At 41.2% G+C, this 288,358-nt stretch overlaps 12 protein-coding genes across 26 annotated transcripts; 3 read left to right on the top strand and 9 right to left on the bottom strand.

Moving 5' to 3' along the window:
* Window positions 1–3,164: 3,164 nt before the first annotated feature.
* LOC139654653 (GDNF family receptor alpha-4-like) lies at window positions 3,165–56,481 on the bottom strand. The gene is made up of 8 exons (XM_071531777.1): window positions 56,307–56,481; window positions 15,054–15,329; window positions 14,635–14,715; window positions 10,611–10,956; window positions 9,708–9,817; window positions 8,689–8,829; window positions 4,021–4,187; window positions 3,165–3,746 (listed from the first exon to the last, which is right to left on the bottom strand). Exons 1-8 carry the CDS (start codon window positions 56,479–56,481, stop codon window positions 3,600–3,602), a joined length of 1,443 nt encoding a protein of 480 aa, XP_071387878.1. The 3' UTR covers window positions 3,165–3,599.
* A 1,161-nt stretch (window positions 56,482–57,642) lies between these two features.
* Window positions 57,643–64,819, bottom strand: smyd5 (SMYD family member 5). The gene is made up of 13 exons (XM_071531793.1): window positions 64,698–64,819; window positions 64,198–64,306; window positions 63,381–63,520; window positions 62,480–62,601; window positions 62,310–62,379; window positions 61,592–61,696; window positions 61,249–61,311; window positions 60,378–60,448; window positions 60,160–60,266; window positions 59,880–59,936; window positions 59,661–59,755; window positions 59,101–59,171; window positions 57,643–58,627 (listed from the first exon to the last, which is right to left on the bottom strand). The coding sequence occupies exons 1-13, from the start codon at window positions 64,788–64,790 to the stop codon at window positions 58,477–58,479; spliced, it is 1,254 nt and encodes a 417-aa protein (XP_071387894.1). The 5' UTR covers window positions 64,791–64,819; the 3' UTR covers window positions 57,643–58,476.
* Window positions 64,820–66,404: 1,585 nt separating this feature from the next.
* On the bottom strand, window positions 66,405–76,359 carry sfxn5b (sideroflexin 5b). Of its 3 annotated transcripts, XM_071531789.1 has the most exons (14): window positions 76,303–76,359; window positions 73,546–73,614; window positions 73,307–73,384; window positions 72,104–72,130; window positions 71,930–71,984; window positions 71,810–71,835; window positions 71,559–71,612; window positions 71,179–71,235; window positions 70,437–70,502; window positions 69,475–69,565; window positions 68,528–68,643; window positions 68,161–68,246; window positions 66,735–66,852; window positions 66,405–66,482 (listed from the first exon to the last, which is right to left on the bottom strand). In XM_071531789.1, the coding sequence occupies exons 1-14, from the start codon at window positions 76,357–76,359 to the stop codon at window positions 66,405–66,407; spliced, it is 978 nt and encodes a 325-aa protein (XP_071387890.1). The 3 variants fall into 3 exon arrangements, with proteins under 3 accessions (XP_071387890.1, XP_071387892.1, XP_071387893.1); XM_071531791.1 differs by lacking the exon at window positions 73,546–73,614 and having other exon boundaries at window positions 76,303–76,326; XM_071531792.1 differs by lacking the exons at window positions 73,546–73,614; window positions 76,303–76,359 and adding an exon at window positions 74,316–74,330.
* Window positions 76,360–79,578: 3,219 nt separating this feature from the next.
* rab11fip5b (RAB11 family interacting protein 5b (class I)) lies at window positions 79,579–91,097 on the bottom strand. The gene is made up of 7 exons (XM_071531802.1): window positions 90,718–91,097; window positions 86,838–87,370; window positions 85,917–86,526; window positions 83,108–85,177; window positions 82,586–83,008; window positions 80,924–81,065; window positions 79,579–79,839 (listed from the first exon to the last, which is right to left on the bottom strand). Exons 1-7 carry the CDS (start codon window positions 91,095–91,097, stop codon window positions 79,579–79,581), a joined length of 4,419 nt encoding a protein of 1,472 aa, XP_071387903.1.
* Window positions 91,098–99,563: 8,466 nt separating this feature from the next.
* LOC139654665 (BEN domain-containing protein 4) lies at window positions 99,564–107,879 on the bottom strand. Its single transcript, XM_071531800.1, has 6 exons — window positions 107,366–107,879; window positions 104,576–105,172; window positions 103,266–103,357; window positions 103,013–103,105; window positions 101,954–102,194; window positions 99,564–99,802 (listed from the first exon to the last, which is right to left on the bottom strand). Exons 1-6 carry the CDS (start codon window positions 107,877–107,879, stop codon window positions 99,564–99,566), a joined length of 1,776 nt encoding a protein of 591 aa, XP_071387901.1.
* Window positions 107,880–110,009: 2,130 nt separating this feature from the next.
* On the top strand, window positions 110,010–113,445 carry shisa3 (shisa family member 3). The gene is made up of 2 exons (XM_071531799.1): window positions 110,010–110,280; window positions 112,123–113,445. Exons 1-2 carry the CDS (start codon window positions 110,010–110,012, stop codon window positions 112,770–112,772), a joined length of 921 nt encoding a protein of 306 aa, XP_071387900.1. The 3' UTR covers window positions 112,773–113,445.
* Window positions 113,446–114,928: 1,483 nt separating this feature from the next.
* On the bottom strand, window positions 114,929–225,733 carry atp8a1 (ATPase phospholipid transporting 8A1). Of its 4 annotated transcripts, none has more exons than XM_071531773.1 (37): window positions 225,402–225,733; window positions 207,927–208,041; window positions 199,460–199,559; window positions 197,033–197,131; window positions 190,889–190,934; window positions 190,587–190,627; window positions 188,683–188,756; window positions 186,998–187,067; window positions 186,701–186,828; window positions 185,995–186,106; window positions 185,099–185,264; window positions 181,782–181,909; window positions 180,952–181,029; window positions 180,658–180,746; window positions 176,241–176,285; window positions 172,355–172,427; window positions 167,560–167,665; window positions 166,043–166,125; window positions 164,814–164,863; window positions 164,329–164,398; window positions 163,260–163,344; window positions 161,684–161,823; window positions 159,294–159,432; window positions 156,288–156,352; window positions 150,181–150,353; window positions 148,023–148,206; window positions 145,698–145,808; window positions 139,349–139,423; window positions 137,342–137,464; window positions 132,915–132,993; window positions 131,484–131,545; window positions 130,419–130,475; window positions 129,796–129,903; window positions 121,003–121,091; window positions 120,523–120,615; window positions 119,078–119,169; window positions 114,929–117,685 (listed from the first exon to the last, which is right to left on the bottom strand). In XM_071531773.1, exons 1-37 carry the CDS (start codon window positions 225,448–225,450, stop codon window positions 117,588–117,590), a joined length of 3,495 nt encoding a protein of 1,164 aa, XP_071387874.1. In that variant the 5' UTR covers window positions 225,451–225,733; the 3' UTR covers window positions 114,929–117,587. The 4 variants fall into 4 exon arrangements, with proteins under 4 accessions (XP_071387874.1, XP_071387875.1, XP_071387876.1 ...); XM_071531774.1 differs by lacking the exon at window positions 188,683–188,756 and adding an exon at window positions 189,604–189,677; XM_071531775.1 differs by lacking the exon at window positions 176,241–176,285.
* A 7,367-nt stretch (window positions 225,734–233,100) lies between these two features.
* Window positions 233,101–235,890, top strand: grxcr1a (glutaredoxin and cysteine rich domain containing 1 a). Its single transcript, XM_071531801.1, has 4 exons — window positions 233,101–233,505; window positions 234,410–234,649; window positions 234,748–234,813; window positions 235,711–235,890. The coding sequence occupies exons 1-4, from the start codon at window positions 233,101–233,103 to the stop codon at window positions 235,888–235,890; spliced, it is 891 nt and encodes a 296-aa protein (XP_071387902.1).
* A 2,615-nt stretch (window positions 235,891–238,505) lies between these two features.
* On the bottom strand, window positions 238,506–249,222 carry slc30a9 (solute carrier family 30 member 9). 4 transcript variants are annotated; one of them, XM_071531787.1, is made up of 19 exons: window positions 249,129–249,222; window positions 248,536–248,685; window positions 248,161–248,355; window positions 247,954–247,968; window positions 247,815–247,856; window positions 247,341–247,440; window positions 246,581–246,673; window positions 246,324–246,406; window positions 245,989–246,047; window positions 245,286–245,353; window positions 244,123–244,281; window positions 243,297–243,432; window positions 243,170–243,209; window positions 243,000–243,071; window positions 242,794–242,901; window positions 242,135–242,300; window positions 241,321–241,450; window positions 240,561–240,674; window positions 238,506–240,365 (listed from the first exon to the last, which is right to left on the bottom strand). In XM_071531787.1, exons 2-19 carry the CDS (start codon window positions 248,642–248,644, stop codon window positions 240,321–240,323), a joined length of 1,734 nt encoding a protein of 577 aa, XP_071387888.1. In that variant the 5' UTR covers window positions 248,645–248,685; window positions 249,129–249,222; the 3' UTR covers window positions 238,506–240,320. The 4 variants fall into 4 exon arrangements, with proteins under 4 accessions (XP_071387888.1, XP_071387887.1, XP_071387885.1 ...); XM_071531786.1 differs by having other exon boundaries at window positions 247,815–247,862; XM_071531784.1 differs by having other exon boundaries at window positions 247,815–247,862; window positions 247,954–247,971.
* A 705-nt stretch (window positions 249,223–249,927) lies between these two features.
* gsr (glutathione reductase) lies at window positions 249,928–259,429 on the bottom strand. Of its 4 annotated transcripts, XM_071531782.1 has the most exons (13): window positions 259,114–259,429; window positions 258,522–258,675; window positions 257,455–257,481; window positions 257,262–257,350; window positions 255,798–255,867; window positions 254,979–255,126; window positions 254,764–254,818; window positions 254,576–254,675; window positions 254,217–254,471; window positions 252,693–252,804; window positions 251,425–251,556; window positions 250,979–251,112; window positions 249,928–250,564 (listed from the first exon to the last, which is right to left on the bottom strand). In XM_071531782.1, exons 1-13 carry the CDS (start codon window positions 259,176–259,178, stop codon window positions 250,415–250,417), a joined length of 1,491 nt encoding a protein of 496 aa, XP_071387883.1. In that variant the 5' UTR covers window positions 259,179–259,429; the 3' UTR covers window positions 249,928–250,414. The 4 variants fall into 4 exon arrangements, 3 of the variants coding, with proteins under 3 accessions (XP_071387883.1, XP_071387881.1, XP_071387884.1); XM_071531780.1 differs by lacking the exon at window positions 259,114–259,429 and having other exon boundaries at window positions 258,522–258,803; XM_071531783.1 differs by lacking the exon at window positions 259,114–259,429 and having other exon boundaries at window positions 258,530–258,635.
* Window positions 258,876–264,815, top strand: LOC139654655 (uncharacterized). 2 transcript variants are annotated; one of them, XM_071531779.1, is made up of 2 exons: window positions 258,876–259,099; window positions 260,443–264,815. In XM_071531779.1, the coding sequence occupies exon 2, from the start codon at window positions 260,607–260,609 to the stop codon at window positions 263,148–263,150; it is 2,544 nt and encodes an 847-aa protein (XP_071387880.1). In that variant the 5' UTR covers window positions 258,876–259,099; window positions 260,443–260,606; the 3' UTR covers window positions 263,151–264,815. The 2 variants fall into 2 exon arrangements, with proteins under 2 accessions (XP_071387880.1, XP_071387879.1); XM_071531778.1 differs by lacking the exon at window positions 258,876–259,099 and adding an exon at window positions 259,922–260,061.
* A 1,168-nt stretch (window positions 264,816–265,983) lies between these two features.
* On the bottom strand, window positions 265,984–276,713 carry LOC139654662 (cytokine-dependent hematopoietic cell linker-like). 3 transcript variants are annotated; one of them, XM_071531796.1, is made up of 18 exons: window positions 276,557–276,713; window positions 273,094–273,152; window positions 272,770–272,810; window positions 270,952–271,108; window positions 269,512–269,564; window positions 269,366–269,420; window positions 268,637–268,681; window positions 268,474–268,508; window positions 268,308–268,327; window positions 268,150–268,224; window positions 267,725–267,746; window positions 267,546–267,570; window positions 267,381–267,465; window positions 267,170–267,186; window positions 266,966–267,060; window positions 266,752–266,829; window positions 266,482–266,637; window positions 265,984–266,411 (listed from the first exon to the last, which is right to left on the bottom strand). In XM_071531796.1, the coding sequence occupies exons 3-18, from the start codon at window positions 272,770–272,772 to the stop codon at window positions 266,259–266,261; spliced, it is 1,074 nt and encodes a 357-aa protein (XP_071387897.1). In that variant the 5' UTR covers window positions 272,773–272,810; window positions 273,094–273,152; window positions 276,557–276,713; the 3' UTR covers window positions 265,984–266,258. The 3 variants fall into 3 exon arrangements, with proteins under 3 accessions (XP_071387897.1, XP_071387895.1, XP_071387898.1); XM_071531794.1 differs by lacking the exon at window positions 273,094–273,152; XM_071531797.1 differs by lacking the exons at window positions 268,150–268,224; window positions 273,094–273,152.
* Between the last annotated feature and the right edge of the window lie 11,645 nt (window positions 276,714–288,358).

Consider the following 288,358-nt stretch of genomic DNA (forward strand, 5'->3'; position numbering starts at 1 on the left):
TTGGCATTCATGTAAGCTTCCCTGTTTTTGCTTTGGTCATTGGTGTGAACCAAACTATACGTATGTGCTCATTGCCACAAAAGTATTCATGTCTTAACATGCCTGCTCTTGCATGTTTTTGATGAATATGTCGCTATAAATTAGTTTGATAGGAGAAATGTGGCAAATAGAATTTATTTTTATATGTATGTATATCAGTAATGCCAAATTACCCATCAGTCTCAACTGACTTTTCCCCATTTTCTTTTTTCATTCATCATATCCTCCTCAACAACCAAGGCTCACAGTTTGCATCTCACTTCATTAATAGATATAGAAATTATATGAAATGACAATGGTGCTCTCCTGTTTTGTGATTCAGGATGTAATCAACCATTACTGCAAAGCAAAAACCTGTATTACCATAAAAGGGAACTATTAGATTAGATGCAATGTGACAAATACACAAAATCTAGGCATGATATTATATAAAAGAAAGGGTCGCAAATTTGACATTCATCAAGCATGAATGGTTTAAAACAACTTAGTCGTCAGATTCGTTGCCAGGAGCCTACATGATGTTTTCTCAAACACCCTTTTCTTAAGTTACCAATTTAAGAAACATTTGTGAGAAATGTTTTAAAAAATTGTCATGCACTTTGTTGTTATAATCGGAGTGACAAGATTTTATGGGAGTGAACCTCCATTTTGACAAATTGTAGCATGGTTCATCAGAGAGAAGAGATGATTCTAAACTATGTTTGTTTTTTCCAGAACGCTGCACACTGAAAATGAAAATACATCACTCAAGGAGCAATGAGTTTGGACTTGTTATAAATCAGCTGAGCAGATCATATTCTGGGTATTCAGATTCATCACAGCAATCTGTTTCTCATCAACACTTGAAGTAGAATGAGCCAGGATTCTCCCTGTGGTGTTGTGTTTTGGAAGTCACTGCTCAGAGTGATTTCAATACCAATACCCGTGTATTACCTTGATGTAAACAAAGCAATGCATCCTTGACTTACTTATGGCAGAAATCAATGCAGACCCATTCCCTACCTTTTCCCATGCTGAGAAAGGACTGTCTTCAGGAGCCATAATTCTGAGCCTGAGACAACTTGGCTTCACCTGAGTAATTTTTCCCCCTGAGCGGCGCCACTTTGATAATTGTCAGATCACAGCCTTCTACAGTTCATCATTCTCTTCTATTTAGAAATGTGTGGTACACTTCAAGTTCACATCAGCATTCATATGCATATGCTGTTTGGTGAAGACTTTTTTTTGTTGATTATTTGGAAAGTTAATTGCATCTACATGCACACCATCCAGTTAAGTTCAAAGTGACGTTAAAGCAAACACACACACATAATACTCTACACATGAAATCTCTACATCGACATCAACTTCATAAAGCAATGATATAGTGAGAACCTGCATGAAGAGCTTCCCAAATGTTTTACTGGACTACTTAGGATGCTCAAACTCTCAAAGTCTCACATGTAGTTTGCTTGAATTTGTCTGTCTTTGTATGAGTTAAAAATGAAATTGTCAAAGATTTTTTTAGGAAAGTCACGGGATTGTGCCATTCTTAACTATTTTTGGTATTTAATAATTATTAGGTTACATAATTAGGTTGTCGCAGTTAGGGATTGATCATGCAAGTGAGGTTCACACTCAAAAATCCCCAAAAACACCTAAAGTGGATGTTGTTCAACACTGTAACACTGTATTTGTTTAACACTATAATAAGACATGTCTGTAAAAAGATGTAAAAGAAAATTACCTAGATTATCTTTAAATCATGCCTTTCTTGGCCATTGTTTTAGCACTTCCTTGTTTATTCTTTGCTGGCCTGCTGCAGCCGCCTGTGTACATGCACCGCTGTGCAAGTACTAAATAAAGAGTGAAAGTAGTCAGGTCATGCATAAACCGAAAATTAAATATATGCAGTACATGTCTCATTACAGAGTGAGTATCAATATGTTAAAACAGACATGCTTTGGGTGCTTTTTTTTTAGAGGTTGATTTTTGGAGCGTCCATTGGCTCTATAAGACTGTGTTGGAGAGCCAGGCACGCAAGAATTAAGCAGCGCTATAGTGATCAAAATTGATCGGTATGATAGAAAATGTTGGGAAAATATAGTGTCTAGGTTGATGCTGAGTATCAGTTATTATAAGTTATCCCAGTTATAGGACCAACAGATAGAAACATAGCTTTGTTCCCTCAGTCATCAATTTACTAAACAGTACATAAGGGGAAATCCTACAGTAACATAGGCATTAAGCGCTTTACCACATGCAATTATGACCCTTTGTATTATGTTCGTGCATGGATGTGTGTGTTTTGTATGGTGGACGAGGGGAGTGGTTGTTAGGTACGTACCTGTGTTCAGTTGTGGTGCTCTCATCCCCCCGAACAAACTGAAACGAGAGTGTATTCGCTCCCGCGTTCAATTCAACTGCATCAAACAAGGCATGTGTAGGAAGGACGGTTGAAAGAAGCTAACGTGTAAACGTCATGATCTGAGAACGTTTATTTGCAGCACTTGTACTGAATCTGATCCTGTTCGAAATTCACTGGCGCCTCCCCAGAACAGAAAATACTGAATCATTCATAACTGTCTAATCTCAGGCTCCACACTGTTATTTGCCACCACTCAATAAGTCAAACCATTCGCTCCTGCTCTGGCACAAAAAAATCTGAGCCCTGTATAGAAATGTTCACTTATACAATGAGAAATAAAATGGTATTCTGCTCACAAACACATAGTAATCCAACTACAGGTAAAGAGGTACTGTTTTTCTGATAACTTCCTTTCAAAGAAGTCCAAGGATTGGTGTTTTCTATGATCAGCTAGCGTTAGCGATAACAAATAAAGCAGCGTGAGAGAGTTTGACAAGGGGCCACAGTCTTCATAGAGGGTATGATTATTATGCCAAGGTTAATCTCATGTTCTCTGGGTTGCCACATCGCTCCTACATAGAGCTGAGGCGGTTGTCCAGGGTGGCTGAGAAAAATGTAGCTCCATTGTCTCTCCATCTCTACCATCCCAGTATTGATCAAAAATAATGGTCCTCCTTCAGTCGGTTGAGGAGAGTGGTATTAAAGCCCCATATAGTAAAGTAGCTTTACCAATCACTTTGTGCACTGAGAACAAAACAGAGACAAAGTTCACCACTTTCTTCAAACAATATTTCAAATAAGAGCTTTTTGTTGATAATACAAATCTTCATAATGGTATTGGCATACTTCACGTCTCGTATATCTGCAATATAATTTCAGAGTAATTCTTCAAGACATGGATATGGTCAGATAGCTGGGAGCTGTGTTAGTCCACATAAACAGTACTTTCACTTCATTTTGGCTCGACGTGATTGCGACAGCAATGTACAAATGTACAGATTGGCTTCAATCTGCATCAGTCTCTCCGAATCACACTCTGAGTGGGAATACTGGCAGGTGGAACTGGACCACGTAGACACAAAAATAGAAAAACAGATAAGCTGTACATATTTAGAGGGAGGAGTAGGCCACAGGGTCCATTTTCCTCAGAACTCCACCAATCCTCCCATCTGCTTGTTACTAGGAAGGTCCTCAGCAAGCGGCCCCACAGTCTTTAGTGTCCACTGCAGAGCAGATTAAGAAGCAACAACAGAAGGCTGGTGAAGGCAGCTTGAGGCATTAAGCTAGGAGGTGAAGCAGAGTTTGGGAGGCTGTTGGATGGCAGGGTGGAGCTGCCCAGCAGTTGTTCATTTCCCATGGCCTAGGAGGAGAAAGAGAGATCATTTTACAGTAGTCCCTCCAAGAAACGCTTCTTTAGAATTGTCAAGGTTAGCCTAAAAAATAAAATCAACTTGACACACATTACTTGACACACTGTGGGCAAAAAAAAAGTAAACTAGCTAAATTAAATCATACAGGTTAAAAGGTTCAAACAATGAGTCATATGTAAATGGTAATATGCAAAAATGGTTCACTGCTGTCTGCATGACTGTGCAAAGCTGCTGCAGCAAAGCCGGACAAGACAACTGGCCCACCTGCGTTGGTATTACTGTTTCCAGAATGTTCTGCATGGTTTCCATGGCATCGGGTGGAGAAGTAGTGCTCTGCTTTTCTCTGCCGTCGTGGCCTGGGATAGGTGGACTGGGTTGGCTAAGAGTGGGCTGCTGGTCTAATTCGCTTCCAAATGCCAGGAGAGCATTCCCTGGTACATCACACATAGAGAAATCACAGTAAAAAAAAATGGTTATTAGACTCCAGCAATATAAGTCTGATACATTTTCATTGCGATCCAATCACGTCTTATTCAATAACAGACGACGCCTGCAGTTCTGAATTGTACATTTTGCATGAGCAGCTTCACTGGGCCAGTGCTAGTTTGGATTTGGTCAGCAGAGGCGAAAAAAGAAAATACTCAGTATTCTCTTCAAGTATCCAAACTGCACCTGCCTCTCCACATCGACCTCATTAACTCATAGGCCATTGGCACTGGCCAAACAACTCTGAGACCTCTCTCTGTATCTTTTCTAGGCAGGGGGCCCGAGGAAAGACTGGCCAAAGATTCACCTCGTCGCACACACCAAGCAAAGACAGCCCTTGTTTATACAGGTTCAAAGATATTCACAGTTGCAAGACAAACAATAAGGACCATTAATTATTCACCTTCCATAGCAGGGGTCATGAGCAAATTGGAAGCAAGGTAGTGGATTGTCAGGGTGAGAACTAACGGGAGGAAACAGACGAAACTGAATGTATGAGTCACCCGTCACACATATGACTCCTGAAATAAAACTGACTCCTGAAATAAAGCTGAAAAGCAGTTGACCCAGGTGACGTTATGTTATGAACTGATCATATATGCCTACCTTTCATTTTTATAGTGCTATTACAGAGGTCTTTATGTGACCATAACACTCACAAAGGAGTCTGTTTCAGTCCACAAATATCTGTAGAACTTATTGCATTTTTACTTTTTTTTTTTGCCGACAGCCATCAGACTGTATAACGCTTACTGTGCAAACGGCGCAAACCTCAGCAGCAATACAAAATATACAAACAAGCCTGTGTTGCTTTTTGTATTCCTATGCTCTGGTCTAACTATATGACCTTTGCTGTTTCTGATCTGTACATACAGTGTGTCTGTACATTCATATAAATTATCACATATCTCTGGCCACCATTTCTGTATGTATGCTACCTCTATCTGTAAATGTGTTCCAATTGAATTAAAGGATAACGTTTTTTAATGCATTTCTTATCGTCAACAAATCCAATGAAAATAACAAAATCAACAATGATTTCCCACGTTCCCTTTTTTGCCATCAATTGTAAGCTAAAAACCTTTAAATACAGCTCACAAAGACATAGTTTCAATTTTAAAAATCGTTAACTGTTACCATGAAAAGTCAGGCTGTTGTAGTTATTACCAAATCAAATTCAAACGGGAACAAATTCTTCATTACATCGGGGACTATTTTCGGTGCTACGGAACTACTTTCCTGAGATCGCAAACGTTTTTACAGCCGGCTTATTAAGTTGTTTGAGGAAAGAGCCGGCCGGCCCGGTGCGTCGCAATGATAAAATATGCTGCCCAGAGCAACAGCATGGCTCTTTGACGTGTTTTTAAACGTTTTTTTAATACAATGGAGTTCTATGGCTGCCGGGACATGGCTTTATTGGGCATCGGCTACATGGACGAGATTTGTTGGCAAAACAAAAGCATTGCTGATTTTGTTATTTTCATAGGATTTGTTGACGGTAAGAAATGCATTAAAAAACACCAGTGTTGTCCTTTAAGTGAGAAAACAAGTGTGCACCTTACACACTGTCACTTTTCGGTACATGTGTCACCTCCAGGGTTTTCATTAGGTGGACAGCTAGCCAGCAAAGCACATAAACACATCCATACACTCTGTCTCTGTCTGTCTACATATGCCCTCCATCTGGCACATTTTTACACATCTTGTATAGTCTACTGTAGTTTCACAAATGTTTTGCTTCATATTCTCATTTCCCCTCTTTGATTATATATTAGGCTACATACTGTATATATATTGCTATTTTTATAACTTATTTCATACTGCACATATTTGATATTTGTTTTTGGTGTCCTCTTATAGCTGCCGTAGGTAAATTTGGGAGGAAAAAGATCAAATCTGCGGAAATTCAAACCAACACGAGTGTGAATAACACGCCTCCCACTCCTCCTAGTGAGTGACAGGAGGAGTGACTGACAGGACGGAGTCACGCCTTCTGCCTCAGACTTTCTCCTCATTGATCAGATGGGTTTCCACACGTTTCACTTTGAAATGAGAATAGTAGAGGAACGGGTCCACTGCTGTTTCAGATCCTGACATATTATCCTGTTTATCTTTGGCCACCAAACACAGTGATTTATTTTTATTACGTCTAAATAAATGTTAATCCATTAAAGTTACCAACTGCAGCTTTAAATTATTTCTTTACATTTGTTTTTTACACACCCTCTTAATGCTGTAATCAACATTTTTCATGCTTTCATTCATACATTTTTACCTTACATTTTTGTAGTGTTGTAATTGCTGGTTGTGTATGTTTATATGACCTTCTTTTCCTATATTCCTATTTATATTGGATTTTATTTCATCTTTCATTTCATATTTAGTTTGATTTTATATTTCTAGCTGTCACCACAATTTGGGTTTCAGAACATTTCCTTCTAACACTGTGATTTAAAGTGTAAATAGATGTTTCATTTGCTGAGCTCTCTAAAATAAATGGAAACTAATCTATATGAGCTCCATCTCAACCAACTATCATTATGCATATGAATAAATGTGATACTCAAGCGCCAACAGAGGGATTACATCTCTAAATAGGTTAAATCGGTGCCAAGAACAAGAAGTACTTTTCAAGAGGACGTTTCTATAAGTTTGTTTCAGATATTTCCCATCAACTGTTGTAAAAGCAAAGTACTTCAGACATTAGAAGGAGGAGGTTTAGTAAATATACAATTATTTAAGAATCACAGGGCCAACCTATTTCCATTTCAGCTGAACGCCCAGGTGGAATTACCAAGGACAGCACGAAGGGGGTGATTAATGAGGAGAGAAGACGGAGTGAGCAAGGAAAAGGGACAGCGGGGGAGAGAGAGAGAGAGAGAGAGAGAGAGAGAGAGAGAGAGAGAGAGAGCAGAGGATCTACAAAAGCAGAGGATCCCTCCTTTAAATGCTGTTTGAGCGTGTTGGGACACATCTGTCTCGCCGAATCCCATTGGCTCTGTCCTGTCACATTCCTCTATCATAATTTGTTCATTCTGCTTTTCAAGTTCAGCCTGATTTACTTATGTCCCCTGGTTGTCATCAGTGCAAATAATTCTGAACGGGGGATGTCGTTGATGATCATAATGAATTAACATGAGCTGTGGAATTATGTGCTTTCTGGAGAAACCATCCACATAGACACACATGGGCCATCGGTGGAATTGTGGGATGCAGCTAATTTGCTACAATGCTACAACGTTTCTAGAAAGATCTCTTTCTTTATGCCTGTTCACAGTACAAAAATATTATTTCTTACCATTTTAGGCTGCGTTCACTCTGCAGCTGTGCGTGTCCATATTCTGATTTGCCCCTCCCATGTGACACAGATTTGATGTTTTCTCAGTTTGAGCTGTATGGAGTCTCATTTTTCCACTCTGGACCACATGCAGGGTACATGCAACTTGTATTTAAACGCTCAAATCAGAATTTGTCAGTGTTGCCTAGTTTTACGTCATTCACCTGAGACAACTGTAATAATTCTGGCACCCGTGGCAGCTTGGCTGAGCCAGCGATGGCATGGAGGACAACGAGACACAACAGTGGAAAGAAAGCGTAGTAGCCGACTTGACTGGTATTTTGGGAGACACAAACTGCCACAAACTCTGCGGTTCTAAACGATTTTGAGTGAAAATTTGCAAACTATTCTTCATTCCAATTTAGATCGTAGCTTCTGTGGACGCTGGCCATAGTCCCATCTTACCGCCGCATCATGTTTCTGTTTGTCTCATCTGTTTCTTATCTCATTGTCATTGTCCATTTTATTGATTGTTATCCATCTTTGACTCAAGGTTTCTTCCATTTCTTTTCCTAATAAGGTTTTCTTGGGAGTTTTTCCTTGTATGCTCTGAGGGTCTAGGGTGCTTTGTTTTGTTTCCTTGTGCTTTATTTTGTTGCATACTGTATTGCATCATTTTGTTCTGTGATTGTTTGTTGATTAGTTAGATCTAGGCAGGCTCGCTCTCTGTAAAGTCCTTTGAGACATGCTTATGATGAAGGGCTACACAAATAAATGAACCTGACTTGACTTGTCTCAACTAGATGATGCAGTTTGTGTCCACAAACATTTTGCAACAATTGGGATCCCACTGCTGCTGGCCTACTTTTTCTGTAAACAGACAAGGTTGTTTTTATATTGTCAATCATGTCATGACCTGAAAAAGACCAATATGCCTCCCAGAGCCAGACTCTAACATGGGAAATACCTATAAAAACATATCACTCGATCCGCTTTGACTGTACAACACCAATAAAGCAGGGCAAATTTCACTAAAATAACAGTCAAACTCCCCACCCCCTGCCCTGCCAAATGAAAGCAAACATCCCTATCTAAACCCAACCTCTAGCCTAAAAAGCTGAGCCAGTAAATTCCATGGCAGAGGACGCTGTGGATAGAGTATCACTCACGGAGACAGATGTTGTCGGTGAAGTATTCCAGGAAGTCATAGCACTGCTGTCTCTGGTTCCCATTGGCTGTGGCTGAGCAGGAGCACCATGGGGCCACACTAGACGTGGAGTTGTCGATGTAGTTGGGGGTTATCGAACTTCCTGCAGAGAAACCGCACCGGGCCTCAGTCACTATTAAATATTCATTCTACAACGCTGTTTTCACAATGTTTTATATTCTGAAACATTTATGAACATTGCATTTTTCCATACACAAAGACGGAAGCAAAGGGAACTAATATTCTAGTGTTTTGATCAGAGTTTGTGTGCACTGACTATTATGTGATATCATTTGTTGGCTTTTATGGAGTTAGGAAAAACTCCAATTTTCTCTTTTAGGTCACAGAAGTCTTTGGCATTGGGCTCTTTTCTGTGGCTGCTTTTTTTTATTTATTTATTTTTCAACAGAGTAGAGGTGGGATTTCAAGTGCTTTAATAAATACAAGAGAGGAATGAAAATGCCAAGTGTGTGTTTGTGCTGAGGGGCACCATTTGAGGTTCTTGAAATGCATTAGGTTAGGTTTGCTCTCCTCTTCGCAGGGTGTGAAAAAGAAATGGCTGTTCTTTTACTGACCGTTCATAAAGCAAAGCCTGAGTTTCATTAAACACACTTTGCACAGAGTATAAACTGCCTCTGTTTTCCTGAAGCATGTAATGAGGGGTTCTTATGCATTTTGTCTTAGACCCTCTTGAACTTCATCTACTGGTGTAGCACGAGTTTCATTTCTCCTCCTCCACTCACTCTTTACCTGTTCTGTATTCATTAATTTACCCTCTATAGCCCACTTTCCCTCATTCCTTCCTCTCTAAATCTCCATTTCAATATACACTTCTTTCCTTTTCTCACATACCATATGGCCAACACCTCCTTTCACATATTATTTACACGGTTATTCCCTCTCTATCTCTCCTCCCCCACCCGTTCATCTCATCATATTTCCTCCCTTTAATGTGCTCTTACCTCTCATGTGTGTACCTACCTATGAGCCCTGTGTAGGCGAGGAGACAGACTCCATAGTTCCCTTGCTTGCAGCCATTGGCAGACGATTTGGTGGGTTGGCAGTCGTATTGAAACTGCGCCAGGCGAGACCTACAGAAGCAATGCAACGATACACTGGTTATCAAGGCCGTGACAAATCCCAGTGCTTATGTAGTGGTTTTATGTAGAAAGTTTGCGGGTTCTTTTTCATTCATACTTTTCCACCTTTACTTGCCCACTTAATTAAGAGTTTTTGCCTCCCTACATAAAAAAATATCGTTGGCCATGGCCGGGACTGAAAGCAGCGGACTGTAATGTGATAGTGATAGAAAGAGTAATATATTTCATCCCTCAGACCTGGGATCATTAGTAAAACCCTCTGAGTGTAATGGGGCTGTGAAAAATAATGGCCATGACCAGAGATAGCAATGAGCGATAACTCTGATCCATCTGGCTCTTTATCTGTGCTAAATATTTAATGTGTTATTCCAACAGGCTCTCTGGGGTGTTCTAACTATTGGTGGTAGAAAGCTTCAGGGTAAAACAACGGGCCATTTTGTTGATTGAATGGCTGTTTGTTTGGTTTCGAAGAGCCATGATACTAACCAGCGTTGGACCCAAAATGGTGAGTACGTCTAGACTCGATATCGAAGGAATACTTGGAAAACTAGGAATACTGAACTGAACACTGGTTTGCTGATTTGGGTTACCATGAAAAAATAGTTGAGCTGGGGTTACAATGATATTATAAGGATCTGTTATCCTAATGGAGCTGGTGCGAGACCGTGCTTTACCCTCGTAGCCGGCTAAGTGAGAAATAACTTTAATATCCATTATTGCGATGAGAGAAAGAAAGATTGAAATTTAAATAAATGGAAGCCAGACAAAGGCCTTTTGTCCTAACCTGCACACATAGTCAGCCTTGCAGATCCGCATCTGTGTAAGGCAGCTGGGCTTGTCCACGCCTTCATAAGAGCAACTGGGCACAATAGTCTGCCTTCGCCGCTCTGCGCATGCCGTGTCTGTACAAGGGCAAAAGAGCAGCTCGTGTGTGTAGTCGGCGGGGACGCGGTCAAAGAACCTGCGCAGAGCCTTATTGCATTTAGCCCGGATGCACAGGCCCGACTTGGCGGCGGGTTTGATACAAGCCGAGACATATTCTGTGCGAAGCTTCTGGCACAAGTCGTCCACATTGCAAGCCTTGGCCGCGTCCAGGCAGCGGTTCACAGTTGTCATGCCAACGTCAGAGTCTGTGGATGTAAGTAAGGTTGAAGGCAAGAGTAGATATCAGTGGAAAAGAAATAGCAGTATAGACTACAAAGGTTTTGTGTTTATGCGGTGAACATTGGGGTATGTTAACTAGCCTGGCCTCCCGAAATTTCATGAAATGAGCACAATGTCTTAAAATGCAAATACATGTTCCATGGTCGTATGTGAGAGAAATTTCCCGCCACAAAATGATTACGTGGAGGAAACATGACTAGAAACAGCTGTAGTTTGACACTGAAATAGCGCGGTGGAAATTGATGGTGTGGAAGCTGGTGGATTTACCTTCAACTCCAACTACCTGGGTTCAATTCCCATCTCATCCCACAAAGTTTTCTACTGTGAGAGAAGTTTTTACTGAAGGTTTTTCTTATTTAACCAAGACCAAAACCTTACCTAACCGTAACCAAATTGTTTAACTTGCCTAAATGTAACCGTTAGCTAACCTTTTCACGTGCGGAACACGTGAAAATAGCGTGTCCAGTTCATGCTATTGTCACATAGTCCTTTCGTGATGGAGGAATGTAATCATTACATTATTTGTGTTCACTACACAGAATCTGCGTTTCAAAGTTTGTGCTCATTTCACAAAATATCATTTCATAAGAGAGATGTGTTGGAGGTTACAGTATGCTGTTTCCTTGCAGCATTATCAGTAATATTTTGTTACAGTAACGTACAACATCTTAATGTTCCCCTGAAGTCATGATGTGTGGCTCTGATAAAAAAGACACAAATATGAGGTTGTCAGCTGAAGTGTTGTCATTTGATTGGTGATACTGCTAGCCACATGCCCAGCAGTCTGAATTTAGCAATTTTGTTAGAAGGTGCTTTTGGGAAATCCAATGTAAAGAATGAAGAAAAATGTACAAATAATATCATGAAGGGAAGATGAAAAATGTCAATACATAAACCCTTTTGCTAGCATTATAATTAAATGTTTGTGATATGTTATGATCTGAGAAGTTTTTGAAACTGTTGTTAAGTGGCAATTACGGTTGCCTGATAGCAACCTTTTAGCAACCGTTAGCAACTGTTTAGTTTGCTACTTTGCTGAAAACAGCCTGAAATAAAGCTGAAATTGGCCTGGGTCAGCCAGCCCACTCCTTCACCAGAGCATTTCAGAGTGCGGCTCCAGCAATATGATGCCCTGAGTAAACACACCAGATTATTATATCCTAGTGTTGTTTGCACAGTCTTGCACTACTATAATATCAGCACAAGTCTTTATACATGAATGAAATCTTTATACAGGAAATAAGTCAACGCTCCTTAGGGCTTCATACTTATTCCATGCATTTCCATCATGCTCATTAAAACTATCATGGTATGTTGTTACATTGCACTGCTAGACTCTCACCATGAAGCATAGACTTTTGTTTATATGTAGTAGAGTGATATGCATACTCCACTGCCCAATTTCGCCCGCTGTCCTCTTGCACTGAATGTGACCTCTTATCCTCTAAATGTGTGTGAGTACCTTCCTATGGCTATTGCTACATTTGTCATTTCAAGGTGACTTCAATTATCCAATCACACCAGACACATTAATTAACTGGTGTGGATGCACAGCAAACAGTAACAGTGACCATAAGGCTTAAATGGGTGCTGCTCTGGCTGCTGTTATAAAATTGGGTTTATTGGGGTTGATATTGTTTGCGTTTGATGTTTCGGATTAGTCTTTTTCATGCTCATATGATAGAATTGTCCTCCAGCATTACTGAAAACTGTTTTACCGAGTGAGATAATTGAGAAATGTTCTGTATGGCATTGCATATTAATATTACAAGCAATGTAAAGTAGTAGAGAAGGATCGCATGAGAAGGTAATATAGATACAGGTTTAAAGAAGGTGGCACAGTGGCGCAGTGGTACCGCCGTCGCCTCACAGCAAGAAGGTCCTGGGTTCGATGTTGGCACTGGGGGCACGTTCCCCCCATGCCTTCGTTGCCTAGTGCCCAGGTGGGTTATCTCGTAAAAAAGGGCCTTTCTGTGTGGAGTTTGCATGTTCTCCCCGTGCTCACCTGAGGTTTCCTCCATATAACACCACTAAAAACAAGCAAGACGATCGTCGCCTGACCAGCGATGGTCAAATAAAAAAGAAGTTGGTCTGCACTGAAGCGCTGCACTGCAAGCTGCCCACCGCTCCTGGCCTGCCCATGGAGGAGGACGAGCCAGGATGGGATAAATGCGGGGAACATATTTCACGACGTGTGTGCATGCATTGTGAAAAATGGTTGCTTGTGACAGTAATAAAGTAATAAAGACGGGTTTGTCCGTCCTGTTTCCTGTTTTTCCTCTTCCTAAGAAGCCACAGGAATTGCATAATACCCATTTTCAGGCCAAGTGTGAACATAGGGCATAGGGTCTCAATTATCTCACTCGGTAAAACAGTTTTCAGTAATGCTGGAGGACAATCACAATATCTGTGATCACAATATCTGGTTATCTTTGGAATCAGATCTTCAAAATGACAAGTGTAACCATATGTTAGTTTGGTGTTACGTCTCTGCACCAGTGTCACCAAGACACATTCCTGTGCATTTATTGTATTGGGAATAAAGGTTCCGATTCAGATAGCATTCTGAATGTATGTTTGGTGTGAGAGGGAACTCTGCTGCTCAGTGTACCAACTTCTAAATAAACTTTTTATACACACGCTGCCTTGGAAATTAGTCCCCAGGTGAGCACTTTACGCGGGATAGGCGATGCTAATCATTATGTTAGAAGTGCTTGAAGGATGAGTCATAATTATATCTGCAGTATGTTTATAGGCAGCCTGATCTCATGAAATTTTGTGAAATGAGCATGATGTCTTAAAATGCAAATAACTTGTGAATGTGAAGCGAAGTGAAAGAAATACGTTTCCCCACCAAGAAAGGATTACATGGAGGAGACACGACTAAAAACAGGCTGTAGTTTAAAATTAGTTATAGCAGTTGTTGTGGTTGGCGTGGTAGATGGATGTATACACTTGTCTTCTCATGCATAATAACTGACAAGTTTTCATTTTTTCATTTTTTTCTCATTGAATCAAGACCAAAACCTTACCCTAACATTAACCAAATTGTTTTAGTAGCATAACTTTAACCAAAGTTGTTTTACTTGCCTAAACTAAACATTAGCTAACCTTTTCACATGATGAACAGGTGAAAATGGCTTCTACAGTTCATGCTATTGTTACATAATCCTTTCATGGTGGAGGAATATAATCTGCGTTTCAGAGTTTGTGCTCATTTTATAAATTTTTTAAGACTTTTGTTTGTTTGATTTTTGTTCTAGAAGTATAAGGCTATGAGAAACAAAGCATGATTCAGACAGGAATAAATTTGAGTTAGCAACACAGAAAAGTAACTGCATTCATTAACATTCATGGTTTATGTTTACTTTAACAGCCAGTCTGAAATAGATAGATGTGAATGTAGTTGCAATTCAACAACTTGTAAGCAAAGACATCATTTTAAATATCCCAAATTATGTTCAGATGCATGGCAACACTTTAATTTTTTAAACCATGCCTCAAGGACATAATACATTATATCTGCCTTAGGCACGCTTCCAGGGAAAATACAAGAGAGTCATGTACTCTTGCCAGAACACAACATCTTCGAAAGGGTAAAATGGTAAAATAAGATGAAAGTTAATGAAGGTCAGTGAACTTGCCAGCTGTAATAGAGGCCAAGCGGACGTAGTCATAATCCCTCTCCACTGCCTCATAAGGATAACTCTCCACCAGGTTGAGTCCTGAGAGAATAAGTGACACAGGTAGTAAAATCTGCAAGGATTTTATGACACCACAATTAGTCTAAACTGCATGAAATTATAAAAGACGCTCAAATGTAATAATTTTCATTTACCCACTGAGGCTGTGTCCAACAGGCTGAATCACAAATTATGCCCATGTGAAAGCCCGTCCATTACTCATTCATCAGACATACTGCCTTCTTTTAACAAACTGAGTTTCTCAAAAATGTAAATGCGTTATTCTTCCTCAGCTAGTCTATGTAAATTAAGAGTTATGATCTGTTAGATTTCCTAGAAAAGTCAAACGTTTTGTAGCAGTAGAGACAGCTGCTACTCACCATGTATGATGGACTGATGAAGGCTCCAGTAGATGCTAAGGCAGTTCTTCTCCTTCTTCATGCCCCGTTTACACTGGCAGCCATGTAGGGGGCTGGAGAGGAGGGCGGACACAGCATTGGCACACTGGCTTCTCGCCCCGGGACCCAACTTCATGCTGCCGTTGCCCGCCACACATTGACGCAAAGTCCGCAGACGTGGACTGCAAGTCTCATCACTTGAGCACGAGTCTCCAGCCACCAAGCAGTCTCTGCCGGCCAATATAACCTCCAACAGAGCTGCGGGAGAGGAGAGCAGGAGGCAGAGCACACCAGAGAGCAGAAAGATAAGGGGATTTGCAAGGGCAGGTGAGGTTTAAGGTCATGAGATGAGAGGGGAATGAAGAGTAAAGGAGAAGAGAGAGAAGCAGAGTCAGAGCAAATGTCAAGAATAAGAAGGAAAGACAGCGGAATAAAAAGTAGAAGAAGAAAATGTGGACAATTGTGAGGGGATGTGAAGGCCAAGAGAGGTACAAAGTTGAATCTATTGGGAAAATCAACAAAAATGGATTGATATTTTGCATCATTTCGTTGCTTGTTATATTGAAGAATGTTTCTATGGTACATGAAAGTAAAAACATATCATCCTACAATAGTAGAATCTATCAGGAAAATCCCTTCAACTCCAATGAAAGGAGGGGAGAGTGAATCTTGGGAGATGAAAGATTGGGGATTGAAGGAATGGAGTCTTGTGTCTTGGCATCCAAAAACACAAAAACAGAATATAGTGGAAACCAAATTAGGTTTTTTTTGGGGCTGTGGTAGATTTGTTCCTTTTTTTCATAAATTAATTTCCATTTTGACACACATACAACATTTCCTATTTTGTTTATTCTTCCTCCTCGAGACCACTTCATGAAAGCACAATTGTATGAGCAGTTAGTTCTGGTGCTCTTTTCACATAACCTCAATTAACTGGATGATAACTTTGCTCGAATTCATTAGAATGGGCAACGCGCTTCGTGAATATTCAATATCCTAAAGGTAAGAATGTGCTACAACAGTGGCCTGCCGGCTGCAGGATTCACTGCTTTATTTCCAGGCAGGAATCCTGTGAAAGAGAAAAGGCCTCAAGGCTGAATTACTTCATGTATTCTGTATTCTTCCGCTCCATTATCCAGTAAATATTCACTAACAATGGACTCCGGATAAGTACATTGCTGAAAACATCCTGAATAGCAGTACATACACTAAGCCATGTTCACTTTGTTTCAATGACAAACCTGAGCAGGTATTCTATTTGACCGCTCCCCTTCCATTAGATGACTCAAGCCCATTCAGCTGAGTCATCTGAACCTGAATAATAGGCGAGTGTCAAGTGCAGAATATACAGAGAGCATTAAAAAGTGAAAGGACCATAGATATTTATCTGTTGCAGCAGCGGCAAGCCCACACCATGTCCTTTCACTGCACTCTATCTCAATGGCCAACATGACAGCTGGCAAGATGAGGTTTAGCTTTTCTTTTGCAGGGTTTTCTGTTGTGCCATGATGGCGGGATAAGAGCATCTGATACAATGGATAACTGAATGTGTTAAATGGGATAAGTGTGGGCGTCCTGGTGGCTCAGTGGTCTTGGGCGCGTGCCTTGGGTTTGAATCTGACCCAGGACCCCTGGGTCCCCCCCCCTCCCCACCACACACACACACACACACACAGTATTTCCTGTTTGTCTCTACTTTTAACTGTCATAAAGGACAAAAGGCCCCAAAAATAATAGTAAAAACAAAAAGGTATAGGTGAATTTATTATTATTATTAGTATTACCTCCGCCAAGGAGATTATGTTTTCGGTGACATTTGTTTGTCTGTTAGCAGGATTACGGAAAAACTAGGCATGGGCCAAGGAAGAACCCATTAAATTTTGGAGTGGATCCGGATTCGACTCACGAACAAGCAATAATAATAATAATGATAGCATGAACCTTGGTGGAAGTCTGCGCTCTCCGAGTGCCCTTCTAGTTATTATTATTATTAGTAGAACTAGTAGAAGTAGTAAGGGTAGAAGTAGTAGTATTGAGGGAAGACAAATGAAATGCAGTTACAGTTCTAATGCAAAGACTATGCATTATTCGAGATCATGTCTCCTTGTTGTCATATGTTGAACACAACTGACACTCACAGGCATATTAATGTGGGATTCATATGCAATTCGCTGCAGCATACTGTTTATATTCTGCATCTGTTTGTATCTTTAGTCTCATACTGTCATCCCCCCCCCCCCCGCCCCCTTCCAAGGCCATAATGATACACATCGAGACGTTCACCCCAGGTGTAAAAATGTGGACAATTAGCAGTAACACATTTTCATTGGAGAACTGTTCGTCGTAGAGTTCATAAGGAGGCACAGACATTTGCAGGAGTTAATTGCTGTGTAGGTGTTGGATTTTTCAAAAGAACTGCCACTGTTCTTTTGACTGCCTCTTCTCTTCTAATACTGCTAAAAATTGTACTTGTATGGAACAAAGTAGCATGACTTCAAGAAGAGAGAGGCTTCTTAAAAAGGACTATTTTTTGTTGTTGTTTGTAGTTCCACACTTCCACTCGCCATGTACTTTTTTACTTGAGATGTTGTGATGTTTTACACCTTTATGTGTATCCAATTAAATCATAAAGGTACATGTGGCTATTGCTAAACAAGGATGTTCTCTGTGAAGATCTGGCAGGGTGTTTTTCAGCTTTGTGCTCTCAGATGAAGAAACATATTTCTAAAAACATATTTCTAAGCATGACTAGTCTGCATTAGGCCGGGTGGATCTTATTATTCAAACACTTTAAATTCATACCATTTCTGCTTTCTCTAGTAATGTCCCTTACCCCATGTTTTTAAACCAAAATTTTTCAATTTCATGCTGCTTTCATCTGCTTACACTGTAGGTAATTCTGGGGCAAAATTGCATCTCAACAATTGTTTTGATTTCCAACAGACACACACACACACACACACACACAGAGAGAGAGAGAGAGAGAGAGAGAAATAATACAAAATATTGTGACATTCTATCTATTGTATTTGACCTAAAAGCTGGATCTTAACGCAAACCCCATAGGTGTACTGAGTCTCACTCACAGCATGAGTTCTCCAATCTCTCATCCTTTATTCAACACATGTCAGCTAAGCTCACCGAATACGGACATGTGGCTACTGGCAAGAAAAATAAGTCCCAACCAAAGCCAACGTCTTGGAAGGCCAGATGGTCAGTTGCAAATTCAAGGCAGAGATCCTGGGCCCTTCCTCTATGGCTGCGTGTCAGTTTGTGCTGCCTGGGCAGAAGCTGGAATAGACACCATACATCATGAATGCAAATGAGCCGCTTGATTTGACATTTCCAATAAGCCTGTCTCAATGTACCAGTGGGTTTAGCCAATTAACCATGTCAGTAATCAATGCCTTCTGAGCCTCGGTTAAGTCCTCAGTTTCCCTGCCACATAAATCACAGGCAGATTAGCTGATCAGTTACCCTGGCGCACTGACTTAATGGCCCACTTCAGGAGAGATAAAATGGAAAATGGAACTTAATGAAGTCAGCTGGAATGTTACCCTCACTCCTATATACCTACAAGGCAGTAAGGCTGTGGGGGAAAAGTTAATGTATTGGTGCACTTAACACCTATCGCACTTTGTTTCAGTGCTCTTAAGATTTCTAAATTTATATTAATCGCTGAATTAAGGCAAGCACTCTCAGTGAAACATACTGTTCCAGCGGCATTAACCGACAAAATGCAAGCCATACATTTCTGTATATTGTTTTGAAACACTAAATTCACCTTGAGGAGAGTTGATTTTTGAGAGGAGCAAAACATTGAGACTGGTAAATGAGGTTTGACATTTTAATTCATTCATTAAAATTCATTAAAATGTAAAGGGTTAGAAGTGGCACACTTTAATAAAACCAAGTGAATATTAAATTTGGCCTTATTCTTTATTGATCTCCTGCTGGTCTTATTACGTAAACCTAATTGTACTACTTTGCCTTTGAGAGAAAAGTAAAGTTCTTTAGATTGTGAAACTTGGTCCTTATCTTACCTGTAGCCTATATGCTGCACCTCCTCTGCTTTACCAGTGACAACTCAACTTCTAGGTGGACAACACTGGAGTCACTGACATAAATTAATGTGTATCTATAGTTCTACCAGTGTATGAACCCTCCTTTGCAATGATATACCCTATATTGTATTATAACAACCTGATTTATTATGGCTGAAACCCTGGATAAGACAACATTACTTGCTTTTATGGCACAAAAAATACAAATTTCAGACATCAAAGGGGACTAGATTGCAGTTGGCCAAATGAGACAGAAAAATATCCAACTTAATTTAAAGTAAAGCATTGTCAGCTCCACTCAAACTCCATGTTAGACATCAAACAAATAGTGCATGGAGGCCTCGCCAAAAGCAGAACAATTTATCTTCAAAGTTTGAACAGAGAAGCATTCACACTTTCAGGAGAATATATCAATATGTTGTACGGAGCTGAGGGTCAAAGTCCTTGTCAAACATGAAGTTTTTTAATTTTTTGAAAAAATGCACCCATTCAACTGACCTTATTCGCACAGTGGCCATTTTGAACTTATGTTACACTCTCATAGCTATATATAAAACTAGCATACTTCCAACACATAAGGGAGAACTTCAGATAGACCTAAGAGTTGTCAAATTAGCTAACAATCTTGGGAACAACAGCTACAATGTTTGAATTTAGAGGGAAAGTTAGCTACCTATGCTAGATTCTAATAGCTAGCTATAGTGGGCCATATTACCTGAAAATGTGAATCTACATCTGGATTCTTAACATCCATTTTTTTCTAATACATGTTTCAGTGGGGAAGTTTGAAATGTTTGTCCAAATGTTTGTACGATGTTCATATTGGTACACAACAGTAGGACATAGCTTTGCTGTACCTGCTTTTCCAGGTAGAGTTTCCCACCATGAGCATGACAGGTTCAAAATTGCCTATGGGAATTTTACATTTACATTCACCTACTGTAACTATTCAATAGGCGTGTGCTGCCGTCAAGGCAATTAAGCATCTAAAACAGAATGGCAAATCCTACAATATTTTGTCCTTATGTCTAAATGCAACACTTGTTATCTTCACAGACCTGCAAGAAGAGAATTCAAAGGTCAGATCGCACACACACACACACACACACACACACACACACACACCTCTACTTGATTGAGAGTGACAGAGAGGAGGGTTAAAGCACTGCGAACCCTGTATTCCTCTAAGTGACGTCTCATACTCCAGGATAAGATCAGGTCCTGAATAGAAACCATTTAGTTCCCTGATAACTATCTCCTCTGCCCCACCAGCACCTCCACCCCGGTCTCTAATCGATGCTTTCCCTGAGTGGAGCTTTGGCTTGAAAGGAGACGGTCTTGTGTGTGGGAAGCCAAGCCTAAACTCACACACTGCAAACACGAACACAAACACTACAGAGGGTCATTTAAGGGAATAACAAATAAACATAAACCCAGCCAGCGCCAAGTATTACCACAAGGCATTCAAGCCCTCATAACAAACAATATTGCGTGTGTACACTACTCCAGTTCCTCTGTAATGAATTGCTAATAAACACACTGTCACAGCCCGAACTCCCTTTGGCCGCCTCCTCTTTTTCTTAATTATGCAGTCTGTGCATGTGCTTGTGTCTCTCTCCCATGGCTCTTACACTGACAAATATGTTTCTTATTATTAATCACTGGCCGTCACTGGAGGCAGAGGCATGATGTTGTCATGTTCTCACACTACAGTAACAGTTAACTACACAAAGGGCTGGCTTCCTCAGGGACCATAAGGAAACATCTGTGCAATACACTCTTTTATGCTTTTTTTTTTTTTCCTCAGATTGCTTTCCAACTATATTTTGGATTTTCTCTTTCTCACTGCACATTTCGAAAAGAACCTATAAATTGATCCCATAATGCAAGGGGCTGCTGTGTGAAGGACGGGGAGTGAATTGTAAACAAAAGATTACATCTGAACACACCGAAGACGGTGGTTGTTATTCATATCTCGAATCGCTGCTTCAAGTGAGCGCCCGTGTCAGCTTGATCCAAGGGTTAGATGCTGTAAGAATGACTGACGCAGTTGCAAAGGTCTTGCAGCATTAAAGTTTGGTTGAGTCTTTGGAGAGCAAACTGTCTAGTAACAGTGAGTCTGTATGTGTGTGTGTGTGTGTGTGTGTGTGTGTGTGTGTGTGTGTGTGTGTGTGTGGCAAGTTAGGGCTTGGGTTAAGGGTTAAACTGGCATTAACTAATCTATGACATTTATCGACCTCCATCAGTGACTAAGGAATTGCCACAATATCAGCGGGTCTCTTACACAGCTTACCTATAATTGACACAAATAATAGTCATATGCTCACAGTAAAAGGAGTCACATAGATGATTGAGCTCGCTAATTAGCGCAGAGATCCAACATCTAGTGAAGAGGCAAGACTTTATATCACAATCCAAATACTGCAATAATAATACCGCTTTGTCCTTGGCTTTTTTGGCTAACGAGCAAAATGTCTTGCGATGCCTGTTGTTCGCTCTTGTTTCAAAATAGAACGGGCTGGAAAGTGAGTTTTGAAGGCCAGAATTCTCAGCACCTAGAAAAGTAATCGTTGACCGACATATTGATCGACAACACAAACCTCAAACCTGTACCTGGGAAAGTAAAAATTGTACTTCTTGCACCTTTAAGATTAGAATTTGGATCAGGTTAGGCTCGGAAATGAATGTAGACAACGGTTCCTCATAAGGATAGAAGCACAAGGATGTGTGTATATCTGAGTGTGGTGTGCATGTATGTGCACTCGTGCGTGTATGGCTATGCATGTCTTGTGTGTTTGTGTATGTGTTTGTGTGTGTGCGTGTGTGTGTGTGTTCTGCAAAAGCCTTAACTGTTCTTCTTCGGGTGTTTTCCAAAAGCTTTCTGAACCACCTGAGGCTTATATCACTGGCAGGCTGAAATGGTCTTAATGCCCTGGGCCAAGTGCCAAGATTCAACCCAGTGCAACACCACACACACACACACACACACACACACACACACACGCACACACTCTCTCACACTCACACACATACACACACTCTCTCTCTTTCTCTCTCTCTCTCACACACACACACACACAGGCAGGGACAAACACTCATGCACACACACTAAACAAAACACACACAAATGCACACACAGAGACACACACACTGACACAGTTCTAGGATTTCTATTCTCTTGGGAACATTTGGATCCAAAAAGATAGGCAACACATCGTTACATACTACACACACACACAGACATAGACACACACACACACACATATATATATACACAAACCACAAACCCACAGCCTGTTTTCTTGCTATTGACCCATAAGAGAGACTACAGGACGAGGACTCACTCCACCAGCAATATACAATTAGTGGCAGGCAATTTGCTACCTGGAACGGTGATCAGATACTCTCACAGTCATTTTGTTAGGACTAACACTGATCTCAACACTGACAGGGAACATTTATCTCTCCCATCTGAGGAAAACACGAGAAGACACGAGGACAAAGTAGGACAAAGCAGAGACATAGTATATAGATGTAGCTTCGTGGTCTTATGCACCGCTGAGTGATACCCAGGGGCAGCGGCGAAGACTCTGAGTGTGGAGGTGACTGGATTAGCAATGCTAACAGTATCTGCGCACACAGGACCTCCTCCTGGGGAAATCTGAGGAGGCGTACCGCAATTCATCAAGATACCTATATTTGGAGGAGAAATAGAGAAAAAGCTTCAAATGAATATCAAATGACGATAAGACTAGATTTTGTTTTGTTGAAATCTCTGGAGATATTCGCAAATTGATTACCCCAAAAGTCGCTTAGTTACTTATTCATATCTTGTTGATTTGTTGAAAGGACTGCATTCCAGCCACAAGCATCTTTTTTTTATGAGGAGGCTCCTGGCATTTATACAGCAGGAGGAGACGCAACTTGTTACCGTTAATGAGAATGGGAATTATGCAAGGCTTTCTTTTAGTATGCAAAACACTTTGACTCGGGAAAGTTACATTTCATGTGGGTAAAATAGAGCTGTGATTATTTTGCGGCGCGACTGATGGAATCGAGTTCAGTGTGTGTGTGTGTGTGTGTGTGTGTGTGTGTGTGTGGGCCAATTCTTATGCCGGTGTGATGACTTGTCAAGTTCAGTCTCAATGTCACACAACAAAGACTGCTTTATCTTCAGCTGGAAATGGTGACATTTTGAGAGCGTCGACTATTGGTTAGTAATGGTTGCAATTAACTTATCAGCATATCGTCCTTTGCTTGCTGAGGGTGAAAGCGTGACACATCGGCTTCTCCCAGTGTGAAAGTGTTGGCTGTCTGCAGCGATGAGCAGAAAGACCCAGGCCAGCCAACCAGGAGACACAAATTGTCGGTCTTCTCAAATGTAGGGTGCAAAATGTGGTGCAAATACTGGTCCTGATTCATTAGGAAATGTGTGTGTCATACCACAAGAGGGTAGCCAATTAAATCTCACCTTCATGATGAGACCAGCATGCCGTCTAAACAGGCAGCCAGCCTTGTTAGCAGCGCCGTTAATCATCCCACCATTTGGTATGTGACAGACCTCAATGGATCCCTCTCATCTCATCAATGGACCCCCATTTGATGAGATTTAGTCTCTCGGACCCAAATCTGAGAATATTTTTATTCTTAGATATGATTTTGTCCAGAATTCCAAGACTATCTGTATTGTAGACAGATAACAATGAAACTATGCTCAAAATAGTCATTCTTCTATATTCTCTTATTGTGTTAACTTCTTATAAATGAAATACTGGTGAAGTTTAACAATTCATCAATTTGCTGGGGACCCCCTGGAACCCCCTCAAGGACCCTTGGTGGTCCCCTGACCCCACGTTGAGAGCCACTGCTCTAATACACTAATAAAGTTTTTTCTAACAACTCTTATTGCGGCCATGTCACACAGAGGCCACACTCCGGGCATACAAATTGTAGGAAGCTGGAAGTAAAAGCTTGACATGAAAATAGTTTTTCAAAATTAGAGGAAAGTGATTTACATAACAGTAAGCATAGTGATGAAGTGTTAACCTTCTGTCGGGGTCTGCGGTGCTGTGGCAGGGCCATAAGATCTGCCAGCTGTGGCTGTCACTCAAGAGTTATTACAATAGGGGGAGGAGCCACACATTCCACTAGAATGACTGATGGACACTTTTACTGATGAGACTCTTAACTGTAGAGCGGCCTCAGTCCTCGGTCCCTCTCAGACTCTCAGCGTGCCTCCAGTCAGAGTGTGGCATTGTAATGCAAAAGTGAGAATGAGAGGAGTGCACACATGAATCTTCAGATGGGGCTTTTCAGCTGATTGCCTCCACTTGCTTCCATCTTGATAAAAAGGTGCAACATGGCAATTTCCGTAGCGTGTTGTCTTTTGAGGTAATAAATCTAGAGTGTTTCGCCGTGTTTTTCAATTTTATGGGTCTCAGATGCACTCTGCTCTTAATTGGTGTGAGACAACAGTCTAGTCAATGCTGCGCAAATAAAGCCTGTTTTAGTTGTAAGTTATTCAAATGTCTTTAATGGCATTTTCCACTGTGAGCACCATTGCTTTCATCCTTGGTTTGATTTTGAGTCTCCACTGGGTTACCTAAAAGGTAATTGGTGTCTTGCCACGCCACAACCAAACCACTTTATATAACTATCTCAGTACAGGGAGGTTATGACTCAACTAGAGCCAACATTAAGATGACAAAAACTCAAATGTGGGTCAATATGACCAGATGCTAGCCCATTGAGAGGGAGAGTATGCCTCGCCTCCCTTGGCTGAGGTCATTCCATGGAGGACGGAGCAGAGGAGCCTGTCAATCATCAGAGCCCCATGGGAGTACAACGGCGATCTGCAGTAGCTCAGTTACATGGCTTCTTTCACTGTGTTAGAGCCTCTGATGAAAGGTCAAGAACTAATCAGAGAAACCAGAAGCCATAGCCTTAACATCAAAGGGAACTTAAGCTCTCAGTCAACACATTCCTGAATATAAAGTCACAAAAGTTCTGATGCCAACCGCTGCTAAACAAGTAATTTTTGTAAAATCTTCTTTAACCGGTGCTTTGATGTGTGTAGAAACTGGGTCAATCAATCACTTTGGTTTGCCACAGTGGGACTACTGAAAATGATGACATGTTGAAAAGTTGTGTAAAAGGATCAGTGAAAGTCCTTCTTCAAGGGTCTACAACCGTGGTGCCAGTTTGTCATCTTCAAAGCTGTCAATCATGCTTACAACACCGCTAGTGATAAATAAAATGTACAGTCAGTTACTGAAGCGCTGTGCAAAATCTTAAAACACTAAGAATAAATGATAGGATGCCATCCTCAACATTTTCCTCTCCTCATTAGCATGTTCTGAAAGTGATTCATAACATGGAGGTGTGACAGTGAGCACCTGGGTTGCAGAAAGGCCCTGAATCACCTCTACTCTACATAATGAAATACATTTATTCATTATTTCAGTGCATTTTCTTGCCACAAAACATGTTCATTTTACAATCATTTTTGTGTTATCCTTTCCTCATTTATACTGGTATATGGAATGACATTGTTCTCTAGTTACATGATAGATTGCATTTTTGCAAGAGAAATAAACTTTTCAAAACTTCTGGTCTGCATTGATTTTTTTTCCATTCAGTTATACAGCTTCTTCAACAATCCATTGTCTGTTGTAAACAAAAACATTGATTCTGACTGAAGCAGCCATGCATTATTCCCACAAAAAACCTATTAGACATTTGTGTCACAGTTTATAGAACAAAAGCAATACTGTGCATGAAATTAATAGTTTTCTTTTTACAATCACTTCGATTTTATTTCCGCTGGCAACAAACCACAACAATGTGCTAATTAATTTCTGCTTTGAAATTCATAGTTATTCTCGCTAACAAAGTGTTTGGATTATAGCTTGCAGGGCCAAACATAACAGTAGCTAAACTATAATTAGATAAGTGGCTTCGTAAACTATGTTCACCATGTTGCTGTAAAGGTAATGATAAGACATCTAAAAACATTCAGCTGCAGATAATTATATGCTGTGTATTTACAAAATGGCAAAATGAATATGGGGAGCTCTGCAGAAAGCCAGAATATGACAGCTAAATGAATGGTCCTGCAATTAACTGGTAATATCAGAGAGAGCTTTCATAACATGTATCACCTCATCACTGCCTCTGTGTGATCCATGAAAACTGATTGATATGTGTTAGAGCATTGCTCTTTTCTTCTGGGCTTTCTCTCTTTCCTGCTCTCTTGGTGACTGAAAGGAACAAAGGGGTTGAAAAAGGAAAAGTTGATTATAGATAAAACACGATTCAGAGAAAAAGAAAAGGAGATTGAGAAAGAGAGTTGCCCTCTTAATTTATTATCTGGTCAGCAACTATTGTATTGGGATCAAACCTATGAAATCATATTCCAACCGTAGGTTACATGGTTTAATTTCATTGTGCACTATATTACCATTTGCATGATAATCACATAGATTGCTTTCCCTCTTTTCCTTTGTCCCTGAATACCAGGGCTGTTGAGGCTAGCTCATATTGAATGCAATGTGTGTCACTTCCCAGCAGCCTTTCAAGGATTCTTGGTATATTCATTTTCTTGGTGTATTCATCTATTTAAAAATGAATGTATACGAGCACACTAATGTGATTAACCTGCTTAATAGAACCAAACTGCACCACACTGACAATGAATTTGTTTTCTCTGTAAAAATCAAGGATGACCAGTCTAAGCAGTGAATACTACAGGAGAAACAGCTAGGTACACAGTTCTGAGAAGCTGGAATTGAACTGAAAATGCTCACAATGTAGCGAGAAACAGAAATAAAGGCACAGAACATATATGACCTGAGAAAATTAATGAGGAGTTATTCTAAATATATAAAATTCACACTTTTTGAGAATGCCATGCTGACCTCTATGCTGTCACCCTCTGAAAGGTTGCTCTGCTGCAACTCCATTACATGCAATTCTGTGAAATACTAACTCCAAAAAATGTAATAATTGACCTTTATTAACAGAGTTGTGCATGTATTATGGGTATGCCTTTGATTGCTATGGATCCAAGAAGATCCGTCGCCTTGCCTCTTTGCATAATGTGTGATCCTTACTAACAGCGTGACAAGAAAATATTAAGACTTGTTGTTAATCGTGAAATGACCTCTGTTTTCTCAGGCTACGGCTTAAAAAAAAAGTCTTGTGGCCTTGTAATGACTGGGAAAGAGCAACATCAGCGTTTACATGACCTTTTGTTTTGCCCAACATCACCATATGTTGTCTCTATAACCTCAAACAGGTGTTCCTCCCAGGTTCGAAGGGCATGTACAAAAGTATTGAGGCAGGTAATCTCAGGCAGCAGCTTGTTCTGCAAGCGCCCCCCCCCACCCCCCAAACCCTCACAAAAAAAACCTGGCTCAGACGCTCTCCTCCTTTTCCCTAGGCCGAATGTGTGATGCTGTAAGAGATATCAAGGCGAGTCTCATTATGATGCAGACCATGAGATCTGCAGGGCAATGGATCAACCTCCCAAAAGCAATAACAATGCTGCCAAAAACTTAGGGCTGAGCCATAGGCTTCTCTAGCTTCTACTGACCGTTTTTTTGCAACATTAATGAGCAGGTTGTTTGGCAAAGGAAAACTTCCATGCATGAGGTCACAGCTCCAGACCCTTAATGATATCAAAACTATCTCAACGGGTGACCCTCCCACATCACCACTGGCTTATAAGGCCATCAAACACTATGTATAGATATATCTTCTGCTAAAAAAAAATAATTTTACCACAATTTGTAACTTTGTGAAGGAAGGTGTCATACAAAGAAATTATTACAGTGGCACTTTACATTACGGTACACAAATTACAGGGTAGTAACTGTGTATTTACATAGAAATTATTAGAAAGTAACTAATAATTTCTGGTAATAACAAGTAACTATTATAGTAACTACATATGTAATCATAGTGTGTAATTTCTCGGTTAAATGCCGGTAATTTCTGGTGATAATCACTTACAATTACTAAATAATTACTATGTAATATTTTGGAATCATTTGCTTACCAGTCCTTTCCTTCTCTCTTAAATACAACTTCCATATTCTACTTCAGAAGACAGATGAGGTTGTTACAGTATTTTTACCCAATAACTATTATGAAAGTACTAGATAACACCATGGGAATTGTACTGCCATCCAAAGTCAGGCTAGAGAGGGACAGAGAGGGAGTTATGAGTTCAAATATTTTGAGCACAATACAAAACCTTTCAAAAAAGCTGTTCCATTATGCTAACTTTAATGGAAAATGTTTGTTTATCATGACACAGCACTACAGAAAATGACGAATACCAACACTGGAAAATCCACAGCAGCTTTCATAGCCTTGCGAGGTCCTCCTGCCGCTTATCACAAAATCACTGCTGAATCCCTCAGGATGAATGTGGCAGAGAGTCAATGGACCTAATATGGAGTGATTCTTCTCCAGGGGCAGATCCATGGGAATGTGGCTCTTGTTTCTCAGTTATCACTCACCCAGACCTGTCAAATGCATAGTGGCATTCTTTTGATCCAGTTAATTAGAGCCTAACAAGCCATGGAAAGGGATAAGATTGGGTTCCAGGGTGGTGACAGAGGGAGCGGCCTCCACAAACTAGGCCACCATCTTGTCACAGACTGACCGTTAATGAGACATTTTAAGTAATTTGGTCGGCTAGGTGTCCAAGAGAGTTGGGAATGTCAAAAGTGCTCACTAGGTGTCCAACCTAATATAATTGTGTGACGAAGCTGGCCAATCTCCCTCATAATATTGTACCACCAACAGAATATCATAAAATCATTATGATCCTCGTTCAGGTTCTGTTGACAAGTTTAAGCTCTGACTCCAAGTGAAAATGCGGAGTCAACCAAACAATCCTGAAAACTGCAGAAAGATTTAAAATCCCCATCTTGTGGCAATGCCACTGAGCTGAAACAGAGATGGGGGTCTTCTGTGCATAGGATTTGCAATTACTGTTGCCTGCCTCATTCCCTGTGTCTGAAATAATTAATCATGTAGTGGTGAGCGGAGGTGGCATCCTCTCCTGCATGGAGCAGATGTTGTAAATCCACTGCAGCTCACAGAGACAGGTGCCCTCCAGCCGGTTCCTGTCTGCTGGCTTGGTAATGGTGTGTTTCCTTTCCTGGAACACTGGAGAAATCAAGCAGCACTCAGTCCAACCTCTATCATCTCCACATTACAAGGTTATACAGTAGAACATAACTTGACTAATCGGCTCAGGAATGGAGGATATTTGGTGGAACAAAATGTTCAGAGCGTTGAAACGTATTGAATTTCCAGACCAAAGCATCATACAGAAAAACTCAGAAATGCTCTGTACAGCCTCTTTCACTGATTAAATGACTATAGTTGCCGTATTAACAGAGAAATTCAAGTAATAATAATGTACAATCAATGCACAGTAACATGTATTAGGATTTTCTAGTTTCCAATATAAATGACCCCATCCACCAGGAGAGCCCATCGAAAAAAAAGAAACTCTGACTGACTTACTGACTGTAAGAAAATACTGCATTTTCATTAACAGTGAAACATTGCTGTAGATATGCATTAGTGACTACATTGTTATAGCAATGTTGACGCACAAATAGGCCCCGGTAGAGCAATCAAGAATGCATATTGTGTTGTTTGGGGTTCTGAATATTCAGTGTTATATGGAGAAGGGGGGGAGGGTTATAGGCCAATGGAAGCTTTTGCAACTTGCATGAAAACCGTCACATTGCTCCAAGTTTGAGCTGTTCCTATTCAGAATTGGGCTGGCCAATGTGCACACTGGGGATTTTGGGCGTTCCTTCACTGGTTTATTCAAAACCTTGGCTTCCTTGTTCTTCCCTTCTATATGATGTAAAATCAGGCCATGCTTGATGTTGTCTGCTTGTCTGCTTTCCATGTCATTCTGCTGAGGCATTGCCTTTAAAAACCATGCGCCTTTAATTAATTTAGTTTAGGATGACGATGCATAAAAATTGAATTGGGTACATTCCCTTGGGACATTCATTATATAAAAACATAATATACTTTGCAAAATCTTTAATGTTTTAGCCTATTCCACACATTTTTCCTATCACCGAAAAAAATGTATAAAAAATAAAGGCAACTGCTTTCTACTCAACTCACTGCAAATCACTGTTCAAAAGATAGCACAGCTCAATGATTGAGGCCCTATCCATTCAAAAATGGATGCCCAGGATGCACATGGCATCTGTTAAACTCAACACATTTAAATTATTCCTTGGCACCTTCCATACACCCTGGAAGCCCATCTCCTCTGATCTCATCCCTCCTTCAAAACTCGAGCACATGGCAGGACACGTCTAGTTTACTTAGTTGTGAAGAGTTGTCAAATTGCTTTAAAGTAGTAAAGTAATGACATGAGTGCAGACCTCCGTCAAGGTTTGGGCTATTATTGCTTGTTCATGAGTCGAATCCGGATCCACTCCAAAATGTAATGGGTTCTTCCTTGGCCCATGCTACACCCTTCCACGAAGTTTCATGAAAATCGGGCCAGTAGTTTTTCCGTAATCCTGCTAACAGACAAACAAACCGCACCGAAAACATAACCTCCTTGGCGGAGGTAATAAATACATTTCCATCTTACTCTCTCTATCGCCGATTGATATAACACAATAGTGATTCAACCAGTGCCCAGTTCATGAAAGCTTTTACATTTGCTGTTCTAAACATTTTTCCTGGGAAAAATCCTCTGGCAAACAAGAAGTGATGAGTTTTATGTTTTCAGCAGCAGCAACAGCGGTTTGTTTGGAATAAATAGAGGAACTGGATAGTTATAATGAGCAGCGATAGCCACCACGGCTGAACAAACAGAAAGACCAGACAATCCCAGGAGAAAGGTCAGTTCAGTTCAGGTCAGTTGGTCAGTTCAGGCTCTACTGTATATCATTTTCAGTTACAGAATTGGTATCCAGTGTTTATCCTCCTGGAAGGCTACAGTTATCAAGCTCATGGTTTGGAGTGAGGACACGCGGCCAGTGAGGGTCAATGAATTGCCGGTTGGGATCTTATTGCCATTGTGCCATTTCCTGTATTTGAGATCTCACATTTCGTGGTCTAGACAATGATTCAATTTATTTTGTGCAAACAAGCATTTCCAGTCATTCCTTTTTATTTCAACAACGATGAGGCCAACAAACTGATTTCACTGATTTGATTAACTGAAGAGCTCCTCCTGGGCATAAAAGATGCTGAATTAATTTCAGTGAAAAACTGTTTGGTGCCGTAGCTTGACTGGTATATGGTCTAGTCTGGGACCAGCGATAAGAAACTATTCTATTTGCTCGCTGAATTGCAGTGTAATTCACTTGCCTGTGCATGTAAACAAACAATGAAATAGCCCTGAGTAATTAGATAACGTAGAGTTTGAGGCCACGTTTAGTTTTAATTAAATAATAATAATATGGTATATAATACATGCAAAGCTACAGATATCAAACGGATGAGTTACTGTAGTGAGCTCATTCATCCTGCCTGTCATAAAACTTGTGTTGGGACCACAGTGATACAAGGCAGCTGCATCCATCATAGCTTTGCCAGCAACATCGTCTTAGAACTCACTCTGGCTTTCAGGTCAGTGTATAAACTTTTTTCCTCACTTTTTGGTACAACTCTTAAGGCTGTGACACACCTAACAACTGATGGGGCAACATGATAAGACAACATTCATGGCAAGAATAATCCGGGCAACAAGACGTCATGCCATGTAATCAGTGCAAAATGGCTGAGACAACTCCTTGGGCAACATTATCCTAAAACATTGCCTAAAAAGTGGGCCACTTCACAATAGCCCTTTACCTGAGGAACTGCAAAGGAAGAGGAAAAGGGGATGAATACCAGCAGCTGTCATTTTTACTTGCAGGAAATAAAATGAGAGGAATAACTGGTGCACACATTTCATCTAAAAGACTCTTCAGTAGCTGTACTCCTCGTGTTTAATAATGGCAGCAAAGCCATATAGGAAAGAGAAAGAAAAATCACTGTATCAAAAAGGAGTTCATGAATAAATTTTAAATTATTACATCGGAGAGAGGGAGAGCACCGTTATTTACACAAAAAGTCCATATCTACTAATCTTACCATTTTTAAGAGGATTACTTCTGTCAGGGTCTTTCCAAAGTCTAAAAAACTGCAGTGCTGTCTCCAACTGTCTGGGATGAACTTGTTGCTGATGTCACACCGGTTGGTGAGTCAGTCTTTAGGAGAAAAAGTCTGAGTAACATAACTTACACTCACTCAAAGACCATATTGTAAGTTTTGTGTGCTATTGTGTGCTATTTCACACTCAGCTAGCTGGAGGAGAGAGACTGAAAATTATGTCCTTGGACCTTTGTCATCTGTTCTCTTCCAAGATTCGCTTCCATCTATCTTCATAAAACTTCACTCACCCCAAATAGATTCAGCAGCGTCCCAGAAATACTATAAGAAGGCAGGAAGTGGAGCTTAAGCCCTCCATTTGAAATTGTGTCACAATGGGGCTGTGCCTACTTGTCTGGAACAGACTTTCTCTCTGGATAACCACCGACAGACTCAGAGCTAATGAGCCTCTGTTTGGCCCTTAGAGGCCACTGTATGTCTATAACCTCAGAGCCATTTTCTGAATTCCTTAACAAGTCTAACAGAGAGGGAGACACAGCTCTTAGTCCCAGCAAAAGCCCCACTTATGCAAGTATCGTATCAGTTTCAACTTCTACCTCTAAACCTTGTGATCAACATGACGTGCCATGAAGATGAAAAGTAGCCCATCCTCTGCATATCACTGTCAAATGAGTTGGGATAATGACCATTGGTGCTATTTTCTCTCACCAGTGTGACCTGTTTCAAATTTTTAAACGGCTTTCTGCAGTGTGTCCCTGTCTCGCTTTTGGGCGTAACCTGCCAGTCTATTGGAGGGGGTCTTCTTGGACTTGGCAGGGAATCAAGAACTCTTAAATTGGTCGAAATGAAAACAAAAAGAAGATAGTTTGGACTACTGGAGAGGATCTGATGTGACTATCACTTGTGCTGTTAAACTAGGGTGAATCCCTATGCAGAAACCTGAACTGAATGCTCAAGGAAATGGGAAAGGGGGGTTAGGTGAAAGCGGATATGTCATTGGGGTTATCAGGTAGGTCCATCCCATCACAGATTCATTGAATTAGGTCTGCCACATCTCCAAGAGACTCAACAATAAATTCTAGCATCCCAGAAACACCCCTCTTAGCACACACAATGTGCTTGCACTTAGACTTACACGCCACAACATCATCCGATAATTTCTATGCTAAATATCAGCCGCAACCACAGCAAGCTAATGGAACAGCTACCCCGGCTAGACTGAAAGTGCTTGCTCAGCAGTTCAGAAACCGCATTCAAATGCACACACAAGGTGCTGGGTTTAAGCTCGCTGTCTGGAAGACTGATTTCCAACCACCAGGAGTCAAACCGTTTTCCAAAAACAAAGCGTCTAACCATGACCCAGATCTTTTCCTCGACCTTAACCACAGTGGGTTTTCTCGCCAAACCCTAAATTGGTGGTTGATGTTGCATAACGCTGACCTAATCAAACCAATTTGACCTTTTTTGCTTACCCTAAACCGATCCTAAAGTGCAGCTTTTGTTCCTGCGTGAACATAACCACACAGAGGAAAGTGCAAATGAAAAGAAAATGTTACAATTTAGCACTAGGGATCACTAGGTGCCTGTACATGACTTTGTAAATTTCCTACTTAACCACCACCAAGCAGTCCACTAACACAATATGGCATTTAATATACTGCATGCCAGTTGGTGGACGCTTTGTTTTTTTTTCCTTCCAAAATGTACAACTTAGTGATCAATGGTCATGGAGTAGTAGCTGCATCCCTCAAAGTAGCTTTTCTTGCATCACCTGGTCTTCTACTGACACTGTGCTGCAAGATGAAATAAATCCATGTGAACTTTTCTGAGTATATGAATCTATTTTTTCACACCTAAAATGTTAAGTAAATCTTCAAAATACCAGGGAAAAGTGTCCTCGTCTATTTCTGCTCAGAGATAAATGATAGGTAGCTGGTTTAGTGAAAAGATCATGAAATTAAAGGTCTTAAAATTGCTACAGCAGGTGATCTTTAAGCGCAGTTTGAACATTCTTGAAGAGTTTGACTTGAGGATGGAAAATAAGGATTTTACAACTTTCATAACTCGTTGTTAACTGCAAATAAGTGTCTGTCTTATTCAACTTTACAAGCGACCAATGTACCAAAACATAAGATATCCAGTACACTAGCTAGCCTGACATGTTGTCAGTCATTGTAGCAAGAGTTCAGTCCATTTGAAAGAATGCGTTCAATATAGTCAAAATATAAGTCAAAATGTAACCAAATACAGTAGAATGGGGCAACAGTGATTTAACAAGAAGCATCATAGCACAATAATGGATTGAGGCTTTCAATTCAGACTCATTTTTCACCAACTTACAGTCATAACACCAAATGAATGACATCTCTTCAGCTTCAGCCCCCTCCCCAACTGCGTCTAGGTCTTTTACTCCAAACGTTATGTACTGTTTGGTGCTATTACACTTTAATATTATAGGCAGATGATTATGTGAGGAATTGAATAATGTCACTATTAAAGGTCAGAGCCATCAAACTGACTGACATTAGATGAATGGCAGAGTGCCAGCTCAACAGCAAGGTTTAAAACCTCAATAATTAAATACAAAGGCATTTTAAGGGGTCTGACAATGGCTGGAGAACAGAGGCAGCCCACAGGAAAGGAGTGTAATAGCCATTCTGTCTCTGAAGCTTTTAACCGCCAGCCTCTGCCGGTGAGTGAATGTTACTCAAATAATATTGATAGGGTTTAGATGGAAAACTCTTATACTGGAGTTTTATTTCCTGTAGCCCATGAGGTTCAACCCTGGCTCATGAGATCTAATAAGGAGTCATTTTAACAGTTCACCAATTATTTGATTTATCAACAATGTAGCACAGAGAGAGGTGCACTAAGATTTTTTGATGTGAATACTGAATCATCATCTTCATCATCAAAAATAAGAAGAAATAAGAAAACCTTTTTTTCTGCAAAGATGCTGCATTCACATGTTTTGTCCCTGTTTTACTACATTATATAGAAGAATACCTACTCACTGGAGGGTAAAGACACACTTAATCTCTGGGTAAAATTCCCATAATCAAGATGGCAATCTCTTTTCTCACCAATGATGCACACATTTAACTGGAATTGAAATGACTGACCCATTTGTCCCACATGAAGAAAGCACAAGCCTCTGATAGGCTATCTGTTTGCCATGGGTAATACCTGCTTCAAATGAGATTCATGACAAATCCCTTACAAGAGGCCAGCCAATATGCTAGGTGATAGCATGCTTGGCAATACTTATCTGTCTCCATTAAAGATACAGGTCATATCCCACAATGTCAAAACCCTCTAATGAAAAAATACAGCATGATAGTAGGCTGAAGCTGGGCACTATTGATTCCTTAAAAGGCAGTTAAAATATTAGATCTTGTACAGTGAATAATTTTGAAAGCAAAAAAAAAAAAAAAGTCCCTGATAGTAGTTAATCAGTTTCATCTTTTTAAGGAAAATTTAAGACTACGGGTCAATTACTACCACCTGCTAGTGTATTTTCATTGCAACCGCACCACTAGAGATAATTTCTTACCCATTCAATATGAACCATTAATATTCAATGCAATCACCTTGTGCTACAGTTGGGATTTGCACCTCGATATGAAATGGTCGTGATCTGACTGTGATGCACCTTTGCCATCTCAGGTTAGCCCAGCAGGCAAATGCTTATCCAACCTAAAAGAACATGCATTGCACAATTGTATTTATTCATCATGCAGATAAGATCAATGCTTTGGACATTCTACCTCTTGCCTGGGATTCATTTTATTTCTCCTAAGAGTGGACGCAATAGGGATTCAGTTTGAACTCCAACTCATCCAAATGCATAATCTGGCCTTCTACTAGATTAATTTCTTCTTCAAGACCTGCAGCCCTAGACAGAGGATCATCATTGCTCATGGTCCGCATGTCTCAGCTCAGACCAACGTGCTAGGGATCCATGAGCAAGCTTTAATAAAGCAAGCACCAAGAAGCTTGCTGTAAAACATATTGATTAGTTTAGACTAGTGCCACATGATTACACATGGCTTTCACAATCCTAGCATCTTTTCTTAACCATGACGTATTCATTACTAGTATTCTTATAACATTCATGTGGAACCACAAAAGTAGAAATGTTGGAAAAACCGTTTGTTTTGGTGTCTGGATTGACTACAAGACATCAAAAGCTATCAAAATGGCTCGAAATGTTTGATTCTTACAAACAGAACTCCAAATTTTTTATTATTTATGGGCATTTGTGTTGAAAAGTAGATTGTGTGCGCAAATAAGCACAAAGAAAATCAAATCATTTACACCAGTACCAGTAAATAAAAAATATAAAAAGTCCAACAATGCCAAGCCTTAATGGCCACTATTCTCAGCTGGGAAACATTGTTTTTGATGTGTCCTTTTAAGAGCACCTATGTGTTCCCTTTCTGGGAAATTGGGTGATTTTAAACTCCCTCTGTTAGTGGAGGCTCACAGGTATCTGGAGCAGTTAGGCAGGCTGGGCAATGTGTGAGCTCAGTCTCTGTCCATATAAACCGTATGAGCCACATAACTGTTCAGTATGCCATATAAATGGGTTGAGTCGCCCAAACAGCCTATTGTTGCTGACCTTTTGCAGTTTTGCCTTGCTAAGATTGATTTGAGCAGATGGCTGAACAGGCTAGAATCATCATCTGTAAAAATTTGCTGATAAGAAACATGCTGATTTTGAGAACAAAATGCAGTATATCAGCATCCTGAATACAGCAAGAGATTTATTATACATATTAAAATTCAAAATTGATTTGGGGTTTTGCAAAAGGAAGTACACTGATTGAAATAGTTTGCAGGCATATGGCTGAAGTACATTACTGCCTGCTTCCATTTCAAAAGATCCATTATCAACCCATGCCAAATGAACGTGTCAACATCGAAGGTCATAACAGAGAGAAATGTTATGATTTCAAAAGCAAATTGTATTCATTTCCATTTACCATTCTTCACTGGCATCCTCTCTCATTTCTCTAATGAAGACATCCAATGAGAATATCAGTAATGAGTAAAAAAGGCTAACTGCACATGCCTGCTGTTGTGCGCTGTTGTTAAGCAGGGAGGTAGGGGCCAATTAAGATGGGTGCCATGGCCATCAATGATCATAATGATATTACCTCTTTGGCAACAAGGTTGAGACTGACGTGTCAGTACTGTAGTGGCAAAAGGACACGGAGAGTCTACAACCCACAGCTCTTTTCTCAATGCTGTAGACTGTAGGCACAAAAAAAAAATCAATATTCCAACTTCATTCAGTCACAGGAAGAGTAGCTATACTGCAACAATGGCAAAGCCGCATGCACCTCAGTGAAATTGACAGAAATGAGTCACTTTTGAAAGCTGTACTAGAAAAACCAATGCAGCAGTTAACAAGTTCTATAGAAAAAGACTTGATCTTTTGCGGTAGGGGTAAGAGGCTATTGAGTAGCCTAGAATGGCTATAGGGTATGATAAACACGTAATATAAACATATAGTTATGGACATGGAAAATAATGGCAAATAATAGTATGGAATATGGGTTATATGGGCAGCTGTATTAAACCAAAAAACAATCTACTGATTCATTTAACTGGAAAAAATGAAGCATGTCAGTTTACATACACACACGCGCACACTCACACTAAAGCACACACACGCACGCTGGCAGAAATGTATACACACTCACACAAGCTCACCCGCAAACGCATATATACGCACACATTTACACGTGCGCACAATATTAAGCCTCCAATGCACATAACCCACATAACCCACAATACAATACTTAACCCATTTGATTGTGTCGGGAAATTAAGCCGCTTAATGTAATTAAATTGTTGTAAAAACAAATGAACAACATGTTTTTTCAGATTCTGCGTGGAAATATACTACTTTGATGGCTAGGCAGCTGTCACATGAATTATACAATCTAAAGGATAAGGAAGGAACAGGAGAGAAATACCTTTTACTTTTCGGAGCATAATTTGATCAGATTTTAAAAGGGCATTTTAAATCAAAGCTCAAACACGCACGGAACAGGTTGAAGTATTTTCTTCCCCGGCTAATGAAAGATAATAATTACATTTGACAAACTGAATGCAAACAAAGTCGTTACTTACCAAAAGTTATGAGATGAAACAGATAAACTCCCCACAGATCCATTTCTGTATGAGGTGAGAAATTCGGATTAATTGCGGCAACTCCACGCGACGCAACTACACCTATACAGCTCTGCAATTACACGGCGAGAGGATATCCTGTTCTGCATATGGAGATCATTATTGACACAAGGAGAAATAACCTCTGGGAAATCCTTAAATCGATCTTTGGGTTTGTTTGTTTTTTTTCAGAATTCCATTAGTTTCTCCAACGTGAAACAATTAAGATCGCGCTTTTGCTTTTTGCGCAAAGGCAGAGCCATACATGCGTTATAATGTCAGTGAAAGTTGTCATATGTACGGTCCGGCACTGTGAGCGTGAGAGCTTCTGTTGCGCGTCGAGGAAGCAGTCGCCCAAAGTCCTTAGGTCCGCTCGTTTGGAGAGAGATGCTGCGCGCTGCTGGGAAGAACCACTGCCGAGGAGGAGAGGGAGAAGGAGAGAGGGAAAGTGTCTGTGCTGCTGTCAGTAAGCAGTTACAAGACCAAAACATGTGTCGGTTATCAGGTATGCTAGAGGTTTGATTCCCCAACGAAAAAATCATTATACAGTATATTCCTATTGGGACTTGTAGTGTGTCTGTGGCACTCCATAGTGAATTTATACTGTTTTCTTTATCCTCTCTGGTATCACTATAATACTCCTATGATATCCCAATAGTATGTCCATATAGGGACTTATAGTTTTTCATGTGATATTTGTATAGTACCCTTCTGAATAGGATTGCTATAGTTGATTTTTGTAAGGGATTTGTGAGGTCTAAAAGGTTGCCTATCATAATTCGTGTCATATATCCTGCTGCCCTCTATCATCAGCTCAAGGTCCAACACTTGTCATTCAGTTTACTTTCACTATGTAAAGTAAAAGTATGGGTTTCTGTAGTGACAGAGGAATACCAGAGTATAAGCCCAAAGACAAAAGGCAAACAATGAAGGAGAGAGTCTGTTTAAAATACTGGGGATATTTTGAAATTGTGAATAGTAAGATATTGTAACAGTGAATGAAAACATAATCTTGCTTTACTGCAGGTAAATATATGTTATTTTCCAGCTCAAAATATGGTCCAGATGTGAGTTGACCATATGCACTGAAGTTGAGGCAGGGTGTTGAAAACCTTGTTTTTGGGGCAATGTGACTCTGCATCTGGGGCAGGCATTAGTTTCTGGTACAATCATTTGACTCTGAGCACCAAGAAAGTCTTCTTTTGCAACTTGTGTGCTATTTACTCTTGAACGCCTCAGTTGTAAACATGTCACCATTTTGACTCAGGTCAATCATGATCAAAAGTATATACAAGCCTGAATCTGACACCTGCAGTATGTTCTTGCAGTGCTCATGTTACATGCATTTTTTTACCAATTTTAAGCCCAGCTGCTCTCAAAGTGAAGCCTTGTGACTCCCAGGGGTCTTAGAGAATATCAATAGTATTTAGCACAAGTCTCAGAAGAGGCTGGTTTAGTGCGCTCTCAACCAGAAACTATACGACTTAAGTTTCCTGTGTATGGTACAGTTTGAGATCGCATATTCACATCTACAGCACAGTCTGATTTGCTAATGAGTTTCTACTGTAGATACACACAGAGAGGCACCTTCAACCTCCTCCCCAAGCCACACAGTTTTACATTGGTGAGCAAAAATAAAATAGCTACAATGTATTTTTTGGTCATGTGTGCCATATCATCTTTTACTTATTTGGCCATCATTGCTGTCAACAGCCAGTAAATGATAAGAACTACAGTAACTTTCTAATGTTAACAGGCATTAAGAAAGATAGAAACACCAGTGAGTCACCTGGTTGCCAAAAACATCAAAGTAGATTGCTGTATCTCTCCACAACTGTTCAAAGTTTTCAAATTTTTATTACATATAGAAACAAAAACACTTGGCCCCCAGAGAGATGTGGATCCAGTTCCTGGTCACTACTGATGACTAGAGCTGCACCGCTCCTTTTTCAGAGCTGCTCACTGTTTTGAAACAGACAGTTATTGATCCTTTTGTGTTAAGAATTCAAGTTCCCTAGCATCTGTTCATTTTATGGTCCAGAACCCCTATTCATTCGAAGAGGACTTCAGTGGTCCAGTATGTGCACTTGGAGTTTGTCGACCCGCCCTTAAGTGAGTCTCCAACATGGTGACAGCAAATGAGTTTCGAGATGATCCATGCAAACAGAGCTGGCAAGAAGCAGATAACAAAGGGTCAGCCATGTTGGATCAGCCGGACTCTGTGTGTGTGTGTGTGTGTGTGTGTGTGTGTGTGTGTGTGTGTATGTGTGTGTGTGTGTGTGTGTGTGTGTGTGTGTGTGTGCAAAGCAACCCAGGGGTCCAAAAGGATGATCCAGCTGTGTACCAAAGACAGAATGAAGACCTCTGAAGAGCCATTTCAGCCTGCTGGTGTTATCTTTACTGCCATTCATGGCTGCTCTACTACAGCGCTCCATTGGACTTACATTAGCTAGCAATGTTGATTCAACTGTTTGCAGTCCCATAGTTGGTGATAGTTAATGTTCTATTTTATCTAGTGCTGAGACTTCAAGTTGAAACCACCCTGTAATTGTAAAACGTCTTTACGACTCAACGATTGTGATTTTAACTCTCTAACAAGCTTGCCATGAGAGTATTTGAAACAATACATTACCATCTCTACTGGGACTTGGAGTGCTTATACTTGGGGAGATGAGCTCTGAGAATGCTTTATGAATCTTTAAAGAGAGACAAAGCGCCATGGGGATCTTTTGGTAAAGTACATATTTGCAATATGCATCTGAATTTGTTATTCAAATCAACATAAAATTCTGCAAGAATGCGAAAAGCCCTGTTGATGGGTACGAGAGCATTAAGGGGGAAATGTTTATTTTCTCCTAAACTGTGAAGTATTTGGAGCTCTCCAAGGGGCTGCTGGGTGCAAAGGGCTTTGTCTTCCTTCCCCTCATATTAAAAAAGGCTGATCTAACGTGATCCGAATCACCCTAGCTGTGGATTCTCCAACAGAAATATGATATAGATCAATCTTTTGTTGAGCCAAAGCCCTCCTTCATAAAACATGTTCTCTGTCTGAGGAGTGCTGCCTTACCTGGTTGTCAATAAGTTCAGGACCTCTTACTTCTCTCGACTACCAAGCTTTCAGTATGGAGAGTAGGTCCAGTTTGAAGGTAGGAGATGGACAGCTCTCACTTTTTGCTGCAGGCAAGGATGCATTGATTTCCTATCTTTGTGAGCCGCGGCAGTGTGGACACAACATTAATGAGGGATTACTTTTGTATCCATAATCATTGCTATGTCAATGTGCCAGAACTGGGCGACGAAGAGGGGCTTTGTAAATATTTGTTGGAATCATTTAACAGCTACACTCACTGCCAAATGGAGACTTCTGACTTCTGCATGACAAACCAAAGCGCAGTGGCCTCATTTCCCCTTGCTGCAAAGTAGAAATGTACCATTTGTGCATATTTGATGCATAACTACTTTTTGTTTCGGGGATTTTTTGTGAAATATTGGCTTTGAATTCCCATCTTAAATGATATACTGGTGGGGTTATTTTTTAGGTTTGTGCCAATCATCTAGGTTGCCCCTCTCCTTCAACTTCTTCCTGTTGGTGTCTGCACACAGTCACATAGTTGGAGATATCAGGGCTTGTTTTCGTCCCTTCAGAAGAAGCCATTTGCTGCCATTCATTCTCTGAAATTAAAAAATAACAGACTTGAACATTGCCCGAGATAGATAATCCATCACAGTAAACATGAAGCCTTAATTTGGTTTTGTCAAAGTTTCTGTTTTATAGTTATTTCATTGTGCTGAGTTCAGTGTTTTCATATCAGTGCATGCATTGTTACACTCTGCTTACTGTCAATCACCTGATGCCCACAGGAAGAAATGGAAGTCTCCACTAGGAAATAATCCTTCAAAACATGTCGCCTTACAAACTTTACTGCCACATCCATGTCTTCTTATTTGGGGCGTCCCTGACAGCTGGGACAGCAGTTAATTTCGAGCTAGGTTTGACACCATAAAGTTTGTATTTTAAAAACGAAACAAAAACACACAAATGATAAAAAAAAATCTAATTACATACAGCATGTGTTGCAAAATGATTGGTGGAAATGTAAAGTAGACATAGACAGTAGTAAATGGGCTATAACTATAAACAACAGCGGTATTCTCCTTTAACGCAGCTAATGGAGCCAGGAGTCCACATCGCAGCCGGTGATTACGAGTCTGGCGACATGTGTTTCAGGGTTTCATTCTACACCTCCAAACATTCACACTCGGCAAGGAAGTCAGCCATATTTACTGCTCCCAGGACAGTGATGTCATGTCTATGCTTGATTGCAAACAGTGTGGTGCTTGTTCTGTGTGTTCTGTGTGGGATAATTCCCCCTCCATCTTGTCTCCCCGCCTAACAGCTCAGTGGCTCAGTACGGGACAGACTGGCTTATACTTGAAGCAACTTAGAAGAAGTTCTTCTCCACACCAGGACTGTCACTGTCTTGTTCTTGAATATTTGAAGAGGTTTAATGCGGTTTTATAAACCCTTGCCTTATATTTTTCTCCTGCATGCCGACCAATATTGGCAGAGGCCTCGCTTTTAAATGTCAGAAAAATCGACTTTGTCTTCTATTTGACAACGAGGAACTCTAGTATTTGTCGAATATGTGGGGAGGTTTGGGCGCACGTAGCCGCGGTGATCTGAGAAGGGTGTTGCACAGCCAATGCCATGCCAAATAGAGCATTGCTCAAATGCTGCCAGACTGCATGGTGGGCATTCGCACAGACGATGACTCTGTATCCTCTCACTACAACAGATGGTGTGTCTCATGCATACTGTGTGGAAGGTTAGGTTACTGTTCTGCGGATGCCTAGTTGTGTCTTAAACCTAATTTGGACCACACAGGCACAGACACAAACAGACACAGGCACACACACACACACACACACACACGCATGCATGCACAGACGCACATACAGAAAGAGGCAGAGAGAGAGAGAGAGAGAGAGAGAGAGAGAGAGAGAGAGAGAGAGGACACCGCTGAATTAATCAAGCACTAGGTGTTGAAAAGAAGAACCTAATAGTTTTCCAACAGTAAGCACATTGAAGTTTGGCACCCACATGCTGCAATAACAGCACATTCGCAGAGGTCGCCTGTGTTTCTACAGACAATCCTTGCCTCCTGTATTAGCTGAATAAAAGACACAAAGAATCAGAAACGTATCTATTCCCAACTGGCTTGTCTTGTAGGTTTTTCCTTTTTAACAATTTTCCCTTTCTTCTATTGGCACCTCAGGACTCAGCTATTATCACTCATGTAATGAAAGATTAGTAGAGACTCAGGAAAAGAGCAAAAAGATCAGGTTTCCATGGCTGTGACAGATGTTAAATTCATGAAATCTTTTTTTTTTCTTTTTCCAGCAGGGGCTATCTATCTCTGCGGTTGGTTTAAAGGGGTGAGAAGGTTATCCTGGAACATCTATCACTGATTTCCAGACACTCCTGGTGGCCAAAAATAATCAGATGGCACCTGGATCAACAGCTCTGTGTTTTAAGATCCATAACTCATCTCCTGGGATTTTGTGAATGTGAGCACACACCGAGAAATGTGTGTGCATGTGTGGGTGGGTGTATGTATGTTGTGTCTGTGCGGGTTGTGTCTCTGTGTGTGTGTGTGTGTGTGTGTGTGTGTGTGTGTGTGTGTGTGTGTGTGTGTGTGTGTGTGTCTGTGTGTGTGTGTGTTTGTGGCATTGTGGGTATTTGTTCTCTTTTCTTGACACTTCCATTTGAATTTCTGCTGTGTCCACCAGGCACCTCTTTTTAAGCTAGAAGCACTAAACAGATGCCTGTGGGAAGCGCTGTTTGTAGCAACTGTTGTTGCTATGAGACTATTGAAAACCAGTCTGAAGCCCACTTTGCACAACATTGAAATATTTCTAAGTTTTAGAACTCAGCACTCTGAATACTTAGATCGTACTCAGTTCTTAGAAATGTTCAGAACACACAGCAGCATGTCGTATCCATTGAAAACAGCAAGCAAGAAGACGAGTGGTTCTCGGTCAACATGCAGCCTTTTTCATGTCACCGCGGGGAGAAGCGGGGTTATTTTCAGGCACTTTCCTTTATCATGAACCGTGTTTTAAGACTGGCCTGACCTGGACACGGGTTCATTGATGTTGGCCATACTGGTTGTATATTTCAATCCTCCTGGGAAATCACACAATTAGCCAAATTAGAAGGCAAAACCTGGCGAGGGCGAAGGTCAAAAGGGGAACCACTGCTGTTTTCAACATTGGTTGTAAAGCAAACAGCTCAGCGGCGGTGTTATTTCTAGCAGTCTAAAGTGAAATGGAAACCAATTACTTTGGTAGTTATCTGTCTCACTAATTCCATTCAGGTTTGTTTTTTTTATCATTTTTATTCTCTCATTTCTTGGTTGTACAAAGACCTGCACAAGTGTACATACATGCGCATACACAAGAATGCAGGATTGCACCCTGGCACACACTTAATTCTTGTTTTCAGAGGCATTTCACATAATTTCCATAATGTGTTCTATCTCCGATTGTTTGAAGTCATCATCACAGACATTTCTCCTCAAACTAGCTGAAGTAGTAATTTGCCCTTTGTCTTTATTTAATAGGATTGAGAGTGCGTGGTTCAAATGAGGGTGTCTGTCTTGTGCAGAAAATATATTTGCATTCTGTAATGAGCCCTGCTGCCATAATGTGTTACAAAGTAGTCATTCACAAAATTAACTGTTTGGCAGTGCATTTAACTTTCAGCCATGTAGGGTATGAATCTGAAAAATCACAAGGCGATTTGCAAGGTGTCTTTATGGATTTGTTTTTTTTTCTGTTAGTGTCATAATACTACTTCAGTATGTTTCCTTCTAACAGGGAATTCCGTGGTTTCTTGCGGGAGTTGTTATGGGATTTTCAAAGATGTATTATACATTTTATGGCCCCCTTTACTAACAATTAATTTTACATATTTTCACACATATATGTTGGGGTCTCCAGCAGCTGCTGAGGCATAGTTCATGGCCCGAGGCAAAGAAATGTGATCCTTGAACTCATGAAGTATTCAACTATGTAGGTTTTCCATGGTGCCTTGCATAGCTTACACTGGCCTGAGATTTCCATGAATACTAGACTGGACTATACTCTATGGTATACTCCATGTTATGTACAGTATCCCATTGCTTCATAAATCATGGATGAAGATTCTGGCAGAGGAATACCTCATATTCAGTATGGTTCAGGTTCTGTTTTGGTGCAGTATCTTCTTAAAATATTGCGTGTTCATTTTTTGGATTATCACAAACTAATTATATTTTCATCCAGTGGATCACTTCCTAAATTAATATTTGTTTTTCACTTATAGCAGAGGAACAACTTCCCTTTATTCTTAGATTAGGATAGATAGATAGATAGATAGATAGATAGATAGATAGCTATGAGCAGTACTTTATTCATCCCTAATAGGAATATTCATAATGTCACCAGCAGCACATTTACATATAACACGCAAACATCAACTTAAATAAATGAAGTGCTAACAAAGAATAACACAAGGGTGAGAAGTGTATGCGTCGTGTCGGCGAGGCTCACAATTCAACTTTACCCTCTTCACAGCAGCGCTCTCAAGAGCCGTCATTGTAAAACCTCTCACAGAATGTGTAAGAGAACATTATAAATAATAAGGCAATTTGCTGTAGGTGTCATCCCCTCCTGCTTTAATAAATAACTGCTCCAACTATGGTCCCCAGATCACACATTGCACACAGCTCATACTTAAGCTGTGAATCACTGCAATATAACATGCTTTGGGTTTTTTTCTCTTCACAAAGACGAGAAATTCAGAATGTGCTCTATTTATTTCAAAGTGATTTTCTTGTTTGTCTACCAATTTCCCTAGAGCCTCTTTTGTCTGTATGGTCTGTTACCTCAGGACCCATCACTATTACAGTGTAAATAGTTGCTCATTCAAGCTTTCTCTTGTTCTTTGCCTACTTTACATAGATTCATGCAGGAGATCATGATCCTTTGCTGAAAGAGCAAAAAGACTAAATGATGTTTGGTGCCGCATGTTGCATCTGATGAAACCATTTCATGTTCAACCAAACGTTATATTGACTTTGAACTGGTTGAAGTGGCAATCTGTGAGTTCTTTGTTTTTTTGATTTGGGCAACATTGTTGGTGGTAAGCACTCATCGCTTTGGCAGTCATCTTTGCCAGACAATACAATGCAAATTCATAGGACACTGCTTTCAAATTAATGAAATTGCCTTAGTGCCTGCGAACAGCAACAAATGTAACTTGTAATTCTTATGTATTTGGCCTCTGTCTCTGTAGGACTTGGGGTAAGACTTTATTGTAGAGCCCTACGTAAAACCAGCTGTAAATGGAATCTGCACACATTTCTTTAATTTTCTGTCAGTTTTGTTTTTCCTGAAAACCTATGGAAAATCTTGAATTATACTGTTTTCCTTTATTTTTCTTTGTTCATTTTTGTTTTTTCTAAAGAGTACACATGGAGGATTTGCAGATACATGTAAAATTAGCAGAACTACAACTTCCATTCACTAATATAAAAACTGCCATATGATGCATAACTCTTTTGTGCTGCCTTGTTTGTTCCCCTCCAACGTAAAACAGGTGTAAAAATATACTAGGGATATTCCTTGGCAGTCAAGTAAGGTACACATGAAGGCATGAATTCCCCAAAGAAAAACAGGTAGAACAGGTGTGATGCCTCTCTTGTATCGAAATTAAAGTGAAGTGAAGTTTTTAAAATTAGCAAATTAACGTATTCCATTAGATTTCTAGGGTTCCTTGCACCTTCACCTCAATCAACTGCAGAGATGCTTAAGAAAAGTGGTGATAAAGTGGAGGCACAATCAAAGCTGATTGAGATAATTATGTAATATCCCTTAGCTTAGGTGATAATTGGTCTCATTATGCTGTTGAGAACAGAAAGAAGGTTGGTATGGATGGGGCTGGATTAGACTAAATGTTACATTTCAGCCAAGAAATTAACGTTTTCTATGAACATGAGATTTCAGCCATCTTCCACAACACATGTCGGTTCATTAGCTCTGTGGACAATTAATCATTAGCCTTGCACCACTATGTGTTTTGCTTTCAGTAAATGTGCTCATTAGCTCGCTTGATAAAGTATTACATTTATAAGACAAGGATTTGCCCTGTTATATTTCATTTTCTAATTGGGTTAATTTACTCTAATTTCACTCTGTTCATTTCCCTGTACCGTGTTCTACCTCCCTGGTGATTCGCTTATCTCAAATTCACATTGACGCATTGTTGTATTTACGACACTTGTTTGTCAGGGAAAATATGACCAAGGGAAATCAGTGTGAAGTCAACAGACACTCCCAGTGAAATGTTGAAAGCCACAGCAGTTCGTTTGATCTATTATAAGCTTGGATCTGTGTCCTCACTGTGAATGACACACCTACCCCTGTATGAAAAGCTACAGAGGGATATAAGCACAAGCCTCCGCACCTAGGTTTGTTTTTATGTTAAGGGTCACGCTCTCTGCATACTTTGACGCAAGTATTTCAAGAAATACCCATGAAAAGACAAGGTCATCTGAACCGTAGGCATTAAGGCCTACTGTATAGTGTGGTACAATTGTCCCACAATAGATCGCACAAATAGCAATTCAGAGTTCTTCAAGTCCATGGGAAATGTGCTCCTGCGTCCTCTTGGGAGTGACAGTGAATGGGAAGATTCAAGATCCGCTCTGCTGAAGAGGGATTACATCCCACAGAGCCTCGTGGGGAGAAAGACACAGATGCTGCATTGATCCTGCTGATAAACACTGAATGGCTGGATCCTCGAATAAGTGTCAGGTTCCCCAAACGGAAACGCAGAGATGGCCTGAGATGAAGCTTGGAGAAACACATGGAGGATTTGCAGATACATGTAAAATTAGCAGAACTACAGTGTACTTTGCTAATAATCCACTCAGAATGTATACTTATTTACATAGTTTTCCGACTGCAGTGCCGTCAGTGGAAAAGTGGATTTAGTGTTCTTTGAGAGAGAGGATTAGATCATTTTGTGTCATTTCCTGTGTAGTGTGTGTTCCTATGTGAGTGTCTTGTACCATTAGGGAGTTTTTCACTTGTCATGCCACATCTTTGTATGCATTTAGCACAAGCAAACTACTTTACTTTACTTGGATTGACACCATTTATTTACATTTACATGTTTGGGGAAAAAATGAAGTTTTGTGAGAAATCTCCAAGGTTGTAATTGAAGAGTTTCATTTCAAAAGGAGATATCCACCATCTGAAAACACTGACACCTAATTAAAGTTAAGTCCATTATGGATAATCGATAATTGAGGAAAAAACAAAATAATTATTATTCAGTGCTGATTATTATATTCAGTGATTTTGTGATTCAGTGATTTTGTATATTGACTGATGAAATTTAGGAAGCAATTTTTTTCCAAAATAGCGTTTGGGATGAAACCCTTAATTGTGGCTTAGTCTACAGCCTAGATAGGCGACAGCTAATTGTTTGGCTAAATTGCCTGTAGTCTGCCATAAAAATGCACCATTTGACAGAATTTCACTGCCTTTTGATCAACATTTATCGCATCATTTGGCAGAATCTATTTACAGAATAATCAATTAATTCAATGTCGGACACCTTGCATACAATTTACACTTAGAACATTTCCACAATCACCCACACAGTCACTGCAGTGGTAATACCAGTGTAAAGCCATGTGGGAGAGCTGGGTTTGGCTCTTATCTAATTTTCACAAAATATTGCCCAAATAGAAGGCAGAAATAGAATAGAAATATAATCTTTTAAGTAGAATTTAGAAGTTTATTTACAGTTTATACAAGCTGTTGTCAATCCTCTAAAAGTTTGCTTGTGTTAAATGCAAACAAAGATATGGCATGACAAGACAATACCCCCCCTCCCCCAACAGTACGGGACTCACATTACACAGGACACAAAGGACACAGGACAGGACAGACACAGCGGCCACCTGATGGAACAAGACCCTTACTACACAAGAGAAGACACTACTACACAGGACAGGACACAACATGACCTCACCCCTGCTGATCTTTGCACAGCGTGAATTGACTCCCCTGTTTGTATGAGAGGGAATACTGGCCACCTACCAGGTTGGGACTGCAGAGAGAGGTCCAAGAGGCCCTCATAAATTAAGGGTACATTCAGAGAGTCTCCGGGGAGGGCCGCTGATTGCCTCCAGCTCTTCTAATTGATTCGGTGCAAGGTCAGAGTCTGAGTGACAGAGGGTGAGGGGAGGAATTTCCTGTTTCTGCATCTATAATTCAGTGGCTTCCTGTGTGTGTGTGTGTGTGTGTGTGTGTGTGTGTGTGTGTGTGTGTGTGTGTGTGCGTGTGTGTGTGTGTGTAGAGAGAGAGAGGGAGAGAGAATGTACACATTTGTTAATTCATATGTGTGTGTTGCACCTGCCATATATATTCCATATGTATAATTAAACATTCAACATTAATATTCATGTAAACAAGGTGCCTGGCTGTATATACTGCATGTCCATCCATAATGTTGAGGGAGGCTGTGTATGCGTGTGATGTGTGTTAACTGGGGGTTGTGTTGTAAAGTTTGCAAGCTGTCCAAACCAGCAGTCTGCCAACACTCCCCACTGCGCTGTCCCTTTGAAGGTCTGGTGGGTTTCCCTCTGGTGTCTCAAGACTCTCAACCAGCCACACAAACAGACCACCAGGACCATGAGAGAGGCCTTTGTTTTTGTTCTTTCCCCCTACAATAGTTGAGCCATCCCATTGCATTTGAACAAACACAGTAGTGTTGCAAAATCCATGATACAATGCTTCCAGTTACAGAATGAAGATGGACCATCATCTGAAGCACGGAGCAAGGCTATTTTTATTCAGCACAATGTAATGGCAACAAGGTGCTTTCACAAACCCCACAAGCAATTAAAGCTCAACCTGAGATAACCTAAAACTAAAATTTTAAAACTTGTAAACTAAGACTTAAGCTTATTGTTTTCTAGTCGAGATCCCAAGGTTTCCAAAGACACCAAATATGTCCTGCTGAATTACAGGGACATGTGTATAAAATGATGCACAAGAAATCTATATTTTTCCATTTGATGTAATGGTGCAGCCATAAAAAAAATGGCATCTTGGGTTTCAATATTTCAGTCAATATAGCTTCAATGACGTGTTGAAACGAGCAGATACAGAATATGTAGCCTATATAACATTACAGTATGGAAAAAGTATTTTTTATAACTTTGAATCTAAGGGGAAATTCAGGCTGCAAAGGGTTAAAAATAATCTATAGGAAAAAAGTGGACACTTTTGCAATGACTTAATTTTGAGAGAGTGCCTCGCTTGAGGGAACAATGACCCTTCCTCTCTCAAGGGATTTCAAACAACCCCCAAGTCACCATTTCCTTAACTACTGGACTATATACCATGCTGATAAACCACAACCCACAAAAGGAGAGAGGGAGGAGGAGGGATGGAGTGATTTATATGCTCTCTCAGGAAACAGAGAAGGTGTATTCCGTATCAACATCCAAACCTTTTGCCGAGTCGGAGAAAGGCGGGATCAGCCGAGGATTTCAAACAGCCCAAAGCAACCCAGGCGTCTCTCACACAAACCCACAAATTATCCCCCCAAAAAACTCCCCATCACATTAAAGAGAAGCATCTGTCACTTAAGGGGCCTTCATCCTGTGTCACACTAAACAGGTTTATGTTAACTAAATGCTAAATGTCTCCTGAGGAACCAAGGCGGAATCACGGTGTTGGGGTTGGGATTTGTTGGGTGGATCCCCGACCACAGAGGTTCAGGCCTTAATCACATTTCCAGCTTGTGTCGGATCCAACTTTCTGTCCTGGCGGATTTGCACCTCTAAGCTCAATCATGAAACTTTTTTTTTTGCAATGCTACAGTTCAGACACCAGTGGTATTCAGACTCAATGCCATCTGGAGAATAGCACTTTCATGTCGCAGTGTAGACAGCGGCTTCCCATGCAGCCATTCACCTGGCCTGGACTGTTGGTGGAAGACTGTGTATGTAACTAAACGTACCATAATGAGTAATTCAGGACAGTTTTAGCACACTGTGTGGCTCGAAAATGGTTCCATTTAAAAGTTTGCTCCGTTCAATTAATGCAGAGATATTAGACGGGATAGGAAGTCAGCATTAGATAATATACAGACTAATATTTGTTTGTTCCAACCGTGATGTTGCTTACTAATTAGTTGATGTCCTGAGGTGATATTGACGACTTCTTTCTCCAATAAAAGAGCCACTGCCTGCCAGGGGCACATGGCTTATGGTTAGTAATAAAGCCAGATTATGATTTATCCGTAATTTTTGATCACAAGCTATACTGAAAAAGTATGCAAAAGGTCAACCTTTGCATACCAAGCGTGATTCTTTTTGTCATGGATTAAAGATGTTTAAAAACAAATCACTTCAGTCAAAAGCACAAACAAGGATAATTTGCGAATAGAACACTTTTGCAGCACAACCCATGAATAAAGAATATTCTCCTTGAGTTGCTTTCACCCCCAAAAGCTAAATGAAGGGGCCTTGTGAAACCGAGGCCCCCATGTGGTCTTTTTATGTGTAATCAATGGAAATTGTGAGGACCTTAAATAACCGCACAAAGCATTAGTTTTAATGGCATGGGTTTCCTCCCTTCCCCCATGCTGGTCAAAGCATGTCTGCAGGGTATATGCTGATGAGGGCGCAGCTCACTTTCACACGCAGGCCATTTCATTTGAGACGGAGGAGTGAAATTTGGAGATGAAGGATCTGTTTCTTTTGAATACAAAAAATGGACACCATACATCTTGAAAGGGTCAGTTCACAGAGGCTCCTGCCTCTCAGGGGCATTTTCATCAGAGATTGATGGGAATCCAAAATTCTCATGGGGCCCACAAAACCGGGGGCCAAGCACAGTTATCAGCATGGACAAAATTTACAGTGCTATTTACAGATTCAGCACCTATTGGTCATTAGCATTTTAACTGACCACTGTTGGCACTAAAGAGAATGAGTAACCCGGGGTCCATCAAGTTTGAACCCAACTATTGTTGTAAAATGCAATGGTGGTAAAATGTGGTTAAATAAATGATGAACTCTACATGCCTGTGTCGTTGTCATCCGTCAGTCGATATGTGTCATAATAAAGAGCCCTTTCTTTTGGTGCAGTGGAAACCATTTCAAATAAATCTCTTATCCACTTTAATTTCAAATTCAGCTTCTTTTTACTATATATGCAGCTCATTTCGCAGCACACAAAATGATACGCTGATTAAAGGTGATTGTATGTGAAAAAGTGAAAATGTTCTGATGCTGCTGGAAGTTAACTGCAATTAATCAGTGACACATTCAAAGCAACTCTTTCAGGATTAATTAAGTAGCTAATAAAGTGTTAAGTGAACTTCATTATTTTGTGCAATTTGAAAAGGGAACTTTAATCAGGTGGCCATTGTTTTTCCAGTACTCTCTGACTAATGAACTAATGAATGGCATTGAAATTATACTTTCTATTATGTTGAATCATTGAGGGACGACAAATTGCTCAGCCCAAGCCCTCTGGTCCTAAAAAAGCATGAACATGTTTGGTTTTGAAATCTAAATCTTTATTTCATTTATTTCAGTATTGGCATCAATATTCAGAATCAGTCTTCAGACACTGCTACAATGATAATTCTTCTTTTTAGCGTGTTTTTAGATTGAATATATATGGAAGTCTGATTTAAATTTAACTGCCTGGGGAATATATATACCATATATATACACACACACCATATATACATATACCATGCTGTATTTGGGTTCAACAGTGTTCATCTCAATCATGGCCCATCGTACTAGAAATGAATAACTGCCTGAATAACAGAATTGTCCTGTCTGATCCATGTCTATTTTGTATGAAAAGATTCCTGTTATAATTGGCTCATGAATGTGACCTTTTGTATGATGAACAGCCCATCGAACTGCTGCCCACAGGATGTGAGAGCAGCTCTTGATATTGAAAAATGTCTTATCTAGCCAGGCTATCTTGCTAGCATGCTAAAGATTCTGACTCGCAGGAATAAGCTCCACATAATTGGATACTGTTGCTTCTTTTGCATCCCAGAATTTAAAATGCCAAAACCAAAGGAAGGCATTAGCCTCATCCAACAAGGATGTGTTGAATGCCCAGCAGCGTCCAGCAGAGATGTGAAACAGAGATAGTGAGAGATAAAGCTGAATAGACAAAGTGCTTCAAAAGCCTCATTTGCACTACATGAGTCAGACCGCGTTTAGTCTCAGTGGGAGTGCCTGGCTTGACCTTAGAGAAAGAATTCATCTGGGCATTCGCAGCTGACCTCTTTCACGCAAAGTACAATGGTTTTATTTTAATTGTCCAAGGCTCAAATTGTGATAGGGTTTCGAAAAATGTGGAAAATGTCAACATGTTCAGGTCTCAAACCACCGCTGGAGAAAATAAATAAGAACTCCACTAGCCGTGTGAGAGCCAAAACCACACAGCTTCTTAGCCATGCTTAGAAAAAATAAAGTCTTAATATTTTGAAACAAGAACTCAGACATATTATCTAAGTTATTTAAGAATATGGCTGTTTATACAATATGAATTAATCAGATGAATATGTCCTAATATGTCTTAACTGACTGATGAATATGTCATCTGTCAATCTTTGCACACTTCTCTGTCTCCAGAATAGGCTGCTGATCACCCTTGGGTGCTCCTATGCTTTGGTCTTGTTTCCTGTGCCCATGTGTTACTGTAGAGACTGTTTTTTCATTGTTTTGTTTTGTTTTTACTCAAATGGGTTTTCAAATGTGTTTCAAGTGTTAGTGAGGCTGTGTTAAATGCCATAGGGAAGAAGAATCTGTTCATAAAACCTTTTGTGAAGAAGGTACAGTTAAGCACAGTAGCATCAAAGATAGCTGTTTTTTTTTTTGTTTAGTACTATTTAAGATGCTCACAAACTTTTTGTTTTTCTGCTATAGATCCTGCTGTAACATTTGTGATGCTAAAGCCTCAATTTGGATGATTCACAACTCAATTCTTCATGTTCCATCCCATTGGCTCAGACCATGCAGCAAGATTTATACGACGCCATTGAGGTCTTAAATGTTTCTCCCTGAAGATGAATGTGAGGCTATTGGGCAGCCCGCAATGTTTCAAAAGTATCCCCGATGACTACATGGCAGAGGTGCTGTTGACAAATTTTTACTATTTTGACTTTGCCAGGGAAATCATTTGTGGAGAACTCACCACAGAAATCCCAAACAATTCATCAAAAGCAACTGGTCATTGTGCAGCCATCAGTGCGTTCTTAAAATGATATTTCACTCTATCATGTTTATTTTAATGCAAGGTGAGCTAAAGTGCAACCACCTTACTTTAGGTTGGCTGATTTCACATGAAGCGGTCGTTCATCACTGAGTCCTGGAGTAGCCCTCCAAGGCAGCAATGGGATCCGTTGCGGTAACCGACTTGGACAGTGCTAATGTAGGTCGGTAGATTGTTTCCATATGGTGCCCATTTCAAGCCCACTCACTTTGCTTATTTCTAAAAATCTGCCTCCATGTCATAGTTTTCCCACTTCAAGCATGCAATGTGAAATATTTAGACAACTTTAGCACCAGCAGTCATAAACAACATAGTCTGCCTTTAACCTTGGTGGCTAAATCAACAACAGGTTGTTCGAAATTTAATTCTCAAGAGTAGATGTAGTGCAATATGCTATTTGTAATGGCAAGTAGTAATTGCAAGGTGGAAAACAAGCTTATAAAATGTAATGTCTGATACAAATACAAACATTTGATTCATACTTTTTTCTATATAAGTGTGAATCACACCATGCGATATTTCCTCATTGATTTCAATGACTGACTGCTGAAAAGATAGTCACCCCAGGTTGTTACTTTACTGTACAATAATCATAATGATAAAAAATATATAGCTACATTTGCATACTACTCTTCAAGAAGTGCTTTGCAATAAAAATAAACCCAGACAAAATCATGAAAACAGAGAAATCCTAATGTAAAAATTAATAAATTGGAATTAAATGAAATAGACAAAATTTGGGTAAAAGCATCTCCATAGAAATCCTATGAAAAATTGAGTGCATTTAAAGTGCATTTTCTAGAGTGACTTATAAGAAGAGCCTGATTTTGCTAGCCTGCTCTTCACATGTGAGTTACTCCATAACTTAGAGGCTCTGATGGAAAAACCCCAATTATCTTTAGTTATACTGTGGAGCAAAACCACCCTGCGTGAGCATCTCAGGCTGCACTTTAGCTCGCAGGGGATTAAAAGCCCTGTGATATATAGCAAGTTGTCGTGCAGATGCAGCCGAGCCTTACATGTAATCGGTAAAATCTTGTTTGTGGCAAATATAGCAGTAAAATATATGACACAAATGCTACCTTTTAGCCCTTTATATAGAGCCTAAGCACACACCTCAGAAGTCCGTCTGGATGTATTCTTGCCCCTTCATCTGCATAATATGGTAATGACAGTAATATGGCCACTTCTACTTCCCCGCAATCTTTGAAATGCATATTAAGTGTTTTGTACTTGGTTTGTCAGAATAAAGGACTCTTTCTCTGCATAGTAATAATTGCCCTTCATACAGCAGACACCCTCCTTTCTCCTCAAACCCTCTGCCTCACATCCCTCCCCCTCGGTCCTCAAACGAGGCTCTATCTGGCCCACTTCTCTCGGGGCGGGCTCTTTGACCTCAACACTTTCTCTACTTGAAACGGCCGTGCTGTGTGATGTGGAGGCCTATATGTATGCCTGCCTGCGCTCGACCCCCGCAGCGGACTGTTGCACCAAAGTCCACATTCCAAAGTTACAGAGCTCCTGCGGCGTCTCTGGCACGGCTTCAGAGGATGACAGCCGACGGTGGGGGGAGTTTCACTGGAGGATGTGTCCAGAGGTCCAGCCTCCTGCCACGCTGGGTCCCAGGTGTGCATCCTCTCATGGAAATAATGTGTTCTTTTTCGTCTCTCTGCAGTGCATCCAGGGCAAATTAGCATTAGATGCAAGTGGACCAATGACTCTGGGGGAGGGGCGAGTAAACTGAGAAGGTTAATGGAGAAATGTCACCTGTGGACAAGCAGTTGGGAAGAGTATAGGATTATGTCTAAGTTTGTTAAGACAGCTTATTACTGTAGCTGGTCTGCATTACTATCCAATGCCTCCTCCTGTGTTGGCACCCATTAGATTCCACTTGATGTTAAGTCCAAAGTGTGCAGAAGGCAGGCATCAGCAGCAGAATATCTAATTTAACCCATTTACTCATTAATATGATAAAAAAATAAGGTGTACAGATACACTCACCGAGCACTTTATAAGGAACACCTTACTAATACTGGGTAGATATCAGCTTTCAGCTCAGTGTCAACCGGCTACCAAAGAGACATCGGCCTCCAGGTTGGACGTGTTGCATTCTGAGAGGCTTTTCTGCTCACCACAGTTGTAAAGAGGTTATCTGAGTTACTGAAGCCTTTCTGTCAGCTCCAACCAGTCTGGTCATTCTCCTCTGACCTCTCTCATCAACAAGGCGTTTCCATCCACAGAACCGCCGCTCACTGACTGGATGTTTTTATATTTTTTGCACCATTCTGTTTAACCTCTAGAGACTGTCAGGAGATCAGCAGTTTCAGAAATACTCAAAGCAGCCGGTCTGGCACCAACAACCATGCCACGGTCAAAGTCACTGAGATCACATTTTTTCCCCGTTCTGATGCTTGATGTGAACATGAACTTAGGTTGCTGACCTGTATCTGCATGATCTTATGCATTGCACTGCTGCCACATGACTCGCTGAATGGATAATTGCATGAATAAGCAGGTGTACAGGTGTTCCTAATAAAGTGCTCAGTGACTGTATGTTCTACATGTTAAAATTGTATAGATAGCCTACAGCAAATGCAAATATTTCTATAGCAAGAACCACAAAGGAAACACTGATTAGTGAAGACCCAAGATCCCATGAGGAAGCAGACAATTTGTTGTTAATATGCAATGATTGAACAAATATAGTAACAGCATAATATTCTGTAGCAAAGGCAGTATGTGCAATATAATACAAATTTATGACTCCAAAGCCATTCAATTTCAATGGTTTATGCCATGAGTGGTAAAAATTACAACTGCTAAAATCAGATTGTACCTGTGTGATTTCAAAAGCCAGGTGCCATTGCTCTGAATGCCAACTGAGATAATTGGGGTTACTCATTCAATATTTTCCATCTTTGCCTAGCAACACTGAAAATATTGGGATTCGTAATTACAGTCATTGTTGTATTACAGTCATTGTTGTATAGTATTGATTTGTGTGTGGGCAGCAGCAGCAATTTAACTCATGTGGAACCGTGGTTGAAATGCAGTTCTCAATAAAGGGCAAACTGTTACTGACAAAGCAATTTTTCACTCAAGGTCTCCATAATATAGTTAAATAAGTTTTAACTTAACCTCAGAGGTCATGAAGAATATTTTATTTCACTGGCTGCATGCCTCCAATACGAGAGTGCTGTAATTATAACTGGTTAACCACCATACATAAATAAAAGCCTCTTCGAAACAGAATGCATAGTCTTGTAAGAAACATCTTATAAGCAAAAACCTGAGAACCAATTGCCTTTTGCTTAATCACTTTGCCATCCTTAGGAGGTATCAGGAATGAGAAATGATAAGCGTTCTTCTGAGCTGTGTTTTGCGGTGCAGATGCATCTCAAACACGCTTCCATCATTTCAGGAAAAACTTGCTGTGGCAGATCCATGACATTGGGCAACGAGTGAGTGAAATATATTTTATAACATTTCTTTCATTACACAACTAATGCGGATAGTTTTGGTGATATGCAAATCATGTTTGAGGTTGGTCTTTATTGTGCTGGGCTTCATGGTTGCTTAGTGCGGCGGCAGAATGGGAGGGGTTGAGAACAACGGGGGCAAGTCTTTCATCAGACGTCTGTCATCTCATCTTCCATCTCATCTCCCTCTGTTTCGCCTTCTGCTTCACCATCCTCTTCCTCCTCCTCCTCCGATGTCAGATCCAGCTCATCCATCTGAGACGCACACTTTGGACACGAGCAGACGAACAGGTAGTTCTCCCTGGGAAGAGAATAATGCCGTTACATAATTCACCCTGTTGCGTCTCTAACAAGGACTGAAAGGATAAGAAACATTTACACAGTCTGCCGTTCAGAAAATCCATTGTTGTTCCAGCAGCCATTGCCCACTAGGGCAAACGAGGATTTAATACTGCATTTTCAATTGGAGGCCTATCTGTTCACACCACCAGTCTAAAGTTCAAGTTCAGTTCTTTTCCACAGGATGCAGCAAATATGCATCTAAGGAGGCTTGCAAAGCAAACCCTCCCCCCTGAGTGCTGAGGTGTAAATCAATGATGGATTGACAGCATACTGATCAATAAACAGCGTAAGCACAGAAGTAGCAGTCAGATCCCAGACATCTATGACTCAGGATTACCTACTACTGCCTGGAAGGCTTTCCATTGATCTAGATGAACTGGGAACAGTATGAGCCCGTCCATCGGATTCATACTGAGGATTACGGACGTTTACCTCAGAATTTTGTGTCTGCTATGACGGCTTCGATCACGCTGACAGCAGTCCAAGTAACTGATACAGATCTCCTAGAGATTGAAAAAAAAACACACAGTTGAATTGGCTATAGTACTCACACATCCCAAAATTATGTTATTGAATCCAGATGTCTTAACAATGACATGTTAATACCACAAACCCCTTTGAAGCTACTACTGGTTTTGCTCAAATGGCAGAGATGAATCAGGTTTTTCAATGTCCTTTCACCCCCCATGCAGGAAGTTGCCATGCCCTCCCATCTTTCTATTGGTGAAATGTTGTACAAAGCTCCCCAGTTTTAGCCAGTATTCAAAGGAAGACTTTGCTGTGAAACTCGTGCGGCTGCTCTGACATTACTGTGGCTGGCAGATGCAAGGCTTCTCAATCTTTCTGACAGCTTGACAAACCCGCTCCAATGCTCAAAGTCTCAGCCTACTAATACTGTCTGACGACTGAGCACACAAAGCTAGAGAGGGATGTTCTGTCCCATCTATCCCGGGCCAGAATTTATCACTGCAAACCCAGACGTGTCTGCTGACCTCTCCTGGGTTGATGTCACTAAGGGCACTGAGGTGAAGCAAGAAATTGTTGTCTGGGAAAGAAGCCTCTGCGTTGGGTATGCAGCTGTGGTTACCTGCAGGGACAGAAAAAGCAATAAGGCAAAAGAGGTGTGGAAGGATAGCCTCTTGACCGGGGTAACAGTGTCTTTAACGCTAAACGACAGAGATCCTAACAACATGCACTGCTGCTGCACTTACATGAGCTTTGAAGCAGGAAAAGTCCAGAACCCTCACAGTTCAGAAAGTCTCCCGTCTCTACAGAGAGAAAAGACAAATTACGTTCACTTCTGACCTTTATCAAAATTGGAGCACTAGTTATGTAATTATTCCAGTGACGTCCGTGTGTTAAATGTCCAATGTGGACAATAATGAACAATTCAATTATACAATATGACCATTACAAATCTGCTCTGATGAGGAAAAAGTTTGTTTACTACAAATACAGGCGAATATTGCAAGACAAAAATATAATTGTGACCTTTCTCTATGTCTTTGTACAGCTGGTCGATAAAGGAATCCAACTGCTCCCTCTGCTGACCAGGAAGCTGAAGTGCATCACAGGCATGAACCCACTGACTTAGGGAACTGAAATTGAGTAGAAGACAAAGACATTGTACAATTCAGTCAAAATGGGAGTTCCAGAGTTAGGCCTGTAATTTAAAAGCTGAAGTGAAAGGCAGAGAGGCAAGTGTTTACCTGGTGCCTATGCCTTGTCCGTTGGTCCCCACAAGAGAGAACAGAGAGCGGAAACCGTCCGGAGTAAACCACTGGAATACAATGATAATCATAACTTTATTGATCTCTGCAGGAAAATTCTTAACCCTCCTCCACAGGGAGGTCAGAGGTCAGCATCACCTAGAGAACAGCACCCCTGAAGCTGGTGGGGATTCACTATCTTGTTCAATGAGTCTTGAATAGAATCTGGTCTTTTAAATAGTGCCGGTCATGTCAGCAAATAAATGTTGGTCTCCATTTAACGTCATGCCAAAAAAAAAAGTTTTTCAGCTTGTCATCATAACTATAATCACTTACAAAGCCAAGTTTGAGAAAATATCCCAGAAATTAATGGAAATATAAACCATGTAACAGCACCCAGCATCCTGTCTGGCACAAGCTGCCTACATGATTTACACAGAAAACCTTGTTTGTTTCCAGCATGCACACATATGACAGACAGGCCAGCAGCATGACACCAGGAAACTTTCACTTTCACCTGACTTACGATTTACTTCTTCACCTGATTTATATGACAAGTGATAAAAAAAGTTGGAAAGGTGGAAGCTGGAAAAAGTGAAGTGTTGGAAAGGTGAAACAATATTTAGTAGACAAGGGGTACACAAACACAATTATTTTGGCGTAGCCCAAATAAAATAAGAGAGAGTTCCAGATGCTAGACGCTAATCTCCACGCCTCCATAATCTCCAACACCAAAAGCTTGCCGCCCTGAGCAGGATAAACACCCAGGCAATTATTGGAAGATTGACAGTATTTGGTCGAAATACACTAGAAAAATATTGAATTGGAAACGTGGAGAAGCATACAGTGGTTAGATTAGAACTGTACTTACCCGATTGAGATGATCATCATAAAGTGCTGCAGTAAAAAGGCTTTGTAGCAAGGCCAACTGTCCCTACAGAAACATCGTAAAGTATTAGAATTCACATAACATACATATGCAATTTGGTGGATGCTTCTTTGCAATACAGTACCATGACTGCACACATTTTTAGCACAGGCGGCCACTGTGGGAATCAAACCCCCGTCTGTGGAAGGTGAAATGTCATGCTCTGCCCATTGAGCTATACAGAACTGCAATTACCCTACAACCATGTGATATAATGCCTCTGAACTGCCTGACCTCACACGTTTATGCACACTGCACATTTTATATAAGATGATGGTTAACTTACTCTGAACTTCTCCCCCAGGAGCTTGTGGGCTATCTCCTCTTCCTCATTGGCTGCACGGCTGCAGAACTGTGAAAACAGCTTCTGCCAGTGTGCTTTGTCCTGGGCCTGGACAACATAAGCAGTGTTAATGACAAATACTGTGTCACTTAGTAAATACAGTATATAGCATTTTGTTGTTAAGTGTCTTTCTTCGTTACATACTAAATACTCTAGAAAATGCATCACAGTAAACACGAAGCCTTAATTTGTCACATCCATGTCTTCTTATTTGTGTCTGTGTTTGTGTTTATTTGCTGGTATTGCAGTTAATTTCAAGATAGGTTTGACACCGTAAAGTTTGTATTTTAAAAACAAGTAAATGTTAAGGAATCTAATTACATACGACACGCATTGCGAAATGATTGGGGGAAATGTCAACCAGACGTAGACAGCAGTGAAAGGCCTATAACGCTAAATGACACCAGTCATCAGTTATCTTTGGGTCTGAATGTTTACCATATTTTTTTCTTTTGTTTCACTTTAATTTTCCTTTTGTATGCAAATTGATCTGCTGTTCTTTAGGTCATAATGTCTGTATCTTATCGTCTATATTGTTGTTTGTCCCAGTTCTTGAGTGTGGATCCCTAGAAGAATAGTGCCCACTACAGGATAAATTAATGGGAATTCAAAATCAAGTATACAAACAATGAAAACGTGATAAAAGTAATCTGAGAATCACCTGTTTGACAACGGCCACCATTCTGGCCATAAGCATGATGCTGGAGGTCTCTGGGGGATAGTGCATACTCCTGAAGAGAAGAGGAATGATCTTAACTCAGGAGAAACAAACCCATCAGAGTAATAGAGCAAGTTCACACAATGAAAGCAGTAAGTGAAATCCTCCCTCACCTCCATGCGTCTTTAAGCTTGTTGATTGGGTGGTCCGGATCGTCGTGGGAGGGGCCGAGACACAAGACCCGATGGTATTGGTCTGCTGCAGCTTGTCGGCACTCCTTGCTACAGTACATAACCTGCAAGAGAAGGCAGGCTCGCTCAAATTATAAAACATCACAAATGGGTCATTGAAAGGGAAAGCAAAAACATTACATTATCTTTGAATATTCCACTCTGTATAGCACAATTTTCTTAGCCACTATCTTGAGAATGAGGTCACCATTAACTAGTAACAACTATCATGTGGGAGCTCTGTAAAAAGGAAATCTGAATCTAATCTGAAATGTGTTACATGGTTTATGATTCCTTCAAAAGTTAATTCAATTTAACAGCAGCTAAGGTTGGCTATGAAAGACTTTCCCAGCTGAAACATTACATTAACAAATGAACAAATACTCAACACCAGTGCCACCAGTGGAAAACTGGAAGTATGGTTAGGCTTACATTGGTTTTATCACACAGTTGTTGGCCTTCTATTAAATATACAACATCGGCCGGTTGTTGTCCACCACTGATACAATGGAGGTTCCTCCCTGACTGGAGCTACATAAAAACTCTGGTCTGCAAAACCTGCAATGACATTTTAGTTTTTTTACATTTAATTGTTCCATTAAGTTTTTTGGTAGGTTACTTCTTCATTAAAAGGCAGAGAGTTTCCAGTACTATTGAACAGGTGGGGTGGATCACTCTGCCTTAAGGAGCTACAAACCCAACTAAAAGAATTTCTGGGTTTCAGTGGAGAGTTTTTGTGAGAGTACTTTGTAATTTTTGGCATGGAAAAAGTAAAGACTTCAAAAGCCCACATCAGCCAAAACCCTAGGATCCCTAAACTGCCTTCTATCCTGTTGAGACCGACCTGGCACTGAGGACAGGCTTGGTGCAGCTCGGGGCGAACGCTGCACAGCTCGGGGTGTGGGAGGCTGAGTCCCGGGATGCCACTGAGCCTCCTCGCATTTTCCTCCGCAGTCTCCAAAGCACGCAAGCAGTACTCACAGGCTGTGGAGGACAGAGGGAGGGAGAAGAGGGGGGGGGGGGGCAATTCGACAATTTAAGCTTGTCGAAGAGCGATAGAGTGAGGGGCGATATAAGTTTTGTTCCAGATCAAACTTCCACACCACCACCCTTCCACCTGGCAGGGTAACTCAGTTTAAACCCCCCATTTCATTACATTCTGATATATAAGCCTTATCAAATTCCAGAATTAGCCTAATCTTTGATTTCTCTCATAATGCAAATACGTATATTATGTGTTTGTCTGTCAAATCACACGCTTTCTCTGCCCTCCCTGTGTGTTGTCATCAGTTTATGAGTTGTTAATGCAACATGTAGCTGTCGATTAATGCATTCTGGGACGCTGTTGAGTCTTTTTGACGTGTCGTGAATCCAATTCAACGAACCGTCAGTGAAGGAAGGTTCCCACTTGATAACGTTCACTCACCCTGAAAGCTACAGCAGGTAACTGGTGAATTCTGCTGCCTCTCATAGTCCTGTAGTCTGATGGGGTTTTTTTTGTGGTTGTTTTTAATCATTCTGTTAAACTCTGAATCAGGCCTCTATATGAATGCTCACCTTGGATTATGGCACAAGGGATCGCAACATCATAACCTGTGTATTGATAAATGCTGTTTGCAACAACATCTCTGTTTTGCAATAGAATAAAAAAAACACTTCACCTTTGTATTTGTACAAAGCATTCCAGAGGAACTGGGCAGAGACCAGAGGGCGCTCTATGAAGATGCTGTCTCCCTTCTTGATGCTCCTTTTGGCGAACAGACCCTTCCCCTGAAAAATGAACAATACATCATTCCTGTACGTTGTGTTTTCTGTCCACCAGTCTTTGAAACAGGTCAGCCTCAGCTCCTTTAAATCCAAATCCACAGCTGGCTCTCTAAGCTGCTAGTTAGCTGGTCTGTGTTAGCTTTTGGTTTAAAAGTCAAACCCCCAGGCAAGACATGTCAAAACACCTATTATTCACATTGTCCAAATACAGCAGAAAGCTTGTTCTTGTTAATATAATAGCTGGTATCTACTTCATAATCCCAATTACTGCCATGCTAGCTGTATGAGCCAGATTGATAACAGGCGTGGAGCTGCAACATTACTGTTTCAGAGAGAAATTAAGCCCCAAATTTGTCATAAATAATTTTCTCTGCAAAACTGGGATGCGCATTACCTTGATTTTGTCAATAAATCTGACTTCAACGCAACTGCTAACTTTGCCGGGGTCCACGCAGAGAGAAAACATGTCATCTTGGGGAGCAGCCATCTTCCACGTGACCTTTTACCTTTCAACCCTGACACTGACGTCTTACTAGCTGTGGACTGGAGGGAGAGACTGCTGCCCTCCAGCGGCAGACAGGAGAACAGCAGGCCTCAGTCTGCTCTGCCAGTGTGTGAAACCAAGGTTGTTATAGTTGACTAACACTAATAAATAAGTATGAAAAATCGTATATATTTTAGTAAGCTGAAATAAAATAAAGTGGAGTGTATGGAAAAAATGAAATTAAATGAAAACTATAATTATTACCTCCACACTGTCTGAAATAATGGCATTCAAATATTACTTTCAGTCAGAGAGCCAAATTAAACATGGTGTATAGGAGAGAGCTATTTAGAAAAGAGTAAATGCGACTAACAGCTATATTAACATTAACTAACATTACAGTCATGCTTACTATGAAACTCAAGGTAATTCTCAGTATACTACTTTATCTTCCTTTTTTCACACTGGACACATGATTTGCATCTGAGGACACACTCTCCTTATCCATGACAGTTACAATATTAACACTAAAACTGAAACAAAATGAAATAAAAACTAATGAAATTAATGAAACTATTTATTCTGATAAATAGAAACTATAATTAAATGAGCAAACCCCATATGAAAATTAACTGAAACTAAACTAATACTGAACTCCAATTTGAAAATAAAATCAAAATAAATACGAATGCAAATTGCAAAACAATTATTACCCTGTGTGAAAGCCCAGCTGCTGAGGAAAGCCACCTTATAGCATATCAAAGCAGCTGAAGCAAAGTGTCACCTATAGCTCACATTCACTTAAATGCCTGGTGATAAAATAAAAGTCTTCATAAAACAAAGCAAGTCGAGAAAGAGGATTTATTAAATCATTTAAATAATGCAGATAAAAGTGTTAGATTGTTTGACTAGCAAACATTTAATAAAGTAGCAGAGTTATTATACAAAGGAATAAGAATACCAGTTAATGATTAGTACAATAATATTCAGGTAATAATGTTATTAGTTTCAAAATATTGTGCAAAATTAGTTATCCATTAGGAATACAGCAGAGGTTCAACAATCAGTCAATACTGCAGTGGACTGTTCTTCCTTGCAGTTAGGAAGGAAATGCACCAAAGTCCATACATTTGGCTACTGTAGAAAAAAAACAACAAAAAGACACTTGCTAAGAGAGGTCAGAGTGCTGTGTGCTCTTTCACATTTTCACATTATTGGGGTTAGAAAACGTGGCATGCAGTCGACTGCCATTCACCAGTTTAAAAACATTTGTTACCTAATATATAATGTATATATCCACATTTTCCCATGAACTCATTTGACAAATACAACCACGAACAGTGGATTCACACTGGCAGTATCGTCCGATCCATAACTGTTTTGTGCACTTGGACTTTCCTCATCAGCATTTTTCTCATTATTCAGAATATATTAGCCTTGCAGCCGCTGGTTAGTGCATGATAATCCCGGCTCTGCTATATTAATGCAGCAGAAAGTTCCCAGACCTGTCGACAGGTGCTAAGTAGGAACCCTAGGGTCTCCCTGACAGCTATTCACAGCGTAGCCTCATTTACATCCTTGTTCCCTGTCCTCTCCTCTCCCCCGCCACGCCATCCATCATAAGCCCTTGTTGTAGGTCACCACCTTGCAATCTGTCGCCATGGCGATCTCCGGCTCAAGGTGAGACACCTCAATCTGCAAAAAAAAGTAAAGAACGAAGGTGAGAATTCAGATCTCCCTGACGCCGTCTTGTAACTCTGTCTGTCTTTAAGCCTTGAAATCATCGTGACTATTAATTAGATCTGGGAAGACACATCTGGAATGAGAAGTGAGTGGGGGAGGGCTGGGGGTGTACATGTCAAGTGGTGTATATGTAATTTGAATTCCACCCCAGCTGTCCCTCGAAGCCATCTGGCCTGAATCAGCAGCAGCAGCAGTCGCACCTACCTGAGACATCTGGGGAAATAGGCTGATGGCCAGAGGCAAGGAGAGGCTGAAGGTAGCCAGGCACACGAGGCTGTGGATGGGCAGCAACAATCTGCGGTTGCTCTGCAGGAATTGGAGTCTGCGGAAATTAAGAGAATGACAAATTAACACATGTGCCTGAAGCCAACAGAGTCAGCTTTGGATCTACAAAACCTTTCACCTGTTTTGCACTATTTGTGGGTGGGAGACTACGGCAGCATATTGATGCCACAGTGGGAAAAAAAAACGGCTCAGTATCTCGTTTTAACGAGAATCCTTTCCAAGATATTTTCACGGTATAATGACATCTTTTCTCGTTATTAAGACATACCAAATTATCTCACTATAACGAGAAACGTTTCTTGTTATAATGACATACCAACATATCTCGTTATAACGAGAAATGTTTCTCGTTATAACGAGATACCAAGAAACTTTCAAATCAAGTCAGCAACAATCAGACAGGGGGGCTTCATGTTACATGGATCCATACCATAAACACATATGAGCACGCACGCACACACACACACACACACACACACACACACACACACACACACACACACACACACACACACACAGTAATCTCTTACACACATAGTCACACAAGAAATCAGTATGGTGTTAAGTCTACAGCATATAATGGGATGCTGGATGGTACAAGCTCCACACTCCATCAACAATAAACTGCACAAACATTTCACAATGCTCAGCACTGCAGCCAGCTGGCTAATACAGTCAACTCAACTCATCCTGACTCAGACACAATCAATATCTCGTTATAATGAGAAAAGTTGATATCTCGTTATAACACGAAAAGTTTCTCGTTATAACGAGATAAGTTGGTATGTCGTAGTAACAAGAAAAGATGTCATTACAACATGAAAATATCTTGTTATAACAAGAAAAAGATCTCGTTATAACGAGATACTGAGCCTATATTTTTCTCCCACTTTGACATCAATACGCTGCTGTAGAGACAGTTTTGGCTTGTCTTGTGTTTTGGTCGATTTGTCCCAGTTCTGGATATATTGCTGACTACTACTATTCTCTTTGATATACTTTTACGATAAAATCAGTAATTATAAACATTCTTAATATTCTTTTTTGTGTGGTTTGGGGGGAAATTGTACTGAATTATTCTGTTTCATTCATTGTTACATTACATTCTGTGGTGCCCCACTGCTGAACGAATTAATATATGGGAAACACTGTGGGGTACAACATATGCCCGCTCCAGACAGTACACATGAAATATTTAGGCCATGTTTTTCTAGAACAGAGTGCAAGAGAATAAAGCAGCGCAGAAGAATAGAATCGACTAGAATAGAATAGAAAGTGTCATTGTCTATAGTTGCAAGTTTGCTTTTAAAATGGCAAATTCCCAGTGACATGTTTCTGCACAAACCTCTCTAGGTAGGACATTATGATGGGCGGCAGGACAAAGATTGGCATGGGGAGGACCACACGTGTGAAGGCGGTCTCCATGATCGCCTGGGGAAAAAGATGTGAACATTGTGCACACGCTTCATTTCAAATACTGCAATGCGTTGGATTTAATTTTCCCTCCCATGAGATCAGATGGATAATGTAGTGAGGGGCACAGACACATGAAATTAACAGGAAATCATGCAAACCTGGTTTTCCTATTATCAGCCCTCCTCACATCAAATCAACTGAACCATACTGATTTGCCATTCACTGAAAAGACCGCAATGTATAAACAAATTCAGCACTTTCAAATGAATATACTGAGTTTGCAAAAAGCCACTCACATGCCTGGCAGCGATTTTGGAGGATCCCACCACGTTACCGTTGTTGTCCAGCACGTCGATCCCCTCAGACAGCTCGTTGTGCCTCATCAGGCCCACGTTGCAGATGTTGGCACTGGCTGAGGACGGGGAGAGGAAGGCAGGTAGGATCAGCAGACATTAAAGTGGTTTAATACATTTTCACATGACCTACTTAGGAGGTTGTAATTGCAAGACTAGAATAGACACCGAAGAACAGGAAATGCTCAGTAACAGATTCAAAATCTTTTAACTTTGGATGCAGTTCCTCCATAAATCCCATATCTCTTCTGGCTGGTGTGAGACTATCTGCACAAGACTAACCACAACACTTTAGAGATAGAGAGATTAAAAAAAAAAAAAAAAAAAAAAAGTGATAATGTGCAAGGTATGAGCCTGCAGAAGTCTGTCGTCTACAACCAAGTCATGTGTGACTCTTCTCTCACCTCTAATAAGACAACATTCACAGAAAACAACAGATTTACCCCCCAAAACACACACTGCAGTGTCTCTTCTCTTCTGCAGCTTCTACCATATTGTGGCATTTTCTCACTGACAAATTCAAACCAATTTCTTGTGAACAATTAATGGCATGAATTTCACCACTGCTGTAATCTTAGAATAGATAAGGTCATAAACTATCGCTGACAATAAAGTTCATGATAATAAAAAAAAGTCAAAGCTCAATTTTGTCTCACACAAGGGGAAGATTGTTTTCATACGGAAACGGAATATATAATATCTATAATTTTAGATATTACATATATCACATTTATACACTTCTATATATCATTTGTAAGATATGAAATCCCCAATGAAGAAGGATGAATTATCTATCAGTGAGCTGCTATAAATCCAACCACCAGAGGGTGACATAATGGCCGTCCCTCCCCATTATTACTGCTATGGCAGGTCGTCCCATCAGTACGCACCCACAGCTGGGAACGGGACGAGTCTCTGTATTATCATTCGGGTGGCAGGGCTCAACTTGTTGGCCTTCTGGATCAGCACGTTCAGTCCCACCTACAAAACACAAATACACTTTAAATCACACCTGCTAACTTTTTAGTAACATCAAGGAACTCCTACTATAAATACTTTAGTGCTATTATTGTTTCATTATTCATTACACCAGAATGAACCTGCCTGAAGAGCTTAGGCGAGCTAGATCAGGTCAGTCTTTTGATTCAGTTAAATTTTTGTCTTTTTAAAACCCACTTTTATAAAATTACTTTATGTAATAACTCTTAGATTCTTAATTCTTTGTCCTTATTCATTATTGACTAATTTATATGTAATCTCTTGTTTCTGTGTATTGTCTTTTTAATCCTCTGTAAAACAATTTGTAAACTGTTTCTGAAAAGCTGCTATACAAAGTTTATTATGAGTATTATTATTCATAGCAGCAGTATATCATCATTACTACTAGTATCATAAGCATTAGTACAACTAAAATATTTCCATTTATACTAAATCTACTGCTAAAATTATCCCTCAAACTACCACTAGCATTATTGCTACTAATGCTAGTGTCACTAGCGCTACTACTGCTGCTAGGCAAGGCAAGTTTATTTACGTAAAGGCAATTCAAAGTGCTTTACACAAGGTGTATAAGACATTAGATAATACATACAGAATTTGATAATAAAAAATATTTAAAAAAATAAATAAAAAGAGATAAAGTGTATAAGAAAAAGTGGCCAAAGTTGGGGCGTTTCTGAGATCTTCTGGAAGTTTGTTCCAGCAACATGTAGCATAATAACTAAATGTACCACACCACACCAAGGAAACAGCTCTGAATCATGTGCTGGTAGTGACCACATAACAACTGTTTTAATCACATCTTGAATCCTGAGAGCGGATATCAACGTCACTGATGTAGAAAGACACTCACTGCGATGGAGACGGCGCTGCCCACAGCTCCCACATAGCCTTGAAGAAACTTGGATGTTGGCGTGGGCTGGAGGGGGAGAAAAGAAATATTGTTCCACAGCTCTATGCCTTGTGTAAGACTGTAAGACAGGCTATAAACTCTTTGCAGAGACATCTTTTCTATTGGACAATGGGCTTTGGCATCTGAATAAGATAAACTTTTTTTTTTGATTTAGACAACTTCACAGAACAAAATACAAGGACAAGACGCCAGGCAAAAACATAAAGGATGATATTGTATTATGGGGAAAAACAAAAACAAAAACCTAGTCATCTAAAGCAGCCAAAATGAATAACTAATTCCATAAGTTCAGATTGTTTTCTCATATAATAGAAATAGTACTTTTATTGTTGCACTTACCATATTGGCAAAGGTAACCACATATGGAAATATAATAACAAAAAATCTATACATCAAAAATCAGAGTCCCGTGTACATAATTTAGTGAGTAAATTCAATTTTCTAGAGAATTCTTTGTTAAGCTTTACCAGAAGCTTAACATTCTATTCTATTGTATAGATTACAATAGAAAAGAATAGAATAGAATTTAAAAGATATTCTTTGGACAAACTATACAAAGTGCCTGTTGCCTTGAGAACAGCACAGTGTGAAAAACCTTTTAATTCAATAGTTCAATACCTAATTCAATAGGTTTTTTTTTTTAGTAGTAAAGCTGTAAATATCCACAGTGAATTTTCCCTACCTTGGTGGCATTGCGGTTGGCGTAGTTCACACAGGCATTGTGACTCTGGTTCAGCCACTGTAGGAAGGAAGGAAGGAAGGAAGGAAGGAAGGAAGATAGATAGATAGATAGATAGATAGATAGATAGATAGATAGATAGATAGATAGATAGATAGATAGATAGATCATAGTAAACAAAAAGATGCTACAAAGATATAAAGGAGCAATAACAATATGGAACAAACAGCACACAGTAGCACTTTACAATGGCCTTATTCCAGTGTATTAACGTGTGGGAAAGCATTGCAAGGACACAATAGTAGTGTGTAAGTGCTTACTGGCTGTTTCAAAATGGATGATGAATGCGATGCCTTTACATTATGCTTTTCTTTTTACAGTACCTGCCATATAATGGTAGAAACCACAGTCTGATTTGGCAGAAGAAGGCCAATGACCTAGATGAAACCAGGGAATAAGAGCTTATTTTTGGACAAAATGAGTCCCAGGTTGCATTTTTATCCATACCCAAACATGACCATAAATGAGTGTTGCTGGAGCAAATGGATATCTGCATAGCAAAGTCAACTTCATGCAAACGTTGAACAATGTATACATAAAATATATGAAATTTTGATTTTCATATAGGACTTACAATTGGTGTTCCAAATGGTACATAACCTGTGTAGTGTACAAATTATAATCAGCATAAAAATGATGACAAAATGGGGGGGAAAAAAGTACGTTTAGCGAAGATCTTCATCTGAGGTCATACCTGACATTCGAAATGGCATGAAGATTTTCTCTCCTGTGTCAGGATGAATGATGGCCTGCGTGCAGAGATCATGACATCATCATCATCATGCTGCCAGGAGCTAAGAGAAAATGTGTTGAATGTATGGAAGCGCCGTTAACCCCGGCTGAGCTGCGGCTCCGTCAAATCACTTACCTGTTTCACCTTTTGGGCTTCCCATAGCTGCAGAGGGAAAACGGTGCAATTGAACAGAAGAAATACAATTAATCAGGTTTACATTAAGTTTTGAGACATAGCTGACACTTTCATGGAGGGTAATTAACTAGAAGACATTACTCACTGTTTTCTCTTTTTTTTTGTGATAGCTACTTTATTGACCTTATTCCCACAGCAGCCATTTTGAACTTAATTCAATCAGGGTGGGAAACAGAAGAAACAAAGCATGAAAGCAAACATGAAAAAGGGACCTAAAAAAGGGAAGTTAACTAGCTTACTCGCTAGTTAGCTACTGACTACCAAGGTTAGATTCCAGTAGCAATCTATAGTGGGCCAAATATATTACCTTAAAGCTGTAGGTAACCTTTATGGACAACAGTTATTTAGAAATAATGAAAATAAATCACTACATTTGGTGGCCAAAGACGAGCAAGATAATATGTCAGAATGACAGCAGTAGCCCCATTTCTCTGCTATTCTCATTTCAAAATGAAATGTGTAGGAACCGATTCAATCAATGAGGAGAAGTCTGAGGTTTGATCTCTTTGAATTACCTACAGCAGCTTTAAAATGTGAACCTACCTATTCCTCCAGATCCTTGGGATCAATTGGTTTCTAATACATTTTTCAGTGGGGAATCTGTGAAATGATAAATATTTGTCCGATTCCAAACATTTGTATGATGTGCATCTTGGTGCACAACAGTAGAACATAGCTGGGCTGTACTTGCTCTTTCAGGTACAGTTTCCCACCCCGAGTGTGATGTAAGTTCAAAATGGCCGCTGTGGGAAAAAGGTCAACTGATCCCTGAATGGGAATTCCTCTTTTATCTTTTCTCTTGAACAAAACAGAGGCCCTGGAGCTCAGTGTCTTGCTCTTCAAACACTTCAGCAGGGCAGAAGCATTCTGACTGCGAACATCTGCTTCACCTACAATTGCTTCTACTGTTGCTGTATAATATGCACTATGTTTCTTGTTCTGGCCATGCAATCTGAATTTCCTTTAGGGAAATAGTCTGTTATCATGTTATATTGTATCATACCAATGCTGAATACCCAAAGGTAAAAAGGTAGCACACACACAGATCTTCAGGACAAAGTTGACTGATCTCAATTTCACCAATTTATTCTGGCCATGTCAACAATTGCATCATACCCTGTTGTATCAAATCAAAAGGCTCACCTGAAGATCAGACACCTCAGGTGGAAGCAAGCCATGTTTATAATCATCCAGGAGTTTGACACACTCTGTCAGTCGCCTCTACAGACAGAAACTTGTATTTTAGCTGAATAAACATGAAATAAAGGGCTAACAAGAATGGCAGATCATGTACGAGTTCATAAACAAGTGTAAAAACTGAATCGGACTCCAGAGTTTGTACAGATAGATAGATATACATCTATTTATACAGTAAACTTTACCTCGGACACAAACAGGGTGCTGGGGTCAATGATGTCTACAAAGTGTCTCAGCCGACCGAGGAACGAACCCTAGAAAACAGAAAGTGAGAAAGTTAATCCTTAATGAGAGTTCAAACCATTGTCCCCTCTGTAAATGGATAATTGTCACACAAGTTGGGAAACTAAGAGAGAAACAGGGTTGAAAACACTGAATTGATTTATCAATGCTCATTTCACTTCGCTTAACGCTTACTAAATTAAGGTTGCTGAGCATTGCTTTCTCCAGCCCACTGAAGTAGAATTAAAGGGGCATTTCACAAATTAAAGCTAACATATTCTGTATTCATATTACACATAGCAAATAGCGCTCACTTTCATTTGTTTTGATAATTACTGATGAATTAAATTGCCTGTCATCAGGGGACAGTGAAGCCAAATGCCTGGGTGAGGAATACTGATAAGAAACTATAGTAGACTGTTATACACTCAGTGGAGTAAATAAGTATTTTTCAAATATCAAAATAAAGTAATACATCCAAATATCTAGTGTTAAAAAGCAGGCAGAGGAAGTCTTTAAGGTAACTGTACAATGGGACAATTTACAGCTGAGATGTCCAGCAAGTAAAAAGTGTCTTTGTGACCAACTTTGGAGAGAAGACATTAACACTCTGAGCTGGTTTACATTTACCACACACACTTTTCCAGTTGAGGCGATTTTTCACCACTCAAGCTTGAAACTGTTGGTCAGGCGTTCTGTTGTGCTGTTCCCATCGCAGTGTAGATCGGCATGCCAAGCTAACAGCGTGTGCCAACAGTCTGAAAAGGCCCAATGGCAGCGCGTTGCCAAGAGTCTGTTTGGCAAACCAGATGGGCTAAAACATGGCAGCTTCAATCAGATTCCCTCCGAGCCATTTATCACTTATGAAGCGCAGGCAGCACAGTGGAAAGACAGTGGAATGCACCCTTCTCCATTTTAATTATCTCTCAAGCACCGGGTCATAATTGAAATCAGGGGAAACAACCTTCAATCCTCCTGAAGCCTGGAAGGGGTGAAGAGAGGAGAGTGGAGGGAGAGTGGAGGGGAGGGTGGGGGTGCAGCACCTTTCTGCACATCTCCAGGTTTTCCTGACAGGCCATATGTGCTGCAGTGCTGTTTTTTTTTTTTAGAGAGAGGATCCATGTGAGAAGCCTGCTTTAATTATTCATGTGTTTCAGCTCTCCAGAGAATACACAACAAGGCTAGCAGAGATGGAGCACAGACACACCGAGAGAGATTTATGCTGATTCAAGGACTGGCCTAATTTTAACTGCTTTGATGCAAGAAACTGAAAGTATTACAGCACCTTTATCAACTCAACACGGACTACCAGGTTTTCAGATGGAAAAATAAAGGTATTATTTATTATGGGTCAAGACTAAAAGGCTCTCTTGCTGAAATTTCACCGATAGGAATTGGCAACAAGGATGAATTACCATCTTCATTAAAAATTACAGTCATCCAAGAGTGATTTTGGGAGAGTAATTATTGAAAAATAGTAATCACATGAGCCAAATGGGTGTAAATAAACTGTTATTAGGCTTCTGTGAACCATGCAACATCCTCTGTTAATTACTATCCTCAGTTATATAGAGGTTGGCTCCAAATTCAAGTGTCTTTTTTTGGGCTCTTTGTTCTTGCTTTTCCATATAGTTTCCTGCCACATCCATGTAGTGTCGCCTGCATTTTGATAAGGACCGCATTGATAGTATCTCATACAATGAAAGATCCAAAACTTTAGTGACTTATTTACAAAACCTGACTACGGACTTTGTTCTGAGCAACATCCTCAGGTAAATAATTTCCTATAGGCTGCTCTATAGTACTGGGTATTGAACAAGAGGCTTCAGATATTAAATCTAACTAACATGAGTCCAAGTAGCTTCCCAGTTAATGTGCCATTGGAGTTAACGTGAAGGTCACATTATCTCTGAGTTGACCAATGCTAATTAATTTCTCAGGATGGAAAATTGACTAATGCGCTAAAGATAAGGAGACAGCCCATTAATCTTGATCATGGCAGGGTTTAAAGGAGTTGCACAGCTGGGCAACGGTCTGCCAAACGCATCCTTGAAAATCTTGTAAAAGGTGTTAAAGTGTGTTTTGGATCGGATCAATATACAGAAGATAAATGACGATCACGGGCAAATATAGAGATATTATATTAGAAATCTGTTTGGAAACTGCGAGTTTGACTTCATATAGGCCAGCAATAGAAATTAAGAGAGAAACAAATGCAGTTAGATGCCTAAAATAGCACAAACTAGTCAATAAATGATGAGAAGACTATAATGAAATGAAACTACATTCAGATAGAAGCGCAAAATATTAAAATGTCCGTTCGCGGCAGGTTTAAGTAATCTAATTCTTGCACGTAACAGCACAGAGATACATGTTATGAAATGTTGGCTTCTGTCAGCGGACGCGCCTCTGCAGGGTTAATGCTGATGTATAGCGATATAACATTGCGGCCAGATCATCACTGCCACTAGAAACAACTAATCCTACCGCATGCGCAAGTTCATTATAATTTGAAAGTTGTTAATTGGTTGTGGGATGAATTTAAAGGACAAGGGGAGAGAAATGCATCGCGCATCAAAGGCAACTTTCGCCACAAAGTAGCAGCATCCAGATCAGCCACAGCGGAGCAGCAGGGCGGAGGATGGGGGCATTTTTGCACCCGAAAGCCTTAAAAACAAATGTAATTAATGCATGAGTAACGGGCGATAAAGACGACTTACCTGGTCATATCGGGGTCTCCCGAGCTGGAAAGCAGGACAAGCTGCAGATTCCGCCATGACACCGAAGTATTTATTTATTAATGAACTGGATCATGAACGGATTTTCAAGTAGAGTGAACTACACTCAATGTGTAACTAGTGAAGCAACGAGTCGCTACGTCTGTTGGGATGTGTAGTTTCTGTCATGTGCACTTACACTGGCAAAGTTGAACCACATGACTACACATGCCAAATAATCAATAAGGTGAGAGCTATTGCATAACTGTTCGTATTGATAGATCTTGGGAGAGATTAATGGAAACGCTTTCAGCTGTCAGATTGACCTAAATCACAATATGAACAAGCCTGAAGGAAGAAAGATTAATACACAGGAATGCATTATGTCTGCTTTCAAATGCGCGTGAAAGGCTTCATTGGTACAAAAAACACTGATGAATACAATAACTTCTATCAAGCTGGGAGATAACAAAACAAATATTTGGCACCCCATACACTTCCATTATTTTCGTGTCATAAAATTGCCAAAAATACAAGACACACCTATTTCCATAGTGGTTAGGGTCTATTATGTAACATGTGCCGAATAAACACTATAAATTATTAAGCTTTATTTATATAGCACCTTTACACATGCAGCTCAAAGTGCTATACAAAACGAGAATATGCATTAAAATGAAAATGTAAGATTAATCATACCAAAAAATGAAAAATATAAAATGTAAAATCAAGGACAAACAATGAAACTGCAAAAATAAGGTGCAGAATAAAAACAATGAGGGCACAAATAATAAAATCCTATGAAAATGCCAACTTAAAAAAGTGTCTTCAACTGCTTTTTAACAGTATTTACAGTAGAGGGAGCCTGATGAGTCTGAAGTGGGGCAGTGTTCCACACCTTCATAAATCAAATTATAAAAATAAAAAAGCTGCCTCTCCACTTTTATTTTGCTTCACAGCGGGAATGTTAAGTAAACCAGCGTTTGATGATCTCAAACAGGGACTTGGAACATAATTCTTCAGGCATTTTGATATGTAAGGAGATGCTGAGCCATTTAGTGCCTAAAAAAAGTAAAAGAAGTCAAAAATCAATTGCAAAAGAGGCAGGAGGCCAGTGCAATGGCCAACGCAGGTGTGATATATTCAGCCTTTTTTTTTTTTTTTTAGATTAAATTGATTTCCTCTACAACACTATTCTCTGTAATACCTTAAATATCAGTATGGTATATATACTGTATGGAGTCATGCACTTGAATCTCATTAATATCTGCTAAATCAAAGCCTGCAAGGTGGAGGACAAGGTCCATGCTGAAACAGCAGGTTTACAGCACTGAGCACCCACACCCAGCAGGGGAAGCTGGGATACTGTAAGGTTTGGAGTGCTCTCTAGTGGAGAGAAAGCAATGTTACTACACAGAGGTGTGACCAAGTCAGCTTTGCCCGAGTCCCAAGTCAGTCTCAAGTCTTGAGGCACAAGTCTCAAGTCAAGTCCCAAGTCTAAATGTAGAACACAAGTCAGAACAAATCAAGAGGCCAGTATCAATTTAATATCTTAAAGAAAACTAAATATCTAGGACTTTTCAATGCAATACGATTTTAATAGGATAAAAACTTGGTAAGAGCATCATGAGTTTGATTTCTATAATCAGTTTCAACTTCAATAAATTCAATCATTCCATACAAATTCAGAAAACAGAATTTAAATTCAGTCGTCTGCTGGAACAAATCTCATCACTTTCAATCTAAGTCATTTACACAAGATCTCAAGTCAAGACTTCAGAAACCTTTTCAAGTCATCAAAGCACAAGTCAAAGTCCCAAGTCACCAGAATCCAAGTCAAGTCTCAAGTCTTCTCTTCATGCATCAAATCAAGTCTCAAGCAATTAAAATTGTGACTTGAAGCAGACTCGAGTCCACGTCATGTGACTCAAGTCCCCACCTCAGTTACTACACACACATGCAGTATATTCTGCATCAGTCACTATAGTCTTCTGTGGTCAATGACAAGCCGACAGTGTAAGGAGCTTAAAAACGTCCATTGGTTCATGTGCATTTTATTTTACTTTATTACAGTACTGCGGTCATGTAAAGCATTGCAGTTAGCTACAGTGGTACTAGAGTGGTATTAGATAATATATTATCATGACAAAATGATTTGATAGAAATAACATAATATACTCTTATTTACTGCATTGTTGCTTTTCTTATTTCTTTAGTAACCTTTTGCTATTTCAACTCAAACATTGGCAGAATAGACAACAGAACAGAAAACTGTATTAAAACATCCTAGTTGCTTTAGCCTGTAATCAGAAATAACTATTTAAAGAACACAATATTGTCTAAAAATGAAAAAGTGCAAACTGGAAATGAGAGTCTGCTCTTCTCTAAGAGAGATGTAAGTATAATTCTTTTGCTTATCATACAGCGATGTTAATGCAGAAACATATTTTCTTCTGATACTGTTTTGCAGTATTCATATTGCATTGCAAGGTTTTATGATGTGTTGCTATTTTTATATTTTATATTTTTTTTGTCACATTTCTTCAGTTCTATTTCAAAATATGGAATTCACTCAAGTTAACCTTTGTCCAGTTGGCATTTCATGGAACTGTTTGAGATAAACACTGTTTGAATATCTTGTGCCAAAATGTTTGCTTATTTTCTTCAATTCAACTTCAATAAACTCAAAGCTGCATTTTTTAAGGTTACTTGAGGTAACAACATATTTTGCAACAGTAACTGTTTTAATCCCTGACCAGCATACTTCCAAAAAGATGTTTTCTGTAGCCTGTATTTTATTTATGCATAAGTGAAAGCAGTAAACATATTTTAAATTGATAACAGCTGAGTACCTTACCTTATTCTAGGAAGCATGGGCGAAATAACCGTTTGCATCTGCTATGATAGAAGCTTCTCGCATAGTGCTTTGTTCTTTGTTTGTTTGTACCAAATTGAGATAGTAAGAAGCATGCATGTTGGGTAATATCGTGTCTACATCAACAGGGCAGTATTAGCAGTGAGAAGACCTGGATGATTGTGAGATCAGGTTTTGTGTTTTTTGGACTACACCTGCCTCTAGAACAGTGCTTCCTAGTCCAGATTTTTTGCCCTTTGTGCAACAATGGGACTTTTCAAGTAAGCGACCGAAACAAACCCTGTGATTTGAAGTCAGTCTCTGCATCCAGTTACAAATGAGTCACAATCTACAGAGGAAGCAGTGTTCTAGAGGAAACTGATCATACAGTGTGTGCAATGCCCATACACACTCTAGTGCTGTTGTCACTTGTGTCTGCCGCGCACTTGCAGCAGCGTGGGCGTCTGCTCCATGATCCGCAGCAAAAGATTATCAATGTAGTCCTCAAGGTCTCGAACCTGCAGCTTGACCTTTTTCAGCTCCGCTTCACGTTTCTCCAGCATGGCCTCCTGCTGCTCTGAGGCCGCCTGCTGCTTCTGCATGTCCATCTCCTGCTGCAGCAGCAGGGAGATCAGCTCCATGTTGGTCAGGTGCTGGTACTGAGCAGAGTGGTCCACTGGCACCTCCTATAGGGGAGAGGGGAGAGGTACAGCATGTCACAGGTTAATAGATTACACCTTTAATCAATGCTCTTCATAAGCTGCATTTCTATTTTCTACTTTTTATGTATTTATATTGAATTTTATCTCATGTAGCCTATGAAGTCTGATGTGTTGGATTTTTTTTTGCCGGAGTGCCATAGACAATTTTCCTTTGCATGTAATGTAGTGGACAACAAAGATCTATCTATCTATCTATCTATCTATCTATCTTAGGTGTGTGACACAGGTTATTTTTTTTAATCAGTGCTCTTCATACTTTATACTATATACTTCATACTTTTTATTTTATTTATCTATTTATATTGCATTTTATCTCATGTATATAAAGTCTGATGTGTTGGATTTTTGTTGCTGGAGTGCCTAATTTTCCATTGCATGTAATGTAGTGGACAATAAACATTAGATGCGTTGCTTACTCTGATATTAAATGGGTTATTGTGGCATGCAAACATCTTATTCCTTTTCATCATCTGCGCAAACTCAGACTTGCACAGCGTTATGGGTAAATTTTTATGTCAGCAGAAAACGTGGAGACAAGCAATATTCACTATTACTATTAGGATCAGCATTTCTTTCCCCTGTATCAGAAGTAAGCTCAGTCAAATATGGAGGGGGGAGCTGACACCTTTTCATACATGTTTGCTGCATACCTGGTAGACAGGAATATTCTGTCAACTGTTTTATTAATGGAAACAGCGATTCTCACAGGGTATCAAAGATGCATGTGAACAGCTTAACCTGAATAAGAACTTAACAAGAGTATGAGCAATAGCCGGGTTGCTCTGTGCATGTAAATGTACAATAGCTACTGTGGAATGTATCTCTCCATTTAATTTGGGAAGAATGTGGGAATACATACCAAGAAGCTAATTTTAGCCCCTTAAGTAACATTAGGCCACCCACAATATTTTCTGCAAAGGGCCAACAAATTCTCATCTCATGAAATCAGTGAATGACTTGCTGAATTGTATTAAAGATTCCATCAATATAAAAGCTTATAAAAGGTGAATAAAGGATGCATGGAGTTTTGTTTTTTGTTGCACAGTACCTGACTCTTCTCAGGTTCAGCCACAGTGTGGTGGGCAGTGCGTCCGGGGTGAATAGTGGACTTGAGCTTCTCCAGGACTGAACGACCCTCCTTCTTCTCCGGCTGGCCACCCATGGAGGTAAGCGGCTTCACTGGATGAGGGCTGCAAAGTTAACAGGTCAGTGCCAGCATTTCAACAAGGATATACATTTACTAACATCCTATACAGTCTACAAAATAGTATCTGCATGACTAAAACACATTACAACAATCGTCTTGTATGTTGAAATGATGGTTCAGGTAACAATAACTACACTGCAAGGAAAAACAACAGATCAGAGCAGATCAGAAGGTCGACTCTTCACTCAGTGAAAGAAAATTAAAGACTATAGAGGAAATATTAAAATCTAGCATCTAGTGTTCTTTGAGCATTAGAAAACTCCTTGCCCCTCAAGGATGAAATAGTCATGAGGGATACACATGGATCCCTATTCAGCAGCAACAGCAAGGGATTGCTTAGAAATTGAGAAATAGAATTAAAGTTAGAATTCAAATTAAAGCTATATTATGATCACTGCAGAAAGCAAAGCTGGGCTTCTGAGATAATCCTGTTAATATTTACTTTTGCAAACTATGCTTTTTATTTGTAATCATTTCCAAATGTTGACAATTAAATGGCTGTGCACCTGTGCTTCTCTATGGTCCTTTGTCTATTTGTCAATAAACACATGACAGCACATTACTAAATACTACCCAACACTGTAGTATTTGCAATATCTCTCCTATATCTGTTGTAAACATAGTATAACCCAATGGATGCTGCATATCTAACCATATACATTTATTGTTTGTTCCCTGTGACTGTATTCTGCTAATGCTCATCAAAATGGGGGTCCTTTTTCATAATTATTATTAATTACGCTGACTTAGACTTTACCTCTGACCAAGATGCCTGCCTCATGTACTGGAATGTACAGAAGAGTATTAGGGCCATTGTAGGTGACATTTTATTTTTACGGGGGGAGGGGGGTAATATTCTAAGAAAAAAGTAAGAAATTCTGAGATTAAAATCAGATTAAAAACTCGGAAATTCTGAATTTTCTCACAAATTTCTATCAGATTTATAATCTGATAATTTCAGATTTTTTTCTCAGAATATTACCCCCCCAGCTGTTAAAAAAAATACCTACAATGGCCCTAAAACTCTTCTGTAGGAATGCTATCACACATTCTAGTAATATAATAATATACCAATACGAGGGAGATTTACGTTTAGCTTTCATTAGCAGGTGGCCAAAGTGGCAGCAAAGGCAACTAAGTTCAGGCAGAACTTAGCGTAAGAACAAATAACAAAATCATAATAGACAACATGAAACTGAAACATGAGATGAGTAACGTAAAAGCGAAGCAAAGCAAAGAACAATGCACAGCAGATATCATCCAACTGCTTTGGATGAGCAGGTGGGATTTAGAAGGGCATGAGTGCATTCAGCATCCAACAGGCCGGGCCAACAGTAAACAAAGCTGTCAGAGCAACAAAATCAAAATTTCAGCAAAAATGTAAAGGTAGTTTCAGATTTATTTCCCCATTTACATAGTTTGTAATGTATGTGCAACTGTTGTCTGCAATACCCATACATCTAAAGAGGAGTTCAGTGCGTATCCTAGAGTGAGGATTCTCACCTGCTCTCCTGATGGGGCAGGTTGCTAGCTGGTTGTGTCTCTTCAGGCAAAAGTGAGTGCCGTGCATCGACCAGGGGCCGGGCAGTAGTGGTGGAGGAGGTAGAGAAGGAGGAAGAGGAGGTGTAGGGGGCCACAGCCGGAGTAGTAATGGCTCCAGCACTGGGCCCCACACTTGAGGGGTGTATGGAGGGGCAAAAGACAGGGGAAGGGTGGAGCTTAGCCTGTGCATCAGAGTCAGCTGACAGGGAGAGTGCAGAAGAAAGGATGGAAGAAGAGGGTTTAGACTCTTGCAAAGATTGCCCAATCTTTGACTTTGAAGGGGTTCTCAAGTTTGGCGCTACTTTTGCATGGAGGTCTTCAAAACTGATCTCAGAGGGTCTTTCTGTTACACCATTTTCTGTAAGAATTGACTGCATGGTAGTGGTGTCTTCTTGTGATGGCCTTAGTGATGTGGTATTCAACTCGCAATCAGTCTGGTCTTCATCTATGCTGTCTGCCAGAGAGGCTGTCTCTTTATCTAATGTCAGTGAAGAGAGAGGAGGCGATTTAGTGGGTTGGTATGAGAATGGTCCTTCACTAGCTGAAATATTTTGAACAAGGGACAACAACTGTTCAAACTTGCCCTCTCCCTTTTTACTTTGACTGTGTGGACTGCCACTCGTCATTCCTTTCGGTCTAAAACGTGCGCTAACCACCCTCGATAACGACTCCTTCTTCTGGTTAGGTGTGGCTAGTTTGGCTTCTGGGTTGCCATTATCATCAAATGCAGCTTGTGTCTTTTTAAAATCGTCAACACCTCTTGTCGTATCTTGTCTGGATTCAGTTTTAAGATCAGGTTGATCAGATGTTTGGCTGTCTAATAATGAAGCAGCATTCTCTTTCCTATTCATTGGAGAGTTACCATGTGTTGTCACATTATTCAGTTCACATCGCCCATCTTGGCAATTGTCTTGGCAAACTGGGGAGACTTTGCAGAGTTTGTTAGATGACCCAGTTACTTCAAAGGAAGAGTTCATCTGGGTTATGCATGTATTCTTCAAAGTGAACATATCCTCAGATGTGGTCACTTTCTCCTCAGGGTAAATGGATGAATCTTCTGATGGCTGTGGGAAAATTCCGCCGAAACAACTGGGACCTTTAAGAGTATCAACTATTTCTGAATGAGAAGAGCCATCAGAATCAATAAAACTAAAGTCTGAATTATTCACATTCATGTTCAGATCTTCCAAAGTTAGTGAGAAAGACACATTATTGTTTACACATAAAGGTTGAGCTGGATGAATGGGGGAAGAATCTACTGTTGACTCTAATGTACTGGAAGTAATACCTAGTGCCTCTGCATTTGATTTAAGGAGACTTGCAGATGACAGACTCAAAAGATCTGCAACAGACATCTCACTATCAAGAAGCATTTTAGGTTCTGCCAAATCAATGTGTTGAGAATGGGTGGTGTTCTTTGACGTGATCCTATTTTCAGCAGTTTCCTCAGTGGTCAGTGATAAATGTTTGCTGTTTACTTTGGATTCTCCATAGTTTCCTCTGCCAACACGTCCATACAAGTCTTGCTCAAACAGCATCCCCCTCCAGCAGTCAGTTTCATCTTCTAAAGGTTCATATTTGAACTTCTTGAGCTTTTCTTCAGACATAAATCCTGGGGAAGTCTTGTTTGCATGTGGTTGAGAGTGAATGCTGAGGGAATCAGAGGTCTCACTGGTAGTGTGAGGGTCTGGAGATATACTTGGTGTATTTCTTTTGCGTTCTCCTTCTCTTCCATGTTGTAGGGATGCCACACCAGTCTGTGAAAGAAGGTAGGCTTCTTTGTGGACAGCTAGCTCTTGACCTCTATGCAGCCAGCTGTCAGAGTATATCTCGTTCACTGTAGTTCTTAAAGGCCTCCTTGGAGGCAAAGGTGGAGGCTCTACTTCACATATTCGCAACTCCTCTATAGGACTAATGGCATTGTTATCAACTGGGGGGTTACAACTTCTATGAGGTGAAGTTAGGATGGTTTTCAAAGAATTTTGAGGAAGAGTCCCCTTTGGTGAGTTAAGCCTGCTGGAGGCGAAGGCATCAAAGGAGTCATCACATTCTCCCCCACTCTCTGACATGGAGCGAGGGGTGGAGTGGTTGGGGGAGCTAGGTGTGACTAGTCTGGGGAGTAATGCGGGGAGGGATATCTGCCTAGCTACAGGCCTGGGGCGCTCACGCCTTATGGAAGCCATTTTCTTTTGCCTAATATCATGACCAGGGCTGGGTATGCATGGCTGGGAGGGCAGAGCAGTGTAATGAGAGAGGTGTGAGCCAGAAGAGGAGCAGGGCAGAAGAGGAGGGGACCTCCGCAACTCCTCAGCTATGAGCTCCTCAAAAAAGGGGTTGCGCTGCATACGTGGGAGGAAAGGGTTGGTGGGGGAGATGGGGGTTGATGAGGGAGAGGAAGAGGACGTGAAGGGATTAGTGTGATTCCCGTTATCAGGTGAAACATGACCAGTGGAGGAGGCAGTGGGAGAGGAGCACTGGGGGGGAATGGGGGAGCGAGGAAGGAGGGGAGGGGGTACGTCTGAGCTGCTTTCTACTTTAGGAGAAACTTCCAGCCTGTGGAGGAAATAGGGCACAAGTAGTCCTCTTAGTTAATGATGTGCCAGTTGACCAATGGGGAGCATCTTTCTTACACAAACAGAAAAAAGACCACCAAAATACTTGTTGATATTCCACAGCAAGGTAGGACATTTTTCTGTCAGCTACAAAACTGAAATGCTTGACTAGCTTCAGACATTCAAAGTCAGAGGATATAACAATGGCCAAACAAATTATGGAAAGAGTAACACAAATTCAATAAAAGAAGCAAAACACATTTGCAAAATAAACAAGCAAAATAAGAACACAAACAATGCAGTGTAGCATTTTGCCATTCAGGATTTGACCATCTGCATTGGCAGCTATTCTGTTGGGTGAGCTCATATCAAGATGGAATGATTTTCCCTGCATCATTTTGTAAGCTTTTTGTTTTTTTCTACACCACAGTGACGTTGCATCTCTGATAGAGAAAGATAGACAAACACTTAAGAGATGAAAATGAAACTGCTGAGCTGCTATTTGGAGAGTGCTGTGGGAAATGTGAGATGATACAGCATGGTGGTAAAATGGAGAAAAGTATGAGCTGGATCAATTCCATTTCAAATGAGCAGGGGGCAGCAGAAACACTGAACTCAAGACACCCAACTGAATACAGGCCTCACTGTGGAGAAGATGCCTAGTGTTGTGCCTTAGATGGAAGAAACACTGCTCAAACACCCTGGGACCCAGAGGCAGGACTGTAATGACCCTCACTCACCTTGGCTTGTTCTGGGAGTCACTGGAGCCAAACCAGCCTCTGAGTCTCCCTTCAGAAGTCGCACCAGCCTGGCTCAGGTCTGACTTAGCAGGGAGAGAATCGCTCCTTCCTCCAGAGAATAAAGTCTTTCTTAGCTTCCTGCCTTTGTCAGATGAATCAGGAGCAGAGGAGAGTATTGGCACCGCTGCCTGCACAGGGCGACCCCCTATCCGAGCGCTTTGAATTGAGGGAGCTGATGGCTCAGCTTCCTTTTCTTCCTCCTTTTCCTCTTTCTTCATCTTGTCAAAGGACCAGCGTCGGCCCTCGCCAGGGGAAGTTTTGTCCTCACTTCGCTTGGTGAGGTTCTGCAGGGAACGAGAGAGCGGGGAGCATTTCTCTAGCAACACCAGCTTGGATGGGAGGGCTCCTGAGCTCTTGGGGGTTGATGGCTCAGAGTCATAGACATGGCTTCCATTGATACACAAAGAAGACTTGGACTGAGTCATGGTCTGACCCTTGATGGACTCCACTGCTAGGTATTGTCGAGGAAAGGTGGTTGTGATCTTACTAGCTTCATCGCTGAAGGCTCGCTTGTGGGTCAGGACCTTTGTGGTGTGTTGGCTGGTAAGCACTGTTGGAAGGTAAGAACTGGGTTACAAGAATCAGGAAGAGATGCCCTAAGCATACAATGTTTATAAATTAGATCACAAATGGGTGTGAGCAATGCAATAAAATCTATATAATGTATAGCATGCAGGGAAGCTGGTCTATAGAAGACAGGGAGGATGATCCTTGATTCCTTGCTAATTCTTTGAACTTTTGCCTTAAAAAGTAGTTTGTTCAGTCTTAGTGAGTACAGTAGACATGATAGCCACATTTTTAGGCCATACCAACAGTCACCAGCCTCCATGTCATGTACCCGAGAAAAATCTAAAAACCTACCTTTTTTAGCTAGGTCCGTCTCTCCATAGTGGGTGTCCACTCTCACTTTGCTGCTGTAGATGGGGGAGCTGGGAGGGTCTGCTAGCAGGTCAAGGCTGGGCGGAGGCCCGGGGTTATCACTAGCCACAGAAGACAAACTGCTCTCCGAAGCTAGCGATGAGCATGACCTGGTGTCAGACGACTTGCGTAGCTTCCCCTTGAAGAAGTCTTTCACCTTACTCTTACTCTTCTCTTCTACTACCTCTATATCTCCTGATTCCACCCCGCCTCCACCGTCCTCTCCAAACGGCTGCCCCAGGGATCCTGACAAGGCTGCGTAGCGGCCTGGCACGATGGCTGAGGAGGACTCCACATCTCCCCTCTTCCTCCCCGTGACGCGATCCTTGAGCTTCCCAAAGGCAGAGCGTGGCTTGTCCTTCATGGTGAGGTCAAACATACTGGCTGTCATGTTGTTGCGAGTGAACTGAACGGTCACCTGCAGTTCGCCACGCTCCTTCTCCTTCCGTCCCACCTTAGAGTTGAGCTTGAGCCATCTGCAGCCACAAAAGGAAAGGGACAGTCAACATCGATACTATGACAACACTCAATCTTACACCACCGCCTTATGTAAATACATTAGCGAAATATCTTAAATATAATATCTTCTCAAACACCAAGCTCAGAGCAGAGATTACATGTATTATCTGACCATTCACTGAGATAGAAACAAAACAAGCAACAAAAAAAAAACATTGATTTCCTCTTGGCAATACCTTCCTTGCATTACATAACTTGAAAATACTGCTAGAGGGGATGGTGCTCGAAATCTGACCGCTGTGTTTGACAACAAACTATTTTATGGACCTCAGAGCACAAAATCATAACCTAAATTCCTGCAGGTCCACCCACCAACACCTGGTGTGTGTGTTTTGTATGTAACAAGGACGTTCCAAGGAGTCGACCTAGGAAATCCTCCCAATGCTCCCGCCTCCTACTCCCCTTTCTGAGTGGACGAGAGAAAATGTTGTCGAGCCAAAACAAACAGCTGGAATTCAATGTGAGTTTCACTGAGCATACAGAGTGGAGAAAGGGCGGAGAACCCACAATTAAAGCCAGATGTGTGGCATTGCTTTTCTCTATTCTGCTCTCCAATGTTGATGGTGGAAATGCTTCACATATTACTGATGAGTCCTGTTACTCCACCTGTGACATAACTGAGCTCTTTAAAGGCTTATAATGGAGCAAATTAGATGGGACTTGGAGCCAGATTTTTAAAATAATAAGAAAATATTTATCATAACAATTTACCTAATGTAGCTCAGTCAAATTATTGTTTGAACCTAAATTCCCTCATTTAGACTTAACCGTTTCATTTGTTGTAAGAGCCATCCATAACATTCAGTGAGCAATCAGTAACTTAATCTTTGTCTGTAAAACACAGATTAAGTTGTAATGACTCCTTTGAACCTTCATGCAGTTTCATTTGTAGTTGATGTCAGCAGGTTTGAAACCATTTGAATTAGAAATTATTGCTGTGATAAGTAACAACATAACTTTACTGAAATTTAAACAAGGTGAAATACTTTTGTGACTTTGGTGGGATATTGCCACAACTAATAATATCAGTTTATTAAACTCAAATTACAGATCATATAGAACAAATTTACTGTAATGCTTCATGAACTGGCATATATAAATTAGGCATAACAAAAATAACATGAATATAAATAGCATATTTGTCAATTTTCTGCACTCAAACGGCTGACACTTGATATATACATATTTTGAAATGTAATATTTAAAGTGAATGTGGAAAAAAGACCAGTAATATAGGCTTTTTTACCAATTGCCATGGTTAGGCCAGTCAGAATTAGTACTCTGTAATGAACATGAACATCAGTGAGTAGTTTCATTGAATATTGTTAGAGCTTTCCAAAACTAAAACTCAAATCTGCATAAAAGGAGGTGAGTGAAAATGGGTCATAGACTGAGTATTCACTTGAGTATACTCAATTCTTGCCTATATTTTTCACCTGGAAACATGTTATAAAATGGGGTCAAGAAGAAGAACACAATGTCATCTCATGATAAGCATGCTTTTTAAAGTTCTCGAAGGTCATGGAGACCATTTGCCAATTTTGACCAGTCTTTCATGTTGTTTGTTCTTCAGCGAGGGGAACAGATCACCAAATGGCACAAGCCTCAACAAGGAGATCTTATCATGTTAAAGTGAGATCTTGAGTCAGTACAAGACTCCTATTCTCACTATCTTAATTTGACCGGAGTGCCTTGGTGAACTGAGCCGACTATTAACCCAGTTGTATAAGGAAAACAGCTTCCTCAGTTCCATTAAACCTATTCTAAGTTGTCTATCTGGATGAATATGTGTGTGTGTGTGTGTGTGCATGCACGCCTGTCTGACTGTATATGCAGTGTGTGTGTGTATGTGTGTGCGTATGTGTGTGTGAGAGACATTCTTTAAATACTAGGGCGAACCAAACCACACAGTTAAGACTAAACTACATAATTTCAACCCTAGTTAATTATCATGGACATGTGATTACTATACATTAGCCTACCATACATCATAATAACAATGTATCGCAAAGAGCGAGGAACTCGTGTTTTCCATTTTGAATGGCATATGGAGGAATTTTGACCTTGGGTGAAACTCGCGCAATAAAACATTAATTTTTCATGATCCCTCATCTCCCTGAAATGTTCAAAACAGAATCTAAAGTGCCAAACTGTTGCAGAGGTCACATCCCTGCAGTAATGTGTGTGTTTGAGCCTGGATATAAAGTATGGGTGTATATCTCATGATTATGATTTGGTGTGCTATTATCTTAAACTGATATACAGTTTACAACTTTCAAAAAGCCACAGCTTGATATGCAGGCAAATATTTTGGAATGCCATTTACTAGTTAAAAGTGTTTGACATAATTTGGCTACAAGTTGTCTTAGTTCTACTGTGTACTATAAGCTACTAAAGAAAAATTAATTACTAAAAATAAGATAGCCTTATAATGTTTCATCCTCTAGCAGTAGATAGTGGTTATGGCATCAAATAAATATATCTTTTAGACAAATATTAGCTACATAATTTGCTCAGTGCCAAATATGAGTTACTGTCAAGGGTGAGTGATAGAGTCATGTATTTGGAGATGTCTTTAGTGCTGCATGGAGAGAATATTGTGCTAAATTACTGTGCCAAATTTCCAATGTATGATTCATAACCCTTGGGAAATTGACCATGTGCATAAAGATGGAGGCTTCCTGGTTTAGCACCATTACTTTCCTATGGCGCAAACTGCCCATACATCATCATCTGATCTTGCCAGTTTGCACTGCATTGTGGGATGTGCTCAGGAGGAGATAATGTGTGGGACAAAATGTTTCGGCACCTGTATGCATGTGAGTTTAAGCCTTGGCAGTGTTTCTCAACCATGTGCCGTCCTGACACACTACAAACTGATTTCATTGATTGGTTCTGACTTGTCCCTCCTCTCTGGTTGAAGGTGTGCTGATCAGTGAAATAAGCTGCTGTAATGAGTGTTTGGTTGGAATGGAAACCTGCAGACTATTGGGTCACTGATGGCACCTGGTTGAGAAACGCTGCACTAATAAGAGAAGTGTCTCAAAGCAGGGCCAGCTGCATGAGATGGAATGGGCAGTGAGGAGAATTTCCCCCCAAAATATTTAAAGAATTTCATGAATCAAAAAATTACATGGCCCTCCCCTGTATTGTTTATGGAATAACCTGACCCTCCCCTGGCCTGAAGAGAAAAAAAAGCATGATACAACCCACAATAGTGACCACCCTTTTCCACTGGTGAGTAGGCTAATGACAAACATACGGTTTGTCATACATGCTACATTAAAACTCAAGCACAACCTACTCATCTCTTGGACACATTCCATCCTGAAATATTTTATCAAGGGGAATGATGGTTTGACCGAGAAACACGTCAAGTCCGATAAGCACCCGGTGCATGACCGTGAGGACCAGGTCTCCGCTCCCCGGGGGGTAGGCGCTCCGCCCGCCGTCCTCCAGGATCCCGGGCAGCAGCTCGAAGCAGCACTCCTCCTTCCACTCGGGCACCTCCGCCTTCTCCACCAACCCGGTGGTGAATTTCTCCTTCGCCACCTGGATGATGGTGTAAAGGTAGCGGCTCCCGTGCTTGCCCTTCGTTCGCAGTCCCCTCGCGCGAAGGACGGTGACATTCACGTGCGTGGGCACCCATCGCTGGTCATCGTCCAGATCTATAAGTGACATCATCTTGCACCGCTAGGAAGGGGCGCCGTGACTGCGTATAAGTCCCTAAATAGTCCTACTATAATTTAGCAGCGCGTCTTATCACTTGAGAGAGGGGTACGGCGTCGCCCCCCTCGCCTCGCGCCTGCCTTTACCTGCTGCGTTTGCAGACAGTCGCAAAAAAACCCTCTGCAGAATATCTCCAAAGTCCAGCCAGCCTCTGTGGCTTTGTCCGACGTCAGTTCTCAGACAGCCGACCCGGGCCTAGGCTGAGCTTCAAGCACTGTGCGTGCCATTCCCAAATTCAATCAATGCAAACCAAGTTAGGCGAGGTACGCGCTGAAATGTCTCCAAGTGCACGGCTCGGTACATGTCGCATCAGTAGTTCACTGTCCGAAAACTCCTCATTGTGTTCACGGCCCGCCCTCCTTGAGGAAAGCAGGCCCGCATACAGTATGATAGATGCCGCAGAATTAAAGAGAAACACCCACCGTACCGTTATCAAATCCTTCTGTCCAATTTACAGACAGACAGACACAGATCCTTACTGTAAACACAGTCAGGGAGCGGACCTTTGCAAAGGCATGTGAGCCAAGACGAAATGCATTTAGGGAAACTTATCTTCATTTCAAACAGTGGGCTAGAAATGCGGTAAGTTGTTGGGCGGACCCTTTGGTGAAATGTAAACATTTCATTACATTTCAAGTCATCCTCCCATAAATGTTTTTTTTCATGTGAACTATTTCCAATCATGTCTATTCCTTTGTAACAATGTCTTAGGCAAAATTTTAAAATAAAAATAAAATAACAATTAAAAAAAACCCATTATAGGGCTGTTAGACAAATTAATTTAAATGATGAAAAATGACTAGCCTATATATAGGCTATTCATTAAAATCTCCAGATGTGTTTTTTGTTTTTTTGTTTTTTTAAGTATTAGTATTGATTAACCCAGCTATGATCAGGCATGACCAGCCAGTTGCAGTTCTGATTTATTTAGCCTATTTATTTATTTACTAACCCATGGAGAGATTTTAGTGTAGGCTATTAACTTATTTTTCATGGATATAAGCCTGTGTGTTAGCTTAACATCACAGTACAGTCCTTCATTGATGTTGGCTGTAGAAGTCTCAGTGATGGACTACAGATCATCCTGCATCATCCTTGCAATTGCAATGCCATCTAGTGGGGATGGATAAGACATATAGGCTACATTATGAGAAGGGAAGAGGCACATGTGGCTCCATACACAGGTTTTACACTAGAAGCATCCCACTTCCACATGGAGCCCTAATAAATTCATTACTGGCTAAAATACTGTCACTATGCTGCATTATCCTAAGCACACAGCCATGTCCTTACTTCAGAAGGCCAGAGAAACACATTAGCCTACTTTGTACTGTAATTGCCCTAATGAAAAGTCACTACAGGATTCCTGTAATATTAATGTAGGGACTTACAGTGTGTCTATGATACTCAGTTGTGAGTTTATCCTACTTAATGGTATTTTTAGTCTCCTATCATTGCAACACGCTACTCCTACAGGATATAGCCTATAGTTTATAATGTTGCTGTGTATAGTATATAGTTATGGAGGCTATAGTATCATTCTAAAATTGACCGTAGAATTACTATAACCTTTGCACAAATGGAAAACTACAAGAAAAGGGTAAATAACAAATAGGCCTCAATAAGCAGATTGGACTTTTTACTATAGGCTACAAACGTTTCCCAGAGGCAGAAATAATCTCATTGGTTAAGAATAAATGGGAGGGCCCAAAGAAGGCTAGAAGAGGAGGATATTATGAAGCACTCTTAACTAAAGAAAAAAAAAACCTAGCCTAGCTTAGCTTCCAAGTTCAGACTAGCCATACTAGCCTATCTAAGCTAGTTAGCTAGCCTGCTGACTTTCCCACATCATTTTCATGAAGGAATGGAAAAAAATAAGTCATTACCTTTTGTATTTTTTGCAGGGTTAGGTTTTTGCAGTTTACCATTTAGGTTTGGCATTAAGCTAACTAACTGTGGTTCACTGACTCTAGATCTGCCCACTCCAAACTGCATTAACAATATTTACCTGGCTGTTGAGTAGAGGGAAACTTCTGGTTTGATGCATCATCAGGCTGTTAAAGGTGGGTGGAGTCTGCAGAAGCCCCAGTGTCTGCAGAGTGGATCAGACTATTTCAAAGTGCGTCTGGGGGAAAATGGAGCAGTGTTCAGTTATGCACTACAACACTAAAAATATCATCTCTAAGCCAAGGTTTAATAATTGATCATTATCTTTGGGCTGTTATATATAATTACTGTAATTGGTGGTTGAGTCTCCATGCGAATGGAGACAGAAAATTTGCTCAAATGTCAACAAACACTTCTCTCTCTTTTCTCCCCTCCTTTTTTTTAGAATTTGAAATGTAATTTGTTGACAAGAACATTTTGTAAAACAGTCACTATTGTTACCATACTATTTGAATTTGGTTCAGATTTAAACTTTAGTGTTCAGTAGACATCATAAATGACCATGCCTGTAATACCGACCGGGCATGCAGTGCACATGCCCCGGGGCCCCAGACCACCAGGGTCCTGTGTCCGTGTTCAATGCATTTTGCAACATTTCACTAATTTCAATTGAAATGTGCAGCCAAGTGGGACCCTGACACACACTTACCTGCCTCAGGCCCGTAGGCCACAGTTTAAAATGATTATTGGGGCCAAAGTCACTGCCTCTATTGACATTGGGGGCCCTAAACACGATTTCTTTTGATACGGAGGCCCCAACCACAATTATTAAACTGCCACCTATTGATTGTATGTTTATGGGCAGTACATATAGTGAATATCATCCAACTAAGATACAGAGCACTAATTATATACACAGGTGGAGCAAGGGGGTCTAAGTAAAGACATAGTCAAACCTTTTCAGTAAATTTCAACATTTCACTTTTTTTTTTGGTGCTTCATTCCCGCCACCTGTCACCTCGTATCCTTAAAGCCACAACCTGCAATCCAAATGTAAACAAAGGGAAACCCCACCACCTACAACTAAAGCTAGCCTTGGGGTTGGACAAATGTTATCACTCTCAATTTGAATGAGCGAGTTCTAGATAAAAGGAATGGCAGTTTGTAATAACTAAACCCGAGTTTCAGTTAACTTTGGATCTGTAAAAGGTTTACCTTTGTATTGTTTGTGAACAGGCTCATATCTTGAGTTGCGATGTGTGGGTGCGGGGGCGCCCAATAGGACCTGTGTGCCCAGGGGCCCTGTGGTTGGTTAATCCGGCCCTGACTGGCGCTCTTTGTGTGACGCTTCCTATGTGGTATACCTGCGCCTTGTCCTTTCTGCTACGCGATGTGACGCGGCGCTTCTCGTCCTGTGTGTGACCCCCTTAGAATGGATGTTAACTCTCATGTCCATGTTATTTTCTGATATTTTAATGTTGACACATATGCTACATTCCATAGGAACAATGTTGAAATTCTTAGGCAGCACTGAGGCAGCAGAACCACAAGTGAGCCGGACAAAAAAGTGCCAGTATATTGGTCAAGATAAGTGACATCACCGTTCTTGAAGGTCCTCATTTTAAGCTCCACACAAGAGGAGAGACCCACATTCACCTTTGTATTTATTACATTTTATTTTGATATTCATGTGCTATATCTTATAATAGGTAACACAAATACAGTGCTTTAAACACAATTTTTTTTACTCAGTCTTTATTGCTTGATGGCGGGTAGGAGTCGTCTCAAAATGGGGCCTCCACAGAAAATTTTGCCTAGGGCCTCCAGCAGTTTAGAGCTGGCCCTGTCCATGTTTTTGACGCACATAGACACAAAGCTAGATATGACAAATAAAAAATAATAGTTAATATTCAACTAATACTAAATTAATAACCTTACCTGGGTGGACTCTTTCACACTGAAGGTCGACCTATGTATTTCCCAGGTCACTAATCTGGTGTGAAAGGCTCCACTTTATTAAACAGTCTCATTCTTAAATCATGGTAATGTGGGCAATACAAAACAAAACTGATCTCATTTTCAATCTCATTCAGTTTGTTTGTGATACGGTACATTCACCATCGAAACCACATATCACATATCATCAATCACCAAGCATGCCAATCATATCCCAACCTCATCCCAAACTGGACTCTGCCTTGTGTTTGATACATCTAGCATTCTGACTAGTCATAATGTAATAAAAGATATCTTAAATTAGCATTTTGACTAGTCATAATGTAATGAGAGATATCTTAAATTAGCATTTTGACTAGTCATAATGTAATGAGAGATATTTTAAATTAGCATTTTGACTAGTGATAATGTAATTAGAGATATCTCTTAAATTAGCATTTTGACTAGTCATAATGTAATGAGAGATATCTTAAATTAGCATTTTGACTAGTCATAATGTAATGAGAGATATCTTAAATTAGCATTTTGACTAGTCATAATGTAATGAGAGATATCTTAAATTAGCATTTTGACTAGTCATAATGTAATGAGAGATATCTTAAATTAGCAGTTCGGTTGGTCATAATGTAATGAGAGATATCTTAAATGCTACTTTACAATATCTCTCATTACATTATGACTAGGCAAAATGCTACTTTAAAATATTTCAGATATCTGTAATGAGAACTACTGGAACTAGGCCTACCACTGCTAGGCCTATACTGCTGCAGCAGCTGTAGTAGCAGCAGCAGCAGTGTTGTTGCCACTACTGACTACGACCACGCGGCTTAAAAGTACTGCTGCAGCACAAGGGCCTACAACCCTATAAGATTAGATAAGATAAGCTAGCCGCCACACAACCTGGTCCAAACTATCAAAATTGACTAGAATTTTTCTAGTTAATTTTGATAGTTTGGACTGGGTGGCGGGTTTGCGTCTCTTTGTACCAACCACCAGCTCTTCTAACCCTAACCTCCCCTCAATCGCGACCACCAGACCACCTTATGTCGGCTCCTGGCTGGCAGGCTAGCTTCAGCGGGAGGCGAACCGCATCTGTTCGTACCATCCACCACCTCTTCAACGAACCGCCATCGCTAACTGCCAGACCGCACCTTTGGAGCGGCTGGCAGGTTGGCTTCAGCGGGACACGAACGGCGCCTCTTCGTACCAACCACCAGCTCTTCAACGAACCGCGTTCGCTAGCCGCCACGCCACTCGGTCCAAACTATCAAAATTAACTAGAATTTTTTTTTTCTAGTTAATTTAGATCGTTTGGACTGGGTGGCTGGTTTGTACCAACCACCCTAACCCCCCCCCCCCCCCCCCCCCGATTGAATGCCCAAAATGAGTTTGGATTATTTTAAATGATATTTAGAACTTTATTTCTATTTGGAGTAGGCTTGTAGATGCATACATTTACCAGTCAAACTTTTCAAGATGAATGGATGTAAAATAAGTAAAAATGTATGTGCAATTGGATGTCACATGCTTCTTAGGTAGGTGTGTGTGTGTGTGTGTGTGTGTGTGTGTGTGTGTGTGTGATATAGGCCTAAATGTTGTCTAACAGCCTTGAAGCATAAACATGCCACCAAGCCTCCAGCCGGTCCAGCTGCACCGGGATGAAAGCGGCGAACAACTCGAAATTGTGTGGCCCGGTTCAGAAAATCTATAAAAAAAATAATACATGTATGTGAATAGAGTTAAGCTGTGCAAGTAGTCCATTTTGTCCAGCAATGTCTGATAGGAAATAATTGCAATATTTGTGTGAAGAATTCCTTGTAAGTCTCCTTTTTCTTTATGAGCAGTGCATTTAGTGAGTATCATCCAGCTAAGATGCAGAGCACTAATTATATACTGGTGGGGCAGGGGGGTCTAGGTACAGACAGTCAAACCTTTTCAATAAATTTCAACATTTAACTGTTTTTTTTGGTCCTTCATTCTCGCCACCTATCACCTCGCCTCCTTAAAGCCACAACCTGCAATCCAAATGTAAACAAAGAGAAGCCCCACCACCTACATTGTTTGTGCTTACCGAGAGGTGGGGGGCCCAATAGGACATGTGTGCCCAGGGGCCCTGTGGTTGGTTAATCTGGCCCTGCAAACGATTGAAGGATAGATAGATAGATAGATAGATAGACAGATAGATGATAAGACATGATTGCAAAACGAAACAAGAAAATGCTTAAAAAAAAAAGCCTCAAATTTTACATAAGCTCTCACTTAACAGAAAACGGATGAATCATCACTGTTAGTATTCAGCTTCAATGCTTATTTTATTTATAATAAATAAAAAACAACAGAAACTATTTTATTTGTTCTGTAAAAATCAGGTTGACGTTTCACAGTGTTGATACAGCCACTTTGAGGATAAATGATATGCCATTGAAATGCCGAGTAATCACAAATAAATGCTCACATTCAGAACAGTACACAACAACAGAACCCAACTGTCGAGGTTTCTGTGGCACTTTTCTACTTGGCTTTTAAGAGAGACGTGGTATTTCAAGAACACCTCACACAATATTGTACTTTATATTACACATTTACACAGCACTGTCATCTTTTTTCACAGTAACTTAGCAAACTTATTGTCATCTAATAAATCTGATACATTCAAATGTAGAAAAACTGAGTGTCATGAACTTAAGTTATTCAGTGCCAAATAAAAGACATATAAAGTCATAGAACAAAAATGGTTAAATGCTGTCATATCTCACTGTAGTACTGCTTTGGCTTAAGCCACAGTGAGACAAAGATAGATAAAAGTGCACATAAAAGCTTTAGAAACTCAAAGAATCACTGGATTATTTTCAGTTGATGCTACAGATGTTTAGGAGTTGAAATTTTCAGTCATACTTCAGCTCTGTCTTATTTAACTTAGGTGAAGGTCGAGAGACAAGCAGCCCACTTCTTGACATTGTGATTACACAAATTCTAATACACAAAGCATTAACACTTTACACTCTAGAGGTCTTCAACCAGGTTTAAGGCATTCTAGTATATTATAGGGCAGCTGCCTTAAACCGACATACATCATGTCCATCCACACCCAGTCAAAAAGTCCTTTGAGAATCCTGCAGCAAAGTCATGAGGGACTGGCTGTAAAATACAGTAAATTCAGCTTGGCTAGACAGACAGATTGCAGTTGGATTCCTAAAAGACCTTTTGACTAGGGATGAATAAAATCATCTATGATAAATATAACAAATAATTGTATTTTATTAAAAAACAAAGACATGGATATAAAAAAGAAACAGTCTATTTGATTTTTTACTGTGTTCCAGTTCTTCTCCAGATCTGTATTTCATTAATTAGAATACCTAGATTATATGCAACAAAAGTCAACATAATGTAACACCCACATATTTCAAGATGTCACGTAACCACTGGAGATTTGTTGGATCCTACAAGGCTGCTATCAAACTGTTAAAATCTTTTGCTGTTTCCTTGTGTGTGAAAGGCAGAGGTATCAGAGAAGAAACTGCGGTTGCAATCACACTGGAAAGTGAACTAATGAATTATTTTTTAACAAGTCACTTTTACAAAGTTGCTAACAGCACTGAGGATGTCGTCAGCAGTGACAAGAGTCCCTAACTTGTACATGTTTTGCAAAGTGACACATGCTCTTTCATTGCATGTCCTGAAATCTACTATGGGACTTTAAGAACTTGCAATGAAACAAGGCTGCTGTTGACACTCCATCACCGACCAAAACCTGTTGCAACCCCAACAATTTCACAGGAAAGCAGTTGTTTACTACATCGGAAAAACTATATTTCTTGTCAAAATGCACTTTTCTTTTGCAGAAATGGGTTTCTTAACATCTCAACCTTTGTTCAAATGAAAAAAAATGGACTAGAAATATGAGAAAACAGGTTACAAAACATGACTCCACTCCTGTAGAGGGGCTGTCATTAAAGGTGCTTAGCCAGTGATATGTAACTGTATGTACAAAGATTACATGTGTTTCCATTCTGCGGGTGGTGGTGGGGTGTCAGAGATGGGGAGAAGAGACTTGTTAAAAAAAACCGAGCATGTATTTCAGAAATTTGAGTCTAATTTGGGCAGCATTCCAACAGGAATAACCTCGGAAGTAATTTGTTGACCTCGAAAGTCTGTGAAATGTGAAACAACAAAAAACAAAGAAACAAAACACCTTTCTGTAATGACCCTGTCCCTCTGTGTTTGGTTACACCCCCAATAAATAAGAAAATATTGAAGTGATACTGACATGATCGCTCAAAACATCAAACCATAGAAAAAGTAGCAAACGGAAGACTCAATTTTTGTGTAAAATTTAAAGCACCCTTAAAGAGTCTTAATTTTGACAAAACAAAATCGTAGGTGTAAAAATGGCAAAAAAGCTACAAAACTATAGGGAAAGAGGACTACTTCAAAGAGATACTGCTTATATTCCCTATGATAAACCTCTTCTGGAATGTTTTACTTCCCTGTGTAAAGTGACAGGATAAAATCAGCATTTTGGGATATGTTGAATAGCTGCAGTTCAGGCATTTGTCTTCCATTTCTCCCCCCGCTTCAGTCCGCCTGGCCGTTCTGGCAGCCTTTTAAATACAGTTCGTCCTGCGACAGGTGTCCGTCGTAGCCCTCCATGTAGAGGCTGCTGGTGCTGCTGCCGCTGCCGCTGCTGCCCAGGAAGGTGCCGACCGCCCGGCCCTGGCGAGCGTGACCCACCGCGTCGCTGAACACTTTGTTGATCTGCTCCTCCGATGGCATCCACCAGTCTGGGTTTGAGGCACAGTGCATCCGGATGAACTCTGACAAGGAGGTTTTGATAAAAAAAAAAAAAAAAAAAAAAAAGATTGTGAAAAATGTTTGGAATTGGAAATCAAAGCAAGACTTGGTTTGTATTAGGGTTCGACCGATATCAGTTTTTGAGGGCCAGTACCAACAATGATATTTTTAGACGTTAGTCCCTAATAGCCGATATTTTGTGTAAATTTGACCATTTTCATGCCAAAAAATTACTTTTTTTGATTCAGTGTTTCCCCCAGAATTTTAATCTTGGCAGGTTGTAAAAGCCTCTGAAACAGCATTTAGACCATCATGAGATGCTAAAACTCTCCATTGAAACTCATACTAATGAAAAACCTTGTCACTTGAGCAGGTGACCCACCCCAACTATTCAATAGTGGGGAAAACTCAGGGATACAGTAGGCCTTTAAATGAGCAATTAATAAAAAATCAATTCAATCAATCAATTAAATGAATAAATAAAATGTGAAAATAAAATAAACATTTCTTTGTATAACAGTGGATGAGAGGCTGGAATGATGCAGGCACACTGAAGGCATCGCTGGATACCCAGATAAATAATCGGTCTAAAAACACCACAGCCAACATCTTGTATAAATATTGGCCTAGGCTGGCAGTTTCTTTTTTTGATAACGAAATCCAGTTAGGCTTCTTGTTTTCAGGTTAATCTGATTAGCGCAGCACCACATCCTCGACCTAGTAGATCTGGAGTTTGGCATGAAACAGATCAAATGAAATGTCTTACCTTGTCTGTCTACTTGACATGATTACAAACATTAAGAACCATGCCATGCAATTAAAGTACAATTAATTGCTGTAGAGATGGGAATGAAAAGGGGAAAATATACTGGTATTGTTATGCACTGTGGGGGGAGGAACACTACCTGATGCTTAGCTGCCTAATGTCCCGCCATAATCACCATGATATTTTGAACAGAAGCACTTATGCCAATGAGGTTATTAATTAAGATAATGAATGCATTAACAAATATTTCTATGTCTACATACATCTTCACATAACACATGGGTCGTATTACAATGAACTCTGTATCTTAAAGCATTGAGGAGTTACAGTAGTTTTTCCTCACTAATATGCAAATTCATGCAGCAAAGTGCTCCAAAATCTAATCAGATCGTCTACTCTGTAGGGGAAACCTGGGGTGTAAGTATGATGTTTCTATCATGAATCGCTCTTGAGTTTTTATGGTGGGACATAAAAATGAGATGAGAAATCATAACTGGATTTATAAGACAATCTCAGGTTTTGATAGAATTGAGCAGTAAGCAAGAAAAGCTTAGAAAAAATGAACTCACTGAAGAACTACTATGACTTCTCAAATCTGAAACATGGGCCTTTAAGGTTTGGCTACTAAAATAAGCGTAGCTCTACATCATTAAAAGGGGCAATGAGTAAGTATTTTATTGTCCTATAGCAGAAAATGACCCTATTATATCTACAGGACATTGATGGGGTTTGACCAATGACTCAGCGATTACTTTGCCAGGCGTTCTGTGCCAGAGAGTTGTACAGGAAGAGAGAACTTCTATAGATGTTGTTGCAGTTCCTACTCGTTGCTGATCGAGGTCAATAAAGGTTATAGATTAGTTAATGCACCTTTAATATGTCACTTCAATCAAGTCCCAAGTTCACCCAGAGAGAATTTGCTTCATTCTTGAGGCAGTCCTTTAAATCACTTCTTAAAACTCACTTTTAAACAAAGGCCTTCTCATAGTTTTGATTCACACCCTTTTACCTGTGTTTTATCTTTGTTTGTATGGTTTTATTGGTTTTAACTATTACTTGCCTCTTTTATTCAATATTTTGCTTTGCTTATCCCTTGCTGTGTTTTACTGTAATTGTTATTCTTCTTGTCTCTTGTTTTTATGTAAAGCACTTTGTAACTTTGTTTAAAAAAGTACTATATAAATAAAGTTATTCTTATTATTAGTAGATAAATGAGTAATAAGGGAATTAAGGGAAAAATACAAATCCCTAATTCACGGAATTAGCCAGAACATTGGGTTGCTTGCAATACAGTGATAGAAAATACACTAAAACAAACACATGCTGCATACCAATTTCCTTATTATTAAGCGTTTGTTTTAGTATAATTTTAAGACACAGTTGGCATCTTGTGTTCGCAGCGTCGTACCTCTGAGGCAGCTGACTTTGACAGGGTTGAGTGGTCGTCTCTCCAGGCCGGGCTCTCCTGAGTGGACTGAACGCTTCCTCTTGCCCAAACCGCAGGAGTACTTGAGCTCGTCTGTGGTGAAGACAAAGCGAATCAGGTAGCGCAGCAGCCGTCGGCCATCTTTCTTGGAGGAGTTGACAGCCTCGTCCCATTGCTTGTTGGTGATGAAGAGAGGATAGTTCCCCAGGAGCTGTTTACTACCCTGAGGTGGAGAGGAGAACATGAGGAGAACAGTGAAAACAGAAGAGGTAATAATGCACTTATATCCATAGACATACCATTGTCTGGTTGTTTATTAGGATGTTATTTGAATTGTTCATGCAGCATCACATGATTATTACCTTAATTTTATTTTTAACCGATACCTCCAGGTTTGACTGCATTGTCTAAATGTAAGCTTTGATTTTGTCTGTCACACTTAACAATATGATCTATCGTAGCCAATATTATGCATGACTGTTATAAACTATTATAGTTCTTTCAGGATCTAATAGATCAGTGGTTCTCAAGCTAGGGGTCAGGGCCTCTCAGGGGGTTGCGAGATAATTTTGGAGGGTCATGAGATGATTTATGGGAGAGGAAAAAACATATTTCTACTATACAAATTCAATATCATGTCTATTTCTTTTCCTTTCTTTTCTCTCTAATTTTTGCTTCTTGTGAAATACAAAATGGTTTTCAGCCTCTAGGCCTCATCTGATAATCAATCAAATGAAACAACCTGTTAAGGGAAAGTCATTCTTCGGTTGAAGTGTTCACCACTCCGCGTATACACACCTGTGACAGGGGGCCGCGAGTTGGCATTTTAAGGGGTCACAAACAAAAAAAGGTTGAGAACCACTGTACTAGATGATCTAATTTGAATGCCCATTTCACTTAATTTGTTTCTGTTTGTGTAACAGGCAAATATTACACAAATATGCCCTACTTCAAAAAAAATGCTCTTAAAAAAAAGAAAGCAGCTGAAATTGATGGAGCAATATGGATCAGGCCATTATAGGCTTAAATGAAAACACAAACCTCAAAGACTGTTTGCCGTTCTTCTTCCTGTAGAGATAGAGTTTTCTTTAATTCTACATTGGATTGTATACTTAAAGACAGTATGACATATCTCTAATGCAGTATAGTTCTGTTTAGGACTGAACATGCTTACTTTAAGTATACTGTATGTGAGTGAACATGAACTTGTGCTACTGAACATACAACTTAGACTGAGGAAGCTATCACTAATAATAGTAGCCTACAAGTGTTTTATATTGATCTGTTTCCTCACCTCTGTAAGCTGCTCCTCTGGCATTGGCTGGACCAGCTGGTTGTGGAACTGAAGAACAGTCTTGAAGTAGTCAAGAACATTTTGACAGGGAACTGTAGAAAATCACAAGTTAATGTGAGCAGTAATACAAACACAATGTCAGAGATACCTGTAAACAAAGCGACGTCAAAGTCTGCTATTGCATCGATGTGTATAAATGAATAGTAACAACCAAGCATTGTTTGGCTCTTAGTTATAGGGTATTTCTGATTCTAGTGTTTAGTATTTTGTGGTTAATGTGGATATGAGAGTGGTACAAGTGAAGTTAGAATGAGCAGTCTTTGTGCTAATTAGGTTAAGGTGACACTAGGGAGTTCATAATGCCTAGGGGAGAGCAGAAAAGGAAACAAGAATAGATGCTATTAAGACTGTTGACCCAAGCTCTGATGCATTGAGGTAGCAAGACTGTGTGTGGGTGGTGTAAAGACAAATAAGGCAGAAACTGATGACTGTGCCAACAATAATAACAGTTTCATTAAAATCCATTCCCAATGGTGTGCCTCGTACTCAGCCTGATCTCATATCAAATTCATAGTTATAATTATAAAAAGTAATGCACCCTAATTTTGTATGATATTATATGAATCGAGTGAAAGAGACAGTAGTTTGACATTGAAATAGCATGGTGGAAAGTAAGGGGTGGGGGATGGGCGTGTCTATTTGCCTTAAACACAAACTACCTGGGTGCAATCCCAACTCGTGCAACTCAACTGTGAGTTAAGTTTTTTATTTCCATTTTTTCTTTTTAACCATGATCAAAACCTTAACCCTAACCTTAACCAATGTTGTTTTAGTTGCCAAACCCTATCCCTAAATCTAAAGGAAAATATCACATACTAAATGTGTATACAATGATGCACACAACATCTAGAGTTTCTGTATTTGATGTAATGGTGCAGCCATGAAAATATGGTGTCTTGGGTTTGAATATTTCACTCACTATAAGCCAGCCATAGCTTCCCAATGAAGCCTTGGAATGAGCAGAATATGTATGAGACATTGTCGTATAGTGTGAAAAAAATGTTTTTTCTAACTTAAGGGGAAATTTAAGGGGAAAGTCAGGGTGCAAGGGTATAATGAGCATTAGAAAACTCCTGTAGTTTGGTAATAATCAGCCAGAGCTATTTCAAGTGACTGACACTTTTCAGGCAGTTCAAGCTACTTTTGTCCAGGTGAATCAGCGCCAGTATAATTTTCCTAAACATTTGCATAGCTTCCCATCCAAACAAGAGAATGAAAAGCCTGTGAAGCCATGGCCTTCATTACTGCACCTGGTATATTCTCCAGCTTGTTGCGGAGCTCCTCGTTCTCCTGCTGCAGAGACAGCACCTCCTGCTCCAACTCCAGGCAGCGCGGACAGCAGCTCTCCTCCTCCTCCTCTTCCTCCTCAGGCAGCGTGGACGAGGGGTGGCCGTACGACTCAGATGGAGTCGGGGAGCTCCAGCCTCCCAGGTTGTGTCGTTGAGGAGACACCCCAGATCCGGGCTCCACAGGTGGACACTGCTCGTCCTCCAGGCCTGGAGCCAGGTGGGACTGCTGCTGCTGCTGCTGCTGCTGAGGCCCAGAGAGCAGATAGTTCTGCAGGGAGTCTGTGAAGATGCGGAGAAAGGCAGAGGTCTGCTGTTGGTTCAGATTGCTTTGTTGGCCCTCCTCATCTGGGTCCGTGGTGGAGGTGCTTTCTTCAGGTTTGGACTTCCCCACGGAGGAGCAGTGCCCCCCCTGCAGCCCCTGGCCTTCCCCCGGTCCGTCTTCCTGCTTGATGTTGGAGGGGAGGGAGGAGGAGGAGGGATCCAGCAGCCGGCCGTTGTTCAGGAGGCTGAGGACGCGGCTGCACTGCTGGGCAAAGGCATCCAAGATCAGACGGTTCTCTGCAGCAGAGAGAGGAAGAATCAATGGTCAGAGACACTGATGATGAACTTCTACAGCTGCACTTCATCTACAGGTCAGTCAGCATCTTACAGTCACAGGAATCTTTTGTGTTCAGGTGTCAAAGTGTCATGTCTTGTAGTGGGTCTGTTTCCAGTAGAAGGGGCGTATCGATGCACAGTTATGAAAACAGTTATGTGTTACATTGTGGTTTGAGCCTCACAGGTTTGGCTTCCTCCCTACAGCATCACACCCCTTCTGCCTCCCTCTTCCTTCTTTTCAACCATCTCTTGTTTTGGTAAAGCATTCTGTTACAGCAATACAGGCTCTTCCATTTGAAACAGTTTCAGCTTGAGTATGCTAATTTGCTCAGATGCCAGTAAACTCTAAAGTCATAATATCTACCGTGACCGAACCCAGCCAAGCAAAGGAAATCAGCACAAAGCTATTGTCCAGAACAGCCATCTGTGTATATTTCCCTGGTAGTCTAGGCACGTCTCAATAAGATGATCTCACACATACCTCCATGTAATGATTATGAGTCAATTGGTCTCTCTCTCTCTCTCACACACACACACACACACACACAGACAAAATGATTTCTAGGCGGCCCCTGCTGTGTTGCCAGTCCCTGAGACGTGTCTATTGGCCTGGCGCAGATGTGTCGCATTTATTAATATGCGCGCCGTCTCTGTTTACCCGTTGAGATGTATCTGATATCATTCGCCCTCACCCCACCCCCCACCCCCTCTCCTCTCACTGGCTCTGTGGTACTGTGAGCTGAGAGCCTCATAAAATTTCATTAAAAACAACATGCTCGGCAGAGGCAAATTTATGAGCCCCATTTATTTTAATCACAACTCTTTGGGAAGGCTTTTAAATGCAATTTGTGTTATTGTGTGCTGAACTGATTGCTGAGTCCTTGGGTCTCTGATACTCTCCTTCACATCAAGTTGTTTCCATCACACAGAGAAAAGCACTCTGATCTGTCCTTATCAATAACAATGCATGAGAAGTGTGGCTAGGACTGGATTGTACATTTTGTACAATATGACCACATTCATTAGCACATGGCAGATATGGGTTTGTGTGATTATTCTGCCAATACTATCAACAGCTAGGTGTAAGAAGCTATGTCCAGCCCAAAATGGAAGCCAACTGTAATAGGTCATCACTGAAACCTGGGATTTATATTTATAAGGAACCAGTGGAGGCATCTGGTAAGCCATTATAGATGGAAATGGGTTGTAGATGTTATCCAAAATGTCTTCTTTTTAGATAACAATGTGTAGCCTATAATACTTAATGCCTACAGCACACTTTCACCAATTTATATGTAGACTAATATAGATTCTGGGCTCTGTGTAGACTTGATTGCCTGTAAAGGAACAATAACCAGCAGCAAATTGAGCCTCCGCTGCTAGCAGAGATAAAGAGATTAATATCTGATTAGAGGATGAGATGTCTAATGTTTAATTTAGTAACTGCAGGGATTAGGTTCATTGCTTTCATCTTAATGTAGGTTCCCAGGACCTGCCCTCCTTACTCTGAGCACAGCGCTTTAATGAACAGTTGTGGAGAAAAATGAGCATGTGACAATGTGCTTCAACAGGATGGGCCCGTGCACACGCACACACGCATGCACACACACACATGCACACACACACATGCACACACACACGTGCACACACACACACACACGATTACACAATGTAATTACTGATTTTAGCACACATAAACAGGCTGGAGATTCAATCATGGCCACTCTCTCTCGTTACAGTAGCAAATCAATCACTGCTGATGGAAAGAAAAAGGGAAGAAAGGGAAGCAGAGAAGAAAAGCCCAGGTAATGTATAACAAACAAAGGAGATGCTCTCAGTAATGAGATGTAGTTTTGCTTTCCATTCATGTGTTCTAACTGTACAGAGCATTTAAGCTCATAAGAAACAATGTCAGGGCATGTGGATATGAAAGTAGGCATGTTAATGAACTCAACCCAAAACATCCACCAATATCTGAACAATCTAAGAACATACTGTATGTGGATCAGAAAACTATGAACATCCCAAATACAGAATAATAAGCTATCATGCACAGAGATGGAACAAACCTTCAAAGCTGCTATGTGAGCATTCCTCCTCCAAACACGATCACTCTCATCACAGACACTCACTCTCAACAAGTTTGAAACCCACCTGAGCTTATACCGTAGGTGCAATCTGGAGATTCTTGGTTCAGTGCGGCTCGTCCGGGCGAGTATCGGGGGTCCTGGTGCGCCGCCGTGCCGCCGCTGCTGCGCCGCTGCTGGGTACCAAGTGATGCTGGCGCTGCCACGCTGCCCGCCGCCGCTGAGGTGGATGTCGGGACCCTGCTGCTGGGCCTGTTTTCACAAGGGAAACGATGCTGATCCTGTTGTGGCGTCGGGTGATGCTGCTGGCTGCTGCTGATAGTGATGCTGGTCTGCTGGAGCTGCAGCCGCTGCTGGTGATGCGGCTGGAAAGGATGAGGCTGTCCGGGATGATAAGTGAAGTGATGTCCGCCACCATCACCAAACAGCGGGACCTCGGCCATAGCGGACCTGTCAAACCGCGACTTGCCCGCCGACCGCTTGCTCTGGAAGGTTTTCAGGGTGCTGTAAGGACCCCGCTGTTGTCGGCACATCTTCGGGGCGCAGGGCCCTTCATCTGCCGGCTGCATTTCTCCCTCCATCACGGCCAGGTGTCACAGCGCGCTGGATCACTCCGGGTCGCTATTGTCGCGTCCTTGTGTGACAGGCTGCTGATTACTGGGGATCAAATCCGTCACTGTCTGGCTCAGTTCCCCTCATACACACTGTCGGAGGGTGGGCTAATTTACTGACAAGCCACCGCTCCAATCCCCAGGCGGGAGCGCCGCTATTTAAGACTCTTCCAAGAGGGAAATACAGGCGGGACTTGTGCGCTGCTGCCTGCCTTCTTTGTAGCCCACATCCATAGAAAACAACGGGGCTCAGTAGCAGTCGAACAGTCTGAATGTAGAAAAAACGCAGAACGAAATTGTACAAATGAAGGCAGAGGCCATTTTGCTACTGAGCACAAACCAGAGGGAGCAAATCCCATCAAGAACGCGACATGAGCGCTAATGAAAGAATAGGCTTCCATCCACGCCCAGACATATTAGTTTAAGCGCTTTAAATGAGCAATTAGCAGAGAGTAAAACATATTAATGGGATTTGTTTTTGCTTGATATAGGGATATTGATCGTTTGAAAAATAATCATTGAACAAATAACAGAATATAATAAACTGTCAAAAACAGACTTAGAGCTTTTTTTCTTGAATGCCACAGGCTGTAAGGCTTTTGAAGCTTGTATCCTTATATAACCTCTAGACTGTCCCTAACATGTTCACTTTACAATATTAGGCCTGGTGTAAAAGTCGCCTGTCTTAAATCATTTCAGCCAGATTTTACAAATGAAATACCCAGTCGGCTTGACGCCGCTGTCCAGTAGCCCACAGGCCTAAAAGTTTGCAGCGCCACATGGGGGCGCCACATCAATAGGGTATAAACACAAGATTTAGGCTACTGAATGGTGGAATGGGAAGACCTGCTGCTTACAGTAAGTATAGTTTTCTCTTAACAACTGGCCAAACAGGTTAGTCATTTGTATTTATGTGTAGCTAATAGGCCTATCAACACACATGAAAGTGTTTAGTCAACAATGTTCTATTTTCTGATTCGCCTTGGATTTTATTTGGTTGTAATCCCAAAATCTGGACTATAATTAAATATATCCTAAGCACAGTGATGTTGGTAAATGAAAATGTGTGTAAATCATAACTTTCAATCGGTAATCGTTGTAACGCAAACAACCACCAATGTAACCAAACATCGACTAGGCCTTTCAGAAAATAATGAATCTAACAATTCAATCATTGAAATTACAATACAACAGTCTGCTGCTGTGCTATAAATTTACATAAACCTAATTAAGATTTAGCCTACTTAATCCTAAATGGTGGGTAAACTGTAGGCTACTCCGCAAACAAAAAAGTGAGTTTAGGTGCGTTTACCCGCCACTACATCCCTGAATATAAGTCCGTTCAAACGCATTTAAAATGTTAAAGTGAGCAGGTTGTAGTTTTCTTCTGGCTTTCTTATGCATTTAGCGCGTATGGAAGCATTAGAGAAAAGTTAGAATGTCCCAAGTATGAACGGTGCACTGTGGGTATTAGCCTATAGGTAGCCCACTTTTACAGGCGTGAGAAATAATTGGCATCACCACACCACTGCCACCACGCTACATGAATGCGCACGCCCGGTTAATGGGGGTTACGTGCGCGCCTACGGAGTTGGAGTCACAAAAGCAGCAGATTCCCAATGAGGTGGGCGCACAACTTCTGCACGGACATCAACAAACGGTCACAGGAAAGTTTCCCACTCGTTTTCAGTGGGAAATAAAGAGAGAAGCGGCTTGGTTTGTTTGGCTTTGCTCTCTGAATTATTTTTCTTTACATTCTTTCACACAGAAGAAGCGCAATAATGATATTTTGAAAAGTTACTTGAACCCGTCATTCATTCGGACAGCCGGTGAGGATTCAATTAAGGATTGCAATTTGCTGTGGACTTTGGCTCCAAACGGTTCTTTTGAAATTGGGCGTCGGATGGGAAAGATGACGATGACATAGACTGATTTGTAAAAGCGGACTTGTGCTGATAAACCGGATCCAGCCGTGGGGTTTCTCTTCCAGTAAATCCATCTCAATGAAGACTCTCTAACACCCGCTGACACACAGTAGCAGGGAGTTGGCCAAGTTGGACCGGGAAACGTGAACACCGGTGCACTTCCACTGTCGCCGGGATGGTGCGCCTGCTGAACTGCCTGCTGCTGGGGTATCTGACCTGGAATCTGCGGATATCAGACGCACAAGGGGAGTACTGCCACGGGTGGCTGGACGCTAATGGGAATTACCACGAGGGCTTTCAGTGTCCGGAGGACTTTGACACCATGGACGCCACCGTGTGCTGCGGCTCCTGCTCCCTGCGCTACTGCTGCGCGGCGGCGGACGCGCGGCTGGACCAGGGGAGCTGCACCAACGACAGGGAGCTGGACAACACCGAGTTTGCAGCGCGTAAGTTTTGGGGGTTTTGAAAACTCTGGTTCATTCCACAAGTGGATTTCTAAAGTAAATTTCAAAAGTTCATTTCAGAAGTGAAAAGTTCATTTAAACATTCATTCCAAAAGTCCATTTGAAAAGTGCATTTAGGCTAAAAAAAAAAAAACTTCATTCCAAAAGTGCACTAATTCTGCATTGAACAAAGTTGTGTAAAAACATGACAAATAGCCTACATACAAAATAAATACATTAATAGTCAAATAAATTATTTTTAGTGTAAATGTGATAATAATTGATCCTTGTAGGGAAGTTGTCTTCCACAGGCAGGTCAGAGGTCACGTTCAGCTACAGAGCAGCACTGACAGAGACAGAACAGAAGGGAGCCGGTAGAGATTCAGTGCCTTGCTGAAGGACACCTCAGCAGAGTGGATGGTTGGACTTGAATCTCTGGTCCTCTGGTTGATGGACGGGCTCTCTAACATCTAGGCCTCCCTGCCGCCATTTGAAATGATGAGAAAGTATACAGTGCGCGAGAAGTTTGGCGTATAAAATCCTATAATCCATTTTACAATTTTACAAATCTTTTTCGGCCGATTCCCACCTTCTTAGCCTACTGTATAGCTAATAAGCATTTAATAACCTTTGTATTATGGTCGTTTTAAAGTTTCCATTGCTCTATCTATAGGCCCAGCGCTTTTATTTAAACTAGCCTACTCTTTCAGGAATGAAGTAAAAGCTCCAGTTCCAAGCACCTGCTTTCATCCCGGCTCCTGTGGCTTCATTTGACCCAATAAGCTGCATCTTAGGTAGATTGTTATCGGCGGAGAAAAAGGAAACTAGCAGAAGTGTGTTTGATGATCCACACCGAGAGTCACTCAACGGTTTTCCAATGAAACAAATACACACACAAAAAAAAGAAACTGGTGAAATTGAGTGTAGGCCACTGGATTCCTGAGTGAAAACAATTTGGTTTAGTAAGCTCACGCTACAGGGAAATGTGGATTTTTTTTCACGCACCTTTTTTCCAGATAGGCCTGTAGTGTATTTCCAGTTTCACAAGTATAGACTGTGTTCTCAAATTCAACGCTCCTTCACTTTAGACAAAGCTCAAATTAGCAAACCAAAGTAATCACAACATTATGAGACAACAAGTAATTTCCTTGGCTTCTCTAAACGTTTCATTGCTGTCAGGTTGTTACAATTACTATACTGTTCGCTTTTAAATTGTAATAATAGTTAATCCCCAAGATTTTATTGGTTTTCTTTCAATTTCCCGAATGGATAATCTGTGTAACTGACTCGGCAGTGTCGACACAATTTCCTCATTTTTTTTCTACCAAAATAAATAAACATCTGATGATTTCCTCCCTGGGCGCAAAACGGGCTTTCTAAGGTGTAATCTGAGCTTTTAAAATTTTAAATTGAGGACATTTTCCTTCAGGCAGAAATGCTTCCGTGTTAGGCTTTGTCATTAGTACTGTGAAGGATTTCACACAAATTACATTATTAAATAATATAAATGTCACAAAGAAACTTGGCAGCCATAAATAGATCTATAACTTGTATAAATAAAGTAATGCAAATGAGCAATGTAGATATTGGTATCTCAAAAACAGCAGATGTGTGCTGCTTTGTATTTGAGCAAGCTTGTGTTTCACCTTTGATGTTTTCAGTTTCTCTTAACATTTTTCATCCTTGAAATTTGTCTGGAGAGGAATGAAAACAGAAAAACAGAATGCTTGTTGTGTATTATCTACACATGCAGGCACTTCTGACTGACTGTGCTTTTATGCATGCATTTCCCATGAGACACCAGCCTGTTACTTCCCCTCTCACGCCTGTCTTCTCTGTCCACAGAGCCAGTGTATGTGCCCTTCCTGATGGTGGGCAGCATCTTCGTGGCCTTCGTGGTCGTCGGCTCCCTGGTGGCGGTCTACTGCTGCACCTGCCTGCGGCCCAAGCAGCCGACCCAGCAGCCCATCCGCTTCTCCCTGCGCAGCTGCCAGGGCGAGACCATTCCCATGATCCTCACCACCGCGCCCCCGAGCCTCCGCACCCCGTCGAGGCAGTCCAGCACCGCCACCACCAGCTCCAGCTCGGCAGGAGGCGGCAGCTCCGTGCGCAGGTTCTCCCTCGGGGGGCCGGGCCAGCAGCAGCAGCACCCGCAGCACCCGCAGCAGCACGGGTGCCTGGTGTCCGCCACCGTGTCGTCGGCGGCCTCCACCCCGACCCCCACCCACGCCCCTCAGACTCTGCCTCCGCCCCCGCCTCCCCCGTACACATCTCCGGCAGCCATTCCAGGAGGCATCCAGCACCCGCACCCTCACCCCCTCCCCTCCAGCCACAGCCACAGCCACAACCACACCCAGCTGCAGCTCCACCAGCCCTCCATGCACTCGCACCCGTCCCAGAGCGCCGGCTTCCTCCTGCCGCAGCAGTACTTCTTCCCCCTGCAGCCCGAAGCCTTCGCAGGGGCCAAGGGCTTCGCCGACTTCGGGCAGAGCTGACAGGGCTCCCGGCAGGGGAGAGAAGGGGGATTATGAGATTTTTTATGATGGGATGTGAGTCAGTGTGGCACCGCAACACAGCCGGTGGCGTTGGGACGGAACGCCTGAGCCGGCTGGACTGAGACCGAGAGAGCAACAGGCGGACAGGAGATAAAGTCTCAAAAAGTTGCCATGGTTGAGCAATGTGCCTAAGGGGAGTTTGCCACTGCGTTACAGGACAGGATGTCAGATCTCAACAGACCTGCTAGGGGCAAAAACGGTTCTGAATCTTATGCACTTTTTGTATTCATTCATATTGTAAACAAAGTTCTCTGTCCTCCCTATATTTTTTTACATGTCGTTTTTTGTCAAATTCGCAGCTCACACTATTGGCTAACATTTTGCCAATGTTGTTGCTGAAAAAGTAAATGCGGCCCAACTTTCTCAAAGAAGAAGAAGAATACAAGCAGACGGGACAGTTTTCTCTGAAACTGTGTTGGGCATTTTAACAGATACAGACAGTGGAAACCAGGGGATTATAACATTTATTTCGACAATCGCAAAGGCCTCTAAAAGAGGGGAGGAACTGGTACACAAAGGAAATTGTATTTGTGGAGGTACAGGACTATTTTTACAGGATGTTATACAGGCTGACCGAGGCATCATACCCCAGATCAGGGGTGTCATAATTATTCCCTAAATTACAAAAAATAAAATTTTATCTGACAGTACCCTCTGTGCACTGTGATGAATATAATTTAAAGCAAAATCAGTTCAGTGACATTTTAGCCATTTGAACAAAAACACATGTGTCTTGAATTAAGTGAAGCCTCCATCATTCCTCAAACAGAAAGGAAACCAGAGTGGCTGGAGCTGCACAAAAGTTCCCTACCTGTCGCTCATTCTTGCGCCAGACTTCACAGCAGGAATGCAGCGCTGAGATCAGTCATTGTCAGTGTTCAATGAGCATGGCACGGCCACAGTGTTAAAAACAACTGGGCCCAGAAATAGGTTTTAGGTTGCACCAACAGGTATGGCAAAATCTCAACAAAGACCGCTCTGTTCTCCGGTTATTTGAGTGTGAAATAGACTTGGCAATCACTGTCTAATTAATGTCTCATACCGTTTTGCCAGTGATATTTGCTGCTACATTCACATTGATATTTTTGCTAATTATATCCCATGACATTTCCATGACTATTCTACCGCAAAATGCAATTTCACTATCAGCATCTAGATTCCAATGTTACATTTCTTTAATAACCGACTTAAATGTCCCATGGTGTTGTTTTTTCGTGCACCAACTGTCACTCGGGACTTCTGTAATCAGCTAAGTTTTTATTTGGGCTTCTGTTCCTTCAAAAAGGTAACTATATGTGCCGGCAGCCAAGCTTGACATTTCACACTTGACTGGTTGAAAAAAACAAATTTCCATGGCATTTCCAAAACCTTCTGGATATGTAAAATTCCCTTTAACTTTGCCAGGCATGGAAAACACGGTTTTCAAATTCCTTTTCCAGGTAGGAAAGAACCCTGTTCATTATTCCTCACTCATGTTTGAAGGATATTACTTCAGTCTGTCTTACGGCTCTGGTCAAAATTAAAACTTTGCATTTGGGTTCTGTACCTCCAAACACCTCATGTCATATGTTCCTACATTAGAAATGTAGAATTTTAGCTTTCAGTCAGGGTGGTAGGGTAGCTGTAGTCATCATGGGCGTGTGAAAAAATAATCTCCCATTCGCAATACATGGGATTTGAATGTCCAAAGAAACTGGAAAAAAGACCAAAATTTGATCCCTGGCTCATGCGGTATTTGCAACCCCATGGGGAAAGAGTAAAAGCCCATCTGGGTCATTTATTAATCTGGATACACATCTATGACAGGGACAGATTATTGTAATTATGGGATTTTGCATGCAAGTGGAGGGTCAGCCAAGCATCACTGCAATAATAAATAGGGATTCTATTGATATCATTTGTTTGTCCTACATGCAGACTGGTGTTTCTTCCCTGAGTCTCCCCTGCCTTTTCCTGTTTAGGTTCTCACTGTGCTGTATGTCCTGTTTGCTGCCACACACACACACACACACAGGCATGATGACTACATGGGAGAAAGCAACAATCTGCCATACACAGAACAGTTAGAAATAATGATGATCAAGTTGTTCCTCCATGTTTGTAAAGTTTATTTCAGTAGTCCTTCATGGCAGTAAAAGACAACAGTTAAAAGTTTGCAGTCCCAACATGCAGAACAATCATTTAACAAAATGACGTAAAAGAAACAAATATTCAAACCAAAAATTTTAAAAGTGCATTTTTCTTTTGTAAAGTGACCAACACTTGAGGGAGAATCAAAGTAGTACGATTAACACTTAACCAAAGAACAGTTTTTGTTATCCATTCATGCAGCCCACAACTTTCACAGACAACAATGTGTTTTATGTTTTCCGGAAAAAAGCAACAGTCCAAGCCTTCCACAACGACGAGATCCACATTCAGCAGTTTGGAAATTTTGACAGATGACAACCAATTAGTAACACTAAAGAATAGCTTAACAAATTAATTCATTGATATACCCTCACTAAACCAAGAATAGAAACACAAAAGAGCCTTTTTTTTTGTAAAGTAGAGGTACACTGCATGAAGAACACAAGTTACAAACATGTACACCCAGAGAAATTATATACCAAAACCAATAACCAGATAATACCAGATATCCACTACTGGAAAGGTACATTGAGTGCATTGTGCAACATCTCCTGTCAAAGCGAGCTGAACATCGGAGGGGCCAAAACTCCCATGGCTGAGGCTGGAGTTTGACCGCACAAACCCATACACACACGCACACACGCACACACACACACACACACACACACACAAACAAACACAACCTCTCACACGCTTACAAATACACACAGTCGTACCACACACAAACACACGCACACATTCCCGAATGGGCCATGCATCAGCACACAGTAGTACACCATAACTATACCTGGAGTCGTGCAGACAGACAATTGGAGCAAGCGTTACCACACACATGAAAGAGCGCGCACACACACACACACACACACTCACGTATACACGCACGCTAAAAGAATGCAACAAGAGAACCGAGGTGCCAGGAACTCCCAGTCTCACATATAGGACACAGACATGCAATGCATACATAGAAGTTATCAACAGAAGAGGTTACACACACACACACACACACACACACACACACATGCACATGCAAGCAACAAACCAACACACACACTCACACCATCAGAAATCTGATCTCCCATAGGGAGAAGAAAGCAATCACACAGACACAAGTAGTCAATTATAAATAAACAAAGCTGTGATAATATTAATAACAAGACGTTTTAAGAAAGCTCAGTTTCCTCATTCTATCATTTGAGCATTCTGCCAGTTTATCAGACAAAGAAAACAAAAGAAGTTACGGACAATTCATTACAAAGCCAGTCGATGCAAAATTCATACATCTCCAATATAAAAATACAAATTCACAAAATAACTATAGAGACAAAGTAGTTTTGATACTGTTGTGGAGTTTCCTGGCTAATATTTCTCTCTCCCTTAAGCTAATGGCACTTACGTTAGAAGGATAAAATCTCCATTTTAAGGGAAATACTATCATGAAATAGAAGCCACCGTTGTAAGCATACAGAAATTCAACAAGACCATCATATAGACCCCCATTAAACCGCAGGAACAAAGGAATCTTGGTTTTACACGTGCCACAAGGCACTCGCTGTGATTTTCACATTGTACAAGTACAATACTGTGGTGGGGGAGACAATGATTCTGTCTTCTCAGTAGGTGTGTGGAGCACTGTTCTATGCTAGCTGGCTAGACTATTCTTGGCTATCTTTTTTCTATTAGGGAAAAGGTCTAGTTAGGCACCATTGTGATTGTTGCAGCCGAGTAATGTGTGGAATGCAATTACTTGTCAGGAGCAATCGAACTGCTGTATAAATGGTGGAAACTGGACTGTGTCACAGGAGGCAATTGTTAAAAAAAAAAGAAAGAAAAGTAAAATCAGGCACGATATCTACATACTTTAAAAAAGAAACAGAAAAGAAAACTAAATGTGAATGAAAATAAGTATGGCTGAAGGCATGAACAAATGTAAGGCCTTATTATACAGTAGATGTTTCCTTAAGTGCAAAACGAAAAAGAAAATGAAAACATTAAAACGTCTGGTCTGAAGTGGTCCATTTAGTGCTGGAATACACTCAGGAGTGTGATTTCGTTTGGTTTTAGGTTTTTCCCAATTTTCTCGTACTTGGAAGAGATTGTATATACGACTGCTCTTTGGCAATCTACTGCAAGTTCAAATCCATTTTTTATCCTCTAAAAACTAATCATTGTCCAGTGTTTTCACTTTTAACAATACATTAACAGTATTATAGGAGTTTGATTTCAATTTAATAAAATGATTTTATATTTTTTGGCTCAGTGCTAAAAGTTTCTTTCCTTAAATAAATAGGGAGGAGACGGTTCACTCCGACAAACTGAGCTAGAACAGTGAGGAACTTCAGACCACAAACTGCTAAAAAAGCACAGTGCTCATCATGTCTGCTGGACACACAACTACAGCATAGTGAATACGTTTTCAATACTTTTTTGTTCCTTGTTTTTTTTTTTTCCCTTTTTGAAGTATTACAAGACATCACTCTCTTCTGTCCATTCCATTATCATGTCCAAAAATCCCCTCAGGCTGGAGGCATTCGCTCGCACCACGGCTTCCCCTTGTTAGCTTCAAATCGCCATTGGAAACGGCTGTTGTGGCTCCGGATAGGCCGGCCAGGCCGAGAAGGGCGGGGCTCACCACTCATTGGTCCTCTGTTTGGTGGTGTCGTAGGCTCTGATGACCTCAGACTGTGACACCACGCCGTTCTCGTCTTGAGAGAACGCGTAGCCGTCTGCAAAAGGGATCAAGGCAGTTAAAACTGAGGCACGACACGTAATCTGCATCAATTAACTTAAGCCAAACTATTTTAAAAAATACAAAAACATGCAATCAACCAATGAATTAACAGAATAGACAATTAACAAAAACATATGGGTTAACATAAATCATGGAATGAAAAGAATACACAAAAGTAGTCAACAAAGTAATCAATCCTCCCCTAAAAGTTTCATCTGTACTATAAGAGCAAACCACCTAATCTATTCTACAGTTCTGAAGCAGCACACAGGGTTTCATCCTGACCTCTGACCCCTGACTCACCTTCAGGTGTCAAATGACTCGGTCAGTACCTGGAGGCCAGCGGGCGAGTTCAAAGGGCCCCGCTGAGACGAGTGCATTGTGGGGAATAACAGCGCAAAATTTCATCAATCGTTATCTGGCTCTAAAGAGCGCGGAGCTCAGGACACGGCACACGAGGGAAGGAGAGGAAGTCAACAGCTAGAGCACAAAGATCTACAGGAGGATATAGATGTATATCAAGAAGATATACAGCATATCCTACAGGCTTCTATCAGGGGCTGGTGGGACTGGATTTTTATGGGTTAGGGGAAGATTAAATGAGAAATAAAAAGGTGTCACACAATAACGATCTCATCCCCACCTATGAGACAAACAAAAAACAAAATGATCAAAGGAGCGGAAAGAACAGAACAGAACAGAGCAAAGCAAAACAAACAGGAATAAAAACCAAAAACACAAAACCAAACCCATGCTATCTGTTTTCTTCTAGCTGTTGATATGAGCGGACAGACGCAGCGGTGCTTAGCAGGTGTTAAGACGTGGGTCAGCTTTAGAGCTACATTACGGGCTTAACGACAGGATTACAGATGTGCATTTCCTACAGCTGGTTAATGCGAAACATGCATAAAGAGTGGAGGGATGAGCACGGTGTTTACTGCTTCCCCAGGACGAGGGCCGGCCTCCTCTAGGGGCTGTGAAGATATGTGTCGGAGCAGGAATAATGACACGCGCTCCGTTCCCCCGACTAGCTCGCGATTTGGAAGCCGATAAATCTAATGCAGATAAACTGGAGGCTCTCTGCTTTCAGCTGCTTTCTTTGGGATAACAGCTAACGGCATGATGCCTCTGCCTTCAGGCACGTTTAACAAGTAACTGTGTGTGTGTGTGACAGAGAGAGAGAAAGAAAGAAAGAAAGACAAAGTCAGAAAGAAAGTCAGAAAGAAAGAAAGACAGAAAGAAAGTCAGAAAGAAAGAAAGAAAGAAAAGACAAAAAAGAGAGAAAGAAAGATAGCACAGAAAGAGAGAAAGAGAGAAAGAAAGAAAGAAAAGGAAAGAAAGAAAGAGAGAAAGAAAGAACGAAAGAAAGAAAGCCTGTGTGACTTACGGAGCAGGTTCTGCTGCATGGAGTCAGACCGGTACAGACTGACTGTGCTCTTCTTGAAGACGTTCTTCAGGAGCTGGGCCCTCTCCGTCAAACTACACACACACACACACACACACACACACACACACACACACACACACACACACACACACGCAGAGACAGAGGGAGTGTGTTAGCATCACGCTGAGCGCCACAGGCAGATTTAATGACCCATACATCAAGCCTCTGTCCAAGCACCTCCACAGAGCGGAGCAGAGACGGACCTGCCAACTGCTCTACCTGCTGGGAGAGACCATGTAGGGAGACAAAACTCTGGAGATGCAGGGGGAACAGGGAAGTGTGTGTCTCTCTGTATGTACGTGTGTGTGTGTGTGTGTGTGTGTGTGTGAAATATGCTAACCAATGGGCATGCATGGAAATCAGTCAAAAGTGTTTCTGTGTTTGTACCTGTATGTGTACACGCTATATAAGCAAATATAAGCAAAATCAAATACACAAAAAGTATGTGCGATGCAACTCTATACATGCTTGTTTCTGTATGTGTGTGTGTGTGTGTGTGTGTGTGTGTGCCAGGAGCAGGACCAGGGCCGCAGCCTGCTGGGTCCGGGACAGTGGCCAGGCAGGGGGATCGCTTTCAGCCGGCAGGAGATTTCACACTGATCTGCTCCATGCTAATGCCCGCCACAGGCCTCCGGGACCCAGGAGAGCCAGAGGACCTGGATTAACTAAGGAGAGTCCATCTCATGCAGCCGCATTCAAGATATATAGCTTTAATATAGGAAGGAGTATGCTCCAAAATGAGATATCCACCGTTTGGAAAAAAAAAAACCAAGACATCTACTCTTATGAAACGATTTCCAACAAAGAAGAAATTCAGTTACCTTTCAGTATTCATTTTAAGATTTTTGCCCACAAAATACTTATATTGTTGACAGAGGAATCATCTAGATTTTGTAAATATTGAGTGATGTTTTTAGATGTTGGGGTGATGGATGTGATTTTTCCTCAAAAGGGATATACAGAATTTGGAAAGAAATTCTTTAGTTGACCAAAGCTTCACAGGTTCTCTCTGTGAACTATTACAGGGAAAGGAGAGGGAAAGGAAGAATAAAGGTCCTGGCATGGGCTACTTAGCCTGGATAAATGGCCACTAAATACAAAAGGCAAGTGACAGCAGTTACACCTTTTACACTAATAAGGAAAAATGATCAGAACTCACTGATACTTTATAAAATAATAAGTTTTCAATTCTAGGACAAAAGCAATACAATTTTATAAAATGTGTCCTTCCTCTTAACCTTATACGAGTTCAAAACAGTGAACTTTCATTTACTCTTCATCAAGCAATTGTTTTCAGTCCACTTCGATAAGCATTAGGTCGATTAGGTTATGTGAAAATCTTGGAGGCTATAAAGGGAAGAGTGGTAAAGTAGTGTGTGATGTACCTCTTGCCATGCACCACTGCTCCAGGGTCTTTGGATAAGGCTTCAAGCTCCTGCACCTCATCCACCAGGGTCTTGAAACACACCTTCTTTATCCTGTATATAAAATTATATAACATCAAAAAAATAATTGATTACCATACGAGTAATACCAGTGAAAGATGCCTTGACTTGACACAATCTGTTCAAATTCATTCTCATTATCTAATGCAAACTTCTTCAAATGTAACACAAAATAAAACTTTCTTTGTAAATTGGCTCATGATGCCTTCAATCTGCTGTGGGCTGATGTCAACCAGACACAGGACATATAACAACATTTCCCACAGTATATTCATTAAATGAAAATGCTAGACTTCGTGGGAAGTTTGTGCAGACAGAGGAAGGGATTCCTTTAGGAGATAGGAGAGATTTTGGAGGAATCCCCCAAGGAGAGGTGTAGGGGGGGTGATGATGAGCGAGCAGAGCAGACAGGAGACTCACACTTTGTAGGCCACGTCAAAGACCAGCGAGGTGATTGGGATGAAGACCAGGCCCGTCCAGAAGACCCCCGAACTGAACATCATGTCCGCCTGACACACACACACACACACACAGATAGATTTTTTTCCAGGTCATTGCAGCAGACAATACAGAGTACAACAGCTGATGTAAACGGAGAAGAGCTCTTTCACAGAAAAAACACCCCTAAAGGCAAAACCATTATCATCTTCTAAGATGCCAAATAACAAGAAACATGCATAACAAAAGTAGCCCAAAACAAGCAGTTGCGTTGTGAAAACAGTGAGTGGATGGGTCCAGCTAGCTTAGTCAAAGTAGGTAATCCTCCGTGACTAAATGATGCCATGTTGTTGTTTGGATTTCCTCTAACAGACCTGAGACCCCCCCCCCCCCACCTCCACCCCTTCAGGGCTGAGGAAGTACCTGTGAACTATTTAGACAGTGGTATCTTTTACACAGGAAAACAACTCTGCTTTGTGCCGTGTTAAGAACCGCTGTCGATACATCACTGCAGGAGGAGGACTGTGGTTTGAGGTGCTTTTAATGTGCATGAAAGAAAAGCCCTACCCTACAGAAGCAGGTGAGGATAAATCAAAAAGTGTAATTAAAGCAGAATAGCGTCAAATACTGTATATGTGTAAGCTTCACACACAAATACTTATCACTTCCTCGTGAATGATTAATGCTTGGAGAGGGTAATCCCATTAGACCAGTTCCTATCAGCAAGGCAGGTAGCTCTTATCAGCAAAAGGTGCAGATAACACCGTCCCTAAAACCATAAGCCAGGGATTTTAAAAGCCTGGGTCAACCAAAGATGAGTTGCCGAAAGCTTAAAATTGGTCCAAAAATTCATATCAGAAGTAATGCTACTGTATGCTGAGTAAAATTGCATTAACTTGATAAGTCCTCCCAGGTCCCTACAATGTAAATTAGGGTGACTGAAATATGGGGACTTAGATTAGTTATCTTGTTGGACAAGGCTGCATAAAAGCCTGTAAAATTAGTTTTAAGTTGCAGGAAATTTTTTTGAAATGTTTGAAATTCAGTTTCAGGCAACAGAAATGCAAATACTTGTTAGTACACAGGTGTTTTAGTGACAAACACAGTAAAGCATGTGTTATATGGGGTGTGTGGCCCTGTCCAAAGCTCTTTGTGTAGAGTATGACACAAACTACATTTAATTCCCTCTGGGGCCACCCATGCTAAAAATTTATGCATTCATGGCAATGTATACATTTGTACACTGTATACTGGATACAAGAGTTCACAAAAAGCCAAAAGCCAAAAGCTATATGTCGTGTTGATGCTATGTTAAGTTATGTTATGGTGTGAGAGGAAGCGGATGGCAGAAATAACAGACCATCTTTGGTCTTCTTTACTGAATAAGACACAGTAGAGAGCGGCAAGAAAGATGGGAGCAAGAAACGGGGTGACACGTGACACATGACTGTGTGCTGCACTTGAATCCACAAAATCGCAACTCGAGTAAGTAGTATGCTCCACGCCTATCTTCAAATACACACACAACCTGCTGCTCAAGATGCCTGGAAGACACTCACCTGATCCTCAAATTGCATTGAAGGAAATGGAATGAGCAAAGACGGGTACATAGTAAACTGTACTGAAATACGGATGCTATGTTGGATTGTCCCTTTATATATCACTGATTCAAAGTCATCCTGAATGAAATTTTGGTCCCATAGCTCAACAGGTAGAGCATGGCACTAACAGAGCCACAGTTAGGGGTTTGATTCTTACTGGGGCCACCCATGCTAAAAAATATACACTGTTATGTTACTCTAAGACACTTAAAGCATTCACCAAATGACATGTGTTGTGCTGCTCATTCTTAGCCTGTCACATAGCATTATGGCACAGTCAAGTTGAATAAAAGTTCACAGACAGAAGATTTTCTTTGCTGTCCTCATAACCCCTTTTGAATAATAAACAATGAGATGTTTTTTTATTTAGCGCAGTATCTAACAAATGTGCACGCTGAGTTCATGTGCCAAAATAAATCCACAAATGAGACGGCTGCGATCTTCACTGAGACTCATTTGTCATGCTAGAAGAAAAATGAGTTTGGATGTGAAATTTTCCAATTCAGATCTACATCTCAGATATCATAAGTCTGCCATGTCGGGAAACAGCTTCTTCTACATCCTTGGTCATCCATAGGAAACACACAATTCATCAGAAGTAGACAGTCTTCTGTAATGGTTTGAAGTGAAGGTTTGCGGAGCCATGGCCATGTTGGGAGGTTCCTTTGGGTCCAGAATGGAGGGGAGACAGTGGATCATCTTGGCGTGGGCTAACCTTTTCAGCTTTCTGAGTGGGGGCCATGTTTGCTTTGGCCCGGTTGCATTGAAACTATCTGTCATTACGTGTCAAAGTGCAAAACTCGCACTCCTTGCATTGCAATTTGGGCCTTACAAGCTTGTGCCACTTGTTCAAACTGCTGGGGCCCCCAGACAATGTCCTTCCTGTAACGTGAAACAGGCAGGCCCTCGGACGGCGCCTTAGGAGATATACGCGCGCACACGTGTGTACCCGCACACACACACACACACACACACACACACACACAAATACACGCATGCACATACACATATGTACAGACAGATCAGTGTCAAAAGTATCAAAGCGCTCAGGTGTTCTCAAATTAGCTAATCTGTTCGTCATTACCAGCAAATGGACTTTGATGTCTGACAAAACATTGGGGAAAGAGGAAATCCCAAATGACTGGAAATCAAAATGGCTTTTTCCTACAGTTTGAGATGGGATGGGAATGAATGGAGCTTTTCTATGTTGCCCAACGACCAAAAACATATAAGATGAGGGAAAATTGCGTAGAAGCACGGGATATTTTCATGTCAATTTTGAAATTATGCAGCCATGGAAACATTGACCTTTTTTTTGCCGTAAGTCAGTTTAATTATTTTGGTTTTCATCCAGTGTATCACACATTTTAATGGGGGTATTTAAGCTGTCTTGAGAGTCTTTTGAAAATAAACTATGGCTGTATGCTCAGCATATTATATCAAAGTCAAAAGAGCGCAGAAAATCTCCATAAATAACCCACAGCCACAAAGTATGTATATACAGTACCAATACCTTGCAAATCTTAAGTTTATCATAAAACTCAGTAATCCATCAAAACATTACATACAGCATTTTAGGTACAAATGTAAGAAACCATTAGACAATGACAAAGTAAATCTAGACCTACTTAAACCACTAGACTATTAAGGTAAATATAGATTGCATTCATTATATATTATATGTTCATAAAAGATGCATTTGATGGCACCATTTCACAATATAACAATCACTGCAAACATCAGTGACAACTTACTATCAACAAATGTTCAGGCGTTTGGACAGGCTCCACCACTGCTAACTGAGCCAGCAGTGTTTGGTGGATGCTAGTGATGGCTCATTCCATGGGGCCCTTGGGAGCTGGATGGGGGTGAGAGGGGTCCAGGGGGCGGGGGTGTATTTTTAGGACAAACCAATAAACTTGTCTGGCTGGACAGACAGTGGTGTCCGCTGGCATGGTGTGGTGTGTTTTGACAGGCCATCAACCCCCTCATGACCACTGGAGACACACACACACACACACACACAAGACAGGCAGAAGCAATCACACGCACACATATGCACACACGCAAAACGCTAACTACCTCATATAATGACACATACCAACACACACAGATTGGCACTTTCATACAAGGGGCACATATAAGTTGTTATATCACAGATGTACTTTTCTCAGTGTTTCTAATCATTTCCAAATGTTGTATAGTAAGAACTCACTAAAGAAAATCAAAGGCACACGGTTATTTAAAGACATAAATCCTGAAACTTTGGATGAATACTGTGGCCAGACCCGAAAATAGTTTTATGATTACTTTTCCAGGAAGAATTGATTAGGGAATCCATCAAAGCGGCAGTTGGCTGATCATGCCTAGAAAGGCCCACAGTGATAGTGGCTCCAAGAATGTTAATGCCTGCCATTGTGATGGTAAATGTGAGTAGAGGACAATCCACTACTTCACTATTCACCCTGTGCCCAGGCCTTTGGCTTTAGAAAGCATAGATTGAGAAAAGCCAACTTCATACACACAGCGCACACACACACACACACACACACACACACACACCACAGAGACACGCATGTGTCACACACAGACTCTGTCCTACCTCCATCTATCTCTCTCTGTCACATACTATATGCATAAGCAATAATACACACATCCATGCACAGTCCTGAACCCTCTCTGTCACATATGAAAGACTGCTCTACTGACTGTGCCACATCCCAGAGATGCTAATATTCAGACACTAGCTGCTTGACTGCACAGAGCTCCTTTGTGCAACACTTTTTTTATTAGGTACACTGAAAGGAGGAGGGTTAGACTAAGTCAAATCCAGTCTCAGGCAGTACTTTGGTCTGCATCTATCCATGTTCCAATTGGCTGAATTCAGCTGTCTTAACCAGACCGTACATGCTGTCTGGAACAGAGGTGAAGACCGTTCCCTGGAATTAGATTTTGAGGAACTTCAGATGGTAAATGGCTGCAAGTAGATGGGGGAAACTGAAGGTGAACCTATACATTTGGCCAAATGTGGCCCCAATCCTCAACAGCCTCTGCTCTGAATACAAAATCTTTACATTTAAAGCTTGCTGAGGATGAATAGGCAGCAAACACAGTAGAGCGTAGAGGAAATGGTCCCAAAGGACTGAGGAAGACAGAAAAGAGAAGGAGGCTCACTTAAAGCCCAAGAATGAATGAGAAAAGCAAAAATGAATTGTAAGCAACAGAAAGAGAAAGAGAAAGAGCGTCCTTAAATCCACAAATTCCCAAAATGTCGCCATTGCGAAGCAGAGGCAAACGAGGAATTAACAATCCCCTAACCAGCCCCGAGATATCAATGCAGAAAACACTGACTTTCTCAGTTGGGTCCTTCTTGCTCTCCGTGTGTTGCCTCACAAAGACAGCAAGACATCCATTAGGAAAACAGAGGGAAAACCCCTTACATAAACACTTAGAACTCAGCAAGTCACACAGCCCCAACTGCCCATCTGTGATTTACAATGTGTCTTTAAAATTGCCAAAAAAGATAAATTATAGGCTAGGCTTGTTTCAGTTTTACACAAATTAGCTTGTGAAATACACATACATCAACCAAAATAAATAATCTACCATACTGTACCGACCCTAAGGATCACACCATGGTCAATGGTGCAGTTACCATGTGCTGCGGTGTCATATCAGTCATTAGCCCTGTGGGGGCTAGTGGATCTGGGTGCAAGTGTTTAACAACATCTTTCATACGACACACACATGGCTCTTTAAGAAAGACCGTAAGCATTCCAAAAACACTGGAGGGGGACAAAGTCAACAGCAGCGGTGAAGGCGGGTCTCCAATTCCATCATTGGATCTTTCACAGGTTTAATGGCGAGGAACCTTGCGGGTTTCTATTAAACGTCAGGGGGCTGGGAGCTTGATGTTTCAGTCTAACCCAGAAGTATTAGAGCTCCCTATGGCTTTCTAACAGCAGAGCTCACAGGTAGCAGCAATTATACATGCAGGCCTGAACAGCTTGATAGCCTGACCCAGGCTATCAACAAGTCACCAGAAGTTCATTCACTTTCTATAGAGCTGAGTGACCGGGGAAACTCGGCCAATGTGTGGACAGTCAACAAGCTTGTGGGCCAAATATCATAAGTACGTCGCTTTGGATAAAACTGTCTGCCAAATGGGAAATTGTAAATTGTTGTAAATTGTAAAAAACGTTAATTTCAGTGGCTTATATTTAATTCTACGTGGCACTAAAACGGTCTTGAAAAGTCTTAGATTTACCTTTATGAAACTTGCAGAAAACATTAAATTGGTATGCAAATTAGCATATGACATCATTTGACCCTCATGACAGAAGAACTGCCAGACACGTTTTAAAAAGAGGAAAAAGCCTGGTTGGGGTCAATGGTAAGCTCCGAAATCATTTTATTGAGTTCTTTTGTGTATTTTCGGTTAATGCTACCTAATTAGCACTAGCCATGTTAACTCATCAAAACAATATAACAATAAGAAAGGTCATACCAACGCAGCTAAAAATATTTGATTCGACTGTTCAGAACTAGCTTCAAGAGACAAATACATAGATGCAATCAGAGCCTCTTGCACCACACACTGTCAGTCAGAATAGACTGACCCATCGACCAAGTTTCTCGCCGTATGAATGCGGGGTTAATGTGAACTGGTGGCTGAGTGGAAAAAGGCAGGGCTGTCTGTGGAGAGGAGAAGCAGACATTTCTACACCAATATGAATGGCATTCTTCTACTTCAAAGACAGTGGTTTGTAACAAACTGTTGTATAACTGCCCTTAAATATAAATCATTCTCTCAAAACGCATGCGAATAAAGACACTAGAAATAATATCATCCGTTTCAATGAAAATCCCTTCCATTCCTTTATAAATCCCATCAATATCTAAAGCAGTGGCAGAGCCCTGAGTATGTTCATGGCATGCTACCCATCTACACACTTCTGGGTAAAATGATTCTCTACTGAGAAAATGTTGCTTATCGCAGAAACTGTGGAAGAATTTGATCCACACTTGCTGAGTGTAAAATCCATGTGCCGATGACAAGTACTTGAGCATGCGTGAGAGCGAGTGGAGGTCCACTGCAGCCCATGGCAGAAGTTGGAAGATAGCACAGGTGTGGGTGAAAAGCGAGAAGAGAGGAGGAATATACTTGAGCCAGCTGTGTTGATAGCGCAGACAAGTCAGCAGACGAAAGGCCAACGTGACAGGACCTACCTGAGACGTCTCCTGAGGTGCAGCTAAGCCGCTTAGTGTGGCGGATTACATTGCTTATACAGAAAAATCTGACATCTTCTTTTGCTATCCGTGTCAGACTTTTGTGAGGCGAAAATGGATGAGATATGTGGTTTGGGATCAGGCCAATTTGGGAATACCTTTGAAAGGCACACTGGCTGTTTCAAGATGTTTTGTGGATGGATCTTGCACCTGTCTTGTCAATCGTCCAAAGAAAATTTTGTCTGACACTGATTAATGCTTTCACATTAAGCCGGCCATTGCTTAATGTCTCCTGTTGAAGGCGGTGTACTGGGGAGTGAGTTGGAGCAGAAACAGGAGGAGAGGAGAGTTCTGGTGTCTGGTGCGCTGTTGGCCCTCAGGCAGTTTTCAAATGACAGAAGGAGAAGATGAACGAAAAGAGGACAAAGAGGAAAAGGCTGATACGACAAGTGAAAGAGAGGGAGCAAAAGAAAATAGATGGAAGGACAGAGAGCACGAAAATATTTGAAGATTTAAGTATGCATCGGGGAGGACTAGGTGAAACGTGGAGCAGAGAGGGAGATGTATCAGGAGAGAGCCTAATCCTACTCCACACAGGCCTACAAGGTCTCAGAGGTGGAGATGCTGTCTCTGATGTCTTCTCGGGTTTCAGGGAGATGTGCCCCTGTGTGATGATGTACGGGCGTCCCCATGTCGGGGCTGGGGCGTAGGGTTACCAGCTGCCCACAGGACACCATTACTGTCTTTACTCTAATGCTGCAGGGCCTGGATGAAAGCCCTCCTTCATGGACAGGGGATAGAATAAAGGGCAGATACCCATTGCCTGTGTTTGTGTGCGAGAGAGATATGAGAGACAGAGACAGAGAGAGAGAGATTGTGTGCATGTATGAGTAGACAGGGACTAGCAGGGTAAGAAATTCACTTTTGGGGGTCCTGGTGGCTCAGTTGGCTAAGGTGCATACCATGTAACTGTGATGTTCGAATCCGACCTTTGTCACGTTATCCTGCTCTCTTTCTCCCAATCTTTCCAGTCTCTCCCCACTGTCTACTGTCAAATAAAAGGCAAAATTCCTCCCCAAAAAAAGAAAAAAAAAAAAAGAAATTAACCTTTTTTCCCAGAGGGCCTTTTTTGCCCCCTTGATCAGATTTATGGGGCATTTTGGTTGTTGTTTTGTTTCTTTTGATGCAGTGGTTTGTGTGGGGTCGGCATTTTCTTCTGCTTCAGGTTGTGTACTCAGTTGTTTTCTGATGTTTTTCATAGGCTCCCACAAATCACCTACGGTGACCTTTGAGGGACAGTAGTCGCATTCACGCATGAATATTTGACAACTCAACAAAAAAAAAAGATGTGAGCAGGGTGAAATGCAAAACAGCGTACTCCTAATTATCAGGAGTATAATGTGCCCTCTCATTTTCAAATTCATTGGCATTTTATGAAGTTTCAAGGGCATTTTTTCCCAGAGCCTGTGTTAAGTTTGGACCCCGGTGACTAGTGCTTTGGACGGATGTAAACAGTTCCAGAGTATTGCTCTCAAGGATATCAGTGTGCACGCCAAATCCCTTACTTCTCTTTGCTTAGCTTCAGGATAAATTCAGCCAGCACTTCTCCAGACTGCTACAATGTTTCAACGTCACCTGTGGATACTCAGGGCCGAGTGAGGGCGACGTAACACAAACACTGGGCTAATTGGCCCAATTAAGTCATTATGCAACACAAGCCAGAGGTCCGAAAGTTTATACCTCTCTGGCTCTCCTTACAGAGAGCCGGTGTCAAGTTATACTCTGAAATTTCCCACCAGCATCTCTCTGTGGCGGAAAATGAATTATGAGGCAATGTAGGTCTACGAGTGATGGGTAATAATATCAGTGGTATCTTTAGTACTGGACACTTGTGTGTGTGTGTGTGTGTGCAGCTGTGTGAGGATGTGTGCGAGTGTGCGTTTACCTCTCCTGACATGTCGGGAGCCAGAGGGATGAGAGGCCACAAGGAGGAGTAGATCGCGAAGAACACCACCCACAGGCCGATGCTGCCCCAGATGGCAATGTGACTGAACTGAGGGTAACAAGGTAACAGAAATGATGTAGCCTCTTCATCTACACATTCATGCATTCATCTTCATCTACTACGTTCGCTATTTGCACAGTTGTCGGAGTTGTTGCAACCCCATTTTACTGCTGTTGTACATGTACAATCATGCATGTGACAAATAAATCTCTTGAATCTTGAATCTACACAAGAATACACCTACTGAAATGGTATTTGGGATAACATTTGACCTTTTTATACATAAGCTTAACTTGCAATTTGCTATTTTCAAAATGTGGTTTCTCTGAATAGTATCCATCGCTTGGCTCCCTGAAAACTTGAAGCAGTGACCATACATGCCGTTTCACTGGTATTATAGGCTAGTTACAAGCCCCATGGAGCACAACCCATTTCTGGTCAAAGAGGTTCAGAGATAAGAGGAGGATGGAAAATGTATGTCACAAGTATCTCTGGACCCATAAAAAGTGAGGAACTGGAAGGAGACAGAACTCTAGTGAGAGAGGAGAGAGCCATCAACTTACCATGGTCCAGGATGAGGTCTCAAGGCCAGCTTTAAGACAAACTGTGATGACCACAAACTATGGAGACACAAATCACACAGTCATATGCTAAACCAATACGGTCCCTCTCCAATACTACAATCACAGGAAGGTCAACACAGAAATGTACTCAAAGAGACTCTTCAATAGATTTACCTTGATCTTGTGTACTTGATTCACATATCTACATATTTTTGTTTTACACAGTAAAGATAAGCTCACAAAAATGCATTTTAAAAACACACACATTTCAACATAGCAACCTACTGTATCATGCAGACCAAAACAAATGCAAAAGAAAACTTTAAAGCAAGACACCAAAGCCTAGGTCACACTAGACAATTTTAATGCCATTTCAAAGCCTGATTGGAATGAGGGCTAGTCTGGTTTGTGGGGACACGGGCCAAACGGTCAGCATATTATTCTGTAGTGTGAACGGGCCTAAAACTGCTGAATCTGGCTGTTTGGCCTGACGCGATTTTTTCAAACATGTTTGATTTTGTCAGGCTGAGTCTGGTCGGGCTTGTGTAATGTGAAGAGGTCTGAATCATATATCAGCAAGATTCCCAACTCCACTTGCTCTATTCCTGATAAGTTGCTGCTGTATACAATATATTTATTGGAGGAAAAAATCTCATACAAAATGGTATTAAATGGTAGCGTACCTGGATCAATCCATAAAAGACACATTTGTCATGTAAATGTAAAACTGTATCTTCTGTACCATGGAGCAAGACACCCATTTTGTAACTGTATTTACAGTGAACTGTTCTGGATGAATGGGGAAAATGTTTTTGAATGACAGAATCAGGTAGTGTGTAATCCCTCGTCTTCATGTGTGTGACGCCCCATCTTTGTCCCGGTGCATAGTGTGAACAGCCTCCCGACCGGACATCAAGCAGACCAGTCGTTTAGTCTGAACTGCTAAATGGCTGTCTTGTAGTGTGACCTAGGCTTAAGTCTAACCAAAATTACTTGGCCCTCAAGACACCTCACCTCTTTTAACATGACAGAAACACTGCTCGTCAAGAAGATTGGTGTACTTACTGTATAAACCATGTTGCCTAAGAGGAGATAGTCTGGGGTCTTTCCGTTGCCAAAAACAGTATCTGTGAAGGGAATCAACAACAGAAGCTTTTAGACTAATGCTGTCTCTCTTTCCAGCTCTTGGGCTTTATAAAGTGTTCCATTAGGCTAGCCAAGGAGAGTTAGTCTCTGCTGTAGAGCAGACAACCAGATAACAAATAGGATACTACTAAGTACAGCTCAGTGTGAACTCTAATGTAAAATACCTTACTAGAGACTCAGATATAACACTGGACACAGGAGTATAACAAAGTGAAGAGAAAACCACAGTCAATTGCTGCTTCCATTACGGCCATTTGAGAGGGGCTGGAATGGTAATTCTGTCTTGCGTAACAATTAGGAAAGAGGGTTTTTATTAAAAGCTATCAGACTGCAAAACAGAATCAGTGCGCATTAATCATGGTTGGAAATTGGCTGTTCTGGCTGATTCACAACTGAAATAAAAGAGCCAGCTTGTTTTTCTGACAAAATGGTTATTTATTCTGCCATTGGAAAGGAATCCAACTTCTTGAAAACACTTTTCCTAAAACACAGTGGTTAGGAGGGCTTCCTAAATTAATAAAATGAAAATTAACTGCATATCAAGAAAACATATTGCTGCAAACCGCCACGTGGGTTGGGCTGTGTCTGAGGCTAAAATATCAGCAGTGTGCGACCGCCAGTGAAGAAAGAAAGAGGGGCTCCCTTTCCCTTTACTTCCGGCTGGTCACATGTCTATGTGTGCGCTGAGGCTTTGCTGACAGCCCGTCAGTCAGAGTGAAGGGGCTTGGCGCCTTTGTTTGGAGAGCAGGCCCAAGCTTGTGTGGTCCTCGGTTGTGGCCAGCCAAGACTTACCGGCTCAAAGATTCCTATTCTCTCAACACACACACACACACACACACACAAAACCTGAATTCTCATGTGCACAAACATGCACATGCACATACAAACACACACGCACAAAAACCCTTCATACTCATGCACACAAATATGCACATGCACCTATGCACACACACACACACACACACACACACACACACACACACACACACAGACATACAGCTGCCTACTTGGTTAAATAGCATGGTCTCAGCTGAACAATGACCTGAAAAGTGTGTATCTGAGTGTGTTTTGTGTGTGTGTGTGTGTGTGTGTGAGCGTGTGTAATCAAGTAAGTGTGAATGATTGCGTGCAAATGCATTTCAGCGGGTCATTGTGTGCACACACGAACTGGTGTGCGCATGAGTACGCTTGTTAGCATCCGTCTCTCTCGCTGAAGCGCACACATGTTTGTAATTCATGACTGGAAGGTTGAAGAGAGAACTAATTAAGACAAAGTATGTGTGTTTAACTATCCTCCTCTCCACCGTGAGCCTACCGAGAGTCACGGAAGAGTCTCTGGGAGCTACTTACCGTGCTGGAAGGCTTTAAGAGGGAACCAGAAGAGGATGACGGAGTGGAAGAGGCCGTTCAGACAATGGGCCCAGAAGACCTGCAAGACGAGAGAAGGATGGAGGGAAGGAGGCGAGGGGGGGGGGGAGTAGGGGATGCCAAGAATGAGAGACAGAGAGAGAGAGAGACAGACGGACAAGAAAGCATGAGAAAAGGGTGTGGGTCGCTCCAGCCTACCAAGTGACCCCTGACCTGGGCCTTTTGTCCCAGCCCAGCGCTAGGCTAAGTGGCGGTTTTGTAGGGGCCTCCATGCTGAATGGTCTCCCTGCTGACAGACACTTTGTATATCCTCTGTGTGTGTTATGGGAGAGACAGAGGGTGCTGAGTGTGTGTGTGTGTGACTACATGTGTGTGTGCGTGAGAGTTGGTTTTGTGAGAGGCTAGTGGACAATGTCAGTGTGCGGGTATTTACATGTTTTTTTTTTTTATATTAGATTGTATTTGACAAATTCACATAAAATAGCAGTGAGCATAAGAAGTGAACTGAAAAATATATGACGCAAAATAGATGTCCTCACCTCCACAATAAGGCCATTATACAGCATTAATATATGTGCTGCCAGTGTGAGAGTTTCCCCTCATTACATTTCATTAGATTTCAGTCCTTTCATGTGAGAATTTTAAGTGGTGTAGAAATAAACGATAGAGAATTAAACAAGCAGAAATCAGTCTAGAAACACACACAGGGAGTCTGACAGGTCTGACAGAGATTAAGCTGTTTTTATGGTAATTAATAAGGGCTTGGAAAATCATGGTGTGTGCGGTGGTGTGGACAGTGGTCTGTGTGTGTGCTTGTGTGTGCGTGCATACGCGCTTGCGGACTTTGGATGAGTCTTTTAAATCAATACTCCCTCTCCAAAACCACCTTGTTTCAAATTTACATTATGCAAGGCCGGGGCCAAACAAAACACTAATGGGCGATGTAGCATGAAACAGCCGTGAAATCCAGTGTGCCAAAAACTTCTCCACATTTGTGCCCCTCTTTCTCCCCTGTGCTGACCCAGACATCGGTGTTATTTCTGAAAGTTGAAAATTCGTCAAACCCAAAGAGTAAAAGGCAGACTGGTGAAAAAAATAAATAAATAAAAATCACATTTAAATCTTGGGCCACGTTTTAATCATCATCAGTTCTTGGCAGATTACACGTTTTAAGCACACTTTCTTAAAAACACCCTTTTCAACAACTTCATAAAATCTGTCAGTACATAAAACATTACTTATCCAAGACAAATTATACACACTGAAAACTCAAGTTAATGGGATTTTCACAGGTTTGAGACATTTTAGAGCAACTGCTACCAGTGCTTTAAATCTTAAGATTGTGTCGGAAAAATCTGCCAGGAAAGGAGAGGAAAGAAGAAGAAGGGAGAGGAAAAGAAAGTAGAATAGAGTAGAGTAGAAAGTCTTGTTCTAGGCTATGACTATGAGCCTTTATAATATACCTTGGCCTCTGTGGCCTGACCTTCTCACCTTTGCTATCGGCCTTAACAAAACAAAGCCCGAGTCCCACAGCAGCCACCATCCCCCACCCAGGATTACCTCACCCTCCCACTGTGCACACAGACCCCATACACTGGGCAACGGGTGGCCAGGAACACCCCCACCCCTTCATATCTGTGTGCTAAATTATCTCTAATGTTACAATCAAATGTTTATCCCAATTAGCCTCCCACTGACAGGCCCAGTTCTCTGTGAGCCTTCCCCCTTCCAATCCCACTCAGCCCCAACAACACACTGGGGGTGCAAACCAGCCCCCTTTTCCCCCCGACAAAAACCACGATAATGAATGCTAATGAAATCAATAAATGTTCATAATAATTTGTCACAGTGAGATCCTCCCTCTCACCCCTCCAGCCACTCTGCACCCTGCTCTTTCTTTCCCTTGTATCCCAGCAGGTTGCTAAGGATCCCCCCAGAATGAATGCCAGTCTGTCCTGTAAAGATTCAGCCCTTTGTGCGACTCCTAATTGCCTAAAAAAGCATGAAAGCCTGTACTTAATATCGGGCCAAATATTTCCAGGGCTTCCCACCCCTTCCTCTACTCCTTCCTTTTCAAAGGGGTGAGAGAGAGAGAGAGGGAGAGAGAGAGAGAGAGAGAGAGAATCAGAGAGACAGAGAGAGAGAAAGAGAGGTACTATATAAGAGGTGATAGATGCTGGTGAACTGGTAAGGGGAGCTGTAATTACTAGGGCCACATGATGGGGACTGTGGTTTATTAGAGTGACTTAAGTGTCAGGAATATGTAATTAAAAGTGAAAGCGGGACACAGTCGAGGCCACGCCTTCAGTATTTAACACCCTCAGTCACTCCTTCTCTCAACTCAACACAAACAGCTTTAATTCACAAAGACAGTATCTGTTGTGTACAAAAGAGCCAGGCGTGCAGAAAGACAGGCTTCTAGGGGCCAAATTCCTGCTGGATTTTCTCGCCTCGCCTCAGGCCAGCTGCAAGGAAAATATCCCGGGAAAAGAGTGGACAAGCCAGCAAAAACAACCTGGCGACCTGGCCGAGTCATCATTTATGGGTCTTGGAAAATGAGGCCCAAACAAATTGAGGCTCATTGCGTGTAACTATCAAACACATACTTTTCTGACCATTTTTTGGCATGAAAATCTTGATGAAGTCTTATGGGGAAAATCCACCCTACCACAGAAATCACACAAAATGTTGGACTGTTCAATCAATATTTATGAGCATCAAAAAAATCTGTCCCTAAGCTATAATTCATTGGATAAAGACCCCAATACCTGATGTCATCAACACTTTTAGAAACTACAGTAATCCATTGGCACTAAAGGGAAGACGTATTTTGTGGATGCACAGCATATTTGTTTGAGCTTTTGCAACCAAATTATCTATATCGCTTGATTGTATTTCTTCAGCTTTCTTTTATCAAAAAATTTGATAACCTGAAAATGAAACCATATCCAATGAAAACACACCTGCGTCTAACAAATAGTGGACCTTCTTAGTGGGCAATGTCAATAGAACAGCTTCATCAAGTTAGATTTGGCAATGTCACAAATTAGTCTTACTTTTTGTGTTTCTAACGCTCGGAGAAAGACCAGACTGAACAATGTCACCCCACTAATCCCCGGTTACCAATTTAACTCTTGGCATTTTTCTCAGCCAAACAAAAAATTGACAGACATGGTGTGGCTCAGCTATGTGTTACTTTAACAGGGAGTTGAAGTGAGTGTTCTTGGCCCTGTAAAACTGGAGATAAGCAAATCTGGTTATACTGTCATTTTTTGGTGCATTCAGTCTGGTCCTGGCCAAATTAAACTAGATCTGACAGCCTTGCTCCCAGAACAAACAAGGACTCGCTTAAACAAATTGCATAATTTTCCGCAACAAATGCCATCACACCATGACAGCACACTCTCTCCCTACTCCCTCTTCCCCCCCCCCAACTGCTTTGCCTGCAACCCCAACCCCTGCCCCTGTTGCCCCTGACCTCCGTGGCCAATCCGTCTTTAATCCACCTCTATGCGGTGCTAACCAGGTCACCACGCCTGTGAGGAGGGTCCAGGGGTCTCTGTCTCAGCATGGAGAAAGGGGAGACATCTTCATTACCAGCGGGGGAAAGCTAACAGACAGCCCCCGCAACCAGACAGAATAGGTCAAGCCAGGCCAGACCAGGCTGTGGCTGGAGACGTTCTGACCGCAGCTCACAGGTCATTGTGATGGAGACGTATCCGTGAGACACCGCCGACACGATGGACAGGAATATCTCATGTCATTCATGTGACAGAACGTTGTGTGAGCTAGAACATTTGACCTGTTTTAATTGCTTGGATTCAGTAGTGGAGCAGACAAATGTTTAATTTTCAGTTTTAGACTGGTTTAGTAGGGAATTGTGTGAGTGTTTGGTTAGACTGACTACTATGTGAGCTGTATAAAATATATTGTCAAATTGGCATGTGACATTACTTGCTTACTAGCAATTGAACATAAAATCATCTTCCAGAGGGCATGAAATAAGATATGTAAATCGTAAACTAAGCCTCCCTGATCCCCCGTGTTAGCAGAGTCCAAGAATGCCAAACCACTCCTGAGCAAGAGTGGCCCACCCCAATAAATATGGACCAACGTGCTCAAAGGACAGGTATTAAAAACTAGCTAATATTAGCTAAGTACTATGATACAACACAAGGGGCACATGCTTGCAACATTTGATTAGATCAGATAACATTTCAATGTCCCCATGGGGAAACTGGGTCATTGCAGCAGCAAAGAATAGAATACAAATAATAACAGAGCAAAAAGAAAGTATTGAAGATGATACAACAAATAATTACAACAAAAATAAGCTAACACATTGAATACAAGAAAGCATGTCATTATGTTTATATCTGTTCTTGAAAAAAAAAACAAAAAAAGGTTACCTTGGTATTAAAGCCCATAGCATTCTGGGAGGTTTTGTAGAGTTCTGGGTACTTCAGCATGTTCTCTTTCCTGCATGAACGCTCAAATATGCCCAAAGTGAGAGGAGGCAGAGCCGTGAAGATCTGGATAACACAAACAACCACATGAACAGAGGCTTCAGTGCTAAATTTAAGATACACTGAAATACATTTTAATAAGTTTATATAAAAAATCCAAATTCAATTAATATACAGTTAGAATAAACCAGCCAGATAGAAAAAACAACACAAACATTCTGATTTCCAAACAGTGAAACCCACATAGATCAAATCAAAATAACAATTCTTAAAAAGCTTGGAACTTAGTAAGGAACTACATTCAAATAACTACCCATGATACTGGCCTGTTGTGAGGTTGTTGCTGATTATTGCAACTGCAAACTAAATTGTAAATATGGAGAGAATGTGGCTCACAGACTTGAAACAAAAAAATAAATAAATGAAACAAAATACTTTTTTAGGCCAGGGAGTTTAAATAAATATATAAATTTCAGTGCCTTTAGAATTTGCGTTGTTACTGCAATTCATATCTTTTTCCAATAAATAGTGCAGCTCTATTACCCTACAATAAAACCAAAAACCTCAGATTCATCAAAAAATCTAATATTAGTTAGAAAGTGGATTTTCAATAGAAGGTTGTCATGAAGAATTAATGTGTGAACAGATAAATAAAATGTCTCATTGTTTTAGACTAAACGGTAGATCTTTATCATCTCCATCTACATATGTTGCAGTTGTAGCAGAATTTGCTTCATGCTGTTTTACACTTGTCCGATTCTTTATTGTATTTTATTGAAGACCACTGACCTTAAAACACTTCAGGGTTTCTTATTTTGATTCGCCATGCCCCAAGTCTGTTCATATGCAAAAGCCATTGCCAATGAACATCTGCGATGCTCTTGACTAGGAAGCAGGTATTTAAACATGGCTAAAGTGTAATTTCTAAGTGGTGTTGTAATGTTGTTCTGTATAGCAGCTGCTGAGAGAGGAGTGACGGTATTGTGTGTCTGGGGGGCTCAGCGGGTCAGTTGGTGTGAGTTCCCTGCAGGCCCATCTGGAGTGGGAGTCTGCAGGCCTCAGTCGGTGGGACTGGCGGGCCACAGGACATGCTCCACTGGACTCCTTTCTCATTCAGGGCCAGGGCCAGGAAGATCTCCATTGAGGGGCGGATTCAGCCCACTGCCCCCGACAGACTCCCACTGAGCCAGTGGAATTTCCTCGCTTTTCAGATAAAGCAAAAGAGTGAACCCTCTTCCCACCCCACAATAAAGTGTTGATGTTCTAAGATGGTAGTTTATTAAGAAATAAGTGCAAGAGCCACAGCCGTGAAAATATCCTACTCTCCCGACAGTTGGTCCCCCCATAAATCACTTCCATTTGTGGCTGATCAGTAGTGCGGTGAACTTCTCTCTTCACACTTCTCTCATTCATCTTTGTTTATTGAATTGAGAAGATTTTTAATAAACAGTTTAAAGTTACACGTCAACTCCTTGTGAGCTTAACAGTACAGTATTAAAAACAAGACTGTTGCAGATGCAGATTTTTTTCATCTACTGAACTGATATGACAGACATGAAATATGAGTTCATTAAGAATGGTCCCATTACAGAGCCCTGCGGGACTCCCCACACCACCAGCCAGCTCAGTTACTGCTCCATTCAACCTGTTCTTTTTATCATTCACGAAAACCCCTTGCCCTTGCTAACTACACTCTTTGGGGCATGCAAAGCTGTTGTTTTTTCGCATTCAGTACATAGTTTAGGGCACAGAGGGAATATGGACTTGACAACAGGCCATAAATAAATGAGAAATTTTTCAGGATGTCGATGACATGGTCATGCAATAAAGGGATCCCCTTTGGGGCACCACGGCATATGAGTTCTGTGTCCGAGAGTGACAGGGGTAAAGGGATAAAGTGGGCTCTTTCACTCTAAAGGAGAGAAGAGAGTATATCACGTTAACACTCACCACGTTGTACAGACCGATGCACCAGCGCTCAAACAGAATCTGACCTGAGAAGCCATTGACAAACGCGAACCAGATCTATGGGAGACAAAAAGAGCACAATGAAGAAAGGGTGAGAACAGCAAAACAGCAGAAGTGGTGCAAGCATATGAAAATATACAGATGTGCAAGACCATACAGGAATTCCTTCATTTTGAGAACCAAGACAAAAAGCATGGTGTCAAGTCCGAAATACTAATTTCTCTTAGTACTTAGCATTTATCCATGAATTTGATACTGTAGGCTTTACTCATACGCTTTACTAGACGAGGGTAACTACATTAAATCCCTGTAGTCTTTCTAATTTCCTCTTCGATGTATGCTTTCCATTATAGATAGTGAGGGTGAGTGTCTCCCCATTAACAGATTAGAGACTGACTCAGTGTGTCTACAGAGAAACAATCCATCTGTCCATCACACTACATTCTTCACTGTCTAATGACAACAGAGACTGCAGGTAGAGACTGCCGTATCTATAATTATTACAATATGAATAGATCAAAGGGAGAAAAACCTAATGTACATAAAATCATTAGGAAGTAGTGAATCAGGAAATAATGGCCCCTCCAGGGGTAAAGTGGGAAAAATAAATGTTTCCAGTCAATGTGAAAAAGTATCTAAATGATCCTAAAACTAATGTGGATTTGTTTGAAGTGCTGACCTGTGCTCAACACATCATTAGTCTCTATAAGAGCCAGGTTTCAAACTTGGGGAAAGGCAGGGGGGCCAAATGGACTGACTTAGAATAGACAAGTAATAGTGGGAACGCCAAGTCCTCCAGATACCACCTCCACAATGTAAATTGCCCCCCGGATTCACCACAGGATTACATACAAACATATATCAAGCCCACTGTTTCCCTCCTTGATCTACCTGAAGACATGTGGATGACAGGCCAGGTTAGTTATGGGGCTAGAGGTTAGGGTTTGGGGACTGAGTGGATGATGGAGACTTTGATATATTGCGTCAGGAAAGGGAGGGAGAGCTAATATAAACCATATGCTGGGTGGAGATGAGGCTTCACACCATATCTTGATTAGTCGTACTTATATCAAAAAAGCAATGTGTGCAAAACAAAAACAAAAAAGAGGCAGTTTCACTGTAGAACAGAGGATATTTCTAAATTTAAAATGTAGTCACATAATCAACATATGTAGAATGAACAAGCATTTAAAACATGTCTTTGTTGTAAATCAGAAATGTCTGGCATATAATGGGCACAGATGGCATGAACCGTCTGAATATTGTTTCTGGAGTGAGATTTAGAGTTCATGTGAGAAACAGTGAATCAGAAACTGTCCTTCACGGTGCTGCTTTTTGACACACAGTGGTCCAGAACAGACCCTTGCTATTGCCCAGGCCATGGCTGTCGAGGGAACATCAGGGGTGCTATGTTTTGGACATGGCCATGCGAGCATTTCCTCGCTTCATTTAACTTCATTATGAAGGCATGAATTGCTACAAATTCTCAGTTTTGGACAAAGCCTATTTGAGGGCCCCACCCGCCACTGCCACTCTCTACACGACCAATACCAATCCACCACCGGCCCTTCCCATTCAATCGTGTGAGCGTATGCGTGAAAATGGTCCCAAAACAAATGTCTGTCACCCACCCCCTCCACTTCATTCCCTTGGGCGAGGGGGAGAGGCAGGGTGTGTATAGACGAGGCCTGTGTATGTGTGTGCGCCCCTAAACCCTGCCCCTCACCTCCCCCCTCTGCCACGCCCACCCATTCCAGATCCCGCCCTTCCCTCCATCAGGTGCATTCTACCATGATGTTGTTTCTTTTATACGAGGGGGCCTGTTTTTCACTCACATGGGATGTTCACCCCAATCTGGGACCATGTGACTCCTGCCCAGAGTCGGCTGTAACCAAGAGAATCGCAAGGTTTGCATAGGCGCAGAGAGTACAGTACATCTATTGGCAGTGTGAGAATAGCTTGAGAGTGTTTTAGGGCTTGCCTTGCTGCATTCAGAGCCCGTTGCTAGGGGTTATGTGAAGATGAAGCCCAAGACATGAGGCAGGTTAAATCAGCAGCATGGCTCAAGCAATGGTAACGAGAGGCTAGCGGGTAGGTCAAAGTGCTGAATTAATTACAGCTCTGCTCAATGCGGGGCTCTGGGCTGATATATTGTTGTGCTAAGTTAAAAAAAGACTCCTATTCATAGCATGCGGTAACTGCTTCTGTGTGAGTGTTTTGGCCTGGTCCTTAGGGTCCCAATAGCACCCCTCTCTCTTTCTGCCTCTCCCTCTCTTGAGGGACAGATGCATTGATTTGCTCATTAGGGGAAGGACCAGGCAGGATTTTTCTTCCTCTTTTCTTCTACTCATTGAGTGCCACTCAGCGGAGGGGTGTGGCTGGCCTCTCTCCCCCACTGCACATCATGAAAAACAGAGTGATGGAGGAGAGTGGGAGTTAAGAAAAGGGGGATTGGGTAGGGGCTAGCAGATAAGAAGACTCCTTGCATATTCATCAGCAAATCAAAAATCAATGATTCCAAGGCTGTTCCACAGTTGTGGAGGCCTTGTCTAGAAGGAGGGAGAAGGGCATGACATTTGTCCCCAACAATGTGAGTCCTGATGCTCTTAAGCTTAGTATTGCAGAATTGCTGATGAAATGTATACACAAAGAACGCAAGGAATAAAGAGGGACATAAAGAGAGTTAAGAAGGAGCTGCTGGAAATGTGTGGTGGTAGAGGGGCAAGCCGTGTTACAATGCTGGCCACGGCCTCTGTGGTTTCATTCAGTGTGCTACCAGTCGGTACACTTTGCTCTGCAACTCCCGGCCTTCCCTACCTACTGAGCCCCACTGAATGAGCCTTCATGTAATTGCCTCATAAATGCCACTTGTCCATCAGCCCACTCTGTAGCACCCTGCCACGGTGTCAATCAAACATGAGTAGCCAGCTGGATCAGTCATTTGAATTAAGTTGCTATGGCTTCCTTTGGAAAGGTCTCTTAGTTTGGATGTGGCTGAATCCAATCCTTTCACCACTTGTTCTTTGTTTAGCAGAGTAATTTGTAACAAAGTAGTAGTTATGAATACTGCTTCAAACATCATTTATGATTGAGCCACTTTGTGTCCAAACATATTACCGCCCAAGGTCTCTTCTATTTTTTTGGGAGAGCTAAGGTTAGTGGTGCTGGGTAGGCCCAACATGTTATTTTGTGTCTTGTGCTTTGTATTGTTTCCTTGTGCTTTATTTTGTTGCTTACTGTAGAACATAATTTTGTTTTATGACTGATTGGTGATCAGTTACATCTTGGTAGGATCATACTCTGTAAAGTCCTTTGAGATATGCTTGTGATGAAGGGCTATAGAAATAAATTTGACTTGACTTGGTCTCTCCATAAACAGCACTGGGAAAACCATGAGAAAATAACACAGGAGCAGTTCTATTTGTCAATCACCCACTGGAGTGACAGTCTTACTTCCTGACTCACAATTAACCCTCAACGAGTTGCAGCAAAAACCTCAATGATCACACAACTGCTCCGAGAGACTCAGACTGAGCTGCACCTACATTCACAGTTCCCACAATGGCCACAGAATCCTTCACCCTCCTACTCTATGTCTCTCAAAAGGAACCAAAGACCCACTGGAAAGAGAGGGAGAGGAAAAGGGGCTTAAGTATAGAGTCCCCCGGTCCTGGTATTCAGATTGTAACACACACTGTACCAGACAAAGGTGCCCCGGACAAAAAAGTTAAAATTCCCTTCAACATCCGTGATTCTCTCCTTGCAACGTAGCCTGGGAGTCGACGAGAAAAACATGCAAGCACAAAAGTAAACCTATTAGCGCAACAAATGTAGCATTTACCTATACCCTGGGGTTGCTGCTGTGTTGGATGTCAGGGCCTTACAAAACAGGGTGTTTGAAATATTGAAGCAGCCAAACAGAGAAGAAATCCCCTATTATCTACTTGAATCCCCTGAAGGAGCGTAGCATGGGGGGAGGGGGAGTTATGTTTTTCAGAGAGTAACAAAAGGTGTGCTGGAAGGAAGCTCGCCTTGCAGTTAGAACTATAGACATTATGTTCCAATTGTAGGAAAGGACCTCCTTTGAAAAGGGACCTGGTATGTTTCAAAGAGACACACAAAGAAAGGCTAAACGAAGTTGAGAGGAATTTTGAGGAAGTTTTAATGTGAATGAGGGTTCAGCCAGTCGACAGGTCCATTTAGAATTCACATGAAGGAGAGAGACAGTGAAAATGGGAGAGAAAGAAGGGGGGGGGGGGGGGGGGTTGCATGGTCTTTGATTTTATATATGAAGCTCTGCTCTTTGCAAACACACAGGAAGTTGTGCAGCTATCTTGGGCTTAAAGAGTAAATTCCCAGTGAGTGATATATTGACCAGATTACAGACAACAATTAAAGGAATACAACATTTAGGCATACATTAAATTTTATATCTAGTGTTTTTCCCTTCAGAAATAATGACTGTTGACTACAATTTGGATTTTATTGCGGCTCCACATTTGCAACTGGTATACTACAGTATATCAAAAAGGGCAATTTGATGAAACAGTTACATGTTTGCAGTTACGGTCTGGAAAAAGAAACTAGGCTCTTTCGTCGCACGGCACCATAGATAAGCTAGATGCAGACATGGTGGAATGTAAAAGGTTGTACAGAGATTTTCCACGGCACATAAACTAGAATGAGGATGAAAAAGGGGTTCAGAGGTCAAGTGCCACAGAAAGAGGATGAAAAAAAGAGAATTTTAAAGTGCTCATATTTCCATGACGGGTTATGCGGTAGCACAGCCGTACAACCCTTTTGTCCCATCATCCTGCTGGGGCATTTTGTCAAGTGGTGACATTCTCATGACATGTGGCTGATCTTCTTCTGCCCCTCAATAGCCGACCAGGGAGCACGCTCCAAACTGCCTGCTGTTCACCGATGTCTCACTCCAGAGCAAAGGCTGAGGAAGAGCGTAATTCACGGTGTCTCTATTGCTGCTGGACCCCTAAGGCAGACAGCTCAAGCCAGAGGAATGTCAGCATAGAAAGGGGGCGGGTTGTGGGGTGGGGGGCACTTTTGAAAAATGTCTATGTACTGGAGGAATAAGGACTTGGGTTGATTCCAAAAGCATGATTTTTAGGGCTTGTCATCATATTATAGTGGTGAAAATGTAAAAACTGTACACTGCTATCCATTCTATCCAGGTATCAGTGAGAGTAGTGTGGAGCACAATGGAACCAATTATCATAAATAAGTAATTATCAAACCCCCTCCCCCTTCCTCCCCAGGCACACAGAAGTGTCAGTAAGAGCAAATTTTATTCTTATTAGCATACGCTTTCAATTTTATGCGAGAACAAGAACATTTCTCTTAATTATATTACAGCACTAATTACTGCCAAATTATGTCTTCTGACTTCTGTCGACTTCTGAATTAGGGATTTTAGAAGATGATAAGCCGTTCAAGAGGTGCTACTTCCGTCAGACAAGTGCACGGCCTGTAGATCAAAACGTCCGAGCACTCCCTATGATAAAGCTGGTGCTGATAGTAAGCCCTTAACTTGTCTGGTCACTCTTGGTTGTAGCTCTGAACCTGCTATCAGCACTGGGTCTGGTGTCTGTCAAATGCCATCACACATACCACACGCCAACAGAACAATATTGGGAGCAACATTCCTGCACCACCATCCACCGATACACAGGGAGAGGTGGAGTTAGGCAGCAAATAGCAAAAAACACGATAGCTTGCACACACTCATTACCCACTTGTAGTTTCCCATTCAAACCACATATTTTTGGATAATCAGTGAAGCAAAAACTTATTATTCATTTTGCATTTATGTCTGTCTACTTTTATATGTTTGGCTGTGTCTGCTGTCAAAAGAGTATAAAAAAATTACTTGTAATGATTAACAGGCATAGGGATCACTAGCAAGTTGGCTGCATCTCTGAAGTATTCAGCTGTGTGGATTTATATTCTAGGGCTCTAATAACTGGTGGAGATTTCCTAAATGCAGACTTCAAGTTAAACTAGGTATAGTTTTCCCTTCATTAGTGTGTATGTGTGTGTGTGTGTGTGTGTGTGTGTGTGTGTGTGTGTGTGTGTGTGTTTGTGTGTATTCTGTCCAGCCATGTCAAAAGGGTAAACTCAAACCATTCACGCAAGGAGCCACACAAATTGGCAGGTAATGTGTGGGGCCAGTCAACAAGAAATACAAACATGGAAACTCTAACAAGGAATCTTTGCCTTTACCTAATCATGTCATGTGGAAAAAACTCAATGCTTGCCATTCAAATCTGGTTCTACGCATGACTCTCAGCCTTGAGAGCTACTGTATGAGACTTACCTCAATGATGTAGAGGACAATGTTCTTGTAGAAGCAGTACAGGATACACTTGGCTACACGGTTGTAATTCCAGGCCCCATGGACCAGCAGTAGATTCTTCAAGTATTTGAACTGTGTGGGAGGGAAGTGAAGGGAGGATAGAGCCAAGATGAATGAATAGCAGAACTCTGGGTATTTCACAGTTCACTGTCTTATGGGTCTTCACTATCTGAGATCAGTGCCAGCCCTCCTGGAACACTATCGTGTTTACAGGAACTCCTGGATTAAAGAGAGCATCCTTAACGTCATTTCACAGCAGGAAAAGGGTTGCTGGCCATTAAGGGGGATCCTGCCCTTGCCCTCACTGACACATTCTAGGAATTTCTGGTCAAAGTTTGATTTTGCCAGACCCTGGCTTGCCTTAAGTTGCTGAAAACAGGGGAGGACACATGGGGTTATTGGTCTCCAAGGGCTCAGCATAATAGTTAAATGGATTTATAATAATCCTACTATTTGGGGCCTGTGGTGCACGTCATATTTCAGGGCAATTTGTTGCTGATGAGTGTGATTACACTGGAGCAGAACTCTCTGAGGCAAATACTTCATCTGAGTTGCCCATAAATTACTAAAACAAAGCACACAGTGTAACCATGAGCAGAACGTCTACACTGCATCCGCTCATCTTTCCCCTGACAACAGGAACGTTTCTTAAAATTTGTCTGAAACCAGAGAATCAGGTCTCTATAAAACCAAATAGCAAATCTCTAGGCAAACACAATTTTGCTTATTTGAAGGCCTGCTTGTCTTTCAGTAGAACAGCAGTATTCCTTGGCAAAATGAAAGCAGACTGGAGCCTCCAGTTTGTCTGACCCTCAGCATGGTCGGATCAAAAATCAGTTAACACAGAGCTAAGCTGATGACAGACAGACAGCAGAGGTGCCTCGGCCTGGAGCCTCTTCACCCTCCACTTGCTTCAGCAGATACCAGTGAGCTTTAAGAAAACCGACTCTAGCTCTCAGTTACAAAGCGTTAGAAACTGGTTGAATAATAAACTACAGCAGCATGAACTCATCTGATGCTGCTGAACATTAATATACATCATGTAATCAGTAAAGGAGTAGAAAAACAAGTTACACAACTTCCCAGGATTGATTTTAGTATGCAGTCGGCAAATTACAGGTAATGTACCGTTACGCCAATAAGGGGAAAACACCACAAGTCTGGAGGAGTAATTTAATTTGACGCCGGGACGCAACCTAAATGGATTACAAGAGGCCACCTGCCTTTGAAAGACATACGCTTTCTACATGTCATATGGATGGAAGGGGGCACTTAAGACAAACCCAAGTCTCTTTAAGAGTAATTGGATGCTGAAGCACAGAGAATGTGCGGTGTTTCAGTCAACGATTGGCTTCCCTTAGTCTCAAGCCCTGTGGCTATAATAGAAACATTAAGTACTGAGCGGCACGCTGTGTGGAAAAAGAGCCATGATATAAGAGCTCCATGGCTTTTGTTGCTGGCACAATTCTGCTTGCTTATGGGTATCGCATATCGATGCCGAGTTTCAGACATACTGGTTACTAGGATATAAGAATGTGTTTACATAGCATTTTGCCGTATCTCTTTCTGTATAGCTATGTTGGGAGTTGGGTGTCGGGAGATGCCTGTTTTGCAGGTGCTGCTGCTCCACTGTATAAGCTAATGCCCCAGAAGATACTTGATCTAGGGTTACTCACAATAATGTGCCAGGTTATCACTAACACTCATTGTACTTAAGAAGACAGTAAAAAGACAAAGAATTGTATAGAATCTAACTGTTAGACGGAATGTAGCAATGTAGAAAACATTGTAAAAAGTAAAACAAAAGTAAAAAAGTTTGTCAGACACATGTAGCTCCAATGCAAACATGACATTTATTGATAAAGTTAAAATCACATTCTAAAATTTCCACAGTTTAGCAGTCTTTAGTTCTACGAATAATGCAGCTTAGATAATATCAGAAGAAAAACAATGAATCAATGAGGCTCATGAGACTCTACTGTGTTGGCAGATTTTTCAGCATCTCTGACCCTCTCTGACTACACAAAGGCTGGTGGCAGGTGCATGCTCCAGGCAGGCACTGACATAACCTAAAACCTGCCTTTTTTTCGCCTTTTAATTTAGACAATAAATCCTTGGCAAAGTTGCCATTTTAGATACTTTTATCCTCCATCTGTGTTAGTGAGCAAATGGTAAAATCTTAAAAAAGTTCAACTAAAATGTTCCCCTTAGCTTAAAATGTACAAGAAAGGCACATGACAGTAACATGTGATATTATATAGCCCAACCCCCTGCCACCCTGCTCACCTGGGCAATGGAGTAGTCAGAGGAGTTTGCTGCTTGTAGGCCCTCATTGCCTGAGATTCCCACGCCAACATGAGCTGTCTGGATCATGCCCACGTCGTTGGCACCGTCGCCAATGGCCAGTGTGATCACCTTCACCTGTTTCTTCACCATCTCCACCACCTCTGACTTCTGAAGTGGAGATACTCTAAAGGAGAGAAGAAGAAGGTTAGTCACCAAGAACAACTAGTGGGCAGAAATTTGTCTTGGTGATATTGGTGCAGCGATATATTCACAACTTGGGAGTTTCACAGTACATACTGATACACATGGTACAAGGACAACAGGAAGTCACATGTAGTGTAAAGGACAGTACAAAACACACGGATAGTAGACCTCAGATTATACACAGCACCCCAGGAAACATTTGAATGCATTTTCTCACAGGAAATTCTATTTCATACTTTCCCAGTATTGAGCAATGTAATTGAGGTGCGCATAGAAAAACATTTATTCTAAGAAAGTCTTGAGTTCAGCATTTTACAAACCCCAGAGCTCTTCCTCAACCTCAGAAAACAGCACAGAAGGTTGACGTAGACAGTCAGGCGTGCCAACTGTGTGAACATAACAGCCTGTTGTAGATAGGCTGCACTAAATACTAAACACGAGGGGCATTTTGAACGGAATATATTCCTGTAAGGATTATCCAAAATCGTTTGTCATTTTCTGGAAGATAATTGCAGATGACAGATGCTTTCCTTCCCCCTGTCTGCTGCCTTCTCCCTCCCCTAAGACCCCTGTCTGACTAACTTAACCTTACCATGTCCATGAAGTACAGCCAATCATTATGTGATGGTTGTGACACATCCTATAACTCCTCCTTTACGAGACTTCAAACTTTATTTTATCCCCTCAGTGACACCCAGGCCCACAGCCTCCCACACAGGAGCTTCCTCTGTGAAGGCCAGAGGTGTAGGGGTGATGTACAGTACAGCCAGTCTCCAGAGATGACGTCGTAAACTGCACGTCTTTCTTAAGCTAGCAAATTCCTGTGAAACTGTTTATGGTTATGTTCTCCCGGCTTAAAGAGGCCTCATTCATCTCCCGGCGTCTCTCGGTGCCCGCAGAGTGTGTACCAGGCAGAAGCAGGTAGAGAAAAAAAACTGACGTCATGCACTGAGTCATAGTGTGGCACCTGTAGGTTTGCTGTTGTTCTGAGAACATGGTGCTGATTTCTGGCCCCGGACCCTGTCATGGTCGCTTGAGCACTTAAGTACTTTCTTTTATTTATGTGGCCTAGGCAGGTCAACACAGTGCACCTTCATAATTTTGAAAGTTGTTGTGTTTAATTTATGACCATCACATGTTTTAAATTGCAGCCATAAAACACTCAATGACTTTTGTGGCAAAAAAGTGTTTTTTTACATAACATTTAATTACACATTCAATTCATTAAAATTAAAATTAATAATAATTAAAATCATATAAAATTAAAATTAAAAATGATTTTTAACCAATTAAAAGCCGATTTGCTCCTTCCCACTGAGCAAAAGACGTGATTTCAACGTTGCGTCTATGCTTTAGCTCTCATATAGCCCAGGATCATTACGGCTATGTATAGACATCTCATAAACTTTCACTTTTCAACCCCATTTAAACTTAATTTAGCCTAGACGGCTATGGCCATTTAGACGTGTTTTAAACGTCTAATCAACGTAAAATTGCTCAGTGGGTTGCAAGCTGATTTTCTCTAGTGATACACTGCTGCTGCTGCATATATGGAAAACTGGGTGAATACCAGGGTAAAATGGGGTATTGGAGTATTTCCCAAGTACTAAAGTCCAATACCAAGAGTGTGCAACATGTCAGAAATCAGAGATAATTGACTTGATTTTCTCCTTATTTCATAGGAGGATCTGTAAGAGCTCTCTAATGCAGGAACATGGATTATAACAGACATTTTTGTCCAATTACTACAGTCTAATGGTCTATGCCTATCTTGTTCAGTAAAACAATGGATAGGAAGGATACACTGTATACGTAAAGTTCAGTTCTCAGAACTGATATATAAATATACCAATTTTGTGGATAGTTGAAAATTACTTGAACTGTTTTTTGTATGTAGAAACCTATGCAATGAGCAAAGAACACTGTCTTCATTCTGTGAACTTTGTTACCTTACCTGCAACATATGACTGCTTTACACGACAGAGCCAAATCCAGGAAGTACTGCCTTGCTCCAAATGTAAGGGCGTATTTGAGAGTCTTTCCGTCGATAATGAGGGCGAAGTCGTTCTCCTTGTAGAGGGCATCTCCCAGCATGCCACAGTGGTGGCTGAGGGTCTCCCTTGTTCCCTGTATACACAGAAAAAGATGTCATGAACATTAGTTAGCATAATTATTACAATTTCAACTCTACAATTTAGCCTAATAAAGCCTTGACCTTCGTTCAGTTTTTCAGAAAAATTAACTCTCAATAATTTCACTGGGAGTATACAGTATTTCACCCCGCTTTCACAATCGCTCTCTGCAGTGGTAATACAGTAATCTCATTTTAACATATGGAAAAGGTTATTCATGTTTGCCAAGTAAATTCAGATTTGCAACAGATGTCAGAATATCATACAATGATGGAAAATAAGAAAATACCAAAAAACATAAACACATATATGTCATGCTTCATTAGCAACAGCTTGATGGTTCATTAAAAAAAGAAAACTGCATATGTTATGAGGCATCAATAACAGCATGACAGGCGTCAAGGGAGATTTTTACTTTCACTGATTCAGTATTTTGTTCTCAGCTTCAAAGTTGATTGTTGTAAGTTTCTAAGCTGTATTTTTCAGGAAAGCCCTGCCCCTGCTGAATATGATCAAAGTGGAAGCCAGGAATATTTCTATGCACTGATTAATTCTGGACCATTTTAATCACCCCTGACCTGAAAAATATGCATTTTTTTTGTTAGTTTTACATTTGAGAATTGGCTGAGAAATGCACTGAACCACAGCATGATTTCCCCTATTAAACAGTATCCTATGATTGGCAGATCATCTATTGGAGCAATGAGTGGGACTTAAAACAAGCATCTTCTCCTCTGAATGTATGACGTATAAACTCTGAGGTCTAGGCATGAGACAACATTTGTACAAGGGATGAATTTGTTTCACTGCTTGTGCCTCAGAATTCAAAGTTTGTAGAGCAACACTACAGAAAGACCAAGGTGGTGTTCCGATTGCCTCGTACATTACTACAGGTTCCTCAGTCCATTCTCAGAGGATCAGTATTTTATAAGTCTCTAAATCAAAAAGGACTGTTGATAGATGATAAGGCAGATCTTTCCACTCTTATAGCTAATCCCAGGCTGCTGCACAGCTGATGTTTTGGCCATGTTTCACATGCTTATTGGACTCAGATCCAGACCTTAGCCATGAGGCGAGAACTTAAACGAGTTAAGTTCAGAATCTGAATGGATCATATTCGGTGTTTGGTGATATATACAGCTGTGATGACAAGTGATGAAGAAAAGCCATAAATATGAGGATGACAGCAGGATTAAGTGCTGGTACAGGGCATACAGACTGAGATGGATAGAGTGGTGAGATCATCATTTTATTCGTCATTCAATCATCTTCCTTCCAGATGTTGAAGCCATCAGGAAACAAAACTCAATCTTGTGACCATTATCAGACTGACAGGAACAGGTACTGCATAGATGTGTTCATAAAAATGTGAGGTCTTGTGCTGAGCCTGTACATTGACAAAAGTAAGTCATCAGGTTTCTAAAACTATATGAATGACATTTGTGGCATCTTCCAGATTACTGTCTGAACTTACATTGCAAAAAAGATTAAAGCAAACAAAATTTTGACACTTAAATCCTAACTGGGGAGAGGAAATTAAGACTGAAATATCAAACCAGAATAATTCATGTACAATAACTTTGTATAATCTACGCATAATAAAGGCATAACTCAAAAGAACTACATTTTCTGATTTGATCAAGTTGTCTAAAATAAACCTACATTCTACTTCAAGATGTAGAAATGTGAACATACTGAACCAATTAATAAATAGCATTAACTTGCTAAAGAAAAAGAACCAACTTCTATGGGAATGAAATGATGACTTAAGTATTGACAAATGTGCATTATGTATCATAATATGTGCGAATGCCTTCTCAGATTTGTGAATGTGAAATATATATTGTCACATTTCCAAGTGGGTATTCACATTTGTAGACATGTATTCTAATCTGTAAATAAAATAGTTGTGAGGTAAAATATTCAGCAAATTAAACCGTTGATATTCCCACATGAACATCAATAAGAACCCCCACTAAAAAACATGCAAGAAGACATCGTCTGACCAGCGATGGACAGAAAAAGAAGTTGGTCACCGGGCGCTGTACTGAAAGCTGCCCACTGCTCCTGGCTGTCCTCCAGAGGAAGAACAGCCTTGATTGGGTGAAAAAGCAGAAAACTTTGTGTGTGTGTGTGTATGTGTGTGGCTGCCGCATGGACCGTACGCACGGGTTGTGGTGTGCATGCGACCAAAATAAGACAAGCATGTCCTTGTCTAAAAAAGATGAGCATGTCCTTGTCCGGTTTACCCTTACGTACAATAAAAATGAGTGGATAATTGATTTGACATTTGCATAAAACATCCAAATTTATATTCCTCTGTTTTGAGTTTTGCACTTGCATTTTGTTCTTGAACTAATGCATGTTTTAAAGCCATTCCACAGATAGGTAAATAGAAGAAAAATACAGAAATACATTAGTATGGGAGCAGAGATACAGCCATATGTCTGTAAAGGACAGCTTGAGTGGAACAGAGTATGTGGCAGGTGTATGTGGAGTGGTCCCAATGAGAAACGTGTGTGTATCATAACTGATTTCACGAGCATGTGTGGGAGTAACACATTCAACTGGGCAGAAAGACCTTGTGGAAACACCGCATCAACGATACATGGAAGATATCACAACTAATGTGCCAAGCAGATGCTCCGAACAGCTGTAATCATTATGAAATCGCAGTGACCTGGTGGCCATGAACAGTGCTGAGGGAGGGAGGGCTCCGGCCCGCTGTCGAGGTCAGATACCTCAAAGCGGCCCGATTGTACCAATGGGACCATGCAACGCTCGCTTGGCATAACAAAACTCTGAAACCCCATCTTAAAGGAAATATTTGGAGAGACGGGCTTTACGTTTCACAAAGTGAGAGAGGAAGAGTGACACATGGGGAGGGAGACGCACAGAGAGAGATGATGGATTAACAGAGGAGAGAAACTGAACATGAAGACACAAAAGCAGCTGTGAGGGCTTCTCCACATGAGTACAGCCGTCCCTGATGGGGGCTGTAAAGCAGCTCATGAGCTGGCAAGCAGTGTGTGTGTATGTGTGTGTGTGTGTGTGTGTGTGTGTGTAGGGAACAGCACATGTCAGATGTCAGAGTAGGCATGGATTGTGTGACATCTATATTGAACCACAGAATCCAGAGGAAAGCATCTCCATCTCAGTTGGCAGATCAATTTAAGATGACAACATCTGTGTGTGTGTGCATGTGTCTCTGTGTGTGCGTGTGTGTGTGTGTGTGTGTGTGTGTGTGTGTGTATGTGTGTGCATACTTGGTATAAGCTGGTATACAGTATGTATGAGAAAGAATTCACTGTGTTTGGGGTAAAATCTATTCATCACGTATTGTGATAAGCACAGTTTACCATAACAGCCATTTCCTCAAGTAGAGCGGCCATTTCCCCCCTAATTTCCACTGAGGAATTTTAGCAGTAATGCTACATGTCTCCTCCTAAAGCCTCTTTGTTATGGCTATAATGACCAGTTTAGCCTATGTGACTAGCTAGTGTTTGGTTTGGGAGTGGGTATGTGGCGTCCATTCAGAAATCCATAAGAGCTTCCCATAAAGACTGAGCTCCATTGTTGATATAGCTCTTGAGTGATATAGCCAACAGGACGTGACACTCATGATGAGAAATCTGGACATTTGTATGGGCATAATGTCATCATCTGTCTTATACAGGCTTAGAGGCACCCAAAGAGGGGGATTCACCTTGGTCAGAGGTGCATGGACACACACACACACACATACGCACACAAGTACACACACAAAGCATTATTTGGATCCACTGAATTATTAATTTCAAATTATTCAAATGTCACATAGATACACATGCACATTTTAAATGCTCAATTTCCATTCAGACCACACACACGCACACATGCACACACACTTCTGCATCACCGTTCTGACCCATCTAGATCTACTGCAGCTTCACCTGTCGGTGGAGATCAGACAGCTGGGCTAGCGAAAACTGGAAACAAATTAAAATGGTGCGTCTGTGACTATAGCCTGTAGGAGACTGTAATATACCAATACCAACACCCTCATGGTCTTCACTAATCATTGTCGGCTCTCCAGATGATTAAACTTGCTGACTAGAAGATGAAGCTTTTGCAAATGACCTAATCCTACCTTGGAGAATAAGTATCACTTTGGGAATTTCAGTGATTGTAAGATTTAGTACTGGGGATGTCTTGGAGCGCTTTCAAGTCGTCTAAAACTTTGTCCTCTCTTTGATAACCATTTCTAAACACTGCAGAGAGGGAAGACATGCTCCAATTACTCTCTTTCGCAACACGAGAGCACTCCAAATTACCAGCACTGCCGCTTGGCCCTCTGTTCACTGAGCCCCCTCAGTCTTGGTGGAGGAGAGTTTTTCCCTTAGTGTTTTAACAAACTGCCTTATGTAAGCATCTGTGCAACCACAGGAGAATGGGAGCTGACATTTCAAAGCGCCAGTCCGTGTGCTTTATGAATGCACCGACCCCAAATTTTTACCTTCACTCCATTTATCACGCTTAACGACTGGCTGACAGAGTGAAGGCCGTCCGTCATCACCACAAGCCCCCACCCCCACTCCCCTCCCTTCCTTAATTTCTCCATCCCCTTCTTCCCACCATTCCCTCCTCCTTGTCCAACACACTCAAGCCAGTCTTTGAGTTCCTTCTCCAACTGTGGCTCCTCTCCCTAGCTTTCTCCTGCTGGAAGTGCAGGGACTTGCCCCTTTCAATTCCAGAAACAACAGACAAGGCTCTCCCGCCGGGGGTCAACAGACTTCTCTGCTGGATGTCTTAAATAGATGTTAAAGGCAGATTTGGGGTGTGTGGTTGTGTGTGTGGACGGCTCCCTGTGGTCTCCTCCTTTCAGTTTCAGGCCAGTGTGTGTGTGTGTGTGTGAGGAGGGGGTTAAGCTGTGCTCCAAAATGTGCCAACATCATCTTTTTGTTTCTCTTTCGTGGGGCAAACAGTATTTAGTAAATAGAGTATTTACAAATAAATCTTAGCAATTATTTTAACCTGCTTACAGTACCATGTGACATGGTTTGCCGTGTAGACACAAAGAACAATACAATGAGTGCCAGAAATTTAAGACAATCACAGTAAAGTAAGTCATTTTAGTATACTTTTCTGTTTTCTGATTGAAAACTTGACACTAGCTAAACTGTCCGGATGCAGTAAACACCACCCATCTGGTACCATAAGGAGTTTAACCTAAAACACTAAAAATTCTTTGCAGCTACTATTTCATCCAATGTACTGAGAGACTATTATGCTTCCTCTCTGTCATGGGCGCATCCTCACTGTAGATGCAGCAGACAACTAGAGCAACAGCTGTTATATGAGTCACAGAAGATAGGCAAAAATAAAATAGGAGATAAATAAAGGCTGAGAAACAGTGACAGAGAGCTCCTAAGGCAGTTCATCTGATAGCATGTTGACAGATGAAGTGCTACGCAAACACAGGCTGAAGGCCTAGTGTCCAGCGCTAGTCAACGTCACTCAACGAGCGAGTTCTCAGTACACAGAGGGCGAACAATGCCAATCAGTAATGCTGGTTAGTAAACACATACTGAGCCTGGTCAAATGGATTAAATAATCAATGAGTCAGTGTATTTGTGTTGGTAGTAAATCATTTTGAAGAAGGTGTAGGATGCAAGTATAAAGCAAACTGCATTTTGGATTACTCTTGAAATTAGTATTGAAAAGGAGGATTGAGATTTGGATTAAATTGAATGACAGACAAAAAAATAACATTTCATGTGTAGATTAAAACGAAAAACAGACTCAAGATGTATGGATGTGAAATCCTCAAACTCACCTCACTGTATAAATAAGAAAGTTGTGGAACAATAGCGAGCTGTGTGTGTGTTGGTTAGGTTGCTGTTACAGTGTGCAAGGCAGTCTGAAACAAACTTTTCAGGTTAATACTCACGTCGAGAGTGTCTTCGTTGATCACCAGCATGCCCATGTTCTTGGTCAGTAGTTTGCAAGAATGTCCTACAATAAAACAGAGAAAAAAACTGAAGATGTAGTTCAAAGTTTCATAGTGCAGATTGATTAGATTGATACGGTAAGTAGATAGGTAGGTAGCTAGGTAACAGACAAAAATATATATTTAACAAACAGATATATTTTATACAAACAGACATATTTAGACAGACAGAGAGACAGACAGACAGACGGACAGCTACTCAAAAAGACAATCTCCACTGCATCAAAGAGTAATTTAGTGTAGTTTTATTAGGATCCCCATTAGCGTGAATCTCAGTGTTGTCTTCCTGGAGTCCAAACACACAACACAAATTTAATGTCAGGGTTAACAAACAAAAAAAACAAAAAAAAACAACTAACTAAAACAAGAAAAAAATAGAACAATCAATTAAAGCATACTAGAGGATACAGCAATACAGCATATTAAAGGATGGTAATTAAAATGTTACAGCTCAGAGCCAGCGTCTCGAGACATGACTAATGACTTTGGTTTACAGGGGTTTGTCAGTTTCCTGTTTTAATGGGCAGTTACACCTCTGTGTTGCCCAACATGACTCCCTGGGGAGCGTCCACCTCAGCTCTTGGCCGGGACAGAGGCTCAGGGTCACCAGAGAGGTGGCAGATAGAGACTCCCTTGGGGGCAAACAGAAATGTCTCAGGAACCCAGACCTACATCCTTACAGCCAATCTCTTTGCAATATGAAAAGGCTGCCATCTGTGGCGTGACCACATGAATATTTGTGGGCTTCATCAATTTGCTTGTGTTTTGAAAGAGATTTTAGTTTCTTTAAGGGGTTTACCATGAAGCCCAAATCTGTCAATGCATGGGTGGCAGTTTATGTGAGTGAAATTGAGATAAGATTATGCACAAAACACACACACGCATGCATTCACAGACACAAACACACGCACACATGGTACACACAGAGGGGGGCTTCCATGAGGAAATGAGGAGGTTTCACCTCCAGAGTCAAAACCAAACAGGGCTGGGGTCTGGGTCTGGCAGATTGTTTTCTTAACTGCAAAGGTGCAAACTTCCAAAAATCTGCCAATGTGTGGAAAATGTCTCCCCATCTCAACACTGTCTCTGCCCCCTTCCCCCTTGTCAATTCCTGCCACAGCCCTTCCGCTTAATGTGTTTACCTTAAGCTCATTTCACTGCAGCCAAACTGCCTTTTTTTTTATTTCACCAGAGAAAGTTAAATTCCTGGCCTTTCTCCAGCTCAGGCGGAACTAAACACGGCTCCCAAAGGAGTTAGGGAATGTGTAACAGCGACACTCATGTCACACAGTAATCTCAGAGGTTCCAATGGGAGCAGCAATTAAAGACACAAATTATGGGTACAGAAGGCTCTCAAAATGGATGCCAGACAGTGGACACTAGGATTTTGGGAGGGATGGAGGGGAGGGAGGAAGAGTTGGAAACTGAGATTAATGACTGGCCATGGTGAGGTAGGTGGGAAGGTAGGTATTATGGGGGTTCATGTTTGTGTTGGCAGACCAGGGGGTGTATTTACCTTTTCAAGTCTCTCTGCTAGAGGGGACGATGCACCCCCTGGCCAAGATTAACACAGTGCTGTTTATGTGCCTGTCTTCTCATCTGTGATACCTTCAGTGCAGTGAGCAGAGTTTACCAACAAGCTGACCAGCAGGCAGTGTGCTTTCATGGAGTTCTGGCCCTGACCTGCCCCGAGCATCAAAACCCTTCAACCAAGGACAGCTCACAGCACTAACAGCCTATCCCAGTGCAAACATTGCTCCTCAGGCAGCCAGACATATGTTGTCAAAGTGGTTATGTCACAATAGGTCAGGACTGGGTAATAGGACAAGACTGAAACACTGACAGTCTTTACAGCCTCTGGTGGGACAGAAGTCAGACCAAACTGACCCTGCCATGTTTCAGCATCTTAAGTATGTTTAAACAAGTAAACTCAGCTGCATTTGCACTGATTTCTGCCGAAGATGGTGTGCACAGAGTGCTATTCAGGTGGTTCGGGCCACCACAAACAACCCAATTGCGATGAGCTAAATTCACCGGTCCAGAGTGGCGAGAGGTGCACCGTGAACCCTGGTAATGGGGATCGTCTTTCAGCGAGGAAAATAGTAAAAAACAAAGTCAATATTGAGAGGGGCTTTTACAGAGAAACTCAGTGAAACGGCGGACCTGTAAAAATACTTCCCGTGAGCATGTGCTTCTGAGGAGCCCCCTCACATCTGGGCACGGCGGGCACAAAGGGCTGATTCAGCCAGCCCACAGTGGTAGGTAGCCACAAACGGAGGTGCTTTTAATATCTATTTTTCCGGACTCTTTTAACAAGTTGGCTGTTTCGAGGTTGACTCGTTTGTAGCAATTTGCGCTAATTCAGCCACATCTAAGGGCTATTAATGGCCAGGCCCTTCAAGGAAGAGGAAGGTGGGCTACTCTGCTTAACCAATGTTAGTCCTTGGGCTTTCTGATAACACCAGCAAGGCTGAAGCCCCTTGGGGAACCAGATATGTGAAACGGGCCTGCTTGTGTACATATGTATGTTATTTTATTTCCTGTCAGTGCAGTGTGCTCATATATCATCTTGCATTCTGCAACAGATGCTTCAGCTGGACAGATCTGATGGAGAAACATTGTGCTTGTCAGTAGTTTGTCCTGCTGGGTGAGGAATGACCACAGGCTGACTGGATTACCTGTCAGAGCCTGATATAGATGTCTCCTCACCACAGACCAGGCTCACCTGTGGTTTTGCATTTGGTTTGAGACCAAGTGCACTAGCAGAGATATGTCATGATGGAGAAATGTTTATGGGACTCCTTGACTATAAATGTATCTTATTATTATTAGCAGCCTCAGTGATATAACAGTATGACATTCATTCATATGATACATATCAGACCAGTGTCCAAATAAGTAATCAAGTCCAAAGACCAGTCTCATCTTACTCTGCATGAGTCTTACCAATATTGATGGCTGTTTCCTGCTTATCCCCAGTCAGGATCCAGATCTTGATGTCGGCCTTCATCAGAGTCTCAATGGTCTCAGGAACCTTATCCTGGAGCTTGTCCTCTATTGCTGTGGCGCCCAGGAGCTGCAGATTCTGCACCAGAAAAAAAGAGAAAAAAAAAGAAGTCAGCAAGTGGAGATTTGACAGGAGAGGGGCTTTACAATGTCATGTGTCAGAGAAATATGGGGGCCGGTACTATGTCACTCACTCACAGTCGTGTTTTTCCCCTCATCAGCTGCTCTTGTTTATCACCCAGCTAAGCCACTGAGGGCTTTAGGGGTTTTGGATCAGTAGGTAGTAAGCTCTGTGTGTGTCTGTCTGCGTGTGTGTGTGTGTTTGCACATCTGTGGACATCATCTCTTAAATTCCCACCCGCTCGCCCACACACCCTCACAATAGGTGTGTTTTTCTCAGGAAGCCTAGCTGGTCTCTGGGACAGGTTGTGGGCTCGTAAGGCCCAGCAGAGGGCCAAAGTTTTGACAGGACTCAGGAGTGGAAGGGAGACGAGAGGCAGCTGCAGAGGAGAGGCGAGGGAAGCGATGGTCAGCCCTCTCTAAGCTGTGACCTGAGCCGTGCTGCCTGTATGTCAGTAGCCCCGTCCTCTCTAGTTATATGGAACCACACAGCGGTGAAAACCATGGCTGTGGGAGAACATGTCTGTGTCTGATGAGTCCTCATGTGCGTCTTGGTGTGAACTGCTCTATTCTTACAGCAGGGGTTGTTAAAGGTGTTTTTGGTGAATTATGGTAAAAGAACCACATAGATCTGAATTTCAACCATCTAGCCAGGATGGGAAAATAACAGCAGCCACCAGCCAAATGAAAAGTTTGTTTAATCTGCCAGTCACTTTGGTAGTTAACTAACCATAATTTAGGGGTTCTATTCTATGCTTGATGTAAATTTGTAAGGCAGCACTGTGATAGTGGCTGGTAAACCTGTGAATCCACCAGACACTGTGGACAGTGGGTAAAGTGAGTTTCCTGCCCTGCGTCTGACATGCAAGAAAAGAAGTTACAACCTTGCAAATGTGTGTTAATGCAGATGACCCAGGGCAGAGGGGGGACACTGCTCATCTGGCTGGGGCTGCAGTGCATGATGCTTCCCTTCCAGACCACAAGGCTGTCTCTGATGGCTGCGTTTAATACTAGCCTCTTGACTTTTTTCCTGAAATATTTTGGGGTCCAAGCATGTTGTGCATGTAACTATATATTGGGAATTTCTAGAGTGAGTTACTATGAGAGTCAGAAATCATCTGATACAAAAATAGTCTTAAAGCTTTCATCCCACAAGAACCACAACCACTCATTATTGGAGGCAATGAGTAGGGATTAAGTGAAACTTGGAGGTTGTGCATCCTTCACTAAGTTGAATTATTGTTGAATTTACCATGTTTTTCTACACCAATTAGACCTATTCTTATATGGATTTGACAGTCTTATACCCATCTACTGTAACTGATCTCTATGGGCAATTTGTTTGGGAGATGTGGTGAGGAAGTACCTTATTGTTTTTAAGCAGCCTTGGAATGCCTGTGCCTCTTTCAAATTTCATTGCAACTCCACTGTGCCACCTTGTGGCATGAGTGCATACATTTTTAAGTTTGGGTGGCCCCAGGGAGAACTGAACCCCAAGCCCTGGCAGTGTTGGTGCCATGCTCTACCCACTGAGCTGTGTACCACACTGCATTCTCCTCTCTGAAAGCTTTCATGTTTATTTCATGATTGATTGCGTCCATTTGTTTTGGGCAGCCTTGGGCGACCATGAAGAACATGCCAGGCAGTTGATTTACGAGTGTGGCTGCCTGTGTTTGACTAGTGCTTCCACATAGACGCTCCTCACAGAGAACTGATTATACTTCCTGGTAATATCTTAAATGACACACTCACACACATAAATATGTGCATGCACACACACACAAACAAAATTGTCATTTTTTTCAGATTTCTGAGTGTGATTATGTGACAGGCCTGCATTAATTACACAGGAGGTTCTGGCTTCAGCTTGAATAAAGGAAGCCACTCTGATCCTGCTGCAGATGCACTGAAGACTATCAAACAGATGGTTTGTGTGAAACAGTGTACATTAGGTGAAGGCAGCAGGCAACCAGGTAAATAAACAGCTCATAATCTCATTTGCCAAGCTGACTGCATTCCAATATTAAATGCTTCTTGGCTGATACAGAACTAGTGGGCTAGGGGACTAGTTCAGAGAACAGAACAGGTGGCTATGGTGTTGGTGTTGTGGTGGGTGGAGGCAGGGGCTGATACCAATATAAACCTGTCTATGTATCTGTTTCATTCTGTGGATCTACCACCCACATCTCAGGGTTATTGACGTAACAAACCTTCTCTATCAGTTCGTAGCTCTCCTCCAGTTTAAGGGCTCTGTTCTGCAGGGAGGTGCAGGCCCTGTGGTGGACCTCCTGCCACTGCTGATAGGACGACTCACTGATGTCCGCCACCGCAAAGCACAGAGTGCGCAGCCCTGCATGGAGAGAACAACATCAGGGGACCTGGTTTTTAGATTTCCACCCATTTTCCATTTCAAAATTTCAAGATTTCAAGACCTTAATTTGTTGATTTAAGGGTGTTCAATAGGATTTATGCTGATAGTGGCTATGCAATGTAACTAACAGGACCTAAAATTGCCAAATTCAGTATGCATATTTTTCTAGACTTTCTAGGCCTGCATAGAACTTTTTTTGTGTTTTCTTGCCATTTGTTTTGACCTAGTATCTGATGGGTGGGGTTTGCTACACAGCATACAATACACACAATACATTTTCAATGCTGCCTGAGGAAGAGCGCTAAGCTTGAAATGTGTTGCTTATCCTGCAGTATAGAGGCCAATCACTGTGTTCTGTTTTGCTCTTGAAGTACCTTATTGTTGTGCACCTACAAAGCAATTAAACTTTCACCCTCTGCATTGTAGTGGCTTCTAAACTTTTCATTTTGTTTTCTCTGGGCCTTTTGGCAGGTCATATTTTTCTCCACTGTTCTCTAGTGGAGACTTAAAATTACCAAATTTATTTTCCATACTTCTCTAGACTTTCTAGACCTGCCTAGAAATCCTGGTTTTTGTGTTGTCTTGGTGTTTGTTTTGACCTACTTAATGTATCAGATGGGTGGGGTTTCCCACACAATGAGCACCAGAGCAATACTACAGTCACAGGGAAGTACTTTTAAGGCACTTAAATATACTTTTCTATGACTGACAAGTTAATAACTTACCTGACACTATCTAAATTGCAAAATCTGAATTGAATAATCCTAATGCGTTAAACCCCACCCATTTAATACTCCAAAGCCAGTTAAATACAGATGCTAACAGATTAACAGGCACATGATGTCTGTGTGTTGTTCCACTGATCATGTTTGTAGTCCATATCAATGTGCATCTGTTTAAAGACTAAAATCTCTCAACAGATTTAATGCAAAAATTACCAAATTCTAAACTATATAAGCTTATTAAATGTTACACTCCTTGTCAAAAAACTAAAGGAAATTATTATATTTTATCCAGCCCTTTACACGTTACTGTGATTGGAGATCTTCAGAATCTGTCCTGTGTGCTATCTTTAGCTTACATCACATATTGCCGATGACATCATTTTGCTGGTGTCTCACAAGGGGGCAGTATGAACACAGAGCAAAAAGAACAGCCTATGATGCAGTTTCTTTCAGCTCCATTGTCTTACGTTGCTTCTCCTTGCTTCTTCTTATAATGACATTAACTGGTCATCCAAAAATGACCCATAAGGATAAACTCTCAAGAAAAAAAAAAAACCTTGCATCTGTTCCAACTGATTATCGAGTGATGATTATTACCAGGGAGAAATAAACAAGGGATGCATCGACATTAGAAACATCCTACATGATGTTTTACTTCTGGTAGACAGGGGGCGATGTTTATCCACTCACCCTCAGTGGCAAACTGTTCGAGGTGCTTCAATGTGATCTCTTTGTACCTAGAGCTGTCAGCCAGACGGTCATAGATCACTGTGTCCTGAAGGGAAACGAACAGTCATTGGCTACTGACACCCAAAAAAAAAAAAATCCTTGGGTGAGTGGCTAAATGGGTGAGTCAGCCTGCATCCAGCACTTATGAGTCTATCATTTTTGTTTTTCCTCATATTTGCCCGATAACCATGACATCATTTGAAATGGTCATATGGTTAAAAAGCAATTAGAAGGGAATACCAAAAATAAATGCAAATAGGGCTGAATCATGGATAAATTAGTTTATGTTTGAGCATTAATAATGTGTAATAAATGTTGTATAAAAGTAATCAAAACGTTTCAGCAAGATCAACAATATACTTTACTAAAACACAACCTACTCGCTGAGCCTGCAGAGTCAAAGCACAGAAAATGAAGGAAAAAAAGAGAAAAGGAGATGATACAATGATATTCAAAGCTGCAGGGATGCACTTTCCTGACATTTGTGAATAGTGAATACAAAGCCATTCTGGATGGTCACCCTCACTGAATGAAAATAATCTCTATCCTGCTGGGTGTGGTTTCTTCCACTGGCACAAAGGCATGAGTGGTCACTGAATGGTTTGATGAGCCTGAAGACTATGTAAACCATACGATGGCAGTCTCTCTCAACTGATCACAACCCTATTGAACGAAACAGCGTGTTCAAAATTTAAAAAACATCAAAATTACACCAAATGATGTAATCCACTTTGAATGAATGGTGTTGTATCCACCCAATAGAGGTCCAGATACTTGTATAACCTATGCAAAGGTGCATTGAGGCTGGTTTGTTTGTTTTAGCCCAATGCCTAATTGTGAAACACTGTGTTTGTGTATCCTTTATTTTGTTAGCTACCCGTGTTTGAAATATGGTAATCTTACTGCCGCTCATTGAAATGATTTCCTGACAAGAGAGGGAGGCAACAGGGGGAAGAGAGCATTCAACACTCCTGTGGTAATGATGGTGATGGCCTGTCATGCGTTGCCATGGAGAGAGACAGACACTCACAGCTCCTTTGCAGTAGAGGCGGATCTTGCCAGATGGGGTGCGCATGATGACTGACATCCTCTTCCTAGTGCTGAGAGAGAGAGGGAGAGAAATGAAGTGAGAGAACGCACATCATAAGGTGTTACAGCCACTACAAGCAAATTATCACATACTATTTGAACTAGCATAAGTCTGTTGAAATTCAAATTTAAACAGCGTGTAACAAGATATCACACCTACGTCTCACAATTAATTAGTACAAATCATGTGAGAGCAAAAGGCAGATGACGCACTCTAAAACATGTGACTCCTTAAGATTCATTTGGGGATTCTATGGCAAATATAATCATTGCTGTAGACCTGCAGCACCATCATCACAAATCAGATACAAGTTGTACTGTAATATCTGCAGAACTGTATGGACAACATGTTCTAAATCACCAAGTATGCTGCAGCTGTATACACAATAATTAATTATGAGAACAACACATTTATGAAAGTACTACCTTGTGAACTCCAGCACATGAAGCAGCTCATACTTGTCCTCTGTTCCAGGCTAAGACCAAAAAAGACAGACGTGTCAGTATACTCCAAAAAGAGACAACTCAACTCAGCCTCAGTCTTCTTCTAAGACATCTTATCTCAAACACCACAAACCAACCCTGCAACCCCTCTCCAATCAGGCTTAATTGCACTTTAACTGTGTTTATCAGTTGCCTGCACTGAGCTGATGGCGGGAGAATAATAAGGTAAGATTCAATTAACTTCCTTAATTGTAGAGACCGCTAGGTACAAGAGAGAATAATTAAATAGACGCCGAGAGCTTTATAAGGCCTAATAAAGGTTAAGAACTTGGACAAATGTCTCAGAGGCAAGATGTTCTCAGTGGGCAAAATTAGAAAATGGTTTTGGCCTTCCAGCCTCTGGATCTTCCCCAAGTGCAATCACCAGGTTAGCCAATTAAGAGAACAACACGATGAGCGACCTTAGCTTCGGAGAGGACACCCGACGTATCGCCTTATAATATAATCACAGCGGATGTGAAGTTAGCCATTTTCCATTACTGGCACATGTGACTACAAAAGCCAGAATCCTCCCTGGCATTGTGTATTAGCTTTATCTTATGGTCTGTTTTCACTGGAACATCTGAGCAACATGGCAAAATGGAGAGTTACTAAAGTTAAAGTTTGACAGACTGCAGAGACAGTACAACTGTGTGGAAAAAAATAGTTATGTGTTGGGATATGTGTTGTGGTCATTGAAACAAATTCTTATGAAAAGAAAGGCTTCCATTCTTCCAATCTAGGGTAAAAAGTAATGGCTTTTTGTTCAGCATGGGACAATGTAAGCATTTTTGTGTCCCTCTTCAGTACCCAATCACAGTAGTCTTCCATGGCCACAGTTAAATGGGGCAAAGTGAGGCTGTGTGTAGTTTTATGAGCTGGTGAAATGCACAATTCATTATTTGTTTTGCTCATCAAGCCTTTCATAAGTATATTACATTCCATTACTTTTCAGGCAAGTGGCTGATGTTATCCAGAGTGACTAACATTGCGCAAGAAGATAGTCTGAAGTCAGTGTCTTGCTCAAGATTGGTCTTGCAACTTTTTGGTTAGGGGTCGGTCTCTCTAAATACTAAGGCATCCTTTTGCCCATATTAAAGATAAAGTGGATCCATTCATCAATTCAATAGCCTATGTGCCTTTCATTATACTCTTGTCTTGGTTCATCTTACCGTTTCCACGATGACACTGTCTGGGGTTCGACCAGAAAACACAAAGCCCAGGTTCCGTGCTGCTCTCACCAGAGCTCCTTCATCTTGGAAGCAAAGAGAGAACCCAAAATGTTACAGATGAGCACACACAATCTGTGGGCATACAATGCTGTCAAGACAACATGGACATGAGTTTGACATTCACGATAAGAACCACATTTATATTTGGTACATAAAACTAATTCATCTAGACAGTTTTCACAGTGAGGGCAGGAAATGGAGGCTGTGCAACAGGTATGTTTTACTGCAGCTTGCATGAGGATGCTGCAGGGAGAGAAAAAGCTTTCTGCATGTTGTTTACAGTTCACTTAGCTAGCTTTCTCTTTGCAGCCATTCCCTGCTCTGCTTCAAACCCCAAAGCTCCATAAAACTATTATTGTTCTAAGTAGTCAGGCTAAAAAAAGGCTCATCTTATCTCTCATATCAAAGGAAAATGCAAAAAGAGAAGCAGTAGTTGCATTGTTCAGTTATTAAAATAATGCCTTTTCAAGTAATCAAAAGGCATTTGATAATTATTACAAAGGAAAATAGTGAACATCAAACATACAGTGGTGAATTTTTTTTTACCATTTTTTGTGACAAAAGCTGTAAAAATGGCACTTAAGACAGATTGCAGAAATTGTAGTACTTTTCATTTAAAAGTCAAATCTGTAACTGCAATACAGTGCTAAAAAAGGAAAGAAAAAGCTGTAAAATGATTGGTTACATTCTGGAGTAACACAGACCTGTATTCTGATAAGTAATCAGTTAAGAAAGTTCCAAAATGCTTATTTTCCAAGTCAAACTCTTCAACAACTTATGTGCATAAACCCAAAAGTGAAGTGGCCAAATAGATTCTGGAATGACTCTTACAGAGTGGGTCTACCTGATGAAATGTGGAGCAGAAGATGCAGAGAAACAGACCTTAAACCTCATCACTGCCACTCAAACACTTTCATCCTTGGTTGATCAAAGTATTGTAGGTCCAATTAAGCCTCATTTAACAAGAAAATCAAAGTACCATGTGTTTTTCGTACAGGCAACATCAGTTCCTGGCATCCTATTCTGTATGATTATATAACTTTATGAAATATGGGTGTCTGAACACAGTAGTGAGGTGTTCCATTTACTAAGGAAAACAGGAAATTGAACTGAAAATGAAATATCTCAACAAAAAGAATTGAAAAACAAAATTTGATTAGCTACCAGGTTCCCTGTTATCTAGGCTTGACATCTTGAGAATCAGGACTGATGACTTGTTTGCTATCCTGATTTTTTCTGTTTGTTTGCTTCTTCGTTTCTGTCTTTTGAGATATTTTCATAAGGCCCTTTTCCCTTTAGATTAACTCTCTATTTACTAAGGATTAACTGATATTTTTGACAAACTCTGGGCTAAAATAAGAATCCCACACAGTGGGATGGTGTTAGGGCAGCAGTTAGCCAGAAACAGTATTCTGCTATTTCTAAGTTTTGTCATGCTTGAGGAGGGTGCAGCGTACCTGGAGAAGCCGCCTGGTAGGTGATTTTGCCATCGGTGCGTTCAGGGACTGCAGTGTGACAGATGGCCATCATGGTCATGAACTCCAGGATGACAGCAGCTGTAGGCTACAGGGGGGGAGGGGAGGGGTGGGAGGCGGGGAGGGGAGGGGTGGGGAGACTTTGATTTTTGATCTTCTTTAATGAAACACCTCACAAGAAAAAAAGAGGAATAAGTAACTAGAAACATCTTAAAGACAGAGAGTGTTACAGTCATTAAAGCAAATTATCCATAGAAAGTGCACTGTTGGACAGAATCTGCATGAGTCACACGGTCACCTTTCGCTCCTTTCATATACCTATGGATGGATGACACACATGACTTGCTAGAAAGTCATACACCGCTTTCAATATGTGTTGAGTGTACAGTCATGCATATAATAAATTGCTCCTGTTCATAAGAAATCTAAGCAGACCTGAGTCAAAAAGTACGTGCCAGTAATTCTTAGCACTTGTTTTAACCTATTTTGGGCACCAGATGGGTGAGGCTTGCCACATCAGGACAGTTCAGACAGTGGCACATCAAGTGTCAGATATGTTGTCCATCACAAAAAGTACACTAGATTGATTTTCAAACAGTCTAAACTTCATGGCATTGCATTGTCTTAAGCCATCCATCTGGTCCCCTGAGCAGGTTACAAAGCAAACATGAATTATTTGGAAATGCTATATCTAATTATTTAGAAATACTATAATACTAAATTTCTCAGTGAACTAGGGCTGGGAGATATGGTTGAAATCAATATCATGATAATCATAAGGATTTTTCTCGATATCAGTATATATCACGATATGGTTCATGTATGCAAAATCACGTTAAATAATCAAATTAATGTTCATCTCATTGAACCAAATGGTAATGTTAGGTGTGTTGTCAAACAAAACAGAAATATTCAAATAATATTCCTACCATACCTCATTTTATGAGAGTTTTTAAGTAAAATTTGCTTGTCATCACCAATTTAGATGGCAGAAATGTGTCTAATATTGAAATGTCTTCACATCATCACAATATGATTCCACTGAAAGACGATAAACGATAATATTGAATTATCGTCCAGCCCCAGTGAACCTAATCGCACTGATAGTTATCTTAGTTTGAATCAGAACAACAACTCTAGTAATGACCCTATCAAATGATTATAACCACTAACGCTTTGAATCTCTTATTTAAAGCTAATTAAATAATGCTTTCTGAATAGGACATGCGCCTTGTCTTCATTAGCTCTGATCAACCTGGTGGGGCCTGACTACTGTGTAGTATGGTCTGGTATGCATCTCCATTGATTAGCCATCTAGACAAAGAGCAGCAGGATTTGAAAATAACAGGCGCAAATCATGCACCCCAAATCAACATTTCATTTCAGCACTACAGAGACAGAACAGAAAAACAAATGAAACACCTGAATGTTTCATCACTATTCTTCTTCCAGTCACATATTTTGTGAAACAAATGTTAATTTACTACAACCAACTACAAATGAATACTGGACAAAGCTTATTTACATTAAACAGTCTACAAACAGCCATCCTTCATGTTGTAGTTTGACTGCAGCTTCAGTCAGGTTTAGTCAGGCTATGAAACACAGGTGGCTCAGCCATTGGCAAGCCATGTTTGGCCACACACTCTTTAGGCTGTAAACTAATAGCCGCTGGAGACAAAGCAATAGTTCCATAATTTTAATAGGATCCCACAGAATGCCAGTTCCCCAGCTGCTGACATACATTTACTGTATGACTGCTTGGTGAATCATGCTTGTGCATGCAATATAAACTTGTATCATCTAATGAAAAAAACACACTGCGCCTAGCCTATATTCTACGGGCATCTGACGTTAATAACTGGGGAAGCTAGCCATGGGGTAGACTGGGACAGGCATCTGCTGAGGCTCCTATCTGGGGGTTGCAGGACCACCAGCCTACAGTCAGTGAGCTCAGCTGGGGAGGGGATATCAGCAGCCCCCGGGGCTACACTAGGGATAAATCATACAGCAACAATATGGACTCTAATCCGACTGCTATTGCTTTTTACAATGACTGCAACATTAGAATAAGCTTAAATTCCCAGATCGCCAATATTACAAGCAACCGATAATGAGTATGTCTCAAAGAAACAGCACCCAGACAAAAGGTGCTCGTGTCCCTTTAATGATCGTACAGTACATGAATCGTGCATGGTAAAGCCATGTTATGAATTGGTGACTGTGGATTAGTCTCTTGCATGTATTCTTACAAAAAAATGTCTATCCAAATGTAATTCTAAAACAGCACAGTTTCTCCACTAGATTGCTCCTTCAAGCCAACACCCATTTAAGTTGAATTCTATGAAACCACCTATAGAACAAAAAGCTTTGTGCATACATATTATTAAATCTGCCTTTATCCTTGTACTGTCTGTCATGATATCTCTTTGAAGAGCGTTGCCTGTCTGGGAACAAAGGAGCCATGAATGAAGGAGGGAGGGCAAATCAAAGGGCCTTTTGCAAATGAAAGTACACAGAGTCTATTACAGGCCAGGTGGCTGTGAGGACCCCTCTGCCTCCTACCAGAATGCTAATCTGGTCTGGGCTGACAGGTAGACTCTGAAGGACGAGTGTGTGTGTGTGTGTGTGTGTGTGTGTGTGTGTGTGTGTGTGTGTGTGTGTGTGTGTGTGTGTGTGTGTGTGTGTGTGTGTGTGTGTGTGCATATATATGTGACAGAAAGACACAAAGAGAGAGGGTGTGTGTGTGCAGGTGTGCATATGTGTGACCCAAGTGTATATGCAGGCATGTGTGTCTGTGTGTCGCATGTGTGTGTCATGTGTGTGTGTCGTGTGTGTGTCGTGTGTGTGTGTGTATATGTGTGTGTGTGTGTGTGTGTGTGTGTGTGTGTGCGTGTGACAGCCAGGGTGATGGTCACCTAGGCAGAGAGTGCAGAGCACGTTGCTGCGCCCACAGTCGGCTCTGATGGCACAATTAGATGTGACAGCTAATACGCCGCTGCCGGCTCTCGCCCCCACGGACTCCTGGGTAATCTGTGTCACGGCAACAGTGACAGACGCTCATCGCTTCGGACATGGCCAGTGTGGAAAAAGTTGAAGGGGTCATAGAAAACCATGCAGAGAGCCCGGGTGAGCAAACAAACAAACACGAAGACTGCTGAAGCTCTGCGGGCGGAGAACATGTCCAGTGACTCAAGAGAACATGAAAAGCACTAGAGGGGATGTTTATTTTTGTCAGCACTGTTAATTCCCCTCTCCACTAGTCCGCCATCCCCCTCACCGCTGTATCAACATCACTCCTATAAACAGCCCAAAGCGCTGCAAAACTGTTGATAATGATAAGGATTACTAATGTTTAAGTAAGCAAACTCCTGATGGCCACTGATAACCCAAAGGTTATCAGTGGCCAAAGTGTTTGGACTTAAGGTGATCTATAGTAGTACAATATAAGAGAGGGCGTCCATTGATGGATGAGTTGTAGTGTGTCTGAAAAGGTATTTCAGCTGATGTTTTGAGGGTTTGAGGTAATGTTAACTAGCTGTAACGTAAAAGGTTCAGCTCTTGTGGATTTCATACCAATGTCACAACAGTTTTCCTCTAGCGTATTTCAAAAGTACGTAAGTGACAGTTTCCTCACATATTGAGTGACTTATCTTCAAGAAAAACATTACGAGGAACAAATATGACTCACACAAGTGCCAGAATACCACAATCAACAAAATACTAATACAACTATGCCCCATTACAGTAATCATAATCAAAATCCTTACAAGAGATGTAGAGAGATTGTGGTTTCTAAATAATGGTGTGTTGTACACATTGTAATTAGCAGTGGGTGCAGGGCTATCAATAGAAAACTAAAGCAGATCCTAGACAAACTCATTAATGTGTGGAGAGTTTCTGCTGTCATAACACAGCAAACATCACAGTGGGATTACTACCCTTCCCTGGGCGAAGCTACTGTATGTAATTAGATGTGACATTCTGCCTCCCCCACGCTGTCTGGCAACCGAGTGACTCAACCAGCCAATCAATCACAGCTTTCACCCATTTCATCACTACAGGTGGCAGCTGCCCCCCCTCTCAGCTCCTCTGACAGTCCCCAAATGCACGTGACAGTCCCCATTTTGAGGCAGAATGCTTTATTAATCGATTTCCTCACACTGAAGTAATCACTGACAAGAAGTTGTGTGCTCTGCATGAAGACTATGCACAACTGTACAGTTCCCCACACTGGATAAACAAATTGGAATTCTAGGATTCCAAATGGCTCATAATTACTTTAACGAGGACGAAGCAGGCCTTCATCCTGTCAGAGTGAGCTAATTAGTCTGTGTTTGCCTGTGTGTGTTTACAATGGCTTGCGAGGAAACAATAGTCACTCCCTCGGCATGATTTTAATCAAATTGATATTGCAGGGAATCACAGGAGGTCAATTTGGCTGTCAAAACACTTATTTTTGCCCCAGAAAAGTCTAGTAAGTCTAGTGTATATAACAAAAAATGCATACTAGAAAGCATCACAGAATGGAAAAGTCTGAATGAAAAAATCTTGAATTAAAATATCGTAGCCTTTTCAAAATAAATGTAAGTTGTCACCATTCAAAAGACTAGCATATAGCCAACACAAGTATATCACATCAGTAAGACCCGTTTAAAAAGGCAAGAGGACATTATACAACCACACACATACAATTCAATTCTACATCCCTCTTAACTTTGCCCTAAACAGCAGCCATCCCTGCTGGTGGGTGGTGGGGAACCCTGGAGTTACTTACGTGATTACTTTGGAGGTTTTCCAGTAAGCTCGGGTCATTAAATCCAGCCTCCTCTGATGACTGTGTGCTGTGGCTGGCAATGAGAGACAGAGGAGTCAGAACCACACAACACATTGAAATGCTTTGTGACACCATTACACTTATAGTCTACTAGACTAGAACACATGTTACAGTGACAGTAGACTAAGGCGGCAAAGAGTAAACAACAAATTGGATATCACTCATTTTCAAAGAGAGACAATGGTCAATTCTAACAACATCCAGCAACTTCTGACACTTTTTCAAATCATATCATTACTAAGCATGTCAGAATTGATCTCTTATTCAATAAAATAGAACCTCTTGGAGCCTGCATGGACAATCCTGTGATTTCCCAGTTTGAAGGTTGAAAATGACGAGTTACCTAAAATTGTGCAGCCTGGCAGGCTTGTTTAAATGTGCTGCTCTGTTCAACCAATGCTACCCAGAATTTCTTCTTTCATGCCACAATATACACACATAACTAATGTGTGCCTAGTACAGGACCACCAAGCAGGTTTCTAACTGGTATTAATACAACCACGCTGTATTGCAAAGACATTGACATTTGTTGGGAATGATTTCCAAAAGTGTGTCCCCTGATAGTGGTAGATCCTTTGGGAAAACAGAGGCCTAAAAGGGGACATTTTTATTCCAGAACACAAAATTCTACAAAAAAACCCACACTCATTCATACATTCATTCATGTATTAATTTTCCTCCTTATATATATTAATTTCAGTCATCTCCAAAACTCCTTACATGGTGGTCCCTCTGGTTTCAGAAATTAAACAACACAAGAGGAACTGTTTACAGGGAAATGGCAAACAGACTGCATTTCTGGCAGTTAAAAAGAGAAAGTAATATCGCTCATATAACACTGAAAGCCCAAAAGCCCATCATTTGGTATGATAATCACTGGAAATAAAATTAGTTTTGCATAAATGCACAAGAGATGCTTTTTGTTAGAGACTAAACCCAAAATAATGCAATATGCTATAATCCTTCACCAGGAAAATGGCAAACCAAACAACAAAAACATGTTACTGATACAATCTTTCATCAAAGTGCAAGCAGGAAGTCATGCTGAACTGGGAAAACAAGATGCACAACTTGGATTGCAGAGAACAGACCTTTTCACTGAAAAAGGAAAGGATATTTTTATCCGACAGTGTCTTAGAGCACTGATTTTATATAGACACCAGCCGCCCACTGGCCCTCCAGCAGAGATCGATTGATGATTGTGATAAATAGAGTCCTATAGATCAGGTAGACGGCAGCTCTGTCTGTGGAACTGAGGCTTAATAGAAATGTTACTGAGGCTGCCATTAGCAACCATAAGTCTTCCTAATCCCACAGGATGCTCTGTTTCGACCCCTACAAGCCAGCCAGCAATATTCCCATCTAGTGCACAGCAAATAAATGCAGCTTTGGGGGGGAAGAAAAGTAGGAAAGAGACAGCAATGCAATTATATAGCAGGGCTGGAGCAGACATGGTGTTACACCTAGATGCACTGGAGGTAAGTGAAATCTATCACACTCACAGGCTTGTATTAAAATATGTCAGAGAGCAAGCGGGAAGCAATTTCTCCATTTCTCTACGCCCCATGCACAGGGACACAAACACTTACTAAGGAGTGTGGCTGCTTCAACTAAATGGCTTTAGGTTATTGTATCATCTTGAATATGTGGCTTCTCATTTTGTTGATGTCTTGCTCTGATTAGGTTACATCCATGTGGCTTGTATGGTCATGCACTGTCTCTACATCTATCTTGGCAACTTCTCTGTAGCCTTATAAATTCATAATAAAAAATAGTAAAGAAAAAAAAATGCATTTGAATTGTGCAACGAAGACATGCTGCTTTTTGAGATAATTTTTATTGATTTATTAATATTGTTTTACCATCTCTAGCACCTGTACAGGAAAGGAGGTTTTGCAAGCACTAAGCCTTTGTCTGCTGCAGCAGTGGCGCAGCTCGCCATGTCCATCGTCTTGATGAAATTTCTGGGGCACAAGGCTGGGTGTGGAGGACGGTCAGTTATTGATTATCTGCCAGCACACAGAGGTCCTGTCACTATGGGAACAAGGGTGCTGGTTGTTCACAGTCGATAGTCGCGGACTTGCTACACCAGCCAGTTATGGTGATAGAAAAAAAAATAATAATTCACTGGCTGGACTGAGTTAAGCTTTGTGTTGAATTAACGTGATGTTTTTGATACCTAATGTGACCTAATGTCTTTGGTACAAAGACTACAAATTTTGGGGTGTGGTCTTCATGAAGTCTACACTGTACATTTCCTTATAATCTCTGCGTAAAGAATCTCTTTCTTGGTGTGAAAGGGAAAAATATGATGGCACATCGATAAGGTTGTAACAATAAATGTACTATTTATGCATAATGACTTACAGTTCCCACTGCAGTATGGATAGGGTAGGGAATTAATAACATTTTAGCAATACTGATGACTTAAAAATCTCTTCCCTTATCAGTTTCTTTCTTATATATATGAAGTTTATAGCACATCTTGTAGTTTCCTTGTAGCTGAAGGATGTAGCAGCATAGCAACAAAGAGGACAAACTAGACTGTTAGACTCAGGGCCTGAAAACAGTGTTTTCATTATCTGCAAGTGAGTGCCAAGCGTGTCCCAGTGGCTCAGAGGTGTAAGGTGCAGACCATGTAACTGCAACGTTCTGGGTTTGAATGCCAAGCAAGTAAAATGGCTAAGTTGATTGGATATGGGTTAAGTGAGAAGTAAATTATAACAAAGAAATCACTGAAGTTATCCTGATGCAAGTGAATTTGCACAATTAACAAAGTCTAGGGTGGATTTCCCCTTCAAAGAGTACTATAGTATTGAGAAAAGTTTAATACTGATAAGGGTTAAGAAAGAAAGATATTTTAAAACAGTGAAAGAGCGAGCATTGCCTGTTCTGGTGATGGGTTTATGTTTTATTCACACTTACCATCTGGAGGCAAAATACTTTCACTAACAGTCTCTTTTCACTTGTGCCTGTATCTGTAAGGCTGTTCTGTGTTATTACAGTACCTCACATTACACTAACACAGCCTCCACTCAGTTGTTTCAGAGAGAGAGAGAGAGAGAAGCAGTAAAAAGAGACATGCTTTCACAGAAGTTGGCAACAGCCACCCCAAGTCTCCCCTTTCTTCTACAGCAGCAACATTCTACATTTTGGCATAGTAGGCATTGACAAACAGGCCCGATCTCCCATGCAAAATGGATGAGACACACCCATGCTGCGCCTGCGGATCTCAAGACTGTAGCAGATGGATCTCAGGGGTAGGAGTGTGTGTGTGCATGTGGGTGTCTCTCTGAGTGTGTGTGTGTGTGTGTGTGTGTGTGTGTGTGTGTGTGTGTGTGTGTGTGTGTGTGTGTGTGTGTGTGTGTATAGCCACCTTCTCCAAAGCTAGTTTGATGCTACTGGGGGAAGGATGTGCTGACATCTCCATGACAACTTCAGCATCAACACAACATAAGTTCTGGACAGCTTAATTCAGTAGCAAGACTGATCTGTCAAAACTGCTGAATGTATGAGTGCACCTTGTCATGAAGCTGCAATACGTTCCCCCTTATAATTCAAAAATAACTAATACCATACTAGCCTATAATTAGACATATCAATGCAGATCCTTTGTTCTTCCACATCAACAGATACACACAATATATCAAGTGCCACAGTCACATACAACATGTCCCAAGTGTACTAAACACATGAAAAAAAGCCACACACGATACACTGAGGTATTCTGTTCAAAGTCACGATTCCCACAATGCAAGGCAGCACCAATACATCACAGAAGCGAGGAGCAGGAACACAACCATCATTTCACACCCAGTCATCTTACCAGTCATCCTCTGCAAAACTACCCTCCTCAGCCTCAGGGACGTGACTGTTGGAGCGAAGGTGGGGGAAAAGAAATCATCTTGTTGAGAAAATCTAGCGTTAGCATGTTCTGTGAAAGTGCAGGCACCAGGATTTGATTAAAGATGGGTTTGTTTATGAGTTTGATTGGCATAGGTCAGATAACAGGAAGGACTGTAGCCACAAGAGCCACTACACAGGATCTGACGGTGCTGTTAAACTAGGATGAGCACCTATGCAAAAACCTGGCTTGGATGTTAGAGGAGGCGTAGGGGTTGTAAGGGAGAGGGTTCACAGCGGTGACTATAGCAGGCCCTGTTATCATTAAGGGGGCAGCCAGACAGAGATTTTGTATCTGTCAAAAACAGATTGAGTCAATGTATTCTTTATGGGGCTGACACATTGACGGATGACAGAAAGAACGGAGGGCTGACGGAAAGAACGGAGGGCTGACAGAGAGAACGGAGGGCTGACAGAGAGAACGGAGGGCTTACAATAGTGACTAGTAACTGGCAGAATAGTGACTAGTGAGCAATAAATAAGTACTAGTGGCTATTTTAGTGAATAGTGCATTTAAGAATGTAAATGATAAAAGGGCCTGCCACAGGGGTTAGTCACTGGGATTATCAAGTGGAAGTCATCTCTCTCCCATTAAAAATGTCTCATTGAATTAGGCGAACAAGACCTCCAGAAGGCTCAACAGTCAATGCATTGTAAGCATTATGCCCACATAAGATGTGTGGCCATTATTCACTTACACAACGATATATATTAATATATATATTAATTCTATTGTGGAAAATAATGAAGTATAATACATTTAAAGATATTGTGCTCAGAAAGTGTGGCCCATATCTGTTTTAGGAGTTTTTAAGAAAATGAGATGAATACTTGCTTTTGTGAAGAAAAAGTTAGAGGCAGAGGGAAGGCAAAAGCAAGTGAGGCAGAAGCAAACTTGGAGGAAAATGTCAATGTCTTGGAATCATTCAATATTATTCAAGTGAGATGTCTTCCCTCTAGTTCCTCGTCAGGCAAGAGAAGGAACAGGTCTTGGCAATTAGCCCTGGATTTTGAGTGTGTGTGTGTGCGTGTGTGTGTGTGTGTGTGTGTGCATATATGTAACAGAGACACAAAGAGAGAGGGTAGAGTGTGTGTGTGTGTGTATATTTTCATGGCTGCTAAGTCCCATCTTGTTGGAAATTGTAAATGTGGTCGGAGCGCACACTGTTCCAAAATGAGGCACCAAATTATTTTCACATCTCCGCTCTGGCAGACTAACTGCAGTCTGGGGTTTTGTTAATTGTAATAATATAAGAAGGAGTGGAGCAGACCAGATAATGTGCTTCACTGAACATTACGGCTCTCAATTTGATTCGGAGTGCCTGAACATCATTGCGAGCCTCGGGGTTGTGTACCTTGAGTGAACTCAAGTAACGCTGTCGTTATCTGCATTAACAACAAACAGACTGGCCAGGATATGGGCTAATACAATATTAGACATTAGACAGATATTAGACATATCTAACAAACTGCATCCAGTGTAGTTTTTATATCCACCACTATGCACTCTACAATGACAAAAGCCTCAGAAAAAGAACATTTTATTTTAAACTCAACATATTTTTGTGAGTTAGGCCACTCAAGTACATCTAATAAATATGCTTTCACTCCCGTCGAGCCAACTAAGGTCGGGAGGATTCTGGGAGCCTTTCTAACCTATACAGTATCTCTTTTTGAGATTTGGACTCCCATCCAGTGGAATTAATTAATGTCTGCACCCTTGGGGATGACATTATTAATTACAGCAGCACTTAATTTGTGGTGAGGAGGACATGCAGGAGGCAGTGTGAGGGGGGTTTGGGGGTGTGCGGGCACCAAACTACAAGTCACGCAACAGTGTGTGTGCACTAATGTGCAAGAGAAAAACCCACTTCTATATTATTTCAAATACGGCATTATTTTATTCTTTAGATTTCTTTGTCAGTTTTCATTCTATGTCTATCTACTACTACTTCCTGAAGAAATGTGGAGACTATCTTCATACAAGAGGTAGGAATAAAACTTCAACAAAGTAGGAGTGCTTAAAAGAGTATTTAAGTATGTTCATGACCAAAACAGATATGTGTGATTGAAAATGTAAAGAATAATAAAACCATATGTGCCTTAAAACTATTTTTCCCAATATTTACCACAGAAAAGCAGGCCACTGGATAAGACTATAAGTTGATTGTAGGAATAGGAAGCAAGTACCAGTCTTCAAACTCATATTACATGTAACATTATGTATGTGTAATCAGACCCAAGCTTGATGTGCCGTTTCATTGTTTTTTGTGAGGATACCTGGACAATGAATTCATCATGTACTTATATAAATATACATTTTCCCTACTACAAACTGTATAAAACCTTTATAACAGAGGACTGGCAGAGAAATTACACTGACATTAACCTCATCGCCAGAATACTCTTCCATAGATTAGGCTATTCATTATTTGCTTTGAACAGCACTGTGTGACAAGTTTTGGAATTTTGGAGAATTCTATGTTATCTTCCTCAATGTGATGCTTCTAAAATCTTGAATTGAATCGAAATGTGATAGTCATGAACTGAAAAATCTGGTAACTAATACCTTAGAGGGTTTTTTTAGACACATTAAAGCTACTTCTGAAAAATTTCCTGGATGACATAGAAACAGGTTTTGAAAGAAAAAGGCATTTACATTGTGAGATTATCAACATTCATCATAATTTAACACATCTTGAAACAATGATGGATATTGGTTGCAGACAATGATTATAATAATGTCCAACATTATGTTCTAAATTGGAGAAAATTGGAAGGAAATTAATCAAAAAATAACAGAAAATTAAACAGATTAGTGAGTTTGAGCATCCCAGTGGATAACATTACTGTTACATCTATTCAGATGATGTTACTGAGGTTGAGCAGTCTGGTGGATTACAAACACAGTATAATGAAATGTAAGCAGATAATTAGTAATCTGATGATTTGATTTTGAATCTAACCCTCACAACTCTTAGCTTGGGAACCCTAAGAGGAGAGCAGAGGGCCAAATGATGGGATCATCAAAATTGGTTCGCCTCATTAAAAGCTGACTTTTCCTCTCCTGCTATGAAATACTCATCCATATTTATCAGTGGTATAAGAGGGAGTCCTCGTTTCAGAGAATCAAAGGAAGATATCTCTATTTGGGATGAAAGCGAGGCTGCTGCCTAACTTCGATCTTTGCAAGAAAAAGTTTCTGTCCCTGGTGAGCGACAGGCTTTACCCAATTAAATGAGGGTAAAAAAAGAAGAAAAATGGACATTATGTAGCACAAAAGATGTTGATCCCAAAAGACCATAGGTAAAAAAAAAATGTGTCAAATGAAACTACCTTTCAATAGCAGTGACAGTTAGAAATAAAGAAATATCAGTGATGGTCAGCGAGTTATCACATCATCAACATTTATCACTTTATTAAAGTGATCCATTTTATGCTCTTGACTTGGGGATCCACAGTGAGAAGTTGTGAGTGTCCTCACTGGACTAGCAATCATAGCATAATGAGAGCTTGGGTACAGAGAACTCCAGATAAAATGCTCTCTCATGTCCTTCAGTCTGCACCTCATCAATCATGCTTTTAATTGAATCCTAATGGGATTTATCATGTACTGTCACACCAGCACTTGCTTTGGTCCTATAAAGATACTCTGCTCTCTCCCACTATTTGTATGCACTGAGGCAAATTATTAATGCACTAAAACAAAATTATAGTATATTCATAGAAAAAAAAACATGAAGTGCTGACTTAATGAAATATAAGACCATAACAGGATAAGCCATTACATCAAAGGGTGTGACGGGAGGGAAAAGTATAATTGTGTTACAGAAATCTGTATTGTAGATTCTGGCTAAACGCCTACCTTTACCAGAGGCTATGTTGCAAATATTCATGCATTCATGTAACCTAATTTTGTGTAGTTACAGACAAATAGGTCTTGCAACGCTAACTGAGCTTTAAATTAGTTTTCTGAATATTGCTTTCTCACAAGTCCTCAGTCTGAACACGAGACCTTAACAAGATCTCTCTTACAAAGAAAAAACTGAAATGTATAGCCAGATTTCACTTCACACAAACCTCCAGCAAGACAAACGATGGCTGAATGCCTGCGAAGGAGAGGGTAAAGTGCCTTTGCTTGCAAATGTCTGTCCGCCTTTTATTTATAGTCTATGTTGAGAGGAGCACTGATGCAGCTGCTAATGAGGAGGCAAGGGAGGAGACAGAAGCGCCAGATGTACTATGATGCACACTCTGCATTTAATGAAGGTGATGTGGGAGGCAGCGGTAGAGGATCGAGGGGGGAAGGAAGGAGGGATGAGGGAGGAGAGCAGACTCACCCATAGGCCACACCGGCGATGGTGCACTTCTTGAACTGCATCACATTGCAGGTCAGTGTCCCCGTCTTGTCAGAGAAAATGTATTTCACCTGTATGGGGAGGGAAGGGGGGAGCATGACCGACAGCATGAGTAAATCCTCTGTGTCGATCAGATTTGTGCATGCCATAGGTGTGTGCCAACTGGCATTTGTTTTAATTAGAGGAGGGCAAGACCTCTACTTTGTCCAGGTTTCTAGTCAAGATAAAGTGAGAGTTAACCAAGCAGAGAGTGTAATTTGAATCCCATTTCATTACCTGGCCTAATTCTTCATTCAGGTTGGAGGTGCGAGCCATGGCAGGTGTGTTGGTGGGCTCATAGAGCATATCTGTGTCCTGAAAGCAATCATAAAGAACTTCACATGTAACTTACCTACTGAGACAAAACTTTTTGGTAAAAAATAAAACTTCATATCAAAGTAAACTTCACAAACTAAATTGGAAAAAAGTTTCATGCTTCACTTCAGTCAGGCCCTTGGTCCCCTTGGTCTGTTTTCCCTAAAGAAAACGCTGAACCATCTGGGGCTGTGGGAAACAGACCAACTGAGAATTGCCCTAAATACTGCTAAAAATTCCTAGCTTGGATTTTCATTTAAAAATTAATGAATAAAGGCGCTCAGTAGAACTTCAGGCAAAGAACGGGAAGATTTCTGAGCTGAGGTAGTTGGAGGGGTTGACCTAGTTGCTAGCGATGATAAGAGCATAATGTTCTGAGTACTCACTCCAATGCTTCATGTCACTCAGGTTCCAGAAGTACTGGCTTGACTATGCACTGCTCTGTACAAATGACAACCCCTGCTTGCTTTGTTTATATAATGCTTTATTGGATTGAGGACATTTTATCACTCATTGCTATTGCTTGAACTCACAGCATGCAACAGTAAAACAGGTTTTACATGTATTCTGCTGTAGGTTTGTTTACATTTGTAATGTATGTTAATACTGAGGTAAAATACACCTGTATTTTGATTTATGACTGACTGACTGACTGACTGACATCAGTAATCTGATTTTTTTTTTTTTTTTTTAACTTATTTTTCACTTTCACTTTTGGTTCCAATAAATTACTGATTCTATCTTTAACTCACCCAGTTGATAAAAAAGGCTTGGGTGAACTTGATAACCTCGAGGGTGACCAGTAGACTGATGGGGATCAGGTTGTTGAACAGGATGATGAAGGTGAGGAAGTTGAGGCCAAAGTTAGCCGCCCCGCCATCTGTCAGGGGACGAGTTTTGGAAAGAAGGGAGCAATACACAGGAGACTCATGAGTGCTGGTTCTGAAAATATCCACTGGTTAAATGAAAATGCCCAAAGCTACTCCCGGCTAATGATCAACGTTATCACAACGCAGAGAATGTGTTGGGCTAACGTTGCATTAGCTGGAATTAACCATTTCTTCCGCCCAACCTCATCCTCTCACAACTCAACTGATTAGCAGTCCAATTTAACGTCCCAAAGATTCAAAGTAGCGGACAGGGACTGAAGTATCTCAGATGTCATTAGTGTCATAGCAGCAGCCTTGGCATCCAGCATGATCCAGGCAATGAATTCCACAAAGCACTATGCAAAATGATGCTGGTTCCCCCCACCACCCTGACTCACCCTCAATCAGTGATGACATGTAACCCCACTGACACCATACACGAAAACAGGAGTGATGTGGTTTACCTTTCCTCAGCTTGCAGGAGGTGCAAGAGTTACCTTCCTCAACCCAAGCCTTGATCTTAGCATTGCGGTTGAGAGGGACAGCCCTTCTCCATGACAGAATGATTGCAAAAGAAACTAAATGGCACAAAGGAAATGGCAGAATGGAAGCTACTGCTACTGGTACAACAGCACATATAGGAGGGAAAAAATTTCAGAAGTGGGGAGGAAGACAAACGTGTTGGATGCTCTCAAGACAAAGGAGGGAGATTCAGTCCATAGCACATTCTCAACCAACAAGGCGTGGAAAAGAGTGGGTGGATTATGCTACCAAAAATTAGAAGTGTTAAAGTTCACTACATCGCTTATTTCTAGTAGTCAGCTTGTAATTTGCCCTTATGTGATAGTTTTGCTATCAAATGGGAGAGGAATTGGGTTGGATCTAAATTAAGAGCCATAAAAAACAATCAAATCATAGCAAACCAGGACATGCACAAGTCAAAACTAAACTTGATGTCTTTTTTTTGTTTCCTAAGTTTAATGCTCTTGAAAAAATGCATGCTAGTGTTTATAACAATTTTTTAAACAAGGATGTTGACAAAGAAATCACTTCACACAGCAACAGCCTGAGGAACTAGTTGCAGGAGCGGAAGAGTGAGTTATTTCAGTTCATAATTCTTTTTTCTTTCATTTCATACAGCTTGTGTACATTAAAGTAAGACCACCACATCTCCTCAACTTTACGCTAAGAGTAGTGGTAAAAGGAGAAGCCACAACCTCCAGCAAACTTTTAGGTAACAGTGTGGGACAAAGAGCCTTCACTGTGCTATCAGTTAACAGATCAGCATTTTACTAAGAGAAATAGTCAGCAGAAACTAAATGACGTGGAGAAAAAAAAATACAGCTACCTTCTATTTAGTTGACATGAATATAACAGAGTGAGGTGTAGCAGGTGACATGAATGCATAACAAATGGTTATTCATTTTTGCACTCAATCTGCATAAAGGTAAGTTGTTAAGATGTATAGGCTTGGAAGAATGCCAGCGAGGGCCGGTGTCAGCACTCTGCGCTGGGTCAAAGTCAAATGAATTATTTACCAGGCGTGCATAATCGCAGCCCTCGGTGACATATGGGCCATGATGTTTGATGTGTGGTGGGCTAACATTTTTCCCGTGCTGACTGTTCTGTTGTCGTCTGCATTTACCTTGCCAATGTCAAGTCTGACAAATTGTGTCTAAAGGTGCAATTACATTAATTTTGGTATACACAGTGTATGTGAATAGGATGTTTACGGTATGAAGATCTGCCACCTCTCTCTTTTGTCACAGGTTGGATAATATGCACTGGACAGAGTCTCAACAACTCCTTATGGAAATACAGTCAGTCTCAAGATGGACGCCTGCTTTATGACTTACATTCCCCTCATCAGTGCTTTATGGGGTCTTTTAGATGTGGGTTTTAATGCCACAGAGGACATTAAAACCCTTGTGAAGCCAATCTAAGCCAATACAACATCTTATAAAAAGGAACAGTGTAAGTCATAATACAAGCTTAAACTGATCAGGGCACAACCTCTCCTACACAGGCCTATCAGGATACAGAGTAATGGCCAGAATGGCACGATAATCACTTTGCAAACCAGGTTCAGAGCTTCATCACAACAGACAAAATGGTCAAGGAATTCACCTTTAATATGCCTTTCTTATTATTATTATTATTATCCGTATTTATTTGTGTTATGTCAATAGATGTTTGTGTAAAACTAGCACTTTAATTGAGAGCCATTTTTCAAAAGGGCTTGAAAACACATTTAAGACCTACAAAGGTTTTTGCATCTCTCCCTCCACTTTCTCTCTGTCTCTGTCTTTCAGAAAATAAACACAAGAAAATAAGGCAGCAGAGGCATTTAGAAAATGTCAGCTCTTGCCCCTTGGGCTGCACTGCATGTTGTGTTCAAGCAACAAACAAGTATAAGCCTCCTGCCATGAAAAGCTTCCTGAGTACAACCTCATTTCCCTGGCAGACAAAGAGCAGAAAATAAGTGCTGCAATTCATTTTTTTGTGAAATAATGAGAAAAAAAAATAAGATGAGGGTCTGAGGCTTGGGAACTGCAAAGTGCTTAACGTGCCACACAAAAATGGAGGAAAAGTGAGACACTGTTTGCATCAGGCACTAAAAGGAACTAAACGAAGGTATAAGAGAGCTGGAGGGGAAAAACCTATTGTTGGATCCCTGGTATGTGCTTGTCCATGGCATGGGCCCATACAAAGTAGGGCAACCATATAGGGGCGAGGGTAGGGGGCTTCATTTGCTTAGCAAAGGCAGAGCTTCAGTTAGGGGTTAGTAAGGGAGGGTCATTCACGGATGGCCAAGGCTTTTAAATGGTTGTTACCTGGAGCTGTTAAAAAAACGACAACAAAGAAAACAAAAAAATCAAACAGAACATTAGAAAGGAACAAAAAAGTACAGCAGCGCAGTGATATTCAACCATTTCTTTTTTCACTCAGTCTCATTCACATCACATCTATGCATGTCACAGCTTTCTTTTCCCGATTACAGGGAATTCACTTATTCCCACATTGCCACATATTTCACTTGTATTGCCAAACATATTTTAACTGAGGCAACATAAAAACGACAGCAACACACACCAACACTTAACAAAGTAACTTAAAATGACAAAGAATTAAGCAGATATGGACAAGTGAGACAAAATATGTGGAATAAGAGGTGTAGTATGGGCTGCTGAGACTCTTACAGTTGAGATCCATATACCAGGCGGCATTGCCGTACTGGTACTTCCAGATGGTTTGGCCGATGGAGCAGACCAGAGAGATGGCCAGCAAGCAGCCAAACAGCACAAGGATCTGGAAGTTGGTGATGCGCTCCACGTTGGACAGCTTCAGAGGAGGCCGAGTGGAATTCTGGGTAACACATGACAAAAGAGTTGTGGTAATAAAAGAAAAAGCATGGCCAAATAGAGAGTGATGTTCTGCTTTGTGCGCCCTCAAAACAGCACTGCGGGAGATTGTCACTTGTCTGAACCCCATTAAGAAGTTGTTTGGGAGCATGATAAGTTTGAATATTAAATCTTACTGAAAAAACATCCAAAGGTTTATTGAAATACTTGCAGGCACATAGTACATTCTGACATGTTCATCATATTTTAATTTGAAGGTTTAATACATTTAGTGCATGTATGTATCAACAAGTAAAATTCCACCAATGACACAAAATCAATAGAATATAGTATCACACTGAAGAATATTTTGCTCATTATGCCTGCTTATCACTTTGGAAGTCTGAGTCACAGTAACCATGGTTCTACTGGTTTTGACATATTGTGTATATTTTTTGTATTTTTGCTTCCTTGCTCCCTTTTGTATTTTTGCTTCCTTCCTTTGCTTCCTTCTCACTATAATCTGTATTTTTCCCTCTTCTTTCTGTGTTGTCATTTTCTAACTCTAGCAAAACACCTGGGGAAAGACCATGCGGATAACAATGGCTAGTGTTAGTGTTATAGCTGACTGAGACTCCAGCACCGTGAACATAGAGATTATGTGCATATCTTGACAGAGAGGACTGTACTTGTCATTTTCTAACTACAAATAAATAAACTCTTACAAGTCCAAAAGTTGTGCAAATGTGCTTTACCTGCATGAGCTTTGTGTCATGTCCTGTATAGATCACTATACCATGGACCCACTGGGTGTTCCTCAGCTGGGCTCCTCTCAGTAAGATCTGGTCTGGACCCAGTGGCACTGTACTGCAATAAGAAACACCACTGCTATGAGTACAGTTGTAGAGGTTTACTGCAGACTGAGGTATCCACCATTTAAAAAAAAGAGTAACACCTTCTCTTGCAAAATGACAGAATTATAACTTTTTAGAGAATGTTTAAATTATTTTTGGTACTTTTTAAAGGCATGGTGGGTAACTGAAGTTACACATTGGTTGACACATTTATAGACTCTTATTTTGGATATATTGAATGATAAACAGGGGTTAAAACCTAATGGGTCAAAAGCCAGACATAGCTACTGGTGAAAATACTTTTTCAGTAGAGGTTTTTATTCCCAACTACTAGAATAAAGCCAAAACATAATAAAATTAAGCTGCACTACAGACTTATATAATGTATTTTTCCTGCCAATCGATGGCAAAGGCCCCAAAAAATAGATAATCAAATACCACTGATCCAGGTGCTTTCATTTATTCAGCAGAAAGATTAAATATTCCCTAAAACCACATAATGCATGGGTGCTGGCTCTGCTCCTGGATAATGGGCCTTTGAGCTACAGCAGCAGCAGCGTGGTAGAGGGGCAGGGAGCCAGGCATGGAGCTCTGCAGCACCGCCCACCTGTGTCCGTCCAGTCGGATGTTCCCTACAAACTCATACAGATGGCGGTTCGGGCTCTCGCACTCCATGCGCCCAGAGAGACGCATCAGGCTGTCGATGTCCTTGTTCTCTGCGGTGATTTGGAGACCCTGTTGACACGGGGTTAGCATTACAGTACTGTTTTTTTTTCCTGTCAATTTGTGTCTTTACCAAAATCAACGCACCCTTGCTGGCGATTGTCTATAATGCCAGAGTGGCTCACTGCATATACAAATGGCATTAACACGGTATTTAGAGAAAGTAAAAAGACATGATCACCTGTCTGATTTTGAGGTTTGTTTCTCCATCCAAGTTTGATGTTTCAATGTAGCACATACCCTGTGGTTCACTGTTTTTTGGGGAAAGGAAATAGAGGCTTGGAGTGCAGACACAGTACACTAATACTCAATCAAATATCAAATATATCTAATTTCAGCTGCTGTTGATTATAAATTTTATATACATTTACAAAAAATTAAGCATATGTTGCTATTGCTTATGAATCATATTTACAATTGGCACAATTAAATGTAAAATTCATTCTCAATTATCCATTAAATGAGGGCTGATAAGAGGAAGGGACTACAGCTGAAAGACAGCATGAGACAAGATCACTGCAAACCAAGATGCTCCATGCAAGTTTTACGGCCACTCTGGAATATAAAACTCCATCAAAGTTTTGCTGAATAAAAGTAAATTTAATGGTATGTTTTGAATCCAATCAAACTTTAAATCTCCTTAACAACCCAATTGGGTGAGGACAGAGGAGACAGAGAAGGTTATCATCTTTGTTTGCCGCTGCCCTCGAGTTCAGTTGTCTTTCAGAAAGAGCTACAGGATACTGCAGAGAGCCAGAGAGACAGAAAACGACTGGGGTGGGGTGAGATGAGCGAGCAGGCATGCCGAGCACAACAAATAGAGCAGACAAATGAGCTTCTGACAGACACTGGGCACAGGGACAGAGAGTTAGAGCGTGCCGGTGCTTAAGGTGAGCTGGGCCGCTGGTTAGCTGCTCTTTTAATAGAGTGATTTATGCACACCAAGGGCTGGTCCAAAAACACACAGGGTGGAGGGGTAAAATCAAAAAGAGATCTGGGCACTGGAGCCCAACCACAATCAATGAGAGTTTTAGAATCTGCTGCTATTAGCCATCAAATGAGAGCTTTGTTTCATGGAAACAAGCAGAGGTCAGCTGTGATGGCCAGAAAATTGAATTCTAAAACTAGGAACAACCAGTGTAGAACACTGGTCCCATTCATAAAATAGCATGATGCTTCAATACTGATTGAGAATTAATGAGCTACAATTAGGCCCTTCCAAATGGCAGTGACGGCAAGTTGGCAAAACTACAATCCCAAGATGCATTTCACTGATCTTGGAATGTGACTGCATGCATATTGTCACATCAAATGATGAAACAAATCTGCATTCAGGTTGCAGTAAAAGCCATGCAAAGGTAAGTACATGAAAATACATTCACCACCAAACTTAAAAGAGTCTGTCTCAAACTATGAGCATGTGCTCCTCATGACATACTGGATGTCTCTATTCACTCTGAGCCTTACTAGAAGTCTGAGCCAAAACATTAAAAAGGGTCACTGGTACAACTTAAGTTGTGCTACACCATATTCTAAAACATAATGACAATAATTGTAGACAGGGCCAATGTTATGGCCATAGAACCAAAATGTAAAGGAACCATAGGGAAATGGAGGGGAACATGGTGTTCATTGACCTCTGGCACTCCAATATCTGGCTTTTGCCAACATAATCAGAGGCCCCTTCCTTCCTCCAAAGTGGAAAATTAAATATTTATCAGTAGTGTCAGCAGAGAAAGAAAAGGTCCTGGCCTGTAGCTAAAATGTCTAGTCCCCGTTGGTACACTTTATGCTTCACCGCCACTCTCCCCACAGCCCCAATCTCTCCCACGCCTGTTTTCTCGGTAGTGTTGTTGGTTTCCTGACCTGGACGACAGAATGACGAGGTCAGCCGGGAGGTGATCCCCATTGGCCGCTCTGACTACTTCCCCAACAGCCACCTGATATTATCCACCACGCACCAGCAGGGGGCACGAGAGAGAGAGTGTGGCAGTCGGTCGCACAGGGGCAGGAGAGGAGGAGAGGATGAGAAAAAAAAGGGATGGAGAGGATAAAAAAAACACGAACAGACAGACAGACACCAAACACAGGAGGGAAGAGAGACAATTGTTTCAGTTCTTGGGGGATGAGAAGAGCACAATGGTCACCCCTGCATGATCAGAGGGTATGGCTGGTCCTCTGTTCTCCTTTTCAAGAAAACCATTTGGGTAAAGACATTAAAACTGCTTACCGCAAAGGTATTGTGTGTAAAATTGAAATTAAATATGCAGAATTAAGAAGTTATACGGGAAATACTGTGCTAGTGAATGATTGCAGTGCCAGTAGAATTGATTATGGAATACACTTAAGACTGCACAGTCAGTATTTTTTGATATATTTGATTGATGCAGGGTGCAAAGCTCCAACCCAAAGCAGGTCCAAATGGTTTTTGAAAAGGCGAAGGAGTAGGTAGATTTATGAAGACATGTTTGGTCAATTCTAATCAAAAAAACACATTACAGCTATGCCACCTAGAGAAATGATGGTTCCCACATCAAGCTACAGAATATCACATCCATTCTTTAAATGCTCAAATGGCAATTGCATGTCTTTACAATACAGAACAAAATTTCCAAATGCAGTGAATGCTTAACCCACTTTGACACAAACAACCCCATTTATTGTTGCCTCTCTTATTTGAGCCTAACCATCACTTCTTTAGGGAGAGCTGTGTGAGAGAGAGCAAGAGGAGGAAAAGGAGGAGGGGAGAAGTTCCCCAGGGGCTGGCAGCAGGTTGGACCCCTATACCTGGACGATAAAATGATAGCATCCGCAGGAACAAAATCACTGCCATTTACTCTAATAATATCGCCCACCTCAACCTGTGAAAAAAAAAATGGTTATTGGTGTGCATTGCCTATAGACACAGCATGAATGGAAACATGAGTCTAAAATTATGAGTAAAAATACATGGCTGGAAAACACTGGAAAACACAACAAATATGTTTTATCTCTAAAGTATGTACATTACATTGATGAACATATGAGGTATTTTCTTTCCATTACTGCTGAACCTTGCATGACAAATACGACAACATAACATATTACATCCTTCAACAGCCTCACTAGAAGTACTTCATTTTTCATCCTTTTCAATCATAAAAGCTAGCAAGCAATGAGCCATGAATTTGCATTTCAAAAAACTATGAATTTTGAATTTTTTCAGATTAGCATTTATTAGTGTTCGTTTTTTTTCTTGAAACAGCCGTTAGGTGGCACTCACTAATACTACGAATTTAAATTATAATGATATTTTTTTTAAAAAGGTAAATAAACTTTACTTGTCACAAAAAAGGTGGGTAAACAGCCTAGATCTACTACTTCACTCCTGCTCTGCTTTGTGCTGTTCTCTACACCTTTTGGTTGCAGGCACAACGCTTCGGCCATGGTAAGTTGTTTTTTGTTTTTTTTAATGAAAGCAGAGAAGCTGCTCTCTGTCCTCCAGCATAGCCTTCTCATGGCCGTCCACGTGGAAATGCTGGATTAATTAGTGGCTGGATGCTATGGAGGGGGTCAGAGGGTGTGTGTGTGTGTGTGTGTGTGTGTGTGAGATTTCTGCACTTGATAACAATATATTGGATGGTGAAACTGGTAAAAGGAAGCATAGTCACATCTGTTCTCTGTTCCAGTTGAGTAGAATGCAAACTGGTGAAAACGACCATTAGTGACTGTCTATGAACATTGACACCACTGAACACATTAGCTTCAGACATGACAGTCTGGGAACATACCTTCTCCCAGTGCACAATCTCCCAGGCACCATTCCTCAATACTGTGGTGAGCAATGAGAGAGATAGGAGAAGTAACAGTAAGAGAAATGGGGGAAGTTACAATGACAGAGGTGGGGGAAATTACAATGAGAGACACGGGGGAAGTATAAAAGAGACAAAGGAAAAAAGACATATGACAAACCACCATCATTATTTTGTTTAGCTAATGTACAAGGCTCTATGCAATGCAGACTATCTAAAATATACATACATATAAATTAAATAATACAAAAATTTATAATAAAAGTAATAGTTTGCAATACCTTGACATTCCTTTTTGTTGACGACACCGTCAGCGTTGTGGCGTTTCTGTAAGGAAACAAAAAGAGAGCAATTTTCTTCAGAGACATATTTTATTCTGATGTACACTAATACCAATTAATTAGTAACCATCCAAAGCAAGGGAGGGAAACTTCTCCAAGCATAACCCTGGAGGAGCACCATGCCCGAGTGAAGAATCAATGGGACAGGGATTTAACAAGGAGGAAGAAAAGCTAATCGGACAAACTCTGTCCTGGATTACAAGAGCCTCCTTTGGTCTGGTTTCACTGGGGGAAAAGGCCTGGAGAGGCTGACACCGTGTAGTGATATTTACTATAGAGGGAGAGAGAGAGATGGGCTTATCAAAGTCTGCAGTTACAAGCTACAGAAAGATTAGACTTATAGACTGACTGCACAGTGCATGGGAACATCCACACACAGTATGGCTTTGGTCTATGTAATCTTCGCAATGCACAGACTCATATCATATGGCATTTGGTCGATGCTTTTATCCCTACAGTACCATGAGTGCATACATTTTTCGCATGGGTGGCCCCAGTGGGAATCCCTAATATTAGTAGTGTTGAAGCCACACTCTACCTATTGAGCTTTACAGGAGCACCTGATAACAAAGGTGCAATCAGTGCAGGACTAAAGGCAGCGATACACAGCATGATATATGGGAAACAGTACCTAAGGGGTTGCCTGAGCATTGTTTCTTAATCACATAGAAAAATTGTGTTGCCAAGAAATGTGTATAGATTTTTGACCTTGTCTCTCACTTTGTTGCTTGTTGCTTGGAGTGTCGCCCATCTATGTTGCCAAAAAAATTGCCTAGTGGATCAAAATCCTAATCCAGCAATATGTATTTTACATTTAGCTAATGTACATTTTAGTTTGAATTTACAATCTAATTCAGTTTAAAACAGGGTAAAACTACTACTGGTAACTTCAAACCTTTCCTATTTTTAGTCTTTATTTACCCATGAAATGTATGTTGAGCATGGGAGTCATTTGTTAGCGATGCCCTTCTTCACACTCATGCACTCACACCTGGGAGCTGCCGAGTGTAACTACAGTCTTCTACTGGTCACCGAGGAGCTCTACTGGAGCAGTTGAAGGTTAATGAAGGTTCATGGCACTTCAACGGTAGTTGTTAAGGGAGGGGAGAGAGTTATTTACTTCCCCTGCCCATCTTTTTCCTCCAAAGATCTGGGGATTAAAACCAGTGACCTTCCAGTCACAAACACATCTGTCCAATCTTTACGCTACAATCACTCAGTCTGTTATCTAAAGCCTACTGTATATGGTCCCTCTGAGTAACAACTGCTTTCAGGCAGGAAATAAAGTGAGTGTTCTCTGAAAGGCCTTTGTGAGAAGGAAGAAAGCTTCACTGCTGTGAGTTTTTGAGTTTTGCAGTCTCTACATTCTCCTTTGAGGAATGGAAACCATAACAGCTTGCCTAGAGATGGTCAGCAGTGCTTCTTTTTCTCTTTCATCTCTTCTACATCTCCCATCTTCATCCTTTTGCTGATTTGCTACTGTATATATCCACTTCTATCTCTCTATATCCACTCTCCCCGCCTCTTGTCTTTGTAAGTCTATCTTTCTCTCTGAGTTCATATTCCAGTCTTTCCCCTTCTTACACACTGCCACTCTGTACTACAGTCCTCTCACACTCCCTTCCTGCTTCTTTGCTTCTTAGGCTAGTGAAATCCAGTAGAATCAAATTTGATTAAATACTCCTGCAACATTTTGTAGTGTCTAATGAATGGGCTGGCTGTGTCACATGGCATCAGTCTCTGATCAGCTGCACTATACCCAGGAAAAGTTTGCTAGAGACCTTTACAAAGCTCATTTATCATCCCCTATGCAAGAGCTGTCAGCTTATTTCACTCATCCATACTAGCTATTCTCGCTGTCCAGCCTCCTCCTCTATTTTGCCATCTATTTGGCTGTTCTATTTCATTATTCCTGACCACCAGAGGCAGTGCTTAACACTGGATATTATCCCTTCCTCTTCTGTCAGAGTGGTGTTTTTGCCTGTTCTCTGTCAGCACCCAGGCTAACGAATGCACCCCTGCCACCACTGCCATTAGCAGGCTAGCCCTAGGACAATTAGCTTTCTAGGGAACTGTTTTTGGCGCCCCCATATGTGAACACCTACTATCGGGCAGCTGTGGAATAGCCACTATGCACTGAACCGTGCTTGCTCAGCTTCTAGCTGAGATTCCTATCAAACACTTTTGCTTGTTTCATGTTGAGTAGTTTTTCAGTCACACTGCACTGGAGGCTATTGCTGGCCATATCGCTAGCTTTGCTGCAGTAGTTGGCAGCCAGCGTCGCCAGTTTCTGGCTAGGTCATACTGGTTGGAGAGGTGGCTACCTACCCAACCAGAAGCTAATGCAGGATATCGCCAATTCAGTGCAGGGATAGGAGAGATTCCGCTTCGCCTGCAGTCAATAAGGTTGGCAAATGCTTGGCTCCAATGTGGGTAGCTCTTGCATGGCCCCTCTTCAGCGGGCAATAATGAACGTCCCTCATACCTGGGTGTTCAATACCTGACAGAAGGGCTGTCGGATTCCCCATGCATGAATTGTATTTCATGCTGCGGGTTGTGAGGGTACCTGGGCTACCAGAGGTTGAGGGGCCCTGGCTTGATCACAAGCTGCACCCACTGGTTCACCAGTGGAACACCCAGTAACCCCAAATACCTCTAGGCAGACACAGGGCATGCAACCCCAAAGATTAAGGCTCTGCTCCTTAACTTCCAGCAGGACAAGGACAGTCTTCCCTCTAGTACCTCCAGTGCCTCCTCGCTCTCCGGCCTTAGAGGAGCAGGGCATATCTAACCAGGTACATTCCACTGGGAGGTCAGGAGGTGGTGATAACAGATGTCTCTCTCTCAGAATGGGGAGTTGTGTGGCAGCACAGGATGGTAAGGGGGGTATGGAGTGCAAAAGTGGCTAAGAGCTACTTCCTATACAGTCAGATATCATCTCAGTTGTTTTCATATAAACAAACCGAGGGGCCCATGTCCACCCAGTCTCTGCAAGTACCACGGCAACACATATGGGCCTTCCCTCACCCAGCAAGCCTCAGAGCCATACATCTCCTTGGTATGCAGAATGGTGTGGTGGACTTTCTCTCCCACCACAAAAAGGGGAGTGGAGACGTGGTGAGACATGGTGAATATGATCTGGTGGAAATACATCAAGGCAGCGGTGGACCTCTTTGCCTCACAGTCCTTGACTGAAAACAACCTGTCCACTTAAATGGGCAGGATGTGCTGGCCCATCCCTGACCAGACTGCCTCTTCAATTCCTTCCCACCAATCCCTCTAACATTGATGACACACAGAGCCAACAAGATATACACAAACTACTGTTGATTGCCCCAAACTGGGAGACCCTTGTTTCCCAAACTACAGATGCTGCTTGATGGAGAACCACGGTGCATCGCCAGGAGTCAAGACCTGCTCTCACAACTAGAGGGTGGCATCTGACATTTGTTGATATACACTCGATCTGTGTGTGCGCAAGACATTTAATATCTAGCATTAAGCCTTCCTCTAGCGGTCATCCAGAATTCATTGAACCGTAGTTACATCCATAACTCTTGCTTCATGCTGTCCCTCACTACCTGTCTTTTTTTCTTCCCTCTTTCTCCCTTTCTCAAATTCTCTCCCTCTCGCCAACAAAAGACCCATCTCTCCCCTCTCTCTCTGCCCCCCTCTGTCTTTCTCGCTCTCTCTATCTCTCTCTCCCAATCTCAACCCACTATCACTGTCCCCACGGATATGGAGAAGAGGAGAGATATTTAGATGATGTGTGTAATCATAGCGCAGTGGAGGGTGAGAAGCACTCAAAGGTTATGTGTAAATACTGCAGTATCAGGCCTCTGTAGACTTCAACCACAGAGAGAAAAAAATGAAGGCAGCAAAGGATAAAAGGGTAGAGCATCTGCAGTGTTACCTTGATTAAGCCGCTAAACCGCCGTCAGTATAAACCTCATGAGATAGTGAACAGTGATAAACCACATGAGGACAATAAAAAGGTTTCTCTTTGGTCTTTTACAGGTTGCAGCAGAACGGTGAGTGTTGTTTCCGTTTCAGTTTAACCAGCAACATATCAAAGTACTAACGTAACAGCATCACAGTGTAAAAGTGCACTGCAGTATGTCGAAATGCACTGTAAACAGTATGCAATTCACGATACTGCATTTTAGATACGTTATCCTACATGAAATTGAAAATAGCATTATAGCAGAAAGAAAGACATTGCCAGGGACTCCCGTTCGAGAAAGGGCCAGCAACAAGATGAGATAAATGTGTCCATAATGCATGATTCATGAAGTTAGGGGTCGATGTTGCCCGGTCATGTCAACTTGTGAGGGTCAGAGCTATGGAGGGAATATACATGTGCGCAGGTGACCTTCAGCAATAAAGACAGCGTCATCACAACTCCACTGCCATGTTTTTTTCACGAGAGGCCAGGTGAAAAGTGCTGCGCTGGTCCCTTCAGCACTAGATACAAAGTAATGTATAGAGTAACTGTCCACTGGGACCCGCATAGAGGATCGCATTGCAGGGTCACTGCAATACAGTACAATGCAACACTCTCTGACTTGATTCAGACAGACTTAAGTGGATTATTTGTGGACAAAGGGGAAACATATTCTGAAGCCTGTAACCAATTTATTCCCAACAAACAGTAAGACTTCATAGCTGGCAAAACAGGATTTAATATTCTTAACAATGGCAAAATTAATCTGAAATAAACCCTTAATACTAAGATAAATTGCATAGCCTTTTGTCAAGCATCTGTTCAACAGCACAGACTTGCTCGAGGGCAGACAGTTGTTTTGTTTTGTTAGCACTAACTGCCTTTGTGCATGAACATTCAGTATCTAGGTTAATTGACTGAATGAGCACTCTGGGTGCAGCAAGCACAGCTGTGACCTCTGGAGTGAGTGTGTGTGTATGCATGTCTGTGTGTGTCTGATTGTGTGTCTGTGTGTTGGGGAATATCCTGCTGTGGTCATGTAGCCATCACTGCCTCCTCTCTGCTCCACAGGGAGGCACTTCTAAACACTCAGAGGACATACTGTAAGAGACAAAAACAAAAGCCCTACACGCTCTATAGGGACAGTCAATTCAGTTCACTTGAGGGCAAGTCGCCTACAGTGATACCAATACAAAAATTTGTGGGAAAAGATTTCTTTTGTTATTTTACGCATTTTGCAGACTCTGAAGCCTTTGATTCGATAGGTAGTCTTTACTTCAGAAAATACATGAAGTCATAAAAGTTTTTTGATATGGCCTTTTACTGCTACCAGTTGATTGGCTGATAAAAATTATGCAGTATATTCATGACATAAACGGTTGGAAATTCCAAACTTGAACTGTCACACCAGAGACAAGTAGGTTTCTCCAGTTTTTGAAGGGGAAATGCATGTCTTAAATGTCTGTGGTAGTAGTCTTTATAGGCCAGATGATGGCTCAAGATCATCTTAAAGCAAAATTGCTTTATAAACAATGTTGTAAAAAGATAGAACATAACAATGGACACAGTCCCTAACAGTGTTGGGGAGTACTGCTTTTTTTGTGGTAACAGGTTACAACTTAATGCATTAGTTTTTCAATTTATGTAATTAGTTACTAGCTACTTTCTCAAACTTTCATTAGTTTTCAATTGAACATAATAGTTTTCCTGCTTTCATTTCAGTCAAACATTGAGATCTATTAATTATGGAGAAAAAACTAAAAGGCATTTTAAATCATGAAAACTTGTTCATCATACTAGCTACAGAAAATTGTGTTATAATATACTAATTATTGGCAAATAATACTTATGGTTTATTTTATCCTACTTGGGTGCAAGATGGGTTGGGCTTGCCACACAGGACAATACAGTGAATGCCAGAAAGTTGCATTGAAACCAATTACACCCAAGTATTTTAAAGTCAGTTTAGTAACCTTTTCTGTGATTGCTAACATACCTGGCATTGTCTGAAAAGTCCTGGCCCCTCTGGTACTCCAAGCAGGTTAAAACAAACACTTATTATTTACAACTAATATTTGAGACAGGTGTGGTCCTGATATAGCTGTCTGGCCTTTGTTAGTAGTGGCTGTTGTTTTTCTCACCAGGTCTTCAATGACCTCCTTGACAGCAGCAACCACCAGGATGAAGAGCAGGGGTACCAGTGTGGTCCAGCGACCGGTAGGAGACACATCTGGGATTTGCTGAAAAAGAGGCAAGACACAATAAGCTTGAACATCAAGTCAAACCCTGTCAAATTCAAAATCAAAGCAAGAATGTTTTTCAGATCTACTTTGAATTTTGCACTTTAATCTTTGGTCAGCACCAGTGAGAGAATTGGATGTGCACATAACTTTGATTCACTTAACTCTATAAAACTTTCCTGTCTTTAGAAAGCCAAACAGCACAGTGGAATTTGGAATGCAGTACTGTTTGCAATGATGCATTGCCAAAGATATTTGGGCATCCAGTCTGGTATCTTAAGATTTGTGACACCAGATGACTGCAGGGGTCTTGTCAGCTCACTAGGAAGATTTCCCTGAGAGTATGATATGGCTTTGAATCAAGACTCTGGCATGTACTGTACAGCACACACTCCACACTCAAAACACACACACACACACACACACACACAAAATGATGAAGCTTCTGGTGTCACCATTGGGATCACAGGGCTCTCCTTGAGCTTGGCAGGACCATTTGTTAGGGAGGGGTCGGAGGAGCAGGCTATAGTATGTGGGGGCTCATTAACCATTAGGATGACATGACTATGGAGGCAGGAAGACAGCACATCCGTCACTCTATCACAGTATGTATTAGTATGAAGCAGGGAGGGGCACGGTGACTTACTGTAAGCACACAGAATGTCATGCACTTATGATGGGAAGATGGAGGTTGTGATCTTTAAGAATGATGATGTGCAAGAAAATGGGAATGCTGTGTGCCCTTCCCACAACGGTGTCTTTAAAAACCTGGTCCATAATTAAAGTGAAAAATTGTCATTCCATCATTAGCCTTGTTTACATGGTGATTTATTGGATAAATATTTTTTCACTGTGAAATTTATTGTCTGGTCTTTTGATACAAGGACTGACTGGATGAAATGTTGGGTTAAGAAAGTTGTAAAAAGTCTCTTTTCCATCTACAAACTCTTCAAGGATATATGCAAACTTACCCAAAATGTATATAAATAAATTTGTTTGCGCATATGCAGCACAAACAAATGTATCTTTAAAACAATTGCCATCTTCTCCTCATGACTGAATGATTAATTATTTAGTAATTTAAAATCGACCAAAATAAACAGTCAAAAATCTTCACAATTAAAGCCAAGCAAGTGAGGGCCAGAGGAGACAACAGTCCCCTTCAACACTGCTTGAAGGAAACTCGGTAGAAATAGATCTCTCCTCTTCCTCATCAGCATAGATGTTTTATTCAAGGTTGCAGCATCGACAGGGCGGGTAATGAAGATTCACACCAGCTGCTTTTCAAAGCCGCAGCTTCAAGGTCGTTGGATTAGGGCCTCGCCTATCCTCAAAGCCCTCGTTAGAGCGGGGCAGCCTGTCAGCACAAATATAGGTAAAGACAGAATCTGAGTCCTATGAAGCCTTCCTTCTCTCCATTGTTTAATCTGCTCTGCTGCGCTTTTGAACACCTGAGACGTGACTCTGGGCTCCTTTGAATCATGTAGTCATGATTGGTGGGTGAGGCTCAAGTGTTCTTAAAAAGGGATTAAAGGTGACCCACATAGGAAAGCCACTGCAAAACTTCCTCAGGGCCAGAAAGTCTATTTGTTCAGCTTGCACCCCCAAACTGTGTGTGTGTGTGTGTGTGTGTGTGTGTGTGTGTGTGTGTGTGTTTGTGGGTGGCTGACATCAGGCAGTAATCAAAACATCACCAGAGCCAATAATCGACTGGACACTGCAACTCGCCACCCAGGAGCAGCTTATTTCCGCAACAAATCTAATCCTAATGTTTCTTCTCACTCTGCTATCCTACTACTCATGTGGTTCAGGGTCGGTTGGGATACTTGTGTGCTGTACAGGCTATATCTCACACTACAGTACAGGACAGTTCAATTCCTACACTGCAGTGTGGTACAGATACAGTAAAAGAACAAAATATGGCCCTCCACTGCAGCTCATGCATTTTAAAAGGCATGTGATATGTAGTATAATGTGTGTTGAGGCAGCAGGCAAATCTAGTTTCCATTTGAGAGAGGCACACATAGTGTTACATGTATTATTCATTATGAGGATATATAAAGTACTCTGCGTCTGTGAGTGTGTGTGTGTGTGTGTGTGTGTGTGTGTATGTGTGTGTGTGGTTTATTAAATTACAGACGTGACCTTTGGATATGGTGTCTAGGCCACGGCAGTAAAAAAAGAACACTCACACACTAATGAATCGTAAACAAAAACAAACAAAATTGAGGCTGCAAAGAAGGTTAGTGCTACATTATAATGGAATTTTACCAATTGGTGCACACAAATCTATGACAACAACAATAACACATCTTCCTGATCTCTTACCTGCAAGAGTGCAATGAAGAGAAAGAAGGAGTTGGCTGCCCTCCTGAACTGCGAGTAGAGGAACCGAGGAAGGAAGGTGAGGACATTATATTTCGCTGTGCTGGAGACCAGATCCGGCAGAGAGCGAGAGAGCGAGAGAGAGACAGACAAAGAGACAGACAGAGAGACAGACAGACAGACAGACAGAGCATAAAAATGGTTAGTTGCCTAAGTTTGAGCACCATCTTTCTGCACCGTTAACGTTTCAAAACATACAAGATTGAATCTGACAATTGCCTGGTTCTGTATTCTACAACCTGAATATTACGATTACCCTGGCCATTCAAATACACCTCAATATAACCACTACCTTGGACCCAAGCCCACCCATTCCAGGAAGTTGTTTGTTCCCTGAGTGGAGGGAGTGTGGCGGGCGGAGACGGTGTGTGTGTGTCTGTGTGTGTGATTGATGAATGGCGGGGACCACTGGACTAAATGACCATAAAGAAAAATTAGGAGGAGGAAAGGAGCTGGTAGAAAGGATGTAAAGAGCTCCTGGCAGATGTGAGCTATGTGTGCCAGGGCCGCACTGGGGTGGAGGAGGAGGAGAGGAGAGGTGGGGGTGTTGGTGAATGGTGGTATACCGAGGCTGGTAGAGCCTTCAGCAGCCCACCGACTCAGACCTCCAGCAGTCTGATTTACAGCTGCGTTAAAGGGCCAGTCAGAACAGCCACTTTGGGAGAATATATACGGCGTGATGTATGCCAAGCCACCGGCAACGCTTTGCTTACCCACGCGCACAGAAAAACACACAGTCACACACACATACAAGCAGCATAAGAGACTACAGCCTCCAACTTATCTGAAGGGGCCGAGCATATGGAGTCTAGCAGTGGTGATACCACTGTTTTATCCCTGTGGGACTGTATCATATTTGACAAGGGAGTTTTTAAACAATGTTTTCACTTGTACCATGTCCAGAAGCATGATGTATAGTAAAAAAGAAAAAAAAAAAGAGCTTGTTTTCCATTCATTGTCATCCCGGCTGATTGGTACAGTGGAGCAGTGTATATGTTGAGAGAGGGGGAGTGAAAGAGAGTGAGCAAGAGAGCGAGGCATTGTTCTGACAGCAGTACAATGAAATACCAGCCTCACAGAGGAGCCTGATGGAGAGCCTTGTCAGAACAAGGGTCAAGAAAGGAGCCAAGCTATCAAGCTTTGTTTCATTCAGCAGAGTCTAGTTAGTCCCCCCGGCTTTCCATGTAAAAGAAGAAAAATCATAATCTGCGGGTCACCTGTCAAAAATCTGCAGTTTGAAAAAGAGGTTTACTGCAATACTCTATGGTCTTCAAAAAAGAGAGGTAAAATACAAATTTTCATGAAATGTAGACAGAGCAGAATAACAACTGTTTTTAAAATCATTTCAACTTACGTAGGGTGGTATCAATAAGGAATGCAGGAGATTTCACATCGTCATTAATTACCATACACAAAACATAGGAGGAGTGTAAAGATTTGGCTCTATTTAAGAATTTCAACAGGCGTTATGTAGCTACATTCCAGGAGGACAGTCTGACAGCATTTATTACACATACTAAACATAAATATATTGGACAGAAAGGCCAGTTCAATGTAAAAAAAAAAAAAGCAAAACTGTTAGCTAGATTGCTATATTTAACAGTATGTATGTTTGTCTGTGTGTTGTGTCTGTCTACATCTAAAAAACAGTGCAATAACACTTATGTACATATAGCTATAGGTAAAAGCATGCTGTAAAATTTCCCTAATTTTGATTTGGTCGCTCTATGGGTGGTGAAAAGCAAGACCGTGGAAACAAAAAAAAAAATAAAAGCTTGACAATCCATCAGTGACATTGAGAGGTAGGTATTTAAGATGATTTTCTACATGATTGTATAACTTTTTTCTCTTTTTTTCTTAGCCTCAGTCCATTTTTGGTGATTCAGCCCGTTTTCAGATCACAAAAACGTTAAAAACCGGGGGGAAATCTAGTGTAGTTTTTATTTACTCATTCAGATGAAAGTACATAGTTTTGTGCTTGGTATAGGCACAGAACTGCATATTGCTGATATATCATCATACCTTACATACTGGGCTTTTGCTGGGTCACACAGTCAACGGCGATATGTCTGATACTATATGAAGACACTTTCATCCAAGACACCTTACAGTACTGTGAGTGCATTCATACTTACGTACAGGTGGCCCCAGTGGGAACAGAACTCCCAAGCCTGCTAGTGTTAATGCATTAGTGCCATACTCCCTTGAGATACAAAGAAATGGCTGCTCAGGATGCCACTCTGACAGCAGATCCAATCCAAATCTATTTGTCAACTTGTCTTCTAGATCACCCTCCTCTCTCTCTCTTATCAATTTATCTTCTTCACTCCATCCTTCTTTCTGATCTCATGGGGCAGCACTGTAAAACATGCCATGTCCTAATCTCTAGTTATCCCTCTACTGTAAAACTTCCTCCACCTACGCAGGGCCAGATAAAGAGCTGCTTTCACGCTCCTGTTAATGGTTGATTATGGATCTTCCTCGCCTCTCATTTCCTGCCTGTGCCCTAAGGATCAAGACGACAATACAGGAGCACTTCCTCTGCTTGTTCAGCTTACAGCTATCCAGATAATAGCCATGCAGCACCAGTCAGAAGGAAAGCTTTTAATTCAAACTATCAACACTGCTACTAAAGTGCAAATTATGTCATCATGAATGTCTGTTTTAGTTTGCCATATCCAAACTGATCTGGCCAGACACAGATTGGGCATGGGTAGAAAAGCAGGATGAAAAAAACAGCAGCATCTCATTAGAAATTAATGAAAGTTATATTTCCACAAAAACTGAAGTCCTGAAAAATCCCTGACAGACACAATTACCAGTACAGTATGTGTGGTAAAAACTTCAGGCAGTAACAAGTGAAAACTAGCTTAGAGCTAGTTACACACTTGTCAGCTGTAAGCGTCTTGGCAAGCAATGTAATAATTACAAGTGTTTTATATGATTGCTGTCATGGATGCAGACAGTCTTTTAATCTTTTGGCAACACCTTTTATTGAGCCAACAAATGTTCATACAGACAGCTCAAATCCGATTTATTTGCATATCTGATACGAGTCGAATATGATCTTTTCAGATCATATTTAAAGGTCCCATATTCTACACTTTCCAGTGTTGTATTTTATGTCTTGAGGTCCATTAAAAGCTGTTTTTTTGTGGTGTCATGTACCAAAAACACTCTCAATCCATTTTTACACGTTTATTTTCCAGCATTTCTCTGAGCCTTACCAAGAACAAGCTGTTTCTGTTGCTGTGCCTTTAAGGCTAATTAATATTAATGACCCTCTGTTCTGATTGGCTAACCGTTACAAGAGTGAAACGTGAGACACCACAGCCCGGCAGCTACAGGTAGGGAAAACTCTCCAGTAAATAAGACAATGGCAACAGCTCAACTGCTTTGAAAAAAACACTTTGTTAGCCTATTATTTCTTACAAAAATGATAATGAGCATATCTTTATGATGCCACAAAATTACGGAAGTCCAAATAGCTCGTTTAGAGGCTCAGTTTTCTAATATGGATTGTGTGGATTTAGTTGCCAACCGTGCATTTTGATACTTTCACAATGTTTAGATAGCACATCCAACTCCTTTATAATCAAAGAGGCAATGGAAATCCCTTTTTCCACAATATGGGACCTTTAAACCACATATAGGTGGTTTGAAATGTGATTCAAATCACATCTCTGAAAACGCAACTCAGTCATCAACTTAGATCAGATTTCAAGAGGGTTTTTTTCCGTCACTCCCTCCCAGCAGGTGAATACAAATGAAGAGCACAAATGAAGAGATATATACCACCCTCCTGTGATGTTGACGCTGTCTTGTACAACAAATGTGTTCTGCACCACGACTGGAAAATGCCATCATAATAAGCAACAAACAAGCAAAACTTCCATGTTACTAGCTTGTTGCTAGCAGTCAGAGCTGTTAGAGAGAAAACACAGCTGTAGTCAACGCGTGCATGCCTGCTTTGTTACTATGACAACCACTTTCCTAATGACAGCAAATGATTATACTGTCAAAACGCACAAATCTGATCTGGTCATTTTTAAATTACAATGTGTACAAAACAGTGAAAGGGTTTGGAGTAACAATATGTCACATGTCATTAGTTTACAGTCTTGCAAATCTAGCCAGATAGTAGCTTAAACTTGTATTATTGAAAGACACTGCAAATTACATTGTTATATTTATACATTACCATCTAAACACACCATGAAAATTACTCAGAAAGAGTAGAAAGTGCAGAAAGACATGATGTATATAAAGCTTGCACTTACAAAAAATGGCAGTACTGTGAAGTGCGATCTCACTGATCTATAGGCCAGTATATACTGCCCAATTAGTCCATCAGAGCCATCTGTGGGACTGTAGGATTTACTACCACATGTTCAAGCACATGAGAGATAAGCGAATCAAACACGGCCAACAGCTGGCCACTGAAGCTTACAACCACAGTCAACTCAGACATGCACAGTTCAACACTGACTTCAACAAAATGTTACAGTCACTTATGGAAAAACCAAGCTCTAAATGCTTGCTAATACCGCTATCAAGTAGGGCTGGGCGATAATTCAATATTATCGTCTATCGTCTTTTAGTGGAATCATATCGTGACGATATGAAGATATTTTTATATCGTGACACACATTTCTGCTGTCTAAATTTATGGGAATTTTTACTTAAAAATTCTCATAAAATGAGGTATGGTAGGAATATTATTTGAATATTTCTGTTTTGTTTGACATCACACCTAACATTACCATTTGGTTTAATGAGATGAACATTAATTTGATTATTTAACATGATTTTGCATACATGAACCATATGGTGATATCTATATTGATATCGAGAAAAATCCTTATGATTATCATGATATTGATTTCAACCATATCGCCCAGCCCTACTATCAAGCATAAAAATGGTGATGCTGTGAGAGACCTTCATATGGGAACATGTTGAATGGGATTTGGAGAGTTTAGCAGCTTCAGTGCTTTACCATTCAGTAAAGCCTTGACTGTTAACATTGCTAGTCATTTGCAGGAGGTCAGTGGTGAGGCTCATATGAGTCATAATGTTTTTATGTTCCTCTGCGAAATAACCGTCTCAAGACACACACAGAAAGTTGATGTGGATACTGTGTGTTCAGACAAGTGGACAGATAATGCCTGATTTGGCATGAAGGATGACATGACAAAATGGCTCTCCCCTTGTCAAACTTATGTTGTATACATACACAACTGCACAAGAACCTGCATAAGGCTGAAAGACTGGTTAGACTGGTCATTTTGACATGAGCTGACACTGAAACAACTTGCATAATGAGCTATTCCCCTGTCATTTTTTGTTTCCGTGTCTAGATGTGCCTGTGTCCGTGTTTATGGTGAATGTGTGTGTATATCTGTGTGTGTGTGTGCGTGTGTATGTGCGCGTGTGTGTGTGTGTGTGTGTGTGTGTGTATACAGTATGTGTCTGTATGTACGTCTGTGCGTGTGTGTGTCTCATTTGTCCCTTGCTTCCCACATAAAACATGTAATATCAGCATTTCAAGGACACACAAAGGAATAATGTCTTGCCCTGCCACTCCTGTTTGCCATAGGAGTTGTGCACATCTCACCACATGCATGTTTACATTATGGCCAGATCTGCTCTGACAACCAGTGCAGCTGAATAAACAACAATGCAATCCTCACATGCTCGACAGCATTAAGACCAGAGTGGTACAGAATTTAATGGACATATTACTATAAATGAAACTATTAATGACAGTTGAGTACAGTGATGGTGTGTGTGTGTGTGTGTGCGTGTAGTATCTGAAACACTATGCCAGTAGTGGTGCAGCAGATGGAGTATGATAGCACACAGTGTGAAATCTTCTGGGTTCCTACATCAGTTTGCTTGAAAGGGGAAGCGTGAATGTGATATCTTGAGGCAACACTGTGTGTACAAATGGGTATTTGTAACCAGACTTGGATCAAATCATTTTTGCATATATTTATAGTTTGTTTTAGCCTACTCAGGTGTTGGATGGCTGGGGTTTGCCACAAAGGACCATACAATGAGTGCCAGAAAGTTCAAACTATAGCCTAGGTTCTGATGCAATATACTACAACTGTCTGGTTGAATGTTGAAAGCAAATTTTACTTAAAAACTCTCATAAAATGAGGTATGGTAGGAATATTATTTGAATATTTCTGTTTTGTTTGACATCACACCTAACATTACCATTCGGTTCAATGAGATGAACATTAATTTGATTATTTAACGTGATTTTGCATACATGAACCATATCGTGATATATATTGATAGAGAAAAATTCTTATGATTATCATGATATTGATTTTAACCATATCGCCCAGCCCTATTGCAAAGGCTATTTGACCCAGTTCTGTCATCAGTACCCACACTAAAGTAAAAGTGAAAGCAGAAATCTGATATCTTAACTGAAAAGAGGAGCTTAAGGAAACAAGGGCAAGATCCACGGAGGACCACCACCCCTTTTCTCACAACTGAGTCAGAGAAGAGTAATTTCAGGGACCTAATGGAAAGGAGCACGGAGGGCATCCTCCAGTCCTCTTAGTTGCCTGTGTCTCTCGCGTGAACTTCATACATGGACATAAAAATCTTATCTCAGAAGGGCTATAACTATACAACGCCCAGGTTCATTGGCTTTTTGATTTGTTCCTCATTCCTCTGCTGTTTGTAGCTGTGTGCGTCTGTCTGTGTGAGCACATACATATCTCAGGCCACTCATGCAGCAGGAATGCTAACACTAATATCCCTTGACAGAGGACGGCCCGCCCAGACCTGACCTTTTAATGCTAAATCCGCTACAATCCTCCATGAAGAACAACAGGATGCAAAGGGCCTAGTCTGGAATATCTGGACTAATCCACCACAAGTGGATCAAACCTTGCAGCTACTGATCAAACTGAAATGGCCATGGGTGCCATCATGGTCTCGACTATGGGCCAACATCGGAACAGATTGACATTTGTGTGGCAGCTACACAACCGAAGTATGACTCAATTCAGCTGGTATGCTTGAGACTCTGAGGGTTTATGTAGGGCTAAAGGCAAAGTGGCCAGTTATGCTGCAGGTCATCACGAAAAGCCCTGCTCGCCTCTGGGCTGCCATTACCAGGTTCAAAAATAGTAGCAATTCTCACAAATCCAAATATACTTCAGAGAAAAACTTCAAATGTGAATTTTGTAGTAACTGAACTTAAATGAACTTTCTAACCACTTTCGAGTCAAATCAAATGGGAAAAGAACCTCTACCTCACAACATTACATTAAATGCTGGGTGATAAATGATTGAGGTCAACCTTGTGTGATTGGTATGCAGCCTATTTTTGTGGCCCTGTAGGACAGGAGCCTCTATTCACCAGCTGCACATTAAATCTCTATCAGGTCATAAAGGCGTGCGTGCAAAGATTCCTCAAGTGCCACATGACCCGTCTTCATTTTCTGCTGTACATCACAAAGAGGCCATATTTAAAATTGTGATAAATTACTACTGTGTCTCCAACATTGTTGCCTCCACAGCAGCCATACCTCCTGCTTGTCATGTGACAACACTGATGTAGTGTCTGTTGCCCTCCCTTTTGTTCTTTCATGTGCTAGCCTATATTCAGGGCAAAGCGAGCCCAGGTGGGAGGCAGGGCCATGAAGAGGTGCAGAGTGACAGTGTGCAAAATGCACATAGTCCCACAAGCACTTCTAGGCCCTCTGAGACAACTTGCATTGAATTGAGACCTGATGATGGAACAAGACAGAGCTGTGACCCCACTGTTTTCAAAGCAGCCTCCTGTTGTAATGAGTTTAAAGAATTGGCTAGGTGCCTTGGAATCTATACATTCTAAATGATGCATGGAATATAACGTGCGGTGCATCACTCAAACGCACCAAAATTATCCACCGAATCAAGCAAATATGTAATGCGCAGCAACGCCCCTGTGACCTGTGTTTCAGTCTGTGTCACAAGATGATAAGAAAATATTCAAAAATAAGTGCCCTAGCCCTTTTTAGGTGCTCAGGTGGAGGGATGGGGTGGGGGGTATGTGTGATTGAAGTGAGTGAAGCTCCATTAACTTTAAAAACTCCGGATGTTAACACTGTGTTATGGTAGCACAGTGAGAATCGCGAAACAAAATATCTAATAAAATAAAACATATATATATATATATATATTTTTGATCAACTAGCCACTGTGTGTGGTAGATTCCTAAATTCTCCCAGCCACTCACCACTTTAAAATCAATGTTAAAGGTTAAATATGATAATGGAACAGCAAACTGCTTCCCCTTTATCTAAACTATTTTAATTTACTGACTCACCATCAGTTCATAGAGTTAAAACTTCCTATCACATCCAACAAATAGCCAGCCATGAATGGAACACCTCCTTACCTGACTCGATTGCTGCAGAATTTGGTGAACTGCGGCTGATTGAGGAATATCAGTCGGGCATCTTCTTGATCAGCTAAGGACGTCTTTTCTGAAGTGTCCTCTGTCTTTTCATACCCTGCAAAATGGGAGAAAAGAACAGATACTCTAAGGAATAAAGCCTTCCTTGGACACAAACAAAAGCAAAAGCAAAATTGATTTATGTATAAGTGTTTGTCTTATTGATAGATGACTTAGTCCTCAAAAGGTATTTATTGAGTCTTTGGAGTCTGTAACATTGTAAAAAGGCACACAAGTTAGTACAGTAGTGAACATTGTTGTTTTACAGCTACTGTCTACACTCTGAGTCAAAACTATAGAGACCATGGTGTGCCCTGGAGGGTCAGCAGGCTTAGGTGTGTATTATGCAATCGCAATGTCATGGGTTCAAGCACTGCTCATGACATTTGCTGTCAATCATCCCCTCTTTTTCCTCCCATGTTTCCTGTTGCCTTTCACTACGCACCATCAAATAAGACAGAAATGCCAAGGAAAGTGAAAAAACACTGTGAAGGCCATAAAGATGAAAGCAAGCAGCTCTCGCAAAGTCAAAAACATGCATGGAGGAGAATATTTTGCTGAGGTAAAGAAGAAAACCTAAAAAAAATATGACAGGGTGTCTAGACAGGACTCGATTTCCAAGAAGGCTCTTGTGAGGAGGAAGGCAAAATCAAGGGCAGATCTCTCACTGTCTTCTGCAGGGTCATCCATCACACCTACAGCTCAGGTGGCATGCTGGCGTGTCTGTGTGTGTGTGTGTGTGTGTGTGTGTGTGTGTGTGTGTGTGTGTGTGTGTGTGTGTGTGTGTGTGTGTGTGCTTGCATTCCTAAGAGCTATCACAGAGAGAGTGAATTGTGTATAAGAGGTGCACTTACACAGAGATATCGGCCTGGGAGGCCATCTCAACAAGTACAACAGTAAAGTTGTGCATGAACGTATGGGGGCAGTAAATAAAGTGGCAACAGGTTGCACAGCTATGTTACAGTGTTACAGTTAAATTACTATTACAAAATAATTCCTAGCCTAAATCACATTCATCTCTGTAGAAAGTCAACAGTTGTGTCACTTATTCCTAAAGCTGTCAGTAGATCCTAAAGCTGTCAGTAGATGTGCATGTAGTCTGCTTATTCAAAGCACACATTGAATAACACACATTTTCCTGTAAGAGCTTTCTGTGGTTATTGTCTTTGCTGGGAATGCCATTTGATTAGAGCTGGGGATTTCCTATGAAGACTTTCTGACTTCCTGCTGGCAAGAGTGGATAAAGCTTATCTGTGCGGATCAGCTCCACAGTATGGTGTCAGATGGCTACAGCACAGTGAGTGCACCGCAGATCTGGATCAAACACTGCAAATAATTATTAGTATTTTTTTTTTTATCAGGTTGAAGTACCAGATGTGTGGAGCCAATGCAATGAACTCTAGGAAAGTATTAAAACATTAAATTAGTATACTTTTCTGTGATGGACAACTTATATGACACCATCTAAATTATCTTTAAGTGTTATACCCCACCCCTCTGGTGCCCCATTTGCCCAGTTCTTGGGACTTTTAACGGTTGGTTTCTCTCCTACCGAATTATAAGACCCCCAACATCAGTATGGGACAACTATTATTTTTATTTTTCAAGGTAATTGATATTCAGCTGTAATGAAACTGTAATATGTTACCAGTGATCCAAACAAGGAATGTAATTATATAGGGTTAAATACAACTGTGCCACCCCCTATATAAGCATCATGTGTTGACATGATCAACAAGTCTCTCACCTAATGTGGGCATTGTGCCCAGCTCTTGGCTCGGCTTATCTCGGCCATCAAAAGGCCAGAGCTAGCTACTGAATTCCTTGGGGATGAATCCTGGCATTAACATTAGAAAATGAAGTGGTGGACCTCTGAGAAATAGACCTATAGATAGGACGCTTAATGCGATGAGCATAAAATGTCAGAGCCACTAAGCCTCGTTGATAAAAGTAGAATACAAACCTAATAAAGAGAATGGCTTACGGAAGTCTCAATCATTCCGCCTTGCTCTGGCCTCTACATCAAACAAATATTTAATTGGCAAGTGTTGGCCAGCATTCAGTACTGAGACAGTTCTACTTGGCCTGATGACACTCTTCCTCTCTCTATCTCTGTGAGAGTGAGATACTGCTCTGCTCCCACCAAGTTCAACAAAGTGGGATGGAGCTTTGTTGACCAAATCGACAGGAATCAAATGAGGCTGTATGTGGGTGGGAGAGATGCTTATGTATCTGACACTGTTTTTTTTTATTTGGTCTAACATCACACTCAAATGTTATTGATTCGTGACCAGGGAGACAGCTTCTGTTTTTTTTGTTGAGCGCTCCTATTAGTTTGGACTACTCCAAGATGACTAACAAGCCTAGCTTGTTAACACCAACACAAATCTATGGGGCCTAGCCAGCAAAGCTTGATTACCAACAATGATAAAATCCAATTCAGAGGATCAAAAGTCATTCATTCATTTTTCATTCTCCTCTAGGCTGTTATTCATAAGTCCATGAGCTGTATCCTTATGCTAACTGAAATCAACTTAGAGTCTCCAATCCATCTGACTAGCATGGTTTTGGAAACAATCCAATAAAAATGAAAAATGGTGCAAAATGTTGAGTCTAGAAAGAAGCCCTTGCTCTATTAATTCTGAAGGACAGACATCAAAACCTGACATTTACCGCTGATGTTTCAGATGGCTAATTCTGCCATCGAACTCCATTATAGCTGCACTGGAAATATTTTGATGTGATGTTGCATAGAACATACACATTTCACATACACATACACAGTTCATGGATGGCTAACAACAACTACTGGGTTCTCTCTGGAGAGTTGTAGTTAGCACAACTCTCTTGTTTTCATTTTGAAAACTAGTCAAAAAATTGTGCTTAAGACATGTACAAACAGAAAAGGAAAATAAGGCCCACATTGTAATATTTCAGTATGTATCTTGGCTCTAAATGTTCAGGAAGTAAGTTTGCCAGTTTGTAATTATTGATATTGAGAGCTGAAAAAATACTCTGAAATGCCAGTGGCTGAAAAACAAGTGAAGCACCGTTTGAAGCTGACAAGGACACACCCACAAATGCAGGTTGGATAGCGACCATCTTGTATGTAAGATGAGAAACGGTAACCTTTAAGGCCTGCGGATCACATTTCCCTATCCTGATGTTTTAATTGATATGTCTAGCTTAGCCCTCTCAGCACAGCAAAGCGCGCACTACTGTGAAACTGTGTGAAGTCAACAGTATTGCCAGCCTCTCAGGTTGCTGCGTGCATGTGTTCCAATAGGTGCTGGATGGTCTTCCCATGGGTATCAGGGGTTTGGGGTAGGGGTAACTTGGGGTGGCAAAGCATCCACGGCTACAGATGAAACCCTGGTGCTTAAAATGGACTGGAAGGAAGTACGATTTTGAGGGAGGGAGGGAGGGAGGGGGACATGGGTAGGGAAGTTAGCTGCTTTCAACATCAACAACAACAAACCGCAGTGTCATGAGGCGTAACTGGAGTCCTCACCGGATATGCCCCAGTTGCAATCTGCGCCCCCGTCCCCCTGCCTCTTTCCTCCTTGTCTGTGTCAACTCCAGAGGAAATAGACTGGAAGGCTGACACAGTTTTCAAAGTCAGTCTTCCTGCCCCCCCCCCCGCCTCTCTTATTCTCACCTTCCTCTCTGTACTTTCACACTCTGACTCATGTTACGTAAACCCCATATCTTTAATTACATATCTTGTCGTTTTAGTGATCCACTTGGGCTCGTATGGAGGATTAGTGGGGAGTGACTGCTTAACATTCTTCTTTCACACCATCATCCTCTGATTCTCTCTCTCTTTAGCATGTGCTCTGGGGCTAAAAATAACCGGCCCCCCTGTAGTCCTTTGGTCACTGGGGGCAACATGGGTTGGCTATCCCAGCTCTGTTATGCAACAGCCCACCCAGATGACAGAGCAGCATAGGTGGCTTATTGGATTAGCGTAGAGGCAAGAGGGTCCATGGATCCAGGCAGCAACCGGAGCTTAGGGTGGTGCCTACTGCTTAAGTAGAGAAACTTGCTACCATGATGCCTGTGATTATCCCACGTGGTGTTTGCGGTAAGGGATTTGTAGCCCGATATAGACACACGGTGTCCACAGTATGATGCAGTCAACTGGTAATCTAATATAACATTCCTTTAAAGTAACACAATTGTGGGTTTTGTGTACAGTGTGAAACAGGATCATCTTGGAAGCCAGTGACAGATGTAAGAGATGTGATCGTTTGCCCAGAATTGGCGGCAATCTGTTAAAAAATATATATATATATATATATATAAAGCCTAGACAGCTGTGGTTACACTCACAATTTCAATGTGTTTTTAATCATTCAAACATAACAGGACACACAGAGCAAAACAGAATTTTGCTCACATTGGTATGGGATCTTCAATACCAGATTTAGAAGTGGTGAGATTAGCCTTGTGATTGGATTTCAGTCTGGACACAATCCAGCCTCAATGTGTGTATGAGCAATCAATGTAAAGAGAAAGAGAGGACAAGCGGGAATGAAGAAACATATTTAAATAAATGTGATCCCGGTAGAAGCATAACTTTCAGGCCAAGTGTGGACAGACAGCAATCTCATAAAGTCCAAGCTTTAAGATCAGATCTCAAAAATCAATTGTAGAATAGGTAATTTTGCCAAAGTGATGCAGGGAGCCAAGAGCTTAGTGGAGAGACAAGTGGTTGGGACAGACTGACAGCATTGCCTAAAGGTGAGGGAAGCAAAATTTTGAAACAAAATCATTTTACTGCACTTTTGGCATCTTGTACCAACAACTTTATCATTTAAGTACAACATACATTTTAAATGAAATGAAATGTCTCAAAATTGCTGATATGCCAATATTATACAATTATTAATTTGAGAAACTAAAACTGTAATAGCGCTAGGCCCACATGATGCTCAATCCTACAGAATGATCTCTAAGATGTCAACAATAATGTCACCTGAGCCAGAGATGGAGACAAATCAGATCACATCTCCCTTTGGAGAATTTAATGGAGCTTGTCTGCAAACGGCAGTTCCATCACCAGGTGAGAAATGGATCTCAGCTTGGAACAAGGGAACAACCTAGTCATGACAGTAGTCAAAGACAGGTGTCCTGACATTCGCATGACACCCTTTGATAAATCTCAATAAACTAAGTGTAATCAAGGAATTAGAACCCACAATGACAACAGAAAACAAGGAGTTGGCATAGCTAGTGACTGCAGCATAAGCCCTGTGTAAAATAGCAGGCCAGAGGAGCTGGCTGAGCGGCTGTGATTGATGTTGTGTCTCTATGTTCTGAATGAGCCCACACAGCGGGAGCCTGTGCACCGGGGTAGGCCAGGTGCTGCATTGCACCAGTGACGGACCGGCTGGTACTGCTACTGCTTAACTTAGTCCTTCTGCTCTCTCCTTTTAGCAGGTTTGACATATGGTGAAGAAAATCAAGTTTTGTCCAAAGTTTCTGGTAAACTTAAACACAAAAAACATTATTGATTATTTAGGGCTTGCAATTGCAAATATACTTTATTTTAAGGTATAGCCTACTGGTATGGATCCAAACAAAAGTATGTGTTTATTACTGTAACGTTATCAATGATAATTTTGTTCTTTATTTTTTTCAAATGAATAGGCTACACAGTAGACTTTCAAACTGCAGCAGTATGATACAGAATTTGGGATAGTAAATGAACTTGAGTGTGTGATGAAATATTTCATTTGTGTGTATGCTGCATAAATACATGCAGTACATTTGGGATAAATTACCAATTTATTGATCAGTGACACCAAATTAGACTAGACTACTCGCGTGCAGTTGCGTGCATTTTCGTTCATTGGAATGCAGTTTTGTCAGAAGAAAGGAAGAAAGTGATAAAGAACACATACAAAAAAACAATAGGCTGCCTGACCTGTAGGCCTGGCCACCTAATGAGAGAATGAGCCATCCACCTACAGCTAAGCTTTTATCTAAAATTCTCTAACTCAACACATTCAACTTGATATTTCAGACTTTGAAATATAAAGCATAATGTTGAACAGTTATATAATTACGCCCCAAATCTCTCAGGAAAAGTATGAGAGAGAAAATAAAAATGGAAACCACTTTGAAGTTCATGTGTAGCCTAGCTGTGGCTTTTGCCAAATTAGAAGGACCACATTTACACACTAACAGTCAGTCAGTCTGAAGGGAGGTGGGGTGGGGGTGACCAACATCAAAATAGCCTTTCCCCAGCTTCCCCTGCAGAGGCATTTATGGGATCTCTCTCCCCCGTATCCAGTTAATTTCCTTAGTTTCTGCCACAGACATACTGTGTGGATAATGTACTCAGCCACTGACACAGATTTCTCAGTGGGAACTGCTCTTAGTATTCCCTGGTGGACATTGCATCGTCTCCGCACTAATTTCATTAACCGCAAGCGAGTCACGGCTCAACCACCCAGACATCAATAAAGAGAGCAAGAATGGGAAGCTTACTCATTCTCTCTGTTTTACTAGGTTTCATAACAACACTCTTCATCTATTGAACCATATTATAGTAACCATATTAGTCATGCTAGTTGGCAATATAAAGAAAATGTGAGGCAAAGCATGAGAAGAGGAGAGAAAAAAAAAAGAGTTGGTGACAGAGGGCCAAATAAAGCTCAGTGGACGTAGAGAGCAGAAGCACACGGCTCTGGAGGGGAAGCCTCCGGAGGAGGGATCAATGCCACCAAGTGTCGTAATGAGTTTGGACCCAGGCCAGATGTCAGGATTATTGCTTGTGTCAGCCAACAGACAGACGGGCGGAACAATGGTCACAAGGGGGCACGTATTTCGGAGGGGGAGCCCACTGGGGAAAAACTGGGCCCAGTATGGCTTGGCATTGGCCAAGGCATCTCTGTCGTTCCCGGTCTGTCTTTTTCTCGCTCTCTGAGTGTTCTAGGTTACACAAATACTCTGAAACCAACAGGCATGGGAAATCCTTTCTGTGACGCCTCTGTAGGAAAACTGTTTGAGGTGGAGAAAAAAACTATGTAAATCAGACTGGAAGACTTTTTATATTACTAGGTTGGCTCACCGATGCCAAGGAGCATTTCTGTAACCTTGTACAGTAAAAGAAAACATATTATGTTTTTTGAGCTGGCTTTGTCCCTCAATGACAGCTGAAGATCATGGTGACAACAACAACAAACTACTGAACTTATAACCCCAACTAGGTTTGTTGGCTTTCACACTTCATTTGAGGGATATAACATTATCAATATCATTCTCTGCAGGTTTATGGTATGCAGGGTGGTAACATATTAGCTCAGGTCAGGCAGAGTTGGTGGATTGCTGCATGACTGTCAACTCAATCAAGATTAAATGCATCAAATGGCAGCATGACAGGAACAATAGTGACTTGATACCTTGCACATATTACCTTACACAGCATGTCGTGACCGGGTTAACACTCAGGGTTAAACACTAAGAGTACATGAAAACAACTGCCCATACTGAGCTGACTGAGCCTTTAAAAATACATCTACACAATACCAAAATGTCACAGTAGAATGGGGCTGAAGTATAATGTCTCACGATTGTAACCGTAACAGCACTAATCCTTGTTTTTAAAGCTCAGAGGATCAACTCAGAAATCATTATTATAGCTGTGCTATTTCTAGTAACACCGGCCTATTCTGGCTATTTGTGCTTGAGTTCAAACCAAGCCATCATAAAAGATATGTGGCATGCTGCATTTTACAGCACGCTTTCAGTAAATAGCCACTATGGCTATGATTATACTGTACTGATTCAGACCAGGTGGCTCCATGACTAAGGCATAGGAATATAAGACTTTTTCAGAAAAGCCTATCACTCGATCCCCGGGGGTTTAACAGCCAGCTAGAGGCTAATCAAAATGATAGAAAGGCTTTCTGTTCTTCCAGAAATAGGCCCGGGCAGAGTCCAATCCAACTGTTGCGATATTGAACAAGCTCTAATGAAGCTGAGAGACTCATAGGCAGGTCAATAAAACTGTAGAGAAGGAGGCACGTGGTCTGGCTAGATCCAGGCTCCCACGCCATTCATTCAATAATACCAGGGTGGGGGAAACAGCTCGAGGCCACTGCCATTGATCTAACATGAACAAATGAGTGGCAGGCGCGCCACAGTCAGAGTCTCTATGAAGAGAAATTGCATCAAATACTTTACTGGAAACACAAAAATACAGAGAAATGACTAGTGGCTTGGCTCCACTTGAGAACGTGAAAGCATTATGATCTTTCACATGTAAAACAACATGCATTCTTCCATCTGTACAGATAGGCTACACATACATACACACATACTGTATGTACATATATAATTTTATTATATCCCGACAATAAGGTTAAGGAAGTCTCTAAGGAGGGTTAAGGAAATTGCGGTCTAGGCTCTAGCATTATCTGTCATGTCTAATGCTTTTGAGAGACTCCTACATATTGTCCACCTTAACCTGAGGCCATCTACTAAATATCATGGTCAGATCAGTTCCATACCCCCGGGCTTTGGAGGCTCTCCATCCCAAAATCCACTGCATCCAATGTGGCATTTATATTAGCTCTTCACAACCAATGGCAGATCTGTACATGATTCATTTATGCCAGATACATATTTCAGTAGGCGGAGCAGCCACAATCTATTCATGAGAATCAAAGTACCAGAGATGAAAGCTGCCCCTATCTCCTTCCATTTATGAATGAGGGAAGAGCCGGAGGGGGATACAGATACTGACTCAATCTAAGCAACAGTAACATCCATAAGTCACTTATCGGATCACAATGCTGTAACCAGCACCCGCGACAACAACAGGGCAGCCGCGGAATTAAACCCCCTCCCTGTTCCACTCCGTCTGTCTCCCCATAGGCTCAGGCGGACTACAGTGGGATGTTCCCCGGGACAAGACTAACACAGGCAGCTGGGGGTTGCTGGTGACATCAGAGAGCCGGCTTGGCTTAGCTTAGCATGGGATCTGCAGGGCCGGAAACCTTTCCACTGCATGGGACTTTATGAATGGTAGAAGGGAGAGGCGTGTGGCGCACAACACGTTTCAATAAAAGGAGTGAAGACAGAAAATAGACTCTGTGAATGGAAGCCATCAGGCACAATGTTATGTCAATATTGTGCCTGACTTGACGAAACTGCACCTTGTTTTCATCAAAGCTACAAAATAATCAGATTAAGAATTCACAGATTGGTGAATCACACTACTGGTTCCATTTTTGTCGATACTAACTCAAATCTAAGGTATCAGCTTGTGAACACAGAGTATCACCTACTATATTGTTTCAGGTTCCCCCACTGTTGTCGTGGTAACAACCTGAGGTTCCATGTTTGCATCCTGCCAAATTAAGAGCGACAATCTCTTTGGATGGCTGTACCTCGTCTCCACCTAAGCGTTTTCGCCACCTGCATGAAGGCTACACATGTAAAAAGGATATTGCATAACCACTGTATGCAAGACTTGAAGGTATTGCACTGCCCTGTGTTTCCATTTTCCTCCAATTAGATGGAGACATGCTATCGAAGTATAAATAATTCAACAATGATGTGTTTCCAATGCTTATTCAAATATTTTCACATTCTTTGGAGAGGGACTTTGAGATAGGGATGGGAATTTAAACTAACTTGAGTCATAATTATTCAAATTTATGCTACCGACTAACCAGTGAGTCTAAAAATAGAAAGAGACCCTAAACAGCTCTGATTAACTATTTTTTTTCCATGAGTAACACTAATAAATATAAAATATGTTTCCCATACAGATATCTATGTGACCACTACTTGTTTCAGCACTTCAAATGAGAGATAGCAGTCTACTACCAGTGCACTCGAGGATGTAAAACACACTTCAAACTACATTCTCGATGGTTATATATAAGTCTAATCAAATATTTAAGCCACATTCATGAATTGGGCCTACATGTTTAATTGGTTATTGTACACATCACACTGTTGAGTATGTGCCCAATGCAAACTAGGCCAAGCAAGATATCTGATGTGAAACTTGGGTTTAGACTCAACAGAAATCATGCACAAACACAATAACCCAATTTCCATCAAATGTTCCCCGATTTAAAAATAGCTTTAACACCTGAATGGCTGAGCAATAACAATGAATCCATCCCAGTGGTTAAGTGATGCTCATTGACCTGATACAGCACGGTAGCAACATGCTAGCTAAACTGACAAAACTGGCACCTCATCAACTCACACTCTAGAGTAAGTAACACATATGTGCACAAGCACACAACATACACACACACACCCACACCCACAGAACAAACACTTTAAGCTCTGCAGATGAGTTGATCATGGGTGTGCCTGCCCTCCTTGCCTTATTAATTCAGGTGTACCCCAGATATTGAATCTTCAACAGGACTGCAGGAGCACAGGCGCTGATAGATGCTTTATTGATTATGGACTCTACTTATCCTCAAGGAGAAATTAAGCTATATGTAGTAGAGCTGCAACGATTAATCGATTAATCGATTAGTTGTCAACTATTAAATTAATCGGCAACTATTTTGATAATCGATTAATCAGTTTGAGTAATTTTTTAAGAGAAATAAGTCAAAATTCTCTGATTCCAGCTTCTTAAATGTGAATATTTTCTGGTTTCTTTACTCCTCTATGACAGTAAACTGAATATCTTTGGGTTGTGGACAAAACAAGACATTTGAGGACCTCATCTTGGGCTTTGGGAAACACTGATCCACATTTTTCACCATTTTCTGACATTTTACAGACCAAACAACTAATCAATTAATCGAGAAAATAATCAACAGATTAATCGACAATGAAAATAATCATTAGCCTAGTTGTAGCCCTAATTTGTAGTATTGTATAGCATATATGCAATAGCCTCCAGGGCACAAAAAGACCAAATCACAAGTTGTATTACGAAAGCGTTATTATTTTGTCAGTCTAATAACAATCAACCCCATTATAATTCAGATTAGGGATGCACCGATATGGAAATTTTGGGCCAATACCGATAGCCAATTTTTCAAACACCACTCATTGACCCATTTGTGCCCTGCCAAAATAATCTATATTCTGCCCTTCATTATACTTTGCAATAAATATAGATTTAAGGATCAGCTTTTATTGTAACAACTTTCACATAACCAAAATTGCCTTTTTTGAAATTGAACTAAATAAATAGAAAGCAAATGAACATATAGATTTAAGGAACATCTTTTATTGTAACATTCTTTCACATAACCAAAAATGCCTTTTTTTAATTAAAATAAACAAATAACATATTGTTACCTCACGTTGATAGGCTGTCCTTCCATTCAAATTTGAATATCTTTGGAACAGATTAGTGACGCAATATATGTTAATGAGTATCGGCCACTGCCATCGGTGGATTTAATCTTATCGGCCGATGAGCTGATTGTAGTCAACAATACAAAAATCGTCCATTTCCAATATTCAACCGATATATCTGTGCATCACTAATTCAGAAGGTGCAGGATTACTGAATAGGTGTTCAGCACAGAAAGGTACACAAAACTGCAACTTGAATTACCATTCAAGTACAACAATTGTACAGGAACTGTCTTGGTGCCAGTGGTGCAGAGCCACATCAACAACTTGCACTGTAACACAGTACATACTGCTGACACCCATGGCAGTGCATTACTATGCAAGTTACTAGAAGTGTGTTCTTAGAAATAACCATCCATCTGTTGGGAGCAGCGCTTGTGGCACAGTTGTATGTCAAGTTGAGACAGGAACGGGGTCATAAAATGCACAAGACTGCGGGGGCCAAGGGCAACGATGGTTTCATCTTCCTGACCATTGATGGTGTTGCCTTCCCGCGGAGTGCCTACAGACGCCTCTCCATCTGACCTTGCAATCCTGCCGCGACACGATCACATTGACCGTCTCCCGGCACGTGTGAGCGGACTCTGCATTAAGCTGTGTTCATTTTCCTGCTGTTCGGCACGCGCATGTGCACATCACACAGACATACGCAACCAGGATCTAGCTTTCCCAGCACCAACCAGAAAAATGTGAGGCTACGTTTTATGCCTCTTTCTCCAGTCTCTAATGCTGCTTTCATGAATTATTTGATGTTTGGGAACAGGAGCTCAGAACTGAGTTATGTCTTTTGAGCTGGTGGGAAGGCTGTTATGTCGAGGCGATGTGGCAGATTCATCTCACTGTGAGCTTATGTTTGCACCGCAGTTCTCCAACGGCTCGTAAATAAGGTTCCATCTGAACATTACTGAGGATCTAAAGCTGACCTGCAGATCAGAGGATCAAATCGATTTGATAAAATGGATAGTTCCCGTACTCTGTTCTGATTTTTTGAGTCACGTTTGAAACCCTTGTCCATTATCCAGGAAGGGGATTAAGACATCACCTGATCTTAGGGCTGCACAATGAATTGTAAATCAAAATTTCAGTTTAACAATCTTAGAATATCATCTTTTCAGCAATGAAACAACACTTGGAAACACTTGGGATATTCACTGTAGTTGAAAATATCCAAGATAAGATAAGATGTCAAACTTGTAAAATCATTTTGTTCCTCAAATCATCAAGACTAATAATCGTAGTTAATAATCATCATCATATTGTCCAGCAAAAATGATCAGGATTATCATTTTAGCTAAAATCATGCAGCTGTTACCTGAGCTGCTGTGGGTTGTTTGTGATGAAAGTTTGAGCAGTGCAATTAATCAAGGGGGGGAAAAAATCAATATTGCCAACTGTAATCAACCAAATTGCATGAGGCTGCATTTTTTTTTAGAAGGAAGGAAAGGTGTTTCACACAGCCTGCTTGCCTGCCTGTTGAGCAGAATCTATGGCCTACAAATCATGTTGCAGTAAGACAAAATACTTTCATTATATTCACAAAGATCATGACTACTGGCATGCTAATATAGCCTAAGTTCTGTCTAGAAATTATGTAGATGGCTTAATGTGTCCACATGTATCAAAATTAATTTAATAATTGCAATATTCAGAAATTCTGAAATATTGTCAATATCATGCAGACGTGTTGACAGTGAGGGAGAAGGAGTCTGTCTGCTGAGTTCCCACTCATCAGCTCATGGGCCTTCTTCATCTACAAGACAGGTCAATAACAGTGTCCATGAGAAATCATTAGAATGAGTTCTGTGTCTTGGTATTAGAAGAGGAACTGCATGAGCGTCGTGACTTCGTGTGTGTGTGTGTGTGTGTGTGTGTGTGTGTGTGTGTGTGTGTGTGTGTGTGTGTGTGTGCATGTATGTGAGAGTTTTCACAACCCCCTCACCACGCAGGAACCTGCCACTATCCACCATGCCTTGCAGACTGAAGAGAATCAGTGAGCTGAGGAAAATAGAGTATGTGAAGAAATGGATATTAGGCTGGCTGCAGGTTAGTGATGGAAGGCAGGACATGAAGTGGAAAATAGAGGAGAGGAGATGTCCCATGCCATGGCACATGGAACAGAATAGAGAGGCCCAAGGGGACCTGATATGACACGCCAGCGGCCCCAGACAGGGGATTTAGTGGCGTGTTGGGCTTTTGTGCCACATTATTATCAGCCAGTGATCCGCCAAGCACATGGGCAGCTCTCGATCCCTTCAGAAGGGAGCGGTCTGTCCCCCTCCAGTCTCCCTCCCTACGCTGTAGCCACTATTCAGACAGACTGAGGCTTAGCTGGTGTTATTGAAAAGCGACGAGGGGGGGGTGCTTCCTCACTTTCACATGAATAAAAAAAAATCTTGGGCATGAGAGAAAGGGAGAGATATGATGCTCCGTAAAGAATGGCACCATTTTGTGTCTTGAAAAGACTAGGTAGGCAATCAGAGGCTGAATAGCAGCTCCTCATATCATCTGAATCAGCTGACACAAAAAGACAAGCATTTGGTCTTTTGATCCTCGCAGGACAACCTCTACCTTTAGTGTCAACAAAAAGGTAGGCATGCCAAACAGATTTGGTCTGTCTACAGATAAGCAGCCAAGCTAAGACAGGATGCTTGTTGGCATCTGTCTAGCTGTAACTTGTGTGTCTTCTGTCAATCAGCCTTTCCATCTGGGAGTGGAAGCGGTCATTCAGCATCGTCCCTCCTGGCATGGAAATTTGTCAAGGAAACTTACCAGTACACTAGATCAGCCTCTAAAGGTTAAGGTACTACTGTGTGTCTTTCTGTCAACACAAGATCACAAACTAAACACGCTGATAGCTACTGACGTCACCTGTACCCCGTGTGTCCCAGATAAGGCTATTTTGGCAATGCGGGCAGGCGTGGGCTGGCAGAGACGTCGGATGTTTCCACAGCACAGTAGAGAAGAGTGAAAAGGAGTGGTGTGGCACGTGGTGGGCAAGACTGGGGAGTGTGCAGCAGGCACAGCTGATGGACAGCCCACGGGTGGATTAGGTGGTAAGCCTGGCAGAGGGCTGCCCTTTCTAGATGGAAGCCCGCCTGATGCACTGTGGTGATTAAAAACAAAACTAAAAGGGTGGGGAGCATGCTGAGGCTCTCATAACAAAAAATAAAACAAAATAAACAGGAGGAATGGAGCAAAACAGTTTACTAGACCTGGAACCATGAGGGTGGCAAACACTTGATGCTGGGGCAGCACAGCATATATAGGAACTGATCGATTCCAACGCTCAGAAAAATGCTTGCAGAGAAAACAGGATACTTTCTTCACAGGAGTGGAGGTGGAGGGCGGGGGATGACAGCGTACGGCTAGTGGCATGAAGCAAAGTTAAAAAGCAAATCGTTTTCTCTTTGTAACTGAAAAAGGTAGTCTGTGGTAGTTGGGGGTTGGGGTAACAGCACAAGCTGCTGCATAATTCATGTGTTCGCTCTTGTGACTGCAGCAGCCGCATCGGTCGACGGTTCTCTATGGCATCTACACTTGTGTTGAATAATTTAGAATTCTACTAATACAATGCATCGGCCTTCAGTGTCATGACGCTATCACTCCTGTCGCGTTAGGGTGACCAATTACCAACTGTTGGGTGATATCTTAAAAATAAGTCACAAAACTCTCACCACGCACAACCAATTGAAGACAACATGATGAAATCCTATTAAGAGATGCACCTTGCTCGCACCATGTGTTAATTCTTGAAAAAACATGTAAACATGTATTATTGAAAAAACACGTAGAATGTTTGGATGTTTGGGAGGAACACACCTAAATAGTGAGGGTATTAGACTAGTATCAATCGCATACTCACATCCAGTTTGGTCATAGAAATTTGGGCAGCACCACTAAATTTCAGTGCTGAAATATGTTTTTCATGACAATTTTTTTATCACTGAAGATTCATTGCTGTCCCCTATATCGATAATTGAGAAAGAAGAGTTTGTCCCACCCATTAATCTGTGATGTCACACAAATGTACGACTCCATTTTGAATGCATTGGAAAATATTAAAAAAGTAGGCTAACTTCAAGATGATCGATTGGGAATATAGGTACAATGTCTGGTTCATATTGGTTATAGCTGCTATAAAAGAAGGCTTGTTTCAGTTTCGTTTTCCAGTTTGAAAGCTCAAACAAACATTCTACAAGTCTATAAAATCAGTTTCCCATTAATGGTCAAGGGAGCAGATCCAAGTTCTGGGCTATGTCTTGATGGTATCACAGTGTTGATTCTGTGTACCTCTGTAGTAGCTTTCAAAGAGAGTTGTCCATGTTCACAAATATGGAATTCTTAAATTGGGTGGCATTTCTCTTTAAAAATGAATTTCTCTCCACAGTCCTAACTACCTGAATGGAGTATTCATGTATACTAACTGTACTAATACAAAATTGTATCATTTAAGTTAGAAAAGTCACTCAAACTGAATCAACATATTAAACATGTCATGCAATGACACTATGACAGTCAAGCAAAGTTACTGTATAACCAGTGGTATTTCAGATGGCACACTGTGCATTATTTTGCATGTTTAATGTGCCCTTATGCCATATATTTTGAGTTGTTAAGCAATATACCCAGAAGTAAATGACAAAATACAAATAAAAATAAGTCAACAGTCTGAAAATTCAAACTCACTGTGAGACGACAGGTTGCTTTGCCCTGGAAGCCACTAAAATATACTCAACTGTAACTCAAATTGAGATACTAGGCTGAGCCCACATTTATAAATCGAAGCCATGCAAAATTGAACCATATCATTTTGTTCTGTGCCATTTCATTTAGTGTGCAGAGAAATGGAAACTGCAGGCATTATAAATAATAATGTGACAGTTTATTGATCTCCGTAGGGAAATTCCTGCCCCCATCCGGAGAGGTCGGAGCGCAGGGTCAGCTACAGGACAGCGCTCCTGGAGATGGGAGGGATTCAGTGACTTGCTCAAGGACACTTCAGCAGGACAAATGTTTGCCAAGACAGGGTTTGAACACAGGTGGTCTGGTTGAGGGATGGTCTCTAGGCCACTCTGCCACCCAAATAAACCCCCATGTCACTTCCCCTTAACTTTCAGGACTACCTTTGCCCATTATCAAGCCTCATCAACACATGGCGAGCCACTCTTTAATTAAACATGCACACCTAAACACTCCACAGCTATTGTATAGCTCAGCTGAGCTAACTACGCAGCCTTTGCAGTCATTAGTATTAAGTAAACAGATCTCTCTTTGTGTATTCAATTCACTTGCACTATGTGATGAAGCCGCATCCTCTTTCTCTGGCAAACACAAGTGAGATGCAGTGGAAAGTTACTGGTGCATTGAGTGAGGGTCAGAACCGGATCACAATGACTGTATTATTAGCCCCACGATACATGCCATTCGGTGGATACTTGTTTCTGTGCTTTAAGACTTGTGGTAACAGTCACTGCAGACATGAAGGCATTCTGTTCACTTCTCCTGTCCAGTTTTTCTGAGATGATGGTACAGTACAGTTGTTAGGCAGGCAGGGCAATGGATGGGCTCTGAAGTTGGTCGCAGTCTAGATGGGTGCCAGCTTTGCTAGGTCAGGTGTCTCTACACTTTTTCATGTCAAGCACCCTCAAGTAGACCACAGACACCCATTTGATAAAGCTTTCTCTTTCTCTGATCCCCATCTGAGAAGATTTTTGTTACCCGTCTCTACTGCAGATAGGGAGACGACAGAGGAGAAAGTGAAACCGCTTATCACAGTAGTCATCCTTACACACTCTCTAACTTGTAGGGAATTAAATAACACTGAAATTGAACTAAACGTAATTTTGCTAGGGACCCCCAGGAGCCCTCACAAGGCCCCCTGGGGATCCCTGGACCCCAGTTTGGGAACCTCTGAGCTAGGTAATCACAGCTAGCTAGCAAGTTACTGTACTTCCCCAGAAAGCTGGCCTTCTTGCGGAAACGAGACAATAGCCATAGTATCCTAGACGTTATTTAAAAATTTTCCCTCACACATGAAACGCAGTAATATTGTTCTGTACATACCCTCCGCCCGGGAGCGAAGATCGGACATCGTTCTCTGGACGGGCGGCATCTCTCCACGCAGAGCCGGGCGATGGCACCTGTCAAGCAGCCGCGGCTTGATAATTCGGCTCCCTTTGGCTGCTTCTTTTCAACCGTCAAGGAATTTCAAAAACCAGCGTACATTCAACGGAACAGCCTCTCTCTCAAGCGGACAGTAACGCTGCGTTTAACTGCTCACGAATACGATATACGTGAACTATGAGATATTATGTCGACATTCATTTCCTTGTGATAAACCATGCCCCGTGAATCACGACTTCACGGATCCCCCCCCCCGCATCCCGGTGTGTTCACGGCGGCTTGGATGAGGAAAGACGCGGTTGGAATCGCAGAAGTGAGCACGGGCTTCCCATAAACTGAAATGAGGGGGACGGTGCCGCTTCACATTATGGACTGTACCACCTACACTGCAGGGGGGGGGGGGGTGACTGAATATAATAAATATCATTACGCCACGTACCGAAAAAAAAAAGCTTGAATAATTTATTTTGCTGAGGCTATACAAAAGACAAAGTGGTGGATTTTAAAAGGCATGGGGGATACTGATTAAAGATATAAACAGATTTATGAAGCCATCCAATATATTGTTCGTTGGTGAGCCCCCCCCCCCTCCACACACACACACACACACACACACACACACTGCAGTCGTCGTAGACGGATTGAGGAAATAACAATAGTACACTGTTTAGCCTGTCTTGTGGGTAGGAGTAGGCCTATCACAATTGAGTCATTTTTAGTAAAATTTTGTTATGAATTGTGATTTATCAAGTGTAGAATGGTCAACCTGCAGAAACAGCAACACGATCTTTTCTGGCCTTTATATTGAACAACATTGAAAACACTGGTTAAATGTTATCCAGTATGATATCTGATATTATGTATACACCACAAAAGTACAGGGGTTTTTTTTGTTCATTTGAGGGTTTTTACTATTGTTGTTTGTGTTAGTGTTGTTGTTTTAACAAACAACACTAACAAAGCCACCAGTGACATACAGGAACTGACACACAGGACAAAGACTTTAGACATGTTATCTAACATGTACTTATGCAGTGATAAATAAAAATGAACAACAAAATGAACAACACTGTTTCCAGGATTCGCATATGCTTTAATTTATTTTAAAAGATCCTTCTTGTCACTTACATCTGCCTGATATTATGTAATGTACACTGAGTTTGGAGGTGGCTTTGTCCTCCACAACACCCATACACCCCTGCTAACATAAGAACAGAGGGGACTGCTGCAGGATGCAGGAAGGGCAGTAGGTAGTCAGTAGGTGTAAATACTAGTAAATCAGCTTTAAGCAAATAAATGATATGATCGAGGGAGTGCTGATAATTTGAAAAGCCAGGAGTGATTTGCAAATCAGTGTCCATGTGAGCAGGGAGGTTGACCACAGGATAGAAGCTGCTGTGCATGGATCTAGTCTTTAAGGACAAGTACCATTTTCCAGAGTACCTTCTGTATTGTATATATATATTCCTTAAGGTGCTAACAAAACAGTCCAGGCAAAAATAACGTTTAGATCATCGCTCCATTTTACATTTTAGGTCCTTATCCAGAACATCTTACAGTGAGTGAGCAGGTAGCAGGCCAGTTTCTTCTTCATGGACATTTGGCCTATTCATATTAGGGCCCCTTTCCTTTTGTTCAACACCATGCAGACTAACTAATCATGTTAAGCTTACTATGTAATCCTCTCTGTAACAAAGTGCTTCAACTGTGGAGCAAACTACATTCATAAAGATGTCAATAATCAAGTAGTTTTCTATAGTTTTTCAGACAGCTACTGACCACAACAATGTAATCAAGCTTGCTAGACACTCGTTGTAGTATCAGTCACTGTGTTATTATGTGATTATTGTCTAGAGACAAGCTCAACCGATGATCTAATCCAGGGTGACTTACTGTTTCCTTTAAATCCCTCATCAGTATGGAGCTCTAGCATGTACACTCAGCCACAAGAACACAGAGGAAATACACAAGCAATATCCATGCAAATACAAAGAAGAAATAAAGCAGCAACAGTGCCAGCTCTTCTGCGACTCCTTGGCCGTTGAACCCACAGTAAATCAAACTGCTCTCCCACTGCAGCTGAGATGCAAATCACACTAGTGGAGGCAACATTTGTACAGCAGCAGCACCACTGCAGTTGTCTGAGAGAACTGCAGTGTTACAGACACACCACAGTTGTCTGATGTGTATATTGCACTGGCAGTAATTTTCATCATGGTAATGCTCATGTCCTGAGCTGTGTTCATGTCTTTTTAAGATTCCTTAGTTATTTTAATGCAGACTCATTGCACATTCTCTGGTTCTCTCAGCATAACATCCTTCATTAGGACTGATTCAGTGAACTGTTATTATCTTGATTCCTACTTCTTATAAAATTACAATATATGTACTCTTGTGGGGATAAGGGGAAAAACTAATCTATGACTATGCCCTTTGTCTATGGAAAGGTATAAAACAGTTTTTGTAGGCTGTGTCGGTGTGTGTGAGCAGTGCAGCAGAAGCAGACAAATTTAGCATCAGAAGAAAAATCAGTGTTCACATCTCCTTGGGGTTCAAGAGATTCAGGTACATTCAGACTAATAATATATCAGTGTTTTCCTGGTTTTTGAAACGTTAAATGCAATTGCTATAGTGTCAATAGCCTGGAAGATTCAGGCACACAGGAGCTGCAGATCAGGTAAATCCAAAAATAAGAAATGAACACTTGAACATCTATACTTAACTACGCCTCCTCTCCAGTGCCTGCGGATCTTTTCCAAAGATTTCCTTTCTTTCCTTCTCTCCACCTAATTCAACATCAGCACGCCACCACAGGGATTTGGGTCTGTAGCTCCCAAGGTTGCTAGGCAACAGTGACAAGAAGCCTGCCTCTCCGATTATGTGTGCGATGTTTTTGTGTTTCAGAGCATATCAGTCTAAATAATGACTCACTCATCCACCCATCTAAACCTCTACCCCTGCCAAAATCTGTGTCGATTACAAGCTGCATGCATGATTTTATCAGTTTTTTTTTTTTTTTGTTTTATCAGAGTGACCTAAAAAGATTTCACTGATACTCCCTGGCACCGCCTTTGTTCTTTGATAAGCTATTTAACTGTAAATATACATTTCTGCTGACTGTGACACAAAGGCGAATAAAAGATCCAACAATGCTTTAGCACAAATCAGTTGATGCTACTTTAGCATCAGGTCCTTTTGGTTGTTGTTGTTGTATTTTTGTGTTTCAGATTAGACATTAATAACAAAATAAGTTTCATGGTGCATTTTATTATTCTAAAAACAAATCTATTGAAAAACATAATTTCTGATCAATTTTCATATCTAATTCTAACGGCTTATGTCTAAATTCATGTTATAATAGGAATTTAAGCTTAATATTACTTGATAACAAAAAAAATAAAAAATCACAGCCTTTAGTATCTTGCAGCATGGAAGATGGGATGAGAGGACTTAGTCCCTAAATCATTTTTTGCCTCATTAACCAAGAAAAGCTGCTTAGAGAGGGATAGTTTTGATAGAGTTTGGGACCAGACAGTATTCAGTATCATCAGAGCCTCCACTGCCTGTTTTCTGTCTTCCATGATGTTGAATGAGAATATTGCCAGAGAGATTCTAGATAAAAACTGATACCATAAATAAGGAGCAAAAATCTTATCCAAGCAATGAGTGTTGATGCTTTTCTGTGAAGTAAAACAGAGTCCATTGGTTTTAGCTGGATCATCCTTATGGTATTGCTCATGCCATTGCACTAGCAGTTTTTCCTGCCTCCGGCTATGGCCAAGGGTCCAGCGCTCCGACAGATCAGGAGGCTGCTGCTGTCCTCAGGCGAAGACAGCAGAGCAGCACTCATCAAACCACTCAAATCACTGTGCTTCATCGATGAAGAGGGATCCTCTTTCTCTATCTACCAAACCAGATAAATGTCAGCTCTATGCCAGTGCACCATGGACTGACCTGTATCACAAAGATGTTAACACGTGGCATTTCTTTATTCTATGCCTATGCAAATAAATTCTCATTTGAAGCATTTGATTTGTTCTTCGTTAGATGCTGTCTCTAATTTCACAGACGTCTCCATCATCAGATTAAAGAGACACACAGTAAATGTCAGGAACTGAGCTGAACTACTATAAAAGACGCATGATCTGGAAAGTCTTAACACCTAGAAGACCTTTAAGGCTGATCATTAGTTTCCACAGCAGGAATCAACAACGTGATGATATGAGCATCTGGCTGCAGTCCTTGTGAAGTTCAAATTGTAATTGGACGGCTCTTTTTGGGCTCCACTCCTCCTTCTCCTTCTCACTTGGCTCGAAAGATTTTGTCATTATGGCAGATTGATCACCGATGCAGCCGTCAGCCCTGTAGCTGCATTCTTCATCCCTCCTCTATGGCTCTTCAGGGAGTGCTAGGGCAGCGTGACATTTAGCTGTAATTGAATTGCAGTCTGCCCCCTTGTGGATGTTGATCTGCAGTCAGGGAGGGTGAGGTGGTTTGATGCTCAACTAATCACAGTTGGTGAGTCACTGCGGAGCCATTTCATTCCTGTTGCCTAAACCCTGTTCAAGAGGGTTGAATAATCTTGTCAGTCTTGTAAAAAAAAAGGTCTATGAGCCTTTTTGCAACAGTTCTCCCCTGGTATCAAAAGCTAGCAAAGACACTGAATACCATTTTTCACGGACCCAGCTTGTACAGCAGATCAGTCACATTATGAAATGATCATAATGATCATAGCAGCATTGTAAGAGTACATCTGCCTATTCAAGCCACATAAAATTAAAAACATTTGTCACCCTGTCAGCTGGACTTTTTTTTCTGCTCAGTTGTAGCAGAGCAGACTTGAGAAACGGCAATGAAATTAAAGAGCGTTAACCAAGCCATTATCTTTTCAAATGGCTTTTTTAATAGCAGTTGAGATGGCTGGTGAAGCTACATTAGCACTGCTGATGAAGAGGGCTGAGAGATAAGCTCTTTAGGTCAAATTGACTATCACCAGCACACTGGCCTCTTGTCTGAACATGCTAAAGTGAGATAAAATGGCTTCTTGGCTCAGCATGGTGTGGGTGTGTCTCACTGAAGTCTATAGATAACAGCGTGTCCTGGCTTTACACGATGCCAAACAATATTAAACAACACAGTGAGCTTATTTTCATGTTTTATCTGAACTCATCTACTGCCATTGTATTTCTCCTCATGTGAAGCCATTTGTTGGCCAGGTTTGCACTGTAGCTGAGGGGCAGTGATGGGATGTACGGGGGAAGGATGCTGATTGAGCAACTGCTGCTCCAGGAATAAATGTGTAATGCCACTTAAACTGATAATAAAAATGATATATATGATTGCACAAAAACCAAGATGTTCTGGTCATTTTAATATACTACAATAATCGTTATTTGCATTAGGGTTCAACCGAAATGGGTTTTTGAAAGCTGACATCAATATTAATTATTATCTTGTCTAATATTCTTTGTCATGGCTAAAAATGCCAAGTAATCAGTGTTTCCCTGCAGAACTTTATTCTTGTCAGGGTGGAAAAATCATGTGACACTAAAACTCTCCATTGCAAGACTAATGAAATTCTTTCAAGGTAGGGTGACCCAGCGCACCTATTCAGTGGTAGGGACTTAAAATGCAGAGTTAATTCATGAAAAATTAAATGAAGCAAGAAAGAAAATCTAATTTTATTGCAGGTTCTACAGACTGTTATGATGTAGCTGTGGTCAGGAAGGAACCTCCATCTTATTGGCAGTGGACAACATGATAATGATAGAATATTGGCCCAATAGTTCGGCAAACCAATATATCAGTTTAACCCTAATTCATTTATTTATTTAGCCTTTATTAGATAGTTCCAAGTAGAGAGAGACAGGAAAGATTGGGAGAGAGAAAGGGATGACATGCGACAAAGGTTCTGGGCCGGCTTCAAACCCAGAAGGTTGCATTTATATGGTGCACCCCTTTGACCACTGAGCCACCAGACGCCCCAGTTTAACCCTAATTTCTATATCACTTTTTACCGCACAGTTACAAAGTGCTTTACAAAGGACTGAATAAAAACTTAAAGATAAGATCAACAGTAAAAGCAAGAAGGAATGCAAGTAAAGCAAGAAACATAAAAGTAAAACATGAAGAGGGAAGTCAAGGACGATTAAAGATTAAAGATCATCACATAAAAGCAACTCTACAAAAGTGAGTTCTAAGAAGTGATGTAAAAGATGATGCTGATTTAGTCATCCTAAACTCCTCAGGCAGCAGTCTAGGAGCCCTGATGGCACCTAACTCTTTAATATTGGCCCTTAGTGGCAATAATACACAATGACCCCTTACAAGCCATATGGTAATAGCTGCTGTAATATCCTTATAATAAAAGAGAGTTTAAAAGGACAGTTAAGGTCACTTTGGATCAATAGGACTTGGCACTGCAGCCAAGCCCATACTATTACAGCCTCAAGATGTCAATAAATCTTAGTTTGACACATTAGACTTTCTCCGCTGGGTTTGAGGCGATGTGGACAAGTGAAGGCAGGGTGGAGGCGGGGTTGGGGCCCCCTCGTACCCGAGAGGCCAAACTTCGGCATTCAAACAGAGTGGTGTTGTCACCACTATAAGCTGACGTGTCACATTTCCTGCGAGCCGCTTCATCACCCGTGACACAAAAAACTGTCCGAGGCGTCTCTGCGGACACGCTGTTGTATTGTGTAACTGTGACACATTATATGGTCTGGTCCACTTCTGCTGTGTTAGGGCGCCCAGTGAACACCTGCGCTGCCACCCTGCACCCACCCTGTTGGGTGTAACAGCAGCGTGCAAAGGGAGGGAGGTGCGTAGTAGACCAATGGAGACAAAGGCTGGATGTCCCCTTATGTCATTCATTCACGTGTGTGGTGTGTGCAAGATGTCGCAGCACGCTTCTGAGAGGGAACACTTAACACACAATGCTGAGCAACAACACAGAAAAGACAAGACTTTGCCAGTCTTCTGGATTTTAATGTTGAATAGTTGCAGTATGATATGGACACTGTATGCATAAACATTTCCAAACAAATAAAGAGCCTGCAGTATAATCTGGGTACTTGCAGGAACTGGCAGAATTGTTTCTTTTATCTTATTTTTGTTATTAATGTCTCACACATGAAGTCCCCTATAACATTAGCCTGTAGGAGAGGAGGTAATATTGTACCTCTTATGAAACTGCACTCTACTGTGAGGGATAATGAAGTTGTTTTTGCCTCACAGCATGAACTATTTTATGCAGCTCTTCTAATCCCAAGGGGGAGGCATGTTTGTTTGTTTGATTCGCCCATACAAAGTCAGGCCATTAAAACTCTTCTGTCAAAGCTTTGGTGAAAACTGTGTAAATTGTGATGAATAATTCAAAGACAACTATCAGTTTACGTGAGATTAGCTTGCTTGGTTGCCATGGCAGAAATGCATGTATTATTTACTGCCTGTGTGACTCTGACTGTAAGGCAGCTTAGGCTCTCAGTCGTTTTTAGCACTGTTCAAACTGTGAGGATTAAACACTGTCGTAATCCATGAGAGAAAAATAGTTTGTCTGGGCTTGTTCTTGAATTCCGAATGAGAAGGAAGGGACTGGACAGCAGAGTTGCGGACCATGTAATCTGTCAGTGGATTTCCAATGGAGGGGACCATGTTGACACCAGGAGAGGAGAAGCCACAGAAGCGGGTGAGGTTCCGCGTGGCTTCGGGGAACAGCGGCCGGGTCCTGAAGGAGATGTTCAAGGATGAGGGGCCTTCGGACTCCCTGGACTCAGACTGCACCAGCAGCTCGGACGCAGACCGGGCCAGCACCCCCTCCACCAGCGGGGACGCAAACGGACACCTGTACGGCTTCCTGGGCTCAGAGCTGGACGACAGTGAGAGTGAGCCTGATGAGCTGCTCATGTACGCGGGGGCCACCAAGGACCGGATGTTCACCACCAAGAGGGTCAACATACTGAGCAAAAACGGAACTGTGAGGGGCGTCAAGCACAAAGTCAGCGCAGGTCAAGCGTTGTTTGAAAATCTTCCTAAATCCAGTAGTGTAAGTATTTGACAGGCCCCAAGTTTATTTCACATTGGTTGTATCAGTGGGGGAAACAACTTGCTAAAATCTGTTTGTGTTGATGAAGTTACATAACTGCTTGTAGGATATCAATGTTCCTTCAAATCACAGTGTCGTCCATATCCTCAGACTTAAGTCTAGTTACAGGTAGAGAGCTGGGCTACATGTAGGCGAATGACTGGGATAAAAGCACACAAAAGAGGACAAGGTCACAGGGCAATTAAAGATTAATGACGCATTTCGTTAAGTGTTTCGAGAGAAGCTAATTAGGTTAATGAATTCTCAGCACTTTGCTTTCTAGTTTCCCTGCGCAAAGATCTGTTTCTTATTCTTAGGTAAAACTTGGTCTGTGTGTGCCAGTGTGAAGCGAATGTAGAGAGTCATAGTGAAGAAAGCATTTCTTTGCATTGTGGTGTTAGGTGTACAAACAGCCTCACCTCAGACTTGATAATGAATCTGATGGGCCTTAAGTGAGATTAGCTCACTTTGAGTGTGAAGTTGATATGCTTATTGGTTTATACTGGTCAAGGAGAAAAGTGGGGTCTAGTCTTACGTAAACACACTACTGGTAATATTACTGTATTAATAACTGCTATTAGTGTTGATACCACTAGTAACACTACTATGAGTCTAGCTTGACACCTTCTTCTGGCATGTTTTTCTCACTGACACGCCTACATACATGGACATGTTTTTGCCACAATCTAGAGCAACCTGTTTCTGGGAAGGATGATTTGATCCATGCATAATTAATTTGAAACACATGGGTAGAAAAAGGAAGAAATACAAGAAACAAACACAAAACAAAAACATTAGAATGCAGGTGCTGTATGGAAAGCCAAATAGGTCATTTCAAATCAAGTCTTCTTTATCTCCCTCTTAGCTGGAGTTGTCACTTGAGTTTGGACGGATAGTGATCTACACCACAAGCTTCCGCGTGGTGAGGAACACCTTTGAGCGGTGTGAGCTGGTCCGGAAGATCTTCCAGAACCACAGGGTGAAGTTCGTGGAGAAGAACATCGCCCTGGACAGCGAGTATGGAAAGGACTTGGAGGAGCGGTGCAAACGTGTGGGAGAGCCTCCTTCGTTACCAGTCGTGTTCATCGATGGACACTACCTTGGGGTTCGTTATTATTATTCCTCTCGAATGGTATCTAATGGCCTAAATACCTTGCTACTGAGAGAGTTTCATGAAATACTGACTCTTGACTTATTTTGCAGGGTGCTGAGAAGATTCTAGATATGAATGAATCAGGAGAGCTTCAAGATCTTCTGACAAAAATCGAGGTAGGTTTTCACAGTGTTTGCCTTTTGAAATCACATCATTAATAATTGATAGCAGTCAAATAGATCATTTTCCTATGAGTCAGGTCGAGTCAACTGCTTGCTTTGACACATTGATGTTTAAAAATTCATATGTTTTCTGTTGGATTTATTGAGCAATCTGCTTTGCAACACGTTAGCATAATGTCATTATAAATTCATAATATATTCATAGTTTTTATTTGTCGAAAGCCAATGAGATGAACACAATAAAAACAGCGGCAGTCATTTCCCCTCTCCAGTCACAACATCAATAAAACATGAGTGAACTGCCATGTTAAAGATGCACGCACATCAATAAGTGACCATCAATAATGGAAGGCCTGTTATTGATTCTGCTTCCAACACATTTGTTCAAACACACCGACGCAGCGTGCATCCCTCTGTATTCAAACTGAGAGTGTGTGAACTGTTTTATTTCACACAGTAATGTTAGTCATGCAAGCACTGGCCTTTACTCAGACCTTTGCTATAATTTGGAGGTTAGACCTAACAGAAATCTTCATAACAGAATACAAAGCAGTGTGTTGGCATTTAAGTCATGCATTCCAATCACTGCTGGCTATTAAAAAAGTATGCAGCCCTGAAAGGTCACGCATACACTAATCAGTCTAAAAATGGGCCAGTACACTGGCTGATTGACTGTGTGTGTTTATGTACAAAGAGTTCTACTCCAAAACATTTGCATTTTGTAAAAAACACATTGCTACACTCAAGGAATTAAGTCAATTCATTTAAAAGTACCAGCATTCCCCTGTGTGCTATAGATCTTTTGGTGAGAGCAGGTGACACTTTTTTCTAAATTGGAATATAATTCTTTCTATAATAACATAATCTATAACTATCTATCGGTTTCTCCAGAGGGTGCAGCACCCCCACACGTGCCAGAGCTGTGGGGGCTTCGCCTTCATCCCATGCCCAATGTGCCATGGCAGCAAGATGTCCGTGTTTCGCAACTGCTTCACGGATTCCTTCAAAGCCCTCAAGTGCACTTCCTGCAACGAGAACGGCCTGCAGCCCTGTCTGAGCTGCAGCCAGTGAGGATGTTCAGTGCCTGACCCAACACCCCTCCCTCCCCAGGACCTTACACAGGGCCTCGCATCGGACTGCTTCAGAGTCAGTGAAATAATGCTCTGCGCACACACATACACCATGGCTTTTCTTCCATGGGCATTGTTGATAAAACAGCATTTGTAATAAAATCATTGAATATGATTTGTGGATGTGGTAGTGTTACTATGGGTACATTTAATCTCCATGATATTTAATCTGTGAAGACTGATATTTAGGTGTAAAAGTGTTATTTGTTTATGATCTAAAGCAAATGACTTGTCTCCTTCTCATATCAAGACAGGATTCTCTGATTAGGTTATGGCAAAAATATATTGAAAGCTGTCCACTGGTCTGTCCAGAGCGGTCAGACTAGTCTCACCTCTGGTGAACTTAAGCTTGTTAGCTAATTAGTTGCAAGGAGGATCCTTCATTAACAATGCTCTCATCACTAATCCCATATCAGACAGAGCTAAGGATACAGAGAGACAGGGCAGAGAGGGAAAGTCAAGGGCTCAGTTTGCAGGCTGTACAAGGCATGAAACTGGAGCTTTGCTCACAGCGGATCACTGAGCATCATTAAAACATTTCACAAAACTAAAAAAAAAAAGAAAAAAAAAAGAAAATATTTAGGATAGTAAGACAAACACACACATCTTAAAAGAAATCATGAGAATCAAGTCAATTATAACCACTTTAATAGCACTTTGTATATCACTGCTCTCCAAGCAAACAGACATACAGTGAGATTATCCATACAATATCCACAGGCAGCACAATCCAGTTTCGCTAGTCAGTTCAATAATGTATTGGCTACTAAGGGATTTATACAGTTAGGTTTCCTTTGAATAATTCAAGCCAGGGAGAGACTGTAATCTCTTACAAGGGGAATACTCTCTCCCTTTCAGTTGTCTTTCATCCTAAAAAACACCAATGCATATCAATGCGTTTCAGAGAAGAAGAACCATCATCATGCAGATTATCAGAAAAGCCAGTAATGCACTTTTATGTCAAAGGTACATGCGATACTCTCCAGTTTGTATTTTTTTAATGTATGATGTCATTTGTTGGCTGTCATCCAAGGGGTCAAGGAGACGCAGCGCCCAGCAGCAGAGCTCTCTATGCTGTCATAGCCCTGTACAATGCTGCTTGAACATGATTAGACAAGGCAGCACTGTAAAGAGGCTAAAAGCGTAGAGCAGGGTGATGCGTCGCTGCCTCCTCGTCCTCCATGAAGCCTTTTCCTGCCATTACACTACCTGGATCGTTCTAGATGTTCCTGCACCTGTGATTGAAACGGCAACCAAAACGAAAAAAAAGAAGGAAAAACACACACATCCAGTGCGTAAAAGCAAATCTACACACGACTGATGATATTATAAGGCAAGGTTGCCCGCGTTGCAAGTGGGAGGTGATAACAATGTTGCACAAATGCCTTTTTAATTCACAGCCGCACAAAATAATGATGGGGGTTTTGGGGTTTTGTTGCCACGGGCTGGTGGTGATGGAGGGGAGGTTGCACCCCAACAGTGCGGGACTACTGCGCCCCCATCTGTGGGCTACTGGAAACAAAACACAGGGTAGAAAAAAAAATCACAATACATCGAAAAATATTTCCAAAAATGCCGTGTCCAAATAGATATTGTCATTAGCAGTAGCTTAAACAATATGCAAATTAATGATATTGAATGCAACGATGTATTATGTAGAAGGCTGCGGAAGCAATGAAGATTTTGTGTTTGGTGATCTCCAGATGTGACAGGCGCGTCTCGACGCATGATGCCATTATAATAATCTACATCAAGAGGTTATGGTAGTTGATTATCAACGTGCACAAAGCGACTCTTTACCTGAGGAGGGGAGACATGAAAGGAAACGAGATGGGCAGTGGCACTGGCACAATTGACTTGGGAATGGCATGACGAGACATGACACTGATATGCGCGCAACACCCAAACGTTAAGACAACATTTAATGGTTAAAAACCTGCAGTGAAGTGTGTCCCCCTTTTTCTCCGTTCTCCAGGCTTGGCGAATAATTATTTCAGTCGAATAAGGTCTAGCGTGGTCCAGCCGCGATGCTGTGCGTAATGTTTTGAACGGTCGGTCAATGCGCAGACTGGTTGGAAATGACTGTTTTTATTGACGTCAGCGTACAGGCTACTGCTCCCCCTCTCTCATCCCTACAACTGCACCATCTAATGGACTTGGGTTTACATTCCAGTCAACCATCAGAGCATCAAACAGGAAACGGCCTACCCTCCCACCTCCAGGCTCGAAAATGTACCTGCTCACCATCCAGAAGCATTCATATGGGTAAAAAACCTCCAACAAATCCTTTGAAGTGTCTCCCAAAACCTACAAGGGTCACGCATTCCTCCTTTGGTTCAACAGTCCAGGCAGGAGGCTCAGGGTTAGACTCCCAAAACACCACTGACCTCCTGACAAGGTGATGAGGCAAGACAGTAATGTCTTCCATTTAAAGCAATTACACACATGAAGGCATGCAGTCAGATAGAGCAAAATGAAAACAAGACAAAAACAGTCCAATTACATCACAGACAAAGAAAGCAAAATAATTTAATAAATTAATTTTAATTTATTCCAAGTCCTTCGCAGTGATGATATTGTTATAACCAAAGGGAAATATTACATTATGAACACCTTTAAAAATATATATCCAACCCTCCCAACACAACTGTAGTAACCACTCTAGTCCACCTCCTGAAGCAGAATAGGATATTTAAGCAGAGTTAGCAGGCGTGTCTCCTGCTGCAGCCTCCATACACCTGTCTGTGATTTAGTGCAGACAATAAATGCAGAATGAAGAAGCACAGTCACTGTATGCAATACAGATTTCAGCAGAAACATCAAGTAGGAGATAATTCATTGAGTAAATTGGTACACATACTGTGTCACAACCTGAATTATCAGAGCATTGATATTTCCACAATGACAGATGGGCATGAGGCTCAACACAGGTCGACCATACAACTGCTGTTCGATACTTTTTCCTCATGACAACATTGTTCAACATTATGTAGCAATTTACATGAGATGCCCAGCCAAAACAAAACAAAACAAAACAAAGGCTAGCTGTAGGTAACTATTATTTACATTGGTTGGAAAAGGGGCATGGGTGTTTGCTCTGTCTGGATGGGTCCATACAGTACTTCATCTTTGGAACAATACAATCACTCATCTACTAAACTGCTGCCCTCACAAGACAAGTTGCTAATCCTCAACTTTGGAGAACGTCGCAGTAACGTTCAGAGATCAGTGGAGCAAGCAAAAAGAGGGGGGGTGAAAGAGAGGGATGCCACTGCCTACAACGGCATTTATTGGCATGGAAAAATACCTGTGTTTACTATTTCCATTTGAGCTGCTTTAAAGATTAACATGCCCAATAGATCTATAATTAACAATATGTGCGTTCGACTTTCCATTCATTTGTGTCCACAATAACTTTTCAAGAGCTTCTTTGCTAGTGACTTGGTATGGGAATATAATGTATCGATGAAGTACTGCCCTGTTTTCAAATGCATAATTTCATACTCCTTTAAGTGCTACTGTATTCAAGATTCTTCCACTCCTCAACTCTACCAAATAGATCAAATGAAAAGACTCTTAAAAACACTCTTTAACAAGATTGCATATTTTGTGTAATTGCAATACAGTCTATTCATCACTAATTCACAACTTCATTAAGGATCTTGTAATAGCAACTTGCCATCTTCAGTTCCTCAGTTTTTACATAGAAAAAAAAATATCTACATACTTAACTATTATACTTATACTGTTAAAGAACGCTTCTTTGCTGAATATATAGCTCTCAGGTGTCTGGCTTCCTTTCCACTAATAAAGGAAACACTATCACTGTGGTTCAAGCATAACTTAGCAGTTATGTACAAATCTAGTAATTGATACTGGTCCTGTTTTTGATTTTGAAAAAGACATGATCTCAAACCAAATCCAATCACATTCGAGCAGGAATGTGAACACAAGCCAAAACAACTAGGTGGTTAAACTGCAATACCTCCTGTGAACTCAAATGGAGATTAAAATGTCTAGTGAAATTTGAGGAAACTAATGACAGTCCTCAGACTTTTGCCACCAACACTTGTACTTGGATGTAAAGGTAGATCTCTGACAGGTTGAACCCTTGGTAGCACTGACTGATGGCAAAGTTGAATCAACACGAAGAAAGCATAATGACTGTCCCAACACTGTCCTTGTATGTGGTTCTGGGCTATTCTACAGTAAGACTTGATGACTTGTGCAGAGAGGATGGGTTTTGGTGGTGGTCAGAATGGGAGGCAGACTGCAGGGTGCGGAGGTGGGCTGGGCCCTCCTTTCACCTTTTCCTCTCGTAGTTCCTTCTTGCTGCGGCGGGACGTTCCCTCAGCAGAGATCCATAAGGTATTATAGAATCTCCAAGTCGACGTGACGAACCTCTGGGTTACGTTGCTGTGGAGGGACAAAATAAATAAGTAAAAATAACCGTGCAATGCATATAAAATGCCTTTGCTATGAGGGTAAACATTGCACCAATCAACTAATAAATACAACAGTATTATTTCTGGCATACTAACAGGGATTCAAGGTATATTGTGGTGACAAGTTGGGAAAGTGAGAAAATAGAGAGGTTTGATGTTTCAGTACCTTGAGCTCTTTCTCCAGGCGGTCCACCTCGGCTCCCAGGGTGTCGATGATGTTCTCCCCGTGCTTCAGCATAAAGTTCTCTAGCTCCTCAGGCGTCTTCACCTGCTGGATGTCCTGCACACAGAGAAAAAACACACACTGAGTTTTGCTATATTAACAGTAAAGATACAGAGGGACCACCTGGGTACATACCAGTGCCAGCCGCTCTTCTTGCCTGTTAGCATTACAAAGCATTACCATTTCCTACTATTTTCAAGTTTGTAAACATCAGAGACTGCCAAATGTTAAAAGTTCACATCGCCTGCATCATAACAGACAAAAAATATGTTTGATTTTCTTTTGGTCTTGTGGTTTGGCATTGGCTGTCCATGTATATCTATTGGATATACAATTTGGCTATGAGTTGCTAGCAAAAAACCTAATCAGAAACATGATTGGGTTGATGATTCATGATGATGAAGAATTAGTTCAAAAGCTTGTAAAATGAAGCAGCTCAATGGTCATTCCACACCATCGTTAGAAAACATTAAATAAACTAAACTAAATATCTCAGACAGGTAGTAACTTCAAGAATAGAATGATAATAAGAAGAGGGTATTCTACCATCCACACAAGAGAAAATGAGTTCGCATAGAGAAAGTATTATGATAGTATTATTATTATTATTAGTATGAAAGTATTATTATATTATGATGAATAATACTATGGTAAACTGGATTTGCAGAAAATATTTATACCAAAGCAGGGGAAGAAAACTTACATTGAGGATTTGGTCAATGTCTTGTTTCTCCAGATAAGACCGTGTCACCACCCGGCCATCAAAGTCAACTTCAGCCTTGAAGCGCACTTTACTTAGCCCGATATCAGTGGCCTTCACATCGTGGATGGCCCTGGTCAGAATAAAATAAAAGCATGTTCCAGAATCTCTTATTCGGAAAATGCCATCTTTGCATCCTAGAGCATATCCCACTTCAACTTAGTAAGAGAACAAGGAATTTCTGCTACAATGCAATGTGTTTAATGTACAACGTCCAAACCTCCTTATCAATATGATTGTTAGAGGCTTTTTCATCTCACCAGATATAACTAGTAGGTTTTATTACCTTTTTACCAAGCACCTCTTACTTTGTCAGAATATCTCTTAGAGAATCACATCTACAACAGAATCTCTGGTTAAATCACAGCTTAAAGGTTTGTGAATGTAAACTCACCCCAACTGTCCAGTGTCTACTGGTTACTTCCAACAAGTTTTTAATTTATTTAAGCAAGACAAGCTTTGTCACATACACTTGCATGTTTATGTAGTGGCACTAAACTGAATCTGTTGTGCATTGCCCGCTGCACAGAAGGCTGTATTAGCAGCTGCATGTGAAGAACAATAATTAACAGGGTGGGCTATTTTTATCTTTTTTTTGGTATGTTTTAGCCGATATACAACACTGTACGCATAATTAGGATTACTGGTTGTTTGGGGTCATGTGTGCTCCAGACCTGACATCAAGCCTAGGGTCATGTGTTATCGCCATGGCAGCGTATATGTGAGTAAACGAGAGTGTGTCCATGTGTTTACTGACCTCACAGCAGGGTCGCTCTCTAAGAACTCTGTCAGTTTCTGTACATGTTCGGCCTGTATGGAGCGTCCCAGCAGGGCCTCTGTATTCGTGTAGATGAGGAAGGCTGAGACGGCGCCCAGCAACGTGCCAACGCCCAGGGAACCCAAACTGTCGTAGTACGGGTTACCTGCAGGGTCCAGACAGAGAGGGACAGAGAAGAAAAATAGGGAAAATATATAAATGGGAGTATGGGGAAATAGAATCAGTAACATTGATAGCAAAATGTGAAAACAGTTTCACATTTGGGCCATTCCCTAACATTCAAATTAGAGGTCAAAGAGCAAAAACCCAAGAGATAGATACTTTATTAATTTCTAGGGCTAATTTGGGTGCCAATAGGAGCATGATAAAATGCAGTGGAGATAAAGAATATAATAAAAATATAAAGAAGCAATAAAAACATGAACTCATTGATCACACGGCTTAAAAGGAGGATTTCCTGGTACTAATAGAAGTACAAACAGCTTATATAGACCTGTAAAAACTGTGACACAAAAACAAACCCATCCCACAGCACTGACCTAAACAATTAGAGCTGGCTCATATGGTTTCCCTGCAGGTAGAGTGTTTGTATAGGAGCTTGTGTACAATGAACAGTGTGTCCATGTGCCTTTGTGTACCTGTGAGTGATGTGAGCCCCATGCAGCCTGCAGCCATGATGACTCCTAGTACAGCTGCAGCATCCTCCAGCAGCACTACGTTGGTGCTGGGGTCCCGACTCTGCATTACTGCACACACACAAAAACAATGACTGTCAACTCATTATATACATGGAAAAAATACACCTTGCACTAGCTGACAACATAAACATTTGTGTTGAACATACCATATTCATAAAAGGACACTCCTTGCTGGTGGGCGCTCTTCTTTATCTCATTGATGGCTACCAGTAGTGTAGCTGAGAAAGGAAAAGTAAAGAAACAACTGGTTAAGTACAAGTTGCACCATCCCTGCTTAAAAGTCATCAAAGATCCACAAGTTCACTTTGTAACCTACCTCCTTCTGACACCAGAGAGCCTGCCAAAATACAGTAGGCCTGTAAGAGAGAATTACAATTCACAGATTAAGTGATGGACCTTTATTATTCTTTTAACACCTTGTATTCCAGACAAGACTCACTCACCCATAACAGAGATTCAATGGGCTGCGGGTGCAGCAATCCCATGATGCCGTGGTACCAGGAGAGACCTGCTCCCATCATGAAGATGCCCACCCCACTGATGAGGGAGGCGATGTAGCGCATGTTGGAGAAGCCATACCTGAAAAAGAGAGAGATAGGCTCGGTTACAGCTGAGAGCTCCATTTGAACCAAACCAAGACTAGTTCTTCCCTACAACAAAATCCTTGTCATTATTTAGTCAATGGTAGACATTTTACACATATGCTCTTCATAAAGGCCTCTGGATTAAAGTCAAGCATGGTAACACAACTATCAAAGCAAGCAAAGCATCTCAGTGACATTGCTTGATGTTTTGTCTTATAAATGGAAGCAAACCCCATGCACATTGTCTTTTTGTCTGAATTATTGGTGGTACATTGACCTAGTGTAGTCCCATAGCAAAAACAGAGGAAGCCCGCACTCATTCATGCAGATAAAGTCTGGTTTATTCAACAGACGTTTCGCCCATCAGGGCTTCATTAGTGTCAGTGAAACAGGCAAAACGTCTGTTGAATAAACTAGACTTTTTATCTGCATGAATGAGTACAGGTCTCCTCTATGTTTTATGTTTTTTTTGCAATGGTATTGTAGTAGTATTGAATATTTAGATAGAAAAGTAAAAATCCTGGTATTGTAACAACACTAATTTCTATCCTTCATTAGCTTTTTACTTTGTTTTCCTCTTAACCTATACCTCTACTGTTTGGTGCTGTTATGGCCCAATCATCACTTAAATTTCTCTCATCTGCTTACTCTAGCACTGGCAGTATGTTAAGGGTCTAGTGCTTACGGGTGCACAGCGTCAGGGTTGCGGACAGACTGGCTGATTCCCAGTGCAAGGAGAGCCTGGTTGCAGGTGTCGGCCAGGGAGTGGATGGCCTCGGAGAACATGCTGGCTGATCCAGTGTACACCCAAGCCAGGAGCTTGAAGAAGAAATTCAGCCCATTGCTGAGTACAAAGACAACAAATGGATGAAGCATTCACACAACAATGAAAAACAAAAGTTGTCATCTAAAACATAATTTGATGGTTAAAAATGTTTCTAACTAGGCTAGGACACATTGACTGGCGGGCCACTTTCACTGTGTTATCAGTCGGCTCAAATTGGGCAACAAATAATCGTTGGCTATCTGGCAAAGTGTAGACAAACTCAGCAGCCACGATCAAATTTTACCAGTACGTGGCTGGTGGTTGGAGTTCATTTCCCAGCCCGTTTGTAGCCAAATGAGCATACAAGCATTTACTCCCTTTTCCATGACGTATTTCAATCTAAAATCCTTCATCGCTTCTATTTTAATACTTCTGAATCACAGAAGCTGCACCCAGATCAGCCCTCTCCTGTAATGAGCACTGAACTAATTGAGTCCCGTATGTCTTGTGTGATAGAGGTCAATGTGTGTATATGCAATGAAGGAAACGGGCTGCTCTTCATGTGACTGCACATGCCTCCTAACGCAATCAACCTAATCCAATAGGCTGCAGACCTTCACGTGAGACGGGCTTCCCACACATTTCCTATTTCAAAATTCCATACTTTTTCTACATCTTAATTTCTTTACTAGGTGTGTATTCGGCATAATGCATGCTGGAAGTGTCTGGGCAAAACTCTAAAGAGCAAGATTATTTCTTCAAAACAATATCTGAAATGACAGTGGGTCTGTAACTAGAGAAAACATGCAGTCAGTATGTGAGCCTGAGCAGCAAAATTTGCTACTTTCAGATTTTTGTACAATTTTCAATCTTTTCAAGGTCTGAAAAATATCAAATTAATTTCCCATACTTTTCCCCATGTACGTAGTAACCCTGCTGAGATCAGACCACTGGTTCCTCTGTAGTCAGTACCATTTCCCACAGTGTAATATTGTAAAGAAACTTCTCACAATACAACCAAAAAGCATTCAGCTCCATGGTGTTTGAAGAGAAGGGAGACTGACAGGAGTATAAAAACTTACATGCAAATAGCTACCATGACCACCTTCCCCGGTCCTTGTAGAAATGTAGCCCTCTTGCCTGATCGAGGCTTTATGAAACAAACAAAAGGGAAAAAAAGGAAATCAATTCTAAGGCATACAGTATTGATGTATGAGTAGTCTGCATTATAGTATTATCAGCGATAGGTAAAAGAAGGCTGCCAATCAGTGCAGCAGCTAGTAGTTTCTAGTATTCACCAGCCACATTCACTATTTTACCAGGTAAAATGAGTTTTGGAACAAAAATGACCCAAATGGTGACTGGTTACCTTCCTGGTAAACAAATTTGGCAACCAGTCACAGACAAAATATATGCAATTGGCAGGTGGCTGGTGTTAGTTTCCTACCCTCTTGTCAATAATCAGCCATTTATTGTAAAAAGAAAGTCCCACATAACGCTGGCATTTTCTCATGAAACATATTGGGGGATATTCTGGCAAAAAAAGCTAGCAGAGTATAGAATACTCAGTACAGTGCAGCCATTGAAAGAACAGCAGCATCATACAGCAAAGAGAGGCTGAATGAATGACAAGAGAGAATGACATTGTTATGCAGTAACAGACTAAACCTCAAACAGGGACAAAGGTCATGTGAACAGCACTGGGTCTGTTTGGGCACCGTGACAGGACCACCAAAATTAGTTTTTGTCAAAAGCCAAAATGATAAGCACATTCAAAGTGATCACCTTCGTGTTTCCCCAGAAATCTTTGTACTCCTTCAGCAATTGCTGATTTCGAAAAATATCTGGAGGACAACAAAAAAGAGACACAAATAAACAATCGGTGTCAGTGCAAATTGCTAACAACCAAAATCCTCACAATATCATCTGAGAAACAATCAATCAAATAATTAGGCTAGTCACACAAATATTCACTAAGTTTCTGCCAGTGACACAATATTGGTTGGTCTCAGTTCTAAACACAAACCAGCTAAGTAAAACAAAACAGAGCCAGAATCTTAATCCTAAGTATTTTTTACATTTTCACAAAAATGCTTATGCAGGTAGGAAAAAACACCTACTCTCTTGGTACTCTCTCTCCACCTCTTTCCTTAGTTTCCTCTCTCTGGCGAGAGCTTCAGGGCTTCCCCACACATCTAGGGCTCTAACAGTCACAGAGAGAAATGGATGAATTCATACAAGTTAGACAGTGGATAATGTTCATATTGGTGAAACATTTTGAGCTAGAATTTGCAGGGAGACATGTAGTGTATTCTTCATATCTCTTTTATCTACATGCTTTCAGTGGAGATGTCAACCAGAGGAATGAGGGACTAACTTGGCCTCCACGTCTGACCGCAAGAACACAGTGAAAGCCTCAGTGTCGTCATGGGGGCTGCGCCTTCTGATCTTCCTTAGCTGTTCCAGGTCACTAAGTTCACATGAGAGGAAGGAGCAAGTAGATGAGAAATGCAGCTTGAATCCAGCACCAATCGCTGTGTCACAATGATGTTAGCTAATCTTGTATTAGCTAATCACAGCAGTGCGTTTACTTATCAACTCAATGGAATTCCTGCCGCATTTGTGATGTACCAACATCTCAACTATTACTGAATGGGCTACACTGAATAAATCACAGACAAATAAACATTTAACACCATTCAATCAATACCATAGCTTGGCATTGATGACATATGGGGTAGGTGTAGGAGTTACCTTGGTTTAGTGCTGAAACATTTAGTCGATTAATCGATTGACAGAAAATTTGTCGATTATAATTTTGATAATTGATTAGTCATTTTGTCGTTTATCAAGTAAAAAATACCAAATATTTTCTGGTTACAGCTTCACAAATGCTAAGATTTGCTTGCTTTTCTCTGTTTCATATCATCATAAAATGGTTACTTTGGGGGGGAAGGGGGGTTGGCTGCTGGTCAGACTAAGTAAGCACTTTTAAGAATCAATTTGGTCTCTGGTAAATTGTGATGGGCATTTGTTGTTATTGTATACATTTTACAGACTAAACGATTAATCGTTTAATTGAAAAAATAATCAATAGACTAATCAATAATTAAACTAATTGTTAGTTGCAGCCCTACCTTGGTTTGAGGCAGAACTCATTCATGGCTCTGACTGCAGTGATGAAGTTGTTCTGAGTGTACTTGGATCCATACTCCCTCTTCTTCAGGACAGCCCGCACTGAGTATATGAGCACAGATGGAAAAAAATGACTGTTAAAATCAAGTGGTTTTTCCTGATCACCTAAAAGGAAAATGTAAAATGACCCTACCCCGCAAAACGTCAATAAAACTATATTCACACACACTTTTCCTGGCATAAAGCATGTGTTCTATAACTGTTCTCTCCCCAACAGGGTCCCCATTACTTTATTTTGTTTCAATACGGCATTGTGTCCTCTGAAGTTATCAGTCCCCACTCCTATGCAAACCCACCCAATCACACCCACATTCCTATTTAAAGCACTCAAAAGACACGGGAAACCCTGAATAAGAGCTTGAGTCCTACTCCAAAATGTATATTATGAGGTACGTGTGAATGTCATGTAACATTACCTTTCACTTGAATTGTCTCAGCCTTAGTCAACCCCCGAGGTATTGAACCTAAGACAACAAGAGTATCAATTTGACTACAGAAATAACTTATTGCCAAATTCATTATGAAATACATTAAAAATATAAGATTTCAGCTTACCAGAAGTACCTCCCACTGCTCGGTTTGTTAGGGCATGTAAAAAGAAAAGAATGCATAAAGGGAATACTATTAGCCTACTGAGACACATACAGCTGCATAATCAAAGGTATCCTTTATCATACAATAACAGAATGCCACAGACACACAGATGACATCTCAGTGACCATCAAAATCTGCAGTACAGACAGAAACATTAAAGCCTCTCACCTGATGAGACTGGGGTGGGTTTTGCCCCAGATAGCACCTTCTCTGCCGTGGGCGCTTCACCAGATCCTTGTTTTGGAGGACCATCTTTACTGTTGCCAGAGGTAGAGTAGTAGTGGACCTGGCCCAAACCTGGACAAGCTATATGGCAGTCTGGAAGGCTGAACCACAAGTTATGTATGCCTCCACTTTGCCAACCTGTGCAGGAGAACATGTGATAATAGTTTTCATGTTGCTACAATTTTCATGTTTCCTGACAGAGTAATTTTAGATGGTCACAAAAGGGTTCAAGAGGGGGCGAGGTAGCACAAGAAAGATGATGATGGAAAACAGTACTAGCTGTAACGTTAGGTAGCTCTTCAACATGTGAATCCTCACCATAGCACATCTGTGGGACCCTCGGGGAGCGATGTGACAGGGACGCTCTGTGCTGCAAAGACACCCTGCAGAAGACATGCCATGGTCTCTGGGCCAGGCTGGGGAACATCCTCGCTGTGGCGGGGTTCGCTCGAGCGGTGCTGGGACTTCCTGTGTGGAGTCACGGACAGTCCACTGACTATCCTGCTAGATCATCACTCCGCTTGCCATACCAACTTGTCAGACAGCCAGATTAACGTTAAGTGCTAGCCTAGGCATCACCTCACAAGACCTGACCCTATCGTTACACAGTAACTTGGCCAAAAGAGCTCGACTACTGTTTGAAGTAATTAGCGATAGCGTCTAATCGAAATGGCTGTCACTGATGCTAATAACTTTGCCTTGCTAGCTAATGCCTATGCCAGCTACTAGTAAATAACGCTGCCAGCTACCGACCCCGGTGGCTATATTGAGTAACAAAGTTAGCTAGCACCGTAAGCTAACATCGTTAGCCGCAGTAACAAGCCGGAGCTTAACAAAATTTCCAATTGTTGACAAACAATGGCGGCTGGCTATTTTGTACATTTGGATCAGGTAATTCAGAGAAGCCATACCTTTCTATGATGATGTTTGTTCCGCATAGTCTGTGTCCATTTTGAGAATCTATGGCCAAACTGATAGCAACGCCACTATGAACGTCAGTGCTACATGAACACACGAGTGACGCTATCCTCGCGAGAGCATAGCTATTGCGAGTGTGATGTTGCCTCATATCGCGATATTCATTCATATACCATGTAAACCAAGGTCATATTACTTTCAATTAAGAGTTTTGTCCCTTGCTACTCTGCCTCACAGGAGTGTGTTTTGTGAAATACAGTTTTCTAAAAATATACATTCGGTCATAGGTAGGATCCTTAGGGTATCATATGCAGTTCATGAAGGTATGGCTACAGTCAGATGAGCCTTTAACTTAGTTAATGCTGAGCATATATGCTATATACAAACACACTAGTCACGTATGGAAATAGATCCACCAGACCGGTGCGCATATGGATAGTATGCACACTATCTCTGTCACTGCATTAGTTACTGAAGCTCTGTAGTGAAGATAAGAACAGTGTGATTACTCAGCATTTTTCCGATGATGTGATAAATTGTTCCATCACAGAGAAAGCCTGACATAGCTTATCTTGTTCACCCATGCAAGTTTCCAAAAGTTGTCCTGGCAGCAACACGGCAGTGAGACATTTTAGTTTTGACAGAAGAGTGTCTCTACAGTCCAACTAATTCAGCCACACCCATGTAAATCAATCCCACACACACACACACACGGTGGTCACAACACAACCGTCAACATAATAGCTTAGTCTCTGAATCAAGAGCAAGGAACTACAGTCTGACACACAACACTTAAGAAAAAAACTGCAGGTTTATTGAATCTGTATAACAGTACAGTAGATATATTGTGACCTCTCATTGATAGCAAATTGGGCAGCAGTGTTTGCAATGTTCATTTAACAAATCACCGACAAATCATACACATACACTAGGAGAGAGACTTTCCCATGCAATCACTTGACAACAATACCTGTAGATCCATCACTTCCATTTCACAATGATTAAAATGGAATCTTGAATATTTAATCACTGCTTATAAGACCCACAGTACAGTTGAAGAAGGCCGTAACTTGGTCTTGGTCCATTTAGGTAAAATTAGAAAAAATAATGAAACACTGCGTACACATAAGGTCACTTAAATGAGAGAAAATGGAAGTATATAGGTAGTCTTATAAAGCAAGTCGTCAAGCTGTTGCGATAGTGACTCTGTGACTCTGTCCTGGTATGGTGATTGTAGTTGCTGATGGTACAGGGACGGGAGGGGGAGTCTGCGCCTGCATTAACGCATCGTGACAAACTCCTCAGATGAGGTGGGGTGAATGGCAATAGTCTTGTCAAAATCTGCTTTGGTCGCTCCCATCTTGATGGCCACAGCGAAGCCCTGCAGCATCTCGTCGCAGCCCAGGCCCTGCATGTGCAGCCCGACCACCTGGGGAACAGGAGACAAGTCAAAGTTTTGAAAATCACTGCAGTAGTTGGTGCATGCAAGAGTCAAATATAACAGCAGCGTCAACTCATATCGGCTTCTGTCCAGGTAATAATAATGGCCTTAAAAGGAAAATTCCACTGTTGAATACTCTCGCACTGTTATATATCATCAATCTGTGATCTTCAGTGTATTCTGGGAGATATTTTGTGATGAGGTTTTTTTTTAATTTATTTTTTTGGTATTTTTCTTTCCCTCAACACGCGTCATCTTCTTCAGTTAGTAATTTCCTATATTTCCCAGAATGACTTTCAACAACCACCAGAGAATGGGCGTGAACTTAGGCGTAAGAGATAGGCATCTTTTGACTTGCACTAATTGGAAATTGCTGTTATCCGTCAAAATGCTGACTCTTACCTTCTCCTCCTTGCCCACACACACCAGCTTCATGATGCACTGAGTCTTCCTGGTTGTGATGGCATGATACATTGGAGTGAAGGAAGTCTTATACGTTTTTACATTCTCCTTTCCTCTGGTTTTAATGGCCTCCTCTGTGACAAACATGAATAAAGGTTAAAGCGTAACAGTTCCTCTCCTAGTGAATAAAACGAAGACAGCATTTCCATTTGCAATCTAGACACTCTCATCCAGAGAAAATTAAAATAATTGCAACAGTAGAATAAGCGGTTGTAAATCCCCATCTTCAGCTACAGAGGATGTTAGAAAATGTCACAGAGTTGGTTCTTCAGAATCTGTACAACATCAACAGACAAACAAGGACACTCAGGCACTTCCCAACATGGAAAAGGTGTTTGTTTAGGGCTCTACCCACCTGCGGACATGTTGGGTAAGGGCACACTCACCTTCCGTGAGGCCCACCGTACCGATGGGCGGGTGGCTGAACACCACTGTGGGAATGTTGGAGTAGTCCACCTTGGATTCCTTCTTGCCCTCAAACAGTCTGTGTGCCAGCTTCCTGCCTGCAGCAATGGCAACTGCCCATACACACAAGATATATAAGAATGCAACTCTAAATATGTCCAAAGGCAATGAATTCTCTCATTTCTATCCAGCAAAACCTATGTATTTATTTTTGCAAATTAAAGGGGCAATAAGAAAGACTGTTACTGCCCCATAGGACAAAATGCAATAGCAAGCAATATATCTGCAGGGGTTTGACAGGGTTGACGGTCAATATCAATGACTCAACAATTATTTCGCAAGGTGTTGAGATTTGAGGCTTACAAAAACTCCCCACCCACTGGAATTTCGAGACACTCCAGCTCAACAATGACGGTGTTGGAGGTGAGCGACTGGAGTCTCTAAACGCATCAGCCACGCCTCGTTATCAAGTCAAACAACAAATACCGGTAGACTTTTAGAGTTTTATTATTACAATATTTTGCACTGTGATTCATTACCTCTTTACTAGACATTTCTGTTGGATCTCTGCTCTGCATATCGTGCGCACGTGACAGTAAATCGTGGCCACGACATAAATTATTTTTCTCCCAATGGCCACTCCCAGGCTCCATACTTACTTGTCTATTGTGAACCATGACTTTGTTGTTTTTGTGACCAAACAGCCAGACTGTTGTGGGTTGTGCCAGAGACAATTCCTACTGCTTCACCAATAGAGTTGATGATGAAGGTCATAGATTACTTAATTCCCCGTTTGTCTGTAAACTAGGGTTAGACCGCTATTGATATTGGCCTTTTTTATATATTGGATATCAGCCAGTCATGATTTTCTTTGCACATTTTACTGATTAATTTAATTGTTCAATATAATTTTTTATAAATCAATTATTTATTTAAAGGCCTGATGTATCCCAGTGTTTATCCTAACACTGAATAGTGGGCAGGTGAGGAGCTGCTAACCCACCTAAAAGAATTTCATTAGTCTAGTGAGTTTTGGTGTCACATGATGGTCTGAATGCTGTTTTAGAGTCGTTTCCACCCTGACAAGAATAACACTCTGGGGGATATATAGTTGGTCAAACATAAAGATATTGAATATTGGCACAAAATATTGGCTATCGACAACCTCAATCTGAAACGTCTGGTCTTCCAAAACACATATTGGTCAAACCCTACTGTAAACATCATTGCAGTTCAAACGATGTCCTACCAGGTGTGAGAAGGGCCTTGCCACAAACATCCCCCACTGCGTAAATCCCCGGGCGGGTGGTATTCTGGAACTCATCCACCACAACATGGCCTTTCTCATCTGTATCAACACCCTGCCAAACATAGAAGAAACAAAAAATCAGAAGTTAGCTTATAAATTAGCAAAAGCAAGACACAGCACAAGAAAAACAGGGCAGTTCTGAAGCGGGCCATTACTCCCTTTGAAGGGTTTGAGTAAGCTTTGAATTGCTTTTGCTGTAACACAAACAAAGAGAACAGACAACAATGTAAAAGATGACATACTGAGGAATCGATGTATATGTAAATGTATTGCTTGGATGCACAATGATTAGATTAATAGAGAAGAAATGTGATAGCCATATTTCTGCTCTCCCCATTGCTATACTCAAGCTGCAGAGCTGCTGATGGTGGCCACCTATGGCAGCAAACTGGAACATTATAAGGAGTAGAGGCTCAGAGGATTTCATGTAAACCAGAATACTAAAGAGCAGAGACAACCAGACACTCATCGAAAAGTGTGATAACTTTCAACAGTGTTTCATGGTCTGAACATCTGCCAACTAAGCTTTCTCAGTCAGAGGACAAATATCACTGGGATGACAGGCTGCTGTGGCCATCAAACACCCTGACCAATGCACAAATGCTGCTGGGAAAAAGGCAGAGACGACCCTGGATGACGCATCGCTTTCCCTCCACACCTCCTTCAGCGTGATGCTTTCTAGCTGCAGGTTCAAGGTCTCCTGTGTGTGGAAGTGCTGCTTTGATAAGCCATTCAAATTCCTCACCATATCACAGGTTAGCCATTAAAGGGGACATTCAAAAGATGAGGTATTAATCTGATACATAGTAATGTAAATTTAACTTTGCATGTGTTTTTTCTTTTAATCTGACCACTTCTCTATATATACTAGCTATGTTGATGCACTGTAAATAGAAGGGAAGGAACAGGGCTTTGACTTAACCCAGAATGAAATGCCCCTTTAATCCTTGGTTAACTTGGTTCTTCATCCTGGGCTAACAAGCATTTTACGTGTGCCAATTCCAAAGTGGGTTAGCCACAAATCTGTAGCCGTCTCTGCTCTGGGTGCCAACGATTTACAGTCCAGTGTGTCACTCTTTCTTTCTTAAGAAGACTATTAATTGATTGATGTGACGCTTCCAGGCAAATTCACTCAGTCCCATGTCTGGTTTATTTTGGGATCTTCATATCAAGTTGTTAAGTCCTCAAACCTTTCCTCCTATATTGTATTATTGGTTGTAGTAATTTCACAGAGCTGTCTTTATGCTGCGTCAATTGATTCATTATTTCAGAGTATTTGTAGTGCTGAGTTGTAATATTATAATCTATGAAGATAGTTCAGCAGCCAGGAAGAGTGTGACACTAGGAATACTAGAATGATGTTTTAAGAACATCTGCCTATTTTACACACACAGCCTAAATGTGAATTGCGTTTTGTGAACATCTGCACATCCACAGCATCCAGTTTAAATGCCATGAATTTACCATCTCGCTGATGTTGAGTCCAGAGGTGTTGGGTTCTCTGCCGATGGCCCAGAGGAGACAGTCCACTTCCTGGACGGTGCTGATCTTCTCCTCGTCGTTCTTCTTCTCTGGGTCTTTGGTGACGAGCGTGACCTCCAGACCTTTGTCTGTTTTACTCACCGACTTCACCTGAGAATTCTTCCATAGTTCTATACCGGAGTTTTGCAATTCTTTGGTGCAGTTTGCACTTATCAAGTTGTCAAAGTTCCTCAACACCTACAGCAAGAATATGAAAGGATATGAAAACACAGTACACGCTTTTGAAAATCATATTGCAGTATTTCAGTGATGGCCCGGTGATTCTCCACATTGTTTCTCACCCCTGTCTGTCGAATTATGAGGGATGTTTTGGAGCCCAGGGTGGAAAGGATGCCTGCCATCTCCACTGCAATATATCCAGCTCCCACAATAAGAGCGCGCCTGTTGGGGGAAACAAATCTCAAATTACAGGAACAAATATTCAACAAGACATGCAATAACCAAAAAACAGATTACATGAAAAGCTTACTTTGGAAGGCTTTCAAGTTCAAAAAAGCCATCGCTGGTGATGCCCAGACTCGCCCCTGCAATGATCAACAAACAGAATATTTTTTTTACATTTGTAGTCCCATCTGCTTAATAGATTGAATGAAATAACTTCCTACATTTACAGAGGCTGCTGAAGCACAACAGAGATTTCCACAAAGATAATTAGAAGCTAAGTAGAAGCTAATTATGTCTTACCTGGAACATCAACGTCACTCAAGACAGAAGGGCGCCCTCCGGTGGAGATGAGGATGTGAGGCGCTGTGTACTTCCTCCCATTGACCTCCACAGTCGGCTCAGGATCATCTGTGAACCTGGCATGACCTTGAATAGTTTCTATTTTAGCCTGTAAGGGACCAGATATGTTTATTATTTTACCTGCAGATGAACAGTAAGTTGGACAGTACAAATACTGTGCACCACAGCAATAATAAGAACTGTTAGTCATCATCAACTACTAGGGAGGGGACGATATATCGAAATTCAATATATCGCAACACAAAAATGTGACAATATGTATTGTGGGGCAGAAAAATTATTATTATATTTTGCTGTAGTAATCACAAATGGCTTTCCCACAACAATTTCACAAGCTCTCCATACAAATTATATTATTTGCACTTTGTATTGATATTTTTTAAATTGTTTACATTCTAGCAAGTCAATGCCTTCACTAGAATGATTTGTGTCTCAGAAATAAACATAATTCTGCACAGTCAAACTTTGTTGTCATTGAACTTTTATTTATTACATCGTACCGAATCGTCAACCCCGTATCGGTTATCGAATCGTGTCGTGAGATAACTTCCCATCCCTATCAACTAATTTTCTTGATTTGAAAATCATTTCAACATAAACAAAGCATGTCAGATCATTTCTAATTCAGTGAGGATGCTTAGAGGCAATTTTAGAGAAAGCCAGATGCTAAACTTGATTTATGACCAGAGTTAAGAGCAAATGGCAAAAAGGTTAGGGGGAAAATTAACACATGCATTAGTATTAGTAAAAATAACTTACCTTGTCAAGGTTGTTGCGATAAATGTGATTCAGCCGACTGACATAGGCATCCCTTTTGGCCTTGAGAGTTCTGCAAAACACAGGGCATGATGGAAGATAAGATTTATTTACCCAGGGAGAGTCAGCAACACCCTGCTTCACATTAATACACTAACACACACTCACACCTGGGAGCTGCCCAGTACAACCACAGCTTTCTACTGTTAGTCTGCTGTTAGAGCCGCTCCACTTTCCCCGACTGCTCCAGGGATTCAAACTGGCAACCATCCATCTGTTCACAAGCCCACAGCTGTCTACACAAACTCTGAGACAAAATTATCCAGGCAGCCGAGGCATTTCCTGTATTTGTAAACAAAACCCACCAAGATCATAAACAAGTGTCTTAGAATATGACGCGTTTTTCCATCTATAGAAAGTTGACAATTCCAATAACTGTTATATACCATCAATCTGTGATGTCCAATGGATTCCAGGAGCTATTCTGTGATGAAGTGTTTTCATTTACTTTTAGGTGTACCCACTTTACCTCAACTTGCCTCGTCTATTTGTACTTCAGCTAGAGATTTCCTACATTTCCAGGAATGAATTTTGATATCCCACCAGAGAACCTGCCTGGACTTGCTGCATTCAACGGTGACTTATACATGTAGGCTGGAGAGAACAATGGCAACAGTAACAAAAAGAAAAAAAAAAAGAAAGAAGGAAGGAAGAAAAAGAGAGCAAGTGTTTTTTCAGCTGAGAAAAGGTGAGCGTCACTTCTCTGCCTGGATGGATTTCTCCCTGTGTGATTGTTGAACGTCGGTGCAAAATAGTGAGTTTAGAAAGAAGCGCTTGCTCTTTGATTCTGAGGGACTGACACTAAAAAGTTGACGTTTACTGTTGATGTTTTAGCTGAACATTTTTCTGTCAAAGTGCACTGTAGCTGTGCTGGAAATAACTCAAAAAGCTGTCACATAGCTGTCTATGTTTGACAAATGATCCATGGGAATGAGAAATATACACCACCAAACAACAACATGGGCCCAGAAATGCATGGTACATTGCAAATAGCTGTTTTTAACAGTGTTCTAGTCTTTTAGGGTGGATTTTTCCTTCAATTTGGACAAACATTCCTAATAGTAGAAAATAAGAGTGTTTGCTTACTTTGCCATGTAATGTTCCCTTAATAATACATTTCATACTGTAAATTATTAAGTGTATCGGCCCCTTGACATATGTTTGCTCTAGTTTTGGCCACTCCTTCCACTCCCCTATCATTCACAGCCACCTTGGGTTAACTATGGGTCTGGTTTAACTGCTCCACACAAAGATAGAGAAGTAGGTTAAAGTGAAGCAACAAAAGACTCGACAGACAGAGAAGTGGAACTATGAAACGGACACCTTCGTTCCAGGAACAACCACCGCGGTTTACAAAGCAGCTCATTGTTGTTGCAAAAAAAAAAAAAACACAGACAGATAACTTACTCCCAGTTGAAATGAGTGTGTCCAGCATCGAAGCCGTAATCAGCATGATCATGCAGATACTCGGCGTGAACCGCTGCATTCCACATAACCTGTGAAAAACAATGTTTAGATATTTCAGTTGACATCTAGCAAATTTTCAACCAAATTAACAAACTAGTCTGTCTCTGTTGAGTTCAAACACTGCAAACAATACCTTCTTAGGGACACAGCCAACATTGACCTAGAGAAAAACAGGGAAATAAGTGAGACAAAGACAATGGTGGAGCTTAAGCAAATAAAAACACCAGACAAACAGGAATATAGATAATCGAGTAAAGAATCTCTTTAGCCTAACCCTACAATTATGTGCACATTACTCTACTACAATATGTTGTGTAGTGATAAATAAAAAGGTGGCTAAACTATGACTGCCAGTCTGTGTTCATCATAACGCAACCAACCACAAATACTATCAGAAACCATCTATATTTCCAGGAAATGACTTCTTTATTTCCCTTACAAAGATCTTATCCTCATGTTACTATATACTGTGTTACTTCCTTGAGCTGTGTTGGGTATAAACTGGGTTTAGGTGGATTTCCCTTCACTAAATTACCCTGATTATGTGGTTTGCATTTGCACAATTCTTAGGTCATATGAGCTAATTTCCTCATTTGAAAACGCAAAGGAAATTGGGCAATAAATTTGAGAAACTGGAACGGCTTTGTTCAATCTAAAGCAGTGCTGTTGTCTGTGTCAGACAAATCTACAGCAGTCTACCATCTCACCAACACCTCATCATAGACCAACTGAAAACGAAATCATACACTGAATCTACAAAAATAGGGAGGTCTTCCTGATATTGAGTTGCATCTCAGTTGTCTCAAAGATGAAAAATCCTTCTGTAACTCGTCTGCTTCATCTACATCTCCTCCTTTGTGATTGGTATAGATTTAATAAGGGAAATCAATAAGGGATAATGGCTTTTACCTGGATTCACCTCATCAGTGTACTGAAAAGAGCAAGTGTCCCTAATATTATGTTCATTCAGTGTATATACCAGTGCCAGAAGGCTGCTTACGCACTGGGTCACTGCCAGGTGCTTTTTTACCTCCAACAAACCACAACATTACACACAAAAAAACTTCCACAAAAGGAGTCCGGAGGCTTCGCAGTGAACCTGGCAACTAAACACGTGTGCGGATAGGTGACTGACACAATAGCTCAGACAGAAAAGTGACTAGAACCAGGATAACTTTTTGTTGTTGTTGTTTTACTCACGCAGGTACCTCCGAGTTTGTGGCTCTCGATCACAGCGGTCGTCGCTCCCAGCTCCGCCGCCCTCCGGGCTCCGGCCAGACCTCCGGACCCGCCGCCGATCACCAGAAAGTCGAACCGGGTTGCTGAATCTGCGGCCATGCTGCGACGGATGAGACTACGAGAAGAGGAAAGAGGCTGCTTTCTGAGGATAGACACCGGAGCTAATTGCGTTCGGGCTAACTGGATTATTATTGCCATAACCAGGAAGCCCGCAATAGCGCTTGTGCCACACGAGTGGGAATGGGAGGGTCAAGTGAAAGCCAGTGCTGTGTCATTATGAACAGAAACAATGGTGTTGTAAATCCCAGAAACAGTTTTCACAATAGTCATGGTGATCCTCACACGGGCCGCAGTATGAGGTTACAATAACAGATGTTAATCACAGCATGTTGTGAATCAAGAATTTAATAAATTGATAGTGATGGCCACGGTTTAGGCTTGTTGTAAAGTGGAATTAAAGGCATCCACATCCAACAACTGCTCACATTATTAGGAACTGAGTGTAAAGTCTGTCCACCTATACTATTTGTCATAAACAGGTAAGATTACTCACCTTGGTAATGCCAGTGACACTGATACAGCGTCAGAAAGCAGTCTGCCGGTTCTTACAAACAGCATATTACTATGATTTGATTAATTTCATTTTAATCAGATGCGTCCACGGTGTGCCAGTCCGTTATTTATCTCTCTCGGGTCACTTTGAGAAGGGGAAGGCCTTGGGTTTACGTTATCACAGCAAATACAAAAGCTGTAAAATACTTCCTGTGTCACTGTTGGATAAACACACAGTAAACGAGACCCGTTCAAATTAACGGGTGTTATGAAACAGCAGCAGAGCAATTAAAGTCTCTAAAGTAAAAAGATTGCATGATAAAAAGATTGAACAGCATCGGAGAGTATCAAATTTGTCGTGCTAGGAAGTTGTCATCTAGTGGGCGTGGATATCCCTGGCTGTCCAATGAAAAACTTTACGTATTTTCCGTATGCAGATTTGAAGTCTAACGTCAATATTTCAAGGAAAGAAAAGATATTTGTGCTGTGTTCTTACAAGAATACCGTCTACGTTACGCACAATTCCTCAACTGTTGTTAAGCAAGCTAGAATAAAAAAAATACTTCTTCCGGTCACAACTTTCAAAATAAAACCATTATTGAAGAACGTGTGTGCGACGTTTTTGTGTAATACGAAGTAACGAAGATATGTAAATATGCTAAATATATTTAAGGGAATAATATTAGCAGATCAAAATACTTCAAATACAATGGAGTATTCTTTTTCAAAAAGTGACCCATTTTACGCCTTTATTTTGAAGGCAAAATCGATTATTTTCCGGTGTGTTAACTAGTTCTGGGTAACTTAACGCAGCTAAAGCGATGTAGCTCGGCTGGCCGTGTTGACAAGCGTTACCATTAGCTCTACATCAATACATTTTACATCGTTCATCTGAAAAATATGTAAATGATCAAGACACTGGTGTCCAACAGCGGCGGCGGGTCGGCAGGTATGTACCCGGGATTTTACTGTTTTGATTTATGTAAACGTTAATGTAAAAATGCGGGCCTTCTTCTGCGACCCCCCCTGTTTTGGTCAGTTAGGGCCTTTCCCTTGTGTTTATATCGGAAGAGTCCGCGGTGCATTGGTTGGATTGTGTTAATTGAGCTATCTGTATTCAGGTTGCTTTACCTGATTGTTATCTTTTGCTACGCATACAATCCGTGGTGAAAAGAAGAAACAGCCGGAAGGGGAAAAAATCCTGCATGATGTGTTGTGTGAGAGCGGGGGAGGGGCTTTAAAGGCCTTGTCTCCAAGCAGTGCTGTGCCCTGTAAGGTCACTTCACTGACAGCCTCTAATAGTTTGCTTTTTATCATTTTCTATTCTCAGAGAGAAGACCAACTGTCAATCCACTGCTGCACCGGCCTACACTTTTCTCCTAAGTGATGAACTCCAACCATCAGGTGGAAATGGATTTTTACTCCAGTAAATAGTAACGGCTCTTGAATTTGGAGGATCAGCAGCTGGATGTTCTGTGGAGTTAACCGCTAAACATGAAGCCAGTCAGCTATCCCAAGATGACATCGTCTCTGAATGGTGGACATAAAGATTTAGGCTTGGACTGTCTGTTGAGTACCTCGAAAGTGATGTATTGTGAGAAATGTGGATTTGTATCTACAGACACTACGGTGTTCAAGAACCACATGTTGGAGCATATGGGAACAAGATTTTACTGTTTTTATTGCAACAATGTCTCATACAGTGAGGCGGAGCTACATGTTCACCTAGAACAGCACACCACAAAATATCCATACAAATGTCAGCACTGTGGACGGGGGTATATGAGGAGGCAGTGCCTTTTAAAGCACGTTGAGCGTTTTCATGTTAAAGCCAGCGGTCAAGGACTCAATAAGCCCGACATGACAAAAATCACGCATGTCCCCGTCTCCAGTGCCTTACCAAGAGTGCCCAGTGCTGAAGCATCGTCAGTGAGGCCGACTGTTAAGGTTACAATACCAACCACCATTACACCTCCAGCCAGGCTAGGCAAAGACAGACAGGGAGGTAAAACAGTGGACATAAATGTACCCAGTGTCTCCAAAGTTGATGCTGAACTGTTTTCCCCTCTAAATGACCTCGTTCAACACAATAGAGCTCTAACTGTTTCGCTTCCAGAAGAAGTAACCATCCCAGCTGGCTGCTTGGTTGAACTTGTTGAGGTCAAAACTGTCAATGGGACCAAGGAACTAAAGCTTAGACTTGTGTCTCAACAAGAAAATGGCTCTGTGATAAAGGACAGTAGGACCACAATCTCACAGAACACTACATTGGGAAAGCCATTATCAACTACATTAAACAATCCAAACGCAATGAAGTTTGCAAGTATGGGGATGTGCACAGTAAACAGGAAACAAGGTGAAACAAAGAATCTGAATGTCCAGCGTCCTACAGTTATTCCAACCAATGTTGCCAAAAACATCCCCATTCAAGTAAGCAAAGAAAAAAGTGCAATCAAAAGAACACTGCAAGAAATGATGAATCTGAATGTGGACAGTCCAGCAGTTGTTCCCACCAAGGTTTCCAAAAGCATCCTGAACCCAATGAGAGAAGGAAATTGCGGGATCAAAATTACACAGAGAGAAACTGTGAATTTGCATGCAGCACCTCCCGTAATTATCCCTGCCAAGACTGCCAGTCAGTTGCCAGGCATCCTAAATCCAGGAAACATGGGGATGTGCGTATCCCAGAGACCAATGGGAGAGAAAAAGAATTTGATTCCAGGACATCCCACGAGTTTCCCACCTAGGATGATAAGTGACATGAAACGTACTCCTCAAGATTTGCAGGTGGCTGTGAAAGAAGAACCCAGGGAGATCCGCCCCAAGGACAGCACTACTTCACATGTGGCAGTGGGCCAGAAACTACAAAGTCTGAAATCAGCCTCTCCTTCCATGAGTGTTCACTTAACTGGAAATGCCCCAGGAAGATCTTCAGCACTCTTGGTCTGTAAGGATAATGTCACTGCAGATCCATCCTTCCTGATGTCGCACATTGCGCGCAGGACTCCGATTGATCCCTTATTAACCAGACAACCTAAGGTGGAGGGAGGCTCTGCTCTCACAGACTCAAAGACCACTGCTTGGACCCAGGCAGGGAGATGCAGCGAGAGGGTATTTGAAAGAGACACGTCAGAACCCGAGGGTTTTCCGGTTATCTCGTCTGTGTTTTCGTTGAGTCAACAACCAGGGGACGTTCAAGGCTCCATTCAGCCGCTGGTAATGGCTCTACGTGGCATAGTGATGAGTAAAAATAACTGTTCGGTCACGACCACACCAGATCACATCAAGACCACAAATGTAATCACAGGGCGTATGGAGGACCCGCTAACATCGGGATACTGTGCCCAGGTGGCCACAAAAGATGTTTCCTTCAACCACAAGCAATTGTTGCCGCAAGAGTCCAGAGAGACTGTGAAAATCGAAGACGCGGATAAGTGTGTCCAACACACACAAACGTTAACTGAGAACCATGACATCAAGGAAGAAACAAATAGTGCCATTACAAAGGACAATAAGTGCAGTCAAAGTCCTGCTCCAAAAGCACCGCCCTCAGTGACTCAACAAGAAGCTATGTCTACGATTGCCTCACACACGGATGCATCTGTGACTGAAGGCCCTCTACAGCAAACACCAGAATCACCAACAAGCGAGCAGGATATCTCTGCAAGATTCTTGACAGTCTCTTTGAAAAGGATACAAGTAGGCTTGTGGAAACAAAGCAAGAAACGACTGAAACTACGAAAGATGTCCAAATCTAAGACTCAAGCTCCCATGGGTGGTCTAATTGACAGTGGAGTTCTTCACCCAACGCCACTGAAGGAGGACCAACTGGTGAAACGACCAGGCCCAAACCAACCTGTGGTGGTGCTCAATCATCCCAAACCCCAAGTTCCCAAAAGGGGAGCAAGAGCGACCACTGTTGCTGACACAGGAACCTCCGAGGTCGTTCCAAAGTGCCAAATCTTGAAGATGAGGTTGAGCAAAGTCATGGGGCAGAAATATGAGGTGATGGGTTGCACCGTAAGGGTTTTTCCCTGAGTTGCTTAGACAGTGTGTTAATGGACATGAAAATTGTAAATTTACATTGAAATGACAAGTACCACAACAGGATGATGCTGACATTAGAGAATGACAAAAAAGTCAAGCATTTTCTGTATGGGAACATAAGTGGAAGATGTTGACATTTGAGAATGACAGGACATTAAGTCAAATATTGTCTATATAGGCATGGTAAACACTTCATGTGCAATGCAGTTTGACTGCCATGAGTGATAGAAGATGGATCACCTACTGTAGTAGTTAGCAGTCACCGAAACGCAGATATTAAGTACTGTAAGTTTCAGAAACAAGTGTTAATATTAGACTGAAAAGTCATCTTGGATCATTGGTAATGCATGTGCTGTATATACTGTATGTCATTTTACGAAGATACAGTTTGCTTTCTCTTAAAGTCCCACCTGTAGCCACTTGGCAGAGGAATTTTGTTTTCACTCCAACTCATTTCACATGGGGATGCAAAATGGAACAAGTGAAAGCAGCTCAAAATGCATCATTGCTATCGCAGAAAAACACGTAACTGCAGTTTTTAGCTTTTGTTTCTTACTTGAATTGAAAGTTTAAATGGCCATCTACATGTTGAATTCTCATCACCCCTGGGACCTTGAAACCTGTTAAAACCCCATTGTATAATTTCAAAAATACATGAGTATCAATGAGAAAATGTGCATTCTTCATTCCTGAACCTTTTGCAGATGTGTGTTTTTTGTCACTACACAGCATTATGATACCGGTGTGTTCTTGTTTAAAATATAATCATGATGTATGAGGTTCTAGGCCTATGATGAAAGTTATAGGTCTTGGTTGCCCACAGTTATATCCCTCAGTTATTGTACATATTGCTATGAATATAATATGTGATGCCTGGTGTTCATACTTTGTCTAAAGAATAGCTAACATTTCATGGCCTCTTCTGCAACATTTCTGTTGTGCATTACTTTCTTAGATGTTAGTCAAACATTGCCAAGTGTCTGAAGCTGCCGTGCAGTCATCAGTCTTTGTTATAAACAATATAATTCTTTAGACAGTGTTTGATAATTCACTCTAAATGTTTTACCTTGCCTTTCTTTCACTCATCTGTGTGAGAATTCATATTCCTGTTTAGTGGAAACAGAAAGTTGTTTTAATTTTGAATATATTTTAAGTGTCCATTATCATTGTGTTTCATGCTTTTATATAAGCACGTGTATCTTTTCATATTTTTTTTTTTAATTAAAACAAAGTAAACGTTGTCACAGTTTGTATACCCAATTAGCTTTTACCCAACACACTTGCATCACTTGAGATGCTCATGAACATAATATAACCTCTGTCAAGGAAAGTCAAGAGCTTATGGATTCTGACATTCCTTTGCCTGAGAGAAAAGCATTAGAGCCTGTTGACATGAGACAGCAATGCCCCTCCTTAAGGGAAAGGCCTGTCTAAGTGGCTCTGCTGTTGAGGGAAAGCAATTAGGCAGTTAGGTGAGTGTTTGTCTGTGTGTGTGTGTGTGTGTGTGTGTGTGCGTGTGTCACTGAGTCCTCTACTGAATAGTCCTCAGATGAATGGCACAGTGATACAGGCAGATTTAATTCCCTTGTGGCCACGCGCCCATGTCTTTATCTCAGAGTATTTCTAGGGTCCCTCATTAAAGGGAGGAGCTGGCTAAGGGGACTTGGACTCCATAAAGCAAGAGTTTGCTATTGTGTGCTTGTAACTTTTGTGTGTTGAGAATAAACCCCCGTAAAACCTAGTTACTCTGTGTTTGTCATCTTTGGTTCAATACCAAATGGCATGAAAGCAATACAAGTTTGAAGTTGAATAAATTTGGCAGAAGTCTCTCAGTGAGGGAAAGTAGAGGAGAAGAGGGAGACTCAGCTGGATGAATAATTTAACCAGGTAAGACTATATTACGATTATATTACTGGTAGCTCAAAAGGCATAGTCTCTGCCCTCTTCACTATGTAATGTCAAGGGACTATTAGAGGTGGCTTGTTTGCAAACAGGCTAAACACACTGAGAGAACCGTGGGTCTTGGAGCTCTACTGCTCAAGCCGGTCGAGTGTCACGAGTGCAGTCAGGGCGGTGACCTTTGACATGCACAGTTTGAAAAAAAAACAAGTCTCACAAAGATGTTTACGTGCCCCAATAAATCATGTGTTGACTGGGTTAAGCTTACTCTGATTATGACCTTACTCCAGTTAAGATGATCAGATAAAGGCATTTACATGACAATTTCAGATAAGAGTATTGTTAAGATTGAAGTATTAGTCTGCCTGTAAACACACAAACAGAAGAGAAAAATAAAAACTTTGTTGACAACTTTTTTCATCAAAGAATCAACTGCAGCTGGTGTTTGCAGTCAGTGAAGTCATCATCAGCAGCTTCAGGTTAATGTGCGAGCAGCAGTGCACAACACCTTTGAGAGGTGGATTGCGTCAGTGGGTTGGGTTGCGTCAGTTACAACACTTCATCAATAGCTGACGTCCATTTGATAATGGAGCAGCAACTCCCAAAGTCCCAACTCCCAAATGGCCTCCACTTTCCCTCGCTCGCTCCTCTCCCACATGGTATTCTTCCGCCCATCTCTTCCCAGTTACTTCCTGGTAGGATAGCCAGTGGTGGTGAGGGAGGGGAGGGAAGGAGGAGGAGTGAAAAGGCTTTGTGATCCTCCCCATATGAGGATCATGCATTCGTTTTTTCAGTCAGGTGAGATCAGCTCCAGTGTTTGTCAGTTGGGATTCAGGAGGTCCGTGTTTGCCTCTTTTTAGGCAAACACTGAAGGAAATTAAAAAGCACACAGCACACACAATTGTGTAATTTTCCAAAGCTTCTTTTTTTTTATTAAAACAAAGCAAGCACTCTCACAATTTGTATACCCAGTTAGCTTTTTCCCAACATACTTGTGTCACTTGAGATGCGATCATGAACATAATACAACCTCAGTGGATGTTTTGGGTGAGGTACATTGCATATTACAAAACATTAACTGTATCTGGAAGACAATATAGGCCACAACAATGAAAGTGAACATTACAAATTACAGAAAAAAAGACGTCAGAAGAAGTCAGACAGGATGAAAGAGTTATCTTAGCTGGAATGGCACATCTTTCATACTAGCAGCTGGTCAACATCTTTTTTTGTTATTGGGCATGTCAACACACAGTTCCCTGGGAATTTGCTTGTTGACACATTCCTCCCGTTGATGAGCACTATTGGGAATATGGAGTGGAATTTGACGATGTCTGCCACAGAGTCAAACATCTGAGGAAGAACAAGATGTGAGTATAATGAAGGTACTTGTTGAACTAGCTTTTTGAATTTGTGTACTCACATCGTTTGCCCGCTGTCCTGTTCCGAGGGCGTACTTGCTGGTGCTCTCTATGAACCGGATTTTGACATTGTACACTTTCCTGTCATGATACACGGCCAAGACCAAGGGTTCGCCGGTGGTGTTGTTTGAACAGTCTCGCACCAAAAAAGCCCCATCCTAATGTGGTCAATGTCATAATGTTAATGTCAGATTACAAAATAGGATAAGATTAATCTTCAAATAGAGACATATACAGTATTAATTTCATTGTATATTACATATAAGGGATACCTTGTTCACCAGGTGTAAGGCATGCTCAGCTTCTGCGCGATTACAAGGCCCAACATACCAGTCTTCTTCATAATAGGTCTGGCAAATAAGTTACAATTCATTGGACAGTGAATTTACATCTATAATCCAACTTTACTTCATTTTGTGAAACTACATGACATCATTTTTCAGTGTGTGGCACAATCTTAACTTTGCTTTATCCAGTAAGTAGTACCTGTTGAGGCTTTTCCATTGGAACAAACTCATGTTGGTCAAAGTCTTCTTTAGTCTGAGGCCACTCGTGGTGCTGACGCTTTGATGATGCCCTTTCTATGAGTGGGTTTTATTATTTACTCATTGTTTAATCAATAATTGTATTAAATGTTCTGTATTATTGAACAATTGTATATGTTCTGTGATGTTCTGTAGCATCACTTACCTAGATTTTGATGTGACCTAAATAAATGGTAAAAGAGTGGATACAATTATCATACAATACAATACAATACAATAAAATACAATATAATATAATATAATATAATATAATATAATATAATATAATATAATATAATATAATATAATATAATATAATATAATATAATATACATTCATACTACTTGGGAAGGTAGGAAAAGCTCACAGAACTGCACCTTTTGTCTATTTGATGAGCATCCAAATCCAAAGAATGTCTTTGATTGGTGTGGTTGGCTGAATCACTTTCAGAGCTCTGTGCACCTGAAATATACTAGACATTATTACAGCTTTGAAAATCTGGTTTCCCAAGTGTTGAATTCACAATTGTGTATATCTCTCACCTGTGGAAGGTGCACTGAATTCTGCCTGTTAAATATGAAAAAAGACAATTAGTTTAAAACAATATGACAAGAGAGTAAAAATGTCCTTTCTAGCAAGGACAAGATTTCGCTTGTGCAGAATAGAATACATTTCTCATTTAAACATGGTGAATTAAGGTGCTGCATGTTTGACCACTTACATTTTTAGTTGATTTCTGTCCACTGAAACAAAAAATACAGGGCATCATTCATGCATGACAACACATCATGTTTTTGCAAAGAAAGGCTCCAGAGAGGTTCATTTCTGTAGATGATATTTCTACCCAGCAGATGGTGCTATTGCTACACTGTACAAAATGTTAGTTATTTTTGATACTTTATTGATCCCTAAGGAGGAAATTCAATTGCCCCCCTCCACATGGAGGTCAGGCTCAGCTACAGAACAGCGACCCTGCAGCTGGTACAGATTCAGTGTCTTGCTCAAGGACACTACAGCAATGAGGATGTTTGTCATTACGGGGGCTTGAAACCAGGCCTCCCAGCTGAGGGACGGCCTCGCTACACGCTACCTGCCCTGCTGCAAATTAGCATGAGCAGGGTGGATATATGAGTGTAGAGAACTCACTCTCTCCTGCAGGGTTTCTGTAGAATCAGTCCAGAGATCTGATTCATTAGGTCTTTGGTTATCGATGGAGGAGACCTGGAACAACACAGACTGAAGCCGTTAACACAGCCCGCTCAATCCCATCTACTGAATTTTTTTGTAACTTGGACAATAGTTACCTTTGTGGGAGCTGTGTGTGCTAGAAAGGAGAGAAGAGGGATCACTCGCTTTATGAATTACAAGCAACACAATTTCTGCACACATATACACACACATGCAGACGTCATGACAAACAGACTCAACAATACACCATGCATATGTTTATGGCAGATGCTGTGTGTTTACCTGTTCTCTTGGCTGCACAGCTGGCACCCTCTCATCTGTGAAAGAAACAGTTGAAACTACTGTATGCTCATGTGTGTGTACAGAACCGTGGAATAAATTTGCCTTTATGGTCCAAAACAAAACTCTCTAGAGGAAGTGTTTTAAGTTAATTATGCACAGTTACCCAGTTGCGTCCTGCCTGGCTTCAGGTTTCTATTTACAGCAGGTCCTGCGTTTCACAGAACAGAACGAATTTGCCACCATAAATCTAGTCATGTTTATTTATATAGTTGTTTATCACAAGCATGTCTAAAAGGGCTTTACATACATCATCATCATATACATTACCAGTCAGAAGTTTGGACACACCTGATTGAATGTGTTATGTTTTCCATTATCTTAAAGCCATTTTGATCTAAAAGCTTATGCTTAAATGCTTGAAATTAGTTTCTTAGATAAATATAAACAGTGAATTTGATGCCTATGTATGAATTCCTTTCCAAAGCCTTTACCTTTCCATCAAGGTGAAGGGCGGCTACTTTAAATAATCTAAAATATAAGATAGTTTTGATTTGTTTAACACTTTTTTGGTCACTGCATAATTCCATTTGTGTTATTTCATAGTTTTTATGTCTTTACTATTATTCTAAAATGTGGAAAATAGTAAAAATAAAGAAAAATGTGGTGTTTCCAAACTGGTTTGATTGGTAGTGTACATACATACATATATATATATATATATATATATATATATATATATATACTACATCACATATCATATATATCATACATCATATACATACTACATCATACTACATCTACTACAAACAGGTAGAATAATGTCCCTAACACTGCCACCTCCACCACCACCAAAATTGTGTGTGTATTTTATGCTACAGTTTTGTGAGTTTACCTGGATTAAATGGAATTTCTCTGGGTGGACGTCTAGGCGGGGTGTTGGAGTTACCCTGAGGAAAACATAACATTTATAAGCAGACATTTACAGTAGTCCAATTGTAATGCCAACCTCATTCGAATAAAAAAAAAACAACAACTTACACTTGAGTTTGAGCACAGGCTCTGAGCAGATGATGACCTTGGAAGATCCCTGTCTGGAAAACAAAAGAAATGTTACTATCAACCAGGCTGCTGTTATCAGCAGTCATAGTAGTTTTAGTGGTAGAAATGTTAGCTGACAATTTAAACAGTTTTAAATTTTCAGTTGTTCCAAATCCCTGGAGTAAATTGCAGTAGTGGGCAGTATTGATTACAGTGCGAGGAAAACTCCAAGCGTGCTCAAACTTAAAAGCCACATATAAAGTTTGTGAATCTGCAGCTGTGAAGCCCCCCGGCTGTGACCGACTGTGGGCCACATCCACACAGGAGAGAGAAGAGAGTCTATTCACACTACATGCTTCCTCTCTCCCCTTCCAGCTCCTGGATAATTGTATATCTCCCACAGTCTGACTCAGCCAACAGATGGCCCTGGAGACCCACTAGCAGGCCATGCTCACTCAGCATGAGCTCTCTCTCAGATCCACGCTGCTTTCATTCTCACCAGTTTCCAATGGAGCTGTTATTTTTGCCTGCGCTTCACTCTTGACTCCATTCTAATTATGTTCACTGGAGCTTTGCTGTGCAGTAGAAGAAAATAAACTCACCTTCATTGTGTCAAGTGGAGTGCATACGATACTGAATTTTTGGCAACTTTGGAAGTTTTGATTAATGCTTAGGTTTTTTGATGCTTAGGCGATTCCAGTCTATATTTATGAACCGTTTTCTATTTTTATGGCATTTCAGCTTTTTTGGACTGTTTACAGTGAGGAGAGACAGGAAGGATGAGAACGAGAGAGGATGACATGCACCTCAGCCCACTGAGCCGCAAGGAAGGGCTTTTTTGTGGCTTCCTGGTTTGATCATCAAGGTTATTAGTGTAAGATAACTGTGCAAAACTAAAACTAAGATGAAAAGTAGGTGTTAAAAAATGTATTACTAATATTGTCATACACGGAAATAAAGACACTTTGTGAAAAAACTAAAACTGACCTAAAATGATCTAGTCTAATCGTAAAATAATAAAATGTTGAAAACATGCAAATAAAATAAAGATCTAAGCAAAATATTTTTGTTTTTTGTCTTTTTGAAGAATTTGGGGCAAAGGACTTTTGGCTATTATTACTGAAGCACTATCCATGTAAATCAATTTTATGAAGAAATTATGATTATTGTTTGTATTACACAATACCTGTTGCAAACATGTACAAAACACCTGTTCTGAACTTCTATCATTATAGCTTTAAAAAATGGCACACCTACCAAAAATACTCTGAAACTACAACTGAAACGAATTAAAAACTAAACTAAAACTACCAAACCCACACTGAAAACTATCTAAAACTAAAACCGAAATTTAAATAAAAATTGAAAACTATCTAAAAATAAAAACTAATAAAAAACCCTAAACTGTAATAACTCTGTCACAGACTTGTTTGGTCCTACCTGCATACTCTCTGTCAGCATGCAGAGGCCTGGCTGGCTGGATGTGCACATTGAGCACGTCCTCCTGGTCGTCGTCCACCACATGGTACTCCGGCTCCTCAACGTTGTTAAGGTAACCGCATCTCTGTTTGTTCTTTTGCCCTTTCTTGCTGCGTTCCTGTGGAGAGCAAAGTGCAACTTCTTCAGATGAGACTAGATCGACCTGCAAAACCACAGGGCCTCATGTGTTACATCAGCGGTTTACATTGTTTCTTCCAATTTTCTGTGATATATCAAAAGCTAAAACTAAATTGTATTCTCACTCAATGTGTGAATGTTCTGGAAATCATTTATTATTTTTCTCAACCTGTTCTTTGCAAGCTGGATCTTTTTGCCTGGCCTGGCCCAAATACTGACAGTGCAGACAGTCAGTCATATTTATCAACAAAACACAATATCAGCTTCCCTGAAAGTTTAGTACAATAGAAACTAATTGGACTTTAGATGCTATTGTGCATCTATTGACCAGGACTTAGTTTCCCAAAACCCTCTTAACCCAAAGATCATCTTATAATGGTGCAAAGGATAATTTAGCACTAAGCTGCTCTTGGGAAACCCTTAACTTAAATTGATAGCTATCTTTAGACCAGTTACATCGACAAAGCCAACAATAACATTCCAGTATTTTCTGATTTTTTTATGATCGTCTTTCTGTTCCATCCTGGGCTGACACTTCACCCAACATAATATATTCCGAGTGGATTGCCATTGTTAGATCCTGATATTACGCACATTCACCACTGATAAGCAGGGGAAACTATTATGAGGTGTTGCAGCACAGCCCACTACTTCTTTCCATGAGCTTTCCTTTTTAAAGCCTCTCACGTCACAGACACACACACCCACACACATGCAAAGAAACATGCATTGGCACCGTGCATTGCAAGTGTGCTAAATAATAAACAAAAATATAATAGTGTGTCTAATGAGCCTCATTATAATAACTTTTCTATGCAGACTTTTCTACTTCAGTTGTTTGGCACACAGTAAAACCAATCATCAAAGCAACTTATGTAATGCAGTTCGGTCAATTAATGCAGTTCTTTGATGTTACAAACCTGAGTTGTACATAATGTGTAATTAAATAATTAGCTGACTTATTATTTGGTGGAACAACTCATATAAGACATTAGATGAGGCCAACACATTTCAAGTGTGTTGTATAAACAAATAAGAATAAATACATTGAAACAAACTGTAAATATGATTTGGTGAGGAATATCAGCATAAACAAAAGCAACACTTTACTCAACTCCTTAAAAGTTGAATTCATACACTTAAAGTTGAATGAAATGGAAGGAAAAGAGGAAGATTAAGCATACATAAACCAGATGTAGCTGCTTTTTCTTGGCTTATATTGTGCTTCATATGAATTTATACATCCCATTTTCTGACTAAATATTGACGCTTACTATATAGTTGGAATACTATGTTTCATATTTAGCAGTAGTGGTGAATTTTAGCTGTGGATGCTGACAAAGCTTTCACACTGAAGTATAATTGAATCGGTCCAAACCAACCTAAAATAATGTTAACAGAAGATCTTGACAGCACCGGGCCATATTTGGCAAGTTTCCCGTTAATACCAAAACATTGAAAGCAGAATTCTGGTCTGTTCCTGCCACTGACAATGACAGGTACAGAGCAGCATCTCACTCTTTTCTCATTTCTGTGCTAAAAGGTAATTACACAAGGGGTTGCAAGCTCCAAAAGTTTCCCCTGGGAACAGTCATGCGGAACCAGCAGGGAAATGCTGTGGATATGGGCACCATAACTCACCATTATCACAGCAGACTCATGGCTGTTCCGTCTCTCTGCAGCTAACGAGGGGGTGAAACAAATACGAAAAACATCATTAGTTTGGCATTCAGCACAAGAATGTGGCCTTCCAAGATAGTATGTCCTTCGATTTTTTTCCCAACTGTTACACATGCAAGAGTATGAGTTCTTTATGCAACTAAATGGAGGAGCTCTTTTTGGCCGCTCTGCTTGTTGCATATGACATGCTGTACATTTTCAGCATTCAGTGGAAAGCAAATAGATCTGCATTTACTGAGAAACACTTAGATTGTCACAATTAGATTTTATTATCGACATGAGCACCTGGGTTGTGAAAAGATCCCTCTGGTAGGTGGGTGGTGCAATTAGAGGAGCAGCTGTAGCTTTAACATAGAAACATATGAATTATCAAATTGGATACATTCGGTTAGCGTTCACAACATCACACTCAGCCTCCAGGATTAGTCAGTCATTCTAATGTGATTAGATGCCTATCTCTATATTCAGTGCAGAACTGATTCAGAGTACAGTAGAGCGGTCAAATAATTATTATTATTGTGATTATTATTTATTAATGATTATTATTTTTCCCTGTTGGGATATAATAATAATACTAACAACAACAACAACATCAACAACAACAAAATTATTATTATTGTTATTGTTATTATTATCATTATTATTATTATTTATAGCACTTTTCCAAAACAAAGTTACAAAATGCTTCACAACCAATGAAGACACTGATCAATAAAACAGATAGAACAATGACATGAAAAAGTATAATATATTCCCAGCCATATGGATAAGCGAAAAAGAATAAATAAATAGCAGACAAAAAATATAGTATAATATATTCCCAGCCGTATGGATAAGAGAAAAAGAATAAATAAATAGCAGACAAGGCAAAATTAATGAACGCGAAAGATTATAGAAAGGCCTTACGATAAGGCTGAGGAACTCAGGCAGGCTCAAAGATCAAACGCTCAGAAAGATAAGGGTCGAGCCATGCAAAGCCTTAAAAATAATCAATAAAATGTTAAAATCAATTCTAGGACAGACAGGCAACTAGTAAAGAGACGCTTAAATTTGATGTGTCTTAGTTTTGGTTAAAAGCCTTGCTGTAGTGTTTTGAACACATTGAAGCCGTTCTACCTGTTTTTGGTAAACAAAGCATTACAGTAGTCATGGCAAGATTAAATAAAAGCATGTATATTCCTCTTTGTATTTTATTCCTCTCTGTTTGAAATTTAAGATCTAATTTTCGCAATGATCCTGAGATAGAAGAGACATGACTGAGCAGGATTTTTGGTGTGTTGCTCCAAGTTAAGGCACAGGTCCAATGGGATTCTCGGAGGCTTGCGTAAGATGTAGGGATAGAGAATAGAGGGCATGGAAATGTGTTCAGGGCCTATAACAAGGACTTCAGTTTTGTCTGAATTTAATTACAAAAAAATGTTGACATCCAGTACTTCACTTCTGATAATATGCCACCAAATTAAGTGACCCAGAAGAAAGGAAGACTAAAATCGGTCCAAGAATAAAACCTTGTGGGACACCACATGTGATCAAGGAGAAACAGCCATCAGTGGACAAAAGGAATTTTCTATCAGTCGAATAGAAAGAAAACCAATTTAAGACGGACAATGAAATACCAACACTCCCCCAATCTATCAATAAGAATGAATACAGCAAAACGTTATCAAACGCAGCACTTAGGTCAAGCAGGACCAACATACATACAGCAGTTGCCTGCATCAGGAGGGAATATTAGGAGTATTACACTATTCATCTTAAATAAATATCTCGGCAAATGGGGGGGAGTGTGTCACTTCCCCTTTTATTGTACAGTATTCACCTTAGATATACCAAATATCACCCAACTAATGAGTGTACTTACGCACTCTTTGAAAGAAAATAAAACTTGCTTCTGTCATAGGTTGTCTACACAGATTATTCAATTATCGACGGGTGCAGAGGATTAAAATGACATATTTCCACGGATCTGTCATAGAGGCTAGATGTGGAAGCACAGGATTATGTATGAATACGATGCAAATACAATGCCAGGCTTTGAGAATTTCACAATGTCAGGTAGATCTGGATGTCAGGAGTGACACTGCTTGGAGTTTTTCCGTCACATCTGGTAACTCAGTAAGTCCTGCTTCATTAAAGGCTCCAGCCCAAATGAACAGTAATCAAGTCTGACAAGGAAATGACTGAGTGACAAAGGACCACTACATTTCTGCCTTGGACAAATATGGGGTCAGGACCAATCAATCACTCTGACAGGCAGTTTTTTATCTTAACAAAAGACAATGCCCCGCCATAATCAAATATTCCTTTGTCTGTGAAAGAGAACAAAGCAGGAACTAGGAAGAAAAAAAAACAAAAAAACCCCCAAAAAAACAGAAGTTAGAGCATTTAGGCAAGACCAGGGATCGTGAAATGCCAGCAGACATCATGGGCCAGCAACTCACAGACCCAAAAGGGAGACTCAACTCTTGGAGTGGATTTGGCATTTGTGGTACAACACTCAGTGGGCTGCCTACTTTGTAGAGCTTACTGGGCCAGGGGAAGATGTTTTGGATGAGACGTATGAAAGGCAGAAGATTAGATATATAGAGCTAGCGTCTGAGGCTGAGAGGCAAGTCTGGAACGTAAACTTCTGCCCCATGGAAATTGGGTGCCGAGGATTTGCGGCTGCTCAAACCACTAGACTACTTAAGGATTTGCTAGCAGGCTTTGCTACGGGCCATCAAGGAAGTAGCAACTCAGGGGAGAAGCCAATGGCTCTGGCTGAAGAGAGGCGATACCAACTGGGGCTGAAATTAGGAAATCAATCTTATAACCACGGCAGAGGCATGGGATACTGTAGATAACTTGTATATTAGGATTGGTCATAAACTGTCATGCACTATTGTCGATAATATTCTTGTTGGTGTTGACATGGCCACTTGATGCACTGATGAGTCCTCTGCTTGTCTGTTGCGTGACAGTTTATATATACGGCACTTATTTAAACCAGCACTCCCTTGACACTGCGTTACAGGAACCAATTTAAACTATTGAAATTTATAGAGTTTGTAAACAGGTGTCAGTAAAGTAAGATATACAGTAACTGTTGAGATTCATGTTTAAAAGTCCATATTCTTTCTTTTGTTGATATTGAGTTTGAAATTATGTTGACACTCATCAGGTTTACAAGTTTGTTTTTGTTTGTATGTTTTGTTTTACTTTCACTAAATTGGATCTTTATAGCGTAGACGTTCATCAAACTATTGTTCACTTTGAGGATGATGATATTATAGTTTGATGTTGACTGCACGATTAACACCAAGTGCAAATATAGAACAAGTGGTGCTGGGATGCTGGACTTTACTTTTGAGCCTTTTGTTGTGTAATGGGCCTGATTCAAAACTTTGTGATAATTGATAATAAAAATCACTAAAGAGTCTAAATGACTGCGCACATCCTAATTCTATATAACATGAGGTGAGCGTGTAAAGGATATTTAAAATCAGATCCTGTGTATTTGAAATCCAAGAGCCCCTAGAGAGTTGTTCTTGAATTTTAATCGAAGCACGATTTACAACTCCGGTAGCAAATGTAATATGTCTGCGTTTCAAAGCCCGTCTCCTCTTTGTACCTCCATACACGTCGTTTGAATCTATTTTTACAGCAGACCAACAATTATGCTTGGCTCCTCTGCCATTGCTTTTTACATGTATACCCACTGAGACAGATACAGGAATTGAAAACTGAGAATAATTCAGTGACAACCTACCTGTTTAGAAGGCTGTTGCAGCACAAGTGCACTCAATGACAGACGTTCAGCTTAACCTTGAACCAGCATCAGTGAGCGTCCAGAAATTTCTGCCAATTTGGTCTTATACTCTAGTCTACAATCTTGCTATCACTCCCATAGAGCTACAGAGATACATCTGCTAAGACGGCTGACTGCCTGAGTCGAGCAGCCCACTGCAGTAACCCAAAATCATTTCCTGTGTGGTGACTTACTGGCCTACAACTACGGTCTTCACTGATGCATTAGACGGCTGGCAGTGTAAGGTCTGTGGGAGGCTTTTTGTGCAGCTGTGCTCTGACTTCACAGGTGTTGATGTATACAGTAGGTATAGGCATGCACAAAACATTTTGTGGATGCATTCTTTGTCATATGGTTATTCTGTTCATCAGTGTTTCTGCACTACTAATTTCTAAAGGACCCTTGTGTATTATGAAAATCATTCATACAGATGTTTATTAACAGGAACCCTTGAGGTTTCCTGTGTTTCCTTTTCGCTATGCAACACTAATGACATGCCTGTTTACACCGGACATAATATTCACTGATTTTAGCAAGCCTTTTTTATCAGTCAGTATGAGACTACAGCTATATTGCGACTGCAAAAAACTGAAAATGTGCAACATCTGTTTGTTTTTCTAACAGCATGCAAGAAAACAGGTGCATATTTTCTCATAAAAGCTCTTGCCCCTATGTCTCAGATTCTGGCCCCCACCAATTGTTCAGTAAATCAGGTTCAAACAGCTTTCCAACGCTACAGGTATTTCTCTTAATTTGAGCCACAATGTTGTGACATTTCAACACCTGCTCTCCAAAGTGCAAAGGGTAGCAGTGTGACATTTACTCTTTTCATTAGATCATCTCCCCATCTGGGTGCGTTTCTATATCAGGCAAGGGGGGGAAACCTAATTCCTGTTTGTGAAAACATTTCATTCAAGCTTAACCTTTTAAAGTGATATTTCACTTTAGTGGAACATTTTCACTTTATAGCATGCACACTCTATAAGTTCATGGACTGTCAACTGTCAATTGTTATGACACACTGGTGTCAATCATTGGCTTCTAATTTGAAAACATTGCCCTTTTACAATCTCCAGCAGTGTCACCCAGATGGTTTTTTTTTCAGTGTTTTGGGTCAAATGTGTAATTTGTTGTAGTTATCAATAAGAGTCTGCATACCAGTGGTGGTGACTACAGATTAATATGACTTATTGATCCCTGTGTGTTAAAAATGCAAACTTTCTGACCATGTTGCTTTAAATTCCGTTGATATTTGTTGATCATACCAGTTGCCAGGCTCTGGCCACATCTCCAGTACTTCTGACAATATCAATGTGATGGCAATATGTTATGGTGACTACCAGGAAAGTGCGGACAATGAGAGGCACTGCCACAACAAAATTGCATCTCTAGTTTGAATGGTACACTGAGAATAGCTATTGCTCAAATGAAGCCTAAGCATCTGCTGACTCATGTTGAGAATGTGTGCTGAATCATGCCAAGCAGCATGCTCTTTTTCAGCATTATCTGCGAAGTTGGGTTTTATTGCCTTACTAAAGGGCACATTGACACTAGTAAATAGAGGTTAACTAGATTAGTTAATTAGTTAACTAGACTTTTGCCGCCAGTCCAGGAACTCATACGGATGATACTGTGGTCATAAGTCTCTAACCTTTAAGCTGCTGCCACTTCAAAGAATATGTGCATAACAGTGACTGAGGTTAAGTTGTCCTCCTTACCTATAAAGTCACTTAAAGGGAAACAGAAATCGCATTGGGAAATTAGGAAAACATTTGTAAGAACAATGCAATTGAAGTTTCAATCATGACCATGACCTACAATATTGAAAACTCCTGGGTTAACTGTTGTACAACAGTTAACCCAGGAGTGGTAAATAGGAGTGGTTAAATAAATAAATAAATGGGCTGATTCAGAATTTATTCATGCTCCCATTGAGCTGCGATGCAAAACTGACAGTCGCCAAAAAAATAAGTTCAGGCTTACACCACAATGGAAATCAGTTATCAGCATATAAACTTCAGAAATTAATGGCCTTGGTTTTAAATGAGAACAGTAGTAGGACGGAGCACCTTCCTGTGTGCAGCGAGGTGGAGGCCCGGCCTCCTCCAAAAAGCTCTGCAGCTGAGCACAGGCGCACAAGGTCAGCCTCTCTCCTGTGGTTTCTTCTGCAATGGTATAGCCTGACTTCCTGTGAAAGATTACCATCTGGCCTCTCATATTCTCACTGATGCTTATCTTTGAGCCGCAAACGCCAACTCCCCTAACATCTCTACACCTTCGCCCCCAGCGACAGCCTCATCGGCCTGTCAATCTGGCAGCTCATCCTGTGCCCTCATCCCCCTCCCAGCAGCCAAAAAATGAGCCATCCCCCCTTCCTCTGTCCTGGACCTGTCACTAAGAAATAAGATCCAGAGTCCCAGCCTGGGGGGTGAGGAACACAGAGGTTGAATATGGGTGAGGTGTGCGTGTGTGTGTGTGTGTGAGTGAGAGTGTGTGCATTTTGTGAAGGGAGAGCACTAGTCTGGCTTCACAGATGCACGTGTATGACCTAAAGAGACTGCTGAGTTGATTTTCTTTGAAAACACTGCAATCGGAGATGAAAGAAATTTCAGGTCACATGAATTTTCACAGGCTGACTATAAACCAGATCCTCTCTCCATCCACTGGAGTCTCAGCACAGAAGTCTTGGAATTGAACTGAAAGCGATATTGCTGCACTGCTGTGCAGAAGCCTTAACTCTACAGGAAGCTTGCGTACGATGGTGACGATAAACCACATCAACTTTATGATGAATGAACAGATATAAACAGCTTTGAGGTATTTAGTACCAGCGGAAGGATGTCACTGATAAACAGAATAACCACCAAGTTAAATTCAGTTTGGGTTGTTGTTTCCTATAAAACTCCAACAACAATTACCTGACTATCATAAGTTCATGATATCATAAACTGACTAAATCGACTTTCAAATACTTTCCTGTGATCTTCTATACTTTCTTCGCAAACTGCACACATTTTTAGCGTTAAAACAAATGCTAAAAATGATTTGCAAATACTAGTTATCCCAGGTTGAATACACAGACCTAAGAAGTGTTGTGTCTCACAGACGATACCAACAACAAAGTTGCATATGAAACTGCAGTCGTCCTATTGTTGGCTTAGTAATATAGTTCATAGGTAGCTCAGGTGCTTTGCTCATTATATACTTGCATACTTGCTCACAAGAACAGTTGCCTTCTCCTATCTATATGTGAAGTATGCGATGTGTCATGCAGCCAGGTAGATAAGATAGAGGGAGAGAGAGAGAGAGAGAGAGAGAGAGAGAGAGAGAGAGAGAGAAGGGGCAGGGAGTCTGGCCAGTGGGCTATCTCTCTGATAAGAGTGTGATTCAGCAGCGTGAATAATTAAAGCTGGGAGGAGAGATAGGGATCTGTAGACGCCAGGGTCGGATAATGCTGGACGGATATTGGGGGCCTCTGGTGCGGGGAGGCGGCGGCTGAGATGACATTAGTCACTCTGCGTGCCCCGGGCAGCCGTCAGGGTGTGGCGGTCAAGGTCAGGGTGTGATGGATGGACAGAGACTGGCTGCGGCTTACAGCTGAAGTTGACTAGAAAACGAATGTTCTGTACATGAAATATTAGCCTCATGGAAAAAGATGCCCTATCTGATTCTGCAGCAATGTGTCATGGCTTTGTGAACTTTGTGAACGGCACTTGATTGAACACGCCCCGACTGTTAGGCTACTCCATTTTTACAGCACACTGATAGTACCCGCTTGAAATATGAAGTTCCTGAGGAGGAGAGGCAGAAAGAAATAGGAAAAAGTACTTTTATTAGCAGAGGAGACATAATGGTAAATGTGTAGCCGCTTCATAATTTGTTAAGAAGATTTTCAAGGATGGCACAAAATGCCTTATTTGACATTTGATTTATTTAATCATACAGCAGCAAATAATATAATTAAACCTTGAGGAGCCAGGATGACGTTCTGCACTGCGTCTCTGAGAGAAAGTATTTTTACCCAGCAGCTGGTCTGTGTTGGTGTGCTGCACGCACTGCATAATCTGACATATTCTGCAGTAGTCTGAAGTGGCATATTTAAAATTCCTTTTTTTTCTCTCAGCCCCACAGATTTGCATTGTTCTTTGTTTCGCTCATTTGGATGCCTTTCAAATAAGCTGCATAGAAACAAAGTTGGCAATGTGTGAGAATGATTGGGGGAAATACGGCATTCTAGACAATAAATGAGTGAGCCCACACCACAACCACAAATGTGTATTCATTTACCTCAGTGTTAGGTTGATTGAATAGGAATAGCTTGAACTAAAAATGTATGTTGTTTACTGACTGGCAAATGTGGATGGGCCAAGTCTAGAACTCACATTATACAGTACAAAAGCTGTACTGAAGTATGCTTCCTTATGAACCCAAACACAGAGGAGCGTCCTCCTGCCTCAGCATCAGTGTCACTGCATTACTAGTCAGTCTCTCTCTGTTTCAGTCGCCCCATCCACACGCTGCTCCATTCATTAGGATGGTAGCATTGTGCAGGCAGAGCCTCCACGACGGCAAGGAGCCCCATATTCAGGTCAACTCGCAGCCGGAAAGATTCCTTGATTATTCCTTATTTATCCCAGTCATTCCCCCTGCTGTGGTGCGGAGTCTCTGGAAGATGTGTGTCTGAGTGAGAGGAGCCAAGGCTAATGAGCTGAGAGCTAGCCTGCTGATTGCTTGCAGGCTAGGAGCTGCGCTGCGCCGCACTCATAAGGTACATTAAAAATCATCAGCCCAGCATCCTGTTCCAGAGGTTGCAAGCTAACTCTGTAATGGCAATACTAATGTGGCGGGGCGCTCCTAAATGGTTTATCTTAACACCTGATGTGTCTCCAATGCGAGGCCAAAGCTGAAATCCCAGACAGAATAAAGACATAAAAAAAACAATCACACATACATACTTCAGAGTACTTTTGGGGATGTGTTTCAAAATTTCAGTGTCACATATATATTTTGAATGTATGTCTTCTATATGTACAAAATACTACCAGTCAAAAGTTAAGACACACACATTTTTCTTTATTTTTACTATTTGTCACATTTTAGAATAATAGTAAAAACATCAAAACTATGAAATAACACAAATGGAATTATGCAGTGACCAAAAAAGTGTTTGTCTAAAAAACAAATTTCAAGCATTTAAGCGTAAGCCTTTAGATCAAAATGGCTTTAAGATAATGAAAAACATGGTACATTCAATCAGGTGTCCAAACTTTTGACTGGTAGTGTAGTGTTTTTTTTACTGGTAGTGGTAGTGTAGTGTTTTTTGGCCAATCTTTGCACATTGTGAAACACATCCCAAAACATATTCTGGAGTACAGTATATGTGAACTAGTTTGCTTTGCAGTATGGGAGCACAAACCCTTGACTGACAAAACAGTGAGGGCTGCACCAAATGTTTATCTTGATGTAAAACAGTTCAATACGCACAGGAACAGAGACGACCGAGGTTCAACCAAATTGCCGCTGTATTATGCAGCTTTATTAACTTCTGCCTTTCGGGGTCACTGTCAGTTTGTAAATACCCAACGAGCGTCTTGCAAAGTGTTTCAGCAGCTTGTCATCATAGCAGCCTGGGGGCTTCTGGTCTTTTCTCCTCGGGCTTCTCCGCCTAATAACAAAGACAAGGGAAGATACAGTATACGATTTAATGGGGATCTGGGACTTATTGTCTCAATTGCTTTTTAAGATAATGTCACCAGTTTCAGTAAAATTCAGTGAAATTACAAGACTGTTGCCTTGTGAAATAAGATGTAAGGAGTACAGAGTTGAAAACCTCCACAATGTTCTTATCTCAGTGGATGATTTTATGAATCACATAATTTGTTAAAAGTAAAACCAAAGGTACATTTTATAATGGCTGTGGGAATAAACTCAACTCAGGATACATTTTTACATTATTACAAATACATTTTTACTTATTGCAATTAGTTCCGGAGATTATTAACTAGTTTTTGTGTACGTCCTGATTTTTTTCCTATTTAGGAGAAGAAAAATCAGGACAGGAGTACACAAAAACTAGTTCATAAACTGTCCTGACATGATTTCACATATTTGAAATGCGTATTCTGCAATAAATCCCAAATGATTAGGCGTTAACACACTGCTCATTTTTTCTTCTTCTCACTGAATCTCTTATCTGGGACAAGAGAGGTGCGTTACTTATTTATTCCCTACTTGCATGCCACACTTTATATACAGCTTTGGAGTTGACGTCTTAGTTTCCTCCACCTGCCTGTAGTGAGCTGAGAAACACTGATACCATCAACACACAGCTTCAGTGGAAGTGAAATGAGAAAGCAAGGTAAGCCTCACCATGAATTTATCTTACACTGTGATGCAACCGCAATACTGCTGCTACTAATCTACCACTTAAACACTCAAGTGAACGCCTGCACACACATTACACAAACACAACCTACACACTAAGATGCACATACTGTATGTATGTATGCAGGCAGGCAGGGAGGCACACACACACACACACACACACACACACATACACACTGTTTTTCATTACCTAACACAATTACCCTCCTGGGTAACCCTTTAAATTACAGGCCATTAATTACGTAGTAATGACTGGAAATAACTAAGTAATATCCACGTATAATAGATGTAACAACTAGCATTAAAATGAGTGTAACTGGTTGTTACATCTATTTAACTTGGATATTACTTAGTTATTTCCGGTCATTGCTGCGTAAATAATGTCCTGTAATTTAAAGGGTATAAATCCTGTTATATTAAGTGGAAGCAAGGCATTGCTCGAGCAATTCCAAATGAGCAACTGTGGGACCGGGCTTAATGGATGAGTGGTAGCATGGTCAAGTCTAATTACTGCAACCTCTGGACCATTGAAGCCTGGTCCTTACTTGCTTGGCCACCTCTGGTCTGCTCACATGTGTAATAGCCTGTTGGGAGAGCAGGCATCAGTCTCTCTGTGCTGCTGCAGTCCAGCAGGCTCACAGTTCAGGTCTTCGCCCCGGCTGCAGCCTCCAGTAAATGTGGCTCTGCATCACCCCGGACACAATCCATCCCCATTAACTTCAAACAGGAGGAGCCTATTTCATCCTCATTGCCTACGGAGTCTGAGTCAGACAGCCACTCCATTCATATAATCCATGAATCTCGCTATGTGATGCCCCTGCTCATGAGGTTCAAGTGGCTTAAAGGACACGGCGGTGCAGAGAAGGGAGGTTAATTGAGTGTGATATGATTGTAATGGTTTGATCACAGTCAGTGTGTGAAAAGGATCATGAGATCCTCCGCAGACAGTGAAGTCCATAATAATAATTCTTACTACAAAAGTGAAATACCAGTGATAAATGAAGTTTCATTGAATAGAAACACTAGGATCGTTATAGTTTTGTCAGTGCCATGAAACAGAGATATAAGACATGAGGATATATGATGTCATGATGCCAAATCAGTGCAAAAGATCTGATTAGGGAATAAAATGGAACTCCTGCTGACAGGCAATATGTCAATATGGCTTCCATGCAAACAATGAAAAACACTATATGCGACCCTTGCAATGTACCTTACCACTGCTTTCATTGTAAGTTCCTCTTGATAAAAGCATCAGCTAAATGCCTAAAATATTAAATGTAATGTAAATGTAAGATGGATGTTGCCTTAAAGCCTGAACCCCCAGTTCATTGCCTCCTCAAAGGGAATGTTCAGCATTTTTAGAAACCTTTTTCACTTGATCAAGAATGAAGCCTCCTCTTAGGACAAACACGCCAGAATGTGTGTTTCTGAGGAAATGACACCAACCTCCTGTTAGCATTTGTTCTATTCAATTCAGTTTAGTTCAGTTCAGTTCAAGTTCAAGTTCAGCTCCAATACAAATCAGAGGGATCTGAAGCACCCTCAAAACCACATAGCCTCCCACTTCCACAGCTGTAGCAATAGTAGAAAACAGCAGGATAAAAGTTGTACTGGCATGGTTAACAAATGGTGGAGGTTGATGCCAATAAAAAAAGTGCTGTGAAAAAGTACTCCCCCTGTTTGTTTAACTGCATTTCTTCACCTTTTTCACATTGAATTTGGTCAGATTGTTTGTGGGTTGTAGTTTACAGAGGGAGTTTTCATGACACTGTACAGTAAATCTCCTAAAAACTATTCTTGGTTAGTGATCAATATGATTTGCACCTAAAAAATCCTGATCCTTGTCTTTGAGGCTGCAGGTCATTTTAATGCTTAACATGTGGAATCAGTGCATATTTAACTAATTCATTATAATCATATAGGTCTGATGATGCAGGAGGGTGTTGTGTTCAAAAGTGTTACCGACCTCACTGGCTCCCCTCTTACAGGAAGTGTGATCTTTGTTTTTCTGTTTTTTGCAGTCGCCACTGGGTGGTGCCACTAATCACACATCTCTCATGTCCCTTGGTCTGACTAAAAGTTTTCAGCAACACTTTCATATGTGATTTTGCTTGAGAATTATCTAATTAACGAGTTATAAAATATGGATCCTATTAATATAAGATGCTCAAGTTGAGTAAATATTACAAAAAGGATTTCCGTGTTTCCACTTTGTTTAAACCACAACTTTGAATTGTGCAATCCTCGGGCCTATGTGGAACACACACACACACACACACACACACACACACACAAAAGTGTACATAAAGTGAACAGTGACTATGGTCAAAGTACTCTAAGTAATACAATTTCAGCACTTTCAGCACGGTATCAACATGAGAAGAAAACAATGATGTCCCCCAGGTGTCAACAACCTTTTTTAAGCCTCAGATGTCTAAATCTTTAGAGACAAACTTGTGTGAATCTGCTGTTTGAAACGGGGCAGCTGTGAGGTTCCTTAAGCGAGAAGAATGAGACCATCTTTTAACTTTTCTGCACTGACCAGCTGAGGCTTCCCTTCCCCTGAGTAGCAGAGGGACACACACACACACACACACACACACACACACACACACACACACACACACACAAAAGGCAGCTGGCCCTTGCTGTCCTCAAAGACAGACAGAGAGTTTGTCAACTTTGAAGCAGCTATGGTATTTCAGGTCTGGTGCTTCCAAATTGGAAAGGTTGCAGCACTTATTTTGCTCACCAAGGCCCCTTGTGGCGCAATTTAACCACTAAGTTGAGAAAGGAAAAAGCCATGACTGACCTGTCTGATTTCATTATCAGGTCACTGACCACAGTTGCTTACGCCAACACTGGAAGCAAATTCTAATTGTGTTTTATAGGGTTCCTGTGAGTCACTGAGTCACTGCATGTCTTATAAATGTGAATCTTTTCTCTCATGCTGAAGAGATCTACCTGCAAACGAACCATTTCAACGAATCAATTAAGTATTATTTCCAGATGTGACCAGTGTAATCTGTATTATTGAAGGATCATGAGTCCCAACAGATATCGTTAATATGGAAGACCATTTATTTTGAAGATAAGCAGAAGGAAATACCGCCCAAATCAGGCAGTGCCAAAATGAACAAAGCTGAGCTCTTTTTGCCAAGACAAAAATCAGAAAAGGTGCAATATTCTATAACAACAAATAGTGATAACAATCATTTTAGCCATGATATTATTTGGCCACACCATATGAAGTGGCTTAATAGGGTGTCTGTACAGTGCAGTGATGACATTTTTTAAGAGGAAAAACATGGGGCATATTGGAAGACTTTATGCAAAACTTTCAAAATAAACTAAATTAAAAAGCACAGTTCAACACAACAAAAGGATGTAGCACCCACATTAGACAGTTCCCAGACAAGCAAAGCTCAGCAGAGGAGTATTAGCACTGCATTAGGTCCTGTAGCATGACATGACAAAAAGAAGTCAAAAGTTTTCCCAACTACCAGCTTTATTAACACACTCACACAGGTAGAATACAACTTTCTTTCACCATGGCTAGGTAAAGAAGCTAGATTAATGGACTGTAAACAATGAGATAGATTGGGATATTGTTTCAACCCACCTTTTCCCAAGGGAAATATATCAGTAAAGGGAAGAGGAGAAGGGGAGGGAAAATTTATGGACCAAAAAAGAAAAGAAGTACAGGGTATAAAGCACTAACAATACACTACATATACAGGCACTTCAAATTGAAGCTGTGTCACTTCAGAAAACAGAGCCATAAATGGGGATTTTGTGTATTGTTACATGTGGAAATGTTCATATTTAATTGGTTTGTACTTCGTTTCTTTGACATGTCTGAAAATAGCATATAGTTTATGTTTTGAGATACATTACAGCGGTGAAGTCCCTGCATCCTGCATCTATCCTGGATTAATACTTCATGATTTTCCAAACCATTCCACTTGGGACTGGAGGAAAAGTGCAGCAACAGTGCAGCAATCATGTGAAGAAAAAACCCCAAAACAAACTGGCAGCACTACAGTGGCTTTGTCTGCACACGACAAGCTGAGGAAGGATGGATTTTTGAAACTGTCTAGATAGCGAGGGTTTCCATGCAAAACCTTGTCCTACATTTTTGAAACAACTCTGAGCAAGGCTATGAAATTATTACATCAAACTGAGACATCAGCGTGCTCTTATTCTTATTTGTGTTTGGATATGAGGGAAGAACTTTTACCTAATGGCTCATCATTATTGATTGTATATATTTGTTTTTATTTTTTTCTTATAGTTTTTTGTGAGCAGCAGCACTTGTATGTGTCTTCACTTCCATACCTCTAGCAATAGTAGGAAAGGAATTACAGTATATGTGATTTTGAGATACATTACACTGGGAAGGAAGACTTTTTAAATCCACAATCCCCAATCCACATTTGATTGCACTTGATTTTTATTTGTATTTGACATGATGCAGTGTTATGTTTCTATTTTTGTATGTTATTTTCTGTGTTGTATTATCTGTAACTTAATGTATTTTTAATTACTGCTGTCTTGGGGCCAGGTCTCTCATGCAAAATAAGTTTTTAATCTCAATGAGACTCTACCTGGTTACATAAAGGTTAAATTAAAAATACATAAAAAAGACTAATTTCCTCTAGGGGACTGAAGGTCTATCTAATAAACTCTATCTCATAATAATTAAATGATACATAGCATACTGTACCATAACATGCCATTGGCTACACATGCATGCCATGCTGGACTAGTGCCAGGTTTAAAACTACATGTGTCCTGCCTTCACTATGAGGCCCCACACATTCCTAGGGTCAAAGGTGGAATCTTCCTCCAAACTATGGAAACTAACAGGAAGGTGTGCAGTTTGACAGTGGCTGCTGTCGTAACATTTCTCCCCCAGTGTAAGAAACTGCGGACCGCTGCTCAGAGAGAAAGAAACACACAAGATTGGCTCTGCCTCTGCCCTCCTAATCCATCCTCCCCCCTCTTTTCATCTCTCTCCATCACGCTATCACCGGAATTCCAAATGGGTATGAATGTTTTTCTGCCTGCTTTTCTCAAAGCTGCGTATTAACAATTGCATCGCGCTGCAAATGGCATCTCTAAGGTAGGGGCCGACCTTCATTCCTCTGCAGAGGGCACGCCAGTAAATCCATTTCTCTAGAGATGCGGTTCACTGAATAACAAATCATGGGGGCAGACGTGGCTCTCTCTCCTGTTAAAGAAGCCTATTGCTGGAAGCTTCCTTCACAGGGCCTGTAACACCGGGGGTTTATTATGGAGGGAGGGGAGAGGACAAACACGGGGAATGTGCTGCCATAGGGAACATGAATACACACCTCCAAACATGCAAAACAC

Source organism: Centroberyx affinis, unplaced genomic scaffold (assembly GCF_046629955.1).
Source record: "Centroberyx affinis isolate AG114_WGS23_722 - 3 ecotype Tasmania unplaced genomic scaffold, CSIRO-AGI_Caff_v1 ptg002132l_1, whole genome shotgun sequence".
Taxonomy (NCBI): Eukaryota; Metazoa; Chordata; class Actinopteri; order Beryciformes; family Berycidae; genus Centroberyx; species Centroberyx affinis.

Excerpts from the sequence above, each read along its gene's own strand:
- atp8a1 (XM_071531773.1), bottom strand. The coding sequence starts at position 225,450 with ATGCCGCCCGTCCAGAGAACGATGTCCGATCTTCGCTCCCGGGCGGAG. Across the intron at positions 199,560-207,926 it reads TTCTGCAGCAATCGAGTCAG|CACAGCGAAATATAATGTCC; the intron begins GTAAGGAGGTGT and ends TCTGGTCTCCAG. Across the intron at positions 180,747-180,951 it reads TGAATGAAGAATTAGGCCAG|GTGAAATACATTTTCTCTGA; the intron begins GTAATGAAATGG and ends CTCCCCATACAG.
- smyd5 (XM_071531793.1), bottom strand. The coding sequence starts at position 64,790 with ATGGCTGCTCCCCAAGATGACATGTTTTCTCTCTGCGTGGACCCCGGC. Across the intron at positions 63,521-64,197 it reads TGCTTTGTACAAATACAAAG|CCTGTGAGTACTGCTTGCGT; the intron begins GTGAAGTGTTTT and ends TGTCCTCCACAG. Across the intron at positions 61,697-62,309 it reads TGGTGGCCGTTGTCAAACAG|GCCCAGGACAAAGCACACTG; the intron begins GTGATTCTCAGA and ends TATGTTGTCCAG.
- LOC139654665 (XM_071531800.1), bottom strand. The coding sequence starts at position 107,879 with ATGGAGGGAGAAATGCAGCCGGCAGATGAAGGGCCCTGCGCCCCGAAG. Across the intron at positions 103,358-104,575 it reads CAAGCTGGAGAATATACCAG|TTCCCTGTCAAAATGTTCTT; the intron begins GTGCAGTAATGA and ends GATTTTCTACAG. Across the intron at positions 99,803-101,953 it reads CAAAGTCAGCTGCCTCAGAG|AGTTCATCCGGATGCACTGT; the intron begins GTACGACGCTGC and ends CCTCCTTGTCAG.
- gsr (XM_071531780.1), bottom strand. The coding sequence starts at position 258,758 with ATGGCAATAATAATCCAGTTAGCCCGAACGCAATTAGCTCCGGTGTCT. Across the intron at positions 255,127-255,797 it reads ATCGCAACAACCTTGACAAG|GCTAAAATAGAAACTATTCA; the intron begins GTAAGTTATTTT and ends GGTCCCTTACAG. Across the intron at positions 254,472-254,575 it reads TCATAATTCGACAGACAGGG|GTGTTGAGGAACTTTGACAA; the intron begins GTGAGAAACAAT and ends TTCTTGCTGTAG.
- sfxn5b (XM_071531789.1), bottom strand. The coding sequence starts at position 76,359 with ATGGCGGAATCTGCAGCTTGTCCTGCTTTCCAGCTCGGGAGACCCCGA. Across the intron at positions 73,615-76,302 it reads GGAGACCCCGATATGACCAG|GGTTCGTTCCTCGGTCGGCT; the intron begins GTAAGTCGTCTT and ends TCTGTTTTCTAG. Across the intron at positions 71,613-71,809 it reads TACCATTTGGAACACCAATT|GTCATTGGCCTTCTTCTGCC; the intron begins GTAAGTCCTATA and ends GGTTTCATCTAG.
- grxcr1a (XM_071531801.1), top strand. The coding sequence starts at position 233,101 with ATGGAGGGGACCATGTTGACACCAGGAGAGGAGAAGCCACAGAAGCGG. Across the intron at positions 233,506-234,409 it reads ATCTTCCTAAATCCAGTAGT|CTGGAGTTGTCACTTGAGTT; the intron begins GTAAGTATTTGA and ends TCTCCCTCTTAG. Across the intron at positions 234,814-235,710 it reads ATCTTCTGACAAAAATCGAG|AGGGTGCAGCACCCCCACAC; the intron begins GTAGGTTTTCAC and ends CGGTTTCTCCAG.
- rab11fip5b (XM_071531802.1), bottom strand. The coding sequence starts at position 91,097 with ATGATGTCACTTATAGATCTGGACGATGACCAGCGATGGGTGCCCACG. Across the intron at positions 81,066-82,585 it reads CTGCCCCATCAGGAGAGCAG|CCCTCATCCAGTGAAGCCGC; the intron begins GTGAGAATCCTC and ends TTAACTTTGCAG. Across the intron at positions 79,840-80,923 it reads CTGAACCTGAGAAGAGTCAG|GAGGTGCCAGTGGACCACTC; the intron begins GTACTGTGCAAC and ends TCTCCCCTATAG.
- shisa3 (XM_071531799.1), top strand. The coding sequence starts at position 110,010 with ATGGTGCGCCTGCTGAACTGCCTGCTGCTGGGGTATCTGACCTGGAAT. Across the intron at positions 110,281-112,122 it reads CAACACCGAGTTTGCAGCGC|AGCCAGTGTATGTGCCCTTC; the intron begins GTAAGTTTTGGG and ends CTCTGTCCACAG.
- slc30a9 (XM_071531784.1), bottom strand. The coding sequence starts at position 248,644 with ATGTTCCCCAGCCTGGCCCAGAGACCATGGCATGTCTTCTGCAGGGTG. Across the intron at positions 247,441-247,814 it reads TGAGACAATTCAAGTGAAAG|TGCGGGCTGTCCTGAAGAAG; the intron begins GTAATGTTACAT and ends TCATATACTCAG. Across the intron at positions 243,072-243,169 it reads CTCTCTGGTGTCAGAAGGAG|CTACACTACTGGTAGCCATC; the intron begins GTAGGTTACAAA and ends TTCCTTTCTCAG.
- LOC139654662 (XM_071531794.1), bottom strand. Across the intron at positions 268,328-268,473 it reads CTGTGCAGCCAAGAGAACAG|CACACACAGCTCCCACAAAG; the intron begins GTAAACACACAG and ends TCTCCTTTCTAG. Across the intron at positions 267,571-267,724 it reads GACAGAAATCAACTAAAAAT|GCAGAATTCAGTGCACCTTC; the intron begins GTAAGTGGTCAA and ends CATATTTAACAG.
- LOC139654655 (XM_071531779.1), top strand. The coding sequence starts at position 260,607 with ATGAAGCCAGTCAGCTATCCCAAGATGACATCGTCTCTGAATGGTGGA.
- LOC139654653 (XM_071531777.1), bottom strand. The coding sequence starts at position 56,481 with ATGCACACCTGGGACCCAGCGTGGCAGGAGGCTGGACCTCTGGACACA. Across the intron at positions 15,330-56,306 it reads GCTGCGGGGGTCGAGCGCAG|CTCTGTTGGAGGTTATATTG; the intron begins GCAGGCATACAT and ends CCTCTCCCGCAG. Across the intron at positions 3,747-4,020 it reads AAACAGTAATACCAACGCAG|GCCATGGGAAATGAACAACT; the intron begins GTGGGCCAGTTG and ends TTCTCCTCCTAG.